Source organism: Elgaria multicarinata, chromosome 6 (assembly GCF_023053635.1).
Source record: "Elgaria multicarinata webbii isolate HBS135686 ecotype San Diego chromosome 6, rElgMul1.1.pri, whole genome shotgun sequence".
In the NCBI taxonomy this organism is placed as follows: Eukaryota; Metazoa; Chordata; class Lepidosauria; order Squamata; family Anguidae; genus Elgaria; species Elgaria multicarinata.
In genome coordinates this window covers 25,848,656-26,137,013 of record NC_086176.1, presented here as the reverse complement: position 1 = coordinate 26,137,013, position 288,358 = coordinate 25,848,656, and the positions used below count along the sequence as shown (strand labels likewise).

General features: G+C 44.0%; 4 protein-coding genes across 4 annotated transcripts; 1 reads left to right on the top strand and 3 right to left on the bottom strand.

The window, feature by feature from the left end:
• Positions 1-74,811: 74,811 nt before the first annotated feature.
• Positions 74,812-215,000, top strand: PLPPR1 (phospholipid phosphatase related 1). The gene is made up of 8 exons (XM_063129181.1): positions 74,812-74,962; positions 147,532-147,641; positions 183,326-183,514; positions 197,957-198,089; positions 204,085-204,335; positions 211,046-211,222; positions 212,339-212,470; positions 214,718-215,000. The coding sequence occupies exons 2-8, from the start codon at positions 147,579-147,581 to the stop codon at positions 214,748-214,750; spliced, it is 978 nt and encodes a 325-aa protein (XP_062985251.1). The 5' UTR covers positions 74,812-74,962; positions 147,532-147,578; the 3' UTR covers positions 214,751-215,000.
• Positions 215,001-223,209: 8,209 nt separating this feature from the next.
• MRPL50 (mitochondrial ribosomal protein L50) lies at positions 223,210-225,516 on the bottom strand. The gene is made up of 2 exons (XM_063128524.1): positions 225,409-225,516; positions 223,210-224,235 (listed from the first exon to the last, which is right to left on the bottom strand). The coding sequence occupies exons 1-2, from the start codon at positions 225,495-225,497 to the stop codon at positions 223,845-223,847; spliced, it is 480 nt and encodes a 159-aa protein (XP_062984594.1). The 5' UTR covers positions 225,498-225,516; the 3' UTR covers positions 223,210-223,844.
• Positions 225,517-233,269: 7,753 nt separating this feature from the next.
• Positions 233,270-250,443, bottom strand: ALDOB (aldolase, fructose-bisphosphate B). Its single transcript, XM_063129180.1, has 9 exons — positions 250,333-250,443; positions 240,887-241,003; positions 239,639-239,850; positions 239,066-239,120; positions 238,455-238,615; positions 238,244-238,327; positions 236,003-236,177; positions 234,518-234,717; positions 233,270-233,803 (listed from the first exon to the last, which is right to left on the bottom strand). Exons 2-9 carry the CDS (start codon positions 240,996-240,998, stop codon positions 233,708-233,710), a joined length of 1,095 nt encoding a protein of 364 aa, XP_062985250.1. The 5' UTR covers positions 240,999-241,003; positions 250,333-250,443; the 3' UTR covers positions 233,270-233,707.
• A 15,333-nt stretch (positions 250,444-265,776) lies between these two features.
• PGAP4 (post-GPI attachment to proteins GalNAc transferase 4) lies at positions 265,777-279,737 on the bottom strand. Its single transcript, XM_063128523.1, has 2 exons — positions 279,408-279,737; positions 265,777-268,334 (listed from the first exon to the last, which is right to left on the bottom strand). Exon 2 carries the CDS (start codon positions 268,218-268,220, stop codon positions 267,024-267,026), a length of 1,197 nt encoding a protein of 398 aa, XP_062984593.1. The 5' UTR covers positions 268,221-268,334; positions 279,408-279,737; the 3' UTR covers positions 265,777-267,023.
• Positions 279,738-288,358: the final 8,621 nt, after the last annotated feature.

Below are 288,358 nucleotides of genomic sequence, written 5' to 3'. Positions count from 1 at the left end.
GCTGGTGGAAGTAGACTTCCCTGGCCCCCTATGGACTTCCCTGGCCCCCCTATGGAAGTGCTACACAGAGAGTTAGGAGACCCTGCTGAATGGGGTGAGATATGGTGTGTAGGTGGGAGGGGATTCCCCAAATGTTGAGTGGAGGGACCTTCTGCAAGCAGAGCCTTTCTCTTGGATCCAATCCCTAGATCCAATCCCTGAAAATAGAATATTTGAAAACCATTGTCTTAAACAGTGGGCAAGTTTCAGTTTTAACTATCAGACAAAAATTAGGATCAGATTCTGTTTTACAGTCAAAAATTAAGCCAGAATTTCCCAGTTTGGATGTAACAGGAGACCGTACGTTGACAAATGCCAGAAGTCTTCTATTCCAATGTGTGAGCAAAGAGAGAACTGGAGTGGGAAGGACATGATGATATGGATAAAAAAAAACTTGGCTCTCTGTCTGACAAATCATAGTTTGTTAGACCAAGACTGTTATGTTGAAACCAGCCCAATAGATCACCCCAGAGTAGCTAGCAGATGGCATAAGTAAATGTTTTGAACTTGTGTAGACCTTATGCCTTGCTGTTTGGCTATATAAGTAATGTAATTATGGCATGATTATGGTAAAATCACTGTTACATTTACAACTGGGTGTGTATATATATATATAGCAATCTCACTTGACTCCTTTAACTATTATTAGATTGTTCAAAAATATATTTTGTGCCTAGCATATTTATGTTTTTCTTGCTTGCTAATTTGTGGTTTGTTTGTGTTCCATGATCTTTCGGGTCAACAGTGAAGGATACAGAATAGCAATCAAGCATCGAGAGCACGGATTTGTCTTCAGAAATAAAAAATGTGTAGACTACTGAACACATTTGTCATTGCTTACTCTTCAATACACTGTAGCAGTAGACAGGTTTCCTTGCTTGACACGTACATGCAACTACCATCTGTGCATATTTCCTTAGAGACCATGGAAAAGATGGAATGCTGCTATTAGATTTTTTAAAAAGAAGAAGCTCAGCTTTATGTAGAACATGTCAATATGGCATTTCACATATTAGAACTGCTAAGAGTTTTTCTTCGATTCTATCTTCCTGTACACTCCCATTGCTTAAAGATTTCCCATCATTTAATGTCAAACTGTTCTGTGCTCCCATTTCTCTGGAACCAAGATAACCAGCTTTAACCAAAGGGCAATAAAAGATATCACCTAGAGATGCACTTTTATTTGTTCCGAGCTCTGATGCATATCAGGGTCTTCTGTCAAAGAATTTATTAATGTTTTGTTAACTTAGATAGTATTGCAGAGGTGATGTTTCCCTATACTGATATTTTCAAGAGATGGAAGCCAATTACATAGGCTCTGGACTTAATCTGGCTTCAGTTCAGACACTCTTGCTAAAATATATTCCATGATGGAAATGTCTGGCAAAAGGAAAGTGTAGTTTAAACTAGAGTTTGCACAGCCAAAGATGGAAACATGATCATATTCCAAACAGTTTCTGACAACCTCACAGATATTTTTTTTCACACCACTGTGTGAAACTGTTAAAAGAAAAGGCCAACAAAATTTGAGGAACTGTTTTGAAAGGGATAGAAAACAAAAATAAAAACATTTCCATACTGCTGCAATTTCCATTGATCAAGTCCTGGTGAAAGATGCCCAGTGATTCCCCCCCCCCCCCCCATATATTCGTTCTTTCTTTTAATTTGTTGCCTTTCTCTCAAAAACATTTAAAGCAGTGTGCAATACTCAGTGATCAGAAGAAAGGTGGTGTTGTTTTTTTTTAAAAGGCAATATTAAAAGCAGATTTCTATACATCTAAAGACAACAGCAATAAATAAATAAATGTCCCAATTGCCGAGCAAATCCAGGGAGTTTTCACACATTCAGGGAGACAAACAGCTTCAGTCTTGGGTAGTCATGTAGTGAAGAAAGGGCTCACGGGACTGAAGTGCCAGGACTTTCTGATTAGCAGGGACAATTACATCATCTGCCACCAACCTCTGGTTTCTGCTTTCCCAGCAAAATATATATTGTTGTGAGCTAACACTGTTGTAATGCAAAGTATTTGGGGTGCCCTGTGGTTGAAAGGGCAATTAATACCTATTCGCTTCATGAAAAACTTGTTCCTGGTGTAGACAAACATTGCTAGAAGTGGTTTGTTGACATGGATCAACACAGCTGCCTGAATTTTTGGATACTCTTTGCGGGGGGGTGCCTATGGGCACTGTCAAAATGAGCACCCACATATCAACTTTTACAACTGCAGCCTTTACTCTTCTAAGGACACTTCCCTCTTTCAAGGCAAACATCTCAGACAGAGCTTTTGTAGCCCCCCAAAAACAACGCTTTTCAACTGAATCAGTTCAAGGGTGTAGAGAAATTGTGGGATGGACACAAAGTTTTGAAATAGCCCTGAAGGCCCATTTCCTGACATTCACTCTTGTTAAAGTCAAAGTAGGGATGTCCATTGCTGGGAAATCCGTTTCTTTTTTGGCTTGATTGAGTTCCACAGTGTATGCAACTTGCTTTATTTATTTATTACATTTATATCCTGCCTTTTTTCCTCCAAGGAACCCAAGGCGGCATACATAATCCTCCTCCTCTCTATGTTATCCTCACAACAACAACAGCCCTGTGAGGTAGGTTGGGCTGAGAGTCTGTGACTGGCCCAAAGTCACCCAGTGGGTGTCCATGGCCGAGTGGGGACTAGAACCCAGATCTCCTGACTCCCAGTCTGACACTTTAGCCACTACACCACACTGGCTCTCACACTTGCTTTGTGTCTGTGAGCTGAGTTGCAAGCTGTTCCTTGCACATGGGAGGAGGGAAGTTTCTGCAATTTGTGCAAAGTATGGCTGAATTTGTGCCAATTGCTCAGAAATTTTGTAGAATTCCCAGAAAATCTGCAAACTGGCCTGACATGCTGCAGATTGAGTGGGGCCCTGCATCAGGAATCAAAATGAAGTCCTGGGGGCTGAGCCCAGGAAAACTCATCAAACACCACCACCCCAAATGCATTTGTCTGAGATTCTGAAGTCAAAATTGATTTATTTTTACGTTCCCAGTCCTGCAAGGTGAATATTTCTTAAGAATGCAGCCCTCAGTGGTGACATCTGTTACTTATTATGTCAAGGAACTGTTCTTCTCAGGCCTCTTAGGCCTTACTAATGCATAAGTCTTACTAAGACTTATGCTAAGTCTTAGTTGTGGCAAAGAAGGGGTGCACATTTGAAGAAAAGCTCCCCACATGAAACAGAGGAGGCCAAATTAGATTGTAACAACTTTACCCTGACAAAATGTAAATCTGGGAATTTGGGACTATAGCTCCCATCAGCCCTAGCCAGCATGGTCATTGGTCAGACATTATGGGAGTTGCACTCCAAAATGTTGAGAGGCACTAGGTTGGGGGAAGGCTGCTATAGAGCTATTGTCAGCGTAAAGCCCCCAACCAGAAAGGAGGGAACAGGAAAACCAGACAAGTCCAGATTCAGTGACCATTCTTTATTGAACTACACGTGTAGGAGGAAACTCACCCTCGATGGATCGAAGACGAGCTTCTCTACCCATCATCCACAACCAACATCTTTTATAACATTCCATGCCGCTCCTGATGCGCTCATGGCTCATCCCTCCTCCCATCCGTTATTGATTGCAGAGTTATACATTTTCCATAAATGAAACTATTCCTAACAGCTAACAATACATAATCTTGTGACAACTATGCCCTGTTTATGTAACTTACTGTACCAGATAAGCCCCCCATGCAAGGGCGGGCAAAGCTGACTTTGCTGACCCTTGGGGTGGTTTTCATGATAACAAGGAGCAGTGCGCCGAAGTGTCTGAGATAAGGACAACATAGATCCGAGATCCAAGCCTCTGGTAGCTGAGTTTTTGGAAGTTGTTGCCCTTGACCAGACAGATTAGGGACTTGCTTTGTGAGTTAGAAAGTGCAGAGCAACCTTGAACAACATGCCTGCTGCATTTCCGATGACTCTTTATTAATGGAAGGAGGAAAGGAGGGGTGTAGTGACAGAGCCTTGAGTGCTTGGTGTACTCTTTCCCCAGAAAGGGGGTCTTTTGAGTGGGGGGGTCCTTTTGGCCACCCTAACACTATGGAGTGGGCTAGCTTCATCTCCTCCAACTCTGCATGCCACCGCCACCATCCTTCGATCCTCTGTGGCAGATGCAAGGAGCCCCGCTGCATGTCTTTTTGATTGCAGTCCCATTACAGAGGCAAGCCCCCCAACAGATTAGTCAAACTAGTGGCATAGTATCATTAGGTTCAATGATTCTTGATACTTTGAGCCAAGGGTCACATTCCTCAGGCCTATGCTTGCAACCAGAGGGAGGGGACTATAGCTCAGAGACAGAGCACAAGGTTTGCTTGCAAAATGTCCAAGGTTGAATGCCTGGCTTGAATGGAGACGATCAGGCTGCCTAAGATCTTGGAGAGTCAGTCAGAGTAGATACTACTGATCTAGGCAGAGCAAGTCTGATTTTGTAAAAGGCCCCTCCTTGTTAAAGTATCTGCAGCCACTTTTCAGGGCTACACCGAGGCACATTTGTATGGGGCAGTGGGAGGCAACCTTGTGTTCTCTCAACGTTTTGGACTACAGATCTCATGAGCCCCAGCCAGCATGGCCAATGGTCAGGAATTATGGGAATTGTCCTCTAGAATGCCTGGAGGGGATAAGAACCTACAAATGCTAAGCTGGATCAGACCATAGGACCATATAGTCCTGCATTCAGTTTGCCCATCAACCAACCAGATTGCCTATGGGAAGCCCACAAGCAGGACATGAGCATTTTAATGGCGTAGGATGAAGATTGTGTGATACCTCATCTTGGGCATATCTTCATACCCATCTTAAAAAACATGCATATTTGAATGGACTGATGTCTTTTAGCATCTCTTCTTCACTCTGACTGGATTTTGATAACACAACATATGAAACTAAATTCCATCATCATGATTAGGAAATGACCATGGAAGGAGATAAGTTAATGGATATATACACATCATACTTAGCAAATTGATTATCCTGCTCATCAATGAGTGCATGCTAAGCCCAATGCTCTATACATCATTCAGTACAGCCTGTGGTTTCTTAATCAGGCATTACCTTAAGTTTCGGAGGATACTGATTATGCAGCAAGGAAACAATTTACACTTAACATGAATCCATTCAACCCATTCCTTCCTACCCATTGTAAATCTGGCTGTTGTGCATTCATTTCTTTGCAGAAAGGTTCACTTTACATATCAAGGAAGTTGGGAGTGGAAGGAGGGATTAAAAGAATACGCAGAAAAGCTTTGGTACCCAGGCTGACAAAATGCATGACCTTTTCCACTAATAGACCCTCGTGTGGCGCAGAGTGGTAAGCGGCAGTTACTGCAGCCAAAACTCTCCCCACGGCCTGAGTTCGATCCCAGCGGAAGCTGGTTCTCAGGCAGCTGGCTCAGGTTGATTCAGCCTTCCATCCTTCCGAGGTCGGTAAAATGAGTACCCAGCTAGCTGGGGGAAAGGTAACTGGGACTGGGGAAGGCAATGGCAAACCACCCCTCTACAAAGTCTGCCAAGAAAACTTCAGCAAAAGCAGGTATCCTTCTAGGAGTAGCAATGACTCAAGTGCTTACACGAGAGGTTCCTTTCCTTTCCACTAATAAGGCTAACCATCAAAGTGCAGAAGGATGTAACTATTACTGACTAACTTGCCTTTCACTTGAGTCAACAATCCTGTCCCTGCCAATGGCCCAGAGAATTGCATGCAGCATACTCTCAAAATATAGCTCTAGCTATCCTGTTAGGAATGCAATGAATTTGCTGTGCTTTTTTATTCCCAGAATGGAAAATGGCAGGTTTTCATGTTTTCGGCAAATGTCCCAAATAAAGCATTACAATTCTAAAGAAGTTTTTCTTTTTAACTGATTCTCAAGAGGATTGGGGGTGGGGAGTCATGATTTCATATGCAAGACGTTTCATAATTAAGCCAGTTGTAATTTGTACAATAGTCTGGTCTTTAGAGCAACAGCCTGGTATGGAGATGAGTGAAATCATCTCATTTTGCTCTGTGTCATTTTTCATTTGTGCACCCATAAATCCATTCCATTTCTGCATTGATCCATGATAAAAAAATATTTAAAAAAATGTATTATCTGTACAGAAATTGTTTTTATATCTGCTTTAAAACACATTTTTCTCTTAAAAGAAATTTCAAAATGTGTTTTCTCTTAAAATATGCATGATGTATTCCTGGTAGATAGATATCTATATCTATATATAATATTGATCCCAAAACTGCATTGGGAAATTTTGGGAAGTACAAAAGCTAGCGAATAACTACATTTCAATCCACACATTAGTCTGGAAAGGACAAATCAGGGCTAGAACCAGCATAGCCAATAGGGAGACATGGTAGGAGTTCCATTCCAGAAACATCTGGAGAGCTACAAGTTATCCACTTTGGCTTGAGGAGTGGGTGGGTAGCACGATGTCCTGCTCTGCCTCAGTCAGCAAAATGTTTTGGGCCACTTCCAATCAGGTCAGTTCATATCAGAATTCATGAGGAACAAATTCAAGTAACAAAAGGTCCTGGAAACACAAAGGGAGTAAATGTAAGCGTTTGGAATGGAGAAGAAAGCCCACCAGTGCAAACTAATATGTGCACTTTGGGGGAAATCCTGCTTTTCCAAAAAAATCACAACTCTGCTTTTGTAGATCAATGTACTGAAAGGTTGGCAAGACAAAAACATCCATGAAAATATATTGGGGAAATCTGGCCCATCCGCCAACCCATTCCTTGTTTTAAAACCTGGCCTCCAGCTTCAAGTCAAGCCCCAACTCAGCACTTTGGGCGGGGGGGAAATGCCCACCTCTCCTGCTTTGCTCATAATCTCAGTGTTTAGAAAAATGAAACCAAGAGACACTATTTGCAGGAGACATCTCCACATGGTCCACACCTCCATAACATGAGTCACTAAGGCCTTAGCTAGACGTAAGGTTTATCCTGGGATCGTCCCAGGGTCATCCCTGTTCATGTAAATGACACACAGGATATCTCAGGAGCAGGCAGGGATGACCCTGGGACGATCGTGGGATAAACCTTAGGTCTAGCTAAGGCCTAAGAAAGCATCATTCTGGAGCAGGTTTGGTTCTTTTGGCTGAGGAGGGAAGCTCACTTCACCTCGGGAAGCAACAGAACTGGACCAAAGAGGCCCAATTCTGTTCAGGCTGAATCTGAAGCTGATGTGCATTTTTACTGATTTCCACTCTTAATAGAAAATGCAAAGATACTTGACTTTCCTGGCAGCTAATTCCTGGCAGATGGAGCCTGCACATTAATGGCTCGGAGTTCCCTCACAAAGAGGCAGCCTTTGCCGCTTCTTTGGCATGTGGAAAAGCCACACAAACTCAATTAACGTTGCATTAAATGTGCAGGGCTGACAAACTACAAAGAAGATGGGGATACACACAGAAGAAGAATAGCACAAAAGCCTTCTGAGGGCTTTTAAAAAAATGAATATGCAGTTTTGTTTTGTGTGTTTTCTGTCACAGGAACAAATTTTTGTCCTGTGAAGCACACGTGCAGCCTCTTACTCCAACTTCAAAGAGGCACAGTCAGAATTGAATTATTACAAATGTATTGAGCTCCACTCTCCCTGCCCCTCTCACACACTTCTCAAAAGTACTTCATACAAAGCCATTGTGAGATGGAGGTCAGTAAATAAAGAGACGACACACAGAACATTGGGTTTAAACAGGGCTACATTTTATTAAAGATCTGCAAAGGGGGAACCTAAAGGGCATCCAGTCTGGCTTAGTTTTCAGACCTTTCTGAGTAGGGCGAGCTGAGTAGGGCGAGCACTGTGCAATTCACCCTCCCACAGGCTGCTCCTTTTAGGTAGGGAGACCTTCCAATGTCACCCCCAACCCAGGCCACAAGGCTCAAGGAGGGTGAGAAAGGTTGGCCTCAGAGGTAATCCTTCTCTCCCAGCCCGGCCACGGGGCTCAGTGCAGGGAGCCCTCAGGAATTACCAGTCACCGCAACAGTGCCTATGAATGCTCACCATTACAAAATCCCTCTGGATGCCCGTTCCTTCTTGCCTATCATCAAATGTGAACAAATTAATAAGCAACACCAAATCAACCTATTTATACTCCCAGGCTGTCTTACAGTGTGGAGTGGGGGGGGGGGACTCATGAACAATTTAGAACATGAGCAAAAAATTCCTACTCAGCCCCAAATGGCGACCAGAGAACTCACACTGCATACAGGGAAGGAGGGAGGGAGCCACGCAAACAAGAAGGGAAGTGGGAGGGGTAAGTGCCTCTTTATAGGCCAGCGTTATACCCCTCCCCGCTTGGTGGCACCACTTGCTCAGAGCCAATCGCAGAAGGGCTTGTCACTATTCTTCCCCCACTCACAAATGCTTCCCCATGCCAAAGCTGTGCTGGGCGTGGCAGAATACCCCCCCCCAAAAGATATACTAGTCCAACCCTCGCTGAGGCAAACACTCATCACCTTGAGAGGGTTCCATCTTTAAAGGAGGCTTAAAAATAATGTAAAATAAATAAAACAAAACACTTTGAGGGATGAAATTGAGCATCAGGCATGTGAGGGCCAATTCTTTTATACACTCACCAGCATCATTTTATACACTCAGGTAATGCTTTTATTACACTCAGGTAATGCTTTTATTCAACTGTAGTACTTCAGGTAATCATAGTTTTTAGCATTGTCCCTAGGAAAGACCCCTAAACTCCCTGCCCTCAAGGGCAGAGAGAGGACCCATGTCTGTAGTTAAATCAGTGTTGCAGAGTGTTGTGGACTGAGACATTCCTCAGCAAGAATGTGAAGTGAGCAGGAACAGAATAGTTCCAAAATAGCTCTGACGTCTTTCCCCAACTCATCAGAGGCATCAAGACTACTGAAGGGAATATATTAGCCGGAAGGCATACAGCAAAAGAGTTTGTGTGTGAATGAGTGAGCGAATGAGAGAGAGACAGAACTGAATTTATTTATCCAAAAGAAAATATGGACCTCTGTTGCATATTATCAGTGTCGCCTCATTTTCAAGCCAATGAGGTTTTATTCCTAGAACAGAACTTTCTAATGCACCCAAGGTTCGGAACTGAGGGTGGATGGGGGCATGCAATGGTGATCTCCATGAAAATTACAGTGTAACAGTTAAGGCAACGGAGGCAAATCTACAGCACTTTTTCATTCTGTAATCTCATGAAATCCAAACATCACTTGAGAAGACCATAAACTTCAGTGGGGTTCTCCCCACCTGGATTATATAATTTAAAGATTGCACTGTTTCCTCTGATGGGATTTTCAATCTTTCAAGCAGGAGTCTTTTCCAGGCGTACTGGGATATGCCAAGAATTGAACTTGGGGCCTTCTGTATGTGCTCTTCCAGTGAGCTATCACCCTTTCTCATAGAACTGTCTTCCTCCAAAAGGGCTAGCTCTCAACCGCTGAAACATGTCTGCTTCAAGGCCTCGAGTCCCTAGGACCTTTGTAGTTCAGTGTTACAAACAAGCTCTCTTGTGAGTAAACAGCCAACTCCCTTTTGAGGCAACCAAAAAGCCAAGGCATCTTCATCCCTACCCTGGGAGAAAGGCTCAGGAATGACCCTCCTAAAATGTATTCCCCAGAGGCAAAGGTGGGGGTAAAATTGAACAAAACATGAATGTGCTGGATAGCAAGACTGATATCTGATCCACCTGTAATGTGTTGCTATTGTTTAACTCCACCCTGGACACCTGTTTTTAAGACAGTCGTCAGCACCTATGATCACCTTTTGCTAAAAGAATAGAAATAGTAAGAAAGACCCAGTAAGAAGTTTGTTTCCAGTAAGTATAGCCATCACTCCCAAGCACCATGTTTTATTATATGGGATGAAGGCCAGTTCAGTCATTCTCCCATAACAAGTAGCATCTTTTCCAGTGCTTATGAGTCGTGGTATCACTGCTTTTCTTTAAGCTGTATGAGTAACCTCAGTTTTGGAGAGTCCTCCTCTTCCCAGAGACATGAGTTCATGTTGCTGAAATCACTAGGTACCTTACCCACCCCCAATGCCCCGGGTATAAGGTGCCACACTGCTGCTGAAATCACTGGATCTCCCCCCCCTCCCGAGGAAAAGCTCCTTCTTGTTTGCCAGGGCAAGGTGCCACTGGTGGGTGCCCTGCCTCCTCTAGTCAAGGGTCCCTGTTTTCCTTCCTCTTCGCTGAGACCAGGAGCTGCAATGCATGCTAGTTGCTGTCTAAAGGAAAGGGCTGTAGCCCAGGGAAAGGTATATTGCTTTTAGAGGTTCCATCCCCTCTTTCCCCTTTATGTGTGTGCATGTGTGTGTGTATGCTTTAAGTCTCAGGAAGACTCCTTTTTACAGTCTTGAAACTACTTTAAGGCCTCCATCTGCTCAGCTAATTCCCCCCAAACTAGCTTGTGCATTTAGATCGGTGTAAACATGTGCCATTACGGCATTATGCTCTTCAACGGTATGGATCTCTTCAGGTGAGAATCGCCTTCATGGCCATAGACACTCTATTGCCAATGTCTAAAGATTCCTCATAAGCAGGTGTGTGTGTAGGTCTCGTTACAATATGTGCAAGTGATGCACATGGGTCTAACTAGAGCACATCACATAACACTAGTATGTAAAAACCTGTACAGATGACTAAACATGGAGATAATCAACATTGTGCCCCATGCCCCAACCCTTGACCTCCAACACACTGATTGGCTGTTCTGCACAAGTTCAATTTGGGAGGGCACAGATTATGCCTACAATTTGTACAGAGTCAACTCTTCATACAGAAGTACCCATCAAAAGCAGGGGGTATTATCTCTTGATAGATTGGTTATCTCCAAATTTAGTCCTTGGCCCAAGGCTTTAGAAACCTAGCTTAATTCTGATCAAATCCATATCTGTTATGTGAATAGTGTGGCTTCTTTTTCTTTTTTTTTTGATGCTATAAAAATCAGCATTATGTCTTGCTGAAATCTCTCCTTGATTAAGCAGTCATAAATCAACTAGGAAGCATTTTGGAAGGAAACAGCAGCAGTTGCTGAGTGCAAAACATTTTTTTTCAGTGGTTCAACAGGCACGCTTTGTGTGTCACTGGGACTTACGTCAATACTTATTGTTTTTGCCCTTCTCTGATGTTTTAGCAATGTTACTATGTTGATTTTGTTTGCGTTGAGCTCTTGGCAAAATATTTCTCAGGGATACACATGCCAATATTTCTTTATGTTTACAAGTTATAATGGCTTTCTTGCTCCACATCCATGGGTATACAAAACAAACAAAACAAAAACTCTCCAACAATCCCCAATAAATGATGGCAACACTTAGCCATGTATTTCCATCAGCTAGCAGAGCTGTACACAGATCTCTTAATCACTCCTACAGGGAGATGAGCAGCAAAGGGAGACCGAGGAAAAGGTAATAAAGGAAATTATAAAAGAGTAAATTAGAAGCAGGAGAACTGGTGCAATGTTGTGGTTAAGCTAGTGATCCATGAACCACAAAGTCCCTGGTTCAATACCATTATGATAGCTTATCAGGAGGAAGAGAAGTAGGAGTGAACTGTTTTGCTTTCTCTCTACAAGGCTTCAGCACTACCTGTGCAGACGACCTCCAGTTGATGATAATTCAACTGCCAGTTTAGCAGGGGACAAGTGGAGTTTTCTTATTCTGGCCTAGTTCCTCAGTTGGAGCAACTCCTTGCCAAGGTAATCATTGGCTATCTTTCAGATTTCCTGCCCAACAGCTTGACTGCTAACCTAGTCAGCCACTGCTTTTCCTCCAGGCAGTCATCTCTATAACACACCCAACTTCCTTTCCCACCCTCCTTCCCACTTCAGCAGTGCTGCTTCCTTTTGTCCTCCATAGGCCACCATCCTTATGCCTCCAGTTGAACCTCTACAGTCAAGGCGTGAGGTACCACGCTGCTCAGAGCTTGTGAGGAATGTGTGTGGGAGAGAGGGAGAGCCATGTTGAAGAGAGCCAAGAGTCATTTGTGGTTGTTAACTTTTGTCTTTCCAGACCTGACAAGATGGCTAAGCCAAAGCGGGCAGAGGGTTGCCCAATAGGCCTTCAGAATCCAGCTGCCTAGAGCTAATCTATGATTGACCCTGTTTTGATTCTATTTCTGAACTCAGAAATAAAAGTTTAACGTGGGACCTGCAACAAAATATTGTAGTGTTATTGTCCCCTCCTAAAAGAAGCCTGGGCACTCAGCCAACCTTTCCCTCCAGGCAGGGCATTTTCTACTTCACTCCTCCTTTCCATTTTTTTCTTTTCCAGCTGTTGCTACCTTATGTGGCTACAGAGCATGCTCAGTTCTCATTAGGCAGGTTTGGAAGAGTGGGGTGGGGCTTAGGTATTTGGTGTATGGTTATTTTCTGGTACTCTTACAAACTAGGGGTGTGATCCGCTCCGATTAGGAGCGTAGAAGCAGTAGTGGATTGGCCTGCTCCGCCTTACCCAGAGGCGGAGTAGGAGCGGACCGCGGACCCCCTAGAAGCAAGGCGAAGAGAAGCGGCCATTTTTCGGAGCTCCTAGTTCAGGCGGAGCGCTCCGGTCGCCATCTTGAAAACATTTCACCATAGGATTGCATTGCGGCAAATAATCGCGCATAACTACGTTCTTTTTGAAGCTATCGTTCTAGAAATTCTTGTGCTCAGAGAGTCGTGGATGGGGGACATTTTGAGACCACTCTCACCTCTCTGCATTGTCTGGGTCGCGTGCTATATTTTTGTGAAAATCGGGTCAACCGCGCAGCTCAAACGGCGTTTTCGGCTTTTCGCCCATAGGATTGCATTGAGGGAAAGACTCGGGCATAACTGGGTTGGTTTTTAAGCTATCGTTCTGAAAATTCTTGTGCACAGAGAGTCGTGGATGGGGGTCATTTTGAGACCACTCTCACCTCTCTGCGTTGTCTGGGTCGCGTGCTATATTTTTGTGAAAATCGGGTCAACCGCGCGGCTCAAACGGCGTTTTCGGCTTTTCGCCCATAGGATTGCATTGAGGGAAAGACTTGGGCATAACTGGGTTGGTTTTTAAGCTATCGTTCTGAAAATTCTTGTGCACAGAGAGTCGTGGATGCGGGTCATTTTGAGACTACTCTCAACTTTCTGCGTTGTCCGGGTCGCGCGCTAGAAGTTTTTTAAAAATCGGCGGGAAAAATACCTTTTTCAAAGGGCTGAGGGGCAGAGTCAGCTCCCGGTCATGATCACATGATCCCAAAGTTAGAGGAGGGCATAGGCAAAACAGGTAACTTGGGATTCTGGGAAACTTCTCTTTCTTCATCTGAACGGGCTTTTCCCCGTGTTTTTTAACACAGTAGCCCCACCAAATGCACAAACACAACCTGAAATCATATACTAAGCCAAGAATAAGAGATAGAAACACAGCACTGCTCCCCACCCTAACTTTGGGGAACAACTGAAAAGATGTGGTGCAAGGGGATGAGCTCCCCTAGGGCATCTCATTGTGGACGTGCCCCCACTCTCTCCTGCACTGGAAGGCCATTAGAGCCTTCCAAAGAGAGTAAAACGGTGGAGCAATGCCTATCATGAGTTGAAGTGAATGTTCACTTTTTAGTGGTGGAGCGATGCCTGTTATGAGTTGAAGTGAGCGTTTACTTCTTAATCTCAGAGCTGTTGGTGGCTGTCTTGAGTTGAACTGGCAGCTGCTTCCCCCTCCCCCGGGCACGTCCCCCTATTGCTGGTAAAAGACAGATATAGCCTTTTTTAAAAAAATCTTCTTGCTGTTTATTGAGCAACACTGCTGCTTTTAATTCCACCCCTCCTTTGTTTATTTATTGATTTATTCCATTTTATATGCATTACTGGCTTATCCTTGGCTCACTTCCTTATGCCCCCAGAAATGCCAGCTGCATGCCTGCCTGCCTTCCCTCCCTCCTCCCCTGCCCACCTCGCAGGGATGTTGTGTGTGGGGTGCCCGATTTTCAAAAATTCGCCAAAAATCAGGGGATGATGGGATTGCTTTGAAACTTGGCGTGCGTGTGTATATCCCCATGAGGTGTCATGGTGCCAAACATGAGGTTTCTAACTTGAACAGAAAAAAAGTTGTATAATTTTTTAGCTTTCAATGCAAGCCTATGGGGGGGGGGAACGGAGCTCCGGATCCGGATCCGGAGCTCCGGGCGGAGCGGAGCGGAAGTGGACAGAGCGGGGGCGGGGCAGAGCGGCCCGATCCGGAAAATGGCGGATCTGCAAGTGAAGCGGAGCGGGGGGTCCGTGCACAACCCTATTACAAACCTTAGAATTCCCTCCCAGCATACTGATACTTCCCTTTGATTTTCCAGTGGCCCCGCTTGGGATACAATCCTGATGGCACTCACCACCCGCATTTGCTGTTAGAAGGAGTGATGAAAGGAGTAAATCAGAAGCTAGTCCTGAGTGAGTCAATTGGTTATTAACCATCAATGAGTTGCTGCCTTGCCTCAACGTTTGCAGCACTGTATATAAATTCATTGTTATAATAATGAGCTCTCTAGCTAAACTGAAGCGACGTACTCTACCAGAAGTAAAGAGATCCTCCAGGAGGCATTTGCAAATAGATTTCAGGCAAGAACGTATCTGAGTGTGTCTCTGTGTCATAAGAATGTTTTATAATCTAATTTCAAGAGTACAGTTCTGCTTAGAATGGTGACATGTTGGCACATTGCTAAATTTGACTGATTTTTTTTTTACCCCTCTTTACTCGCAGCTGTTGCCATGGCAACGTCGTTGGCTGAGAAATTGGGAAAACCCAGCTGTAGGCCGAGACACAGCACGCAATCAATAATGGGAAAATAAATCAGAAAATTAAGCTGGTAGATCTGTAATAAGTAAATGGTCCCTTCTGAGGCGCCCCTTCACCTGCAGGGTGACACAATATTGAAATGTACTGGGGCGAGAGAGATTGGAAAAATCCCCCCTAAAGGTAAACCAGGAACCAGATCTGTAAGAGGAATGATTGTTTTAAAATGGAGTCTAGATTAAAATCTGAAACGTGTGTTTTTTGCTTTACTAGCATTCTCCCTAGGGCTTCTTGAAACTCCAGGTCATGGACATTACCATGTCATGCCTGGCCCTGGAATGAGAAGATTAGTCAGGCACATTGAAGAACATGCCATTGTCTTCAGAACTTTCTTTTTTTAGGGGGAAAATATTTATCTAGTTAAGCCAGAGAGACACATTCATAATACTGTGGTAGGATATATAGTTGTTGCATTGCTGCTTACATAGCAATACTTTCATCTTATTCTCCACAGCCTTGTGACGTCAGTCCCCTTTATTCAAGTTTTGAGAAATACAAAGTCGGTTTGGATGGAATGCTAACCCACTCTCTCCTAACCTGGTGTCCTCCAGATATTTTGGACTACAACTCTTGACATTCCTGAGCATTGGTCATGCTGACTGGGGCAGATGAGAGTGGATTTCTGGAGGGCATCATTTTGGGGAAAGCCACACTAAACCATAGGCTAGCATTATGAGAATGTGCTGGAGTGAGCTTCAAGCGCATGCAGTGTGAATCAGAACCTCTCATTTTTTATGAACTATAATATCAGAATGGCACAACAAACCATGGTTAATCTTAACTATGGTTGGTGAAAACAAGCCAGTTTCATCTGTTGTTTACTACAATTTAGGATTTTGATGATATATTAAGACAGGGGTGGGAAACCTATACTCTTCCAGATGTTTTGGCCTACAACTCTCATCAGTCCTAGCCAGCAGAAGTGATGTGAACTCTAGTCCAACACATCTGGAGAGCCACAAATTGCACGTCCCTGTGTTAAACTGTGGTTAATCTAAGATGGAAGTGGAAGCTTCTGATCTCCTCCTTGTGGTCACACTAGAGGGGGAAAGGGGAGGAAGGACCATGTGAGTCCAAGACTCACTGCAGTTCATCTTCTTAATGCCAAACTGTGGTTTAGGGTTACTCACAAACTGGCTCAGTGACAGGCCCAAATATATGAAATGAATCAATGGCTTGGGCTGAAACCCAAGTCCGTGCATGCTTGGACACAATCCAAGTTGAGCATTTTTGTATGGTGTGATCCTAGCCATGTCTATTCAGAAGTAGTTCCAACTGAATCCAATGGGAATTATTCCCTAGTAAGTGAGTTTAGGATTGCAGCCTTAGGTCCCATGGCAAGATTGGGAAAGACCCTTTGTTGGAAACCATGGAGAACATTTGCCAATCAGAATAGAAAACACTGGGCTAGATAGTGTGACTCAGCAAAAGGGAAGCTCATCTGTGCCTATAACAATTGTCCTTACTCTATTAAAAAAGAAGAAGAATATTTTCCCCTCTGTTTCATAGAAGTCTTATTTTTCTGGAAACATTAGCAAGTATCAAAAGGCCTCTATACTCAGTTATGTTGAATCCCTGTTTCTTCTCAATGCTTTCTTCCTATTGTGCCGACAACAATCCTATCCCCTTCCAGAACTGTCTCCTACTGTAATTGAGGTACCTGAGCTTTGCTTATTTTGCTGTTTCATTTTCCTACGCTGTCTATTATTGCCAGTATTTTTAACTGTGAACTGCCTTGAGTCCATTGGCAGAAAAGCAGTGCCTGTATGTAGTAAACAAACAAACAATAGTTTACACAGATAGGGCTGCAATACTATACCACTTACCTGGGAGTAAGTCTCATTGAACTTGCTAGGATTTACTTCAAACCAGACATGCATAGGACAACACTGCCAGTGGTGTTTAATGGCAAACTCACAATAGCCAGAAGATTAGGTCTGTCTTGAAGCTAAGATTCTTCATTCCCACCCACAGGCTGCTGCTCCTAGACAAAAGAGAAGGGAGAGTTTCCACTCTATAAATCTTTGTGTCTCTCCTTAATTAACAAATCGGCTTCTAAAGTGCATCCCGAAGGAGCAGCCAGTTCTGGGATAAGTGGAGCTGCATATTTACAGCTATATCTTTTGGTCAAAGATAATGCATGAAACACTTTATAATATTCTATTTCCAAGGCCAACACAGGAAGCCCAAGGTTTCTAATAGCAATGGACAGATGTCCCCTGTTCTGTAATGTTTTGTTATTGTTCCATTGATGGCACATGTTGCTCCACCTGCCTTCTGGTTTAACTTGGAGAGGTGATTTCAGGATTGGTGCCTCTGCAGCTCTTTGCCTCTCTTTGCCTCTCTCCTCTCCTTAAAGTTTACATATGCATATGATTATATATGTACATGGATTAAAACACTGTGCAAAAAGGAAGCTTGATATCATGGTGCAATCACACCAGCATCCCCTTTTGAGCGGTATCGTTAACAATATGCATATGCACTCATGCACATCAATTGACTGCAAGGAGATGAAGATTGAAAATGGCACATGCACAGTGGTCTGAATGAAGTTCAGCAATCCTAAGTAGAGGACTGGCAGATTGTAGAATGGCACCAGTGTTTTTGCAAACAAGGTCATATAACCATGTCATTCAGAACTTCACAATTCAGGGACAAATTAGAGAAATGCACATTTCACTTTACTCTCTTCACATGCAGAGGAACACTCCCAAATGGACCTCTTTTTTGCCTACATCCACCCTCTTTCCCCTGCCCCACTCTCAGATAAAAGCAGAGCCAAAGAATAGGCAACAAGCTATGATCACTAAAAGATCCAATCAGAGCAGGGATGGGGAAGAAATTCATTCATATCACATTTTAATGTGAGCCTACCTCATTTTCTCCTTCTGAACCAATACATCAACCAAAACATAGCTATCCTCCAGCACTGACACATCTCTGAATTTGGCAGTGCAATTCTACAATCAAAATATGTGTAAAAAGATGCATTGTGTTATGGGAACATACACTAAAAATGAGTGTTTTTATAGTTAAATTAATGTGCAAAAATATTTGATTTTTTTAGCATTGCGGTACTTATCCTTTGGTACTTTTGCTGACCAATTGTTAGCAGCAGAAAACACTAAAATACATTAATCAGAACTCTAATCATCTTCTTCCCTGCTATGGTTTCATTCTACCTATGGAAAAACATCAGAGCTGTATAAATGGCATACTACCAAATGTGGGCACTCATCATTATCTGAGAGAGAAAGATTTTTAGCCCTTTCCATCCCAGCAGAAGAACCCCAAGGAAACTTAACCCTGGACCCAGAAGATGAAAACTGTAGGCTAGTTGACAACATCCCCTTCCTGAGCAAGGTGGTTGAGCTGATGAAGTCCAGGCACCCTTGGATGAAACAGATTTTCTGGATCTAGGAACATAAACAGTTTAGGAAAATAAATGGTCTTTGTCACCCAAGGATTGGAAAGCCTGGAGTTCTTTGGAAGCTTATACTCCAATGAGAGAGTCACTAAATAGTGAACAAGCTTCCCCAAAAGACAGCTTGCTCACCACTACTGATCATTTCTTCCAATATTGTGTGGGTAGTGTGCAGTGTTCCAGGACAGGCTCTCAATCTGGGATATTGACCTTACATTACTGCCCACATGACCTGAGACTAGAGTTTCACCTGTAATATGCTTTAAATTCCTCTGTTCCCAGATAGACAGGTCAATGAAGAAAGAATTCCCTGAAGGTAACAAAGTTTGAAACCCACTCCTTTCAAGGAATCCCATTTCCCCCCAATAATAGGTATCACCGATCATTCTCCTGTTGAAAACAATGGGACTCAATCCTATTCACCATAGCTCCTTTCTTCATAGCATCACCTATCAGCAGCAGGGATGGGTCAGAATTTCATTTAGTTCTTTTTTTAAAAAAAATAAAAACTTAACATTTGCTTTTTTCCCATAAAAGGGCCAGAAAAAACTGTGTGTGTATGAATGTGGGAGAAAAAAATTGAATGTGACAGATTCATACATTCCTAATCGGCAGTGGTAAATATAAAGCATGGACGAGACCTAGGTCCTGCATTTTGATTTGCTTTTCAACTTCAATGCCTTTCATCTCCATGCCATGGCCAGGCTCCATCTACATGAAGGCAGGGGAAGAAGATTTGCCAAAATTAATTATGTTTGCTTCCAGTCAGGAGAGGACACTGGCAAAGGAGAGCTCACCTTGTTAAATGTTTATCATTCAACCTTCAGCTATAACCTTGGCAGTGGATTTGATTTAGATGACAGGCTGCTTTTGAATAAACGTTATAAGAGACCAAGGCCACAAGTTTATACACACTTACTTGAGAAATCAATGCCACTGAACTCAGTGAGTGTTACTTCTGAGTAGGGATGGATGAATCTATTTCAGTTTTTCATTCTCTTCCCCCTCCCCAGTCTTAAGTTTGGTGCATCCCAAATTTTTGACAATTTTCTTTTAAAGTCAGTTTGAAAATTTGTATGCATTTGTGCACATTACTCCCAATGCATCCATTTTTGTATGCAATTTTGCCTAATATACACATTTTTGCAAGTAATTTTCCTAATATCAATTCTGAATGTTACTTTCACTGACATTTGCTTCCCCACCCCATATATTTTCTGCCAATGTATGCATTTAAAAAAAATGGAGAATTCAATTGCTAAATTCAGGTAACCACAAATTTTAAATGGTAACTGAGTTTCAGTTCTCATATTGGTTCAAAAGTCTGGAATTAGGTAAATTTATATTCAAATACGAACTGAATGAATTTCTCCACTGCTCTTCTGATTAAACAATCTTTTGATCAAGATGTATGATCCTATTAGGGTGACCATATTTTGCAAACCCAAAAAGAGGACAACATGGCCAGCCCTCAAGAAGGCATGCCTACCGCCCCCAAGGGGTATGGCCTTAGTCACATGTCTGATTCTACAGTTCACAATTAAGACAAACCTGTTCTACATAATATGTTAATATTAAAATCACTGAAATAAAGAACAAGTGAGACATTCGATGTATTTGAAACGAACATGTATTTTTAGTTGCTGTACAAATTTCTTTGTAATAGTTTTTTGCTGTCCTCATACAAGAACAATAGAAAAAAAATCTGTTTTCTATTTTCCTAAAGAAAACAGGTCCTGGACTAGGAAAAAAAAATAGCTAAAGAACAGTGTGGTTAGGAAAGGGTAAAATATTGCTAGACTAAACAGAAAATGGGAAACATGCAATAAGTAAAGTTTAGTTAAAGAAAGATTACAAAAGGAGGCTAAAAGTGTAATTTAATGCATGTTTAGATAGGAAAAAAAGTCCAACAACTCCCAGCATTCCATAGCCAGCATGTATAGGACAGTGCCCTAAACTGTTTTCTACCCAAATCTTAAGCACAAGGACTGAGGAAATGTCTAAATATTATCAATGAAGTTTTTTTTACATTTTCAACTTTTAGCACTGAGATTCATTTTTCCCCATGTGAAATCCCATGCATATTTAACCAGAAGCAAGCCTCACTGAGTTTAATAGAACTTATTTCCAAATTAGTGTGTATTGGGTTGCAACCCTGGTGTGAAATATGTGACATTTCATCTTGTGTAGAATTCAGGGAGTTGAAAGGGTGGAGAAAGAAGAGAGAAAGAATGATCAGGTCACTGTAGCAATCTTTTCTCTGGCCTGTTCAGTGTGGTTTGGTATTAAGCAAGAAAGAGCAGCTCACTTTAAAACATTGCAACACTTGAGATTTAATATAAACAGATTTTCACAAGTTAATTTCTATTAAAGGTCTTGCTCCAGGCATAGCCCTTTGCAGAGTTTTATCTGTACATTATTGGGAAAACTGGTGATAAGCACCCACCATATGGCCTCAGTGGTGAGTTTCTATTAAACCCTGTTACTATACCACTATCAAAACATCTGACTACAACTTACACAATTACAGAGTTTTTATTTATTTATATTCCACCATTTTTCTTCTAAAGAACCGTACATAATCCTCCTCCTCTCCATTTTATCCTCACAACAACAACCCTGTGAGGTAGGCTGGGCTGAGAGTCTGTGACTGGCCCAAAGTCACCCAGTGGGTTTCCATGGCTGAGTGGGGACTAGAACCCAGATCTCCTGACTCTCAGTCCAACACTCAATACAGTAAACACAATTAAACTTTCTTCTGAGTAGGATTACACTATGCTGTCTAGTTATTCATACAAAGTTAACCAGAATTAACCTGAACTTCAAACTGACTATACATTTAATATCACTAGTATATTAAATGACTTGTGCACTACAATCCCTTCTAAATCATCAATGGAGATATATACCATTTTAACACTGTAAAAAAGCAATTTAGAGTTTCTTCAGATGAGTGTTTTATCGCATGCTTGCAACTGCCCACTCACAGTTCTTCGTGGGACATTTTGATGATGCAGTAAGCCTCCTGTGTGCCTCCCGCTCCTTCTGCTGTTTTTTCTGTCACAAAATAAGATGCAGAAAATCCAATTTTGGGGGGCTATAATGATGCTTGCCACCATTTCCTGCTGCGTGCAGGAGAAGCCACATGATAAAAACACCCACTGGATGGGACACACGGTCATTGCTTGCTTCCTCTTTCTTCCACATGTGAAAAAAGAAGCTGTTCATTCCTATTGTGGGACAGAAGCAGGGGGCAAAGTGATGGTAGCAAAATATGATTCCCCCCTAACCCCGTCTGATGATCCTCTTAATGTGATCTAATCATGGCTGAATCAAGATTATTTTCATATGTTGCCTTAGGATGGCACATGTGCATTTTGACGCTTTGATAAAACATCCCCCCCTCAAAAAGCAAACTTGATACAACCTTATTTATAGTCACATCAAGAGCCTTTTTGGGAGACATTTTAAGGAAGACACAGTGGTGCAAAGAAAACACAGTGGTCAAACACTGCACAAAAATATCATGATGCAATCATACAATCTTAATCACATTACGATTGCTTTTCTTTTTAAGCAGGGTTTTATCAATGCACATAAGTGCATGTATGTGCCGTCAGTATTGTAGAGGGCTGAAAAGAAGCAAACACTAGGAACCAAAAGCTGAGCAAACTATTCATCCTACAGTCCTTAAAAACAATTTCAGACATTTTCCTGAACCAGAATATCAAGGCAAATGAAACGCAGAGACAGTGGTCCAGAAAAAACATACAATTAAGAACCAAAACCAAGACAAGAGAAATCTTCTCATCCTAGATTTTAACAGCATATCAAGGAGTTCGCCTTACATGTCTAGAACCATTATGACCTTCAGATTGAAACCCCCAGTTACACTGTTTATTTTAAAAGACATAAAACTTTTAGTGTTATGTTATTCCCTACACATTGCCCCAAAAGAGGACATAGATTCGCATAAACTTGCATATACTAATACACACCCAGGAATCTTAGGCCGTTGCTAGACAAGGACTTAGCCCGGTGCGAGGCCCAGGCTCCCTGCTGTGCATGCAGATAATGCACAGGGGATCCCGGGGTCAGGCCGGGCTAAGTCCTCCCTTGACCCGGGATAACCAGATCCACTTATGGCCCGGCTTTTCCGCAGCCCGGGTCTGCGGAAGGTCTAGCTACTTCCATGGCTTTTCCCGGCTGCTCGCTTACTCGCGAGTAGCCGGGAGAAGCCGCGCACTGGGCACAGCATTCCATAGGAGCGCTGTGCCCATCGGGCCAGGGGGGGATCACGGGGGGGGGGAGATGGGGGCCGGGGGAAAGAGCAGACCCGGCAGGAGAGATGGGGTGGGGGAAGAGCGGAGCCAGGGTGGGGAGATCACGGTGGGGCACGGAGGGGGCATCGGACATGGCAGGCGGGTGATTGGGTTGGCATGGTGAGTGGGCTGGCGAGCAGGCGGGGGGGCATCAGACATGGCGGATGGGGGGGGAAGAAGAACGGGGCCAGGGCATGGCAAGCAGGGATGGGCATGGCGAGTGGGGACGGGCATGGTGAGCGGGGGGAGGACGGGCGAGCGAGCAGGCAGGGGGTCATCAGACATTGTGGGGGGAAATCAGGGGCAGGGGGAGCGGGGAAACCTTTATTTTTTAAAAAAAAATGACTTACTTTTCTGTTGCTGTGCTCCTGTGCACATGGCCCCTTTAAGATAAAAAAATGGAGGACGCGACGGGGCTTTCCCTTACCCCATCGCGTGTTACGTCTAGTTAGGGGCGATGGCTCGTGCTAGCTGCAGCATGGCTTCGCCCCAACTCCCCACCGGATTACCAGGTAGGTCTAGCAAGGCCCTTAACCTCTCTAGCAAAGTTGGTACTCACTTGCAACAATTTCAAGTTCAATAACAAATCATTATTTACAAATCCAAGGTACAGCAGTAGGAACATGTATAGCCCCATCATATCCCAATCTCTTTAGGGGACAACTTGAAGAAACTTTTAGCAGAACTTCCACCTACAAGCCCAGCACATGGTGGCATTTACGTAGATGACATTTTTGTAATCTGGGACGATGGAACTGATAGTCTGAAGAATTTTTCTAGCTTTATCAGCACTAGTCTTCCAATGATAAAGTTTACTAGCCATACCACACTTGAAAAGCCAAAATGACCCTTCCTGGATGTCCTTCTTAACCATTTAAAATCATAAAATTGTCAGACTTACATTGAAAAAAATCTATGGATCCCAACTTGTACCTACATCTTGTCATGTCATCTGTACCATCTAAAGAAGAAAATTATATATAGTTTGGCTCTCAGAATAAACCACATTTGCAATAATAAAGAAAACTTCTCAAAAAGATGCAATGAACTTAAGGAACATATCCAATAATGCAAATACCCTAGTCACATTATTGACTATCAATATCAACTGAGCATCAGTAGTATCTGGGGATACCCTCCTTTATGAAGCAAAGGCTGAACTCATTGAAAGAAAATTGAATTCCATTTCTTGTGGACTACCGTCCTGCTGCCCTAAGTGCCACCAGATTATGAAAGATAGTTAACCTATTATATCTTATTGTGCTCATTTAATGGAAACCAGTAATTCTCCACTTGCATCACATCTAGAAAACCATCCAATTTGCATAAATTACTAGTTAAACAGCACTTAAACAAGATATTTGCAACCCAGGATCACACCAATGTAAAGCAGCCCATTGCATTACCTGCAGTTACCCTCAAGAAACCACTTCTTTTAATAGCAGTTACTAGAACAAAACTTATTTTATTAGACAATCAATAACATCCACTCCCACTAATGCAATTTATTGAATTGAATGTTTTAAAAAAGAGGTAAAGAACAGAACACTGTGTGCAATATGTAAGAAAAATTACAATGAACCCAAGAACAAGATTCTGTAACCGTAAAACTTCAATTCTTACTTTAAAAAAAAAAATCTAGAGCAGCTTGTTGCAAGACATTTAACTCTTTCAGACTTGCAGTTGCTTCCAATTGAATAAACAGAAGACACTGACATGCTTGATGGAAAGGAAAACTTCTGGACCCACAAGTTCAGAACTCTTATTGCTTGTTTAGCTTTAACCTAGAGTACAACTCCTAAGTTTTATATTCCATTCACACCTCTGCTTCATTTTCTTCCTAGGAATTTTCATTTCCCAGCACTCAAAACTACCACTCTTGGTATACATTTAACATAACAACTACTGATGAGGGTGGGTGATGAAATGTTTGGCTCTAAATACATTTTGAAATTACCCTGCTGTTTGTCTGTCCCAATTTAGAAAAATAAAACCCATATTTTCATAGAATCCTAGCTTTGGAAGGGATTATGGAAATCATCTAGTCCCACCCCCCAGGTCAAAGCAGGTTCTGCACTCTAGGGTGCAGCTACTGCATCCCTGACTGATGGCCATCCAGCCTCTGCTTAAATACCTCCATTGAAGAAGAACCCATCACCTCCCCAGGCAATCACTCCTGAACAGCTCTCACGGGTAGGAAATTTCTCCTAACGTTTAGCCAAAATCTGCTTCCATGCCATTTCCACCAGTTGGTTCTAATCATAGAATCATAGAATAGCAGAGTTGGAAGGGGCCTACAAGGCCATCAAGGCCATCTGATTCCATTGTCATACTGCTCTAACAGTCAGGAAGTTTTTCCTGATGTCCAGCTGGAATCTGGCTTCCTTTAACTTGAGCCCATTATTCCGTGTCCTGCACTCTGGGAGGATCGAGAAGAGATCCTGGCCCTCCTCTGTGTGACAACCTTTTAAGCATTTGAAGAGTGCTATCATGTCTCCCCTCAATCTTCTCTTCTCCAGGCTAAACATGCCCAGTTCTTTCAGTCTCTCTTCATAGGGCTTTGTTTCCAGACCCCTGATCATCCTGGTTGCCCTTCTCTGAACACGCTCCAGCTTGTCTGCATCCTTCTTGAATTGTGGAGCCCAGAACTGGACACAATACTCTAGATGAGGCCTAACCAGGGCTGAATAGAGAGGAACCAGTACCTCACGTGATTTGGAAGCTATACTTCTATTAATGCAGCCCAAAATAGCATTTGCCTTTCTTGCAGCCATATCACACTGTTGGCTCATATTCAGCTTGTGATCTACAACAATTCCAAGATCCTTCTCTTTTGTAGTATTGCTGAGCCAAGTATTTCCCATCTTGTAACTGTGCATTTGGTTTCTATTTCCTAAGTGTAGAACTTGGCATTTATCCCTATTAAATTTCATTCTGTTGTTTTCAGCCCAGCACTCCAGCCTATCAAGATCAATTTGAAGTTGGTTTCTGTCTTCCAGGGTATTCGCTATCGCACCCAATTTTGTGTCATCTACAAATTTGATAAGCGTTCCTTGCACCTCCTCGTCCAAATCATTTATAAAAATGTTGAAGAGCACTGGGCCCAGGACTGAGCCCTGCGGTACCCCACTCACTGCCTCTCCCCAGTTTAAGAAGATTCCATTGATAAGTACTCTTTGAGTCCAATTCTGTAGCCAACTGTGAATCCACCTAATAATTGTTCCATCTAGCCCACTTTTAGTTAGTTTGTTAATCAGAATATCATGGGGCACTTTGTCAAAAGCTTTTCTGAAGTCAAGATATATGACGTCCACAGCATTCCCACAGTCCACAAGGGAGGTTACCCGATCAAAAAATGAGTTCAAATTAGTCTGACAGGACTTGTTCCTGACAAATCCATGTTGGCTTCTAGTGATCACCGCATTGATTTCAAGGTGTTTACAGATTGACTTCTTTATAATCTGCTCCAGAATTTTCCCGGGGATGGATGTCAGACTGACTGGTCTGTAGTTCCCAGGTTCCTCCTTTTTGCCCTTTTTGAAGAAAGGGACAATGTTAGCCCTCCTCCAGTCATCCGGCACCTCACCCATCTTCCATGATTTTGCAAAGATAATAGACAAAGGTTCTGAGAGTTCTTCCGCTAGCTCCTTCATTACTCTATGATGCAGTTCATCGGGCCCTGGAGATTTGAATTTATTCAAGGAAATTAGGTGTTCTTTGACCATTTCTTTATCAATCTCAAACTGCAATCCTGCCCCCTCAACTTCTGCTTCACTTTCTCCAGGGGGGTCATAGACCCGCTTTTAGGAGAAGACTAAGGCAAAGTAGGAATTGAGCACTTCAGCCTTTTCTTTGTCATCTGTTATCAATTTGCCATCCTCATTAAGCAGTTGAACCACCATTTCTTTCCTCTGTCTTTTACTACTTACGTATCTGAAGATATGTAATCCCGCCATTGGAAGCAACAGAGACATCCTCTCCAACTTCTTTCAGATATTTAAAGACCTAGGGTGACCATATGAAAAGGAGGACATGGCTCCTGTATCTTTAACAGTTGTATTGAAAAGGGAATTTCAGCAGGAGTCATTTGTATATATGGAGAACCTGGTGAAATTCCCTCTTCATCACAACAGTTAAAGCTGCAGGAGCTATACTAGAGTGACCAGATTTAAAAGAGGGCAGGGCTGAAATTCCCTTTTCTGTGGAACTGTTAAAGATACAGGAGCCCTGTCCTCCTTTTCATATGGCCACCCTAAAAGACCCCTATCATGATACATAGGAAAAGAAAGGAAAGGAACCTCTCGTGCAAGCACTGAGTCATTTCTGACTCTTGGAGGGACGCCAGCTTTCACTGACGTTTTCTTGGCAGGCCTTATAGCCAGGTGGTTTGCCGTTGCCTTCCCCGGCCGTTATTACCTTTCCCCCAGCTAGCTGGCTACTTATTTTGCCAACCTCGGGAGGATGGAAGGCTGAGTCGATCCGAGCTGTCTGCCTGAAACCAGCTTCCGTTGGGATCGAACTCAGGCCATGGGGAGAGTTTCAGCTGCAGAAACTGCTGCTTTACTGCTCTGCGCCACACGAGGCTCTTATCATGATACATATTATGCATTTAAACAGAAATGCAATAAAATCTTTCTATAGTAGGGACGACCTTGACCAGGTGATCTATGTGCCTGCTCAATTCCCTTCCAGGTGCTTATTGTGGATGGGCAACTTCAAGGCACCTGCTGCTCTCTATCTTTCAACCTGACTTGGGCTGGACAGTAGGGATTTATGGTTTTCATTAATCCATTCTGTCTGTTTCACAGATTGATATGTGTCTTTCATTTTGCTCAATGACAGAATCACTTATTTATTTATTTATTTATTTATTTATTAGGGAAGCACCAGAATTTTGTTTTACATGACCAAGTCCACATCAGTAGACATGTGCAAGTGTGTAAAAAAACCCCAGTCTGCTGCAGAATCTGCTGCAGGTCAAATACATAGAAATCTGAATTCATTTGAATCTGTTGGGCAGCCCTTTAAATAGAGGACTGTCCTCTGTAGAATAGGACACCCAAGCCTTCCAGTAACCAGGTAACAAGGCTTTTTCACTCTCCATAGCTTCCATCTCTCCCCACAGACTCAATTGCCTTTGCTTTACAATTCACTAACTGCCTTAACTACAGAATTAAAGTTTTGATTTAACTTAAACCTGTTAAAAAAAAAGAAGAAGAAAGAAAGCCTGCTTCCAAGTAATGAAGCATCCTGAATTGGATCATTGAATTAACAGTAACTATATACGTACAGGCACTTTTATGCTGCCCTTGCTAATTGTGAGGATTTCTATTTAATTATGCACTTTATCGCTGCCTTCAAGAGGTGAGAAGCAGTCACAGCCTGTCTCTCATCAGCTCCCTTGACATGCTCAGCTATTGTTCTTGCATTATCTGCTTTACTTTAAAGTACATCCCATTCGTAGAAATGAGGCGATTTATATGAAAATGCAGCAGATTTTCCCCCCACAGCCCCCGGCTCCCCAAATGAAGTGTATTGACTGCAGATAAAGCGTAGCATTTCAGTGTGGAGCTTTTAGAGCACCAAGATGTATTTGGACAAGGACAATCCAGAACCCAGATTTGTGTCTACAGTTGTACTTCTCCCCCGTACCACCTCCTTTTACATTTCTTCTTCTTAATGTTCCTAGATTTGATTTCACCTGTGTGGCTTGAAATGAGGGCCATCAGCTTTGCCACTCATACTGCAGTGCACAGAAGGCCAATTCTGTTTGGATTAGTAAGGCAAGCACAGCATTTTCAAGACCAGCACACGATGGAATGGCAACTTGGAGAGGCAGGCTGCAGGGCTGCACAACTTGTGATTCCCCTAGCAATATATTGTGTCTTACTAGATGCTTGTATTGTGGCTATTTGTTAACAACTGAAAAAGAGGAAACGCGTATGTAAAAACAAACAAACAAACAACACTGATTTGCATAATATGTGCTTATGCCAATTCATATGTATTAAGGCAAGTTTAGGAACTGTTGTAATTTAAATAGAAATACAGTACATCTTACCTTAATGAGGAATACTATTTACTAGAGGATCTGTGTGCCTGCCTATTTAGTCTGCTGTCCAGGTGCTGGTTCTTTATCTTTACAAAAAAAGAGAAAAGAATTGAGCTTTCAAACAGAGGACTGTCCTCTGTAAAGGAGGGGACATACACACACCCCTCCTGGGTGCATGACAACTCCCTGCTTTGGAAGATCCAAGTTAGCATCCATTTTCCCAATTCAAATAGACTTTGAACACAGTTTGAACTGAGGGCTTATATACTGTAGGAGCTGAACACATCACCGCTTCTCGGTTCTCACCCAGGCCCTGATCCAGACAGGTACTTATATGGTCTCCCGCTCCTCATGAGTAGACTGAAGTGCAGCTAACCCAGCACTTCCCTAGGGTGACCATATGAAAAGGAGGACAGAGCTCCTGTATCTTTAACAATTGTATTGAAAAGGGAATTTCAGCAAGTGTCATTTATTATTATTATTATTATTATTATTATTATTATTATTATTATTTATATAGCACCATCAATGTACATGGTGCTGTACAGAGTAAAACAACCTGGTGAAATTTCCTCTTCATCACAACAGTTAAAGCTGCAGTTGCCCTGCCCTCTTTTAAATCTGATCACTCTAGTATAGCTCCTACAGCTTTAACTGGTGTGATGAAGAGGGAATTTCACCAGGTTCTCCATATATACAAATGACACCTGCTGAAATTCCCTTTTCTATGCAACTGTTAAAGATACAGGAGCCCTGTCCTCCTTTTCATATGGTCACCCTAACTTCCCTTTCTGCCTGCCATGCCATTTCCTCTGTTCTTGTGGTCCTGGGTGATGATGGGTGGCTTGAGAGTTGGCCAGGAACCCCAGGTGATGGGTGTGGAGACTGCTATTTCTGTGGCTTTCTTGTCTAGGTCTGAATTGGAGTGACTGGAGATGCAGGAGTCTGCCAGGGGTGTTCTGCTCTCCCTGCTCATCCTGTGAGGAGACCCCAGGTTCTAGACCTTGGCAGAGCTGAACCCTGGCAGCAAAAGGTTTATTAAGATCCTACATCCAGCAGGGGATCCATACCATAGATGGTTGGTGGGCTGCATTTGGCTTAGTAGGTTACAAAGTAAGCAAGTCTAACTTAAACACATGAATAGGAACCTTGAGGGAAGGGAATTTCTACCAACTCCTCCATCTTGTAAATCACTCTTCACATGTCTCCAGTACCAGTGACCTTGAAATGGAGAAAACTACCCAGGGTACAATCTAAGGGAGAGCAGTCCATCCAGGGCAAGTAGCCAGGGTAGGTATACCTGGGCACCTGCCAAAGGCCCAGCAGGGGCCCACTGACAACAGCCCCCAAGAATTGTGCCTTCTCTTCATCATTGCACACTGCTTGTACACCTGCCTCTCACTCTGGCCAGAGAGCGATGGTGAGAAGGATGGCCAAAAGATCCCACTGTCTGCTTACTTGCTGGCTCTCTACCTGTCAAGCAAGCAAGTGGTATCAATGATGAGAACGGGGATAAGCTCGGGACGATGGCAACAAGGGAGAGGGCCTTTTCAGTGGTGGCCCACCAATTATGGAACAATTTCCCTGATGAGGCTTGTCTGGCACCAACATCGTTATCTTTTCAGCACCAGGATAAGACTTTTCTCCCAGGCATTTAACAACATATACTGAGGTTTTTTCTGACCCCAGAATGAATATTTAAATGGATATTGTCTGTTTTTATGCTTTTTAAAACATGTATATCAGTTTTTTATGTTCAATGTTTGACATCAAAACCTGGGAAAGTTTTGGAACTGATTATAAAGACATCAATCTGCAAGCATGTTTGTTTGTTTATTTATTTATTTATTACATTTCTAAACTGCCCAATAGCTGGGGCTCTCTGGGCGGTTCACAAAAATTAAAACCATTCTAAGTATAAAACAACAGTATAAAACCATAATATAAAATACAATATAAAAGCTCAACCAGATAAAAACAGCAGCAATGCAAAATTACAAATTTAAAACACCAAGTTAAAATTTATTTATAAACTGTTAAAATGCTGGGAGAATAAAAAGGTCTTCACCTGGCATCTAAAGGCATATAATGTAGCTGCCAAGCGAACCTCCTTAGGGAGCTCATTCCACAGCCGGAGTGCCACAGCAGAGAAAGCCCTCCTCCTGGTAGCCACCTGCCTCACTTGAAAACAAAGCAGTGATTACTAGAAGCCAGCATGGATTTGTCACAAACAAATTCTGTCGGACAATCTGATCTCTTTCTTTGATTGGGTAACCTCCCTTGTGGACTGTGGGAATGCCATGGACATAATATATCTTGACTTCAGCAGAGCTTTTCACAAATTACCCCATAACATTCTGTTTAGCAAAGTAGCTAAAAGTGGGCTAGATGGAACAACTATGAGGTGGATCCACAGTGAGCTACAGAATTGGACTCAAAGAATGCTTATCAATGGTACCTTCTCAAACTGGGGGGAGGTAATGAGCAAGGTACCACAGCGCTCAGTCCTGGGCCCAGTGCTCTTCAACATTTTTATTAATGGTTTGCACAAGGAGGTGCAGGGAATGCTTATCAGATTTGCAGACAACACAAAATTGGGTGGGATAGCTAATACCCTGGAAGACAGAAGCAAACTTCAAAGTGATCTTGATAGGCTGGAGTGCTGGGCTGAAAACAACAGAATGAAATTTAATAGGGATAAATGCCAAGTTTTACATCTAGGAAAAAGAAACCAAATGCACAGTTACAAGATGGGGGATACTTGGCTCAGCAATACTACAAGCAAGAAGGATCTTGGAATTGTTGTAGATCACAAGCTGAATAGGAGCCAACAGTGTGATGTGGCTGCAAAAAAGAAAGAAAAGCAAATGCTATTTTGGGCTGCATTAGTATAGCTACCAAATCGTGCGAAGTACTGGTTCCCCTCTATTCGGCCCTGGTTAGGCCTCATCATGAGTATTGTGTGCAGTTCTCAGCACCACACTTCAAGAAGGATGTAGAGAAGCTGGAGGGGGGTCAGAGGAGGGCAACGAGCATGAGCAGCAAAGCCCCATGAGGAGAGACTGAAAGAACTGGGCATATATAGCCTGGAGAAGAAAAGACTGGGGTGGGTGGGTGAGAGACATTATAGCACTCTTCAAGTACTTGAAAGGTTGTCACACAGAGGAGGGCCAGGATCTCTCCTTGATCATCCTAGAGTGCAGGACATGGAATAATGGGCTCAAGTTACAGGAAGCCAGATTCTGGCTGGACATCAGGAAATACTTCCATACTGTTAGAGCAGAATGACAATAGAACCAATCATCTGGGGAGGTTGTGGGCTCTCCCACCCTAGAGGCCTTCAAGCTGCAGCTGGACAGCCATCTGCCAGTTAGGCTTTAATATGGATTCCTGCATTCAGCAGTGGGATGGACTCGAAGGCAGTGGGTTGGACTTGATGACCTTCTAGGCCCCTTCCAACTCTACTATGATGTCCTCCTCTGAGTCTAGGTATGAGCTGTTCCTGGCCATCATGTCAAATCTCACCTGGTGCTTCCCTAAGCATCAAGCCACACAAGTAAAAGGACACTCCTTCTGAATTATATATACAATTTGTGTTTTGCAAAGCGCGTTGAGGTCTTTGGGTTTGCTGGTAAATTAAGTTGCCATTATGATAAGGGGCAAATTTTATGCAAGATGTTAAAGTCACTGGCTTGGCTTCAGCCTCTTAACATGGCAGCACCTTGTGTGAGAGGGGGCACCCTTAAGATGGTGCTTGGCAGAAGCGCTGCATGGAGGCTTCCTGGAGCAGGTGATCTTCAGCAGTACCATCTTGGGGACTGAAGAGAGAAAGCAGATACCTGTTATTGGGGGAATGTTGGAAGCCGCCTTGCAGCATTCACTTCTGATGGAGCTTTTTCAGGGCTAAGCTAAAGGGAAATAATGGCCCTAGACATTTGCAGCAGATGCAGGCTCTGTGCGTCACTGATTGATTAGAACCCCCCAGAGCGTTTCGGCAGTTGGGTAGTATAGAAATGTACTAGATAAAATAAAGTAAAAATAAAACAGTTCTCCACAGTATCACAAAGAAACCTCTCTCCAATCCCAGGAGAAACGTTGTGCTTTTAAAAGAATGAATGAAAGGGTAAGAGCATGAACATGCACAGTGCTTTTACACAATGAAGAAGGAGGAGCGCCCACCCAAAGGTGAGAGGAAGGAGCAAGACTGACAGCTGAGTCAGCGTTCGGTGTGCTAATGAGTTTTCAGTTGGAAAGCCAGAGTAATGGCTGTAAGACATTCTGTGAGTTCTCCTCCCCTCACCGAATGTCCCTCTTCAGCGTAAGTCTAGGAAATAATTACTTGCCCAAGGCCAAATCACGATGGGGAAATAAGGGCTTGCCACGCACGTGCACGATTTGATACCATGCAAAAGATATGCAAATGTTCCAATCCCTCAAATCCATCGCCATTTCCAGGGTGGCCTTCAGAGGTGCTGAAGACTCTAGCAGATGTGCCTGGAGCTAAGAAAGATCACGTCCACTCTTCGGTTCATTCATTTGCTTATTTACTAAAACATAGGCAGAAAGAAATGCTGCCGCTTCTTATTATGGCAGCTGATAATTCCTGAGAATGAATCGTAGGTCCCATCCTGAAGAAAGATGCCGAAGTGGGTCTGAATTTTAGAACTGGGATCGGGTGGGGGATGAACGATTGACTGGTTTGGAGGGAAAGAGATCCATTGATTGAGCCCAGTTCCAGATCAAGTTCACCCATTGCAGTTTTCATGCATGTCCATATGCACTTGCAAGAACTCACCGCTCCAACATCTAAGCCAGGAATCCAAGATGTCCTCCCCCCTCACCCTTGCAGCCAGCATGTAGAGAAACGCACTGGCTGCCTCCCCAAGGCTGCCTAGGCGACCTCAGAGAGGAGGGAAAAGGTCTGGGCTGACGGGCAAGTTGGGGAGGCGACTGGGGAGGCCAGCTTATGCTGTATCCCCCAGCGTCCTCAGCCTCCTTCCCTCTCACTCCACAGAGGCTCAGCTAGATGGGCAAAAAAAGCCCATCTAGCCAAAATGCACAGTGGGAGGAGCATGGGGGCAAAGATTGCCTCCGACGCTCCTCTTACTCTGCATTGGATGGCCATAAGCCTCTGGGTTTGGAGGCTTATGGCCATCCTGATAGGATTGTGTCATAAATGGCTTTGGACCCAAGTACTTGAAGAAGTACCTCCTCTCTGCCTTCCAATTCCCCTTCTCCAAATGCTACCTCCATCAGAGAGCTGTTATCATATATGCAGTACAGAATCACACGCAAAAAGGGTATTGTGAATTAAACTATGCGTGATGGCCATCATTTTTACTGCTCTTGTGCCTTTAGTAGCAACTTGGTACACTGAAATTGGCCCCACAAAATTCCCCCCCCCAGCACCCATCTTTATATCAGGGGAACATTAATCTGTTTTAATGTCTGTCTCGAGCTGGGGTTAAAGATACAGGCCCAGGGGCATTTAAAAGAAACAAGAATGGCAACAACACAGCAAGGCCTAGTTCAGCCTTCTCCAATCTGAATTGTCCTCCAGAATGGTTGTACTACAACTCTAAGCATCCTCAACCAGTGGTCCTGATGGCTAAGATGATGGGAATTGTAGTGCAACACTGCTGAAGGATGCCAAGTTGGGGAAAGCTGACCTAGTTTAAGAAGTGGAACGTCGGTCCAAAAAAAAAAAAGGCTGCTATGTCATCCTGTGCACACTTCAGCCGTGCTTAATGCAATCGCATACCCTTAGGCAGAGTGAGGCAACTGCCTCAGGTAGTGGATGCTGTGGGTGTGGGGAGGCACCAATGTCAGTTCCCTTCCCTCAGGCATTTCTCCTGAGCCACCTGGTTGTTCCTTTCTGTTGGAGGACAGAACTATTTGTTCTACATGGCCACCTCTGCACCCCCTAAGCTGGCCTACTGGTTTCAGATGTGGAGGAAGATGCAGACCTGTTGCCAGAGCTGAAGTCAGATTCAACTGCCAGTCTGGTTAGCTTCTTTAACTAGTACGTGGGGGCAGGGGCACCATCTTGGCATGAGGCAGCACAATGCCTTGGGCCAGCCCTGACAGTGATCCCCCTGATGGATTTGGGATGCAATCCTATGCAAATTTAGACAGAAAAAGTCCTACAACCCCCAGCATTCCTGGATCAGTGTACCTTGCTGAAGAATGCTGAGAGGTATAGGATGTTTTTCTGTCAAAGTATGTGTAGGATTGCGACCTTATTTGTCTTTTTCTTTTAGCAGGGTGAGCTGACATTTGAGTAGATACATAAAGATGGGCCCCAGAGCCCTTAGTGTCTTTTCCAATGCTTGTACAATCACCTTCACAGAAAGAATTAAAATGGTTGCCCTGGGAATCAGTGTAGTTACCTAATTTTGTGTCTTGTAGTCCCTAGGATATGGCCCCGAGCCTCCTGTTTGGCCAGCTTTTTCCCTTCTTCCTTCAGGACGACACTATCTATGGTACATTGCTATAAATAAGCTGAGCTGTGTAGTGGTAACCATGGTAACTAGTGAGCTTCAAAAACTGATGTGTACAAGGTTTTCCAGAAGGCTGCCCCGGAGTTTACAATGGCATATTATGTCCCTTTTTAAAAAATTACATCACTTCCAGATTTGTATTTTTCACTTGACACAATCATCCTTTGTTCCAAACGTGCATACCTTGCACTTTCTTCTCCCCTGCCCCATTTCTTTCTTTATGCGATATCAGATGTGTAAGTAGTTGTATTTTGAAAGAGGAAATTTATCAAATTCTTTTTCTATCTGGGTTCAGACATATTTCAAAACTCCTCCAAAAAGAAGCCAGAAAGAGCATCTTGCTTCATGGCTCAACTTGATGAAAATGCTTCCCCCCACCCCTTTTTCATCAATTCTATAATTTCATTTATTGGATTGCCAGAGGATGGGAACTTTGGCCGTTTTGATACTGTGCATTGCATTGAATGCAAATATAGATGCCCTTTGTGGCAAAGGGGGGAAATCAATACAAATGAATTGAGAAAGGCGTTCCAAGGGAAATCCTTATCATAGTCTATAAATGCTAATACTCTCAAGGGACCTCAGCAGCATCATATACTTAATATAAGGAATAAGCTCTTTGCTATCATTTATTCAGGCAGAGGAGGTTAACATTCCATGAATCCTTGAGAACTCTTAGCTCTATTCAGAGCAGCCTTCATAATGAACGTATTGGGATTACTCTGCATGGCTCATTAGTACGAACTGAAGGAACTTCGTTGGATTAGTCAGGAATTCTTTCATTAAAACCTTGTCAGAATGGCATTACTTTCCTCAGGCTACTTGTGATGAGAGTTCCTCTTGAGAGGAAGTGACCAAATTGTGTAACCCTCTTCCTTAATATGGGGCTGAACATTTGCTATTTTCCGTGAGCCCATTACCCACACATATCTTCCATGTATCAGCATTCAGTCTTCTAGACTACCCCCACCAGCGCAGTTCACGACACAAAGTAAGATGCCTGTTTGGTCAATCTGGTGACCCATAACAACAGGCAACACAAAGGGAGGCAAATTCCAGGGCTCAAAAAAGAGAAGAAACATTTATTGTGCTCAACATGTTTCGGAGATGTCTCCTTCTTCAGGAGCAGTTTATAGTTATTCAGTTCCTTGATCTGGCAATAATTCCTTCTTTAAGATGCTTGTACACACTGTTTTTTAGACATTTAACTCTCATACCAGATGTAAACATGAGAGTTAAATGCTCTAAAAAAACAGTGTTAAAGAAGAAATTATTGCCGAATTATGGAACTGAATAACTATAAACAGCTCTTGAAGAAGGAGACATCTCTGAAATGTGTTGAACACAATATATTTTTCTTCTCTTTTTTGAGCTTTTTTAAGCCAGTTTATGGTGCCTTCCCTCTTCATCCTGACCCATAACAATAGCAATGGGGTTTTTTTCTCCACCAGCTGCAAGTGCACCGATGTGTTAAAATGGATATGGTTCACCCTTTAACACAAGGGTAGGGTACAGTGACCGCAACAGCCCAGATCGATAAAAGGAGAAAAATCTGTTTTGTGGCACAGATGCCAGCAGCCTCATCTAGCAAACTCACAAGAGCAACGTAGTTACACATTGGTAAATCCCGTCAACTTTGAGAAGTCTAATGATGTGAAGAAAGCTGTTTGTTTGCATATAAACACCATCCAAATCTCTCTCTCTATAATGACACTTTCCTCCCCCCTCCCTCACCCCCCCCGGCCTCTTAAGGGAATTCACACTCAGAAAAGACATTTGAAAATAGATTCCTGTTACTCTTTGCTTTCATCAAACACATCTGTTCTATCTCCCACACCCACTCCCAAAAAATGCTTTGTAGGACATTTATGGACCCGAAAGGAGAACTGAGAGATTGCTTCTTAAGGGGCAAATCAATCAAAGCAGAGGCTAATCATGTAACGGTAGCCTTGCAATGGAAGGTTTCACACTATAGAATGTCTACTGGTTGTCAACATTTGTCATGTTGTGAGAGCCAATGCATCAGCATTTGCTGCCCATCACACAGCAGACTTGGATTTACACTGACAGTTTCTATGTTTAAGGTGCTGCCCCACTCATGACATGACTAGCTACACTCATAGAAAATAAGAACATTCCGGAGGGAGCAGAGAAGGAGGTAGTCCCTCAAGAAATCCTGTGTTCCCAGAGAGGGACTTTGCTCACTCCATGTTTTGGTGTGAACTGAACTGATATGTATCTCCTGGATCAATGTGTAGATGGGAACATTGGGCAGCACTCAGCATCACACAAGCCAATTGCCCCTTCCTCTCGTCCTCCCCTGTACCAATCATCTGGAGCAGATTTCAGGGGCATGCAGGGGAAGGGAGTATCTGTTCCGTTAGCAGGTCCATTTTGCTGGCAGATGAATGCCACTGGATACAAACTGCCATCATCATCATCATCTTCATCATCATCATCATCATCATTTCTTAGCCACATCTCCATTATGATCGAGACATGGAACAACAGTAAATATAAAACACATAAAATTGAATTAAGAACATGATATACATTGTTAAAACATCCTAAAAACATTCTTAAAACATTCTAAAATTCCCCTGGATAGGCCTGCTGGAAGAGATCAGTCTTGATAGTTTTCTTGAATGGTAATAGACTGTCAAGTTGACGAGTCTTCTCCAGCAGGCCATTCCACAGTCTGGGAGCAGCAGAAGAGCTCAGTTCACACTTCTCCAAAAACTTCTGCCATGCTTTTCAAAAAAGTACCCCGACAAGATAGTACAAGGACTGGCTTTCTGCCACTACAGGTAATAGCCACTTCAAGTGGCTGGAAAGCCCAGGTGCTATCGGGACCTGAGATGGCTGTGTTGGAAGTGTGGCTGCAAATACCCCTGGGAGTGCTGAGCTTGCCATGAACACTGTATGAAAAAAAAGATGGCTGCTCCTGCCATGGAGGCAGCCATCTTTTCCCCCATACAATATCTATGGGAGAGATAACACAAACCTCATTTTAACCCAGCTGTGTTGGATCATGACAATAGCCAGATTTACTAGTAGCTTGGAATGGCTGTTACCTATGAGGAAAAAAGAGTATTACATTTTAAAGGCAGCACTCAGACCAGCTCATAAAACTGTAAGGTGTGTGTGTGTGTGTGTGTGTGTGTGTGTGTGTGTGTGTGTGTGTTGCAGATTTTAGTGTAGTGTTTGTTGTTTACTAGCAAATTGAGAAGGAAATGTGACAGAACAGACTGAGGAAGGAAGAGACGTTAAAGAAACACAGACCAGAAATTGACTGATAAAATCGTAGAGTAGAAGAGTTGGAAGGGGGCTATAAAGCCATCAAATCCAACCCCCTGCTCAATGCAGGAATCCACCTTAAACCATTGACTGATCCCATTCTGGAAGTGTCTACAATCAATGTGTGGGGATGCGTGGGTGGGTGGGATCATCCCTGTTGAAACACACCCCATCCACTTCACTTCTTTCCTTGTTCATTTGTGACCAATAGAAAACGCAGGGTCTTCAACCTCGTTTTCCCCTCCACACAATGGCAGGCCAAGTAAGGGGAGCACATTGGGTTCATCATATGAAAGGAGCTCAAACGCCTGTTATCTTGACTTTGGAAACCCCTCTATGGAGAAGCCTGAGAACTCCAAGCACTTGTAGACTAGGCTGCTTCTTAAACATATCATGCCATTTTGAAGAATCATCGAGAGGGACAGGGGAGGTAAATCTAAAGGAAGGTGATCGAGAACCAATATAAAGTGAATTTACATGAAGTTTTAACAAAGTGGATTCTTCATTTCAGTTTCACCCTTAGGTTTTATGTCTGCAATTTCCATTCACCTTCATCAGACTTGAGTGCTTACATTCCAGGCTGGAACATGCCCCCCAGTAACCAGTTTCAAGGCGCATTAGTCCTTGCCTTTGGGGTGCTCATCTGTAATTGCCTCGCCCTCTCTGCCTTCATTATTCTCCATTTCCAATCTTCTTGAGGATTAATACATACTGGAAAGCTTCTTATCTATTATGGCAATTATGTCCACAATAAAATGGCTTTGATTGAGTAAGGCAGATGGAGGGGGGGAAGTGAGGGGAGAAATAAGCGAAGGGCATTCACTGAGATGAATATTCAGGAAGTAGGGGAGGCAGATGGCAGGCAAAAATGTGTTGTTTTGCAACAAAAATACTAACTCTCAGTTCTTAAGTGACATTTTCATAACACTGTCTCAGTTGTCCCAGTTACTCATATTGATTTGCATAGGCTCAGGTCTGCAAGTGATCTGCAAAGTTGTCTTCAGGAATGACTCAAGGTGCTAACCTTGGACTACATCACTCCAAATAAGCCCAGCAGAAGAACCAAGCCCCGTATTTGAAGCGAAGATAAACAAAAATCCTCTAGCAACTCCCTCTTCTGATTTGACCTGGAGGAAGTTCCTTTTCAAGGCCCAAGTGGGACTGACTTTGGGTGTGAGGACACGCAAACCCATCCGCTGAGTTATCCCAAGGAAGTGTTAGGCACATGTTCATTTTACAAAGGATCCTTTTCTTAGCTGAAATAATTTCTGGGCCAATTCATCCTTTTTTCATGCTCTCCACTTCTGCAATTGCTAAGACATTTCAGCCTCAGGATCACTTTCCTTGTAAAGAGAGGGTACTGATGTCTTATACTGCAAGACCCATAGCATTTTTGCAATACTTATTTATTTACAAATTTGCAAGTGGAGTGAAGGAGAAGAAGCAGGCACTCAGACATACTGTGCTAATTTAAATAGCAGCATTAACTCCTCCCAAACCAACAGCATATCCTTGGGGGCTTCTCAAGTTGCTTCTTGACAGCACAAAACCCAGACTTTTGCCTTCTTGTCTAAAGCTAGACTGCCAGACTGTTTCTCTACACACCCGGCCAAGGAAATGGGATTGGTCCGAGAAACTAGTAGTGACCAGCCATCATCAATATTTATTTAAACATCTTCCATCATTGCCCAGAATGGAACATCTTTAGCTATTAATTATAGAAAACTCTGGAGAAAGTCCTGTAGCCATTTACCTGTGAAGTCCCAGTGAATTCAATTCAATTCAATTCATTTTCCCCAAGCTTCTGGGAGGATTGTGGCCAAGCCCAGAGGGAACAGCAATCCTGTATGGAGTGGCAGACAGCGGAGGCTGGTGGCTCTGATTTTGGTGGGGTTTCAGTTAGCGCCAACCAGCACTCTCTAGGATCTATCCAAGGTGCTGAACCTATTTAGAGTTCTGGCTGGTTCTGACTGAAACCCAGGATGGATTCACAGCTCTATCAAATTTGGAGCCACCAAATGATGGAAGATGAAGTCAGCATCCATGCTAATAAAATAGTGCTGGCCCTGCCTCCCTGCAAGCCCTGGCTCCATGGCAACACCGCTGCTTCCAAGGCAAATGCATGTGGGCCACTCCCTCCTCACTGTAGGGTGGACAGATGCAACAAGGGTTTGCATCTGGCCACTCTGCAGACAGCTAGGTTCATCAATGGAGGCTGGTGGCTCTGATTTTGGTGGGGCTGTGAATCCATTCTGGGTTTTAGTCAGAACCAGCCAGAACCCCAAAGGATCTATCCAAGGTGCTGAACGTGCTTTGGAGGTAGGATCCAAAACCTTGGATAGTTCTGGCTGGTTGTGGCTGAATCCTAGAATAGACTCACAGCCCCACTGAAATCGGAGGCACCAGCCTTCTCTGGGATTTGCGTCAGCCCAGCTGGAATTCCTCCTTTCAGAAAAAGCACTTCTACCTGAGTAATTTGGTGCTCCCTCAGCTGATTTTGCATTTGAGAAAAGGTGTTCAATATACTACTAATAAATGGCAAGATATTAACCAGCTAGGGTTTAAATTGGTCATAAAAGGCTTTTCAGCAACTGAGCTAATTATATTAAGAGTTGATTGCTTTTCTGGCTGCTTTAATCAAAAATCATCTTTAAAATTATCTTAGGAACCAATAGGTGGTATTAACATACAGTTTTAGGTGCATCTGCCCACACAGATTTCATTCCTCACAACATGCTTCGCCTATAGATCCTCCCCAAGTGTAATTAATTATGGCAATAAATCTACCATACTAGGCTGCTTGTCTGGCTCTTAATGTCCATTATGCCGATTATCAAGAGAACTGGGAAGGTTGCTTAGGCTGCAATTTTTAGAATTTATAGCAAAGAGAAAAGTGCAGGAAAATGTACGCCTATGCATTTTTTTCCCAGGGACAGGAACTTCGCATCTATATTAAGTTCTGTAGCCCAGCAATAACTGCTGAAAAGATCCAGGGAGGGACCCAAACATGGAGTGGGGGGAAGGTAGGGGGCAGAAAGGGATCAGTTTATCTGAGCCTGGAGGTCCAGTGAGGACTGCAAGCCACGGTTTCAAACCTGAGGCTAAATTGTAGATCGAGCTCAAGGATGTTCATGCAAACTTATTTGCCATCATCTATGTGGTGTGCTGTGCATCCAGATCTTACAGGAGTTGCTTTAACCACTCAAAAGCAGATTTAAAACAGAATTCAGAACATTCTGTACAGTAAGGGCCAACATAGGCATTGCTTTAAATCTGTATCTAGGAGCTATGTAATGTTTAAAAACTTAATACAGATGCAGGTTAGGTGCTGGAGCCCCAGTTTGGATTGGGTACCGAGGTAGGTGGCTTTTAAGATCTGGATCAGGAGCCCTGCACCTGATCTAGAGTAAAATTGAGAAAATGATGTAGCTGCTAAATAAGGATATCTGTTTTGATCCTAATGGTTTTTAATGCTTTGTGTGTGTATGTTCTGTGAATTTTAAATTTTGTATACTCGTTTTTATCTTAATTTTAGAATTTCTGTAAACCACCCAGAGAGCCCTGGCTATGGGAGCGGTATATAAGTGCAATAAATAAATAGATAGATAGATAGATGATAGATAGATAGATAGATAGATAGATAGATAGATAGATAACTGCTGGGCTGGGCCTCCCCATGCAAAAGAGATAGAGAACACATATATAGGAAATTCTGGGAATTGTCTTTCCTGAGGAAGCATGTCATAAGAGTCTCTCAAAATAAAAGTCTGAGAGTTTCAAGCAAAGCTCTTCGATGGTATAGCTCTTCATTCTAAGATCTCCTACATGAGCCATGCCAGCAAAAAGAAAATAGTCCAGATAATGGATAGAAATAGGGGAACCCGTCCTACGGCGCCAAGCCCATTCCAAAAAGGTGCTAAACTTTTCAAAAACTGAACAAAATATGGAGCACCCCATGGGAAGAGTCAATTGCATTTTTGTCAATATTCCAGATGTTCACATAAAACAGCCTTCCTCAACCTGGTGCCCTCCAGTTGTGTTGGACTACAATTCCCATTATCTTAGCAAGCAAGGGCAGTGATAAGTATAGGCATAGTAGGGCACCAGCTGAGGGGCCACATTATTCTTTATTTATTTATTTAGCACCATCAGTGTACATGGTGCTGTACAGAGTAAAACAATAAAATAGCACATCCCACCAAAGGCCCACTGACAAGACCCCGTGGACTTGCTCCTGCTTGTCATCATTGCTATCTGCTTATTCTTCTGCCTCTCCTTCTGGCACAGACAAGAGTAGATGACACTGCCTACTTGCTCACTGGATGTCTTCCTGCCAAGTGATACAAATGTTGAAAGAAAGAATGAAGAGCAGTAGCAGCTGATGACAATGGCGGTGCAAAGGCTGAGAGATGGAACCCATTGGGGTGACTTGTTCAAGGGCTATCCAAAACCTGGAGACAGCTCTGCCAGCCAGCATGGCAATGTTGTAATCCAACATATTTTGCCAGCCTTCTGGAATTTTAGTGTGTGTGTGTGTGTGTGTGTGTGTGTGTGTGTGTGTGTGTGATGTCTAACCCTACTGCCCCTGTTTAGGGAGAAGGTGTTTCAGGTAATCAACCAGAGTCCGATTTGGAAATAGAAGAGGCGGTGCCAGACACCAGTCAGCCTGTACCAGTGGGGGAGGAAGCTCTCACGGGTGATACCCCAGCTGGAAGTCAGCCCCCTCCAGAGCTTATCTCCTCAAGGCCAAATCCTACACACTCAGCGGGAAGTGGGCTTTCTTCCGGAGGAGAGCACCCCGACAAGCTATCTGATGTTAGGGTCTGTGGCGTTACACCTCACAAGTCAGTTCCCTAATGTATGTCTAGGATTTGTAAGTCTATTGTGTTTAGAATGTTGACCTGAGTGGGTGAAGATTGACTATCTTAGGAGGGGGGAGGAGGATATATAAGGGAATAACTGAGGTGATAGGGGGAGGTATTTTTTAAATACTTTGGTTCGAGGGTGAATTAGAGGATCAGGGTAAAGAGGGTTGTCTTTTGAGTGTAATGTGCAGATAGTCAGTTGGTGTATATTAAACAATCCTGATAATAAAGAAAGTTCAAGAGTGGAGGTGTGAGAGAGAAAAAAGCGTGTATGAGAAGAAAGAAAGGATTGGATGAGAGGTTTTAACAAGGGTCTGAAAAGTTTTATTATGAAACAAAGTTTGTGAACATTGAAATAAATTTTTATTCAGTTTGTTTTACTACCACAAAAATTCCACGTGTCTCCTTGGCATTTATCATCTGAAGTTATATACATATAACACCCGTTCTGACATTAATTCACCATCAGCACATATAATTCACAGTGCATTATTTTATTCCTGAAATTATTCATTTTTAACCCCTTTCTCCACATAGTTTGTAGAAAGGTGGTGTTTGTCCCTCACCTCAGGCTCATAAAGTGGTGGCATTTAGCTTGAGCAGGGTGTGTCTGCGGACAGGCCTGTTGTAAAGAGCCTGTGTCGTGGCACAGGGTCCGCCGGAAGCTAAAACCCATGGACAGAAAGAAGGTGTGAGAAAGTCAGTCCGACTAGGATTGCACCAGAACCTGCCTCTGCATCATGCTCTCTGAAGTTACGGGCGTTTGGGAAAAGGCTTCCTGTTCTCCTTGGTTGGACAATTGTCTCACTTAGTTTGCATAGTTTTGCCTAGGGGGAAGTTTCCAAGAGATTAGACTTTCTTCAGGTAGAAGAGATGTTTGTTGCTTAATAAAAGCTTTGTGGATTATCTCGCAGGCCTCGTCATTTGCCTCCCATTGAAAGCAGGAGCTTTCTGAAAAACACGACAGTGTGTGTGTGTGTGTGTGTCACTGCACTGATGTAACACCACATCTCATGAAATTGTGCTACTGCACCAGCCTTTTGACTTTTAAATCAGACCGCAGGAGTAGGACGTTAGTCATAATTAAATTTTAAAGGCAAGCAGAAGATATTAAGATTAGGATCAGAGGCCTGCTGATACAATATATAATTTCTTTTTTAAAATGAATAAATGCACATAAGAAATCCACACTCCCCATCTGGCAACAGCTAACATTTTAATTTAATAAGAAAGACATCATACAAACAACATAATTAAGGAAAATGAGGGAAATTGGGAAATTCCACACAGCTATAAGATAGTTGCCAATTTTCCAGAATTACTCTTGATTAGGGTTTGTTTGTTGTTGTGGCTTCTCCATTATCTAAAACTTGGAAATAGTTGCCAGCTCACTTTCCATATCCATTGCCTTTTATGCCCTATGTTGTGAGATTACAGTGTGTTATTAACATTTAAAAGGGTGTTTCAGAAATTTAACATATAGTATGGGCAGCTATTCTGCCATTATCTTTGAAATCTCCTCATATGTATGGTCTGAAGGACATACCTTTTAATTATTGGCAGAAAAAACCTCAATTTTGCCCATTTATTGCAAAAACTAAATCACAAAATTTATTTTGAACAACCAGAAATATCAAGAGGTTTGTGTATGTGTGCCCAATAGATCTAGTTTTTGGAATAAATTGGCAAAAATTGCTAATTGTGCATTTGAAGGGTGACCATATGAAAAGGAAGACAGGGCTTGAACAGTTGTATTGAAAAGGGAATTTCAGCAGGGGCATTTGTATGCATGCAGCACCTGGTGAAATTCCCTCCTCATCACAACAGTTAAAGCTGCAGGAGCTATACTACAGTGGCCAGATACAAAAGTGGGCAGGGCTCTTGCATCTTTAACTGTTGTGATGAAGAGGGAATTTCACCAGGTGCTGCCTGCATACAACTGATACCTGCTGAAATTCCCTTTTCTCTACCACTGTTAAAAATACAGGAGCCCTCTCCTCCTTACCATATGGTCACCCTAGTTGATTCAGGAGGAGCTTTGGCTCAGTGGTAGAAAGTCCACAATTTGTCTTGCATGAAGAAGGTCCAGGTTGGATCCTCATCATCTCTAGCTAGGTCTGGAAAAAAATTCTGCCTGAACCCTTGTATCAACAATATTGCATTAGAGATGTCCTACCCTCTAGAGCAGATTGGGAGTGGGGCAGGAAGACTACAACATGGGGAAAATAAACTCTACTGAGAGGTGTCATTCCAATGACAGATGGACAACATTGGATTCATCATCATCATTATCATCATCATCAATATCACTATTATATTATGAGTGCAATGGGGCTTACTCTAAAGTAAGTGTGCCTTGGACTGTTAGTATTGAATAAATTCATTCACATTCTGCCTGGTTCCTGACCAGACCTTCCGCTGCTGCCATACAACAAATTGTAAGATGTGGCTGTCAAAATACACAGCAATTTCTGAAAGTACGTTTCAGCTGATGAAAGTGCATTCTATTGATTTCTGTAGCTGTCAGCCAGGTTTGTCTGCGCACACACCTCCATTTTGCTGAGATGTTCAGAAGTGAGCCAAGAGTGTGACTGAATTCTGCGTGACAAGAATGCGAGGGAAGGACTATCACTGCAGCAATGTTTGTCCCACAGACCCACCCTACCTAGACCACCCTACCTAGCCCTGCAATGTTTTAGTTTCATGTTGTTGTTTTCTCCCCCAAGAGGTGTCTTTGACAATTCTGTCATTGCCTTTTTCTTTTGTCAAGCATATCAGACTCCCATAGGAAGCTACCTTATACCAACTCCACCTTTTGGTCCTTCTAGCTCAGTAATATCAACACTGACTGGCAGTGTCTCTCCTACGGATGTCTTGGGTGCCGGGAGGAGCTCAAGGCTCAGCAATTTCTCACCGGCTTGCCCACCCGCCCCCGCGAATGCCAGTCCATGCCTTCCCAACATGGCACATGCTGAGTCAGGCCAACAGAGGGCTCCCCGCTTGTCTTTGCATTTCGTGCAAAGTTGGCATTTTACATAAAGGCCAAATTTGCACAAATTGCTGCTGTTAAGAGGCCCATTTATGCAAAATTACAGGCAGAAATGGCAGCGGTAAAGAGGCTCATTTACAGACAATTATGCCTGTAACTTTGCATAAATGGGCCTCTTTATGGCTGTCATTTGTGCAAAATTGGCCTTTTTGTAAAAGGCCAAGCTGCCATTTTTATGCAAAATGGGGCCTCAGCGAGGGAGCAAGAGACAACACATCCCTTGCTGGGCAGCCACAGACTGCCCAGCTGGCCGGATATGGCGACCAGGGTTGGGCAGCCATTAGGGATACCGTGAGCGGTGTGCAACGCAGGCTGAGGTGAGCTCATCCATCCCTAGGCTCTCCAGGGTTTCATGCAAGTCTCTTTCTGAGCCCTACCTGGAGATCCCAAAGATTGAACCTGGAGCCTTCTGCATGCAAAGAAAGTGCTCTACCATTGTGTTTCAGCCCATTCCCTCTGATTACCCTGATGCTTTACTCTTGCCATTGAGTATTGTCACTGCAATGTAACTGACATAAACATGCTTACAGACTCCTTAAAATCATGAAAGAGAGCCAAACATCAGAATCCATTGCTAGCCTTCATCCTATCAGCTGCAGTTTCTTTATTTTAGGAAAGTTGCCAATGCACTTATCTTTCCAAAACACGCGGTGTAGCATTTTCTTTTTCGCTATATATTTTGGCAAAGAGGCATCAGTCCTGCATATAGAAGTCTTTGGAATTCTTCGTCATAGTGCATTACATTGATAAAAGATACATTATATCTTCAGAACACCCCAAGGGGCATCTAGCCCAGTCTAGAAAGTGTCGGTCTGGAATTTTCTGTCCCTTTCAGTTTCAGTGCCTTTGTCCCACTTGTTCGTTGGGACAGGTAGAAGTCTCATTGGCTGATGACACTATTGGCAGAACATCTGGGATCCAAGGTTGCTACAAGAACTTTTTCTGTCATGGACCAGGACCCCAAAGTCTTGTCCTCAGAGGATGCCAACCTCTTGTCCTCCGAAGAAGAGGCTCTAGAGTTAATGGTTCAGGAAAACAACTTGGCACAGAAACACATCATGAAGCATCCATCTCCCCAGGACCCAATTCTCTAGAAAGAGCCCAGACCTCTGCATCCAGATGAGGTTGCATGACCACCTTTAGACTCTAAGGACTCAGGCCATGAGGACACTAGCATAACCCAGCCACTCCCACATCATTGTAGCCTGAGATTGCTAAAACAAACCTCAATTAGTAGGGAGGCAGGGCTAACCAGCCCTAAGGCAACTAGTGGTTATGTTTCAGTCGGAGCAACATACAGACAACACCACTTGGAGCTTTCCATGGTGCTGATCTCTTCCCATCTTGTTTATCTAAGGGCATATCTAGACCTCCTGGCATTCCAGGAGGGAGGAATTTTTGATATTCTGCAAGAGATCCTCCCCTTTGTACAGATGGTGCATGCAACATCCTGGGAGGAACAAGGGATGTCGCGCCCACCATTTTGGTTTTTTAAAAAATTGAAGATGAGCGCACAAGTGCTCCAATGATAAGGTTAGGGTTTTGGTTTTTTTAAAAAAAATCCCGCTCCCCCACCCCACCCCTGATGGGCACAGAGCACCTAAAGAGCTCCATGCCCCATGCCTGGTTCCCGGCTCCTCACGTTTACTCAGGAGGAGCTGGAACAAAATTGGGATGGCAGCCCACACCTCCTGCGGTCTCAGGACGATCCCGAGGCCAATGGAAAAGTTGGGATTAAAGCCATCCCCGTTATCCTGGGAAAATTGAGGGATCATCCCTCCCTGCCCCGGGATCACCCATGCATCATGTGGATGCACAGGGATGATGCCGGGGTGATCCCTGGGATAAGGCATGATGTAGATATGCCCTAAGAAACCTAACTTAACCTAAACCCTGCTCAAGTTCTGATCCAAGGCAAATCCCTGCAACCTCGGCTACAGTGCAGGGCATCCATATAATCCATAGAGTGAAATGGTACAACAAGGCAAAGGACAAGATTCCCCCTGCCCAGTTCCATGTACAGAAATGAGCTGGAGTGGCAGTTGAATTTTACTTCAACGCTTGTGATGGGACAGTGTCGTCCACCACGCTAAGGGTAGCAGACTAGTTTAGGTGGTGCAGGGCAGAGCATTTGGCACACAGAGTTGTGTCCTCCAAGGGAGTGGAATAACCTGGGGGGCTCTGCATGAATGGCTAAAGGTTGCTGCTGCTGCCCTCAAACATCTGCCACTTCTTCCACACATTCTTGTTCTCCACCTTGGTACTGAAAACAGATTCTGGAGGTAAACTCAGATGCAAATTAATCCCTTCTCTATAGTTCTCAGCTTTTATCTCAGGGCTTCCCCAGCTATTCTGATATTTCTTGCTTCCACATAAACAGTCAAAAGTGTTTATGAACATTCCATGACAGTACAACACTCCACAGTCAGTTGCCTGCAGGATTGGGATGACCCACAGACAAGTGAATGACAGACAGCAGTAGCTAAGTTTTATTTGTATCAAATTCACTACCACTGCTGCCACCAAAGTAAGCAATTCAACTATGGCCTTAGCTAGATCTAAGGTTTATCCTGGGATCATCCCGGGGTCATCCCTGCCTGCTCCCGGGATCCCGTGTGTCATTTACATAAACAGGATGACCCCGGGACGATCCCGGGATAAACCTTAGGTCTGGCTAAGGCCTATGACCCACACTTTGGGGGATGGTCAAAATAAAATAGAGCACAATAAAACAGGTGTTTTCTCCTTTACTTCTGAATGATGGGATAGCATTTCTTCATTCCCTCATGCATAGTAATTGGATCATTAGAGATCAGCCTAGACTTACTATGCTGACCAGCGTAAACTATTGATACCATCACCATGTGATAAAAATAAAAATAAAGCTTCCTTCAAAAATGTGTGCTTTCAAATACAGCTGATGTCTAAAGCAGGTTTTTGGGTTTTTTTGCAAAAGTTCAGTAGGTCTGCTGCTAACCAATTAGGGAAGATGTGCTACCTGGCATTTTCCAGGTCTTCTTCATCATAAGGCCCTTCATTTGGTGCATTAGTCCACAACATCTGGGGATTGAGCTGCTACTGTGTTCACATAATATTCTACTAGAGGTAGAGAGGCATAATGAAAGGCAAAGTGTTAGAGGTCATGTTTTTACACTTTAGCATAATGAGATAATTTAATGGAGTGCTAATGGCTATTGCTCTCTCCTGCCTGCACTAAACTGTTGTTTTAGCGGAGTGCACTGAAAGCCTGATAAGGTGGCATTCTGTAATGTTCAAGTCCATTACCATCTGTGTGTGTGCAAAGAAGAGAGAGCTTCTACTTCTCCACTGTCCTTTCAGGCTTCTATACTGTTATGTTTTTTGCAGAAGAGAGAAAGGGGTTCATAGAATCATAGAATAGTGGAGTTGGAAGGGGCCTATAAGGCCATCGAATCCAACCCCCTGCTCATTGCAGGAATCCACCTTAAAGCATATCTGACCTATGGCTGTTCTTGGGGAATCTTTTCCACATTAATATTTTTTGCCACTATGGTGCTGTTTTTAAACTGATGAGATCCTCTGGGCTACAGCCTAACAAATCCAAGTATTCCTTGCCCCCACCCATTGGCTGGTCTTCTCTTCCCTTTAGTTATGAAAACTGCCTTAGAAAGTCCATCAAGCTAGCTTCATTGGTCCATTAAACTCAGTATTGTCTATGCCTGGGGTCTCCAACATGGTACCTGTGGATACCTCTCTTGGTGCCCACAAGGCTTCCATGTCCCTCTTCTGGCAGAGTGTGTGTGTATTTGGGAGGCCAATATGCTGCTAATTGAAGCACCAGCTTCCAGGACCATATTTATTTCCCCAAAAGGCTTCTGAGACTCACATGGCATACCTGGCCCTGATACTCATTCCTGAGCCTCAGCACTTTGCCTTTTGTAAAATTGGGTTTGTAGCAGAGAACGGTGAGCTCAAAAGAGTGTTGTTTGTTTTAGAGCTCAGACTGCATCTCTGCCTTGTACCTAAGTTCTTGGGCAAGTTACTTTTCTTTTAACCTTCTAGAAAATGGGTGTTTTGTGACTGGCTCATGCCAAACATGGCAGCCATTTTGTGAGAGCACCCATGACATTCTCTCAAAATTCTAAATATGCCCACTGACCCAAAGGGTTTGGTTTTTTTTTTTTATGCTGACTGGCCACTGGCTCTTCGGGGTTTCAGACAAGAAATGCATGGACATTATCCAAGGTTGAACCTTGGATAATGTCCATGCAAAGTAGTTGCACTTTCACTGAGCTATAGTCCTTCCTTCTGAGGGAGCCCTATACCTAACAAAATGCCAACATAAGAAAGACACCAGACCAATCATGGCTTGCTGGGGCAGAAGGGTAGAAAAGGAAGGGTAGAAAAGTGGTCAATGGGGTGGGGGTGGGGGTGGGGTTTCAAGCCATCACACATGTGGGCATGATGCCATAATGCATGCAGAATAAGTAGAACTGAATGTTCCAAAGCAATGTGGCAATGTGATAAGAAAACCCCGCAATGAACCGCATGTTGATAGGAAAGAGTTTATCTTGATGAACCAATATGAAAATTCACATACCCAAACCGTGGGTGAAATCAATGGGAAATGAAGAAAAGATAAATGTGCAAACTATTTGAACCTTGTCAGTCATCTGTTGCAGGCAACGAGCAAGCATAATGAAATAAGGGGGGGATGTTTGGGCCTGAATTGTAAGTAAAGTTAGAAACCTTAATCCCAGCACCAGCTTTATCAGAATGCAATATTGATAACAAAGACATCAGAAATTGTTAATGTGAAAATTATTTCTGCATGCTGCAAAGGTAAACAGCAGGTTATGACTAGACTTTTTATTTATTTATTTATTTATTTATTTATTCAAGTTTATAAGCCACCTGAAGTGGTTTACAGCTCAAGGTGTAGGTCTTTCAAGGCGAAAATGTAGGACTGTGTAAAATTGGATTTATGTACAAAGTTACTTAATAGTAGCCTTCTACAATCTGGTACCCTCCACATGCTCTGGACTTCAACTCCCATCCGACCCAGACAACATGGTTAGTGGTCAGGAATGCTAGGAGTTGTAATTCAAAACAACTAGAGGGCACAAGGTTGAGGCAGACTAGTCCCAGAGACTCAGGCCAGATCTACACCAAGCAGGATATTGCGCTATGAAAGTGGTATGAAAGTGGTATGTGGCATGTGTCAATGGGCCCCAATAGTTGCCAGTGCACTTCAATACTGCTATAAAGCAGTAGTGTGGCCCCTGCCTCTTATATACTGCTTTCACATCACTTTCATAGCACTATATCCTGCTTGGTGTACATCTGGCCTCAAAGAACAATCCTAACCACACCATTGTTGATGGCTGCAGGGGGTTAGGATGTAGCACAGGTGGCTTTCTGCCAAGACTTTGCTAGACCTACCTGTTAATCTGGTGGGGAGTAGGGGCGAGGTCGCGCTGCAGCTAGCGTGGGCCGTTGCCCCAATCTACACATGAGATGCAATGGGGTAAGGGAAAGCCCTGTCATATCAGCCATTTTCTTTTCAACTTAAAGGGGCCATGTGCGCAGGAGCGCACCAACGATAAGGTAGGCCTTTTTTAAAAAAAAGGGTTCCCCGCTCCCCCTGCCCCCAATTCCCCCCAATGTCTGGTGCCCCCTGCCCGCTCGCCCATCCAGCCCCCCCGCCATGTTCGCGCCCTCGCTCGCTTGCCCGCTTGCCCGTCCACCCGGCCCCCTGCTCACCATGTTTGCTTGCCCGCTTGTCCGCTCGCCATGTCCGAAGCCCCCTCCACCCACCCACCCCGGCCACGATCTCCCCACCCTGGCTCTGCTCTTCCCTCATCTCTCCTGCCAGGTCTGCTCTTCCCCCCCGTCCCCCATCTCTCCCCCCCCCACGATTTTCCCCCCACTGGCCTAATGGGCACAGCGCTCCAATGGAGCGCTGTGGCCCATCCACCGCTTTTCCCGGCCACTCACGCGTAAGTGCGGTAGCCGGGAAAAACAGCGGAACGGTCCACACGACTGTGGTCCCGGCCTCAGCCTGACCTGAGGCCTGGACCATGGGAAAAACCGGGCTAAGTGGGGTTTCACTTACCCCACGCCCAGGGAGGTTTCAACCCTGCCTGACCCCGGGATCCCCTGTGCGTCATCTGGATGCACAGGGGCGAGCACCGGGCTAAACCTCCGTCTAGCAAGGCCCCAGTCTCTGCTCTGCCATGCCCAAAGCTACAAAAGGTGGCAGCAGGCAGAAAGCCCTGAAATGGCTGTTTCATGAGGTAGGTAAAATAGCTGAGAAATGGTCCTTGTCAAGTGCTTTGTAACTATAACCATGGGTTCTGCGCTCACGCCCTCTTAGGAATGATAGAATATGCTGCTTTGACTGAGCTATTCAAAATCAACACAGAGAAAAGAAGCTGCAAAACATCATGCATTTTGAAAACACGTTTCAGATCCCAACCTTTTCCCTTCAATGTTGCTAATACTTGCACGCAATCTGCTGTTGTTGTATGGCGCCGAATTAAAATAGATCCATCCGGGGTGTGAGGAAAGCTGCTTCAGTTCTTTGCAAAAGTGGCTTTGCCTGATTTTGGTAGCTATGGTTTATGGTAAAAATTAGCATTGTAATTGAGCTGCTCCCCTCCTCCTTTGTAGCACGTGGCAATTTAAGAAGTTACCATTGTTAGAAAGAAGAAAGTCTACACACAGTAGGCATGGTCAGGCACCTGCCAGTAGGAGCTGACTGACAAGAGCTTTCTGGTCTTGCTCCTCCTTTACACCATGACAACTTGCTTGCTCACTTGTTTTTGCTCTGGCTCAAATAACAGTGGTGGTGAGAAAGAGGGACAGTAGATGCCATGGCCTTCTTGCTCACTGGCTCTCTGCCTGTCAAGCAAGTAGTGGCAACATTATAGGGTGACCATATGAAAAGGAGGACAGGGCTCCTGTATCTTTAACAGTTGTATTGCAAAGGGAACTTCAGCAGGTGTCATTTGTATACATGCAGCCCCTGATGAAATTCCCTCCTCATCACAACAGTTTAAGCTGTCCTCTTTTGTAACTGGTCACTCTAGCTATACTCCTGCAGTTTTAACTGTTGTGATGAGGAGGGAATTTCACCAGGTGCTGCATGCATACAAAGGATGCTGGCTGAAATGCCCTTTGGAAGACAACTGTTAAAGATACAAGAGCCCTGTCCTCCTTTTCATATGGTCACCCTAAGCAACAATGGGAAAGAGGACACGGAGTAATAGCAGCTGGTGACAATGGTGGTGAGAAGGTCAATTCACTGAGGGAGGGGCCCTATTGAGGCGCGTGCCCAGGACCGTCCAAAAACTGGAAACAGCTCTCTCTCTCTCTACACAAACACACACACACACACACACACACACACACACACACACACACACACACACACTCAACAGAGATAGCAAGAGTATGTGTTTGTAAAATGAAAGTATAAATCCTTTATATGAATATATTGTAGATGCACAATAATTACAGCGGTGCATAAATGGCCTCTTGAAATTCTTCACCCTATTTTTGGGCAGAGGAGTTGGGTGGTACAATCTAATCAAATTTCTCCAGGGGAAGGGGAAATTCTCCAACAGTTTATCACAAGTAGGGCTCACTCTTGGCAGAAATCCTACCACAGCTTATTTCTCCTTCCCTAAAGGTTTTTTTTTTGGGGGGGGGTTGCTGCCACTGCACATGACAACTGTGTTGGGAGGCTCCTTCCCCCATTTTACATCTACTACGATGAAGGTGTGAGGGGGGCAGTGTTGTGTTACGCTCCAGGGAAAAGATGGTGCTAAGTGCTGTGCCAAAAACTGTCCTCTAATTTCCTAACTTTTTTCTTTCCTCATGAAAGATGCTTCCATTGTTCTGCCTCATTGTTAGGGTACTCTATATATTTTTTGTGATTTTTCAGCTTACCTAATCACTGTGAGGTGGCTAAGGGTGCTGTGTGACAAGAGGTTGGCAAACTAGTCCAATTCTCAATGCAAATGTGAACAGGAGTGTATTTCTTTGAAAAATGTCAACAGATTTCCAAACTTTCTATCATGCTCAAAAATGAATGAATGTGTGTGTGTGTGTGTGTGTGTGTGTGTGTGTGTGTACACACACTATATATCACACTTTGAAATATAAACTTTTCAAATAACTTGCATTGTTGCTCTTTAGTCAAGGGGAGAAAAGCACACACTTTTTATATAAAAAAATACACACAGACATGTGCACTTTTCACATTCAAAGGAGTAAAAAAGGAAGTCACAAACAACAATGGGAGTGAGCATAACTCAGCTTCAAGCTGAAGTTTGGAGAATTTTGCTGAACTCAAACATTCCTGATATCCCACCCTTCCAGAGCAGGAAATGGTGGCAATGAACTTGCTGGTGTGACCCTGCATGGCTGACGTGCTCTAGAAGGTTTCCATGAGCATAATTTTGCTTTAAAATAAGAGATGTGTTCACCTTGATTTACAGCAAAATTGTGATGGGAGGGTTTCTCTGCTGCTACTGTGAGGGCAAATTCAGCAGCAGTATGGGGGAGAAGTAAGAAAATATTTTTAAATATTTTTTTTAAAAAAATTGTGAGGAGTAAGGCGTTTCAGTAGGCATCAGGGAAGGTGTCTAGAAGCTCAATGGTGTCCGTGGGCATAATGTTGCCCTGTCCTGCGCCATATCTTCATCATCTAGAAGAAGCCAGTGCCTGTTTACCCTACCCTGTGCCTGTTTGCTTTCTCTTCCCCTCCTTATTGTTTTATTATGGTTTTATTAGAATGTAAGCCTATGCAGCAAGGTCTTGCTATTTACTGTTTTACTCTGTACAGCACCATGTATATTGATGGTGCTATATAAATTAATAATAATAATAATAATAATAATAATAATAATAATAATTGTGGTAAAGCACACAGGCCCTTTAAGAAAACCAGATGCAGCACTTGATGAGGTGAAGCTCCTAGCAAGACTCTCTTGACCTGGCTATAAAACTCTGCCAGTTGCTCTAAGCCAGTGGGTAACTTGCCAGTATCTAGCTGCAGGGCTGCTCTCCATGGTCCTCACCTTATTCCCAGTCCCAAGTCTGCTTAGCTACAGCTGGGAAGCATGAGTCTGCAGACCAGTGCTGGATCACTCACAAGCACCTTCTCCTGAGTGCAAGCCATCAAGTGCCTTCTACACTAAGAACATAAGAAGAGCCCTGCTGGATCAGACCAAGGATCCATCTAGTCCAGCATTCTGTTCACACAGAGGCCAACTATTGTGGCTGCCCAATAGCACAAGGAGTGTACCAGGCCGGAGGCTACAGAGAGAGAAGTAATGCTCATTTTCAGGCCAGGCGATTGGACCTTTAAGACTCTACATTCTTCAAACATGGCAGTAGAGCTTGAGAAGAGAAACTGAAGGTTGAAGCTCCTAAATCTTCCGTTCTTCTCCAGTATTGGTCAAAGCAATCGGCTCACCAGGTGCAGTCTATAATGCTACAACCACTGGCTTAACTTGGTATCTACCCACTTTGCTACAGCTACACACTGACCAGAACACTTCTGAATGGGGTATGGTGAAGGGATGAATTTAGCTTCACACACAGGATTTGACTGATCACCCGGTTTAGAGGAGTCTTCATCTCCTGAATCTTCACAGAGGCAGGCTTGCAATGTGTCCAATGTGTGGAACTTGAATTACCATTTTGGGAAGGAAATCTATATTCCAGTCATCCCTATTCTGTGCTGCTTTGTTTTTGCTCCTTTTTAGAAGCAGCAAGGTTACATTGGCGCCTAAGGGTATATTTGTCCATGAGGAAAAAGAGACGTCACTTCAGGTAGGCTTCCAAAGTTTCATGAATCACAGAGCTGAAATAGGAGGCCTGCTCTGTCCTGAGGCAAGCAACACTGTTTTAGATGGTTTGGGGGGTGGAGGAAATGGGCACTAATGTGTGAGAAAACATTATATGGAACCTCAGTCTGCCCCCTGTGCATTTTGGTTAAAATAAATTGATTGACAAAAACAAAGCAAAACACCCTTAAATTAGTGGTGTACTCTCCAAGCTTTGGGGAAATCCAAAATGTCTCTGAAATTGAATGTTTCCAACCAGATAGTGCATACTTTTGTAAACACCAATTTGAAAATTATAATCTGCTGCAAATTGGATGGGCAACTGGGATAAGTATCCCACTTTTTAAAAAGAGCTGGAAGACAGACTCATGTGTGCTGCATGGCCTAGCAGGCACCCCTAAACTAGCCTACTGCCCTCAGACACGTTGGAGGAAATTGTCCCATTGCTAGAATTGAAATTAGATTCTACTGTCAGTCTTTGACCTTATTCAGATGACATGCTAAGCCATGGTGGTTAAGCATTTTGAGCTGAACATTATGGCTTAGTGTGTCATGAGAACTATTTCTAACCAAAGTGGCTACATAAATACAGTTTAAACACACTCACTAACCATTTACTGCAAAAGGGTTCATGGCCTAACCATGGCTTAGCATGTTGTCCGAAAAGGCCCTGTATGTGGAATGTGGGGCAGGAGTGGCACAATCCTGTCCCTCATCTCAGGAAATAAAATGTCTTGGGCTGGCCTGCCCCACTGGTGAAGGGAGCAGGAAACCCATCATAGTCCATCTGTCAAATTTTTTGTTGTTGTTGTTGCAGTTATATCCTGCTTCCCCCCCCCCCAAGGTGGCATACATAATCCTCTCCATTTATAATCCTCACAATAACCCTGTGAGGTAAGTTAGGCTAAGATAGGGTGACCATATGAAAAGGAGGACAGAGCTCCTGTATCTTTAACAGTTGCATAGAAAAGGAAATTTCACCAGGTGTCATTTGTATATATGGAGAACTTGGTGAAATTTCCCCTTCATCACAACAGTTAAAGCTGCAGGAGCTGTACTAGAGTGACCAGATTTAAAAGAGGGCAGGGCACCTGCAGCTTTAACTATTGTGATGAAGAGGAAATTTCATCAGGTTCCCCATATATACAAATGACACCTGCTGAAATTTCCTTTTCAATACAACTGTTAAAGATACAGGAGCCCTGTCCTCCTTTTCATATGGTCACCCTAGCTAAGAGTCAATGACTGACCCAAAATCACCCAATGAACTTCATGGCCAAGTGGGACTAGAACCTGGGTCTCCCAAGTCCAACACTCTAACCACTACACCACACTAGCTCTTAAATTAGTCTTTAAGAACAACCTAGTGGAGTGCTAACACTCTTTTTCCCCATGCCCTGCTAGTGCAAACACAACAGGTCTAGAATTTTCAACCTGTCAGGTGTTACTCCTTAATTATATATCATTATATTCCGCTACTGAGGAACAATGAAATGGGAGGGAGGGAATTATTTTTAAAATAACCAGTACTTTGGCAGTGAGATATATTTGAATGTTTTCCCACATGCTGGAGTGCAAATTGCTCTTGCCAGGTCATGACTTAACATTAAGCAGTAAAATGTGACAGGCGGTGTACTCAGCTGAATACCTTTTCACCTCAGTGAGACAACAGCAGAGAACAAAGGAACATTAAAGGAAGGGGAGCAGAGGTGTCTGTGGGGTGTAGGACAAGGATAAGCAGGAAGTTTCGGGAAAGACACACATATGTTTTAAAAAGGCACAAAGCGCCCTCAGAGATTTCAGTGTTCTAAAATCTATGGTAAAAATCAATTTGTCCAATGTTGTGATAGCATTTCTTGCCCTTTCACCCCTCCTTCCTTTCTTTTAAGAATAGCTGCTGATTCAGCTTGAGAACTGGCCCCAGTATGGGGTTGTCTGTGTCTCTGAGGTTAACTATATGTTGAGAAATATCATATGGTACAGTCCTCCTTAGTGCTACTTTCTGGTACCCAAGCATGTGTGTCTGTATGTGCATGCATAAGACATACTTTACCAAGGTCTGGAGATCTATGCCCTCCTGGCCCAGGCTACAACCTCATTACCACAAAAATGGGAGGAGGTGATGAGGCTAAATTGTCAATTGTGTCTGGAAATATTTGGGGAAATGTATAGTCCTGTATTTATGTTCCTGTTGTACATATCTTGTGGGATTTACTGGAACCAATCGGAAGCAGAGTGGGCTCTCCCACATTCAAGGCCTTCAAGAGGCAGCTGGACAACCATCTGTCAGGGATGCTTTAAGGTGGATTCTTGCATTGAGAGGGGGGTTGGACTCAATGGCCTTATAGGCTCCTTCCAACTCTTCTATTCTATGATTCAGAGCAAGCAACGTTCTGGATAAGATGCATTCTCAGATAAATCTTGCCATAGAGAGATATGTTTATTGCACTGTTGTAGTGTCAGTTGAGCACCACAACAGTTTATGAGGGCCTTCTCAAAAGCCAGAGGTCAGAACTCAATGACGCCTGTCAAAGGGTGGTCTCTTGCCTCCCTATAACCCTTCTCCTTTCAAGGGTATGTTCAGACACTTGCGAGTACTAAAAATGCTGAATGGTCAAAATAAGTTGATCTGGTGAAAACCAATTAGGGGAGACAGCAATTTGAAATCCCATTACTGCTTACTGCTTTCCTGCTGTGTCCATCTTCCAGCCTCCTCTGGACCAACTCCTCATCTTAGACCCAGGTCTGTGATTGACTCAGCCTACAGACTGATTCTCCTGTGCTACATTTATGCAGCCTTACTTACTATATTTTGCCTCTGTCATCCTTTGGGATCTGTCCCAGTGCTTCATTCCAACTCTAGTCACAATCCCACTTGGAATGGATTTGTACTATCAGCCCTGCGCCTGCTCAGCAAGACTGACAATATCTTAAGTACATTTATTAGCTAAAGGTTAGATCTCTATCAAGCAACAGCCCTTCTACAATTTAATGTCTAGACAGTACAAATGTTCATTTGGAAACAAAAGGACATCAACTTGTTCTTGAAACACATATTGTGTAATGTTTCTATCAGAAATGCAAAGTTCTGAAGTCATTTTACTTTGCACTGCTTCTTTGAATAAAAATGTCAATGCAGTGTGCGGCTGCTGTGGGAAAAAGCAAATTCCATGTTAGACATAATTAGGAAAGGAATTGAAAATAAAACTGCCAAGATTATATTCCCCATACACAAACCTATGGTATGACCACACTTCAAATACTGTGTACATCTCTGGTCACTGAACCTAAAATTGACATTGCAGAGTTGGAAAAAAAGTGCAGAAAAGGGCAACTAAAATGGTCAAAATGGGCTGGAGCATCTCCCCTATGAGAAAAGGTTACAGCAGCTGGGATTGTTTAGCTCAGAAAAAAAGGCAAGTAAGGGGAGACATCATAGAGGTGTACAAAATTATGCACCATGTGGAGAAAGTGGATAGGGAGACATTTTTCTCCCTCTCTCATAATACTAGAACCCAGGATTATCCCATGAAGCTTACTGGTGGGAGATTCAAGGCAGATAAAAGGAAGTCCTTCACCCAATGCATAATTAAACTATGGAATTCACTTCCACAAGATGTAGTGAGTGAAGGCCACTACTTTGGATTGCTTTAAAAGGGGATTGGACACATTCCTGGAGGATAAGGCTCCTAGTCGGGATGGCTATATGCAGTTTGCCTAGGGACACCACTTGCTAGAGAACATGGGCAGGAAGGTGGGGTTGCACTCATGTTCATCTTGTGGGTTTCCTGTGGACAGCTGTTTGGCCCCTGTGTGGACGGAATGCTGGACTAGTCTGGTCTGATCCAGCTTCTAATGTTCTTATAAATTTATGAGAATTGGAATTTTAGAAACAATGGATATGTTTGCTTCTAAAGTTTCTGTTTCTGAAGAGATGAGAAATATAATAACCCATGGGTTGTGCCTTCTGCCTACTTCTGCACATGGATATCCCTTGCTGGATGGACATGGACATGGACATACAGATGTTGATGTGTATCCCCATCTGCAGGGGAACAGTCATCTCAGCCCCACAGGATGGACCTTTGATGTAGACAACATTGTGTGTTGCTATGCAGGGCCAATTGGGTGACCACATGTCCTAATTTAATGAGGGCGGTCCTCTAATTGACGGTGTCTTTTAGTTGCCAGTGGTGAAAACCCTTGTGCTACCTGAGGCAGAAGAAAAGCTGGGGAAAAGCTGCTTTCCCCAGCTACCACCTCACCCCTGAACCACTGCAGCTGCCACAATCCTGCAGACACCACCACTGCAGCAACAGCCATAGCAGCAGCAATGTTAGGCAGCAAAAGCAGCCAGCATGGCTGTTCAGGGAGTCAATCTGCCTGAATGCCTGGCTCAGAGGCGATCACTAGTGCTCTAAGTGATCAATACCCCTCCTTCAGAGCAACCACCTATCCTTTGTTAGTCCTGGGAAGGGCCCCCTCAGAACCAGGCATTTGAGTCTGGGTGGTTCTCCAGAGAGCCAGCCCACCCTCTGTCTCCCTCTGAGAACCCCCTCAGAATGAAACAGAGGGTGGGTGGCTGCTCCAGAGAGCTCCATCAGCTGCTCTCATGCTGCGGTATTTACCATAGGGGGAGAACAGAGCCAATGGGACTTTCCAGTGCACGTCACCACTCCTCTCAGTCCACCACCAGAGGCAGGGGATTCACCCCACCTCATGGGAGGGTTGGCCTTGCCTCTAGTTGGAGAATGGTCCAGTGCAAGATCGGCTTAAAGATAAAGAACCACAAGAAGGGAGGACAAGGAGGGGCCTTGAAGTTGCACCTCAACAGTTAGCACCTGGACATCAGGCTGAGCAGGCACACAGGTCACTGGGTCCCTACGATGGTGAGATTTATTGCATTTCTGTTTAAATTATAGTAATTATTTTCATATTTGCATGTGAAAGTAATACATATAAATTAGCATATTCAAATCGGTGTCCACTTTTGTTCTCTTTTTTAGTGATACATGTCCTCTTTTTTGGCAAAAATAAAAAATGAATGGCCATCCCAAGGACCAATAGATGTTTTGGATGACTAGCTGAGCACAACAGAGAAGAACTTGAGCATAATCTCCCCCCTTGCAAATAAAGAGTGCCTGATGGTAGAAATTAACAACATAAAGAAGAAAAACAATAGTTACCATCTCATTCTCTTTTCTTTCACTTTTGCCACATACATAGTCTTCTACCATCTATGAATGTTGTTGAGGAATCAAAGTAGGCAGCATATTTGTGGGAGCCACCTCCCAATCCCCAAAGAAAAGAAAGCACTAATATGATTATACCTTTACATTTTATTAAGGAAAACACACACCGCAATTATCTAATTGAGTGCTATTAGGGGAAACGTGGTTAATACTGTATATTTCATCTCTGAAAAAGTATTCCCCAAATGATTTTTAGATGGAGGGGAGGGGGAATTGGAGAGGACGTGCCGTCCCCCGTAATCTTCGTTACTCTTTGTGTATGCTGAGAATCTGAGTACTACGGCACATATAAGTTAGATCCACGTTACCTATTTTGCTCCACTAAAAGTAGCATTGTTAGCTACTAAACAATAAGAACTGCCAATTTTCCATTGCTTTGTCCTGAACCAAAGGACTGTCATCAAGAGACATGTTAATGTAAGAACATAAGAAGAGCCATGCTGGATCAGACCAAGGGTCCATCTAGTTCAGCACTCTGTTCGCAGTGGCCAACCAGCCATCGCCCAGGGATGAACAATCAGGACATGGTGCAACAGCACCCTCCTTCCCATGTTCCCCAGCAACTGGTGGACACAGGCTTACTGCCTCAAATACTGGAGATAGCACACAACCATCAGGACTAGTAGCCATTGATAGCCTTTGCCTCCAGGAATTTATCCAACCCCTTTGTAACCTTTACTTACCTTCCATTAAGTAATTATTTTAACAAAACTGGTTCTTCTGTTCTATCCCGCCGCCACCAACCCTATAGTTTTGCACAATGCATGACATTTGCCAGTTACTGAATATTCAGATGTGGAGAAATTATTTCGATTTGATGACCTGAATAACATTCAATTTAGGAACTCAGCTTTGAATTAATAAAAAACGCACTTCTTTAAGTTAAACACAAAGACCAATGGCTGCAATCCTATACACGTTGACCTAGAAGTAATCCCCACTGAGCACAGTGAAATCTACTTCCAAGTAAACGTGTGTAGGATTGTGCTGTAATGCTTGGTTCACACATATTAACTTGGATGACTTTTCTCTTGCACACAAATGACCCACTCCAATGAGCAATCTGACATGTGAAATAATAGATCTCGGCAGCAGTAGCAGCTTTTCAGCTTTCCAACATTTAGTTCTGAAAGGAGGGATCACACTCAATGCATTTAATAAGCTACATTTAATCACATGTGTGCAGTAGCACAAAAGGGAATGCATAGACATTTTAAAATCAGGAAACATGTTGACAATTGTTTTGACAATATGAATGAGTCATTCATCCCAACTAGGTTTTTGATTGTTTCATGAATGGCTGTAAATGAAAAGGCTTAGAATAAGTACCCCTGGTTGTGGGGAAACAGAAGATCTGTATTATTTTCAATCAGGATGTGTCCTCCAACCTTTTTGGATATGTGGGCACATTTGGAATTGCTGCCATGGGGAAGGCTTGCCTGTTTATGAAATGGTTGCCATGGTGGACATGGCTTGTAACAAAACTCTAATTTCCCAGAAGGCAAACCAGTGGAACTAAAAGAAAAGTAACTTGACCAAGAACCTAAGTACAAGACAGAGGTGAGGACAGCTCCAACTGTCTTTTGAACCCAAATAAAAATGGTAATGAAGGGCAACGGACTGGCTTTTTTGGAGTCCTGGAGACCCTGCAGATTTGCAGACCATTTTTTAATTTTTACTTTGCCGGGGGGGGGGGGATTTGCAAAAATGCACACTTGCACAAGTAAGCATTAGCACAAGTGGGTATTAGTGCAAGTATGCATTTGCAAATGAACAAAGTTCTGATACATAAAATCATAGAATAGTAGAGTTGGAAGGGGCCTACAAGGCCATCGAGTCCAACCTCCTGCTCAGTGCAGGAATCCAAATCCATCAATGAGTGGATGATAGAACGAAAGATGTCTGACAATCCGCGAAACACAGATGGGATGGATTTAACAAAATTCACATGTCCCTGCTCCCATTGAGACCAAAAACATGCCCTCAGACCATGACTAAAAAAAGTCCAAGAATGACTTTTTTGGGGTGATTCTTCTACAGCCACATAAGAACAGGTGCTGGCTGAACTTAATTGGTTCTCCAGCTTAGGCTGTCATCTCATTACAGTATGGATACATTGTACACTACTTTTTCTTTTATTTGTTTCATTGGCCTGGGATGCCATCTGGTTAGCTCAAATTCCTGTTTCCTTGACAGGCTCCTGTCTTGACTGGCCAAGTTGCTTTGTTCATTTGTGCTGACAGTGATACCGATGTCAAATTTAGGACACAGAAGAATGTCCCCCCCACATGTAACAATACTTCTCTTAACTTTCCTTTGCTTTTAGGAACTGTGATCACATAGATTTACATGTCACTCACACTTTCTTAGGGGACCCAAGTGTGAGATGTTACTTTCAATTTAAACATTTTAAAAGCTGTGGTTCATGTGTTCCTATTCATATGCTTCTTACAAACTACCCCAATATATTAACGTGCATTGAAGTGTAAGTCCATCCTGAACAATTATTTGGCCCCTTAATTAAATGTGAATTCTCTCCCTTTCTCTATCTCTAGAGTATGTGGAAGGGGTGGGGTAACTCTCTTTCTTTCTTGCCCTATTGTCCCAGTGAAAATAAACTGTACTTCCTACCTGAAGCTACTTTTTGCTCTGGTAGGAAAAATTTGTATAAGGAGCCATATGTAGCAATTACCACACTGCTTGTGATTAGGTCACAATTAAAAAACAACACACACAAGCCTTGCTGGGTTTTCCTCACTGCATTTGTATGTACATGTTCATGGAATGTTAAAAGTACGCAATCAACATATGGGGCAATCTACATGTGGAAAGCACATTCATTCGTGTGTAGGAATCTAGCCATGTGTGAACTGATCCTTCAACACTAGCATCAATGGAGGCTTCCCCCCACCTTTTTGTTAATCCCACCACCACCAGATTTCAGGAAGCAAATGGTGTGGGGGGAGAAAGTTGAATCATCCCCTCCCAATGTGATGTCATCCCAGTGCAAATTGGGGCTGTATGTGCTTACACTAGAGTAAAGGAAAAGCTAACGTTCAGCTGCACAATTAGCATAACATGTAGTTTGGCTCTATGTGCTTCGAAAATTCAGACAAAGCATCCCTACTAGAATGGAAAGACAAATGAAAGCACAAATGCCAGATCCCTGGAATTTACATGTTTTCTAAAACCACAGCACATCCCAGCAGGCAGGATAATGGAAGCGGTGAGATAGATGGCGAGCGCAAACATACGTCAAGAGGATGACATGTGCACACAAGCAGACAAAACCCATAACTCCATTATAGGAATGTCACAGCTCACTGAATGTCAGTTCCGAAAAGCATTTATGTGTCAGCCCCAGCCAGCTGCCCTTTTCATCTCTTTTCAGAAAGGTTGATCACATGACCCTTCTTTTAGAACCAGGCTCATGGTCCTGGCCCTGTGTGTGTTTTAGTGCCATGGTTTGACTGGTCTTTTGTGCTCTTTCCCTATCAACAAAAGTGAATATTTGTCATCTCTCTCTCTATCCCCACACCTCTTTTCTTTTCACTTCTTGGACCCTGCTTTCCGCCTTCGTGCAGTTCATTTTCTCGTGCTTTCTAGCAGGTTAATTTTGCTCCCAGGCGTATACTTAAGCACCTGTTCGAACATGTCTTCCAGCAGCTGGTCTCTTCCATCTGACTGCGGTCCAGAAAGTGCCGGTATTTTACAGGCACAGAGCTTTTTATCATGTTGCTGTTCAGTCCCCAACGCTGCTTTGACTTCATGCGATGCATTGCTCAATATTGCCTCTGATGAGATGTCTGCACCACTGAATGATGTCTGGTTGTTCCCTGCATCCCACTGAAAAATAATGCAACCTGGGCTGTTATTGCATTCCAGACATGGTGAGGTGAGCTGTTCACCTGGCTCCTCACATTAAAATGTATTATGCCATAAGGATTTGTCCATGTCTGTAATATTTCATACCATTGGCCACGGATAGTAAATATGATAGCCAGGTAGATAAGCAGTTGCACCTTTCCTCATCACCAGGTTTATGTTGGCTTAAGGAAAATTAATGCAACGTGTTAACTTTATGTATGTATGATTGTATTTTCAATTAAGTGTCATTTATTTAGGCAAACCCAGCAACTTTGATGCATGTTCATGCATGTTCAACATGCAAACAGTTGGCACTACAGCTTAGTTCTCACAGAAGTAGTAAACTTGTGTTTGGACTTGCATCAGCACCCGGCATTCGTGGGTAGCAACTGGCACCTCAGCATCCCAACACTAATGCCTGTCCTGGGTCCCCCTTAAACATTTCATTCCTTGCACGGGGCCACCATTTTGATTTCCCACAATTACCTGGCATAATGTTGCTCTGAAACATTGCTGAAAAGTAAAATGGTTCCCCCAAGGCGGACTAGTGGCTGCCATTTTAATTATCCACAATGCTGAATTGGGCTCATCATGGGAAATTTAATTAGTGCCCTCAGACCCCTAGTGAGGCCACTCAACTGATCAGAGTGCAACCAGTGGTGCCAGTTACTCCTGCTATTGCCATACAACCCCACCAGAGGGCATCTGGATGAAGACCCCCTCAAAACTTGGGCTGTACCATTTCAGCTTGCAAATGGGAACAAAGATGACTGAATGTTCCTCCATAGGAACACACACACACTAATAGAAAACTAGATGTCAGGGAGAACAGATCTAGCCCAACTTTTATGTGTGATGTTTTAAAAACTGGGTTTGGTATGGAGTAGCATTTAACCAGGTGGGGCTCCCCTTGCTGTCTGAGAGTCAGAACTGGGCCATGGACAGTGTTCTAGAGGGAGCTGGGAACTGGGAGGCAGGACTGAAGAGCAATAAGGATCAGAGGGTAAACCAGGAGACAGGATGAGAGCTGAGATAGGCCTTGCTCAAGCAAGGCTGAGCTGCAACAGGAAGTTCTTTATACTCCTTCCTGCACAGAAGGATCCAATGCCTAGCCACGGTAAGTGGGATCAGGGCTGGAATGTTGTTCCCGCCATTTTCCTGGGAGACTGCAGTTATGCCCTTCATCACATGAGGGAACGATCAGCAGTTCTTGATGCTGATGCTCAAACTATACATTAGGAGGACTTCTATGTTTCTTTCCCCAACACATTTTTTTTTTAAAAAAAAAATCAGTATGGACTGGCTGCAGACCAGAGTGAATGAAGGGTGGATGGCAAGAGGCAGCTTGAGCCTTATCCCACTGGTTATTTTCTGGCTCAAAATCATCTTTTCTTGAACTGCCTTTTCACCTGCAGGTATGAAAGAATAAAGGGGATCCTGTATCTTCTGTCACTCTGAAGGTGGAGATGCAGCTGGAAGGGGAGTAAGTCTGAACTAGAAAATTACCAAAGGAAAAAGGGTAGTATAGTTCCTCTCTCCATTCATCCATTCCAACTCCCAAACTAATTTTGGTTTTTAAAAAGAAAGGATAAGAATCATCGGAACCATGTAATGTGAAGGTGTAAGTTTATCACCTCAGTACAAGCAGTCAGTGCTGGTATTTCCCCACAGCCTCAGATCACCTGGAGAAATATCATTTACAAACATTAGGCTGAAACCTACTAGGAGTAGGTTCTGGCTCTCTTGGCAGTGGGTTGTGAAAAAAAGAGGGGGAAAGCACCACGAAAAGACTATGAGAAAAAGAGGAGGCTAGCTCAGGTGCTATGAAATGTCAAAAGAAGGTTCTTTATTTTTCTTATCCGAAATGCAAAACATGTTCAAAAAACTTTCAACCAAACTTGTACGCACGCTCAACATTTCAGATCTGGAGATCCTTCGTCAGGAGCTGTATAATGAAATGAATTCCTTTTTTTGAAGTAATTATCAATTTGAAACCTTTAAGGTATTTTTTACAAGACCACTGTCATGTTCATTCTGTCTCCGTCGGCAGAACAGTTTGCCTGCCGACGGAGACAGAACGAACACGACTGCTGTCTTGTAAAAAATACCTAAAAGGTTTCAAACTGATAATTACTTCAAAAAGTAATTCATTTCATTGTACAGCTCCTGACGAAGGAACTCCAGATCTGAAACGTTGAGTGTGTGTACAAGTTTGGTTGAAAGTTTTTTGAACATTTTTTGCATTTCGGATAAGGAAAAAAAAAAACTCTTTTGACATTTCATAGCACCAGAGCTAGTCTCCTCTTTCTGTCATAGTCTCTTGGCAGTGGCAAATCCAGGGTTATTTCCCAAATTGCTGATCTCATTTGTCTCTGCATTCAGTTGTGTAATCAAAAGGACTGTGAGCCTTCATGTATATGTAATTAGAAGGAGAAGAAGAGGCTAATCTGTCTCTGGCCACCTGCTAATTCTCTTTGGGAAGTCCATCCATCAACCTTTACTAATCTTTCGCATTGTGTGGGTACCAGCCTAATTCACCATCCATTTGGTGTGAGAAGTAATGGCAGCCTACTGTAAACAAAGGGCAACAATTTCCATAGGCAGACCTAATGGAGGCTCAGTTTATTTTTCGCCTCATCTGATATTTACATGATAAGGGATCAGGACTGATAAGCTAATGCAAGTGGGAAACATCTATTTTAAGACTGTTTGTTGCCACTGTTAAGGACCACTTGTGGATTAGAATTATGCAAGATGTCCCACTGTTATGGCTCCATTTTCCAGTCATTTTTGGAATGGCACTTTGAAAATACTCCTGACAGAGTCCGATAATTATGCTGGAATAGGCCCTAGGCCCAAGAAAATTCTTAGAGCTTTCAGTTGTTACTAGTGCTGCCACAGCAGGTAATCTAGCTATTGAGAAGGCAAAAAGATTGACATGCTTGTCAACATATAGCAAGGAATTTCTCTTAAAAACAGTCTCCAGAGATTGTTCTCACATTGCCATTGCTAGTGATGAATTATAGGTAATGTCTTTTCAAGATGGCAGAAATAAATAAAATGGAGTGAAAAAGAATCCTCTCAGGAGGAAACCTGTAGTGCTTGTGCAACACTTAACTCTGCTGGGCATATTACTGACAGACAAGGCAATTCATGACTTGTGCCATCGATAAAATAACAGATGCACCTACACCAAACCTGCAGCCTTGAATTTAATTAGTAAATGTTTCTTTTCACAGTCAAATTGTAGGTGTCATGTACAATACCAAACTTTAAAAATGCATAAAATGAATGTATTAGAATCAAATCAATAAACTAAAGTGAACCCTGTACAATAACTATCTGAAGTCTAATATAGCTTTCCTTTGATAACATTGACAGGATGTACAAACCTCACACTTAGTATAATAAACTTTTATTCCATCCCTTATACCTTCAGGAGAAAATATCAAATGCTCTACCAATTCTGCTACTATCTAGTAGAAACAAGAATGACTAATACATTGCTAACAAATGTTTAACAAATTAGAAGGCTTTCATTGATTATTATTGTAAAATAGCTGTGTGTATGAGGGTTTTTTTATGCCTACAAATATTGCATCTGTAAGGACTGTTAAGATAAAGTTAAGTGCTCTGAGCATTTAGAAAAAGCAATGTAAGAATGTAGGGGTGTGTGTGTAGTGGATAGAGTCATGGACCTGGACACGGAGCATCTGAGTTCAAATTCCTGTTCAGCCATGAAGCTCAATGGATGACTCTTAGACTGGGTTCAGACAACATGATAACCAACGGTGGGTTAAATAATCAGTGGTGGGTTATTGTGTTGTCTCTTGGAACTTTTTCACACCATGATTGGTTATTCAGCCAAAATAATCAACACAAATAACGAATGCTGTGCAGACTTGATTATTTGAACAACAGTTGCTTATTGTCTTATTTGTTTGGCACCATTGACTATTTTGTAGCACACAGTTGGCTATTTTCAGCGACTACAGAGTGCCCTGGCAAGAGTGACCAAAGTGTGACTGCCACTCTAGTCCAGCCAGCAGAACTCACATTGGCTGATGGCATACCAGCGGGAGGACTGGGGGGCGGGGAGAGGCGGGATGTGTCAATCAAACACACCGTGACTAATAGTCAACTTAACACTGGTCTTAATCCACACCACAGTTGATTATACTCATGTTGTGTGGGGAGTACCCCCTCAATAATCAATCATGGAGTTGACTATTAACCCACCACTGACTATTGTGTTGTCTGAATGCAGCCTTAATCATGTTCCTAACCTATTTCTCTGGGTTGTTGGGAGGATAAAAGGGGATAATCCCCAAACCAAGACCAACTTGGAGGAAGAGCAGCATCTGTGGTTGGGAATACATAAAACTGTTTTGCAGAATTATACATTGAGACTGGTTCTTTTAGTCAGATTCTCCTACACAAGTGTTTCCCAAGTGTTTTGAATTTGATTCCAATCACTTAGTTTCAGATTACCTAGATTACCTCTATGCCAATCCTGGGACAGTGGGAACTGCAGTCATGTCCAGAAGCACAGTGTGGGTCACTGAGGGTCCTCTGTCCAGTTCTCCTGGAGACATACCTGAATCTCCTTCCCTTCTTTATCCACCTTGCATTTCCTGAAAAAAGAGAAACAGGATGTATTACACCTTGTTTGAGCTCAGGAATCTCCCTTCACAACAGAACCTGGAAGAAGTTTCCATAGGATGGTGGTGGTCTTAAATGCCTCCAGCTATTTTGCTGCAATCACATGGGAGAAAGCATAGTGTGAATTAGACACAGCTAGGTAGAAATGGCAGACTTCCCAAACTAGTACATAAATTTGCTGTCAATATAGTTTTAAACTAGGGAAGAGTAATTTGAGCTATATATGGCCACCCTCTCGCTGTGGTGCCCACCAGGGTATTGAGTGGGCAGAAGCCTCCCAAAGGGAGCTAGAGGGGTGCACCATGGCAGGCGCCTGTCTTAGGGGGCCAGTGGGCAAGGGTTCACTAAGATGGGGCTGTATCAAACTGACGGCTATTTTACCCTGTGCAAAGATGGGTCTGTTCACTAGTGGAAAATATAAAAGCAGCAACTTCTCCCATCACTCATGTCACAAAGCTTTGAACAACAATTCAAAAGGTGAGGGTTTCAAGGGGGTGTACTGTGAATCAGATATTGCATTTATGTGTCTGGGCATTATCACTTGCAAAGCATAAATAATAAAAGCCATTGCTAATTATTACTCCTATATCATTTTGGTACTTGAAAAAAACGCACAAGGCTCAAGTACACACATAATATTGGCCAGTAAATCAAGCACACTGCTCATAGCAACGTGCTGTTATCTCCACACGATAGCAAACCACACAAGCTGGCAGATGTCATATATTAAATAAATGTGGCAATACTTCTATAACAGTAGCCTCCTGTGCAAGGCCTTGCCTCAGAGTACTACTGCCCATGCAGGGTAACACTCATGAAAGCTAAGCCTATGTTTAACGAAGGAGCATTTTATATTTATTTATGGCTCTTTAGAAATGGAGGCCCTTACTATCCCAAAAATATTTTCTGGAGGCCCTTTTTACTATCCCAGGTATATTTATCGATGTGTGAACATCTTTTGGTTATGACCCTTGTTTATTTTCCTGCTTTTCTGGTAATGACTTTTTCTTGCATTGAAAAATATTCTCCCTGATAAAACTTCTTCTGGGGCTGCTTAGCCTACTTTAGGCTAAAAATAGCATTTTCTGCTGCTGTTTCTTCATGCAAGCGACACAAGACCACCCACATGCAGAAAAACTGTTCCCTTGCTGTTTCCTTGAAACCACAAGCAAGCAAACTCCGTTATTGAGACTGAGACACAAATTCCATCTTCCTTTCTTTTTTAAAAAGGATTTTATTAATTTTCCAACTACAAAACAAGAAGAGAACATTCCATCTTCCTGATATTTCCACTTCACTTCTGCTGTGTGAGGTTTTCCCTTTAATGGAAGTGGCACAGAAAGCAAGTGGCTTAACAAGCAGAGGACGGATATGTAAAAGGAAACTGGAAATAAAACTCAAATCATTTCAGGGCTGTTGACAAGGCAGGACAAAAAGTAGGTCTGTCCATTGCTGATTTTAGAAACACCCCCTTTCTCATGGATGGGGTCACGAGGCTGAACAAGGACCGTGCAGGATGACAAGTGGTTTGGATTACTGCAATGCGTTATACGTGGGGTTGCCTTTGAAAACGGTCCGGAAACTTCAGCTGGTGCAAAACAGGGCAGCAAGGTTATTAACAGGGACTGGCCGGCGAGATCACATTACGCCAGTCCTTTTACAACTTCATTGGCTGCCAGTCCAGGTCCGGGCCCAATTCAAAGTGCTGGTATTGACATTTAAAGCCCTAAACGGTTTGGGGCCAGGTTATCTGAAGGAACGCCTCCTCCCATATGTACCTACCCGGACCTTAAGATCATCTACAGGGGCCCTTCTCCGTGAGCCCCTGCCAAAGGAAGTGAGGCAGGTGGCTACTAGGAGGAGGGCTTTCTCCGCTGTGGCACCCCGGTTGTGGAACGAGCTCCCCAGAGAGGTCCGCCTGGCGCCTACACTGTACTGCTTTCGTCGCCAGCTGAAGACCTTTTTATTCACTCAGTATTTTAACACTTAATTTTAACTTAAATTTAAATTTTACTGTTTTAACTCTGTATTTTAATCTTATATCAATTTTGCTGTGTGGTTTTATCCTGGTTGCGCTTTTTATACTGTATTTCGTAATTGTGTTTTAACCTGTTGGGTGTTTTACTGTGGTTTTAATTTTTGTGAACTGCCCAGAGAGCTTCGGCTATTGGGCGGTATAAAAATGTAATAAATAAATAAATAAATAAGTCAGGAGTGCATATGGGATGGAATTTGACATGCCACAAACATAGAATCATAGAGTTGGAAGGGGCCTACAAGGCCATTGAGTCCAACACCCTGCTAAATGCAGGAATCAATGTACATGGGGTTCCCAGGTAGTCACCCTTCCAGAAACTGACCAGACCTAGACCCACTTAGCTTCATCAAGGTTGCAGCATCCCATGCCATCACACCACACTTGCCTTCCTATTGTCTTTAACAGTTGCATAGAAAAGGGAATTTCAGCAGGTGTCATTTGTATATATGAAGAACCTGGTGAAATCCCCTCTTCAACACAACAGTTAAAGTTGCAGGTGTTGTGCCCTCTTTTAAATCTAGTCACTCTAGTATAGTTCCTGCAGCTTTAACTGTTGTGATGAAGAGGGGATTTCACCAGGTTCTCCATATATACAAATGACACCTGCTGAAATTCCCTTTTCTATGCAACTGTTAAAGATACAGGAGCCCTGTCCTCCTTTTCATGTGGCCACCCTATTCCAAGGAGACACTGTGGGTGTGCACCTTATTTTGTTTTTAAAACACACTCATGAATTTTAATTTATGTAAATATGTTCGTGTGTTGAAGCCTGCCCTGTAGTACCACCTCCAGTCACCAGGTGACAGACATCCCTAACCAGTGCATCGCTTTGCAGTTGATATAGCTTGAAGCCAGGTGGGAGTGCTCCTAAGGACAGAGTTATAGGGCTGTGTCCTGTCCCCTCAACCCATGCTGTGGATAAACTGGGGAATGGAATATATAGGTCCTTCCTTCTCCTTGGTTCCATTCACTTGACTATAATAAAAACCACTACCGATAAAATACCTATGTACAGTATACACTATTTCACAGGCAAAACTCTACTATTGTTGGAGCGGAATGACCTTTGAGCAAGCCCAGGATTCTGACAAAGTTCTGTTCCTCACCTTCTATATCCCAAACTGTGGACATTTTTCACCTTTGCAGCTACATAAGGGTTACACTAGTGCAGCACTTAGTGCGACAGTATAACTACAACAACATATATCCATAGCATCAGCATATATTTGCTACACTGGCAGGGACAGTTTATTCTACTAGTCCAAGGACATTTAGTTATGTCAGCTAACAGGCTACATAATATGGCGGAAGCCCCACTACCTTGATGAGATGCAAGATATGTTGCTGCCGTGATAAGATTTCCCAACAAAATCCCCTCTGATACACCAACAGAACTGCAAAACGGGAAGAGGACCTTGGGAGTAAGGCCCCACTGCAGCTCTGCCCGGCACCAGTTGCCAATCTAGATTGCATTGCAAATCTTTAGGAATATGGAAGATAAAAAAAGCCTATCCGTGTGTCAACCGCAACATGATCTGCTGCGTCTATAGTAGCTGAGATTAGCTCACTTCACCAAAAGCGCTCGCACAAAGCTCCATAAATCAAAATCCGACACGTGGCATTCCCTGGAGAAGTGAGATTGGTGCAATTCCAGTGCTGGCGAGATCTTGAGAGATTGCTCTCGGAGGGCGTGCTCTTGGTGAAGGACGTCAGGTTTTGCTTTAAAAACCCGGTCAAGAAAGTTCACGATCACCTGGAAACAACCTTCCAAATTCCAGCTCCCCTCCACGCACTCCCAGTTTGGGCCTTTAGTTCTTCCCCCGGCCCCAACCTAGTGCCCTTCTCCAATCTAGTGCCCCATCTTGGTTGGGGATCTTTGGTTCAACGATCTCGACAGCAGCACCTTGTTCCATCAGGACTGTACGACGCCTTCCTATGGATTCCAGCCTTCTCCAACCCCCATGGCCGGTTGGGGGACGCTGGGAGTTGTAGTCCAACACCTCCGGAGGGCACCGAGCTTGGATCTATAGGAAGGCGTCGTGCAGTCCTAATGGAACAACAAAGAGGAGGAGCTGCTGGTGTCGAGATCGTTGACCCCAAGATCTCTGTAAACTGGATTTTACAGCAGACTCCAGTTTACAGAGCCCGACACGCAGCTACATGGGTCTTGGGGTCAACGATCTCGACACCAGCAAGACCCTAAAGACCGCAAGAGAAGGCGTGCTCTTTTCTCGCGCCCCCACCATCTCTACCTTGCTGATTAAAGCCCAGAGGAAGAAGGGATGGCCTTAGGAAGCACCATAGTCTGCATCAAATGCTACACGCGGAGGGAAGAGGGAAATCCTGGAGGTAGTAGGTGAGGCGAGCGCGCGTTGCTTGGTGGCACAAAAGGCGGGGAGGGAAGCGCCTGCGGATGCCACCGAGGCGAGGGAGAGAAAAGACCCTGCAGGCTCGGCGCCACGCCCCCTCCCGCTATAGGGCAGCGCCGTTCCTGCTGCCAGGACAAACAAGAGGTGGGAAGCGCGAGGGGGCTTCTCAGCACGCCTGGGCGAGCGCTCAGCGTCCCCTGCCTTGCGCCTGCGCGAGCCTCCTCTCTCTTCCCCCCGCCCCCCTCTCACACCGTCATTCCCCCACCTCACATCATCATCGCCCCCCGCCTCGTTGTTTCTCCTTCTGTGAAGCGAAGAGAAGATCCTAGACCTTGAGGAGGAGGAGGAGGAAGAAGAAGACCAGGATCAGAAGGGAGGAAGGAAGAGCGTTCCCAAGCGCACTCCAAAATTAGACTCTACATACATATATACATACATACATACCACACACACATTCAGAGATCATCATGCATTGGATGGAGATGGTGTCTCCTGGCGGCAGCCTGAGTGGATATTGCTACTCCTAGCTTGGATAGCGGCGCTGAAGCCAGAGGGAAGCTGGAAGCTGGAGAAGAAGAGCGAGGAGGTGAGGCAAAGGACAACGCGAGGTGCTGCACGCTTTTGCGGGAGTAGGGCGTGTGTGTGTGTGTGTGTGTGTGTGTGTGTGTGTGTGTGTGTGTGTGTGTGTGATCGTTGGGACTGGGCTTGGGGTGCCGCTGCTTTGGGAACCTTGAGCTATTGGCTCTGAATTGAGTGGAACGCGGAATAGGAGGCTTATGGGCGCAGATTGCTGGGCAGGGGGGAAGATGCAAGGTTGGATTTTAAAGCAGAAGCTGGCTGTTTTTATGGGGTGTTTTTTTTAAAAAAATCCCACCAGGAAACTTCTATCTATTTATTTTCCTGTCTAGTTCAGGGACGGTGCAAGGTGGGCGACGTGAAAAGCACTTGTTAGGGTCTGGAGACCAACTGTAGGGGTTTAAAATGTATTATTATTATTATTATTATTATTATTATTATTATTATTATTATTATTATTATTATTATTGAGGGAACAGCGTGGGATTCTGTGGGTGGGTGTGAAGAGCACTCAAGACGCATGGGCATGTTTGTCATGCGCTCTCTGCGGTAGTGGATCAGTCTGGATTCCAGGGTGCATTTCACAAGGAGTGTGTGTGTGTGTGCGTGCGTCGCAACCTGCATTTGTGTGGCTGCATGCCTCTTGCTTTGTATGCGAGGGTCATGCATGCTTGCCTGGGACTGCAGCATGGTTTACTTTCTGGCTTTCAGTGTGAGTGGATGCGAGAGTGCGTATCTGGGTGCTTGTGAGGTTCGGCTCATGATTTCTTTGTGTGCGCAGCAGGAATCCCCATCTGTAATCATTTTCAGGGGAGAGAGTTGCACCTTAAAAGGTTGTTTTAAACAGATGGGGGCAGGAAACGTAGCAGTACATGAGAATGAGGAGCGTTAAATACTATGTCTAATTCTATTATGGAAGGATTTGGACCTGAGAGATTAATTTAAATAAAGTTTTGCTGCGTATGAATTTCTGGAGTTAGATTTGTCTGTACCTGGATATTGCTAAGGACAGGTTGGCACCTCTGTCTTTGTGAGTGGGTGTGCTGCTCTCTTTCATTGACATTAGGCAGTTTTCTTTTGGGAGCTTTGCACTGTGATAAGAGATTGCATTTTTTCCCCTGATCTGCTGTTGCCCGAGAGGCTCCACCCTGTGTCTCCAGCTGATAAAAAGTGACCTCTGTCAGACGGTGTGTGAGAAGAACTGAGGTTTGTTGCTCTTTTGGAGATGGCTCGCTAAGCGTGCTCAGCAATCAGTCAGCCAAGGTGAAGTTCAGGGCATTGATGGACATTGAAAAGGACTTTGTTGCTTAGATGTGGATTTGAGAATCTGCCCCTAAATAAGAAACGTAGTAGAAGGTACAATGTAGATATGTGTAATGGATATATGTAATCGCTTCATATATTTTAGGGAACATTTCCAGGTGGTGTATCTTTTTTCCTTCTCTACCTTCAACGTTCCCATGGAGAATAACATCCGTTAAGAAAGAAAGCTGTCACAGCACCAGGGCATCATTCCTATAAGGAGTGAAGTTACACTGCAAGCTGGCCTGAAGTTGTGCCCTCTGACCTAGAAGCTCTTCCTCTTAATTCAAATGAATGACAGCTTATTATGGTTACATAGTGGTGAAAGGAAGGTACTCCCCTGTTTCTTCTTGGTCACTGAAAACAGATTTGGAGTCTAACCCTGGGCTCAGATTTAAGTCCTGGCAAATATTTTATTACTGACTTAGAAAGTCCCTTGTTTTCACTTCACCAGTTCTGGTTGAATCAGGGCCAGTTTTCACATTAGTCAGTAGTAAACTTTGGGGTGATACTGAAAGTGCACCTGTCAGAAAGCCAATCTCCATTCTTTCATGAGTGTTCCTGTCTGATATGACTGCTTGAAAACACAAGTTTGTACCCACTTATTGTTCACACCTTTTGAAATGAAGCATCTTTGGTGTATTCCTAAAACACATAGTATGTGGATCAGCCTTCAGATTTTGCCACTGCAGGATGATCTAAATAACACTGGAGAAGTAGTGTGGATAATTTCCCAGATCTGGAGTGAATATTCTTATCATTTCAAACTGAAATAGTTGAGTTAGTAGAGCATTCGCTTCATTCTTTTACTAGTTGCTCCAGAGTGTGGGATTGGATTATTATTATTAAGCGTGGGAAGGGCAAATGAGGGTGTACTTCAGTTGCAATGAGACTTTGTGGGTGCTACAGAAGTAAAACGGTTAACACTGGAGTTCAGAACATAAGAAGAGCCATGCTGGATCTGACCAACAGTGTATCTAGTCCAGCATTCTGTTCACACAGTGACCAACCAGCTGCCTTTGAGAAAACCACAAGTAGTACATGAGTACAATAGCATCCTCCTGCTCATTCTTCCCAGCAACTGGTATACAGAGTTATAAAGCCTCTGATAATGGAGGTAGTAGCCACTGATCGCTTTCTCATCCATGAATTTGTGTATTCCCCTTTTAAAGCCATCCAAATTGGTGGCCATCGGTACACCTCAGGTAGTGAGTTCCATAATTTAACTATGTGCTCTGTGAAGAAATACTTTCTTTTATCTGTCCTAAATCTAAATTTTCCACAAGATGGCCCCAGCGGGGCTGGGGGAAGTATAAACAGTTACAGAACTCCTTCCACTATACCAGAAGAGATTATTATGTAACATTATTCTGTGGCTTGGCCCGATTGTGCTTCTCTGTTAATAGCATCAGTATTAACAGATGAAGCTAGGGTCTCAGTTACATGTAGACATCTCCATAGTGTTCCTCAGAAAGGAGTTGTACTAAGAAGAACACCCTCACTTACTGGAGTAGCCCAGTTGTCTACAATTGGCAAGTGAACCGCCCAGAGAGCTTCGGCTATTGGGCGGTATAAAAATGTAATAAATAAATAAATAAAATAAATAAATAAGTGAGAAAGCTGTATAATTCCAATAAAAATGGGGGCTGGTTGGGATTTAGATCAAATGAACAGTTCATATGATAAGACTCGAGTGGAAGATTGGATGGCTGAGTTCTTAGGAGTCAATATTTTGACTATTGCTGGTTTATTGACCTCTGTCCTGTCTCCATATCCCTTTGATTTCCAAGGTAGACTATGCTCTACTAAGAGAAAATATATTTCCAGGTTCCAACATCTGAAATACCTTTAACTAAAAGATGTTGCATATAGTTTTGTGGGAAAGAACAGGTTCCTGCCTTGCTTGCAAATCTCCCATTGGAACACTTGAATAAAGGTTGGCAAGGGTTTGCATTTTCTTAAAGATATCTAGGTTTTCCTTGTTTTGAGAGAGATGATGTAAAATAATTTGACATTTCTGTTCTGGCAGACTTTTGCCTGAGAAGTGTTTGTTTTGTTTAAATGTTTTATTTATGGTCTCTGCCTCAGTATTGGGGCATGTGCGGTGCCTCCAGGGTGAAGAAGAGGATGGGAAAATCCTGACTTGTGAGTGGAACTTCTTCAGCTGATAAGCGAGATAAAAATACTGGTCGCATGGCTTGCAATCTAAGAGGAAAATGACACACAAGGAAAAAGGAATGAGGAGGGAGAAGGAAAAAGTTTGTCAGCAGGCCTACTGGAATGCTCCAGCTTTCCCTTTTCATCTCTCTCAGTTCAGCCTTCTGCAATGGTTACTTGTGGCTGTATTTCACACACACATCTGGATTAATTGTCATACCAAGTACTCCACAGAGTACTTTTCTAAGTGATCTGGAGCTTCCTGGTGTGAAAATGTGCCTACCTTTCTCCCCTCATTGGGTTTTTCTTAAACATTTCCCCCAGTGAGGAACATGACGTTGGCTGTCAAAGACTGGGAGCCATGGCAATGTATCCAACAGAAGGAAAAGATGCAGTTATTATTTATAGCCTGGTTATCTTGTGGAGCAGGGTAACTTCTGTATTATGGAAGTAGGGCTGCATGTAACATTCAGTTCTAGGCAAATATCTAGCAAGTGATTGCAAAGAAAATTTTTGTGTCCTGTACATGGTTATAGCAAAGCCTTTATCTGTTTTTGATTCCAACCTATGCAATACTTGGTTAAATTAAGGCAGTATAGAAACACATCTTATGAAGCAAGGTTTATGACTGAAGAGCCATTAAGGAGATTCCTTACTCAGTATTATTTTGTTCCCTTTTATAGGGCTCCAAGAGCACAGCTACTGGGTCGTTTTGTGTGGATGGGTGTTGGCCAAACTGGCCATCATTGAATAAGTTGACATATTTGTTAAATGATGTGGATAAATATGTGACTTTAGAAGTGGCCTAATTTGTTGTATTAGCAGCTTAGTCTGGATTTTGTCAATAGGAAAGTAGCAGACAGTAGGGCAGGGATAGGCAACTTGAGTAGGTTTGGGGGCACATTCTCACCTCCTGGATCCTCCCTCCCATCGTGGGCCACACTCCATGGGGCACAGCACAGTCTGCAGGGCACCCCCCCCCCCAAAGAGTTGTTAAACCATCACTGGCTCATCGCCGGATTTCAGTGGCAAACCACTGTGTAGCACTACAGAACAATACAAGGGTTACATTTGCTTGGTTCAAAGCTGAATTTAACTTTTTTGTGCTCTGTAACAGCCACTGAGTGCCTAAGGGGCCAAAAGTAGTTTGCAAACAAACTACAGTTGGTCCTTTTGGCACTCCATAGCTGTTACAGATGCCTTTTTTTTTAATTAAAAAAAATTGGGAGCAGCAGAGGGTAGTGGGGTGATGCAACAGAAGTCCTGTGGGGCCCATGGGTGGTGGGTGAGGCATCTGAAGCCCCATGGAGCCCGTGGGCCACAGGTTGCCACCCTTGCTGTAGGTATTGTAATCACATTATCTAGGTCCTGTTTATTCTCCCTTCCTCCCTTCTTTCCTTCCTTGTATTTTTACTCTTGATGTTAATCTGTCAGTAGTGAATGAGTGGATGACTTCCTGACACTTCTGCATGTCTAAGTCAGCTGTCAAACAAAATATAGAGAACCCTCTCTTAGCTTTCTCTGAAGGCTTATCTATCCTTCTTTAATTTGGATGGGAAAGGCATGCTATCTTGGAAGTCTGACTTCCTAGACTCCCAACCGTCCTGCCCTGGCTGACCTGAGAATCATAAGAGACTTCTCAGCATAATTTGATAAGGCTTCAGGAGGATTATTGGGCCTTGGGTTTTTCCCTCCTGTCTAATAGGTTCTTTAGCATTTCCCCCGGAGCCCAACTGCCATAAGATTGATGGTTTGTCTTTCTTCTCCTCCTTTCAAGTGAAATTCAGTTTGTTTTATTATGTGCTAAGTAAGACTCCTGGATTTCTGAGGATGGACAAGGCAAATTTTCCTCCTACCTATTTCCCTGCTTAAGAGAAACAGTGGGCAGGGAGAGCAGAGACCAGATGGTAAAACTGCTGGCAATCTGCATACAGCACAAAGACACGGGGGAAGAGGAATTCGATATATTAAAGCTTACCCTTTCGTTATAACCGTTTTTTAAAAACCCACTGGACTCCCACTCCTTGCATTAGGAAGGGGGGGGGTCAGGTTTTGATGAGTTGTGAAGGAGGTGCCTTGAAGTAACATGAATCAGAAAAGACATCAGGAGGAAGCTCATTATGAAGTTCTCCCTAAGTTTACCGTAGCAAAGACTCCACCTAACCCATTCAGATTATAGCCAGTTAGGCTAGAAGGGTCAAATGTAAATTATTAGAATGTAAGCCTATGCGGCAGGGTTTTGCTCTTTTATTGTTTTACTCTGTACAGCACCATGTACACTGATGGTGCTATATAAATAAATAAATAAATAAATAAAAAGGGATGTGGCCAGTTCAGGACCTTTGTCACCTTCGGTGGGAATGCCCAACTACTTAGCAGTTGAGAGGTGAGCTTGGCAGCTGATTCCACACCCCCAACAGTGTCAAGTCCATGCTCAAGGTTTAGTTTTTCCAAGTTTTTGCTGCTCAGATGAACTGTTCCTGTTTGGAAACTGCTGTGGAAAGGGGTGCTGGCTCCTACGGTTCAGTGTCTCTGACCTTTTCCTCATCATCTGAGCAGCACGTCATAGCTGAATATGCTTTCCTGTGTCAGGCTGCAGGCTAGTTGGGTGCTGCAATGATGCCACTCTTCTTAGAGGGTCCTCACCAGCCCTCTAAGTAGGTGGCTCTCTGACGTTTCATCTATCATCTTGAAAACATGCTTACTGTTCTGACAAGAAAATGTGGTGTAATTGAGCTTGGTTTGGTCAATGTCTTGGTTTGCACATAACACTTATCTATGGTTTATTTAATCCATTGTTTATTACCCTACCCAGGTTTTGTCTGGCAGATGATCAAACAAATCATGGTTTGCTTTCTCAGTCCCCAGGTTGTTTGTTTTCTTCCTCTGTCGCCCACTCCTTCCCTGTATCCCAAATGCCTTTGTCGCCCTGTAGTATTGGCAGCTGTTTTTTTTTTTAATCACTCTTGTTCACCACTTCTGTAGCCTGGTAAAACAACCAATGAACAACTCACAAATCTGGATTCATACTTAACAACAACAACCTATGGTTTAAACAACCCAGAGTTCACAACCCAACAACAAACTGTGGGTTCTTTTTCTGGATTGTTAGCATACCAACAACAAACCATGGTTTGTTAGCAGAGCTTGGTTTGCACATCACAACAACCCAGAATTCATCAACCCAAACCATGAGGTAGTGTTATGTGTGAAGCAGGCCAATATGTTACATTTGCTGATGATGACTTCACTCATCTGACCAGGTTGGGCCAGGGAAAGTCTCCATAACCACCCTAACCTCGTTATATTACTGAGGAACCAGTTCTATTACTGAAGATGTGAAAATGAATTGAATGCATATGAATTGCTGTGACTGGGTGGGAAAGAGGGATAAAAAAAATCATAGTAGAGTCTTGGAAAGGTGCAATTGAGAGTGGGATTTCCTCTTTGTTACCAGGGAATGGAGCACTCATTTACCCAGTCTGTTTTATGTGATGGCATTTCCCTTTTTCTGCATGATAAACTGCAGCTATCATTTTCTTGCTTGATTGTGTCAAATTGTTATCATGGTAGATCTGCTATCATAGATCATTTCTCTTTCGTCCTGTCAGCTTGCTACCAAATAAAAAGAGGCAGGCTGGGATGTGATAAGGAAGAGAGAGCAATCCGTGATGATATTTCTAGGATAATGGCTTTACAAAATGAAGCAATCAGTTGATTGTTGCCATTTACCATGTGGTGAAATGTAGATTCTATCACATAAAATAATTGTGTACGTTGGCCCTGGAAAACAAATGTGCAAGTGCTAATAATGAAAACGTGTTCACCCTACAGGGGCCAAATGATAGCAGGTTTTGCCTTGCTGGCTTTCCTAAGGTAGATTCAGAATAGTGACGGCTAGAGGGTTTGTGTTGAGTGATGAAAATCCAATGAACTTCCTAACGATTAACATGCAGCCACAACAGGAGATGGGAGAGAGAGCTAGAAATGTATCAGTTCATTTTTCTAGAAGTTTGTGTCGGTCACAGAACCGAGATAAAAAAGAATGGAATATGAAGCAGGGCCCTGACCTTGCAGCGAAGATGCAAGGAACATAGGAAGCTTCCTTATATTATATCAGAGAACTTTAACAAACAAGAACACTTGAGGTTAACATGCTAAGTAATAGCATTGCATTATAATGTTGCTATTATTAAATTTATGCATCACTTCCCACCACGAAATCTATGATTAATACAATAGAGGGGGGACTCCAAATCAATATAACCCCATATTTATTTATATTTTATTTGTTAATTTATTGATTGCATTTATATCCTGCCTTTTTTCCTCCAAGGAACCCAAGGCAGCATACATAATCCTCCTCCTCTCCATTTTTTTTATCCTCACAACAACAACCCTGACAGGTGGGTTGGGCTGAGAGTCTGTGACTGGCCCAAAGTCATCCAGTGGGTTTCCATGGCCTAGTGGGGACTAGAACCCAGATCTCCCGACTCCTAATCCAACACTTTAGCCACTACACCACACTGGCTTTCATAATCAGCACAATAATACAATAAAAGGAACATCATAAAAAGAAAACAACCCTAAAAAAAATACAATACGAAAATCATTCATACTCAATACACAAACACCATCCACCCACCCCCTCACAGCCTAGAGTGAACATCACAAAAGAAGCCCCCTACATTGAGCCATAACTATTGGCCACACGCCTGGGAAAATAAGTACGCCTTTGCCTGGTGCCAAAAAGATGACCGTGTCAGCTTCAGGCAAAGATATACTTCCTTTCCTAGCCATTTGGACATTAGTTATGACCCGATGCAAGTTTCCATGGGGGGAGAGCTCCAGAAACAAGTATCGCAAGCTAAATGTTGCAGCTGTGTTAAGGAAACATTGAGCATGAATTAACAGGGCTGGCTGGCTGCTCTAAACCAGCTCCATCAGGCCCGTTGTATCTCCTCTTACTAACACCAGGGTCTCAGATGGAGATCTTTGCCATCACCTGCTGTCTGATGGTTTTAATTGGAAGTGCCAGAGATTTACATACAGAACATGCATTCTACCACTATGCTCAAGTCCCTGTCCCTGAGAACATCTGTATGTGAGCTACTTTATGCATTCAGCTTAGATTTGCCACACATATGTATTTTTGAAATACATAGGGCAGGGTGCAGAACATCTGCCCCAGCTCCCAATTCAGCTTCCTTGAGGTCATAAGAACATAAGACATGCCATGCTGGATCAGACTAAGGGTCCATCTAGTCCAGCACTCTGTTCACACTGTGGCCAACCAGCTGTCGACCAGGGACCCACAAGTAGGACGCAGTGCAACAGCATCCTCCCACCCATGTTCCCCAGCAACTGGTGTATACAGGCTTACTGCCTCTGATACTGGAGGTTGCATTTAGCCATGCCCCCTTCCCCTGTCCCCATCTGCTGATTCTTTTGGTTGTTTCCCGGCTTTTATAAAACCAATTCTGAAAGGTTGAAATGTCTCTCCAAAGGCTTAGTTACTGGCATTAAAAAATATAATCTTAAAATTAGGGTGACCATATGAAAAGGAGGACAGGGCTCCTGTATCTTTAACACTTGCATAGAAAAGGGAATTTCAGTAGGTGCCATTTGTATATATGGAGAACCTGGGGAAATTTCCTCTTCATCACAACAGTTAAAGCTGCAGGAGCTATACTAGAGTGACCAGATTTAAAAGAGGGCAGGGCACCTGCAGCTTTAACTGGTGTGATGAAGAGGCAATTTCCCCAGGTTCCCCATATATACAAATGACACCTGCTGAAATTCCCTTTTCAAGACAACTGTTAAAGATACAGGAGCCCTGTCCTCCTTTTCATATGGTCACCCTATTAAAATAGGCTGGTGCTTTTCGACTTTTGGTCCCCTTGGGCTTTCGGCTCCATTCCTTTTTGCCTTTGGGCCCTCCCACCACTGGATCTTGAGACCCGAGAGCTTCTCTGAAATGGAATTCAGGTCTGGGGCTGCAAGAGTTTCAACACCCCCTGATACAGAAAGTGCTCTTCCCCTGTTGGATACAATTGCATTTAGTTCTTGCATATTTAGGTTAGCCATCTTTGACTGTTAAGTGTGTCCCAGGGACACAATGACATTTCCCCCCCTCTCTAGATAGCCACAGTGCCTACTTTCCATATGGTGCTTTTGAAAGCATGGTTGGAATTCTAATTGTAATCCTTCTGCTCAGCAAGCTGCTAAAGGGTGTGATGTTAAGTGACCCCTATTCTCGCCAGCAATAGATTGATTTTCTCTGCTGGTAAGAAAGGCTGTCAAAAAATTAGGCCCACAATTATCTATCTACTCTATTAAAAGAACTCTTTTCGATTTATTTATTTATTTTTCAAATGATGGACACAGTTGTATCAGGCTTCCCTCTTGCCAAGGGATATAATTTTGTCTCAACACATGAATTTCAGGCTGTGTTCAGACAACACGATAGTCAACAGTGGGATAGTCAACAACTCGACAGTTGTTTATCTAGGGGGTAGTCCCCACACAACATGATAATAACCAATCGTGGTGTGGATTGGGATCAGCGTTGAGTTGATTATTTGTCCATGCTGAGTTGACTCACTCACCTCCCACCCTCTTTCCCCCCTCAGTTCTCCTGCTAGAATCATAGAATAGCAGAGTTGGAAGGGGCCTACAAGGCCATCAAGTCCAACCCCCTGCAGGAATCCACCCTAAAGCATACCTGACAGATGGTTGTCCATCTGCCTCTTGAATGCCTCTAGTGTGGGAGAGCCCACAACCTAGTATCCCATCAGCCATTGCTGCCAAAAATATATCCTTCCAGCTGAACTAGAGCAGCAGCCACTGTTGCCTTGCAACTCTGGTTGTTGAAATATCCCACGGTGAGCGAGGAAATATCCCACAGTGCCCTCCCACGGTGAGCGAGGAAATATCCCACGGTGCCCTCCACACCACAAAATAACCAGTGGTGGTTCAAATAGCTAACTCTGCAGTGTTGGTAGTTTGCATTGGTTATTTTGGCCAAATAACTAACCGTTGGTTAAAAAAAACCTTCCACACAACACAATAACCCATGGTGAGTTAAATAACCAACTGTTGACTATTTAAACCACTATTGTTATCATGTTGTCTGAACCCAGTCTCCGTTTTTATGTTAGAGAGAGCACAGGACTTTTCTTTGCTAGGAATGACCTAGCTCTGGCTTCCTGGATCAAGCAGGAGGTTGGACTATATATGGCCTACGAAGTCCCCTCTAACTCTAGTTCTGTGACTGACAGAATAAAATCCAAAATGGAATGCTTGGGCTCAGGGGGTGCTGTTTAGAGCAGGACTGGGCAGAAGATAGATCTGGATCTTTTGGTAGATCTTCTGGTGGTTTGGAGAAGATCAGCAAGGATTTCTGACTCCCAATTATTTAGCAATAGCCACAACAAAAGGACTCCCCCCCCCACCAGTCCCAGGGCATTAATTAAACTGCTGAAATAAAGGAATCCTATGCAAAATGGTTGTGAGCACCGTTGGAACTCAGAACTAATTCTTGGACTCAGAATTTTTTAATTTGAAGTCCCTTACACCAGGCTATGGTTCATAGCTGTTCGGGTTGTAGTTGAAAAAGAAAATAAATTCCACAAACCTGAGGTCTGCCCAGTTCTTGCCTAGAGAATCTATTGGCCCCTCTTCCTCTGCCCACCTCTCTCTCTCTCTCTCTCTCTCTCTCACACACACACTCTCTCACGCACACACACACACACACACCACTGCGTCTCAGTACTGGCTATGGAAGTCAAACACAAATCATTACATACTCAAAGAGAACCCCCCTCCCAATGATTTTGTTCACAGTACTCATTCTCTAGATAGTTTCATCTTTCACTTTTGTATGAAGATCCAACAACTCTGTTGTTGTATATGATCATATGACAAGGAGGACAGGGCTCCTGTATCTTTAACAGTTGTATTGAAAGAGGAATTTCAGCATTTGTGTGCATGCAGCACCTGGTGAAATTCCCTCCTCATCACAACAGTTAAAGCTGCAGGAGCGATATTACAGTGACCAGATACAAATGAGGGCAGGGCTCCTGCAGATTTACTGTTGTGATGAAGAGGGAATTTCAGCAGGTGCTGCATGCATACAAATAACACCTGCTGAAATTCCCTTTTCTATGCAACTGTTAAAGATACATGAGCCCTGTCCTCCTTTTCATATGGTCACCCTATTTGTAATCCCAGTAAAAGGTGTGTGTGTGTGTGAGAGAGAGAGAGAGAGAGAGAGAGAGAGAGAATGTTTGTATTCCTTTGAGCATATTTTTGCCTAAAACGTTCCCATGATAAAGATGGTAAACCAAATCTAGAGTTTTTAAAGAAACAAACGCTGTCAAATACAGGTGGCCATTTATTTCCAGGCTTTGGACCCTGCTTTCCATCTGTAAGCAAATTTCCAAAGTGGCTGACAACTAACACAGGCAACCCTGCTCGCTGCAAATTACAATTAAACTGTAGCAACAATTAAAATATATTCTCATATCAGCAAGTTAGATGAATAAAAACAGCCACGGCAGCAGAAATAATAAAATGCCTGATGTGCGATGGTAAAACAATCTACACAAAAGGTCCCAGTAGATAAAAGAAGCTCTCTGATCTCAAACAGTCCACTTTTGTATATTGGCAGCAAGTCTATGTACATCAGTTGCTGGGGAACATGGGTGGGAGGGTGCTGTTGCACCCGTGTGGTGCTTGTGGGTTCCCAGTCAACAGCTGGTTGGCCACTGTGTGAACAGAGTGCTGGACTAGATGGACCTTTGTTCTGATCCAGCATGGCCCTTCTTATCTGTGTGTTTACTTGGAAGTCAGTTTCACTAGTTAAAGGGAGGGTACTCCTGAATGAAATGAAAATCCTATATTTATACTTGATTTTGCTCTTTCAGTGGCATCATAGTAAGTCTAGGATTGGATGGCTTCCTCATGATGCTTCCTGTCAACAATAACAATGAAGCTCACGGACGTGCTTCCTCTAGGGAAGAAAACCATTCAGGCTCATGTGATATTCTTAAATGTGTGTATGACTTTTCACAAATGCATGCTGTATATTTATTCTGTCTTCTGGGGCTCTCCCTGGAGAGACAAGGTAATTTTCTTCATTCCAACGGTGCTTGTGGCAAGAGCTGGTGCATTTATATTGAAAAGTCTTGATGCGCCCTACCTTATTACACTTTCTGATTTGCCCTGTGCAGCTGAGATCTTGCATATTATGTTAAAACAATATGCAGTAAAATGCTGAAGATATAATTACTTGGGAAAGGGGGGGGAATGTCAGCTGTTGGCATTTTGATCAGCTCTCTTATCAGCGTCGCGTTCCATCATTATTCTCATCACCTAACCAACCCAAGATGTTGCTTCTGGGCAGGCCCAGATACACACAAGATGTAGCAGTAATCAATCTAAAGAAACCTCCTTGGGATAGTTGGAAACAAAAATGCAAAACACTGCCTTGCTTGCTTAGATTTAAAAAAAAGGACTTAGGAAGTGGATGAAAGCTAAGATGTTTGGATTGGTGTTACAGAAGGCTTGGTTTACTCACAAGAGAAAGGTAGATTGAAACTGTCAGTGGGATCCCTAATGGTGCACACGGGCACCAGTGTGCCCACGGACACCTCCCTCGGTGCCTGCCAGTTTCTCTGCCCCTCCTGATTTTTAACAATCTTGGGCAGGTTACTTTTCTTTTAGCCCTACCAGTTTGCCTTTCAGGATATGGGTGTTTTATGACTGGCCATGTACATCATGGCAACCATTTTGTGAATGGAAAGGCCACCCCATGGTAGCCATTTTGTGAGAGTACCCATGACACCGTCTCCATTTCCAAATGTGTCCATCTGCCCCAAAATCTATCATTTTGATCACAGACTTTCAATTATTGGCTGTTGCTTTCTAAAGGTCGCTCTTCCAGGGCCAACAAGATGTTACATACAGATACACATAACATTACCTTGATATGATCTTTTTAAAATAGGAAACCCTTTTCCAGAGGTAATCTTGGGGGAATAGGAGAAGGAAGGTGCTTAGCTCTTGTCCTGCTCCAAATTGCCCATCTCCACTCCATAGTAGCCTTTCTCCTCGTGAAATTCCAAATGCTGGGCATTAAAAGATTCTGACTGGCTCAACATTAGGAAGCAGGTCTGGCAGATTGGAAACTTGAGAAGACAAAAAGTCTTGCTACCTGCTACCTGTCCTTTTTAAGAATAAACTACTTAGACTGTGCAGCGATCATGGGTTTCCTTCAAAAGTTGTGTGTAATTGAGCAGTTATTGCCCTCAGGAATGCACATCTGAGTTGTTGTTTTCGCCATTCCCCACTGCAGTCTCTGGTCAAACACATTTTGCAGGTTTTGAAAGCAAAGCTACAGGACCCCAATAAGACATTGACCAGAAACTGTAGTAGTGGGGCTGGAAGGGGGGAGGAGAGGGGAAGAGTCAGTGGATCTACAGATCCCGATCAGCGGTGTAGTGGTAAATTTTGAAATGCAGGTGCTTGTCATGACAGTCCCCAAAGTCATGCCTAGAGATGTTAAGGCTGGGGAAATTAGGAAGAAAACTGGGTTTCTTCTCCAGATTTTTTTTAAAAAAGGAAAAAATGGGGAAAAACAGGGTCCTCCCCCTGGAATGTTTCCAGCTCCCTACTTTGGCTATTTTTCGTATGAGTGTGTTTCCAGGACTTCACATCTCTAGCCATGCTCTCAAGCGGAGTTCAGAATTCAGGCAGCTCTGTTGGTCTTTCTCTCTCTCTGTCTCTGTCTCTGTGTATAGACACATACAACACAGAGACCCCCCACCCAGAACGAGCAGCAGTACATGATGGCACAATACCCCATTTTTTTAGGGTCAACTGAAAAGTCGTAGATTAGTGAATTGCAAAGGGGCAGTGCAGTGGTTAGCATGAGAGAGAGGGACGCAACAAGTTCTGAAATAGTGTAACATAAGAAGAGCTATGCTAGATCAGACCAAGAGCCAGTGTAATGTAGTGTAGTGTTGGACCGGGAGCCAGGAGACAGACTCTCAGGCTCCGTGACTTTGGGCCAGACACAGACTCTCAGCCCAGCCTACCTCACAGGTTTGTTGTTGATGTGAGGATAAACATGGAGAGGGGGAGGATTATGTAAGCTGCCTTGGGTTCCTTGGAGGAAAAAAAGGTGGGGTATAAATGCAATAAACAAATATTCATTTCCCCCCCCCCCGCCCCCAAGCTAAACAGAAGATCATCTCAAGATTTTCCAGGAATTTCTTTTCCCAGGTCCAGGGAGAAAAGTCATTCTGCCCCGCCCCCCTCAGCTACTATGACAATTGCAGCTAACCTAATCAAAAAGTCCAGGTGCTTCAACCTTGCAAACCTTGACTCCACTCCACCATCAGTCATGATGGCTTTTTTACACGGTCTTCATGAGTTTGCCTATTCACAGCCATAGCCAGCTGCTCTTGGCATCCTCTATATCTGTGGCTTAAACTGCAAAACTCATAATCTGTGGTTGGGACCTAGAGAGCTATAATGGACTGTCTGGGCTCAGGCGCCCAAACCCCTCTTCCGACATATAAGACAATATGGAAGTTCCATATCAGCCCCTGTGATTGGCTGACAACATGAAGGAGGGCCGGCTGAGCACATTTTGCTGCTTGAAGTGAAGGTCAAAATGGCACCTCCTAAGTTCTGTGTACAAAAGCCAAACAGACTGGCAGCTGATGTTTACTTCACCACTGATGATGGGCCAGCATCCTCTGCTAAATTTGAAGGCAGTAGGGTAGCTTAGGGGGCACAGGTGGGCTGCATGACACACACAGCTCTGTCCAATCACCACTCTTCAGCACTTGGGCTTGTCCCCTTTTGAAACATTGGTATTGGGCAGGGGTGATATAGAAGGAGGAGCTTGGTCCTTGACTGGTCAATAGAGCAGAGCATTCTGTTTCTCTAGCTCAGGGGTGAGCAGAAGGTAGGACTCCCGATTTTGGACTTCAGCTCCCAGAAGCCCCTGCCAGTATGACCCATGGTCAGGAATGCTGGCAGTTGATGTTCAAAATGTCTGGAGAACTACTGCTCACCTGTTCTAATGCTGCTAACTTCAAGGACCCTGGTTTAGGGAGTGCATTGGTGTGCAGCTGCTCAAGGCTGTAGTCTGGCCCTGAACCAATCTATCATTGCAGATAAAAAGAGGCAAGGGAAGACGGATGTGGCAGTGTGTATGCAAAACTGACATTACTTTTAGATAACATTGCATGTCCTGTCACCCTTGCTTGTAAAATATTTGCAGACAAACAACATGTTATTTCCCATGATAAATTGTAACTGGTGCTGCTACTTCCTCTCTCTCGCTTTAGCAACTGCTTTTATGCATACAGCCCCCACCCACCCCAACCTTGCTAAGTCTTCTTCCATACCTTCCAACGTTTCCCAGAATGAGTATTGGCATATTTACATTATGCTGAATGATGGAGTAGTCGCTTATTGTGGTTAGCTGGCAAGCAAATGGCATGAACAAGCTGCTTTTTGGGGCGTATGTGTGTGACATATTCAGTTAAAGAATCCTGGAAAGTCAAAATATGCCATTTCCCTATCACCTCAGAAAATGCACTTTTTTTGTTTTACATTTCAATACCACTGAAAATATACCTGCCCAATGTGCTGTTGAGCATAGCATTGAAATACGCTGTATTCTTTTACACTGGGGTGGGAGAACCTTTTTTCTTTCAAGGACTGTATTCCAGTTGCCCAAAGTGGGTGGGTCACCCCCTTTTTCTTTTTCTCTTTCTCTTCCTTTTTTTTTTTTTTTTTTTTTACTGCCAGCCCATTTTCTCTCTCTCCATTTTCCTCCCCATCCAGTTGGCTGCCAGGGAAGGGACAAATCACTTTTGCCAGAGGTATGAACCGATTACAGGCTATAAACAACAGAGCCAGTGTGGTGTAGTGGCTAAAGTGTCAGAGTGGGAGTCAGGAGATCTGGGTTCTAGTCCCCACTCAGCCATGGAAACCCACTGGGTGACTTTGGGCCAGTCACAGACACTCAGCCCAGCCTACCTCACAGGATTGTTGTGAGGATAAAATGGAGAGGAGGAGGATTATGTACACTGCCTTGGGTTCCTTGGAGGAAAAAGGCAGGATATAAATGCAAGCAAGCAATAAAAAAATAAATAAATGGCTTTGGAAATGAGGTTGACGGCCACATGAAACAGTGCTGGGGGCTGCCTCAGAGAACACTGCAGTTTTTGATAACATTCTCAGTAAGGCTGGCCCAAGACATTTCACTGCCTGAGGCAAAGAACAAGATGTTACCCTCTCCCACTCCATGTACAACAGCTGACTGGGCTGGCAGTTGAATCTTACTTTAACACTGGAGCCATAGGCTCCAAGAAATTCCAGAATACTCAAGAGCTAATCACTACTACTGCGACTGAGATCCTCATCAACACAGTTTCCCCATTGCCATCTCCACAGTTCTGAGCACAAGGGAAGAGTCAATCTATACACTGGTTCCAAACCCAGACAAGGAAGGGGAATGATTCCTGGCATGATCCCTTAGACAATCAAAGGGGCAATTTCTTGAAAGGCCTAACAAGCCACCCCAAAGAGAGTTAGTCCAACTTTGAAACTTTCATTGGTAACTCCAGGCTACATGGTCAAGGCTGAAATAAGATCAAGGGAAGCGTAAACACACAGATGCAAGAGTTCCATGCCACTGCTTTCACACTGGCAACTCCACGCTGCATGAGTCCAGGCAGAAGAAAGTCCAAAAGTTGTAGATCAAACCCAGTCTTCTGGTACACTGAGCTGATGACAAACAAAGACGCACTATCTACAGCAAATAAGAGTTCAAATCTCTGAAAAGCCTCACAGTCATTTCATGGCAAGTCCTTAGCAATCCGAAGTTTCAAGTAGGAGAGTCCATGTGCAGAGTGCCTCCTGAGCTTTAGACAATGATGGATCCAGACAGAGAAAGTTTCAAGCAATGCAGGCGAGATGTTTCTAACAAAGGCTCCTCACCTTTGCATCAGCTTAGAAGGGGGAAGGGTGACAATAACAGCCCTCCTCCAGACCCCTTGACAGACAAGAGCATTTGGCCTTTCAGCAAGGCCCCTGTCCAAATAGGGGGTCACTGCTCAGCCCTCCAGGATGACACCTCAGTCTGAGTGACTCTTCTGCAGACTCCTCCCCAAGTGTATCAGGTTCTCATGGAGAGCTCCCAGCCTCTCAAGGCTGAGCCAGGGTGGGGTTAAAGCAACTCCCGCCTGCTCTGAGAACACTGACACAGATAAGCTCACATAGATTCTGACATTGCACAGGCCAAACAGGCCGAAACACTTCCAGGCTACTTCTAATTAACTATAGCTAGAAACTACAAGGCCCACTGCAGTGCTGAAACAATTCCCTGACCGGGGCCTAATCTACAAGCAGGATATTGCACTATGAAAGTGGTATATGGTATGTGTCAACGGGCCCCAACAGTTGTCAGTGCGCTTCAGTACTGCTACAAAGCAGTCATGTGGCTCCTGCCTTTTATATACTGCTTTCATACCGCAATATCCTGCTTGGTGTAGATTTAGACAGTGTAACACATTTAAAAATAAAATAAAATATGCTGTTCTCAGAAACAGAATCCAAAAACCCAATAAAAAACAAAACAAAAACATACATACAAAGCCAGCATGATAAAAATGCAACATAAAACCAACCTGATCAAATAGCGTAAAAGTGGGGACTTAAAACCAGACAAGAACTAAACAGGAGTTAAAAGCACTGACATTTGGCAGCAATACAATGAAGCATAAAGCCTGGCATGCATGTGTACTTTTCCTCACCTGCTAAATCTGGATTGTAAATAGCTACCCACCTCATTACCTGTGTGTTGGCAAGCCAGCTAGTACAAATTACTTTGGACTAGTAACTTTGTGGATAGTTTACAAGGTTGTATTAAGGTACTTCTATACCCATTCATGAAACACTGTAAGAGTATCAGCAAATCTGCCTCTGATAAAGAAGGCACTAGACTATGAAATCTCCTGCCACAATCAATTTATTAGCCTTTCGGATGCCATGAGACACTTTTCTGGGTTTTGAAATAGGCTGACCTTGTCATGCATTTGAATGTTTTTAAGACACTGTCTGCGATTGACAGCAAAATTTAACAAAAGTTTTCAAACTTTTCTCAGAGTGTGTCTAAGCCAGGGTTGTATGTACTTTGTACAAAACAAAACAAAGAAAGCCTGTGCCCAGAGAAGCTAAAATTTAAGGCCTTTATTAATTGGCCTATTTTCCATGATTTATTCTGCAGTGTATTTTTATACGATGTTTTCCTAATTCATTCTGGCTTTCCTAATCATCAGGAGGAGAAAGGAGTGATGTAGTGCAGAGGGGTACCATTGTCTAGGTACCCCTCTGGCTTCTGAAATGTCAGCAGGCATTGCCCAGACAATTTCAAAAATATCCATGCAGCCATAAGGGTTAGAGACTTGCACTAACAAGCTTTCAGTACCCAGTGCTACTTTATGCATTTTTGGGGTGGGGTGGTGTCACTTTTTGTGGAATTGAAGCATAGGCACAGCCCTTCCCAAACATCAACTGATTGACCCTGCAATCTGGGCATGTGGCAGCCATGGACAACCTGCCATCATTGGTTCCCAACCCTTGGTAAGCCGGTCATGCACAGCTGCTAGCTTTGGGCATGTTGTCACAAGCATCTCTTTTCAAGTGTTTATGGTAGTGTGCCAAAAGCTTCACAACAAATGTTCATGATCAGCTTGCCGTAGACCAGGAGGCAACACAAGGCAAGCGTTCTGAGCACTTTCCCTATGTACAGACAATAATCCTGTGAATTGCCCTGATCTGCTTGAGATTGAACGAATCCAAATGTGAGTTGTTCATTTATTGTTCATAGGGTGCTGGCTGACAGTATCGATGGCAGAATTTCGGCGTGCATTTCCTCTGGAGAATGCAGGCTACCCTTGGGTAAACTGCAAGATTCTAAGCTGCTGAGATTTCACAAGCTTGCATCACACTGTGGAGTACAAACTGTACCATTTCAAGGTTGTGCATTTGATTTTATTTGACGATGCATGATGAGATGTATCCTTACTTAGTGGCTCTATCCTCCACCCACCCACATCTCCGTATGATTTGCTAAACAAAACAGTTCAGGGAATCAATTGCTTCTGTGAACTCTGCAAATGTGCAATTGAATTGACCGCGTTTTCCCTATGTTCCATAAATATTGTCTAGCTCTCTTTTCAGAATGGTGACACAGGTTGCTATGACTATTTCAAGGCAGGAGATCATACATTTTGGCTGCTCAGCTGAAATTCATGGCCGCCATCAATGCTGCCTCTCCCTGCAAAGGAAAAGGGATGGGGTCTTGATTTGGAGGCGTACAGAGGAACAGTCCCCCCATCCTGCCCACTCATGGTGTCATTAACCTTCCCCAACTTGGTGCCTTCCAGATGTTTGGGACTTCAATTCCCATCAGCCCCAATCAGCATGGTCAGTGGTCAGGAATATTGGGAGCTGTAGTCAAAAATATCTGGAGGGCACCAGGTTGGGGAAGGCTGCCATGCTTAAAAATGCCGCTCCTCAGCAAAACACACAAGATTGTAGCTCTAATCTAAATCTATTGCATCTCTTTTCAAAAACTGAATAGACAATGTCTTTAAAAAGAACACAACAAAGCTGTTATAGGACCAGCTAATCCATTTATTGCCAGATCCCTCTCAGTAATTGCTTTCTGTCCAGACATCCTGAAGATACTTAAACAACTTTCAGGAAAATTAATTAAACTGCCTGCTTTCTTATTTATCAAATGACCGTCTTATGGTATTCCACTTCAGCTTATTTCAAATGAGAATACAGACAATGGAAGCCCCAGACATGTACATCTCACGACAAAGGCACAAGTCCATTTGATTGCTTTTGGGGCATATTTTCTGACCTTGCATGAGACTTTGTATTTTAGGTTATTGATCTGTATCCAAGAGCTTACCAAAGGGATGTATCAAAGAGTATTCCCTCTAGTTAGGGAAAGCAAAGGGCATGAACTGACAAGCTGTACGTTTTTTATTGGAAGCGGCTTGTGTTTAGCGAAAAGACACCTCCCTCTCTAACATCCCACTGCCATCTGAATGTAAATGCTCGTGCAGTGCTACCCAGAGTTTTCTCAGTATATTATCCAACTGTCTTGTCAGTTTGCTCTGATAGAAGCTAAAGAGCGAAAGGGAAGGTTTGCTGAGCGTCATTCCTGGCCAAGCAAGTTGGAGACATTGTGGGTGTGATAACAATGAGAGTAAGGATGAAGTCAGACATAAGATTGTGAACTATGTGCCATGTGTTGAATGCTGGTTCAGCTAGCTGTGTTTTATATATTTTTATATATCATATGTGTATTACATTTTAAATTGCTTTAATGGAGGTATTATTTTAAAATGTATGTACACTAGTCTGGTTTAGATATGTGAAGGTCTGGAAAAAAACCCAGAACATTCTGAGAAACAAACGTCCCGTTCCCCCACCCACCCCCGTTTTTTTCTGAAGCCTTTTTTTCCCCCCTGAAAAGTTGGGGGAAATGGGAAAAATGAAGAAAATTTATTATGCAATGTTTTATTTTAGTATGATGAATAAAATCTTTAAGACAAGGTGTTCATATATTTTCTTCTCCAAATGATTTATAAAAACTATGTACAGTATCAAATTATTACAATTTCTGTGCACCGGGAACAAGCAAGTCCTAGGTTGCAAACTGAGACTACAACTCTCAAATGCAAGAGCAAGATGTATTTCTGCCTCTAGGGGGCACTGCCATTGAAGCAGAGACTGAAACTGATAGTGATAGCTATAGCTCAGGAAATGAGTCTGATTAAATCCCATGCATATTCATTGAATCTTGGTCCCTCCCTTTTTTCTCAGTTCTTTTTATGGGAATGGGTGCTTTATGTCTGCTTGACACTGTGGAGGATTAGAGGAGACATAAATAATTTTCTTTGTTACAAATGTTGATGGTTTCTTCTTTTTTAATTGTTTTTTGCCTGCTCTTCATAAACTGGCAAAACCAAAGAGGTTCCTTACAGTTCAGGAGCTTGTAGTCTTTGATACCGTCAACCATGGTATCCTTCTGGATCGTTTATCGGGATTGGGATTGGGAGGCAGTTTTAAAGTGGTTCCAGTCCTTTCTGGAGGAGTGATCTCAGAAGGTGGTATTGGAGGACTTCTATTCCACCCCATGACCATTAGACTGTGGGGTGCTGCAATGTTCTATCTTGTCCCCCATGCTTTTAACTTCTACATGAAACCACTGGGGAAAGTCATCAGCCAACTTGGACTGAAATGACATCAGTATGCATATGGTACTCAGCTCTACCTTTCTTTCCATGTGCACATCCCAGGGAGTCTGTGGAACTCTTGAGCCGGTGTCTGAAGGCTGGTTTGGGGTGTATGAAAGTAAACAAGATGAAACTTAATCTAAACAAGACACAGGTTCTGTGGGTTGGGAAACCAACTACTCTGGGTGGAGGTTTACAACTGGCCTTAGAATGGGTTGCCCTCCCACTAAAAGACCAAGTGCATACTCTGAGAGTCCGCCTAGACTCTGTGTTAACTGGCGAAGTCCAGGTGGCTGCAGTGTCCAGGAACGTGTTTTACCCACTTCAGCTCTAACACTGGCTGTGGGCCTATCTGGAAAGGACAGACCTGCCTCAGTTATCCATTTAATTTAATTTCTATACTGCCCCATAGCCAAAGCTCTCTGGGTGGTTCACATCCATGCACTGGTAACATCCAGGGTGGGCTACTGTAGTGGGATGTACAGGGGCTGCCTTTGAAAATGGTTCAGAAATTTCAGCTGGTGCAGAATGCTGCTGCCCAGGTATTGGCAGGGGTGAGTCAATTCAGCTCTACATAGGGCTACCATTGTACCTAGTTCGGAAACTTCAACTAGTTCAAAATATGGCAGCCAGGTTGGTCACCGGTACATCTAGGGGTGAGCATATTACCCCCAAATTAAAATCACTCCACTGGCTGCCAATTAGTTTCCGGGCAAAGTACAAAGTGTTGGTCATTACCTTTAAAGCCCTAAATGGTTTGGGTCCAGGTTACCTGCGGGATCGCCTTCTCCCATATAGTCCGCCCCGCACACTCAGGTCCTCTGGGGTGAAAAAAATCTTGGGGATTGGAGGAGCACATGTATTGGTGATGTCATAGGTGCTAGCCAAGAGGTGATCTCCTCAGCTCCAATATTCCCGGTTCAAACTGAATCCCACTGAAAACCCTGCAGAGCTAGCTTTTCAGATCTTGCTCCTGAACGGGAAACAGTTGTTTGCATTGAACACAGTCAGAGTGAGTTCAAAGCACCCCCACTGCTCTTAAACTATTATGTATGTTTTCCTCCTGATTCACGGTCTGTTGAACAAGCCAGGCTTTGGCTTGTCGGATGTTAAATGTATGAAATATTTTAAGCCCTGATCACAACTGAGCAATGAATATTTAAAAACACGTCACCTAAAATGGTCTGACATTTCCAGCTGTCAAATGTGGATTTCCGTTGGCTGGCGTCTCTGATGTAAGCAGCCATTCTTTTCTTAGATGCCACCATGTTTAACATGTGCCTGTGGTGGTTTCAGTAACCTCGTATTTGATAATGGATGCTTTCATAATGTTTGCTTGCATTATTAATGTTCTCTGCCACTCAGTAGCGAAGCTTCATTTGTCTTCATACTTTACCCTCCCTGCTTATATATAATTGAGTCGTCTTCTTCTGTCAAGTACTCACTACTGCTGAGGTCCTCGGAGATGACTTAATCTCATCTAAGGACTACTGTCCCCCGTTACAATTAATGTTGATGAGATCGCAGCCCCACATCACTCGCACAATGAACATGCTAACATGGGAAGGATGGATATCAGGCAGTCACAATTCATGACCCGCCAAACCGAAGGCTGTCTACCAGCTATATATGGTGGCCAACCAGGTGACTAACAGCTTCCCTCCCCAGTGTAGAAGCTCAGCCTTCTCCAAGCTGAAGTAGGGATAAGAAAATCAGTGAGGTTTGTGCTCATTGACATTTGCCTATTTTCATCTCTTAGGGCATGTCTAAACGAGGGGGGTTGAGGGGGTGATCTCACAATTTTATGATCGTGAGATCGTCCCCCTTGTCTACACGCAGCATGCGATGGCGTGGCCGCCATTTTGGATTTTTTTTTTAAGGAAAAGGAGCGCACCAACGCTCAAACGAAACGGTGTGGTGGTGTTTTTTTTAAAAAAAGAACAGTGCTCCCCCACCCCATCCTTGATGGCCACAGAGCTCCTGAGGAGCTCCGTGCCCCATGCCCAGTTCCCACCTCCTCACAGTTACTCGCAAGGAAGCAGGAGAAAACCACAATGGCGGGTCACACATCCCACGGTCTCGGGATCATCCCAAGACCTCAGGGAAAAAAGCAGGATGGAAGGGTAGGGCAATATCCTGGGGAAAGGAAGGGATCATTCCTCCCTGCTCCCGGAGTGCCCTGTGCGTCATGTAGACACACAGGGATGATCCCGGGGCGATCCTCAGGATATTGCCCCGTCTAGCCATGCCCTTAGCTCAGTTCACCTTGTTCCTGAATGTGAGGACTTTTCTTTTTGAACAGAAGAATCATGCAATTCTGTGTACATTTGTTAAAGGGTGCACCCCAAAATGTGCACATTTCCGCCATAGGCTAAAGCATGAAAATGCACTTTAAAAAGAAAAAAAGTGCACTTTAAAAAATTTTATTTTAAAATAATAATAATGCACCTTTAAAAGTGTCTTTATAAAAAATTGCACATTTTTCGAATGCAACTGCAAGTTTCAGAACTTGTGAGCTTTTCCAGAAAATTGCCCTGCCATTTGCATTTGTGGTCAGGGTTGTGGACTGGGTTTGTTTTTTGAGGTAAAAACAAACCCAAATGAAATTCTCATACATCCCTGGCCTGGAGCCCTCCGGATGTGCTGGAATGTAACCTCCATAATTCCAAGCAGTCCAAAACATCTGGCGGTCTCCAGGCTGAGAAAGTCTGTTGTAGCCCTATGTAGACAGTTAAAACCAGGAGGTTTATTGAGTCTAGCTGGGTCATCATACATATCTGGTGTGCTACCCTCAGCTTAGCAGGTCAAATGTTATACAGAGTGGATATAGATCCACATCTGTTTGCGACATGGATAGAAATGTGCCAGAAAATCTGGAGTTGACTCAGTATACCTGTATATTGATTTTTCAGGTGCATTCCAGTTAATGAAAGGCATACATTGAGGAACACTCCCAACAGTTTACTCAGAAGTAAGTCCCAATGTAATCCAAGGGATTTAGTCCTAAATATGTTTAGCATTGTAGCCTAAGCATATTCAATGAATATGTATAATTGAGGAAATTCAATACAGTACCGACACTTCAGTGGTTAGGATGTTGTTATCTTTAACACCTGAGCATCTCACAGTATTTCATGTATTTTGGCTGAAAAATATACCTCGCTGAAAAATACACCTGAAATATATTAATTTTATTATATGAGTCACCTTATAGCTGAAGCTCTTTGGGCAACATATGTACTAAAAACAAATACATTGATAAAATCATTGATAAAGCACATGAAAATAAAGTGGGGAAATGGCTAACATCTTCCTATTCCTTATGGGGGGAGAGGTGGATGGGGGTGTGGGCAGCAAATGGAGAATTCATTGTAGAGGAAAGGAAAGCTATGAGAGCAGAACGGGGATGCTCCGTGACAGAGAAAGAAAAAGGGGTTGTCAGAAGTTTCAAGTTGTCTGTGTCCTTCTATTTTGCAGAGTCAACACTATTGACTGTAGATAGACCTTTTCCACCACGCAGACAATTTTGTGTGTGTCTGGACCCCAGGCCCACAAGCCAATTAAGCTGGAATACTTGAATGTAAAGAAATTAATAACTACTTCGGTAAGGGTAAATGGGCTGAAATCTTAAGTACTGTGATTTAAATTTGAGGAGTGTGTTGGTAGCATGAATACAAATTCTTTATTGTAGTCCACCTTACACACACACACACACACACACACACATGTTAAAAGGGGGCGGCTTAGAATTCATACTCCTTGGCCCAGCCCTGCAAGCCGTTCTTTAAAGCGCAGCAACAGTCTCGAAGGAGAAAGGAATAAAGACATCCCCGACAGGAGAAAGCTATTAGATTGGCCCACTTTTTGAGTTTGATATGGAGAGCTCCCGTGACATCACCTTCACCTCATTATCGCAAGCTTAGAGTTTGCTTTCCAGAGCGGCCTGCCTTTGATCCTCTAGTAGGCCTCTGGCTGTTCCCCTAATGGGCAACAAGCCTGCTAAGGGGATGTCACAGGAATGCGGGGAGGTGAGTGGGGCTGCAGCTCCGATGGTTCTTCCTCTCAAAGGATTTGCAAAATGGGCCACAAGTAAGTTCAATTCCAGCTCTTTTAGTTTCCTACCCTAGTTCTTCTTTGTGTTATCAACGTGACTGTGATTTGAAATCAAGGGTTGACTACTTTTACCCGTGGCAGGGGGCTTGTGCTGTGGGCACACCTTAGAACTTCACTGAACCCTTAGATGAGATCGGTGGGACCTGCAATAAAATGTTGCAGCATGGAGGGCTTTTGTTCTAGCCATTCCATTCTCTCTCCTCCTTCCCCACTCCACCCCCCCCCCCTTCAGTAGTCAGCATTCTGTGGCCACTGAGCAAACTGTTTTTGGCTCATTCACTCCTACTTTATTTGGTGTTTATTTTTTAAATTTCTCTTCCTTTCTTATATTTTTAGTGTGCCCAATAACAAGCATTCTCTGGGCAGATTATACACAGTTAAAAGAATACAATACAAATAGTTAAGAGAATAAGATTCAGCACAAAATGACTAACAGCATGGGAATCGATAAATATAAAGATATATAAGAATAGCCACGCAAATCTAAAAACTAAATCTCTACAGGTTTCCCCTAAAGTTTTGCTTTAGTAGTAGTAGTAAAGCTTTTTTGTTTCAACCAATGGTTGCAACAAGCATAATAAAAACAATGCTAAAACAATGCTGCTTAACCACAAAATGGTTAACAGAATACATTAAGGTTAATGTATTCCGTTAACCATTTTGTGGTTAAGCAGCATGGTTTAGCGTGTTGTCTGAACGGGGCCATACATGCTGTAAACCTTAGCATACCCCCCGGCTGCTGATACTACCCTTGTGTCTGTGGGTTGTACTGTTTTGGCTATAATCACAACAATGTTTACAGCCTGAACATTTGAAGTAGAGGGAATAATTGAGCTGTGCACTTATGGCCTTTGGGTCATAGAGGTGTGACTCACGATAGTATAGGGATAGGCAGATGGCTGAACAGCATCCACAATTATTACAGTGTAAAACAAGCCTGAGCTTACAAGATCCAAATACCAAGTTTTCGACCAGTGTATGTGTGTGTTTTATGAAGTTACAAGGAAACAGTTATTCACCTAACAGCAGTCTTAACATGGAAAGCAAGGTGGTTTGTTTTTTTACTGAATACACCAGATTTATTGAGACATGGAATCCCAGTGTTCTCTGCTCTAACTGGCTGCAGATTTTAGGCAAAGATTTTTCCAGCTCCCGGAGACCCTTTTACTGGCGATTCTGTAGATTGTACCCAGGAGATGCCCTCTCAAGTGCCTGCTTAATTGGAAGACTCTTCTCCCCCGCCCCCCACCACAGACTGTCTACATGCCACTAATAGCTGTAAATAACTGATCTGATTGGGGGTGGTTGGTTTTTTTGGTGTGTGTTTTTTCTAGTAACCTTAGTGCACTTGTTTGTAAGGCTGAATTAAAGCAAAACTTCATGAACACATTTTGTATGGTCTTATAATGATTAGCATTGGTATGGCGCTATAGAGGATTCAGAAGAATTCATATATATTCTCTCATTTATTCTTACAACGACCCTGTAAGGTAGATTAGTATTAATGTCATGAGGCTGAGAAATGGCAGCTTGACTCAGGCCAACTAGGGAATTTATGGCTTAAGTCTAAGGTTGGATTTGAATTCAAGATTTCCCAACACAGGCCATAGCTAGATGGGGCAAAATCCCAGGGCAATCCCTGGGATCGTCCCTGTGCATCCACATGATGCACAGGGGATCCCGGGATCAGGGAGGGATGATTCCTCCCTTGCCCCAGGATCTCACCCTACACTTTAGGCCCACTTTTTCTGTAGTCTCGGGATGATCCCAAGACCACAGAATGTGTGGGCGGGCATCGTGGGTTGTCCTGGTTCCTCGGGAGGAGCCAGGAAGCTGCACATGGGGTGCAGAGCGCCTCAGGAGCTCTGCACCCATTGGGGGTGGGGGGAGGGGGAAAATTAATTTTTTTTAAAAAAAAAATCCTACCATTCTGCGCATGAGCGTTCATGCGCTCTTCTTTTTTAATATTTTTTTAAAAATGGTGGTCGTGGCATTCTTGCCTTCTGACGTCATCACCCGCCATGTGTAAACAGAGGGGGAGATCTCGCGATAAAAATATTGCGAGATCTTCACCCCTCCATCCCGCTAGACCTAGCGGTCTAGCTGAGGCCACAGACTCTTAGCCAGTTAGCAACTTCACAATACACCATGTTGAAAACAAGCCATGCTGAGTTGGTTAATTCCTTGCTAAGCCACGCTGCTGCTGACAGACAATCAGGTGCTTGTGAGCTTGCCATGGTTTGTTTCACCCTTGGTCCTCCTCCCTGCTCCCAGCACATATCCCAGGGGGCTTTGTGGCACAACTTGTGTATACTCCTGCTGTGCTGAGATTCTTCCACCCCCTTTTTTTGTCTTCCAAAGGACTTGCATTGAAAAATATATGCTGTATCTTCAGGGTGGTGGTGGTGGTTTACCTTACTTTTTAGGATGAGATGGTTGAGGGGTTTATTTATTGTCTTTAGCACTTAAAAAAAAAAGACGCTTCCTTGGCTGCTCTTCGCAAGAGGGGGAGAAAGCTTAAATCTGCCCCCTCCCAAGTCACCAAGGTCCAGAATTGGGGCCGCACACACTTACCCAGGGATAAGTCAATCACACATGCACGCATAGCTGTGCTAACTTTCCTCACAAGGGGATAAAGCCAGTTGCTGTCAAATGAAGCACTGAGCTGCTGGAGGAAGAAGAGGGGCAGAAGGGACTACAAGCAGTGGTCAGGTTTTTTGCCACTCTTGCCCGGCTTCTCTGCAGCCTTTTTGAACAAGTCATGCAAAACCCATGCGATCAGGTTCACACAAGCTATCTTGAAAACAAGCCACCCTGAACAACCCAACCATGAGCCATTTACCCATGCTTAAGCCATTGGACAACACAACTCAGCACTCTGAAAAAAACAAGGATGTCAACCCACCATGAGTTGCTGTGTTGTGCTAACCAGATCTATATAGGTCTTATCAAGTCCCCTGAAAGGTAGATATAGGACCTCATCAACTGTTTCTGGCCCATAACAATTTGAGATGAATTCCCCTCCCACCCCCCCAGCTCTCTTGTCTGTATTTTATTTACGAGCTACATAGTGGATTTGCAGGGGCCTGTGACAGCCAGGTTATTACATCTTTTGCTCATTTTTGCCTCTGAAGCATTGGTCAGACCTTTACTGTCAGATGTGAACTGGTGATGCTCCAGTGGACTCAAACCTGGCCATGTATGTATTATAATATGATTCCAAATCCCTGAACGCAGCCAATTATGCTAAAGCAGGGCTGGTGTAGAACTATTTACCTAATGTTGTGGTTCTTTTCATGGGTGTCAAAAAGCGCTCCCATGTTTGGTGACTTTGGGTTTCATGAACATGTTTGCACTGCTTTGACGCTGTCCAGAGTCTTTTTGTTCTCCCTGTTTGCCACTTTTTAAATTTATTTATTGCATTTTTATACTGCCCAATAGCCGAAGCTCTCTGGGCAGCTTACAAAAATTAAAACCATGAAAACCATTCAAAATTTTAAATAACAGTCTAAAAGCATAGTATAAAATGCAATATAAAAGCACTCTTTTCTTTAGCACTGCTTTACATCTTCTTCAGCCCTTTCTACACCTCAGGGTTATCCCAGGAAAATGTAGGGATCATCCGTGCCTGCTCCTGGGACCCCTGTGTGGCATTTGGATGCACAGGAACAATCCCGGGATGATCCCGGGATATAGGGCTGGTGTAGACATCTTTACATTTAATCTTTACTGATAATTGCTCTATTTGTTTAAAAAGCAGCTTTTTCTAAGGACACCTTTTTACCCCATCTGGGAACACACAATGCTGGAGAGAGCCTTTGAGCTTTGCAGCCCTCCTAAAGATGAAAAGAAACTCAAAAAAATAAATAGGAAGACCAAAGAAAATATGTGGCCACTCCAATGCATCTCTGAATTTCAAAAGATGCATTTTTCTTTTGATGTCCCTTTCATGCTATGAATGCAGCTATCCTTCAAAATAACTTTTTTGCTGTAACATAACAAGCATTATATTTGTGAAGCTCAAAACCTCTTGAAATTAATGGTAAAAATGTCTTTCACTCCAGCAGGGCGACAGTTTGATATTCTACCGGGTCCCTAGGTCAAATCTGGCCTGTTTAGGGCCCCAGTCCAGCCCTCTTGAGTTCCCCAGGTGGCCCCACCCCCTTCACCTAGTCTCACCCACTTTTCCCAAACTGCCAATCATTTGGTGGTTCCCCAGCTTTTGTTCAGATTCCCCCTCATTCTTAAGATTGAACTGCCTCTCCTGAGGCTTAGTTACTTGAAATAAGAGCTAAAGCATGCATGGTAGTTTTAGTGGTTTTGGCCCCTCCCCTTTGCCTTCAGCCCCACCCACCACTGGAATGCCACCCCCAAGAGCTTCTCAGAAATTCAGTTTGGCCTTCAGGCTGCCCTATTACCTGGCTAACACCGGCAGAGAATGGCTAGCACAAACCGTCTGTTCGCAAAAGCAGTGTGACTTCAAATACGAATGCTCGTGGAGATTGGAGCGGGCGCTTCTTTAAACATTGCCTACTGGGGATGCAGAGATACCCACTCATTTATTTATTTATTTATTTATTACATTTCTATACCGCCCAATAGCCGGAGCTCTCTGGGCGGTTCACAAAAATTAAAAACATTCAAAGTATAAAACAACAGTATAAAAGCAAGTGCCCTTACTTCCATAAATGTTACCACCAGAAATTAATGCCACTCATGGGAGTCGATTGCTTGCAGGAACAGCTCTTTGTGAGGGCAAGTCAGCCGAGAGAACACCCATAGCAACTCTCAGCCTGCCACTACCTCTCCGTTGTTGTTAAGACTAATATGCTGCTCCTTGACAGAAGGAGAGGTACTAAACAAATGAGCAAATAAGGTAGCTACTCTTTTGGAATTTGAAATAAAGGACTTATTTTGGATAAATAACATGTAATTGGAGGGCCCCTGTTGCAAAGCAGCCATTAGCACTCCTGTGTAGACTCTATAAAAATAGAATCTGAGCTTTTTTAACGGGGAAGGAAAGTCTTTCTCCTTCAAAGTCAATTTCAAATCTTTTGGCCTTTTTATTCCAGCCCACATAATCTGTACATCATGTTTTCTGGCAGCTTATTCATATCCTATTTGGTCTTTTCCCTGATCTTGAAAAGAAAAAATGGAAACGGATGAAACCAAACATGATTCTCCATGAGGAAAAGAAAAGAAAAGACATCATAACTGCTTTTCCAGACTCATTGCCTTGGTTTGGACAGCCTGTGATGCTGAGAGAGATGGTCCTTGAGGGGTTTTTGTTTCATTTTGTCAGAGATTTCACCAGAAAGCTTTTTGTGTGCATGTGTGGAGCAAGCTAAGATTCAAATGTGTTCAAGTAAATTGCTGTGCGTATGAAATATATTAAGTTGACAGCAAGGAAAGAGATTTAAGTCCTCATCTTTTAAATACAAGCCAGCCGCTGGCATCCCATAAACCCACCACCACCACCACCAGAAGATGGCATTCAAATATCCCTTTCAAATGTGGGTGTGATTTTTAGATGCTGGACCCAGTTTAAATTGGAGTTAACAGATATTTGAGAACATACAGGCATTTGTTTATTTAAAACACAACCCACCCACCCCATTTTTGCACAAAGTAAATTCAAAGTGGCTTGCAGAAAAGCACATCATATGATAAATAAGAAACACAACATACAATTACAAGAAAACCAAACAGCATCGAATAAAATATCAGTCATGGAGTTAAATATCACTAAAATAGCAAGGCCAAGTGATCATGCAATTAAAAGCTTTCTGGGACAGCCATGACATCAGTTGCTGCACTCATCGGTTGCTCAGGAGATATTCTTCTGGTGATATCCAAGAGATTCAATCTATCATGGCTCAAAATAGGGCCTTTAGTATCCTGTCATCTACTCTCTGGAACTCCCTACCATTAAAAGTTATGTAGGCAGCAACCGTTCTGGGTTTTCAGTGCCTACTAAAAACATACCTTTTCCAACAGGCTTTTCCAGAAAGGTAATCTGAGGCCATGGCTAGACCAGGCCTATATCCCGGGATCATCCCTGTGCATGCAAATGACACACAGGGGATCCCAGGAGCATGCGGGGATGACCCCTCCATTTGCCTGGGATAATCCTTAGGTCTAGCTAAGGCCTTATTCTCTGTATGAAGACTTGTTTTATACATTGCTTAGAAACATCTTTAATTCATAAATACTGTTAAATTAAATTAAATAAACATCAACTCCGTATACTGTTTTGACAAAACTGGGGGCCATATCCCTAGCATTTTGACTTTCTCCATTTCAACTTCGTGAGTATTTTCTATCCTCACTTCCTTCAGTGAGGATAGAAAATAAGGTTCTAAAATGGGATGGAAGCTCCTAACAAGGATCTTCTATAGACCTGGTCAGATAATATTTTACAGAGGGCCTATTGTGAGTAGCAGTTGAAGCATGGTGGGCCTGCTACACACCCACACCCACACACCAAAGTGCACTTCCAGTAAGTTCCATGGCCACTTCTGCAGTTCCCTCCACACTGCCCTCTTTCTTCCACTTTGGCGACTGTGGAGCAAGTTAGTTCCCTTCTGTGGGCTGGATTTGGTCCAGGGGTTGTCAGTTTCTCATTCTACATCATTGCCCTTCAGTGGGTGGGTCATTCCCTGGCTTAAAGTGGGCTGCCCCAACAGCATCACCACCACTGCCACCACCATTTTCTTAGATGAATTGTTTATAGTTTCAGAGAAGGGGGCAAATGAGGGAGAAAGAAAAAGAAGAGAATATAACTGAAAGTGGGTCCTGTTTAACAGGTTGTGTGGAAGTGGCTCCCAGGTTTGGAAATGCTAGGAACTACTCTTTTGTCCTAACAGGACTTTACTTTGAGGCACAGCCAATTTCCAAGGCGAAGTTGAAATGGAGAAAGTCAAAACGCTAGGGAGAGAATGTCTTGCAGTAGACAGCACCATGTACATTGATGGTGCTATATAAATAAATAATAATAATAATAATGCTTTCTTTTCACCCCAGAGTAATCACAGCTTGGCCCCAGAGATCTCTAACATCCATTTCACAAAAGGCAAGCTGATGAGGCTTAGAGTTAAGTAGGCTGAGGAATTGTGATGAGCCCCTATTTACCAGGGGTCCTTATTTATGCCTGTTACATGATCTTCTCCTTCACACGGCTGAGGGTCAGCTGAAGTAGTTAGCTGGCTGGCTATACCATGATACAGGCTCTGCTCAGGAACCAATTGGCTACGCCGAGCAGTTTGAGAAGGTGCTGGGAATGGGGCAGACATGAGGGGAAGTCTTTTTTTCCTTCTAGACTGATCCTAGGACATAAATAGGGAGCCTGGTGTTGCTGTTCCCAGTATACGCGCACTTACCTTGCTATGGACAAAAGCTAGCTGCCAGCTGATGGGTCTGGGAAGGAAATTTTCCTGCATTCATGATTGGTCTCAGTGATGTGATTTGTTTTGTTCTGCCTTAATTTTTGTTCCATTTTTGGTTCCTTCTTCAATTGTGACATCCAGTGACACTGTTCAGATGACACTCTAAGCCATGGTGGTTAAGCATTTTGAGCTAAACATTATGACAGTGTAATGTGTGAACCATGACTTAGTGCGTCATGTGAACCATTCCTAACCATGGTGGCTACATCACCACAGTTTAAACACATTCACTAGCCATTTGCTGCAAAATGGTTAGCGGCCTCACCATGGCTTAGCACGTTGTTTGAACAGGCCCTATATTTCTGTCACAATGTTTTGTTGCAAGTGCCTGAGGCACTGAGTTGCTCCATTGCCAGTGTGGTGTAGTGGCTAAATGTAGATCTGGGTTCTAGTCCCCACTCAGCCATGGAAACCCACTGGGTGACTTTGGGCCCTGTCACAGACTCTCAGCCCAGCCTACCTCACAGGGTTGTTGTTGTGAGGATAAAATGGAGTGGAGGAAGATTATGTATGCCACCTTGGGTCCCTTAGAGGGAAAAAGGTGGGATATAAATAAATAAATAAATAAAAAATAAACAAATAGCAGGGGTAACTAGGGATAGTCTCCTCACTGTGGGATCCTCTTAAGGGATCTTGAGATGTTGCTTCAAGGCTCCAGCCCAGCTCAGGGGATGGCATGCAGGAGAAGCACATGGCATCCAGATTGTCATCACTTCTGCCATGTCCCCTATTTCTGAAACTCTGCGTTACCTCAAGGAGGATTCAGATTGAGATGAGTTGTGGCTCACTCCACCTTAGGAGGAGTCCTTGGTGCCCCATTTATAACTTCCCAGCCTGAGGATGCTGCTCTCCCATTGACATCTGACGCAGCTACAGCTTATCCTGCCTCTCAGCTACACAGGACCATGTGACTGCAGAAATAGACACTGGCCCTTTAATAGACACTCAGCTTCCACTAAAAGACCAGCCTCTGCCAGCCTTCATAACACCTCAGTTGATGGCCCATTGTCTTTGGTGGACAACAGCTCCTTATGGGTGAACATTTCATGTTGTGTGCTATCCAAGGTCCTGATGTGATTTCTGCCTTGCCTGATGTGACCCAGAACAGAAAGTGAGTGCTGCGTTGCAGACTGTTTCTCTGGGCCTCATGCCTAGTCAGGGCAGCTTCAAGCCACTTGAGCCTGAGATTCCTGCCACCCCCAGCAACACTGTACCAGCATGCAGCTGGGTGATGGTATTGGTAAAACAGTTGGGCTGTCCAAGGACTGAATTCTTGCCCTGTGCCACACCAAACTCTGTTTGCTGTAATCAATAGACGTTGGAGGCCATTTTTAATCCAATTCTGTTTATGCATAGTTCTTGTTCCCGAGCCCTGCCCCTGCTCTGTAGAAGCAACCCCATTTTGCACTTCGTTCTGCAATGACATAGAAGAGGTCATCTTTTGTTAGTGCAGAGTATGGCTGTCCACTCTCAATGGCTGCCATGTGCTTCCTCACACGGAGAAATACTACAAGTGAACATATTAACCAATGGCATCTAAATTACTTTTTTCCTTCCTATGCAGTTCTGATGAAGGCTGGAGGGGCGGCTCAGCATTTTTCTCCCTGCTCATCTCTTCCCGTGTCATATTCCCCTTTATCTCTGAATCTCTTGCTCTTTGACCTTTCTTCTCTCAAAAACCTCATGAGGGTTAGCCTTATGAATGTTTTTCTGTGCTGACAGCCACATTCAACCTTCTGCAAGGGGAATTGCATTCAGAGAAGCAATGAACTGCATCTCGCTCGCTCGCTCTTTCTCCGATACCTACACATCACAGATAGCGCATCAAGGAGCCAAATACGCTTTGCTGTCATTTCAAATGTAAAAATTATATTCCTTCTCTTGACCATCATGCTCTGCAGAAGTTGGCTTCAGCCTGCTGATCAGTTCTCACCTTCATTCCCCCACCCACTTGTCCATGGTTATTTCTCAGGTGCAGCTATATTACTAAGTATTATCAGGTACAAGAAGTAATAAACACAACAAATGACAATGCACTGCTTTTTTTGAATTTTAAATGGAAGGACAGACCTGTAACTCTTGCTATGGGTTTTCCACACACATACTGAAAACTTAAATGGCTCTGCTAACACACATCCTCCTGCACTACATTTAGAACCTTTAGTACACAGATGCAGAACCTCATAAGAACATAAGAATGTAAGAAGAGCCATGCTGGATCAGACCAAGGGTCCATCTAGTTTAACACTCTGTTCACACAGTGGCCAACCAATGTCAACCAGAAACCAACAAAGCAGGACATGGGACAACAGCACCCTCCCACCCATGTTCCCCAGCAACTGGTGCATACAGGCTTACTGCCTCAAATACTGGAGATAGCACACAACTATCAGGGCTAGTAGCCTTTTAAAGCCACCCAAATTCGTGGCCATCACTACATGTTGTGTTAGTGAGTTCCATAATTTAACTATGCATGGTGTAAAGAAGTCATTCCTTTTATTTGTCCTGAATCTCCCACCAATCAGCTTCATGGGATGTTCCCGGGTTCTAGTATTCTGAGAGAGGGAGAAAAATGTCTCCCTATCCACATGCTCCATACCATGCTGGATTTCATTTTGGAGAAGCTCTTGGGAGGAGGGCACCTTCTGGTGGTGGGTGGGGCTAAAGCAAAAGAGGTAGGACTAAAAATACCAAAAATATAAATTCTTACTGCCAGCAACCTTTTAGAATGGGGGGAACTGCACAAAATCTAGAAAAACACCACATGTTCCGGTAGTCGGGAGAAGTGGGTGGGATCAAAAGAAGGGGACGGCCTTCTGGGGACCTTGGATGGCTGGACTGAAACTGTAGGAGGGCCATATATGGTCACCAGATCTGAGATTCTGCACCCAGCTTCAGTGCGAACTAGGGAATACACAAGGAGGCCCTATTTGTATGATCCATCCATCCACCCCCACATCCATTTTCCACAGCAGATGGTTTCTGTGAATGGGCCCTGCTTGCATAACCTCTTATGCTTGTCAGCATCTGCTCACCGAAATCACTGGTGTGTTTTGAGAGAGAGTTTCTGAACCCATGGCTCCCAACCTCATTGCACATGCAGTCTAAATGCTGGTGTCATGTGCGACCAATCTCATTCTCTGCTCATATACCTTCCAGGAGTGTATATCCAGGATTGCTCAGTAACCCTTATTTGGAAGGTTTGTGTGTATTTATTTGTTTATTTGTTACATTTCTATACCGCCCAATAGCCGGAGCTCTCTGGGCAGTTCACAAAAATTAAAAACATTCAAAGTATAAAACAACAGTATAAAACCATACTATAAAATACAATATAAAAGCTCAACCAGATAAAAACAGCAGCAATGCAAAATTACAAATTTAAAACACCAAGTTAAAATTTATTTATAGACTGTTAAAATGCTGGGAGAATAAAAAGGTCTTCACCTGGCGTCTAAAAGCATATAATGTAGGTGCCAAGCGAACCTCCTTAGGGAGCTCATTCCACAGCCGGGGGGCCACAGCAGAGAAGGCCCAAGATGGATTACTTGCCCTTACCTTAGGTGCATCCTTGGAGGGAGGAAGCAGCAGCCAGGCACCTCTCCACCGTGCCTGGATCCAGCTCCAGCTGAGAGCCCCCTCCCTCCTGCTGTCATCTGTAACTGCTGAACTTTACAACTAAGATTGTAGTTCCTGAATTTGCTTTCCTTTTCCCCCTGCTCCTCCTCCTTCCCAGTCCCCTTTCCTTTTGTGTCATGTCTTTTAGATTGTAAGCCTGTGGGCAGGGACTGTCAAGAAATACTTTTGTAAGCCGCCGTGAGAGCCTTTTTTGGCTGAATGGCGGCATAAAAATCCTTAAATTCCAGCACCATGTACATTGATGGTGCTATATAAATAAATAATAATAAATAATAATAATAATAATAAATTTTTAAAAAATTAATTAAATCCTCAAGATCCATGGAGGACGGAAACATCTCACTTGATTTGCATAGTCTCGTACGGTCTTCCCATTGCCAATTCTGTTGTCCACACAAGTGATTATTAGAACCCCCTCCTTTCTAATCATCACCTCACCAAGTCCAATGGCTTGTTTCCAAAGAACATTGTGACTATGGCCTCATTCAGAAGATACCTTAAACTATGGCTTTAACCATGGTGGTTAAGCCAGAAAGCCAGGCCATGTTCAGAAGACACCTTAAACCATGGCTTTAACTACAGTGAATAAAGCAGAAAGCCTTATTCACCATGGTTAAAGCCATGATTTAAGATGTCTTATGAACAGACCCTGTGTTTCCTAAGCCCAAAGGAGTCCAGCATACCACAGTGCAAAACCTGTTTTGAAACTGAGCTGAGCTTTGAAACCAGTTTGTAATAGGGATAGGGACCTGCCATTCATAGTTTAAAATAATAATAGTAGATCGAATTCAGCACACCCAAAGCCAAAAGAAGCTCTTTGAATCTTATCCAATACGTATTTCTCTGAACAATTTTACAGGCCAAGATTGATAAACATTTTCTACAAGCAATCTGATAATTAAATAATGCCAGGAGGCAATCAGCGTGAAGAAATGAGCATGTCTGATGCAAAGTGCACTGTAAAATTTCAATTAACATTTTTCATCATTTGGGTACTTTTACCTTTTGAGTCAGGATTATTAGAGTCAGTGGGGAGCTTCTGAATTAAAATGTCTGACAATGTGAAAAGAGAATTAAGTACTTTCTCTTAAACAAGAAATGTTGTTAGCGTTTGGAAGATTAATTAACAGGGGCATTAGAATGGAACTTTTTCTCTCTCACCAGGACCTCTTTCAACTTCAAGTCCCACATTTTTAAGCAGCTGTCACTGGGCTAATTGATGAATTAGACTGATGAATAGACTGATGGGTTCAACCCCAGCCAAACATCAGTCCAAACTGGCCCCCACTGGAATTTTTGTTGCTCTTTTAAAGAACTGAGCGCTTCATGTAATGTATGACAACCAGTCACAAGAGGCTCTCTTGAGCAATGATTTAATATAGATTTCTTCTCCTAAATAACTAGAGATTAATGTCTTGGCAGCTCCTTCCTAGTGAATGTCACTCAGGTACATTGTTCAGTTTTTATTCACCAGGCACAGCTTCTTTAAGTGTTGCAGACTAATAGTTCAGTGTATTAAAACTAAATATGAAGGATCGATCCTTCGTTGTGTAGTCACACTTAGACTACTACCTTGCATTCTATGTGGGTCTACACTTGGAGAATGTCCAGAACCCTCAATTGGTGCAAAATGTGGCAGCTAGGATGATAACTGGTGCACAGCATCAGGATTAGAGATGTGATCAAACAAACAAACAAACAAAAAACAGTAGCAAAGCAGAATTATCAAATAAGTAGGGCCTTCAAGAAAATGTTGTAGTGTATCCACTTTCCTTACATGTGTTAATTTGGGCATAATAGTGTATTCAAAGGTTTGTGTTATCACTCCTTTATAGGGTGGGCACTTGCAAAACACCAAAAAAGAACACAAAAGATGACACCTATTTGCATAAAATTTGCAGGTACTAATTTATATGTTTATGCAAATTTAGGAATAATTATTATAATTTAAATACAAATATAGCACATCTCACCATAGTGTGGGAGAGTGTGACCAGGTGACTTTTGTGACTTGCTCAGGCTGCTGTCCAGGTGCTGTTGATGGGCATCTTCAAGGCCCAGCTCTTCCATCGAATGATTCTTTATTGTTATACCAGATTTGGACTGGACAGCCCTTCAAACAGGGCACACCTTTAAAAAGACAGTCGTCTCTTTGAAGGGTGGCCAGAGCACACATGGCCACCATATAATGTGTTATCTTATTCCCTACTTCTCCAACCCTATTAGGCTTTTTTTTCTTCCAACAAACCCAAGGTGACACACACAATCCTCCTCTCCATTTTATCCTCACAACAACAACTCTGTGAGGTAGGTTGAGCTGAGAGTCTGTGACTGGCCCAAAGTCACCCAGTGAGCGTCCATGGCTGAGTAGGGACTAGAAACTGGATCACCCAACAACCAGTCCAACACACTAACCACTACACCACACTGGCTTCTATATCTGTATGTTCAAGACAGATAGAAAATATTGTGGAACACATGAGTAAGGTGATACTACATGGCTATTCTTATATTTTGGGGGTTTTCAAGGTAGGTTTTTTGGGAATCCTTAAATGGAAAGAATAATTGGAGTAAATCATAGAGTCATAGAATAGTAGGAAGGGGCCTATAAGGCCATCGAGTCCAACCGCCTGCTCAATGCAGGAATCCACCTTAAAGCATACCTGACAGATGGTTGTCCAGCTGCCTCTTGAAGGCCTCAGGTGTGGGAGAGCCCACTACCTCCCTAGGTCATTGGTTCCATTGTCGTACTACTCTAACAGTCAGGAAGTAATAAATGCAATAAATAAATAAGTTTTTCCTGATGTCCAGCTGGAATCTGGCTTCCTGTAAACGCAGATGCAAAGGGTTCCATGCCACTGCTTTCACACTGGCAGCTCCACACTGCATGAGTCCCAGCAGAGGAAAGTCCAAAAGTTGTAGATCAAACCCAGTCTTCTTGTACATGGAGCTGATGACAAACAAAGACACACTATCTACAGCAAATAAGAGTTCAAATCTTTGAAAAGCCTCACAGTCATTTCATGGCAAGTCCTTAGCAATCTGAAGTTTCAAGTAGGAGAGTCCATGTGCAGAGTGCCTCCAGAGCTTTAGACAATGATGGATCCAAACAGAGAAAGTTTCAAGCAGTGCAGGCGATATGTTTCTAACAAAGGCTCCTCACCATTGCATCAGCTTAGAAGGGGGAAGGGTGACAATAACAGCCCTTCTCCAGACCCCTTGACAGACAAGAGCATTTGGCCTTTCAGCAAGGCCCCTGTCCAAATAGGGGGTCACTGCTCAGCCCTCCAGGATGACACCTCAGTCTGAGTGACTCTTTTGCAGACTCCTCCCCAAGTGTATCAGGTTCTCATGGAGAGCTCCCAGCCTCTCAAGGCTGAGCCGGGGTGGGGGTAAAGCAACTCCCACCTGCTGTGCTCTGAGAACACTGACACAGATAAGCTCACACAGATTCTGACATTGCACAGGCCAAACAGGCCGAAACACTTCCAGGCTACTTCTAATTAGCTATAGCTAGAAACTACAAGGCCCACTGCAATGCTGAAACGATTCCCTGACTGGGGCCTAATCTACACCAAGCAGGATATTGCACTATGAAAGTGGTATATGGTATGTGTCAATGGGTCCCAACAGTTGTGAGTGTGCTTCAATACCGCTACAAAGCAGTCATGTGGCTCTTGCTTTTTATATACCGCTTTCATACCCCTTTCATAGTGCAATATCCTGCTTGGTATAGATTAGGCCCTTGTGTCAAATCATTACCATCCTATCATGGTAACGCTATATCCGTCTTGTGCATGTATACCTTGTAGGACACAGTTATCAGTGCACACTTCAATCTCACTGTAAAGCAGTAGTATAAATCTAGCCAAGGTGGCTTCTTCCACACATTCGTGCCCTTGATGCTGCTGCCCTCCTTTCCCCGGGAGTTCATTCTGCCTCACAGCAACATTATTATCTGACTAGGAGAAAATAGCCCAGCTCGCTCTTGTGCCATTAACAATGGCTAAAGCCACATAAGTCACTAAGAGAAGCATTTCATGGCATGTAGAGAAGCACTGTCATGTGCTAATTTCCTGCCGATCATACTGCTGCTAAAGGCATCACCACAGGCCTACGTGAAAAAGGTGGGACTTCAGGGGAAAGGGACAGGAGAGAAGCCATGGGGCTCTTCTTTTTGCCTTCTTTTGGGGATTTAAGGGGTAGTGCTAGTGTAGGCTGACCATATGGAAAGGAGAACAGGGCTCCTGTATCTTTAACAGTTTTATTGAAAAGGATATTTCAGCAGGTATCGTTTGTATATATGGAGAACCTGGTGAAATTTCCTCTTCATCACAACAGTTAAAGCTGCAGGTGCCCTGCCCTCTTTTAAATCTGGTCACTCTAGTATAGCTCCTGCACCTTTAACTGTTGTGATGAAGAGGGAATTTCACCAGGTTCTTCATATATACAAATGACACCTGCTGAAATTCCCTTTTCTATGCAGCTGTTAAAGATACAGGAGCCCTGTCCTCCTTTCCATATGGTCATCCTATGAGGGGGCAGGGGGGACAAGCACCTCCCCAACAAAGAGCTCACCATCCCACTCATCCCCCAACTGCTGGACACCTGTCATTCCTTAAAGGAAAGGCACTTTTCACATATACAAGTGCATTCATCTAATATCATCCTGGTAGCTCTTCAGTCGTTCAGCTGCAGCTCCTGAACCAACAAAGGCTTCTCATTTTGCAGCTACTGACATTCTCTTCAAGTTGCCAACAGTGGCATTCCACTGAAGGGGACATGCGGGACAGAGAATTAACATAATTTATTATTTATATACGGGGTGCCTAATAGTAAAAGAAGGAACGAAAAGAAATTCTAACCACAATGTTTTTCAAAATTAATATTCATTTTCCCCTTGTGTAATATAGGCCTAAAGTAACCTTTCCCCCACTTATTTCCGAAATAATACGTTTAGGATGGAAGGTTTAATGTGAAATATACCATTATTTTTCCTTTCAGATATCTTAACATATGAGACACATCTCGCCCACCTAGAAATATATTTTGCCCCTTCTGTGCCCCACCCCCGATTTTTCCCCCTGGTGCTGTCATTGCAAAAGGAACAGAAACAAGATGTATTTATTTATTTCAGCAATGTTCATGGTTAACACGAGCTGACAAATAGCTGATCCATCTTCTCTTCTCCCAGTAAAGCAGTAAGGGGTTATTTTGTAGACAGAGAATTGAATTACAGAGGGCTTGATCATTTAAAACAGTGAGCATATTAGCTGTGATCCAGCAGTGTCCTTAAGCACATTCTTAATTAAGTACTTTTGATGGCATCCCTTTGTTATTAGATTATTTAAATGCAATACATTTATTCTCATTAAAAGTTAATCTAAGAGCAGGGTAATCCAGATGCAGTCTATTTTAACCAAGGTTGTCTTGCTTAAATACAGCAACCAATTCATGAGGTTGGGTTAAGCCCTTTTTCTTTTTCTTTTTAGCTGATTGCAGAACAGCCATTAGAGTGATAAGGCATGCCCTTGATGGTAACGTATAACTGTGGTTTTAGTTAAAATGATGGAAACCCACACAAAGAGCTTTACTTTTCACTCTGAAGCCATCCTCTTGATTTGATCAATTCATGTTGTTCGAAAAAGCAGGCCAGGAAAACAGAAAGGAGAGAAAAGAAGCCTTAAGCAGGCAGAAGAGGATTAAGGTTTTACCATGCAGCCTAAAGCTGTGATCCTGTGTATGCTTACTTAGGAGTAAGCCCCACTGAACTCAGTGGGACTGATGCCTGAGTAGACTCAAACGGATTGGGTTACACAGCATTTTTATTATACTCTTTGTATGTCTTGTAATAAGTTGGCCATTCATGTGCATAGACTAGGGTGACCATATGAAAAGGAGGACAGAGCTCCTGTACCTTTAACAGTTGTATTGAAAAGGAAATTTTGCCAGGTGTCATTTGTATATATGGGGAACCTGGAGAAATTTCCTCTTCATCATAACAGTGAAAGTTGCAGGTGCCCTGCCCTCTTTTGTATCTGGTCACTCTAGTATAGCTCCTGCAGCTTTAACTGGTGTGATGAAGAGGGGATTTCACCAGGTTCTCCATATATACAAATGACACCTGCTGACATTCCCTTTTCTATACAACTGTTAAAGATACAGGAGCCCTGTCCTCCTTTTCATATGGTCACCCTAGCATAGACTTGCCTGTGTTGGCTCCCACTCAGGTCAGCCCATGCACATGCATGTGTGAACTAGCCCTAAGGATAAAAGAGCCGGGCTTTCAAGGCAGTTCGTATGGTTTTGCGGCCAGCTAGTGCTTCAGCCTCACCCTCTTAAGCTTTGGGCCTGGTGGGAAACTGAGATGAAAAATGAGAGTGTCAAGCTAAAGCCCAGTATTAGGGCTCAATCCTATACATATTTAGACAGGGGAAAAATCCTACAACTCCCAGCATTCCCAGGAGTGGTAGGCCTTTCTCCCCCACCCCCTCAATTTCCAGTGAATTGAGCGTTAGTTGGTATAACAGGGGAATAGCATATGCAGTAATTCCATTTTGCAAGTGCATACCTCTGCCATTGCCTTCTGCAGAGTTCACCTGATTAAAACTATTACAAAATTACTACATCTTTGAACAACAACATAGGTAGAGCAAATGAAGATTATTTAAGTAGTTGAAATGTTTTGGATTTATTAACACAACTGCTGCATACATTAGAGAGCGCTTTCTTCAAGCAGTGATTTAAGAGATGGTTTGTCTCTCTCTCTCTCAGTTTGAATAACTGCAGCTTGTTTAGCGGCACTAAAAGCTGTAGGTTTTAAAAGCTCAGCTCAAGTCATTCGGAAATACTTCTGAACAACATTGCCTTGTCCTGTAATAGCCAAGAATTTTATTTATTTATTTATTTATTTATTTATTTATTAAAACATTTCTATCCCACCCTATATCAGGGATCTCAGGGCAGCGTACAGATAAAATCGTACATATAAAACAGAACAATTATTATTATTATTATTTATTTATTTATATAGCACCATCTAAAGCAAATTAAACCATTAATATGTTAAAACCAGTATGCAATTTTAAAACAGTAAAATCCAATTAAAACAAGACAGTATGCAGGCTGGTGGATTTAGCCATCAAAGGTTTTGTTAAAAAGCCATGTCTAACCTGGTGCCAAAATGAAGCCAGTGCCTGCACCAGTCGGACCTCTAGGGGGAGGGCATTCCACAGCCAGGGTGCCACAACATAGAAAGCCCTCTCCCATGCCCCACTATAGCTTATATCTCGTGATGGTGGATTTCAGGTCTCGGGCAGTGAACAATGAACTCCTTCCCAGGGTAGACCCTGTAGTAGTCTCCAGAAAATGCAACACAGAGAGTCAGGAGATTCTCCTGAATGGGGTGAGCTATTGTGGGAGGATACTAAAAAACGGATGGAGGCACCTTCCATGAGCAGAAGTCCTCTTCCTTTTGAAGAAGGCAGATCCTGGATCCAACCGCCTCATTTCTTAGGTGAAGCAGGCAGAAGCATTGTATTGCCACTCCATTCCATTAATTGATATCTAACTAAAACAGAGGTGGGCAACTTGTGGCCCTCCAGTTGTTTTGGCCTACAGCATAGCAAGTGGTGAGGGATGATGGGACTTGTAGGCTAAAACATCAGGAGAGCCACAAGATGCCCATCCCTGAACAAAAATGACATTACAATGGCTCCATTTTCATTAGTCTCAGCAGTAGGTACATCAACAGGAACGGGGAAATTTGTATCCAATGTGTGTTTCTTCAGTGCAGGTTGGAACAAGGGATCAAACGTTTTGGTGGAGTCTTCTTCATACGTTGCAACAAATGCAGTAAGCAACGAAGCCAATGGCCCCATTCAGAAGACACCTTAAACCATGGCTTTAACCACAGTGGTTAAGACAGAAAGCCGGGGGCCATTCAGAAGACACCTTAAACCATGGCTTTAACCATGGTGAATAAGGCTTTTTGCCTGACTCACCGTGGTTAAAGCCGTGGTTTAAGATACCTTCTGAACACAGTCTGGCTTAAACACTGTGGTTAATGCCGTACTTTAAGGTGTCTTCTGAAAGGGGCCAATGTGTTTCTTCACAAAGTACACTTATGTCTCTCTCTTGTGCACTGTGCCTTAGAGTGAATTAAATTTGCTGTACATTCCCTCTCAATTTCAGCAGGACTTGCTGAGGGGAAAGCCACTGGGCTCCTAGTCCTTATCCTTCTGACAACTTCTAATTCAGCCTTTCCCAATCTGGGTAATCCTAGGGGTATTCTGGGAGTTGTACTCCAAACATTTCCGGGGGGGGCACCAGGTTGGGGAAGGGTGTTTGAGTTATTCAAATCACCGCAGCTCTTCAAAACAAATGCCGTTTTCAGATATTTTCCAGATCATTCCAGATTATTTATCCTCATATAGAACAGAGGTGGGGAGAAAGAAATATAGGGTAAAACTCCAAAACCGAACAAATGGCCAACAGTAGCACATCCAGTTTATAAATGTATAGATTAATACATAGATTTTAAAATGTGAAACATTTCTGCAAGAAATACCAGCTGCAGATGTTCTATGTCAAAATGTTTCGCATTTTAAAATTTGGAAATTTATACATTTATAAACTGGATGTGCTATGTTGTCTGGTTTTATGCTTTTATGCTTTTAAAATTTTGTATATTGGATTTTAAATGTTCAGTGTTTTTAATCTTTGTAAACCGCCCAGAGAGCTTCGGCTATGAGGCAGTATAGAAATATAATAAATAAATAAACTATTGGTCATTTCTTTTGTTTTGGGTGTTGTGTCATGCATATTGCATCACCTATATATCGGTTTATAGTGTAAAATCCAACATAGGCATATGTAGAGTCTATTGAAATGTATGGGGCTTAAATTAGACGCAGGGCTCATCTACACCAAGCAGGATATTCCATTATGATATTCCACTGACACATACCATATACCGCTTTCATACAACTTTCATAGTGTTATATCGTACTTCATGTAGATGTGTCATGGGCCCCAACAGTTGCCAGTGCACTTCAATACCACTATAAAGCAGTAGTGTAGATCCCGCATAAGTCTCATTTATTTCAATATGTCTACTCAAAGCAGGGCTTACATTGGATTTTACTTATGGTTCTGGAAGAATGGTCTTCGTCCAATTCAGATTCCACGCTCTGTTGTTGAACAGCGGAAGGTCAGGCCTCTCTCTCTCCCCCACACCCCCACCTGCCAGAGTAATTGCTCAGAAGTATTTCCAGGAGTTTTAATCTTTAGCACGGACACAGTTAACAAGCCTAACATGCCTGAAAAGTACCTAAAATTAAACCTAAATGTATCCAACATACTGTACCTTTTACTGGAGAGAAGCAAAATCTGGGGAAATTGAGCAAATGCAAAACTAGAACAATGATAAAATGCTTTGTAAACTTAAAAGCCACCTCTCCCCCCCACCGCCCCGGTTTTATTCATTCTTATTTTCATTCTTATTTTGTAAGGCAACCGTATTGTAATACTTGTATTACAAAAGAGAGAGGGAGACAAGGAAGATCACTTCCCAGAGGTCTGGTAAAGAACAGAATGCTTATTTTTCTGATTTCCATTTCAGTGGCTTTATCCATCCCAGTCCTGTAACTAAGGGTATTTAGTCTACTTCCTATCTGGAGCATTGCAAATGGTGGTGGTTTCTGCTACTGGGAAACAGTTTTGTAGTAATTGGCCAGCTCCCATAATCCTAATGGGCCGGATTTGTCATTGTTTCCTAACATATTTTTACCTATTTCTTCCAAGGCCTGTAAACTGGGTGCACTATTTCAGTGAGGGAGTTTGAATGTGTCAAAAGCATGTTGTTCTGCATACCATCTCTGCCCACATCCATCATGTTATTTTTTGATGTGGTTCCTTTGATAATTATCCTCTGTTCTGGCCTAAAAAATAGTGTTATTGTTGTTGTTTTAATTGCATTCACTATTTCCTGTAGAACATCATTGGATCTCCACGAGATGGTTAATAGATTTCATGACGTGGGGTGCATTTCACCAGGAATGTTCATCAGTGAAATGCTATGGTGATTTCATCATGGCAGAAATGGAGATAAGAAGATAAGAACCAGTCCTGAGCCAATGGCTTGGATTAGATACATATTCCTAAATGGTGATTATCTCTTGCAGATAGCCCAAATCCATTGAACGGAGACAAACAATTTTAGTACATCCCAGGTAACAAGGTAGCCTCCTGCTCTATGTGGGTGCAGTCATGGTTTTTATAAGGGGAGGCTCATGGTTGCTAAGGGGAAAACAGGGTGCACATGATCAAACGGGGATCTCCATAGTCAAAGGAGATGCAAGCTACATTTCTGTTTGCTCAGACCTAGTGCTTTGTTGAGCTGACTGGTGGTTGTTTTTAAAGTTACCTTGTGTGATGTCTACACTCCTAGCTGCCTAAGAAATCATAAATATTATCTAGAAATAGTTCCTGATTTAGCCAGCACGGATTCAGCAGTTAGTACTGAAACATGGAAAAATTTTGGGTATGTATTATCAAAGTATAATTAGAGTGAACATGATTCAGCCAGAATTGAAGCATAGTGTGTGGGTTTAATTGGTTTGTTTTTACCATCTTCTTCTCATTTTATTACCACACAAATCTGTAATGACCAACCATAAACTAGAATAATGAGAAAGCACGGAGAAGTGCTGCTTGCCCAGCTATACAATCCACAAAATCATGTGCTTCACCTCTTTACTAGGGTAAGGGATTTTATGGCTGAATTCTCCCCCAGATAAAAATAATGGGTCCTCATTGTATGACACCTCCTCCCACCCTCTCAGCATGTTACAACTTCTCCCTGCTCGTTTTCTGTGCACAGGAAACTTTTATGTTGGGGACCATTCATATGTGCAATTCACTACCTCCAGTCTAAAGTGGTAGAGTCCAGGAAGAGCAGTACCATGTGGTTTTGTTGACTGTGCCTTATCTCTGAGATTTAGGCCCTTTCTACACTTAAGGGTTACCCCAGGAAAATGGAGGGATCATCCCTGCCTGCTCCCAGGATCCCCTGTGTGGCATTTGGATGCACAGGGACGATCCTGGGATGAATGGCTGATATAGACATGCCCTATGTCTATGGTAGGATTCACACAACCCAACAGCCCATACAAAAGGTTGAGTATGGGTTGTCATTGAACCATGGGTTGCTGTTGAAATGTGGGTTGTTGTGTTGAGTGAGCCTGGGATATAGGGCTGGTGTAGACATGCCTAGAGTAACTAGTGGGTCAAAAAAGTTCCCATTAGAGCTGGGGTCTCCAACAGCAGCTTATTGTGGCCACAGACACCTCCTTTGATGTCTGCCAGGTTCCCTGCTCCTACTGATTTTTTAAAAAGATTTGTTATTTAATGAAACCAACAAATAACCAATAACTGTGAGGCTGGCAACCGGAAAGCAAAGCATCAGCCTCCAGTGCCATCTTTATTTTCCAAGAATGCCTCTGGGCCCCGCATGGGCCATAGAGACATTATTATAAAATAAAAATGGCAGGTGGCTGCAGCCCAGAGTTTCATTTTGAAATGTGACAAACCACCCAGAAAAAATGAAAAGGTAATCTGGGGTTGGGGTGGGGTGTCCTGGTGGTCTAGAGGGAGGCAGGGGGAATAAGGAAGGACTTTTGCCTATGCTGTGTGTGTATGTATCCCCCTTTTTAATGTGGTATGTACATGTCTTTGCTGTTTGGTTGGTTTTGGTACAGTGTTTTGCCTGAGATGTGTGTATGTTTCGCATGGGGTCTTTGCACATGTTTTATTGAGATCTGTGGAATGGGTATTTTGTTGTGCTTTGTGGGGGCAAATATGTGATTTAGCCTTTGGAGTTCAGACCCCACATTTGCCTTATACACAGTTTCCTGGTAGAGTTACTTATATCTGAGCCTCACCAATTTGCCTTCTAGAAAATGGGTATTTTGTGGGTGCCCAAGTCCATTCTGGCAGTTGTTTTGTGAATGGGCAACTCCCTACTCCTGTGTCAAACATTTTATGAAACGATCTGTGACACTCAAAATTCCAAATGTGCCCACTGGCTCAAAAAGTTGGAGACCCCTGCAGTAGAGCAATAGTGAAAGATGGTATCCTAATATAGTAAGGGTATCTGAGCAAATCTTCCTGAATCCCAGTTGGGGTGTCACATTATTATTCAGCAGTTTTATTTATTTATTTATTTATTTATTACATTTTTATACCACCCAATAGCCGAAGCTCTCTGGGCAGTTCACAAAAATTAAAACCACGAAGAACAGAATAAAATGTTCACAAAATGTTTTTTTGTGAACTGCCCAGAGAGCTTCGGCTATTGGGCGGTATAAAAATGTAATAAATAAATAAAATAAATAAATAATAAAACAACCAACAATCTAAAAACACAAATACAAAATACAGTATGAAAAGCACAACCAGGTTAAAACCACACAGCAGAAATTGATATAAGATTAAAATACAGAATTAAAACAGTAAAATTTAAATGTAAGTTAAAATTAGTTGTTAAAATACTGAGAGAATAAAAAGGTCTTCACCTGGCGTCTAAAAGCATATAATATAGGTGCCAAGCGAACCTCCTTAGGGAGCTCATTCCACAGCCGGTGGTGCCACAGCAGAGAAGGCCCTCCTCCTGGTAGCCACCTGCCTCACTTCCTTTGGCAGGGGCTCACGGAGAAGGACCCCTGAGGATGACCTTAGGGTCCGGGCAGGTACATATGGGAGGAGGCATTCCTTCAAATAACCTGGCCCCAAGCCGTTTAGGGTTTTGAATGTTAGTACCAGCACTTTGAATCGGGCCCGGACCTGGACTGGCAGCCAATGAAGTTGTAAAAGGACTGGCGTGATGTGGTCTCGCCATTGACTTAGGTAATGGATATGTGTCTAGATCATTGTCCACTGACCCCAGCATTTTCACCTACCACAAATCCCCACCAGAATGCTACCCAGTGAAGGTATAGTAAAGCAAGAATTCAAGCCATTGTCTTTCCGATATTTTGTTCATTGAACGTTATTGGCTCTCGGTGCCTAGGAAAGCAGAAATGCAATTTAGCATAGATGATACAAATCAGCCTTCGGGGATGAAAAAAGTAAATATAAATCATTTGATCTTCTCCACTTTTATTTACGTCATGATCAGAGCTTTCCAGGTGAAGTGCTGAATTTAAACCCAGTAATGGCTGCATTCTAAAAAGAAAGATCATCTTCTTATTATTGCCTGTATAGTTTTGAGGAGGATAGTAATATTGATTAAATAAAGGCAATTTATTTTTCCAGTCCTTGGGTTTTCTATTGAATTTTTTAATTTCCTAAGGAGCCTGAATCTAATAATAATAATAATAATAATAATAATAATAATAATAATAATAATATGACAGTACCTCAGCAATGATCATGTTAACTTATTATGGAGATTGCTCAGTGCACACCTATTCGTAAACATTCACTTCTCTTTTAGGTCAACCCTATTGCAGATCCCCCTCATTGTTGCTAGGTTACCAGGAGTGATCAGGATCTGCATTTGATGGCATCCATAGAACTCCCATAGCACTTTCCCAGTTTGCTGAAGAAGCAGTTTTGTTCCTCAACGTGTAGATAGATGTAGCACTTGGTTTCTTCTGGCATTTGGAACAGCGGAGGAACAAGGCAGGCATTATTCTTGTTTTATGGGTGTTTGAGGGATCAGCAACTGGCAACACTGGGCCAAATTTGGTCTCTTCAGGGATGTCCCCCCCCCCCCATGCAAGTGTCAGCCCAGACATGAAAGTGATGCGGAGGGAGTGATGGGGCTGCCTGCCACTGGGCTTGCATTTCCAAATATGTGTACTATACATGCCAACTCATGACTGAGCAGAGATTAGAATCCGCTCCCTGGTGAATGTACACACTGTAATACTCACTGCCTTCTCACCATGCAAGCAACTCTAAGACCATTGCCAATTTTCAAAATTTCTATCAACTTCTGTTGAGTCTAGAGCCTCGTGTGGCGCAGAGTGGTAAGCGGCAGTTACTGCAGCCGAAACTCTCCCCACGGCCTGAGTTCGATCCCAGCGGAAGCTGGTTCTCAGGCAGCCGGCTCAGGTCGACTCAGCCTTCCATCCTTCCGAGGTTGTTAAAATGAGTACCCAGCTAGCTGGGGGAAAGGTAACCGCGACTGGGGAAGGCAATGGCAAACCACCCTGCTACAAAGTCTGCCAAGAAAATGTCAGCGAAAGCAGGCGTCCCTCTAGGAGTCAGCAATGACTCAAGTGCTTGCATGAGAGGTTCCTTTCCTTTCCTTTTCTGTTGAGTCTGTATAGCTGTTTCCTGTGAATGTAGCTTTGCTTTGCATGGTAGTACTTCATCATGCGTTTAATTCACCGAGAATATTTCAACACCCAAAAGAATATCGTTTTTATTTTGCTGTTGATCGTTTGCATTTATTTGTAATTCTAAAACTATAAACTCACCGTGATTACCTTTCTTGGCTTATGCTTCACACCTTTAGATGGAAGTGTTTTGCAGTCTGCCACAGCTGGAAGAGCACTTTATTCTTTCAGTTGTTTTAGAGAAAGGGGTTGATATGGTTCATTTTCTCACTCCTGCAACTAATTGAGATGTAAAGTTTTATCTGTTCACTGCAGGATGTACTGCAGACTTTATTACAGAACATGTCCCCCCTATCAGGGAACAATTCCCCAATGCAGAAAGGTTACAATGTCTGGGACTGTTAAAGAGGCAGGTACGGGGAGAGATGACAGAGGCATACAAAATTATTTGTGTTGTGAAGAAAGTGGATAGGGAGAGGTTTTTCTCCCTCTCCCACAATACTAGGACCCATGAAGCTGAATGGTGGGATGTTCAGGGCAGATAAAAGGAACTACTACTTCACACAGCACATAGCTGAACTATGGAATTCACTACCACAAGATGTTGTGTTGGCCACCAACTTGGATGGCTTTAAAAGGGGATTGGATAAATTCCTGCAGGAGAAGGCTATCAATGGCTACTAGTCGTGATGGTTATATATTACCTCTAGTTTCACAGGTATATGCCTTTGTGTATCAGTTGCTTCAGAACATAAGCATGAATACAACAACACAAGCATGCTGTTGTATTCATGTCCTGTTGGGGTTTCCCATAGGCAACTCGTTGGCTGCTGGATGCACAAATGCTGGACTGATCCAGCATGGCTCTTCTTATGTTTGTTTATTTATTTATTTATTTATTTATTACATTTATATCCCACCTTTTTTCCTCTTTAAGGAACTCAACACAGTGTATATAATCCTCTTCTTTTTATCCTCACAACAACAACCGTGTGAGGTAGGTAGGGCTGAGAGTCTTGTGACTGGCCCAAAGTCACCCAGTGAGTTTCCATGGCTAAGTGGGGAGTAGAACCCAGATCTCCAGACTCCCAGTTCAACACTCTAACTACTTCACTACATCTTATGTGGAAGAAAATATCTGATTTTAGAACAGTTGTTATCTAATGTGGCAGCTGTACAACGTTTTAAGCGGGCTTCTGCAACATGGCTGACATGCTTAAAACATTTGGCACTAATTGTGTGTGGGGGGGTGTCATTTGCCATGTCGTTCCTCCACCTCTATCGGCCAGTTGGGTTGGAGAATCTAAGAAGGAGGCTAAACCTCTGAAGCATCAAGTGAGACCCCGAGACCCGGTGATCTTTGCTGGGTCCATAGAGAACGACACTTGAGAAATTAGGCAGTCTTATATCCATGTTTGCTCAAGAGAACAGTACTTTCTGTCAGATCCCTGGCTCCAGCCTTAGCAAGTGAGCTTGGGAATCCTGTTCTGAAGCTGGGTCTGTGGATGGCCACCCACCTCCATGGCCTGGTCCTGAGACAAAGTTTGCTCATGGAGCGACTTCCTGTATAACCAGGCCTGGAGCCAAGCAAACGTTAATGCACCTTTCAGAAATCCGCAATGCGTCTCTGACGAAGAGGAGGCCTATTAAATTCTTAGTAAAAATGAATAACTTAGTGACACTGCTGAACATTACCTTGTCTTCCTAACAACATGGTTCCCTTATGCTATGCTGCAACAATGGCAGGTCTGTGATCAAAGAGTAGTTCAGGAGTTGAGTTTCAACTCCTCTATTAATATGCTATAGGGTAAATAAAGCCCTACTTTATCCAGGATGATATGTAGTTGCTTCAAAAGCTGCCTCGCGTTACAGGTGTAATGAATGAGTCACACAGCGCAAGACTCTTTTTCCCTATCGACGCCTGGTGTAAATCCAAAGTAACTCCCCAGATTTCTCACTTGCATTGGTACAAGGAATACAGCCACCACGAGCAGCCAGCAGATGTAAGAGCCCTTGAAAGAGAGAAGGAATAATCACTATTCTTGGCTTCGAGTGAGTCTTACATGGTCTAAAGTGGGAAGACAAATGAAGAGCAAGTTTTATGTTTCCTGGAGGTTTTGTGGGTCTTCAAAGGGGACAGTATTTGGAGTATTTATAGGATTAAGACAGGGTTTAGATTAACTGCTAGGGCCTTGAGTGGAAGCTACTCTTCAGTGGCACTTATGTGTCAGTTCCAAGCTGGGAGTTAAATCTGTAATTTTCCAAACATTGGAGCCAGATGGCCACGGGCTCCTTGTGCGTGGGTCACCAGGTTACCAGCAGTGGTTCTTGAAGGCAAGATGGAATCATGGGAAGCTAATGACTGACCGGCTGGCTCAGAGTATCAGACAGACAAATGGGTAAATACAGTAGATTTACTGATGAGTCCTGTCATACAGGGTTGGGAAGAACAAATACTTCTGTGCCTGCCTACACATTGCATGTCACAGGGATTCTTCCAACCAGCTAATATTTTACAGGCCTGACTAGTCAATCCATGCTTTGTCAGTTAACCCTTATTGGGGTCAGTCAGTAAACACCAGCAGAACCTGCAGCTACTATGTCTGTCCGTCTAGTGTTAATTGAAGCGTATTCAATATTTTGTGGATGCATTCTCTGGTATCAACCCCCACTCCTCCTGTTTCGATATCAAGTAGAGATGGCCGGCCTTGGATTTCATTTACAGAGGAGATTAATTGTGCAATGCTATGCATGTTTACTTGGAAGGTAGTCTTGCTCTGATAATTGGGACTTAATCCCTAGCAGGGGTGTTTAGGATTGCAGCTTCAATGATGAGAATACAGGGCAAAGCATTTTCCACAATGGTACCACAATTCTGGGGTGGTCATCTAGAGATCCTCCTTTTCTGTTTTTAGGAAGGGGATTTTATAAAGCCGATGGACTGTAAATCTGTGCATGTCTTCTCTTAGCTCATCTACACCAAGAAGGATATTCCACTATGAAAGTGGTATGAAAGTGGAATATAAAAGGCAGGAGCCACACTACTGCTTTATAGTGGTACTGAAGTGCATTGACAACTGTTGGGGCCCATGATGCATCTACACCAAACAGGATACAGCACTACGAAAGTGATATGAAAGCAGTATATGGTATGTGTCATGGGCCCCAACAGTTGTCAGTGCACTTCAATATTGCTATAAAGCAGCAGTGTGGCTCCTACCTTTTATATACCGCTTTCATAATGCAATATCCTGTTCGGTGTAGATGAGTCCTCTGTCTGTTGAGTTCAGTAGAACTCCTTACAGGTGAATGTGCATTGAATTGCAGCTTTAAAGAACTAGTAATAGTGTATATTACTAATGTCCTGAAGTTGTTGTGGGCATTTATTTGGTGATTTGTCATCGTTTGTTGCTGCCCTGTTTTTTCCATTATAGAGGGTTTTTTTTTACATTTAAATTTGCTTTGAACTTCCTCAAAGCAGTGGAATGTGAAAGTGGAATGCAAATATGGTAAGCGATGGGTGCTAAAATAAAATAAGGTTGCCCCAATTTGGTTCTAAGTGCATTCACTGAGTGCAACACTGAATAGACAGTGCACCCCCATCTGTATAAACAGATGAACCAATCATCTTCAGTGGGACTGGCTAAGCATAACAATGCAGATGTACATACATCTAAATTCCATGCGCAGATCTCCTGTGCTGTACTGAGGTGAATATTTGCCCTCAATAAGCAGCTACCATGCATTAAGTGTGACCATTAAAAAACAGGAAAAGACACCGATTAAAGCAAGGAATCAGATTATATTGGTGAAGAGTGGGGTTTTTGCATCAAGGCTGTTCAACGAAAATGTATTCTTAGTTAAAACTACATGGCATGGAATATTGCGTGTGGGGTCATTTGGGACAGTCATGGAGCAGAGACAACCTACCACATAAATATTGGCTGCTCCTTCAGCAAGTCTAAACATACCCAGTACCACAAATGGAACCACAGCATCAGTCAGACCACCCCAGAGAAACAGTAATTTATAGGTCTGAGAAACAGTAATTTATGGGTCGACCTTTAAAAAGAATTTGCTTAATGCTTCTTTTTTAAAAACTTTGAACAATCCTCCCTTGAAGAAACTAAATGACGAGCAGAAGAGATGCGGTTACCCCAAGTAATGGCTAGCAGTTGTGTTATTTATCTTGTCTTGTGTTATTTATCTTCCCCCTCTACAGACATCTATAATAAAAAATAGTTTGCTTAAGCGGCTATGTTTGGAAATTGTTAATGCTTCCCTGCTTCCTTGAACAGTGAGAGCTACAGAAGAGTGTCTGTGTCATGTAATTTAGTTTCCTTTCAGTTAGAGCAGAGGCAAGGACCAAATTTCATTTTGGAGACGCTCTCGGAAACCACACTCCGGTGCTTGGCACATAGAAGGGCAAAAGGGGTAAGCAAAAAATACCAGCATATTTTAGCTTAAAGCTCTCACTGCGAGTAACTAAGGCTGTAAATCTATGGGTATACCCGTAAGTCCCCAAAATGGGGACTTACAAGTGTCCTATCCAGAGAGGCTAGGATATCCTGATAAACTCTCTGCATAGGACATTTCCCTCCCTGCATTTTACCCAGATGGGCAATTTTGCCCATCGAGTGGTGGTTTCGGGTAGGGGGAGGGAAGGACACAGGGGCAGAGATAGGAAAAGGTGTAAGCCAGCTGCCCCGGCCTCCTCCCCTCCCCACCTCCAGGAACTCCTCCTTTCCCCATCTCCACACTCCATTTAGTTCCGGCTATTGGGCGGTATAGAAATGTAATAAATAAATAAATAAATATTGTAACCACAGAGAGGTAGCCAGCATGGTTCTCTCCATCCTGGCTATGAGTGGAAACGAAAATAAATCCTACGTCCGCCAAATGCTACCTAGGGGGCATAGAATTGCTCCCTCTGCCTTGCATAGGAGAGGTGTTTCAACCTTTCAGAATGAGTGAAGAACTGGGAAACCACCATATGAGTGGTGGGCCCAGGGAGAGGGGGCATGGCAACCTGGAAAACCTTGGAAGGCTGGAATTGGCCTCTGGGACTGAGGTTCTGTGCCCCTGGATCAGAGAGCAGTGGAGGCTTGTGGTACCTTTTGTACCAAAAGGTTGCGTAGTGGGGACAAGCAGTGCTTCAGCGGGCAGCCCAGCTGCTGATCCTGCACCAGGTCCCCAGTGAGAGCAACGGCATCCCAAGGATGCTTCAGCTAACTCTCAGCTCTCATTCTCTCTCCTCTGTCTGGTTCTCTCCAAAGTCCTCCTGCAGATTAGCGACACACTGTGATTCTGCTCCTTCCCACTAGCTGGAGGGTGACAAGCTGAAGAGAGATTCCCACTATCAGGAGAACAGCAGGCATTGATTCTCAGGGATGAAAGATTCACTGATCAAGCTGAACTATTAGCAGGCCATCAAACGAGCAAGAAAGGGCAGCACTGTTATGGACCCATCTACACAACAGAGTTGAAATTGTTCAACTACTACCTTCTCTCTTGGAAACTCCGCAGGGTGGGCGGGCAGGCACTGAAACCTCTAATAGAAGATTCTCACCCCCTTCACAAAATTACAAGCCCCAGGAGAAACCATGATGATTCAATTGGTATAAAATTGACATATTTTGGTTGGCACAGAAGTACTCTAACCCTGTGGCAAAAGCTGGCAATTCTACATACTGCAACACCAAGAGGTGCTTGTTAAATTAATCCTCCAGCTCCCACGGTGCTTTTCTAAACCAGTGCCAGATCTCCTGGAGGCACCCATAGGGTTTCTTCAACTTTGAACAGTCCTCCACTTTTAACAGTGCTTTGAACTGCAGCAATTAACAAGTGAAGCTTTGAACATGATCATGGCAGAAGATGCTGTTAAAGGCACAGACCAAACCAGGCAGGTTTCTCTCTCCCCCTGCCCCCAGGTCTATTGGCAACCTTACATATCTGTCACTCTCCATGCAGTTGGAAGGACTCCTATAGCAAACCATGCTGGGTGTTACAGGTGGGCACGAAGAAGGTGTTACACTTACAAGTGGACATGGAGGTGGGCATGATGTTACAGGTGGGCATGAATTGCCATGCAGAAGAGGTCTCCCATAGGATAAGTTGGCATACAGACTGGCCCATAGTTGCCAATCAGCAGGACTGTATATGCATAGAATCAATCCCTGTTCCATCTGGATGAGCCTCCAAAAGAAGCAGCCATTACAGGTGGCAGCCGCTCAGGAATGCCAGCCAGTGCCCAGTTTTCCTGCACCAGCTTCATTCCTGCCCGTTTTATTGTAGCAGCCTTTGCTTTTTCAAAGCAAATAAGCAGATCTCAGTGGGAAATCTGCCCTCTTGACCAAGGAAAAGCAGATGGTGCCAGAGTGAATGGGCAGGGAATGCAGCTAGTACAGGGCGAATTCCCAGTGGAAGGAGTTCCACAAGGTCAAACATCTTTCATTTAATGCAGGGGTGCAGAACTTCAGGACCATGGGTCAAATTCTGCCTGCCTGGGATTCCATTCTAGCCCTTTAGGATTCCCCAGATGGCCCCATTGGCATTTTTCCTGACTCCTGATGGTTTGGTGGTTTTCTGGCTTTGATATATTTTCCTCCCCATTCTAAAAAAGTGAAATGCCTTTGTGGGGAGTGCTTCCTGTGGCTTAAAGGTCCCCACCAAAACAGCTCCTTTGACAGTGGCCAGTAGCCTAGCAGATGACAGGACCACCGAAAGATGCTCAGTGCTAGATCTTGCAAAACAAGGGAGGCTTCATTGGGCAGGGGGGAAGGTGCTTCCTCTAGGTATCAGATAAAGGCACTGTAAATGGTATGTGTGGTTCCTATCACACTCAAGCAAACCATAGGCACTTGCTCCCCTTTGTCGTTCTTGCCTCGCTCAACCCTCCCCTTTCTCTGTTTGTGTCCCCACGTCAAACTTTGATTTGCATGTTCCTTGGCAAATGGACTTTTATTCCCCATAAAAGCCGCACACGCAATGTTGGTGCTGTATCAAGTTAAACAACCATAGCAGCAACCAGATGCCACAGGATAGTAAAAGCAAGTAGCCGTTTCCCTTTCCCCTTTTTAAAAATATTTCCACCATGGAAACGAAGCATCCCTCCTTTTCTTCCAGCGCTACCAAATGCACCTCAGTGACGCATTATCCCCAGGGAAGAGCCTCTCCTCAGCACCTGGCAGGTCTCCGCTCTTAAAGCTAAACCGATGAGCCAGGCGATGTGTGAAAGGCGAAACTGCATGATACAAAAGCCACATTCCCCCTCCCCACATTGCCTGCCATGGCCCCTCCCCACAAGACAACCACAAAGAGACATCTGCAGGTTCATTATCCAAGCCAAATATTTGGCAGGCCTTTCCCTGAAACAGAAGGGCGGCCTGAGGGAAGGAGGTGCTTCTCCGGGCCTTTCACAGATCCTTCTCACAGGTCACTGGCACTGAGGACCAGTTAAATGGTTTCATTGCTCCGCTAATTGTGAGGGGGCAGGATGGCAGGGGGGAAAAAGAAAGAAAAAGGAAACCTGGCCTCCACAACAGTGGAGGTGGTTGGAAAGGGGACATTTCCTTACCTTCTGCTCAGCTTGCTAGCACCAACTTTCCTTAGTCAGTTGCTTGTTTGGCAGTTCCCTCTTCATCACCACAATTAAAGCTGCAGGAGCTCTGCCCTCTTTTGTATCTGGTCTAGAGGGCAGGGCTCCTGCAGCTTTAACTGTGGTGATGAAGAGGGAATTTCACCAGGTTCTCCATATATACAAATGACACATGCTGAAATTCTCTTTTGTCTACAACTGTTAAAGATACAGGAGCCCTGTCCTCCTTTCCACATGGTCACCCTAGTCTTGGGTACATGATAAAGCTACTGCAAGTGATTTGTTTATTTAATTACTTAATTTATTTAAAATATTTCTTGGCCGCCTTTCAGGGTAGAAGCCCTCTCAAGGTGGCTTATAGCAATGAAATGCATCAAAACACTTAAAAAAATTAAAAGCAATAAAAACATAAACACAATAACATAGCAATAAAAGTAACAATAAAAGGCAACAATAAAACCAGCAGCAACAACAGTAGTCCTATCATGAGAAGGCCACAGTAAAATAATATGTTTTCAAGGCCTTTTTAAAAGCCTGCAGTGTCAGAGTCTGCAATGACATTTTGTACACCACTATTCATCCAATTGATTCCGGGGCAGTGAACAGAAAATGTAAGTAATACATTATTTCTACCACAAATAATTAAAGTATACATTAATATGATAACAGGCACATGCACACACACACTGAGGCAAGAGCCAAAAACATACAGCTACCTAAGGGCATTATACTTCTTTTAAAATGAATTTTTCAAAGTGATAATGAATAGTAACAAATATAACTACACAGCATGTGAGTCAATTCCTTTACAATGTTTCTGATCGCCCAGGATCTCTATTTGGTACAAGCAAGGTTTTGTGATAAAGTGTTTCTTGGGGCGTGGTCATGTATTCATGTCATGTCAATGAATGGATACCATATTAGGGCTGTGTACGCCCCCCTGAACCACTTTGTATCCCAATCCAGTTCGGGTGGATTTGGACCCCACCCACCCCAGACCCACTCCAGAAGTGGATCCGGAGTGAGATCCAGAGGTCCAGATCAATATTCGGACGCCATTTTGCCCCCCCTTCCCCACCTACCTGCCTCCACAGTGGGTGGCAGAGGGAAAGGGGGGACAAAATAAGGTGTCTGAATAAGCCCCCTCCTCCCCTTACCTGGCTCCGCCATCCGCTGGCCTCAGGCATCAGCGGCAGTCGAAGCCGCCGCATGGACCGCGATGGCGGATGGTGGAGCCAGGTAAGCCCCCCTCCCCCACTAATAGATTTGGACCATTCCGAACTGCTTCGGGTTGATCCGGGCCTTCCCCGACCTGCTCCGGAGCTGGTTTTAGGAGGTCCAGATCGGCCCGCTCTGCTTCGGATTCGGGGATCCGAAACGGAGCGGAGCACACCCCTATACCATATCCCCTAAAAAGTGTCAATTTCTACTTGGTCTCTTTGTAACTTACGAATGTTTAGTGAGTTTCTCCATTAGTTTCCATTAGTTTCTGTTTCCATACCATACGAGATAGTACATTTGCTGATTTCCAGTTTCCAGCCTGGGGTAGTGCTGAAACAACAGCAATGTAGGCACAGGGGACACCTCTTTTGTTGCATGCTGTAGTGCAGGGTTGGGGAACATATCCTCCAGATGTTGTTGCACTGCACTTCCCATCATGCTTCATTATTGGCTACAATGGATAGTACTGATGGAAGTTGTGGTCCATCCATAACTGGAAAGTCACACATTCCCCCACTGCTGCTGTAGTGTCTATAATCTCCATAATCCAATGCCTTACTTTAATTCCAAACCTCTTTTCTGCTTTACAAATTCTCCTAGCTTTGATAGCTTTGAAGAATCCCAACAGTGTTAAAAAGTCCACTTTAAAATAATAATAATGATTGCATAATTTAGTTTTGATGTGCATCGTGTTGCCTAGCAATTTGCTTCTAGGAGAGTAACCACAGCTACTTTCATAAAGGATTCTGATTGTGCTCAACTGATTTTGCTAGGGCATAACTACACCCAATGCATGATGTAGAATTGCTGCCCAAATGGACCCACATTGACTTCTCCTTATCTTCCCCCATGATTTGTACGATCATTTACTCTGTGTCACATCATCATCATCATCATCATTTTTTTCTGGTTTGTTTCTCTGCTATCCATTTTGCCAGCCTTTACAGCAGTTTCATTTTCAGGCTGCTCTTGCTGGGCACAGCAGAGAAAACCAGCCAGAGATAAGCCCTGGTTCTGGGTTCAGACATCACAACAAGCCATGTTCTGTAAGTCAACAACAAACCAATGATTCTATTTGTGATGTGTTAGCGGGGAAGGGTTTAGACTCAACAACCCTATTCAGACGACATTCTAAACTATGGTGGTTACGCACTTTGAGCAAACCATTATGGCTTTGCATGTTATATGAGCTACATGGTGGCTACATATCTGTCCTAAAAACACACTCACTAACCATTTGCTACAAAAGGGTTAGAGGCCTGAACTTGGCTTAGCGTATTGTCTGAACAGTTCGCATGACATGACAGCCCGTGGGTTAAACACGAGCAGGAGAGAGTGGCCGCAATTAACCCAACAACAAACCAGGGTTAACTGCTGGGTTGTTTAGCCCTGCTCTTCCCTGACAGCCCATGGGCTGTCGTGTTGTGAGAACCAAGTCAATGACAAGCTAGATTTCAACAAACCACACTATACCTTAGCATTAAGTGCAAACCGAGCCATGTGATCCTACTTCCCGTTCTTTCTTTCCCAGCTAGTATTTCAACTGGCTGACTTTCCAACTTTAGCCCAAGCCTTCATTCAGAAAAGAAAAATATCTGGAAAGGGGTTGGTTGTACTCAGTGCAACATCATTGCCTTTGTCTTCGTCTATTCTGTTGCACATTCCAACTCCAAGCTTAAAGTGCCATCCACTTTATACCAGCATAAAAATAGCTCTTTCAAAAGGGAAGGTGTTGGAGTGCCCAGCCAATCCTGCTTACAAGCTCAACCTTGCTAATCGCAAAATTGCCATCTCCCTCCGTTTAGTCATCACTGAGGCATGTGGTTTATATTTGGCCCTTCGACTCTTTGCACTCACTCATCATTTAGCAGCTTCTGAGTGTTCATAGTTAGCCATAATTTGTTGGGTATGGCAAATCTCATCATGAATGAATTTTTCAGTTATTTGGGAGTGGAGACTTGGAGCATGTCTACACCAGCCGTTTATCCCAGGATCATCCCTGTGCATGCAAATGACACACGGGATCCAGGGAGCAGGCAGGGATGATCCCTCCATTTTCCTTGGATAATCCTTAGGTGTAGAAAGGGACTTGGTTTCTTTGTTCTGGGTGAAAAAAATATTGTGGGTTTTTAATTTAATGCTCTGTATTTGTCTTCCCAAGGACCGAATACCTTCATGACCTCTTCTCTAAGGAAAGAACATTATAGTAATGATCACTTGCGATCTAACTGAGGTGTGCATACGATTGGCAAACATTTGGAAATCTGCCCTTCGACCATCTCTCAGCCAATGGAGAATAAAAAATTTGGAGTAGGATCATAATGAATCAAAGCACAGCTTACAAACATTGATGGGAGGGAAGGAATAATAATGGAGTCCGATCAAGAGAACAGTATTTAATTAACTCAATTTTGGAACAGCTATAGGCTCAGAGCCAATAGACCTTTTGACAACATCTGTTGTACATTGGAGTTGTGGTTTGTAGAGCTGGATTATGTAATTGCTGTCGAAGGTAATGATTATGTATGATGTGTCTGATAACAATAAAGTGTGGGTTTCAAAAACAAGCAAACCCTTCTATCTTCCCCAGTCTTGATGAAAATCCCCCCACTCAAGGCTGCTAGTAACTTTTTTTCTTAAGTTTAACAGCAGCAGGAGAAGAGGAAAGTTTATCATGCATCCTGTGGGCCAGGGGTAGCCCTGTCCTGCTACAGACAATACTGAGCTAGCCAAGCTGGCTGAGAATGATGGGAGTTGCAGTGCAATCCAGCTGGAGGGCACCAAGTTGGGGAAAGCTTCCCTAACCTTATCTACGGAAACTGGATTTGCTGTTCTCAACTAGAATTGCCACCTTGCTTGGTGGTTCTGCTCCAGTTCTTTCAACAGCAGGCTGGCCTAGTGAAGGTGCAGCTTTTCCTGGCATGGAAAAAGGGGGTGGAGAAAGATGCCATGTAATTTCTTAGTGTCAGGTTGCTGTCATAGGATTAAGAACAAGCCCAGTGATGTTCCTTCTGTCAAGAAATCCTTGCTCTTGTATTTTATTCAAATCCATTCTGCCATTTGTGTTTGTATCTTGGGGCTCCGTTCCCTTGCAAATTAGTCCTTTATTGGTAAGTGCTGCTGTGACTCGAATATCGCAAATTGCCTTTGATGCAAAAAATATCCCTTTGGCTAATTAGAAAGGGGTAATTTAGTACTTCCATTTTTCTTTTGTATGAAGGAAATCTTCAGGCATTGCTAATTGAAGGTGATTTTCAGGTGCATGGATGGAAGCTAAGCGCAACCTTCCTTCCATGCAAAAATGTGGGCAAGAATTTTGATTAGAATTAACTCAAAAGAATTTACCCATTTTGGCAGAGCAGGGTGCGCGCTTGCATGTGTGTGTGCTTCTTACAATACAATCCTATACAGGTCTACTCAGAAGTAGGTCCCACTGAAATCAGTGGGGCTAGGATTACAAGCTTACGTCTGATGTATCTGGGGAAATGTTTTCCCGATGCATTCAAGCAATTTTTGGTCATCACCTCCAAAGCACGTTTTATTACCTTCTGATGATAATTATTTCAGCCATGCATTTTATTATTATTATTGCTAATACAGTTTTGGCCATTATCCTTGCAGATAACACTGCAATGTTATCTTATCTTGCAATCACTCAATGTCCTTTGCCAAATAAATCTACCATACAAGCCATTGCAAACTAGAATGGCCAGATGGCATATGGCAAGCAGATAAAGTTGCCAGCCTTTCCCCGGAAGTGCTGCTTGCCAAGCAGAAATGTAGCATGTGAATCCTTTCCCCCATCACTCCACCTCCATTCTTAGAAAAGAAACTTGACTGACTCCATTTCTCTCTCCCTCTTGGGCAGCCACCAAAGGTACAGGAGTTCTGCCAGGGGGAGAAATCATGGCAGACGTAGCTTGCTGTGCAACGGTGGCTCATTTCCCAGAACTGCAGTTAGTGGTCTCAAGCCAGGCAAAGAGTGCTATTACTGGGTGCCACCATCTGGATATACCAGTGTTGGCTATGCCATCTGCCCGTATGAAGGAGTGCTGGCAGGATCCAGTGAAAGCTACTCACTATTTAGTCCCATAGACTAAACCAGGGCTGAGGAACCTCTTTGATTTCAGAGAAGCTTTTGGGGGCCTGCATTCAGTCAAAGGCCAGAGGGGCAGGGTCAACATGCTAGCGTCGTGTAGCTGAAAGCTTTTCACTTCAAGGACCTAAGCCTTAGAAGGGTCATTTCAACCTTTTCGAATTGGAGTGGGAGAGAGCAACACAAAAGCTGAGAAATCACAAAGTGTCAGTGGTTGGGGAAGGGTGGTGTGGCCTTCTAGGGAACCCCAGAGGGCCCTATTGGGACCCCAAGAGGGCAGATGTGGCCCTCGGGCCTAAGGTTCTGCACCCCTGTACTACACCACTGGTATAAAAATTCACAATTAATTCCTTTTATGTCCCAGTGTTCTCGATGGAATTTAGAAGTGCTTTACAATTCACTAGAGCATTGGGGTGTGCCTAAGTCCCATACGGCTCACTCAAGTTTTGAATGAAGGAATGATGGGGTTACCATAATCACATGACTAGCGTCCATAGTTCAGATGGGCTACAAGGTCAGGGTTAGGCTTAGCGTGACCATATGAAAAGGAGGACAAGGCTCCTGTATCTTTAACAGTTGTATCGAAAAGGAAATTTCAGCAGGTGTCATTTGTATATAAGGGGAACCTGGTGAAATTCCCTCTTCATCACAACAGTTAAAGCTGCAGGTGCCCTGCCCTCTTTTAAATCTGGTCACTTTAGTATAGCTCCTGCTTCCAGAGTTCATCGAAGAGTTGAGAGGAGGTGGGAGGTCATCTGTCAGGGATGCTTTAGGGTGGATTCCTGCATTAAGCAGGGGGTTGGACTCGATGGCCTTGTAGGTCCCTTCCAACTCTGCTATTCTATGATTCTATGATTCTATAAACTGAGTCAGGAAGACCCTCTCTGAAGGAGGAGCCTGGCAAAAGCCTGGGCACTACCTTGCATGGTTTAGCTAATTTAGGTGTAATTCCACAGGTGTGAAGAGATGTTATTAACTGAATAAAGAGTTTGTGGATTGCACAGCGAGTCTCTGTTGCCTCGCTGTACAGCGGATGGGCTTAGCAGACCCTGACATATGTATAGGGACACTGGAGTTGGTAGTAGCTATGGGATCCACATAATTCTATCCTTAAGGAGCATTGGCACATGAGAAACTGGCAACTTTGCTAATGAACAGATCAGACCTTGGTCATTACTGCTGAGGATTGTGGTGCATTCCCTAAGATATTTTACAAGAAACAGAACCTTTTCATAATGGCACCCTCTTTATGGAATGGAATCCTCTGCCTAGGGGATGACTTACAGACCATCTCCTGCTTGAGTTCTTGGCATCAAGACTGTTTTTGTTCTTTTTTGGAACCTCTCTAAATAATAATTTCCCTCCTGCTGTCATTTGGCTTGCTAATTGTTTTATCACTGTAAATAATGTTGATTGATTCTTTTTAATGTTGCTACATTAGAACGTTTCTCCCCCTATTGGATTATTATAATTTTTATGTAAGCCATCTTGAAGACCCTTTCAGGTTCTTTAAAGAGGAAGCACTTTTGCTGCTGATGATCTGGACCACTGTTCTGATGGCTGATTTTATTGTTATAGTATTTCATTGTATTGCTTTGGTATTGTTTCGATTACTTTCTGTGTTGCTGGCCACTTTGAATTTCCCCAGTGGGAAAAAGTGAGACAGATGCCTTTGAAAATTGAATACATTTCTTAAAAAGCAATATGAATTGTGACTAAAGATAAAAATTGTCTGGGAAAATCTACAGATCCTCTGACAGTGATCCTCATATGGGGTCAGAATCAAACTCTTAGGCTGCAGATAGCTACTGTTATCCCCCATGTGATCAGACAAATAAGCTACAGTGTGTAGTTTATTAAGCTACTGTATGTAATCTGAGTCGTCCCCTAGCCTCCTGTCTTGCTGCAGTCATCCTGCCCAAGCAATGGTGCTGTTTCACTCTGCAGACTGTGGATTATCAGAGTGGGTTGTTTTGTCCAAATAAACCATCATGTGTTAAAAAAAACCTCCCTGCATATAACCCATGATGGGTTATTGTGACATCCGAATGCAGTCTTAGAAAACAAGATAGGTTCTTGGTATTACAGCTGTGTGAATATAACTTTCTAGTGACCAGCCTTCCCCAACCTGGTTCCCTTCAGAACTGTTGGACTTCGGTTCCCATCATCCCCAGATAGCACAGCCAATGGTCAGGAATTCTGGAAACTGTGGTCCAAAACATCTGGAGGCCACCAGGTTGGAGAAGTCTGCTATAGACCGTTCCTAATTTTACAATGCAATTCTATACATAGCTATTCAGGAGTAAATCCCATGAGTTAAGTGGGTTTTACTCCCAGGAAAGGCATATAGGATTGCAGTCCTAGGCTGTAATTCTAAATACATTTACCTGGGAGTAAGCTCCCCTAGTTGCAGTCTGATTTAATATGCATAAGATTGTGTTGATAAGGAATGAATAATTGCTAACTTACCTATTCTAAGGATCAGGGAAAAAATATTCCATTTATGCAGGGTAGTCTTATGATGATTTTTCTAAATGAAATGGTTTCAATAATTACAGCCTTCCGGAAAAAAATTAATTATCCAATTAAAAAGTGCAAAACAATTCATTATTAATCTATACACCATAGAATGTGTGTGTATTCCCATACAATTCTAGTATTGTCTTAAAAATCAAACATATAAATTCCTCTAGTTCAGTGTGTGACGTTATATATAGGTGCATAGTTGTTTTTTCCCTCTTTTTAAAAACCTGTGGAACTAGTTGTCAGGGAAAACAGGAGGCTGCCAGATCAGTAAATCACGAACCCTATATCTCTTTCTCTTGGCTAGAAAGGTCTATAGAAAGAAACTGTTGGCCTTTCAAGACATGGGACACAAATTTGTATGCCTCCTTCTACCTTCTCTTTATTGGTTGCTATTTGTAGGCAGAAGGAAAATAGAAGTGGAGTGAGATGGGCCTACTTCGTATATATCACTAACCCATGGGATGGGTTGTTGAATTCTGTGTTGTCGTGATATGTAAACATGCTTGCTGTAACAAACCATGGTTTTTAATCACAAACAACCCAGAAAGAAAACCCATGGTTTTTTGTTAGAGTATGATTAAACCATGGGTTGTCATCACATTGAACCCAGAACTATGGCTTGTGCATAAGGTGGTTTTTTTTGGGGGGGGGTGGGTTGCCAGGCTACAGAGATGATGGGCAAGACTGGCAAAAAAGCAAAACCCTCATCGGCTCTACATGCCAGTACTACAGATTCGCAAAGGGTTTTGGGATACAGGGAGGGATTTGAGTGAAGGAGAAAGAAACAATCTAGGGATTGAGAAAACCAACCATGGTGTATTAGAACACCTCCCAGGCAAACCCAGGGTAGGGCATGAAACCATGGGTTACAGCTATGTGTGAATCAAGCCATTGCATCACAACTTTGTGTTTATTTTTTACTCCATGCTTCTAGGAAGACAGGAGCGGAAGTGAGGTACGGTTGCTTTTTTCAGCAGCACCCTCATGCAGCTCCCATAATGCCCAGTGTTGGCCTAAGCTTGAAAAGAAATTATCCTGCCACAAGGCCATCTCCACTTATTAAAATTTCTCTCTCTCTCTTTTGCTCTTTGACTTTGTAACCAGCGCCACCCACCCCTCCTCCTACTCCCTGAGGAAATAAAAGCTTTTCAGGGTGAGAAGTTTGCCTTCGTGGCTCTTCTTTCTTAACTGCCTTTGTAGTTAATTTCCAATTCACATAATATGAATTCCGCAGCTCTGTATCATTTCCCAGGAGAGCAGAGATGGTAACCTCCACCTCTTTCTCTGTGCTTCAAGGGCTTTGAGGAGGTGTGTGCGGGGTAAATTAGGCAAGATGGGAGCTAGCTCCCGTTAATGAATTCACCACTGCCGTATTATCAATTTGCATTGCCTTATTTAAAGAGCCATAGCATCTCCTTGGACTCCAATTTCTTCATGCTACTATTCTCTTTATCACAGAGAGCAGGGTTGGCTAGGCCTTGCAACATGGCGGTTCTTGGGCTCTGGGAAGAAACAAAACTGAGGCGACAGAAAAGGGGCTGTGGTCTTATTACCATGATCCTCTACCACAAGACCACAACAAAACAATTCAAGCTACTGCATGTTTAACTAACAAAAAGGGTGGCCCTGTCTCCTGCTCACCAGAGGACTGTTTGAAGGTTGTCTGAGGACAAGCCTCTATTTCAGCCTTGCCTAAATTGGTGCCCTCCAGGTGTTTTGGACTTCAACTCCCCATCAGCCCCACCCACGGTGGCCAACTGACAGACATGGTGTTAGTGGTAGTCCAAAACATCTGGAGGGCACCAGGTTGGGGAAAGTTTCTCTATTTGAAAGGCCAGTTTAAAGATAAAGAACCTTAAGAAGAGAGAACAGCAGAAGCCTTGACATGGCCAAGCGCTAGCTGTCCACTGGAAGGGCAGACTGAGCAAGCACACAGGTCTTCTACTCACAGGGTGGCATTTCTATTTAAATTCTAGTAATTATTTCTGAATTATCCACACATATAAATTAGCTTATGCAAATGTCATGCACACAGTGTCCGTTTTTGGGGTGTGTGGTGATGTGTTTCCTCTTTTTTAGTGATGCATAAGTCATCACCCAAATACGTAAGGAATACATGGACGACACTTGCTCTCAGGCCTTAGCTAGACCTAAGGTTTATCCCAGGGTCGTCCCTGCCTGCACCCGGGATATCCTGTGTGTCATTTACATGAACAGGAATGACCCCGGGACGATCCCAGGATAAACCTTAGGTCTAGCTAAGACCTCATTGTCTTTGGGCCAGGAGATTTGAATATATGAAGCTGCTGGCTAGACTGGTTTGCAGAGTCTGTCCTGCCTCTAAGACAGGTATTGGTGGCAACCAGAGATTCCTTTATTTAATATATTGTACTATTTATTACATTTATAGCCGAAGCTCTCTGGGTAGTTTACAAAGATTGTAATAAATAAGTTATTACTAATAATAATTACTACTAATTACTAATTATTAAATAACTACTACTAATAATAATAATATCATCACATAATCAGTCAAATGGAAATAATTTAAGCAGTACTCATAATAAAAAGTTATACCGGAAAAACAACAATCCAATTTAAGTAAATCAAAGTAAAACAGAAATTACTGTAGCACTGAAAAAAATGATTGAGCATTTGATGTAAGGTGATTTAATAAGAATTAATAATAAAAATGATGTAAGGTGATTTAACAAGAATTAATAATAAAAATGATGTAAGGTGATTTAACAAGAATTAATAATAAAAAATGACCATCTTGCAACAAATTTATTCGATTTCTGTCTCGCTCTCTCCCAATTTAGCCATTAATGCCCATGTGTTCTGTGGCCTTTCCCCTAAAGTCTTTTAGCAGCCCTCGAACTCATAATTTCTCTAGGAGGCCTAGAGGCACCTTTTCTAGGAGGCAGAGCCTTCAGTTCTGCCTCCTAGATGTGCAACTTGTTCTGCATTGCATTGTCAGTAGCACAGAGGTAAACAATGGGCTCTAACAACCTCAAGGATGTTACTCCCAGGAAATAAAAATTCCGTGACAAATGGGGGTTGCTAAATGCCCCCACCCCCGGTCTGTCATTCATCACCTGCAATTCTGAGTGCAGGGAACACACTTCTGGGCAGCTGTGGTGCTCTACTGGGAATGCAGCGACTTTTAACACTCTAGTATTTTTCGATGCTAACCCATTTATATGAAATACGCTTGGAGACTCAGTGGGATTTTTCCTTACAAGTCAAACTGTGAGCAAAAATGTGTGTGTCACTTCTTGATCTGATAGAGCCACCGGGAACAGGAACAGGGGAGTTGGCTATCTCTGTCTTAGGACAAAGCCATGGTGAAGGGGTGGGCCTAGGTTATGGTTCCCAAAAAAAGGATGGAGACAACTGTTAGCCAAGTAGGGGCAGCAGGTTGGAATTAGCCAATGATTCACAGCAGGGAGGGTACATTCAAAGGGCAGCATCATTGGGCAGACGCCAAGGCCCACACTCCAGCGGAGGGCCCACTATTAAGCCCTGGAGATCCCTGGTAGGGGTATGCACGGACCCCCCGATCCACCCGGCGGGCTGATCCGAAAATTTCGGATCGGCCTGCTCCACTCCGTGCCACTCCGCCCATAGTCCGCTCCTCTTCGCCGTGGAGCTCTGGCTCTGAATCGGAGCTCCGCAGTGGAGGGGAGTGGCGCCAGGTAAGCCCCCCCTTACTCCTCTCCCTTACCTGCAGAGCCCGGTAAGGGACCAAGGGGGAGGGGGGCCTTACCTGCGTCCGTCCGCGGTCCCTCGGCTTCTTCAATTGAGCCCATGGCTCAACCAGGAAGTCTGGGCCACAAGTGCGGCCTAGACTTCCTGGTTGAGCCGCGGGCTCAATTGAAGAAGCCGAGGGACCGCGGACGGACGCAGGTAAGGGAGAGGAGGGAGGGGGGTTACCGGGCCCTGCCGCTGTCGCCGCATGGGCGACAGCGGCAGGGCCCGGTAAACCCCACTTACTTTTCTTGCGGAGCTCCGGATTGAGGCGAAGGATCCGCCTTCACCTCGATCCTCTTCGCAACGCTCCGCCAGCCCCCCCAATCCTCTTCGCCTCCTCTTTAAGGGGAGGCGAAGCACCCCGCTCCGCTTCTAATTCGCCAGTCCGATTAGAAGCGGAGCACATCCCTAATCTCTGGCTCTCCTTCTCCTCCTCCTCCTTGCTGTCACTGCCTGTTCACCTGTCCTGTCTAAGCAAGGGTGTAATGATTGGAGTGAGGAGGTGGAGAAAGAGGAGGAGCAAGTTCCACTCACCCTGCCCTCTCTCACCCTGGGCAGTTGTGTGGCATGGGTCCAAAAGGAGAATGTGTGGAAATGGGCAGCAGTGACAGGGACAAAGAGGAGATTGGCCCTCTCAGAGACGGGCCTCCTGATAACACCTTGCCCACACCCACGCCCCCCATGCTCCAGTCTAGAGCTAAGACTGCATGCAATTAGTTAAGCAAGCCCTGCTCCCCACCATTTAAAGTGGAGGAAGCAATAACAGGGAGCCAAGAGTTTATGAAATGTAGCAATGCACCACACAGGAGGCCTGTTTTAGTCATCAGCATGGAATTCCTCAAAAGGCTTAGGCAAAGCTCTATAGTAGTGGCAGGAAAACATGTGGCTTTCCAGATGTTGTTGGGCTGCAATTTCCATCAACCCTAGTCATCATAGTGTTGATGACTATGGGAGATATAGTCTAACAACATATGTTCTCCAACCCTGTTCTAAAGCAGGGGTAGGCAACTTGGCACCTTCCTGGTCGTATCATCATCATCATCATATTTACTACACTGCCCCATAGCCAAAGCTCTCTGGGTGGTTTACAAAGATTAAAACATTAAAAAAAACTACTACAACTTCCATAATTCCTGACCATTGGCCATGCTGGCTGAGACTTATGAGAACTGCAGTCCAAAACATCTACAGGACACCAGGTTGCCTACTACTGTTCTAAAAGGTGAACAGGAAGCTATATAAGGACCATGTTCATTCAGTGGGTCAGAAGCTGCCAGTCCAAATGCCCTGGAATGGGAACTTCTATGGCTGGTATGATTCCAGCTGATGGGCAAGGAATTTGCCTGGAACCATGATGGAGATTGACCATAGCTCATAATAGAAGGAAAGGGACTGTAGCTCAGTGGTAAAACGTGCTTTGCATGCAGAAGGCACTGCTGGCTGTACTCATAATAGAAGGGAAGGGACTGTAGCTCAGTGGTAAAACCATGCTTTGCATGTAGAAGGTGCTGCGTTCAAATCCTGGCATCTCCAAGGATTTGGGATGCCGGGATTTTGGCCTTGGCTCTACCACTGAGCTACAGCTTCTCCCCCTCTACTACTGAGCTATGGCCAATCTCCTTCATGGTAGGGCTAGGAAGGAATCCTGCCTGAATCCCAGGAGAGTTGCTGCCAGTCAGTGTTGACGGTACTAGGCCAGATGGGCCAGTAAAAGGCAGTTTCCTATGTTTCAGAAGCATATGCCATGTATGCTCAAACTTTCATTTTCTGGCATTGCCATGTCAAAGGAACACAGATAGCAGAGCTCAAAAAAACCTAAAGAATTGCCCTCAGTGTCAGAATACACAGGTCTGGGCAGCTGCATATAAAGCCTCTTCATACGTTCACGCACATGTGATGTTGGAGTCCCTTGGATCTTTCCATTTGCTTCCCAGCATGTGTGTGTAACACTACAAGTATTACATATACGACTTCCTTGGCAACAATAAACGATCCGTTTCCAACCTCTTATCCCTTAAATGATTCTGGTTTTTCTTTTTGTCAGCCTTGAACAACTTTGGACGTGCTTAACCTCGAGAGGTGTGATGAGAAATGGCTCTGGGGAACAACACGCAGCGAAGTTACTCCATCATCCCGTGCTTCATCTTTGTCGAGGTGAGTGCAGCTTTCGGACTTCTGGGTTTTAGAAAATGGATATCGATTTTATCCGGCTGTGTTGAACCTGAATGGAAAACGCAGCGGAGAACTGATGGCCACTGGGGTTATGATCCTAAGGACATTGACTTCTCAGTGTCTGTGTTCAGAGTGAACCTACAAGGCTGTAGAGATCGTGCAGGAGTAGCATGTACTTGTTTGATGAGGCTTGGAGAAGAGTCCCCGGTCCCATGGAAGTAGTATTGTAAGAGGCTGAAAACACAGATCTTCTGCAATCACCAACATTTCGGTGATATCTGGATTTTATTATTGAGTTGTGTGTGTGTGTGTGTGCTATGATGCCATACGGCATCTAACAGCCTTTCCCAACCTGGTGCTCTCTAGATGTGTTATACTAAAAGTCCAAGCATCCCCAGCCTGAATGGCCACTGCTGGCTGAGGATGATGGGAGTTCTAGTCCAACACATTTGGAGAATGCCAGATTGGGGAAGGTTGCCATTGATGGTTGTTCATACATAGATAAGTATCTGTGGAGGCTTAGGATTGTCTGTAGGAAGACATACATCCAATTTCAAGCCTGCACAGATGAACATAATAATGGCCTTTGCTGCATAAGCAACTTATGGTTCTTCCACCCACGCTTGTTCAAAACATCCGAAGCGGAGCCTTCCCATCTTTTTCCATCCCTATGAGGTTATCTTCAACATACACATTCCTCCTGTGAGGGTGAGATGTGTAGGCTGAGCTTCAGACACTCTATGGCTGAAGGCAGACATAATGTTAAAGCAGACACTGCACTGAGCTCATCATCTCTCAGGGTTATCCTGGCCTGCCCCCAGCTTTGCAATCTATAAAAGAGATGTACATACAGCACCTTAAATGCTGGCTTAGCCAACAGCATTTTGCCCCAAGAATGCATTGAATGGGGGGCTAGGACATGCGGGTTGGCCCACCCCCAATGTCCCCATCCTCACCAACTCCACTACCATACCTTTGCAAATTGAACAGAAGGTTGAAGGGAGAACTAACATGCATTCAGCTAGTCGCGTGTAGGTTCTCCATTAAGAATTTCCATCCAATGTGTGCACCAGGCAGTGGGTGGAGCTACAGGGGGCAGAATATTTGGAGTGGAGCCCCATGCAAAGTCCCACTCAGCCCTCTACAATTCCTAATTTATTATTTTATACATTTTACTTCATATATCGTAATCCACTGCATCATATATTATAACCTCAATAGCTTAATTTAGCACATCATATTTTTTTATCCTAGTGACCTTAAAGCATTCTGTTTATTTATTTCAGCCTAGTTAACTGATTTTGGTGTGTCTTTGACCACAGCTAGACAGGGCGATATCCCGTGGATCATCCCAGGATCATCCCTGTGCATCCACATGATGCACAGGGGATCCCGGGGGCAGGGAGGAATGATCCCTCCCTTTCCCGGGATAAAGGACACCACTTCTATCCTGACTTTGCCCACGGTCTGGGGATGATCCCAAGACAATGGGAGGTATGGGTCGCCATCCTGGTTTCGTCCCGTCTCCTTGCGAGTAACTGCGAGGAGCTGGGAACCAGGCACGGGGCTCCTCAGGAGCGCCATGCTGGGGTGGGGTGGGGGGGAGCGGGAGGTTTCTAACAAACAAACAAAAAACATTTACTGTTTTCGCTCATGCGCTCTTTTCCGCTTTAAAAAAACCAAACAAAATGGCGGGTGCGACGTCCTCTTCCTCCTGGGACATCGCACGCCACATATAGACTGAGGGGGAGGATCTCACGATCACCTTATCCCTAGGTCTGGCAATGCCCTTTGTGTGTTGAATGGATCTGTGACTGTATAATAAAGTTTGATTGATTGATTGATTGGTTGGTTGGTTGGTTGATTCTTAGAATATAAACATTCCAAGAATACTTAAAGCTCTTACTGCCAGTAACTAATCCTTAGGAGAAGCATTTCGGCTTTTTAGAATGGGGAAAAAGCTGCCCAAAAGCTGGGAAAGGGACGTGGGCTTCTGAGAAACCCCAGGAGGGCTGAATTTGGCCACTGGGCCTGAGGTTCCTGACCCCTCTTGTAAGAAGTGAGGATACACATATCCACCACACATAAGAAAGACCACTAACTTACATATCCCATGGGCCTCAGGCGCACTAGGAATGAAGTGCACATTTTCAGGCCAAGGTATTTTTAGGATGAGATATTTTGAGGATGAGCGTGATGCATACAATCAGCAAATGAGGTAGTCATCCTGTATCTGGGCTCTACCACCTCAGACTGCAGACAGTTCAGGGGTCTCCGTTGATTGAATGTTCCATCATATGCACGCACATATTCCATACAGAAAATTAGCATGTCAGAGAGAGACTGAGAGAGAGAGAACCTTTCCTGGCATATTAGTTTTCATAGGTGCAGGGAACATCTGCATGACAACAAGCATTTAAACGTGCCCATCCCCCTTTAGGAACCTGAAGTGATACCGCCTAGAACTGGGTTTATCTCCTTATAGGCTCTTGGTGTGCTTCAGTCTCCAAGGAAACCTTTTTCTTTTTGCAAATCTAGGGACCAAGCGAGGGGGGGGAAATCAATCTGTCATCCCTTCACCCGATCAATATTTTTTTAAGGGACGAATGAGAGACACCAAGTTTCAGAAGTAAGATCTTTTAATTTATAGGCAGACACGACCATCTCTGAAGACTTCTTCTTTCTTCTTAGCCCTCTAATGTGTGAATGATGAGTCTGTCTGAAAGTGCAGGTGAGAGAGTTATAAATTGGCCTTTCTTTAGTCAAGGCTGACATGGACATAAAAATAAATCAAGTTACAGTGCAGGGCGAGATGTGAGTGTCCCAAATATCTTTCTGCTTGCTACAAATAATGCCAGCGTTCAGGATTGATTTAGGAAGCAGAACAAGAGCGTGTAGTTTCTTTAAAAAAGAACTCCGGTACTCTTTATGGTCTTTTTTTTAAAGAAACACATTGTTTCTATTCAATTTTATGTACGTTCCCCCCAATAACTAACATAATGTTCATAATTTCAGGCTTTGGAATGCACTGATTTTGCACCACGTCAGAGTTACTTTTGGAAAGCCCTGACTTCCATTTTGCAAACTGATATAACTCTTGATCCCAGATGTCCCTTGTCTCCTCCCAGGGTCCTTTAAAGGGGATTTTCAAACTTCTGGTGTTACGTGAACCTTTCTCACCTGCATTTTCATTCAATAATAAGGCAGATGTTGGGAGAATTCTGACTGATTGTGAACAAGATGCATGCTCGGGCACATAAGCCTGTTTGCTCACACTTTGCTCCTCCCCACTAACATGACCATGAGGCAAGCCAGGAATGTTTTGTTTAGCACAGGGGTGCACAACCCTTTTCAGCTGGAAGGCCGAATTTCATTTTGGAGAAGCTCTCAGGGGCCGCATTCCAGCGATGGAATACTCCAAACCCTGGCACAGTTTAGCTTAAAGCACCTATTGCCAGTAACAAAGCCTTGGATGATGCATTTCAGCTTTTTAGAATGTGTGTGTGTGAGGGGTATTGCACGAAAGTGGGGAAAACCTCAAACAATTAGTGGTTTGGGGATAGGGCATGAGGGGGTGGCCATCTGGGGACCCCAGACCTGAGGTTCTGCATGATACTATAGCATGTTGTCTGAATTTGGGCTCCTGACTACTTTCTCCAAAATAAACCAGGAATTGTAAACCAAGAGCAAACCCTGGTTTGCCATTCTGGCTTGTGGAGTGAGCAACAAGCCAGGATCCCAAGTTTAGACAGCATGCTAAACAAACCATTCCTGGTTTGTTTAATGCTTGCGCTAGCCGGGAGGAGCAAAACAGGAGCAAACATGCTGTGTATACCAGCATGCAGCTCATACACAATTAGCCAATTTTTTCCAGAATCATGGTTTATCAGTTCATCAAATGTGGCCATAGTCTCATCTGCTGAGAAGCGACAACATGTTGCAGAGGATTCTTGGGAACCAGGCCTATTGGATTATACCATTGCCCTACAGCCTTGTAACCCATAATATATACCCAATATTCTTCAGTACCGGTATACCGCTGGGGAAAATGAACTCTGTTTGCCTCTACTGTCCTTCTCATAGAGGAACCTTTGTTAAAGTTTTCAGGAACCCCAGGATTCCCTGAAACATATTTTGAAATCCATTTGAAATAAGAACATAAAAAGAGCCATGCTGGATCAGACTAAGGGCTGATCTAGTCTAGTATTCTGTTCACGCTGTGGCCAACCAGCTGCCTACCAGAAACCCACATGACTGCAACTCCCACACATTCTTATATATAGTTGCAGTCTGCCCCTGAATTCTCATTTCAGCCCATGCATGCTAGAAAAGAGGAATATGTATGTGAAGAGTGAACCCAGATTACTGCAGTTTGGGCCATTTCCCCCAGTGTCATTTAAACTGGTTTTTGCACTTCCTGCATCTGTCATTCAAACATACCGTAACCGATGGCATTGGCTAGCATCTAGATCTGGCTTCAAAGTGACTGTCTTCCATTTTCTATATCCCATTGATGATGTTCCATAAACATTGTAAAAACATCTCTACACTATTAAAAAGTTGATATAGGATGCGATCCAGTTTGACAATGTAAGTAGCCTTGCTCAAACAGATATACAGGCTCACAAATGTCTTCCTTATTAAAATATGACATCCTTGTTATACTCATAAAACTGTCATCTTGTCTGAGTTTTTGTTTAATCTGACACATTTAACATGTACAATTGTTCACATTTCAGTTTCGGTTCCAGCTTACATAGCATTACATATTCTTCGCTGTAAGAACTTGCACTGTACTACTTTAACAAATTCCTTTGTAAATCTGGAATTTGAGCTTTTCAGTAATAGAGAGGAAGAGCAAGATATCTAATCTATAACAGCAGAAAGGTTACATCAACATTTCAGCCCTTAATTAGAATATCTGCTTCGTATTAAAATTGGACAAAAGGTGAAGCAGGGACTCATTAAAACAGATTCCAGGCATTGATCAAACCAATATCTAAAGAGCTCAGAAAATGGAGCTATTTGAGGAAACTGTGATCAAAATGTTTTATTCAACTAAGAACTGTGGGATCACAGCAAAGGTCCTTCTAGGGCACAAGGTGAGGAACTTGTTTTGGCCTTCAACTCCCACAAACCCTGAGTATTGGCTGCACTGGCTAGGGCTGCTGGAAGTTGTAGGCCAAAGCATCTGGAAGGCCACAAATTGCTCATTCCTGATCCAGTCTAACATTCTGTTTCAAGAGAAAGAGTCTGCAAAGGACACAAGCCAGACCTGAGAATGACTGTTGATCCTGTTTGTTCCCAGCGTCTGTCAATTGGAGCTATATTGCCTCTAAACCTGGAGGTTCCATTTTAAACTATCATGGCTTAGTAGCCGCTGACAAACCTAATAGCAGTCATGGTTAATAGACAAAGGGCCTGTTCTCCATGAATTTCTGAAAAGCCATTTAAGCTTGTGTCTATCACTACATCTCGTATCAATACAGTAATTATACATTGCATGAAGTACCTTCTTTTTATTTCTCAGGAACCTACTATTAATTTAACATTGTTGGACAATCGTAAGTTCCAGGGTTTCAAAACAGACAACACTTCTACTCACTCTCTCTCCACCTTTCAAATACAAACCTCTGTATCATTTCTCCTCTCCCCCTTTTTAATAAACTCCCTCCAAACTTCTCCCTTACTCCCGAGCAAATTATTTGCCCTTTTCTGTACTTCCTCCAACCTTAAAATGTTCTGTTTGAGATAAGAGGACTAGAACTGCACAAAGCATTCTAAGTGTAGTGAGCCAGTGTGGTGTAGTGGTTAGAGTGTTGGACTGGGAGTTGGGAGATCTGGGTTCTCGTCCTCACTTGGCCATGGAACTTCACTGAGTGACTTTGGGCCAGTCACAGACTCTCAGCCCAACCTACCTCACAGGGTTGTTGTGGGGATAACATGGAGAGGAGGAGGATTATGTATGCCTCCTTGGGTTCCTTGGAGGAAAAAGGAGGGATATAAATGCAATAAATAAACAAATAAAATAAATAAGTGTGTTTGAGTGAGATAAGAGTTATATAACAACAACATGATACCCTGGTTTTTATTGTTGTTACCACCCCAAAATAATATTAAAATCTTCCTTCACCAAGGCTTGTTCTACAGGCTTAACAGATCTATCTTTAATAGGGCTTAACATCAATTTACCTGGGATGGACACTAATCCGACAGACTTTTAAAATTATTAATGATGTTTTATCAGCCAACTTCCAATCTTCTAGTTAGGAGGTTGACTTGATTGGTAAATTAAATATGTTTGTTATTGGATAAATAATTTGACATTTGGGTTCTTTAAGAACACTTGCTGGGAAATGCCCTCTGGTATTGTTTAATGGTTACATTTTAATGTGTCCATCAGTTAGGAAACATCACTGTTCAACATCTCTATGTGACATTGTTCTTCAGATATACTACAATGGTTCATGCCCAAAAGATGTTAGGAACGTCTACTCCAAAGATGGATGCAAAGGATTTGTGAACCTGTATACATTTCCATGTGGAATCTTGTGCAAGGATATAAACCGATCAGTGTCAATAGAGTTGCTTGCACATTAGGTAAAGCAGATCTCACATTACTACTTTGACCTTTGCTTTCAATAGATTTGGAGGGGGTGGGGAATTTCCCTTGGGAATTTTTCAGTATAGGTACACTAGAAATGGGTCTGTTTGATCAGACAAATCACCAGAGAATGTGGTTTGTGATGGTCATAATGGGATGTCTCCTGCCATTCTTTTCTCTGATATATGCACTGATGGTGGAAGAAATGAAAAGAGAAAGGAAGAGAGCAAGAGAGAGGTTGTCATGACTTAAAAGCTTACCCATGTTGTGTCTTCACAGTTCAAAACACCTTCCCTCATCAGGCTGGCTCCTTTTGAGATGTACTCTCCGTGAGTGTGTGTGTGTTGCCTGAAGAAGAGTTTTGCAAGCAGGAAGGGAACACTTCTTGACAGCTCAATTTATAGCACATTCAAGAGAAACAAGGAGATTTTGAAGGATAATTAAAACTGGAGTGACATACTGGGAAATACATCAAAGTAGTATGATGCTGTCAAGCAGGGTGTCTGAAGTAAACAGTCACTCAGGACACACTGCACTTGGACTAGTCCTTCTGGGGTGTTTACCATACTGTTCCATCAGAGGAAATGTGTTTTAAACTGTTTGGGTCTGGGCTCTTTTGGACAGATTGGATGATTCTCTTAAATGCTTGCTCAATCAGCACAGCTTCCCTGGGATAAAATATTCCCCAGGGCTGTTCCACTTTAGAATACCGAGGGGTGGGATTATATGAGTGAACGCTCTCTCATTTTAAGAAAAAAGAAATAAATTCACGAGGGAAATAATCTGGGAGAAGGGTTTTGGCCTAACTTTTTCTCCAACATGCTAGTTGTGTATGTATAAAGTCAGGAAACCACAGACAATTGACAGTTGGAGAAAAGGGTGGTGCCAGGGGAAAGGAGAGCCAGTGTGGCATAGTGGCTAGAGTGTTGGACTGGGAGTCAGGAGGTTCAGGTTCTAGTTCCCACTCGGCCATGAAGCTCACTGCATGACTTCGGGCCAGTCACAGACTCTCAGCCCAGCCTACCTCACAGGATTGTTGTTGTGAAAGTAAAATGGAGAGGAGTATTATGTATGGCACCTTGGATTCCTTGAGGAGGAAAAAGGCAGGATATAAAAGTAATAAATAAATAACGGAGGTTGGTCCAGGGAAAAGAGGATGTGGCCATCTGGGAAAGCCAGGAGAGCCAAAGGCCAGAGCTTCCATACTCCTGGTTTAGAGTAGAACAAAACTCAAAAAGTGACGTCCTTTGAATTCAATTCTATGTGTCATTTGACCCTGCTAAAGTGAAGCATGCTGATTACTTTAACTTTTGGCTCAGCAAGACCGACTGGGACTATATCCTAGTTTCACTTCCTCATTGGATCATAGAATCATAGAACAGTTGGAAGGGGCCTATAAGGCCATCGAGTTCAACCCCCTGCTCAATGCAGGGAACTACCTTCAGGCATCCCTGACAGATGGTTGTCCAGCTGCCTCTTGAATGCCTCAAGTGTGGGAGAGCCCACTACCTCCCCAGGTAACTGGTTCCAATGTTATACTGCTCTAACAGTCAGGAAATTTTTCCTGATGTCCAGCTGGAATCTGGCTTCCTGTAACTTGAGCCCGTTATTCCATGTCCTGCACTCTGGGAGGATCGAGAAGAGATCCTGTCCCTCCTCTGTGTGACAACCTTTTAAGTATTTGAAGAGTGCTATCATGTCTCCCCTCAATCTTCTCTTCTCCAGACTAAACATGCCCAGTTGTTTCAGTCTCTCTTATAGGGCTTTGTTTCCAGACTCCTGATCTTCCTGGTTGCCCTCCTCTGAACACGCTCCAGCTTGTCTGCGTCCTTCCTGAATTGTGAAGCCCAGAACTGGAGGGAGATTGGGTTTTAAATGTAATATATCAATTGATAAAAATACTGCGGTGTTGGCTTTGTGATATACATGGCTCCTGTTGGGAGTTGTCAACACTGGTTGTGTACTGTCACAGTTAGGATTACCACTTCCATGAATGGTTGTGGGTGCAAAACCTTAGGCTGCCTTGATCCACTTTCTCTTGAGCCGTTCCATTGGTTTTTAACAGCATGATTTCAGCACAAGTGGCACGAGGCTTGCAGGGTAGAGATGTGATCGTGGAGGCAACGCAAGCCCCATTTGTTTCCATTACAGAGTTTCAAGGAGGTGGCTGCCAAAGAAGAAGTTGAGCCATAGGGCTCAAAGTGGCATGCACAATAAATTAGGCTGAAGCTGTCTGATCTGGTTTCAGAGCCAAATGGAAAAGATGTACTCAAAGGTCCATTGATTCACAGCTGTAAATTAGGGTAGGGTTGACAGTAGCACTGAAGAAAGCTGCATGCAAAATGTTCTGGATGGTTTAAACGAGGTACCACGACTCTCCTTATGAAAATCCCCCTTCAACTTCTTCCTAACTTAACGTGCAAGTGTGCCCTGCGACAAAATGTTGTAGCGTGTCTCTGGGGTGCTGCTCTTACCTCAAGCCTGGGGGATGAGGGGACTGAAAAAGCAGAAGAGAGGATCAAAGACTGGAGTCCTTGCCCTGACTTGGGGGTCTTACTTTATTGAACCAGTCAGCATGCATGTCAAGAGGGGGCGGAGAGATGAGTCTTCTTCATACGCTTGCATGCTGAAAATCTGGCCTAGGAGGAGATCTGATTGGAGAATTTAAATAAGATTGACCATTACTACAACCTGAGAAGTATGAAGGATTCTTGACACTGAAACCAATTCACCCTCAGCCCCACCAGAACCCCCCCAAATATTGACAGTGGACTACATTTCAGTATTTATTTATTTATTTATTACATTTTTATACCGCCCAATAGCCGAAGCTCTCTGTGCGGTACCTTATCATCTATCTATCTATCTATCTATCTATCTATCTATCTATCTATCTATCATCTATCTATCTATCTTTCTGTCAAAAAATGGTGCTCAAGGTGGCTAACTTTAAAATTCAGATTTTTTTTTTAAATAAAAATGTAACATAAAACCAAGAAAATTTGAAGCACAGCAAGAAAAGAAATCAACTAACCCATTAGACCCTCCTTTAGCAACAGACCAGCTTATATGTATGGTCCAGCAACATCTTCAAGCCCATACGTTCCCCACTCCTGCTATAAACCATTCAGAACTTGACTTCTGATTTGTAGTATCCAGTATACACTGCACTGCAGGTCTCCCAGCCACGGTTGCTTTCAACCAGCAATATGGGGGACGATGAACTTAGAATTTGCATTAGCAGGGCTGCTTTTAAAATATTTTGCTCTAAATATAACCTGAATTAGAAAGAGCAGGAATTCTTCTCTTTGTTGCTTTCCTTTTTTTTTATGGGTGGGGGGAGATGTTGGACTCACTGTTGCTCCAATCCTGATTACATTGGATGTCTCCATTAATTTCTGTAGGCAGCTCTCAGATCCATTCTTGGAGCATTTAAAAATAGTGTGAACCAGGAAATAACCCACTTATCCACACAGTGAGATGGTTCTTTCTACCCTTTTTATATCTTGGTCTTTTCTTGTGTCCTTTTGTACTCTCTCGCAAGAGGAACAAAGGCAAAGAGAGAAATGGAGAACAGATGACGGAGGAAGAGACCGAGGGGAGGGGGGAAAGTGACTCTCATCTTCCACTCTCCTCCTTAGCCTGCTGTGCTCTTTATCTTCTTTCTCAGCTAGCTTTTCCTACCTTCTTGCTAGCCAATAGGTGTCATTTTCCTTTCCTGTCTCCTTTTCACTTTCCTTCCCATCACTTAAGCCAGAAAGATTCACAGCAGGGGGGGGAAGTGAGAAAAAAAGAGCAAGTGTTGGTGTTACCCATCAACCATTTAACCCTTCCCACTGAACTGTTCTACTTCCAGCCGGCCATACCCTTCTCCAGGGTTACTCCGTTACATTCCCTTTTTCTTTTCTAACTAATTTGTGCCTACTGAGCCTGCACAGTCTTCACTGGAATATTTTGGGGAAGGGGGGTGGATTGAAAAACAAAAGTACTTCTAATGTAAATTCACCTGAGCTGGCAGGCACTTTCGTTTCCTTCCTTGGTGGCCCCATTTTCCCTACAAAGCTGTCGGCACTCAGGCAGAGAGCCCAGCGTTAGCAGGAGCGAACAGTGCTTGAATTGCATTTCAACACAGCCGACCCTTTGGGAGTTTTAAGATGGCAGGAAGAGATGAATAAATTCTCTGATGTCTTCTGGTGACTCACGACGGACACAATGGGATTTCACAGGAGCTGAGAAGAATTTTTTAAAAGGTCAGCGACGAAGAGTTCTCCCCCTCCCACAGACAAGTTTGCTGGAACAGTGAGCAAAGGCATCCCAGCATGGCTTTTGTTCCGCAATGCCTTCTGGTTGTTATAAAGCATCAAGTGGGGAATGAAGAATACAAGAGATTCCTCATTTGTACTAATTATGCCCTGCAAAATGGAGCATGTGCTGCAAGCTAAATACAGTGGACTACACAAGGATTTTTTTAGAAAAAAACACACCACACACCACAACTCCTCTCTGCAGAGGCCACCATTGAGGGAGGAAGCAGCAGCCAGGCACCTCTCCACCGTGCCTGGGTCCAGCTCCAGCTGAGAGCACCCCTCCCTCCTGCTGTCACCTGTAACTGCTGAACTTTCCAACTAAGATTGTAGTGCCTGAATTTCCTTTCCTTTCCCCCCTCCTCCTCCTCCCTCCCAATCCCCTTTCCTTTTGTGTCATGTCTTTTAGATTGTAAGCCTGTGGGCAGGGACTGTCAAGAAATACTTTTGTAAGCTGCTGTGAGAGCCTTTTTTGGCTGAATGGCGGCATAAAAATGCTTAAATAAATAAATAAAAATAAATAAACTTTATGGATATCGAGGAAATTCTCCCCAACCGAATTCTCTCCAGGCTGTGGGGTTCCAAATAACTGGATTCCCCCCCCCCCTGGAGCAGCATTTCCACATTAGCAATGCTTCATTTTTCAGTTGTTGTATTTTAAATGTTTAGATCCAAGTCACATTTTCCGGCATCTTTTTTTCATCTCCCTTACAGATTACCGGTATGCGCCAGTGAATAAGGACTGTGGCCATTTCTACACCTGCCTTTTTCCCTGGGGTCATCCCAGGATCATCCCTGTGCATGCAAATGACACACATGGGATCCCAGGAGCAGGCAGGGATGATCCTTCCATTTTCCTGGGATAATCCTGAGGTGTCGAAAGGGCCCTTGATTAAAAAACAAACAAACTGTACAGTGATGAACCTTGCTGTGACTGCATGGCTGCACCATCCCTTTTTGTACTATGATTTAATATTCAGTGCAGAAAAACACACAAATATCCCGACGTGATTATGCACTCACATTGAGATTCCTTTTTTGCGCTCATTTAACCCATGTGCCCTTGCAAAGCATGGCCAATGGTAACGGATTATGGGAGTTATAGGCCAAAACATCTGAAGTTGCCCTCCTCTGCTGTAGGAACGTAGGCTGCTGCCTTATAAAGGGTTGGACTATACTGCATCTAGCTCAGGATTGTCTACTATGCTGGTTTTCACCTGGGTGTCTTCAGTGAATATCTTTGATTTGCAGATTACAACCAAATTTATTCACTTGTCAACACACACACCGATACACACAGTGGCACACACACCTCCCAATAGATGTACAGTATATTTATTGGCTGTGTGAAGGGACCCTACATGTGTCATCTGGCTGCCTATTAGCTATTGAGCCATGTACGAGGTAACAGTATTATCCTACATAACTTGGGATGAGGGTCCCTAGCAGACCACTTTCCTTTATACATGCCCAGACAACATTTAAGATTTTCAGAGGAGGTCTTGCTGGTCATTTCGAAATGAACGGAATGTCTCCATGAAGAGCCTTGACAGCAGACCTTCTCTGTAGTGAGACCCACCACCGGGAAAACCCTCCCTCATGTGGCAAAAAATGTAACATCCTTTACAATGCCACGTGAAAACACATCTTTTCACACCGGCTTCCCCTGGGCTGTAGCTGCTGCTGGGTTTATTTTTGGTTTTAGGTGGTATTTTAACCTATTTAAGCTTTATATGTTTTCATCTGTTGTAATCTGCAAATCACAGGTATTTGCTGAAGACACAAGTCCTCTTCAAAGTGTGTAGCGTCTACACATGACAAGGAGGGGGGTAGCTCTGTCACCGCCCCTCCATCACTATTCTTGCCATCCTCCAAGAGGCTTTCTGAACTACATATTTTTCATCACAGATAAAGAGGAAATGCATCACCTCAAAAAGAGGAAACAGATCTGCATAATATTTGCATATGCTAATGTCTATGTACAGTTGCAAATGTCGAAATAATTATTGTAATTTGAATACCAATACAATGCATCTCACCATAGTGGAGAAGGTGGTGTCCAGTGTGCCCTCTCCGTCTGTTGCTGGCCATAGTTTTTAAAAGCTGGCATTTCCCAAACATACCCACGCGGTCAAACGTGGGGGTGGGGGTGCTTTGGTCCACAAATCACATTGCAAGATTGGAAATGTATGGACTTGGATGGCAGATTGTGTTTGAGTTGATGAACTGGTCAACCCTTCAAATCAAAACTGTTAAGTAGGACACATGGCCAATCTACTGCTAGATTAGACGAAGGGTCCATCTGTGTCCAATATCTTGCTTCTAACAGTGGCTGACCAGATGTCTCATAGGAAGCCCATAAGTGGGCCTTAATGGAACAGTCCATCACCATTATTTGGCCCCCAGGAATGGACAAGGGTGACGGCTGTTATCTATTCCCCCTTTAAAGCCATCTAAACCAATGTTGTAGTGAATCTCACAAGTTCATAAAGTGTTGTGTGACGAAGTATGTTCTTCTGTCTTTTATTAGGAGACCCAAAGAGTTGTATCCAATGTTAGTCTAACTTAAGTCCTGTTCATTTCAAATGGACTAGTCTAAGTAGAGCTAATACTGGATACAACCCAAAGTTCTGGTAATATGAGAGAGAGAGAGAGAGAGAGAGAGAGAGAGAGAGAGAGACCCTTTCTAGTCTCTTTCTCCACACCATGCAGAATTTCCCAGGGGTAGGAAGAAGGTAGGTCAAGATGTACTGATAGGTCTCTGGATGATTTGCAGTCAATCTCCAAGAGCTTCTGACTTCCAGTGCTTTAATGAGAGAGAAAATAAATTTGCAAGGAAAATAATCTCTGCTCTCTCAGCCTCAGTGTTCCTCGTCTATAAATTGGGAGTATTAATTGCTTGTGTTCAACCAGTTCTTTGTTCAGTTCTGCTGACCTGCTTTAGAGTTTTGTGTTAGAATCCCTGAGTACTGGTAACTCACGTACAGATTTGTATATTTCTCATGGGGTGCAGCAGATAATTGGCTCCTGAATAACCATTTTGTGTCTGGCTCTGGTTGATAGACTTAAGTGTTCTAGTAAAAAAATAAATACAATAGATGCTGCAATCGATCCTGAACTCTGCCCTCATCTGTTTTAAACTCCTGTTATATTTGCCATGTTTTTTGTAAATGGAAAAGGCCAAAATTCTTTAGCCTTCCCGTGTAAGTAAGGCACTCCAACTCCTTGATTATTTTGAGTGCCATTGTTTGAACCTTTTTGAGATGGGATGACCAGAATTCCAAATGTCATTATTCCTTTTAAAAACCATTATTCTGTACTGGATTTCCTCCCCCGCCCCCCCCACACTTTTAAGTAAACTGACAAAACTATTATTCAAGGTCAACCGGGGGGTGGGGGGGAGATGAATTTGTTGTTGACAAAGGGGACTCTTTGAACATGCTATTTTAGTTCAGTGCTTTGAAAAGAAATATCTTGCAAGAGAATGCATGTAGGCCTTCTTGCAAACTCATTGCAAAAATATATAGCTTTAATTTTGAGGAGCTAGGCAGGGAAATATTTCTCTTTCCCTGAATGTTGCTGCTGTGAATATGAGATAAATGGAGTCTCATTTGCGGGGGGGGGGGGGGGAGGACTTTAGAGCAATGCTGCAGTTGGGTTTCTTCCTCTCATCATATTTGTCTTTGTACTGCCATGTTGCAAAGGATTTTTTAAGGTTGCCACTAAATTCCATGCCAAATAGAATTCAAGTCGTAATTTGAGATTCCATCTACATTACTGCTTTACATCTGCTGCATATTCATTTATGAAGAGCTCTGCTGCTTTTGATGCCAAGCCAATGATAGTACTGTATTTTCCCACTGTTATTCTCTTTTTAACACACACACACACACACAATATTAATGAAGTGTCTGCATAGCTTTAAGACTGTGAAACCCATGTTTCAGTTTGATAGTGACTGAGATTTGCAACCATACATTGCACAGTCTGTACTTTCACAATATCGGAAGCCTTTCATGCCAAACCACATTCACCAAGGGATTTTAACCTTCAGTTCAGGGCAGCTGTAAAATAACACATGAGTGTGCAAGTAACTCTCCTTGTGCTACATTAAGACTACAATGCCTATGATACAGTGGGAGCGAAATATACATGTATGAAAACTTACAGGGCTTGTGACTGAAGCAATTTACTATATGACTGGACAAATCATAATCTAAAGATTCACCAACCTCTGGGCAAAAGAGGAAACTTCAGGATAACCAGCCAGACCAGGAAAGAAGCTTCTTGAATAGCAATAGGCAAAAGCAGGTCATGTAGTAAGGTCTGACTTCTATTTAAAAAAATCCTGGTCTGACTTACTCTCTTCTGAATTACATGGAGATCATTATAGTTGCTGCTGCTGGTCCCAGGCCTGCCTTGCTGATTGTTTTCTTTGGTTTTGCATCCAGCTTGCCTGGCTTCCATGATTTTACCCCCTCCCCCAATGTGGCTGGAGTCATTCCGATCATTTTCTAGCTGAGGATGACTTTGGCCTTTCCAAAGGAGTGGCGTCAGGGAAAGTGTCAGGGAGGCAGCCTCCCTCCTTTCATGTTTCCTGTGAAACGTGTGAAGTTGAAACCCACACATCAAACCGCTGAAAAGCAAAAGCACGAGTCAAGCACTCTTGTAACTCCAAAAGCTGACCCCAGTATCTCATGCCACTTGGGCACCACCGTCTCTCATTTTTATTCACCTGGATTGGGGCGGGGGGGGGGAGATCTATTGATTTTCCTTTTCATTCCTACCCCTTTAAATTACTCTCCATTGTCATATTTCTTTAAGCCCTTTTGCTGCCCATGCCGGTCATCCCTCATTGTTTTTAGCTCTGTGCTTCATTTTGTTCCCCTTGACCATATAAAATAACAAAAAACTGGATTATATGCTTGACGAAGAAACATCTAATCATGTGGTGTGGGTGTGGGTGTGTGGGTGTGCTTTATTGAGCCATTGGGTGCTTTTAACATTACCTGACAAAAACAACAACACTCCTTCGTTTCGGAGGATAATAATTCAAGAAGGCATTTGTTACATAACAAGCAGAAGTTAAGACAGCTTAGTGAGGCCTGCTTCTTCCCTGAAGCTACTGCTGCAGTAATATCACGACGATGAAGAGACCTTCTTATACATTTCTAGACAACAACCCTTCTTTTTCCTGAAAGGCCATTTTGAGATGTGAGCAAGGAGATGGCCCAGCTCCCTTTGCTTGCTTCTTGAATCACCAACGCTGGACCGGCATCACTCAGGTCTCCCTAAAGCGTCCTGCTAGCAAGTTTTGTTGTCCCCACTGCAATTTTCTCCTCCCTTCTTGCTTCTAGTGTGGTGTGGTGACTGAGGCCTTTGCTAGACCTACCTTAAAATCCGGGTGAGAGGAGGGGAGAGCCCGCGATGCAAGTATTGCGGGATCTCGCCCTCGTTTACACGCGAGGCGCAACAAGCTCACGAAGAGAGCCGTTGCACCCGCCTTTTTTGTTGTTGTTGTTGTTGTTGTTCTTAAAGGGCCGGATGCGCATGAACTAAGGTGCACCCAGCTAAGGTTTTTTGTGGGTTTTTCAAAAATTGTTTTCCCCTGCTCCCCCCACCCTGCCCGCGAGTAATCACGCATAGCCGGGGTCAAGCCGCAAAAACGGGCCACATGCTCCGCGGTCTCCCATGGAAAATACCAGGCCCAAAGGGGTAAGCTATATCCTGGGGCCAGGAAGGGTTGATCCTTCCTTGAGCCCGGGATCCCCTGTGCGTCATCTGGACACACAGGGACGATCCCGGGTATCACCCCGGGATATAGCCTGGTCTAGCTAAGGCCTGAGTTGCCATGCAGCATTCCTGAGTGGGCTGGATTTGGCCCAAGAGTTGCCATTTGTTGACCCCATAATACAATGTGATGAATAGGTATGTGTCTTAATTTGCTTCACGCACAGAAAATAGGAACCCACGTTTGCCCATGGCTTCACACTATAGGTGGATGTGGCAAAACAGGTACTTCCATTTGTCACATGTGGTGTGCATGTGTGTTTTTGCCATCATGAAATGTCATCACATGGGAAGTGTTCCTAAGTTACTTATGCGGAGAAAACATATCCTTATGGTTATCTCTTGTAAATTGTACATTGCCCATAGCCAGGCGGGGAAATTCATGGGATCATATGAGAAACCCAAGTCCTGTAACTCCCTCATGTGGTGCTCTTCCTACCCCATTGGCCACTTCCCACCACCACCACCACCCCATTATGGGAATGGTATGGGCTTCTGCCTGGTAGTGGTGATCCACCTCCAACAGGAGTACCATGGGCAACAGGCACATTACATGGAGCGGGTGGCAGATTTGATCCAAATGAAATCTCTCCTTCTTTAAATAGACCTGGGGCAACCGTTTTGTGCCTGCGGCCCCTTTAACACTTTTACAAAGTGTCCCAACCACCACCACACATTTGCCACGAGGGGGTAAAATCTTGGGAGTGCCCCCCCCCCTCTGGATTCTCACTCCCCACCCCATCTCGTGCCTCCTCCACTGCCATATTTTAGCAGAGGACTTTTGTCCCCGCCTCTATTAGAGTCAACGTAGCAATGTCCAAAAGGCTGCTCTGCCAAAACATGGCTGGACACGGGGAGAAGCCCACTGACTGCCAAAGACCCTGCTGCTGTAAGGGCCCTTGGTGGGTGGTGGGTGGGCTTACTCTTCCCTTAAGCCATTTTTCAGCCAGCTGGCTGTCTCCCCAGCTCTATTAAAGTCAATGGAGCGATATCACTCCATTAATAGAGGCAGGGGAAAGTGTGCTGATTGGGAGATGAAGGGGCAGCACAGGTGAGTGGAGGGCCGTGCAAGGGGCTTTGCAGGCACATGGGGCATCTTACCAGGTGCTGCGTTGCTGACCCATGAAGTAGCTTCTGCATCCAAGAACAGGGATGAAAGAGCTTACAGAGGCAGGTACCAGGCAAGTTCAGCGTGGCCACACATGTACTGTAAAACACCCTTCTGTAAAGCCTGGTGCCTTCCAGATGTTTTGGCTGACAATTCCCATCATCCTGACCATGCTGATGGGAGCTGTAGTCCAAAACATCTGGAAGGCTGAGTTAATTCATAACATCCTTGAAACCAGATTAGCTTGCTTCAAGCTTGGACCTTGGTGCGACAATACCCCTTCGTTAACCTGGCTACCGGCTAGAATGAGGGCAAGAATGCTATAGCCACCCACGCCTATGGCAAGCCAAAGGCCAACTCAGACTAGAGTTGTCTGGTGAGACCAGAAGAGCTCTCTGTGGCAGAGGTCATTCCCAGCAGTGCTGAGATCCTTTAACTCAGGGCTGACAAACATCTCCCAGCCCAAATTTAATTTTAGAGAACCTCTTGTGGGCCACATTCCCCTGGTAGGCAGAGCTGATGGCAAAAGGGGTTGAGACCACAGTACCCAAATTGCCAGCATATGTTACCCTAAATCTCTTACTGCCAGTCATTTAAGCCTTTGGAGAGGGAGGAAATGGGCAAAAGCTAGGAAACCACCCAATAGTGGGGGAAAGAGGGCATGGCTGTCTGGGGCCAGAGGGCTGGAATTGGCCCACGGGCCAGAGGTTTGACCCCACTGCTTTAACTGGAGATTAAACCCGGCATTCACTGGGCTCTGCCTAGATTTTTGCGCCCTGTTTCCAACATGTGTTTAGCAAAGCCTACCCCAATGCAGTGCCCTCCAGATGTGTTGGACTACAACTGACATCACCCCTGCCAGTGGTTAAGGATGATAGGCACTGTAGTCCAACAGATCTGGAGGGAACCAGATTGGGGAAGGCTAGTTTAGCATCCTTGACAGCCTTTGTTCAGATAACATTCCAAGGCAAGGGGAATACTGTTTTTCAGAAACAAAATCTGACCATCCATAAATCAAGACACGTCTTTCCTACCCTAAGGAGCATTCTTACCGCTTTGGCATGCTGGCAGCCTGATCTGCTTTATCCTGGTGATTTATAGATTGCAATGTGATATTGGTCTTCTCATCGTGCTAAGAAAAAGGCTCACACCTCCCAGTCTTGGATCAGTCAATCCAGAAATTGATACACTAATGCTCTCTATCTAAATAAATGAAAATGTCCTATCATTTATGGCTGAAAAAAATGAATAAAGGATCAGGGCCTTCCAGCATATGACTGATGAATCACAAAAGGGATTGCTGGTTTTCTTTTATTTGCTTTTGATTTACATTAGCCTCGGCTGCCTTTTTAATAGAATCATATTAAAGACAGATGTAATTGTATCCTGGAAATAGAATGTAGATTTTGCTAGTCTCTAGCTAATTTATGAATCCAATTATAATGGAGTGGAATAATCTTTCAAATAGATTGGATAAAGGATTACGCATTTATTATCCTAGTGATATAACTCACTTTGACTCGGTGCCAGTTAATGGTAGAAATCAAAGAACCTTCTTGGTCAGCTGGATATTAACATGGATATAAGTCTAAATAAAAGTTTAAGAAATGCCCATCAACTCTGCTGCATCGAGACTCATGCAGTGTATACTCTTAAAGTTATCTTTGCCCAAATTCTGGGATAAAGGGAATGAATGGCATTCCCATGCATTTCGCAGTAAAGCTCAAAGTCAGTTGTTGTGGGGAATCTACACCTGTTTCTTAGTGATGGTGCTTCTGATGTAGGGCAATTTGCCACCACTCAAATTGCACAACGCATAACTGACTTCTTGTACTGTCCAAAAATGTGTCGATAGCTGCTTGCACAGATTAGGCAAAGGGATTAGGCAAATTTACAGGCCAGGATCCAAAGAGCAATTTGGGTATGCTCAATCCTTGAGGCATGTCCAGTGGTACTCGTTATTGATTGATTGATTGATTGATTTCATTTCTGTACTGCCCAATATTTCCAATAATAGTTGATGGGAGACATGAAAATCTGGATTTCTGAATCGAGATTCAAATTCGGAGCCAAGTCTAATCAGACAGCCTCAAATCAGTCCAAGCCAAAGCAGGCTGTTTTCTGAATTGATAAATGGGAGTTAGAACTGAATCTTGTGGTGGTGTACACCCCTGATACACTGTATACATGGATAGAAGTGGAAGGGGCTAGGGTCCCCATGGCAAACATATGGGTGGCAAGGGGGCAGAACCATTGAGGGGCATGAAATTGGGGGAAGGACCTGTTATTTCTGTGATTGTCCTGCACACGAGTAATGCATGAAAATGGCTTATATCATAGAAGAAGCCACCTTCTGACATGTTACACATGAAAGTTGGATTTGGCAATGGTCTAGAAATGTGGCAAGAAAAAGAGGATAGGAGTGACAACCCCAGGATTGGTGCCTGGAAAATTGGGAAATTATTTGCAGCATTTAAAGAAAATATGGGAGTTAAATAACTAAACCTATAAAATGGATGTCTCAAAAACCTGGTTATGAAGGCAGTCTTTCTCTCAGCAGGTAGCAATGTAGAAAGATTAGATTGTTGGCCATTAAAAAAACACAATACCAAATAAAATACTCTCATAGATATAGAGTGGAGGGAGGCTGGGATGGGAAACCAACCATCTTGGAATATGAAAAACAATAGTGGTTTTTTCCCCCATATTCAAAGTTAGTTGGTTAATTTTCTTCACTCAGCAGGAAATAAAAGGGAGAAGGAGGAAATGAGAACTGCTGTGATATATATATATATATTTCATAAGAACTCGGCAGTGAGAGGGAAAATATGAAAGCACCTTTTGTGGTAATTGATAATATCATTAAAGTCTTTTATGAGAAGAGGAGAAGCAAAGCAGCCATACAGCAAAAAGTGTTACAAGGTGATGCTTTTAGCTCTTTTCCTCCCTCCCTCACTAATCCAAGAGCGAAGAAATGGCTGTGTTTATAATTTTTGTCTACATTCTTAGGTGGTTATTTACTTTCATAGTACCATGTACATTGCACCATGCACATTGCACATTGCACATTGCACCATGGTACATAGCACCATGTACATTGATGGTGCTATATAAATAAATAATAATAATAATAATAATAATAATAATAATAATAATAATAATAATAATACCAATGAACACTCTTAAACTACACTGGGCTCATAGCAAATCTTCAGACTTCATTCTCGGGTACATGTCCCAAAGTTACAGCGGTTTGCCAAGTACCATTCTGAGGTTCAGAACCAGTTTATATTAACAGCAGAATCCAGCAGTAACACTCATCATGAACTGAACGACTTTGCGTTCTGGGAAGAACCGAACCTTTTAGAAATGAGCTGCATTTTAAACTAAAGGCAAGAAGGAAGAAAGCCCTCAGGGAAAAGCACCAAACAGATCAATGGCCCCTCAGTATGAGAATACGATGGAATATATAAAATATGCCCAACAAACTACTGGTTGTAACAGATAGAAGTATAGCTTGCAAGTAATTGCAATTCACATTTCAAATTAAGGCAGGAGTCACACATATGGACCTTGGTAGATCCAGGGCTTTGCTAGATGGAGGTTTCAGCCCAGGCTGACCCCGGGCTCACCTCTGTGCGTCCAGATGATGCACAGGGGATCCCGGGGCCAGCCAGGGCTGAAACTTCATTCGGCCCAGGCTAACCAGAACCTCTTTTGGCCCGGTATTACCCGTGGCCTCAGGCTGAGCCTGGGACTGCGGGCGTCTAGCTCGTTCCACCGCTTTCCCTGGCTACCACGCTTATTCGCAAGTAGCCGGGACAAGTGGCAGAGCCTGGGGGAGATGGGGGGGCGGAAACAAAGCCGGGGGGAGGGGGGAGATCGGAGCCCGGGGAGGGGGGGAAACGAAGCCGGTGGGAGAGGGGGGACTCATGGCCAGGGGGGGAGCGGGGAGAAGGGTTTTTTTTTAAAGGGCCTTACCTAAGCAGGAGCGTTCCTGCGTCCGGCCCCTTTAAAAAAAAAAAAATGGTGGATGCGACGGGGCTTTGCTTTCCCCCCTTGCGTCCACATCTAGCAAGGCGCGACAGCCCATGCTACTTGTAGCACGGACTCGCCGCTCTTCCCGCACAGATTAGGTGGTAGGTCTAGCAAAGCCCCCAGACAACTGGGCCGCTTCTACACCTGCCTTCCCCCCCCTCCGGATCATCCCTATGCATCCAAATGGGGATGATCCGAGGGGGGAAAGGCAGGTGTAGAAGCGTGTTTGTGATCAACATTTTATTGAATAATTTTGCTCATGAACAATCAACGCTATTCCCATTCCCCTCCACCTCCCTTAACCATTCACCTGCCTCCTTGCTCCAATGCCTCTTTTGCGTTTGATATGAGCTTGTATGTATACATGTATGCACATGCAGACATATATTTTGGGAAAGAAATGGGGGGAAAGCCATTTAAGTAAATATATCACCCTCCTCCAACCTACTTCCCTCCAGATGTATTGGACTACAACTCCCATCATCCCTCAGCCTGTATGGGGGAGGCTGATAAAACTAATATGTTGTACAAAACCCTCTTGATGTATAGCTAAAATCCTCACAATTGGCATCCCCCTCTGGCATGGTTCAAGCAGCACCTGGACCATAAATCAAATGGATCACTGTTTTGCCATAGAAATTGCAGGTGTGGGTAGGGCTGATGTCAAGGGTAGGCGTGACTGGGCACCCATCAAAGACCGAAATTCCAGCAGGGGCCCACCGACAAGAGCCCCCTGGCGTTGCTCCTCTGCCATTGCAACCTGCTTTTTCAGCCACCTCTTGCTCTGGCCCAGACAATGATGGTGGTGAGAAGGAGGAGGAGTAATGCTACGGGCTCCTTGCGCACTGGATCTCTGCCTGTCAAGCGAGGAAGTGGTGGCAATGATTGGAAAGAGGATGAGGAGCAATAGCAGCTGGTGACAGTGGTAGCAAGAAGTTACACTCACTGAGGAAGACGGGCATTGAGGATGTCTTGCTCAAAGGCCCTCAAAAACCTGCAGTCAGCATTGGATGCAGGGGCCGTGATCCAGATCGGGCCCATAGTTGGGGGAGGAGAGTTAAAGATAGCCCACTGCACATGCTCGGATCCCCATCCAGAGAGCCTCTTAGCTGCTGTATCAGGGAATTGGTGCATCTAGGTCAGTATAGGAATGGATGAGTCAGCCTATTTCTGGTCCATGTCAGTTTCATATGTATTCCGTCCTACAACCATTCTGTCCAATTTTCACATCAGTCAGTGATTTTCCAGGGTTCCGCATTGGGAGGGCAACCGGCATAAGTACCAACACCTCCCCTTTCCCTTGCAGAGGGTGATGATGATGGAGTGGGGATGCAGCTAACAGGCTCATCCTAGCTAGGGTGGCCACTTAAGCATCACCGGGGGGGGGGGGGAGGAAATGCATCACCAAAAAAAGAGGGCACTGTTTTGCATAACGTTTTCATATGCAAATGTATGTGTGTTGGTGCAAGTTTAGAGGGGGGAAACCCTATAATTTAAATAGAAATGCAATGTATCTCACCTTAGGGAGAATTTTATTTATTTTATTTATTTATTACATTTATATACCGCCCCTATAGCTAGAGCTCTCTGGGCGGTTTACAGAAATTCTGCCTGGGCAAAGAGAAAATATGCCTGGGCAAAGAGGAAAGTCTTAAGCTGGTGCCAGAAAGATAGCAGCGTTGGTGCCAGGCGAGCCTTATCAGGGAGATCGTTCCATAGTCTGGGGGCCACCACTGAAAAGGCCCTGTCCCTCATTGCCACACTCCGAGCCTCTCTCGGAGTAGGCACCCAGAGGAGGACCTTAGATGTTGAACATAGTGACCGGGTATATTCACGTCGGGAGAGGCGTTACATCAGGTATTGTGGTCCCAAGCTGTGTAAGGCTTTATAGGTCAAAACTAGCACCTTGAATTGGGCTCAGAAACATACAGGCAGCCAGTGCAAGCAGACCAGAGCAGGTGTTATATGGTCAAACTTCTGGTTCCCGAAGTCAATCTGGCCGCTGCATTTTGCATGAGCTGCATTTTCCGAACCGTCTTCAAAGGCAGCCCTACATAGAGTGCATTGCAGTAATCTAACTTGGAGGTTACCAGAGCATGGACAACTGAAGCCAGGTTATCCCTGTCCAGATAGGGGCATAGCTGGGCCACCAACCGGAGTTTGTAGAAGGCACTCCATGCCACTGAGGTCACCTGAGCCTCAAGTGACAATGATGGATCTAAAAGAACCCCCGAGAAGACGGGCTGGGCAAATTGTGTGCCTACTCAGTCTCTTGTTCCGGTGCTAACAGTTGGTGGGCAATTTCAAGGCCCCTGCCTCCTTAGGGTTCTTTGACTCCTTAGGGCTCTTTGACTTTAAACCAGATTTGGACACAAATAGAGGACACCTTCAAATTGAGGACTGCCCTCTGCCAGCTACCCAAAGTAAAAGACCGTCCTCTGTAAAGTAGGAGACCCAGACACCCTAAAAGTCTTGTTCCTTCCGTATTTCCCTCACGGGAAGTTGAATGTCTGAATAGGCTCTTACTTTGCGCACATGCAGCACAGTCCCATGCATCTTTACTCAGAAGTAAGCCCATTGGGACTTACTCTCTTCTAAGGATTGTGGTTTTACAGTCTCATTTGCCTGAAATGTCTCTCGGGCCATAGCTAGACCTAAGGTTTATCCCTGGATCGTCCAGGGGTCAAACCTGTTCATCTAGGTGACACACACGGGATCCAGTGCTCAGGCAGGGGCGAACCCTGGATGATCCCAGGATAAACCTTAGGTCTAGCTGTGGCCTCAGGCTTTCGCCGTGCAATTATTTTTGGTCTGAGGATCATTACAAACGAACAGCTCTTCAGGGAAGTTTCCGAGCCAGATTTGAGAGCCCCCATGATTTCGCCATAATTTTGAGAGGAAGGTTCTCAAAAATGGCAAAGTTCAGCAACATCTGGCAACTGGTCTTGCTTCAGCCTTCTTGAAATGCTACTGAGGAATTCTGAGAAGATATGTTACTGTACTAAACCAGATGCTTGTGCCAGTCAGCGTCGTGTGAGGAATGGGATCCCTACCCCGCCCCCAGCAATTCCAAATAAAGTGAAAATGGTCATTAAGTTAAAATGCCTTTCAAGCAGAAGACAGATTTAATTGTTTTTTTATGGGGCATTTGTACAGTGAAATGTCATCAGTCAGCACACCATGGCTCTTGAGGATGCAGTCAGGAAATTAAAAAAATGTTTTGGAAAAGGGCAGTGCTTTAACTTTGATTTCAGTGCTGTGGTGTCAAACTCTCTGGTATGTAAAACTGTACAAAATTAAATTGAAATGTATTGCAGTTCACCAATGACGACACAAAATTATTCCAGAGCCAAATTACTGAACTGTGCTTTCAGTTATGAAGATTCTGGGAATAAAAAATACATTTTCCCTAATATGTAGCACAGACTGGGTTCACAACACAACAACCCACACTCAAGATTGAGTGTGGTTTGTCACTGAACCATGAGTTGTTGAACTGTAGGTTGTTGTGTTTGTTTGAGCCCAGCCCTAACAAACCATGGTTTGTTAACCATGAACAACCAATAATTCATAACACAACAAAAAAACATGGGTTCTTTTTGTGGGTTGTTTGTTGTGGGTTCACTCAACACAACAACCCACATTTCAGCAGCAACCCGTGGTTCAAGGACAACCCACACTCAACCCTACTCAACCTTTCGTATGGGCTGTTGGGTTGTGTGAACTCAACCATATACACAGAGTCAGAACAGCCCCAGCTTTCTTTGCCACACCTTGCTATGACCAAGAAAGAGAATGGAAAGCTGAGCTATGCAAATGAGTGGGCGTGGCTCTATGGACAGGTGCAGAGTTGGTCCTCAAAAGCTCCACTTAAGTTCTGTGAAACAAAGGCAGTGGCTGCATTCAACAGGATTGTTAGAAGAAGAGAAAGACCTGCTTCCACCACCCCACTCAAGGAACCAAATTTGCCATGAATAAATGGACATTGGTTGGTTTTTTCCTCCTCCCCACAAAGGCATTAGCTAGACCTAAGGTTCATCCCGGGATCATCCCGGGATCATCCCTGCCTGCTCCCAGGACATCCTGTGTGTCATTTACATGAACAGGGATGACCCCAGGACAATCCCGGGATAAACCTTACAGTAGGTCTAGCTAAGGCCTATGACTTCTACACTGAGTACATGACTTTGAGAGGTTTTTCCCATGTAAGTTAATGGCGGCCATTCATTGTTACAAGAGGAAAAGTAATCGCTGTACTTGAGGACAGTCCTGCTGGGGAGTGCCTCCTATGATGTTTTTTCTTCCAATGGGGTCTTGAAAGTCGGCCACAATACAATGCCCTCTGGAGGATAATCTCCACAGCTTAGTCTGCCAGACTGCAGCAGGTTTTATGGGTCTCAGGGCCCTTGTGGCTCCTTCTAGCTTTACGGTTCTAAGATCCCACATAATGGCAAACTTTGTGAAGTAGGGCGCTATGTTGGAAATTTGCTTTTGTTGAATGCTAAGAGCAACATTCAAAGCAGAGAATTATTAAGAAGAGATTCCCCACCCATATCTCCCATTTTATGAAGGATCAGAGGTTTGATTTGAATCATAGTCTGCCAGGGGCAACATTTTGGAATCAGTGTGGTCAAGTAAAAAGGATATGGTAACCGAAACAGCTTTTAAGTACACACTTTGGCTGCTTCACACAGCATTTTGGGTACTGATTACCATGTATAAAGTATGTGTGGGCGATTTCATTTCTCTCACCATTTGCCCTTGATGGCTACAAGTTGCCCACTCCTGGCTTAAGCCTTCATCTGCGACAGATAATGCCAACCTACCTTGCAGGTTTTGTATATAGACAGCAAATGTTAGGCACTTTGAATCTGGGTTGCCAGCTTTTCAACTGGCCGCTGTAGCTGTGCTTTGAGATCAGCTTAATGAGGCAGGTGACACTATTTATATGTCCGTGCTGTGAAAGGCTTGTCCTATAAAACTTCAGGATGTGCCAGGGACAGTGATTTACCAGCAATAGGTATCAGCAACTGGAACATATGCAAACCGAAACTGATTTATAGTGCATTCCTATGCATGTCTACTCAGAAGTAAGTCCCATTGAATTCAACTGGGCTTACTCCCTGATAAGCGTACAGAGGATTGCAGCCTTAAGCGTGTTTCCATCTCCCAGGGGATGCCTGGGAATTATATTTGGTGGGTAGCAGGGTGGGCGGTATCTCTAACAGGACATTCCCATCACCCTCACCAAGCTACAGTTCCCAGTGTTGCTAGTTGTTATTTTTGCAAGAAACCATGAAAGTAAAACTGGGCATGTTTGTTCTGTAGCAGTCTTGACACTGAAATAATAATCAAAAAAGACATAAGCCCCATGCTGGTGTAGTTTTAACCTGCAGCAACTGAGACACATCTCTGGCTCTGATTTTCATTTTAAAGCAAGTCAACCGTGACATATTCATGTAGATTTTATGAGGGCAGGCCGGCGGTGGGGTGGGGAGATAGTTTGTCGCTCTACCTGCTAGTTGATCATTGCTGACTATTTCTGTGTCAATATTGGGTTTGCATTGGAAAGAACATGAATGCCCCCTGCTGATAAGCCTCCAGCCATCTGCTTTGCAGCAGCACGATCATAAATAAGACAGACCTGAATTATTTTTATGTTACTGGAAAAATAATAACAACAACAACTAGTCACTGGCCAGGGTCTTTCAAATGCATGTAACATCACAGCATGCTCAACAGATCCATTTTCTGCAGGTAGAACTTGCTTAATTGCCATTCCGATTACAGTTGCCTGGTCCCAACCCGGAGATAAATGCCCTGTTCTTTTTAAATCTGCCACTCATTCAGGAGATCAGGGACCTGCAATTCCCCTCTCCAATTTTTCCTTTGCTTCCCCCTGCCTGGCTCTCACACACAGCCCTTCGAGTGCACTGTACAACAGGCAGGGGCAAGGGGGCTGTTAAAAGAGCCCCCGGGGAAAACAATACTTGAGAAGCCACAACAGCGGAAAACTCAACGTTACACAGGGATTCTCCAGGTTGGGACCTGGAAACCTCGGTTCTTATTCTCCAAGAGGAGAACACAGCCAAGATTGCAGAATGTGGGGGAAATCACAGTGTAAACATCACCTAATCCTCTTCGGTCGGCTGGCACCGTAATACAGTTAGCTCTGGGAAAAGAGGTCAGGAAGTGGTAACAGACACCCACCCACCCCAGCTCCATAACAGATAGAGCAAAGAGCTGGAGAAAAGGAACCATCCGGACAGGAGCAAGTGGGAAGGAAGGGTGTAGCTGTAGAGAGAGCTTTGAGAACCAAGCGTCACATTGCGGTGCCAGCTAGGACGACCATATGGAAAAAGCGGGCAGGGCTCCTGCAGCTTTAACTGTTGTGCTGCATGCATACAAATGGCACCTGCTGAAATTCCCTTTTCTGTACAACTGTTAAAGATACAGGAGCCCAGTCCTCCTTTCCATAGGGCCACCCTAGGTGCTGATCACTAGTGTATCGTGGAGAAGGCTAGTGCAGAAGTATAAAAGAGCCACTCTCCCCATCACCCATATCAAATGAAAATTGCCTCGAAGTGACCGAGGAAGGGAACTGTTTGAATTGGAAGAGAAAGGTTGCCATGTTTTTGCAACCTAGATATTTTTGCTATACCTTTAAATTCAGTGGTGAAGTGGGAGATGCAGTAGTTGTGGCTTCTCCTTCCTCTTTTTCCCCTAGAACTTTTCCTATGCCCCCACCACATCTAACAACTTGAACTTTTGCTTTCTCAGTCAGTAGTCAGGAGCAGAACAAAGGACCGGGGTAGAAAGAGGCAAGAGATGTTGTGAACATCTCTAGTGTATGTTCACTCAGGAGTAAGTCCCAAGACATCCAGTGAGGCTCAGTCCTTTCTGAGAGTGTTTAGGACTGCAGCCTTAAAGGTAAAATATGAATCTCTGGGTTGCAATCTGGCGACTTCATAGAAGAGAATTGGTTCTCTTCCTTCCCCACCCCTCAGGCTAGTCCATCTAGTAAACTGTTTTTTTCTGGACAGCTAATGTTTTGTGGACTTATTTATAAGGTTGGGCTAGTACCAGAAGCCTTTCCCTGGAATATTGGCTTTACACCTGCAGAAGAATTTGATATGAGGAAAAATTTAACCGACCAATTCCCCCTTGTGTGTTTACTTGATATTTACTGTTCACCATTGATATTTACTGTTCAGAAAGCTGTACCATTGCTTATTTGGATCTGTTCTTACTTGCTTACTGGATATCTTTGAGGAAGCTACTGTCTCTCAGCTTCTTCAATTTTCCTTCTGTACATTAAGACTAACACTGCCATAGTGCTCCTTCGCACTGAGCTTACGTAGTGTGATCAAGATTGGTTACTCACTGAAGTTTGTGGGTCCTTTTCATGACTTCATCATCCTCTGGCGCCTCTTGCATTTTATTTATTTAGTTTTATTTTGCCACGATTTCACTTGTCAAAAATGCAGTAACAAATGGGATCATGGAACATTGTTGTAATGTTACATTGCTATCTGTTGGCTGTATAAAAAGAACATATGGAACGTCCCCACAAAGGGAAAAAAGAGGGGTGAGGAAAAGGGAAGGCACATGTATTGTTCTCATCATAATCTGAAAATACTCTGCAAGAAGAAAGCCCAGTAAGGCTGCGAGATTTTTGTTTAATGCAGAGAAGCCAATAGAGGCTCTTCTGATATAAAGGCTTGTAAAAACTTACAGAAAATGTGGATTGGAGCCTTCTGTTAGTTTGGTGGCATGAGTCTTTGAGGTCCACTAGTAGGGTGACCATATGGAAAGGAGGACAGGGCTCCTGTATCTTTAACAGTTGCATAGAAAAGGGAATTTCCGCATGTGTCATTTGTATATATATGGAGAACCTGGTGAAATTCCCTCTTCATCACCACAGTTATGGCTGCAGAAGCTATACTAGGGTGACCAGATTTAAAAGAGGGCAGGGCACCTGCAGCTTTAACTGTTGTCATGAAGATGAAATTTCACCAGGTTCCCCATATATACAAATGACACCTGTTGAAATTTCCCTTTCAATACAACTGTTAAAGATACAGGAGCCCTGTCCTCCTTTTCATATGGTCACCCTAGCCACTAGCTCTGTGCTCCTGTTAACTTTCATTCGTTTTCCTTGCCTTGCAATATTTTGACTGCAATCCTACAAACACGTACCAAGAAGTGAGTCCCATTCCACTCAAAGGAGCTTGCATCTGAGTACACATGCATCGTATTGCACCATTAGACTCACAGCTCCAAATGTCACTTTTAACCTTCTGTGTTTTTTGGGGGAAAAACAAAACAAAAGGGCATTGGTCCAGGGAACCTTGAGTTGCCATGCAGAAGAATAAAGCCAACCGCTGTGAGAAGATTAAGTGAAATTCCAGCCCTTCTTTGGGAAATTAAATGGTCTTGGAGGGGGAATGTATACAGCAAGTAGAATGACATGCTTTGAACGGCATTGTCTGTCTGCAGAGAATCCAGCGGAGCGTTAATGCCCCCTGCTGCTTAAGCCTCTGCAGATCTGCTTTAGGTCTAAGTGCAAACACGGATGCCTAGAGCTCAAGCATTGCCCTAATGCTCTGCACTTAAACACCGTTTCCATAAAAAGAAAAGAAAAATCTGAACTCTATAGCGTGGCCTAAAACATCATGTCTTGAAGGATGTATTTTAGGAGATGGTTTAAATTGACGGCAGGGTAATAATACTTGTATTAGAGCTGACTAAAGCATCACAAAATAGTGAGCCAGCTTTCAAGGAAAGGCTGGATGTTAAGCAAAACTAGGGCTGTACACTGCCTCGGGTCTGAACCCCGAATCCGATCGGGGTGATTCATACCCTCCCGAACAGGATCCGAACCGGTTCGGGCGAAGTCTGAGGCGGCCCAAAGCTGAAGCCAATTGGCTCCGAAGCTTCAGGCTGCCTCGGTGCTTCGGAGGCGGCCCCCCACCAATCTCCTTACCTGCCTTTGCCATCCATCGCTGCCCTTGCATCTGGTGGCTTCCACTGCCGCCGCCGCGTAAGACAGGAAGTAGGCCGCACAGGATTCGGACCCGAGGTGGTGCAGTTTTGACTGACAGATGTTAGTTTTGACTGACAAATCTCCTTTTGAAAGCTGGTGTGAATGCTTCTTCCTTGCTCTGCCTTTTGTTTCAGAAAGGGTGTGATTGTCCCAAATTGGCTGAAATGGAATTGATAAATGTTCCGGTTGAAATCTAAACTGATTCTTTTCTACCAACACAAACACACACTTTGTCTGCTTGGCTTTGAGCTGGAAACAGTGTCTCCATTTCCCACCTTGACCAGAATGAACGACTCTGGATTGAGCTTGCATTATCGCCAGCTTTAATGAAAAGGTGAATGAAATGAAATATTTTATAATGAGAATGGCCGAAGATAGGGTCCTTGTAGCTTTGATTTGAATGAGATTGTTCTCATTTCTTCCCACAAGAGGGCAGTGTGATTCTTTCCCAAGTTTCTGTTTCTCTGTATGTAAATCCAAGGGCTGATTCTGGTATTCTTTTTTTAATACCTTCACAGTTCTCACAGGAGCAGGGTGGGAGCTTCTCTGAAATGGAATCGCAGCTGGCTGCTGACCCTTGTTGCATATTGAAAGCTTAGCTCAGGCTCCCACCCCTGCTATGAACTTGTGGCAGAGTGGTTAGAGCAGAAGTGGAGAACATTCTCCATCTCCTGGGATAGAGTGTTTCACTAGGACTGGGAAGACCCCGGTTTAACCCCTTCACACAACCATGAAACCCACTGGGTAAACTTGGGCAAGACACTACCTCTCAGACAACTTGTCTCACAACACTGTTGTGAGGATAAAATGAGGGGGGAATCATATTGTGCTGGCTTGAGCTCCTTGGAAGGAAAATGAGATATAAATGTAATGCATTATTATTATTATTATTATTATTATTATTATTATTATTATTATTATTTTAAAAAACACACTCTGTGGGATAGCTGTACTCTAGCTATGCTAGAGTGACCAGTTACAAAAGAGGACAGGGCTTCTGCAGGTTTTAAAAACGTGGGGAAAAGGTTACCCCCACGCTAGGGTAACCATATGAAAAGGAGGACAGGGCTTCTGTATCTTTAACAATTGTACTGAAAAGGGAACTTCAGCAGGTGTTATTTATATGCATGCAACACATGGTGAAATTCCTCTTTCATCGCAACAGTTAAAGCTGCAGGAGCCCTGCCCTCTTTTGTATCTGGTCACTCTAGTATAGCTCCTGCAGCTTTAACTTCTGTGATGAAGAGGGAATGCCACCTGGTGCTGCATGCATAGAAATGACACCTGCTGAAATTCTCTTTTCAATACAACCGTTAAAGATACAGGAGCCGTTTCACATGGCTACTGTGATGTTCAGCTGCCTTAATATGCATTAGAAGTAAATATATGCAAAGTTAATGGTTTATATTATGCATAAAGGCTGCCTTGAGGCCCAGCATTGGGCAAAAGGTGGGATACAAATAATAATAATAATGATGATGATGATGATGATGTTCCAGGAAGTAAGTAGTCTTCAATGTACTTACAATTTCTATGTACAGCTTGAGTATGAAAGTAGAAGACCCGGGGGGGGGGGGGTGTTTGAATGCCTGAGTGCTGATTGGTTGGTGGAGGGGGGCGCTTGGTTTGGCTGTGTGAGAAGGGGAGGAGCTCGAGAAATGTAGCTGTATATAGTCTGAGCTGAGTGTGTTGGGGTCATGATTCTGTGAAGTGAAGGGTAGAAGTGGAGTTGAGTTGAGTGAAGGCGTATGAATATATGAGAGAAGTGGATGATTATAAGAGAGTTAAAGTGTATGATTCTGTGTGAGGCAGATATTGAATAGGAAGGTTTGGTGTGGATTATTGTGCTTGAGAATAGTTAGTATTCTATAGTGGAACCTTGTAAGGAAGAATTGACAGAAACCAATACGCTTACAATCTTGTAACCATACACATTTGAACTGAGGAAACGAATAAGCTTATGTACGTGCACTTACGTTAATACATTCAAATTACATTTAAAAACAACTGGTGTGGTCTGTGGCGGAGGAGAGAACAACTAATGGTGGCAGCAGAATGGGAAACTCAGGGCTAGGTTGCTGGGCGGTGGAGCCTAAGGAATAAAGCTGAGACAGGAGCAGCGGCAGTAGGCCAAAACCCTCACACATGCCATCAGCACAGGCGGGGGATTGAAGTGATCCTGGGTTCTAGTGGCGTGGATAGTCCTGTCAGGTTGCTTGTGGGCGTCTCAGGTGAAGCCAAGATGACACAGGTGGGCAAGACATCACAGTCACCCTACCCCCTCATAGTGCATCAGAGAAGAAAACACAAAACGAAAAAATTAATATTAGAGTATAATTCGTGTTTTATGATTTAGCAAGCAGATAAGAACACCAACATTTTGATTACTGTGTTGTTTATTGTTTATAATACTGTATTTTATTCCTTTAAGTATTTGTATTGTGTTTTATATTTTCTCTGTCCTTTAAAATGCCATTTTAAATGGCTTATTATTATTATTTTAGTTTTTTAACTGGTCGTAATCTTCCCAGAGAACTTTAGTTACTGGGCGGATTAAAAACGTACTATTAATTAATAAAATACGAGCGGTGCTTGATCAGAGCAAAGGGCCATCAACCCCAGTATCAAGGGAACATTAGTTTTTGGGAGGATTAGAAATTTACTATTGAATTCATTCAATAAAAGCCATGCTGGATCAGAGCAAAGGGCCATCTACCCCAATATCCTGTTTCCACTGGTGGTCAGCGAGCTCTTTCCAGAAAACAGGGCCATCCCTGTATAGTTGCTGTCACAAAAGCCCCACCCACCCCCATTGCTTCCATGTCTTGGCTCTTTTCAGCCAGGAGAAGCAACTGGGATAACTCTCTAGTTAGTTAGGAGCGAAATGTGCCCCTTACATTCTGCAGGGGAACACCACCCTAGTTCTGTCTCTCAGGCTGGGGAACTTTCTCAAGCCTTGCCATTAAAAGTCCAGTTTGTTCACCTCAGAGACTGGCAGGTTTGCGCAAGCTGTATCTTTTAGAGCTGGGCTTAGGGACCACAAAGCTTGTTCATCCCAAGGGTCGAAGGCATTTTTAGCGGTGTATTGGTACCCGGACTTCCAGGAATATATATTCCTGGCAATGATATAGGCCCCATTCAGAAGATACTTTAAATTATGGCTTTAACCATGGTGAATAAGGCCTTATTCACCATGGTTGAAGTCATGGTTTAAGGTCCCTTCTGAACAGGGCCATAGTGTTCCCTGCTGTTATGCAAAGATTTTTAGTGCTGCCTGTTCTTGAATGGGCAGTTAGGACCTATTCACATTACAAAAGACCTGCTGCTGGTGGAGATGAAAACTTCTAGAAACTGGTTTGTTGATATGGATCAACACAGCTGTCTGCAATTTTGGACTTTCTCCTCCAGGAATTTATCCAGCCCTTTTAAAGCCATCCAAATTAGTGGCCATCACAAATTTGCAAAAGGTGGTCCAACCAACAACCAAGTCCCTGTACAAATCTGCCATGGTTTTGTGTCTGGGAACTGGAGTGGTGGTGTTACAGCAGCGTCATTGTTGGATGGATTTGGCTGGCATGTTTGACCCCAAGCTGTCTTGCTCTGAACTCCAAAATGTAGACCGAGAAGCATTTGAGCATCCATAGGAGGCCTTCAAAGTGCCCCAAACCCTTCCGTCTTCTGCTTAAATCCCATTTACTGGCTGAGTAGGCAGTATTAGCAGCTCCAGACAAGCTTAGCGCACTGAATTGCAGCACCCTTAAAGAAAGGCTCTTGTGGCCCTTTGGAAATGTCACTTCCCTAGGGCTGCTGACATTTCAGTGGGGGCTGCATAGGGAGGAGGGGAGATTTGGGGGTTCATTGATGGAATGAATTCATCTTCCTTGGTTTCCAGGGAAATATCTCGGCTTATGTCTGACCAAAGCAGTCACGGACCACATCACCCATCTTAGAGCTGGCTCAAACATTTGTGCAACTGACATGTGCATTCCTATACGGTAGTAGTGGGTAACATCCAGGGTCTGCATTGTCCCCCCAAACCCACCAGGAGCAGGAGCGCCACATCCCAACCTGCTACCACCCAAATTGTCACCAAACTTGCCTTAGCAGCAGCAACAACATCAAAATGTGATACATTGATTTGCATCACCAATAGACGAACACCAATACTAAAACATAGCAAACTCACATGGAAGCTAGAGATCGAAAGTAGGTGGGGAGAAAGCTCAGAAGATGCTTCGGTGTCACAGAGTGTCTCCCCTCTTTGTGCAACTGCCTTCTCAGTTACATTTGTGTGTATCAACCAGAGTAAACTTCAGCTGGACTTTTTGCATCAGGGGTTCCTTTTCCATCTGTATGTCTGTTCCCCTGGGAGCAAGGCGGGGGGGGGGGGGGACTCCAGCGTGGGCTTTTTAGCTGGTAGAGTTTGCCTTGCGGCCGGCTGCCCCATTCCATTTGCATTGATCCATACTGCTGGTGACAACCGCATGCCTCTTGACAAAGTAGGCTCTGCTAAAGCTCCCGTCCCCTTTTTTGAGCGAGAGCCATGCTATGGTCCCCGATTTGATTGCAGACTTTCACTGGGGTGGAAAGGGGGTGGGGGAGTTCCACGAAGGTTTATGTAACAGATGTTATCGAGCAGAGACACTAGTCTAAGCACTCGTTCACTAATGTTGGCGTTTGCCGTCCGGGATGGAGGGTGGTCGTCGCGGAATCGCTCGGAGGCACTGCTGCTAAACAGCCGCTAATGTCTCTGTGTAAACCATGCTGTATTTTCAGCTCGTCATTATGGCCGGGACCGTTCTGCTCGCCTACTATTTTGAGTGCACGGACACTTTCCAGGTGCATATCCAAGGCTTCTTCTGCCAGGATGGAGATCTGATGAAACCTTATCCGGGAACAGAAGACGAAAGCTTCATTTCTCCACTTGTCCTCTATTGTGTTCTGGCTGCAACCCCAACAGCAATTGTAAGTAGATCATATAGGAATAATAATAACAATAGCAATACAAGTCTCGACTTTTAATTCTTCCTTGTGGCGGGGAGAGAAGGAAGGGATGAGCTATCGCTCCTTTTCTCATGGTTCTAATTGATGGGGATTTGGTTGGAAAGAGTCGAAAGTTAGTAGATTAATAAAATCTGTGCTGGCCATTAATTACCCCATTAATTATCTGCACGCGATCGCACAGTAAGACAAAGCTCCACATTCTGTGTTTCTCGAACCGGGTGCGATAGCTGCGTACAGCTCATTTGACAGATGGTTTGCATATTTATGGTTCGAGCACAACCCGGGATATGAATGATTGAGGCTGAAACCATTCCCGTAACATCGGATTTTAATGAAACTGAAGAAGGAGCATGCGGGATGCATGAGATTCTGAATGGATTGTTAGATGCAAAACCAGCAGTTTTAATCAGAGTTTCTGACACGTGAATACCGCTCATGGAAGGCACTTTCACAAATCTGATTTCAGTTCCGCCTGTTTGATTCCCACGCTGCATGTTGAAAAGCCCTTTCAAGTCCAGGAAAGCCATTCTTAAGGATCAAAACACCCAAAACTACTCTTATTACACTCTTTTCACCGTGTGGACGCATTGGTTCTTTTGTGCTACAAAACAAACAGAGGCTGTCGCCAGCTTAATTTAAAAAATCTGCTTAAAATGAGCTGCCGTGAGCAGATTTGTCTGGACTTTTTTCCCCACTCCGCTGTCTTCCCACCCCATTCCTTCATGGCATGGTTTATTTTGTGTTTTCAGTATCATCCTCATTTTCATACTCCTGCATGCATTTCAAGTTGTGCTCACCATTTTATCAAACAAAGTTAGGGGCCAGGAGGAGATCTGATTACACCAGTGTCTCTTCAGACACTTCTTTCCTTTACAAGTTCATTAGACATGTGGCCCCACAGCAGAATTGATGGGGAAAACCTTTTCACAAGAAAGATGGACTGTGTATATTCAAAACACCTAGATAATCCAACATCTATCCACTTAGGCTTAGGGTGTGTATGGGGCAGACATTGAGCAGTGAAGCTGTAGTGGAAACACTCTCACCATATATCATATAGATGCACTATTCCTAGTCCAGCATCACGGGGAAACTGGTTCTGCAGGATGGCAGCTGAAGTCATCTGTGTACAGTACTGATTGGCTGACACTTGTGATATCACGAACCCGCCTTATTCCCCCACCTTCTGTCCCTTGAAAAGTTTTTAAGTGGATTTTCCTTTCTTTAAATAACCAAACAAACCATCGAAAGCTACAAATGAACGTTTAAATTAATAAATGTTCTTGCTACACTTTAAAAAGAAAAAGTGAAAAGCTAGAGAGCCCACTTGAAGATTGCAGGGCAGAGCAATATATTGAGACTGCCTGTTGAATATCATGGAATCATAGAATAGCAAAGTTGGAAGGGGCTTACAAGGCCATCGAGTCCAACCCCCTGCTCAATGCAGGAATCCAACCTAAAGCATCCCTGACAGGTGGTTGTCCAGTTGCCTCTTGAAGGCCTCTGGTGTGGGAGAGCCCACAACCTCCATAGGTAACTGATTCCATTGTCATACTACTCTAACAGTCAAGAAGATTTTCCTGATGTCCAGCCGGAATCCAGAGGGGAGGGAATGAATCAATTTGCAAGACTCAAGAAGAGTGTCACTAAACACGTGTGGGGGACCGGGAGCAGGTCTGCTGGCCACACCCCTTCCATGCTGAAACATGCTGGCTGTGCATCAGCGGCTGCTCATCCAGTATCAATGTGAAAGGGTTGTGCACGTGCAGGGCTCTTCCTCATGAATGGGAAACCTGAGTAATCAAGGTTCCCGCATGTAGGGAGGAGCCCCTATGCAAGTGGGTCTGTGCAAACATAGGCCCCCTTCACACAGCTACGCACGGCTACAAGGGACCTGGCCGGCACAAAGTTGGGGTTCCAGCAGGATGGGAGCCAGAATGAGAGAGGCAGTTGTGCACATAAATGGAATGCACTGGGGTGGGTGGGGGTGGGGGTTCAAGTTAACCCTCCTTTGGTCAATTTCATTTCATGCTCCCTTGAGAAAGAGTTTGTAAATGAAGAATTAGCTGTGCGGTGTGGAAGCACAGTCTGGCTGAAGCAGAACACTGAAAGGCATCCACCCTGATGCAGGGTGTTCATATTGGTCTCCTGTTTTTCTTCTAAGGAGCTTTGGGCACCTCTGAGTGTGAGCGTTGACTTGGCCATGGCCCTGTGGTGAGCTCCACAGCTGGGCAGGGTTGAGGACCCAAATCTCTCCGATGCAAGTTCAGGATCAATTTAGGTCTATATTTAGTTATTTAGAAGATGTCTATGTCCTTCCTTTTGACCCAATGATCCCCTTGGAAGCTTACAAGAGGTTGCAATCACAACCACAAACCCACACAACCCTGCAGCCTTTAGGCCCCTGGCCGATGGATGGGCCCAGAGTCGGCTTTCCTCCAACCCTGCAGACTCAGGGAAAAGGACCGTTGTTCCTGAGTCTTATTTATGATGGTAGAGGGAAAGCAAACTCCCTGCAGTGCTCCTTGATTGGCTGATGGGTTGGGCCAGGCTGGTCTTTGGTCAATGGAAGGGGGCCTTGCCATGTGGCGAGGTGGGGAGGTGCAGCCCTCCAGTGTCCCTTGGTTCTCTGACTGATGGGTGAGACCCAAATGTGCTTCCCTTCACCTCTGTAGCCTCAAGGCTAGGCAACCTGGTGCCCTCCAGATATTTTGGACTTATGCCCATCCATCCCAGGCATCATGGCCAATGGTAAGGGATTGTGGGAGCTGTAGTCCAAAGCGTCTGGAGGGCACAGCTTGCCTACCCCTGCATCCATCTGCAACGCCCCATGGAGTTTTTACATGTTTGGGCACTCGGATGCACGTACAAAACTCCTCTGCCTGCAAGGTCTTCCCTCTTCTTTTCGAGAAGGATCAGATTCGTTTGCACATCCCATTGCACACAAGGATCTACTCCCACCATTGAAATCATGGGGCGGCTTGTGCATGTAGGAGCTTTGTGCGTACCTCGGAGTGTATGTGGGGCTCTGGATTAGGACAGCTGCCTGGAAAATCCCAAGGCCACAAATGGGAGGCTTCCAAACTTGAGTGAAGCTGTAGCTACGGGAAGGGGAGACCTCATCTTTTCCATGCAGGCACTTTGCTGGCTAGAAACCATCCCCCACACATTTTGCCCCCTGCAGGGGAGAAGAACCATCAGCCCAGTATCTTACTCCCTGTAACTGGGAAAGCAGAGAGGAAGGGGGAGAGTTTGATCTGCAAACTGGCATGTATGGAAAGAGTCACGAGCCTCCTCCCCTTTCTCTTGCTTTTGCTCCAGTTCAATTTCACATGCAGACGCCTTCCCCATGGCTGCATTAAAGGAACGAAATACCATCAGAACTTCATCATATCTGGATTGGCCACCAGTCTTTTATGTCTAGACTGGCTGAAGAATGCTGAGAGTTGTAGGATTTATTTCTGTCAAACGTGCATAGGATTGTGTCCCTCTCAATATAAGCAGATCAACAACAGCTTGTGGGGCAGTTCATTATAAGAAGAGAGGAATGGATTAGAATCATAGAATAGCAGAGTTGGAAGGGGCCTATAAGGCCATCGAGTCCAACCCCCTGCTCAATGCAGGACTCCACCCTAAAGCATCCCTGACAGGAGGTTGTCCAGCTGCCTCTTGAAGGCCTCTAGTGTGGGAGAGCCCACAACCTCCCTAGGTAACTGGTTCCATTGTCGTACTGCTCTAACAGTCAGGAAGTTTTTCCTGATGTCCAGACAGAATCTGGCTTCCTGTAACTTGAGCCGATTATTCCATATTCTGCACTCTGGGAGGATCGAGAAGACATCCTGGCCCTCCTCTATGTCATTAGTCCTCCAAGATGCAAGAAACCTTCTCCACTTCAGATCTTTTATCTTTTAAATGGATTTATACACAATATAGTCAGCCAGCCAAGAGTCCATGCATTACTTAATAACGTAACGTAATTACTTAATGACTACAAGTGGTCACTTGGTTTCTTGTCTGTAGGGCCTAGGATAGGGCTTACCATTGGTATGCTCAGTCCTTGTTGAATTACTCCCTTTAACAGCGCACAAAGGTGCTGATTGACAATGGCCATGTAGGCAAAATGGGCCCGCTAGAAACAAGATGAAGATAATCACCCCAAAGTAGGCAGAAGTACAAAGAAATATTTAGGGGAGAGACCCTAAAGGGGCAAAATAAAAAATCACCCCAAAAGGGGCAAAAAACCCACCAAAAAACCAATCTACCCAGTGAGGACTAGGTAAACTCAGTGCTGAATTAATCTGGGTGGGGGGTGGGATCCACAGGGCTGATGAAAGGAAATGTAATGAAGTGTCATGAAAGAGGGTATGGCTGGCTGAGTGGAAACTGACACGGCTGCATTTTGTTGCCAGTTCCACCTAACATTTACTAGTTCTGCGCTACTCCAATTGTTACAATTTCAGCTTATATTCGGCTGAGACTCCATTTCTATGAATGTGTCAGTTTTGGACAATTTCTCAGTTTGATTCTATATGATGTGATTTCCTTCACCACAGTTCTTTTAACATGTTTTCATCATACCTTCATTACCTGATGCCCACTGCCGTAGGGGCACATAGCACCACTCAAAGTGTATTTGGGGGGGGGGGGGATGGACCTCACCCAGGGACTGCCAGTTGCTGACCCTCTCCAGATTACATGGATATGCTCAGAGGCACCACCTCTCAGTGCCGGATTGCATGAGATTTTACACATTGCTCTTTCGCTATGAGGAATAATCATAATTAACTCAGCCAGAGTCTGGAAAGTGCCTTAAAACCAGAACTGTTAAGAAGTGGCAGCACTCCCACAAGTCAGAGTCTGCTTGCCATTCTGAGAAGGCTGGCTCCATCCACTTTCCCTCCCCCGTCTTTCTGAGGCAGATTGCCCACACTTATCGGGAAGGAGGTCAGCAGATGATCCCTCCCTTCAGATTAACCCATAAACCACGATCAACACACTTCTTCAGGCATTTCCCAGCAGGGACGATCGCGCCTGTGCATCTGAATCACCCCCTAATGGCTCTGTTTGCCTAAGAGGATTTGTGGTTGGGAATTCAATCTGCCCATAGTCTGTCTCAGAGGGCCAATACCACGGCTTTCCCCAACATAACTGAAGGGATAGGAGATTGATTTTATCACAGCCTTTCCCAACCCAGCAGATGGGCTAGGCTATCATCCCCAGCCAAAATGGGAATTGCAGTCCAACACATCTTTTTCAGGTGGCAGGTTGGAGAAAGTTGCTTCAGGTTAAGTTATAACGCCATTCTTCCTCTAAAGAGCAGCATGCCTGAAGGGTTTTTACATGAGGCTGCAATTCTGTACTCACCTACCTACAGGGAAGGCCCCCCCCTCACTGAGCACAGTGGAGCTTACTTCTGAGTAGTCATGTGTAGTAGGGTGACCATATGAAAAGGAGGACAGGGCTCCTGTATCTTTTACAGTTGCATAGAGAAGAGGATTCCAGCAGGTGTCATTTGTATATATGGAGAACCTGGCGAAATTCCCTCTTCATCACAACAGTTAAAGTGCAGGAGCTCTACTAGAGTGACCAGATTTAAAAGAGGGCAGGGTATCACTATTGTGATGAAGAGGAAATTTCACCAGGTTCTCCATATATACAAATGACACCTGCTGAAATTCCCTTTTCTCTACAACTGTTAAAGATACAGGAGCCCTGTCCTCCTTTTCATATGGTCACCCTAGGCAACCATCATATTTTCCCCACGAATGCCTATGGGAGGGGCACTACATCTTCAGGTAGCATTGATGCCGAGGGCATTTTGCCCCAAGCACATGGCAGAGCAGGCACCTGCTGTTTGAAGTGGTGGCAACGCTTTGAGGTGGTGGCTGAGGCAAAGAAAGAAAATTAAAAAAAAACCTTGAGCACCTTGCATTTTGAGGAAAGACTGCCCCCAGTTCTTAAAATCACTCTTCCCCCCCCCCCTCAAAACAGTCTCTGTATATCTCTCCACCCATTTTCATTGGGGGCGAATGGCTCCCGTGACACGGGAGAGATATTCAGACCATCTCAACTGTAACATTTTGTTATAGGCCTCAGTTTTTGTTTTTCTGACTTGATGATCTGGATGTGGCAGCTTTAGGATAGGTTGCCTGAGGTGGAGAATATCTCATAGCTTTCAGCTGTCTTTAACCTTCCTTTCAGGGTTTCTCGTGGGTCTGCTTGCCTCATAAGCTCTTGTCCTTCTCATAGGCAGCTGTTCCTTTTTGCTGCTAAGCAATCCGCTTCCTCCTGATTAATTCAGTTTGCTCGTGTTCTCGGACATTAAATATGTAGCGACATAAATTCTCACTTATTCAGTCCCAGCATCCTATAGCACTCAGGCCTGTGCAGCAACCAGCACAAAAGGTAACGAAACAAACTTAACATCAACATCTTGCTCAGTTCCCCATTGTGAGGAAATCCAGGAGACTAGTAAACAACATCCTCTGTATCCCTGGAAGGGGTCAACCCACACCCCCAAAAAACACCCCTAAATATGCTTGTGATTAAGAGCCATTTTCAGGGCTGGCCCTCCCATGAGGCAGGGTGAATCTCAGGCAGCAGATCAGGAGGGGCGGCAGGGCAGTGGATCACTCACTCACACACACACCCCTCAGGAATGGCTCTCACAGGTCCTGCCACCTCCACACCAGCCCTGCTCACCCACTGCAGTGAATGCCACAGCAGGAGGGTGGCCAGCAGGGCTCTTTGGAGTCACCCTCCATCTCGTTCTCAAAATACCAGAACAAAAGATTGGGGCGGGGGGGGGGCTCCAAGGAGAGGTTGCCCCACTGATCTCTCACTTTGGGAGAGTCCTCAGAGCGAGAGATCAGGCATGTGGGCTCTCTGAACAGGCAGTCTCGCCGTGCCTTTCTTTGAGAAAGGACTCTTCAAAGTGTGGCATTCAGGCCTGGGCAGCTCTCCGTAGAGGCCACCCACCCAATCTCTTATTTGGGGTAGGGGTAGGGTTGTGGCAGTGCCCCTTGGCCCATCTCAGGTGGAGCACCATCATGTGCTGATGCTGGCCGTTTAAATAATATACTATTGCTACAGAAATAGATAGATACACATATGTGCACACTGTAGCAAAATACATATTCTCCAGTTATGGAATTCTTTTAATACTCCGTTTAAAAGAATTCTATAACTTCTTGTTTAAATGGTGGCATTTTCTTATGTAACCTGCCTTAGGGCCCCTTGTTGGGGCCAAAAGGCAGTGTAGAAATGGTTTTCTGAATCAAATCACATCAAATGAATACAGATCTCTAGCCTTCTGGAGAAGAACAAGAACTGGAAACAAAGCTTAGGAGTCAGAAGCAAGAGTTTCTGGAAGGATTAGATCCATGCCACAGAAGGTGGAAAGGAATATTTGTTTCTTACAGCCTAGGTTTCCAACTATGGAATGGAGGGATCTTGGAACTCCAAGATAAGCAGCAGCTGGGCAAGATAAGCAGCAGCTGGGTTCTCTTTCCTCCCCGCCCTAAGTTAGCCAGATCATTATCTCTTAATACTCCTTAGCTCACATGCACATACCAGTGAGATGCTGCACTGCTACAATTTCCAGACACTCATCCACCAAATAGAAGCTCTGTTCAGATGCTATCCTGTATAGGGCTGGCCCTACCATTAGGCAGATTGGGAGGTTTGCTAGATGCAGTAGATCTGGGCAACCATTTTAAGACTGGGGCTGATGTTGGTGTTGGTTGTCCTGTTGGGTAGGGTGACCTTATGAAAAGGAGGACAGGGCTCCTGTATCTTTAACAGTTGTATTGAAAAGGAAATTTCAGCAGGTGTCATTTGTATATATATGGGGAACCTGGTGAAATTTCCTCTTAATCACAACAGTTAAAGCTGCAGGAGCCCTGCCCTCTTTTAAATCTGGTCACTCTAGTATAGCTCCTGCAGCTTTAACTGTTGTGATGAAGATGGAATTTCATCAGGTTCTTCATATATACAAATGACACCTGCTGAAATCCCCTTTTCTATGCAACTGTTAAAGATGCAGGAACCCTGTCCTCCTTTTCATATGGTCACCCTACTGTTGGGGAATATATGCATAAGCGGGGGGGGGGGGCATCCAGAACCAGAAGGGATGAACCTTTATTTATTTATTTATTTATTTATTTATTTATTTCAACCTCCAATCCCTTCCAATTAGACAAGCTCCAAAAAGCATGTTTTCTTCTCTTGGCTCGAACAATACAAAGTAGCATAAGAACCAGTATATTGCAATAGTTACAGAACCCGTTCAGACAACACGCTAAACCATGCTGCTTAACCACAAAATGGTCAATGGAATGCATTCCATTAACCATTTTGTGGTTAAGCAGCGTGGTTTAGCGTGTTGTCTGAACCAGGCTGCAGTGTTGAACTAGGACTTGGGAGATCTGGGTTCTAGTCCTCACTTGGCCATGAAGTTCACTGGGTGACTCTGACTCTTCATTGGGCCAGTCAGTGACTCTCCAGCTAGCCTACCTCACAGGGTTATTGTGAGGATAAAATGGAGAGGAGAGGATCAAATTTGCCACCATAGGCTCATCTAAGGAAGAGGCAGGATATAAATGTAATGAGTAAATAAAGACTTTTCTTTTCTGTCCCCACCATTCTTTTCTTAAATTCCCCCTCTTCTTACTTTGCGTTTCCTAGGGTGACCATAAGGAAAAGACAGGGCTCCCGTACCTTTAACAGTTGCATAGAAAAGGGAATTTCAGCAGGTGTCATTTGAATGCATGCAGCACCTGGTGAAATTCCCTCTTCATCACCACAGTTAAAGCTGCAGGAGCCCTGCCCAGAGTGACCAGATACAAAAGAGGGCAGGGCTCCTGCAGCTTTAACTGTGGTGATGAAGAGGGAATTTCACCAGGTGCTGCATGCATTCAAATGATACCTGCTGAAATTCCCTTTTCTATGCAACTGTTAAAGATTCAGGAGTCCTGTCCTCCTTTCCATATGGTCACCTTGTTTCCTTCAAATAGCCCTCACTCCACATCCACTGATTTGACATCCCCTTTTTAGTTTATAAAAGGTAAAGCTCCTGTCACCACTATCAGCAGCAGCTGCTGCTCAGAGAACAGGAATCATTGTGCCCTCTAAGAGCGTCATCAGACAAGCGTTTTATCACACACTTGTTTTATCACACACTTTTATCACACTCTTGCAATTTTTCACGGGTCCTTCTGATGCCGCCATCCACCTCCCACATGTCTCCAGCGCCTTCATTTTCCCATCGCAAAAAAGAACCAGAAAATCTGTCTTTTTCAGCTGTAGTGAAACATGCTGCCATTTCCTGCTGTGCAGGAGAAGCAGCGTGATAAAAACGCCTGCTGAATGGGCCACGTGGTCATTGTTTACTTCCTCTTTCTTCCCCATGTAAAGAAAGAGGAAGTATTGTGGGACAGAAATGAGGGAGAAGCAGTGTTAGGGAAATGCAATTCCTCCCCCCCCCCCCAAAATCTGATGATGCTCCAAAAACAGCTGCCAGAGCTTTCGCTTGAAAACACTTCGGCCTCCACAGTCAGGTATGAGCAGCCATGAAGTTCAGTGGCTGCGGCAGCGGGAACTTCGGGGCAGAGGAGGTGGCAATAGCGATGGCAGCAATAGCAGTGGGGCCCTCAAAATCAGTAAACGGGGACAGGAGGAGGCAACACCAGTAGCAGCAGTGGTGGCAGTAGCTGTACAGGGGAGGGGGAGAAATTCAGCAGAAGAGGTGGGGGTGTCGTGGGCCCCCAAAGCAGGCCACAGAAAAGGACTTTGAGGGCTGTTGCACGGCTCGCAGGTTTCCCACATGTGCTGCAGAGGATACAGGGCAGTTAGGAAAGACAGGCAGAGTACTTGCCCAGGCAGAACGAAGTACCCAACCCTGTGCATGTTTCCTCAGGAGCTAGCCCTTCTGGTTTCAATAAGAGTTGCGAGGTTTTCAGCTTTAGCAAAGAACGGCGAGACAGCATCGGGCAGATCAAATAAAACAACACATTGTGTACTCGTGAGACCCCCAACAGTGTGGGTACAATTGTGCTTCCAGGTTTGCATCGTGGGGTTTCCAGTTGATGTTACATTCCTCCCACACAGAGAAAGCAAGTGATATTATTAGAACTCCTGACAGCGTCTTCCACGGAAAGCACCTCCCGGGGTGCTTCAACAAACACCGCTAAATCATTGATTTGCACTGAAATAAATAATAACCCTGAAGAGAATGGGGGAAATCAAGCGAGGCCGATTGGGTGAGGGCGCGAGGAGGCTGAGAGGGAGAGTCAGTTAGGAGCAAAGATGCAGGAAGACAGGCGCTTTCCTGCCTCAGCAGTGCTGAGATCTTGTTGAGAGAAATGCACTCAAGAGAAAGAAGCAGGGATGATAATGATGATGATTTACATTTCTATACTGCCCCAATAGCTGGGCAGTTTACAAAAGATTAAAACGTTAAAAATGATATACAAAATTTAAAACCATAAAAATATACACGAGACAGTATACACAAAGACGACATATATCTAAAAACAACTTTTGAGCTGTCAGCCAAACCTAAAAACAGATCCGGGATCGATTAAATCTCATCACATGCCGCTAAACACCTGAGAAAAGAGAAAGGTCTTGACCTAGCGCTGAAAAGATAGCAATGTTGGCGCCAGGCAGGCCTCGTCGGGGAGATCATTCCATAATTGGGGGGCCACCCTCATGAAGGCCCTCTTCCTTGTTGCCATCTCCCGATGCTCCCTTGGAGTAGGCATCCAGAGGAGGCCCTTAGATATCAGTCCTTTTTGGCAGCTAAGGAGGCATTTCTAGTCCACAAAAGCTTATGCTAGTCTTCCCCAAAATGGTGCCTTCCAGGTGTGTTGAACTACACTTGCTATCATCCCCAGCCAGCATGACCTAGGACACCAGATATGAGAGGCCTTGAGCTAATTACTATACCTCAGGAACACCTGCAAAAACTTCTTTAAAAAGTCTCTAATAATACAAATAAAAATTACACCCGTCTGAACACTTTTTCCAAGTCGCCAATGAATTGAAGTAGGAGACATTTGTTACAGGAATTACTGTGGGTGTTTTTATAAGTATGTGTAATGCCTACTTCTAAGGGCCTTGGGCTGAGGTTTGTGTAAAGTAGGAGGGACGTGGGATGGAAGGACGAGAGAGCAAAATGCCAGTTGGAAGGAGCAAGGCGGTTGGTGGGGAGGAGCAATGAAGGCAGCCAGGAGGGGGAAGGAGGAGAGCTGAGAAGGAAATTCAGGGAAACCAGCAGCGTGGTGAAGAAGGGCCTTGCTAGACGACGGGGTAGCCCGGTGCGAGCCCCGGGCCAGCCCCTGTGCGTCCAGATGACGCACAGGGGATCCTGGGCTCGGGCAGGGTTAACTGTCCCTTGGCCCAGGATAACCAGCACCGGTTGTGGCCCGGTATTTCCTGCGGCCTCGGGCTGAGCCCAAGACCGTGGGCGTGTAGCCCATTTCGCCGCTTTCCCCGGCTACCGCATTTACTTGTGAGTAGCTGGGAAAAGCAGCTGACAGTGTGCAGTGCTCCTCAGGTGTGCTGTGGCCATCAGGGCAGGGGGGGAGATGGGGCGGGAACTGGAGCCAGGGGGGATGTGGGGGAAACAGAGCCAGGGGAAATGGGAGGAAACCAGAGCCTGGGTTTCGGAGATCATTCGCGGGCGGGGGGGATCGCAGCCAGAGGGGGAAATCGGGGGCAGGGGGAGCAAGGAACCCTTTTTTAAAACAACAACAACAACAACCTACCTTTATTGTTTGTGCACTCCTGCACACATAGCCCCTTTAAGTTATAAAACAAAATGGCTGACACGACAGGGCTTTCCTTTACCCCGTCGCGTCAATGTGTGGATAGGACCGACAGCCCGCGCTACTTCTAGCACGGGCTGGCCTCTCCACATGCCCAGATTTTAAGGTAGGTCTAGCAAGGCCTGAAGAGAAAGAAACAGATAAAGCAGCCTTCAAGTAAAAGAAGAATGAACCTCCACAACAGAGACTGACAACAAAAGACTAAGAGCTCCATCTGATGAGTGTTTTATTGCACGTTCGTTACTGGGCCCTCATGGATTTTCACGGGTCCCTCGCACGATGTTGTGGGCCTCCCGCACGCCTCCCGCCCCTTCTGGTCTTCCTCACACCACAAAAAAACACCCCAGTAAGTCTGACTTAAAATAAAGATGGAAGTTGCCTTTATCTCCTGCTGTGTGCAGGAGAAGCAGCACGATCAAAATGGCCCACTGAATGGGCCACATGCACGTGGTTTACTTCCTCTTTCAAAAGAGGAAGTAATAAGAGGAAGTAATGAGGGACAAATGTGCAGACGGAGAAGTGACCATAAGCAAACATGGTTTTGCCTTGTTTGATGGTGCTCTAAAGGAACTGGGACAAGGAACTGTTGTTGGTCTAGCGAGAGTAGTCCTGCACTGTACAGTGAACTGTAGCCTAATGTTAGAATTCTTGGTCTATTATTTTCTTAATATTGTTATTTACCAAACTTTTTGTGAACCGCCCAGAGAGCTTCGGCTATTGGGCGGTATAAAAATGTAATAAATAAATAAATAAAAATAAAATAAAATAAACTTACTAAAGTTAAGTAAATCCTGTTAAATATCTATTTTGTTTGTCTTTGGCGTGATTGCAGTCTGCCCCTCATCCTAGTTATAGAAAACTGAAACATCACATATGCACAGACCTTTCTGCAGTGTGTAATAATATATATATATATTAAAATGCAAGTGTGTGTGTGTGTGTGTGTGTGTGTGGTAATAATGTGTTGTCCTATATTACTTTTACAGCCCCCTGAAGAAGGTCTTAAAATAAAAATAAGCCAAAACGCATTGGGCATGTTACAAATAAAACCTTTGTTCCCACACATCCTGAGATGTTTCTTTCCATTTTGGGGTTTACCCTATGGATGCTTCTACCACCCTTGAATTCACATTTGACAAATGTGAGTTTGGGAACCTTCATTTGTCATTGTGACATGTAGTTCCTCCCTAAAAAAAAAGAAGAAGAAAAAGAAAAGTTTTGTTAGTTTGCTCAAGTTGTAGCACACCTAATCTGTTTACTGTGCTGTGTTGTTGTTTTTTGCTTTTGATCTTGGGCATTTCGCTCCTTAGTAGCCTTGGGAGAACTGCAGACTATCACCATCACTTCCAACAGAAGCCACATTGGGAGCAATCCTATTGGGTTCGTAGGCTGATGGGCATTCTCCGTGCTCCTCCTCCTCCTCTGCATTTTTGCTAGATGGGCTTTATCAACCATCTAGCTGGGACTCTGCAGAGCAGTTGGGAAGTCCAGAGGATTCTTTGTAAGCTGGCCTTCCCAGTCTCCTCCCTTCCCCACCCACAGGACTGCCCCCTTTCCAAGGTAACTTTTGTAGCTGACGCGGTTCTCTCCATGCTGGTGGGGAGGGGGAAGGGGAGAGTGAGTTTGGATTCCTGGCTCCAAGGTCAGAGAGCTGTCTCCAACCTTGGATCCAGAAATCCAAAAAATCCTATGGTCCCCAGACACTCTCAAGGGTTGCTCCCCTGGTTTTAAGGCATGGCAGCTCTCACCAACCAAGACACAGGCTTAACCTTAAGAGTTATCAGACAGGAATTATTTGTGAAAATCTTAAGCACCTCCTAACCACCCCACTTCTCCCCTACAAATGTCCTGCCTCCCACATACATGTTACACCAGCAAATGTGAGTTTGCAGTGTTTGTTTCCTTCCTTCCTTCCTTCCTTCCTTTCTTTCTTTCTTTCTTTCTTTCTATTACATTTCTGTACCACCCAATAGCTGGAGCTCTCTAGGCAGTTCTCAACAATTGAAATGATAAAATACAACATGACAAAATACACTATAAAAGTTTGAAACAAGAGTATGAAATAAAAATAACAGCCCAAATTAAATCTGGCAGCTGTGCGAAGTTTTTAAATACAGCAACAGATTTAAAACAACAAAACTGACAGGCTAAAATGTCTGGGGGAAATAAGAAGAGAGAAAAGAGAACAATGTAGGTGCCAGGTGATTCTCTCTGGGAAGTTCATTCCAGACCCGGGGTGCCATTATTGAAAAGGCCCTCTTCTTTGTAGCCACCCACCACACTTCATTCAGGAGGGGGTCTCAGAGAAGGATCTTGGGATCCAGGCAGGTAAACATGCGAGGATACGAGCCTTCAGGTAACTGGCCCCAAGCTGTTTAGGCATTGGGTCATTCCACCCTTAAATGCCCACAGTGAATTCCAATGGCAAACAGGTTATTATTATTATTATTATTATTATTATTATTATTATTTATATAGCACCATCAATGTACATGGTGCTGTACATTTGCGCTAGCAATGGCTACCACATTTGCCTTTGTCATTCTCAGCTTCTTTCCCCCCTCTCCTCTTTCAGATTTTTATCGGAGAGATTTCCATGTATTTCATCAAGTCCACCAGAGAAAGCCTGATTATCCAGGAGAAAACCATTTTGACAGGAGAATGCTGTTACCTGAATCCTTTACTACGGAGAATTATTCGATTTATAGGTAAGCCATGACAAATGCATTGCAAAATAAAATAAGCCAAAAAGAAGAAGAAGAAGAAGTGAAAACACACGCCCTGCCTTTGTAAGGTTTTTCTACCTCGTTTTTTGTAAGGGCATATTTCACAAGTACCTATTCACTCTGCATAATGCTGCATAATACACAGAGTAATGGCTTGATAAATAGACACCTTTTGGACAAGGGGGATTTTTATAGTGAAAGAGGGGACAAAGCTGGCTGCCACTTTGTTGAGAAAAGGGGGAAATTTCAAGAGTGGGTGGGGGGGAAACATCCTGAAGCCTCCCTTTGGCTAGTGACCACCATTATTATTTCCTGCTTTATTGTTCTGACCAGGTGGGAATCTACACTGATGTTATTCTAACATTTTGAATGGGTTACTGTGACACACAGCGTCACGTGACCCTGGGTCTCCAATGTTGTAAATGAGTCGTACTTACAGGTTCTATTTCTTAATTCCAGCGTGGCTACAGATTCATGTGCCTCGTCCTACTGGTAATTTTCCTCTCCCTCTTCTCTGAGAGTAGCAGAGCTGCTGAGTTTGCTCCGCCCACTTCCTGTTCTCCTTCCTTCGCCCCGTTTGCTATCTTATCTGCTACAGCAGATAAATCACACCAGCATTATACTGTGCAATCACTGACAATTACATGCAAAGGACTCAGAAGTTTTCCACCTTAGAATCTGCTTTGATTGTGAAGTAGTCCCATGCATCCTGCCTTAATTGTGCTCCTTTTGCAAAAGATTTGCCCCAGCTGCTGCTGTGGGCGCAGGAGCAGGATTTTAAACAAATGCTTACATCTTTATAGATAAAGACACCAAAATTGGCACAGTAATTCAGATACCAAATTTGAATCAAATTGGGTCATCGGTTGATTTTTTATGACTTTTTTTTTTAACATTTCCCCCCCTCTTTGCAAAGGAGCTGAGGAGCCCTCAAAGGATCGCTGTAGCTCCCTGCAGGAAAATTAACAAGGGTCCAAAGTCCAAAACTCATGACCAGTGGGGCTTAAATGGGGCTGTTGCAAAAACTTTTCAATTTGGTCTCCCATCCAAACTCGGACCAGACCCAGCCCTGCTTAGCTTCAGCAAAGTGGCTGGTTCCTATGCATTAAGGCAACTCCCTGGGACTTGCATTAAGATGTTTTGGGAGGGGGGTTGTGTGTGCTTATGACTATTACCCTTCCCGCTAGGAATGAGGCAGGCAGTGGGCGGAGCAAACCCAGCAGCTCTCACAGAAGAAGGAGAACAATGGAAACAATTGAACCATGTACCCTGAAGTTCCGTTGCAGTGAAACGTAAGTCACGCAAGTGTGTCCCGTGATACAGAGAAACGATACAGAGAACCATGTTAGAAAGGGACACTAGCAATGTTATAAGACTAGTGTAGATCCGGCCCTGGAGTTGTTCCAGGCACAATTCAAGGCAGGAGGAAATAGTGGCAATTTCTTCTCAGCCCTAAGATAGAAAGGTAAGTATGTAGGTAAGCATATGTAGGGTAACTATATGAAAGGAGGTCAGGGCTCTTGTATCTTTAACAGTTGTAGAGAAAAGGGAATTTCAGCAGGTGTCATTTGTGTGCATGTGGCACCTGATGAAATGCCTTCTTCATTGCAACAGTTAATGCTGCAGGAGCCCTGCCCTCTTTTGTATCTGGTCACTCTGGGCAGGGCTCCTGCAGCTTTAACTGTTGACGGGATGGGGAATATGTGGCCCTCCAGATGTTATTAAACTGCAGCTCCCATCATCATCATCATCATCATATTTCTTACCGCCTCTCCATTTTGATCAAGGCAGGGAGCAACAGTAAATATAAAATACATAAAACTGAATTAAAACATAATATACATTGTTAAAACATCCTAAAAACATTCTAAAAAATCTTAAAATTCCACTGGATAGGCCTGCCGGAAGAGATCCCTCACTATTGGCTATGCCGGCAAGGGCTGATGGTAGTTGCAGTTCAACAACATCTGGAGGGCCACATGTTCTCCACCACTGCTTTAAGCCACAGTTTCCCAGTTTGGTCGACACAGGAAACTATGGCTTAACGTACAAAGAAAATGTCAGTAAAGTCGGGCATGCAAGGTCGGGACATGGTAAGGAGTGGATATTTGACTCATTCCTAGATTGAGGATAATCCATGGCTCATTGGACCAGGATCATTCTGTCTGAATCAGGCCGTGAGATATTTGTAACGCCCCCTAAAGGAGCAGGTGCAAAGAGGCTGGAGCCTGTAATCCACCCATATGTCTTGCATTGGTGACTTGCTTTGGGATGATGTAAACATAGTTGCTTGGTGATATTTTGTTTCACCTTTAGTGCAGGAGTAAAATGGTCAGTAGCAGACTACATTTAAATGAGTGGCAAGTGTGTTACTTGGTCCAAAGACTAAATAGAGTTTGCAGCATTTTCCTTGTAACTAAATGCAGAATTTGGAAGATGTCCAAATCAGTGAGTTTTGTGAGTGAGTTCAGTCTAGTGAGTGAGATGAGTGAGTTTGCAGTTGAGTGACTTTAGGTGAGTTTGCAATTTATATGAGATTTGAACTTGGGACTTACAGCTCACTCTCCTAGCTATGGCTTCGTAGTTCCCGATTCTTGCTGCCCTGATTGGTAATTAAGGGGTAAGTAATGACACTGCTTGGGGGAAACGAAATACCAGGCAACTTTAATTTAAAAATAAAATAAAAATACCCTTGAACTCTAGACCGCCTCTGGGCTGTATTGATGGGTAATAAAGGGCCATTAGCAGAGAGCAGGAGGCCAGCCTGCTTTTAGGCCCTCAGCACCATTGTGCTGCTCCAGCACATTCTGCATGCTGCAATAAGCTCATCAGGTATTATTGCCTGCAGGACCAGTGCTAAAAGCATCTGTGGAGTGCTTACGTGGCTAAATGCTTGTTCTTGGCGATCTTATGGAGATGCATCTCAGCAGCCTTGGCTTTAATTAGTGTTTGTTCCCAAGCATTTCCTCTCTCTTTTCATTTTTTGCTAGCGCACTGGATTGGCTGGGGAGTCTAACTCCTAGGGCCGCTTGAGTTGAACCACTTCCGCGTGTGTGCCAGCTTCTGGAATGATCCCGTAGATGTAAAAGTGCTTCCTTTTGATGTGTCGTTGATGCCACCTGTTCAAGGCATGGGACGGCTTGAAAGGACAGGTTCTTGCATTCCTGGCGTGAAGCGGGTGATGGCTCCTTTTGACCCCATCTGATGCCGCTCTGGTAACATAGGAATGTAGAAAGCGGACCAGGAGAGACATACATGTAAAACTGGAATGGGGGTGGCACTGGTGGTGGCCTGGCCATGGTTATTCTTACATGATTCTGTTCTCCTGCTCGGCTTTTACATTCCTGCATTACTGGGGCACTGTGGGATTGAGCAGTAGGATGCTAGAGTAGGGGGAGGGGACCTCTGCCTCACAGATGTTTTGTATTCCCAGTTGCCATCAGCCTCACCCAACATGGCCAGTGGTCAAGGCTGATGGAGTTATAGTCTCACAACATCTGGAGGGCCACACGTTCATTTATATATGTATTTGTTAAATTTATATCCTGCCTTTCCTGAAGGAGCTCAAGGCGGCGTACATGATCTTCCTTCTCCTCCTCTTCCTCCTCCTCTCCATTTGTCTTCTCAACAACCCTGTGAGGTTGGTTAGACTGAGAGTCAGGGACTGGCCCGAAGTCACCCGGTGAGCTTCATGGCCAATTGGGGACTAGAACCCGGGTCTCCCCCGTCCGAGCCCTAACCATTACACCACGCAAGCTCTGACCACCCATCCGCTAAAGGGTGGGAAGGACCCTTCTATGAACTTCTGGGAAGCCACTTCCAGTCAGTGTTGATCATATTGAGCTAGATGGACCAGCGGTCTGATTCAGAATGAGGCAATTCTCTTGGTTCCTTTGAGAATCCATCAAACTGCTCCTGCAATATAAGAACCACCCCTAAGACTCTCTGCGGAGAGACAACCAGAACTGTATTCTGGAAAGTAATTAAGTTGTTACTGAACAGAAGCAGAAGTTTTTGAACATGAGACAGGATTATTTAAAGAGGTGGAAAAAATATGTCCCCCCTGTAAATTTGCTCATGAATTTGGCAAACAACTCAAACTGTAACCCAGTGAAGCAGAAGTGTCACGATAATGGGTCTATGTAATTTATGCTTTCCTGCAGCCTTGGGGATGTAAGGAATAAAAGACCATTGGGTTTCTCGAAGCCTGCTGATACCTCCCTCTTGTATGTGGATTTTGGGTACATCAGGATCCACACTCAGAGAATGTGTTTATTAGTAGTACAGGATTAAGGCATGTATGTACAGTGTCCCACCATCACACAACCAATGTTTGTAGCCAAGCTATTAAAAAGTATTCGCAACATAAATACCTTGCCAATTCTTTGCCATCAGTTTGTATTAACAAATGTCATATGCCATTGTCAGATGTAAAGCTTGGCAATTACCTTACAGTGGGGCAGTTGGGTAATGAAACTAAAGCTGGTCTCCAGGTAACAAAGACTTACATGATTTCTGCATCAGCAGAGTCAATTTTTAATAAGCAGGATAAACCGGAATGCTTGTGATCTCCAGTTCCTTGCCAACTAGAAGGGATGGTTTTAAAATCTTGAACCGAATGCCTGGATATATTGCAAAATGAGATCGTGCTCTTTTATCAACCTGGAAGCATTTAATAGGGTGTAGAAATGGAGAAAGCAGTAGTTGATACAAACAGAATACAGACAAAATAGTGCACAATGCACAAAACTATATTTAAATGTTAAAATCAAAGACGGGGTGAACAGTTATAATGAACCAAAGGTTTTATAACAAGAACAAAAATTCAACATTATTGCATCTTTAGCAGATAACATAAAAGTTATAAACAATTGTAATGTTGTACAATTGTAATAATAATAGTATCGAGACACGGATAGGTCTCTTCACTATTTCAAAACCTAATGAACAATAAAATATGCTGTAGTTACAGTAGGAATTTACAGTGTAAAGTCACAAATAAGTCTCTTAAGTGTTTATGGACCTTTTTAACAGGCTTCTAGTTTATAAATCCTGTTTTCACGAGTTGCTTCATCAGAGACACACCATCTATAGGGCTAATGCCATGGAAAAAAGTGGGGAGTGTTCAAACCTCCATTCCATGTGTAATCTCTTAAAAACCTGGCCAAACGCCTCAAACAGATTCTAAATGAGCAGCTCTTATCAACCTGGCAGCATTTAATAGGGATCAGAATTAATCTTGTTATATACAAACCACTTCATTAAACAGGGACATTACTTTTTCCCCCTGGACTCACTGCATAGCAGCTGCAACTTCTTCTCTACCTATCTCTGTCTCTCACACCCACCCACGAAGCAGAAGAGTAGGTGATTCCCAGGGTCCAGAGGAAGTGATTCCCAGACGGGCAGTAAGAGTGGGCCCAGAGCATCCAGAGAGCCAGATGTCGCTGTGGGCTGCATGTGATTTCACTGCGGAACACATGCGGCCCATGGGCCTCAGGTTCCCCACCTAGGATACTACTGTGTCAACAACTATGTGTATTATGCATTATTAGAACATGGATAGAAGACAGCTCATTGCTCTTCAGATGTGATATGCAATTATGTTGGTGTCTCAGGATTTAACTGGAACCAAGGCCACGATCCAGATAGGACTAGCATCCAGCAAGGCTGGGCAGCATTGCAGGAGCCCTGGACAATTGGCCCAGTACCTTAGTTTCCTGTGACTGCAGTGAGATGCAGAGCCCCTGCATGTGTTTGCTTGGTTTCTTTAATGCCGAGATCCCAAATCCCCATCCTTTGTGGTCTGGCCCTAAGCCATGCCTTGCATTCCCATTCACATGCCAAGTTTTCCTTTTCATGATTCGAAAGAGAAGCCATTGGAGTGACTGTTCTTCTTCCTACCACACTCCGTCACGTTCCAGGCATCGTCGTACTAATTCTGTTTTTCTGGTTGTTTCACCTTCTCTCCTCGCAGGAGTGTTTGCATTTGGCCTTTTCGCCACAGACATATTTGTAAATGCTGGCCAGGTAGTGACAGGGAACTTGGCACCCTATTTCCTGACTGTGTGTAAACCCAACTACACTGGGAGTGATTGCCGGGCTCACCACCCATTTGTTAACAACGGGAATATCTGCACCGGTGACCAGGATGTGATTGAGAAGGCGAGGAGATCCTTTCCATCCAAACATGCTGCTTTAAGCATTTATTCAGCCTTATATGCTACGGTAAGTGCATAAAAAGTTTCTTCCTTTGTCAGTTATGTTCCTGCTTTTGTTATACCATTTTGAATGCTTTAAGGACCTCCAGCTTCTCTTACTATGGCCATAGCTAGACAGGGTGAAATCCCGGGGCAATCCCCAGGATCATCCCTGTGTGTCCACATGACGCACAGGGGAACTCGGGATCAGGGAGGGATGATCCCTCCCTTGCCCCGGGATCTCGCCCTCCCCTTTAGGCCTGTTTTTTCCCGCAGTCTCGGACTGAGCCCAAGACTGCAGAATGTGTGGCCAGTCACCGCGGGTTGTCCCAGCTCCTTGCGATTCCTCACGAGGACCCGGGACCCGTGCACAGGGTGCAGTGCTCCTGGATCCTGAAATATTTGCCCATTCTTCTTGGCAAAATTGCTCAAGCTCTGTCAGGTTGGATGGGGACCATTGGTAAATAGCAGTTTTCAAGTCTTGCCACGGATTCTAAATAGGATTGAGGTCTGTCTGGGCTTCGTCTGGGCCATTCTAAGACATTTAGGTCCTTGTTTTTAAACCACTCCAGTGTAACTTTGGCTTAAGGTCATTGTCCTGCTGGAAGGTGAACCTCTGCTGCAGACCCAGGCCCTTGCAGACTGAAACAGGTTTTCCTCTAGAATTGCCCTGCATTTTATTTTTTATTTTATTTATCATACTTATACCCCGCTCCTCAGCCAAAAAAGGCTCTCGGAGCGGCTTACACTTAGCAAAAAAGACAGTCCCTGCCCTCAGGCTTACAATCTAATAAAGACATGACACACAAGGAAAAGGAGTCAAGGAGGGAGGGAGGGAGGAGAGAGAAAGAAAGAAAGAAAGAAAGAGAGAGAGAGAGAGAGAGAGAGAGAGAGAGAGAGAGAGAGAGTGTGAGTGAGTGAGTGAGTGAGTGAGTGAGTGAGTGAGTGAGTGAGTGAGTGTCCAGCTCCATTTGGCTCCATTCATCTTGCCCTCAATCCTGACCAGGGTGGATTTGATTTAAATCAATTTGATTTAAATCATGATTTAAATCACTACTCAGAAAGACTCCATTTAATCATGTGACTTCCCCCCCCCCAAAAAAAGTGCACTCTATTCATTGAATTTTTTGAAACTTAGCACTTAAGAAGTAAGGGGTTGATTCTGTGTACATAGATTTGCAAATGAACAATGGGATTGTGATCTCTGCAGACACAAATTCACAGTTTTGAGAACTGTAAAACCAAGCATCTATGGTAATATCTTCTAGATAGAAAAATTGCCCAATAATCTTACAGAAACCTCTGAAAGAGCATGACATTGTGAATGGATTAATGGAATTCATTTACCCAAAAATGTAACATTGCATGAATATACAGCCTCATGCTACATAATTAAAAACTAATCCTTATTTCATGATGAATAACTTTTGGACTATAATGTATCTTAAATAGAAAAACATCTTTAGATAGATTTTTCTTCAGAAAGCATTAGATATGCTCTCCCAACAAACTCTGGGGCCGCCCAGAAACAGTTGTATTTCATCTGAGATCATGTGATGCTTGAATTGCACACAGGTGCACTCCATTCAACTAATTATATGACTTCTTTTGTTTTTAATACTATTGTTATTGATTTTCAAGTAAGGACAAATACAATAAATACACAGAGTAAAAGAAAACACTCAACAACAATATAAATGTTCCCACAGCACCACTATAAAAAAAGCATGGGTGTTCATTCCTTCAATAAGCACTTGATACAGAAAAAGATGCAGGTTAAGTTAGAACCTCTGACCAAAAGGATTCCTGAGTCATTGGGGGTCTAGGTTCCCCACGATTCATATTAATAAATGTGAAAAAGTCCAACCAGTTTTCCACAAATGTGTCTGATGTTATTTCTCCTCTTGCTAACCTGCTATGTTGTGTCAATTTATCATTTAAAGCTAGTTTCCAAATCTTATCAAACCAGCGTTGATGGTCAAAAGGTCTGTCGCTTTTCCAGAATTGGGCAATTTCCCACCTGGCTGCAACCAGCAAATGGGTGACCAAGGCTTTGGGAATAATGTTTCTATTGGCATTCCTAAAAATGGAAAGTAGAGCCAGTGCTGGATCAGTTTCTACTTCAACATGAATAATGTTTGTAATGGTCTGGAAAACCCTTGACCAAAAAGTTTTGACCTGTTGACATTCCCACCAAAGATGAATATAAGTGCCAGGAACTGAGCAACCACGCCAACAGAGCGGGGATATAGTACCACTAATATGGTGCAGTCTAACAGGGGTATAAGTATGATAAATAAATAAATAAATATACCACCTGTGAGTGATTTTCAGAGTGAGCTCTTTAACTTTTGCTGATATTGTTTTATAGGGTGCTGATTGCCACGAGCTTTTCCATTCACCTTCAGTGAAACTGGTGCACAGATCATGTTCCCAAATCATTTTTAACCCTCCCTTATCTGGGAATTGACAATTCAACATCATGTGATATATATCAGAAGCTCCCCCTTTAACCTTTCTAGAATAAGTCAGGCAAGCTTTCTCAAATCTAGTAAGCGAGCGTGGAATGTTATGGAATCGATATAGAGCATTTGCAAAAGAGACTATTTGCATTTTTTGGAGCCAGGTACAAGGGAGTGGGCTCAGTTTTGTCTCTAATTGTTGCATTGATATGATTTTTCCTTTTATAAAGAGATCCCGAATATGGAAAAAACCTTTTTCTTCCCAACCTGTAAATTGTCTATACTTAAATTGATCTCTGAATCAGGGGTGGTCTAAAATCGGGGTTAGGGGGGAAGGGGGTGGTGCAAACCATTTTGCCCACTTTGCCCATACCTTTAAATTTGCTTTCAAAAATGGGTTATTAATTGTTTGAATATGTTTTTTCAGTGTTGGAAGGAATGGGATCGCCCTGATCGTAGGGATGCAGGGGGCGCTTTCAATTGACACCCACGGGATTGCTGTCTCATTTCTAATTATTTTGAGTAGTTGCCTCAATTGAAAAGCATCATGGTACAGCCTAAGATTTGGGACACCAAACCCCCCTAGTTTAGTTGGTCGGAATAGTGTCGCTTGATTGACACGGATGCGTTTGCCCCCTCAACTGAATGTGGATAGAGCTTTTATGACTTCTGAAGGCAGCTGGTTGCACCTGAGTTTATTTAGGGGTGTCACAGCAAAGGGAAGTAGCGCCATTTTGCTGTCTTCACTGCCACCAAGTACTCTTGATGTTGACCATCTCCTAGATCGCCATGGGCCCTTGTAGCCTGTACCAATCTCTATTTCCATGTAAGGCCATAGTATCTTTAATTCTTGAGACGCTTCAGCAGGGAGTTTAAGACCTGCTCTCTGGAGGAATCCATGAAGGTTTCCAGATTAGGCCCACGGGCCAGAGGTTCTCCATGCCATACAGTACTAAAGGCAGGATATAAGCTATTAAAATAAAATGCATGAATAGGTATCCCTTGTCATCCAAGCTGAATGGTTAGTCATCCGGAAACCACCCAACTTGGTTTCTCTATGCTCTTGTGAAGCTTCAGGCACCCTGCCTTCCATCAAACCACCCAGTAACAAGGGAAAGCAGAGAGAGAGAGATGGATGAAGCCTTATCCATTCACCATTCCAAGTAGATCTAGGGGATGGGGGTCCAGACACCATCATCACCGCCATCATCACCTTTTAACGCCATTTCCACTGTTGTCTGCTTCCTTTCCATTGATTATCCTTGTTCCCAGGCCCTCCAGCATCCAGTCTCTCCCATTCATCTGTTACTGCTGTACTGGAAGCTGGGATCCAGCTATTGCTTGCAAGGTCCTACGGTCCCACCTACCCTTTTCCAGGCGTCTACACTACCACTTACCCTTCCCCAGTTATTCTTTCCCCCATGCCTCTAAGGCTTCCATGTAGTGAGGGGAGAGTCCCCTCATCACAGTATCCCTGTAAACCGAAAGGCTAGCAGTCATAATGGTTGCAGTGTTCTGTTTTGTGTGTGAGGATATACTATTGATTTTTCATCCCACCTGGCATGACAGAGAGTTGGAATCTTTCCTGTTCAGAAGCAGTATGGATCTGACAGGCTTCGGCTCTGCTGGCCTTGGGAGGTCTGCATCCATCACTGCTCAGTGGTGGATGCTTCATTTTCATGCTTCTTAGGTTTAATTTCATTCTGTCCAGAATACACCTTTGAGGTTCCACCGAATTTGCCCCACCTTCGCAATAGTAAACTGAATCACCTTGAGAACAGCTTCTTTTCTCATCCAACCCCTGGTTCACCTTCTTTCCTGCAAGAACAAATGTACCCCCTGATGCCAAAAGAGCAGTTATCACACCAGGAACGGTATTCTTTTGCGTGCAAACTGATAATTTTCACTGGATCATTACAAAACCAAACTGCTCCAGCAGAGTTTGAGAGTCAAAGCTCTGTCTTCTCTTCTTGCACTTCAGGAGCCCCCCATGGCGTCATTTAATTTGCTTCTCCGGACAGAGAAGGGGAGGATTTGCAGGGGGGGGGAGTGGGAAGGAACTAGCATGAATACAGATATGCTTTTGTAGCCTTCATCAATCTCATTTCCCATGTAAAACTGTGTGAGAGCATAAGTATCTTTAAACTCCCAGGTGTTTAGTAGCCATTGAGAAGTGAGCTCACCAATTCTACCCACCGTCTTCTACTGAGATCTAGGCACCATCTGCAATTCAGTTTTGTTGCGTGGTTAATTGCAGATTTATTTATTTAAAATATTTTAAATAAATAAAGACAACAAAATTGGCACAGTAATTCAAATACCAAATTTGAATCAAATTGGGTCATCGGTTGATTTTTTATGACTTTTTTTTTTTAACATTTCCCCCCCTCTTTGCAAAGGAGCTGAGGAGCGCTCAAAGGATCGCTGTAGCTCCCTGCAGGAAAATTAACAAGGGTCCAAAGTCCAAAACTCATGACCAGCGGGGCTTAAATGGGGCTGTTGCTAAAACTTTTCAATTTGGTCTCCCATCCAAACTCTGACCAGACCCCTCATGCAGAATGAATTATGCAAAATATTTATTTATTTATTGCATTTCTATACCGCCCAATAGCCGAAACTTTCTGGGTGGGTCACAAAAATTTAAACTATTCAAAGTTTAAAACAACAGTATAAAAGCATGATAAAAAATACAATATAAAAGCACAACCAGGATAAAATCAATAAATATGCAAATTTGCATAGAATGTACTGTCTTGGAACAGAATAGTTGTTGTTGTTTGGCATGGAATAGGCATACTTTTTGCCCATAGTTCTTACGATAGCTGAGTGATACCAACTTTCCCTTCTGCCTGATGACATATTCAGCACAAGTAAAACAAAAAACCCTTCACATTCTCTTACCAAGAGTTCAAGATGCCCCAACACCCGTTGTCTTCCTGCTCCTGCTCCTCCTCTCTCTCTCTCTCATTTTGCCTCTGCAGGGGATGAGCCAACCCTGGCCCAACCTCCATTTATGTCTCTTATGTATGACACTCTGGAGGCATCTGTTGCTAATGAACGGATACTATTTTGGGAGGCTGGGGCCAGCCTTCACAAAGCCAAGCTGTGTTTTGGAAAGCAGAAATCACTGGAGAGGTTTTGCATTGTGTCTGCTGATTTAGCCCATCACTTTTTTTATTTTAGTGCTACTGCATCTTCCTAACTCTTGTCACCCTTATAATTACAGGCTCAGAAATTAGTGTATTTCTCCTAATTGGTTCCCCCACTTCTTTTGTCCTCAGCGATGTTGAAAATGCACTATCGTGGCTTTACGAATTTTACTGAAGGAATGGTTCTGAGCACAGAGAAATCTTTCACCCTATAATTACACTTCCAATGTCTCCTGTGTTTACTTGCTTTAAAAAAAACACAACACTCCTGCGGGCCCTTTTATTTTCTTTCATTTATTCAAAGGCATTGAAAATTAAAATGGTGGCTCTTACCAGGTGGGAATGGGGAAAACATACCTAGATGGGGAGAACATACATAACCACAGGAATGGATTATGACCTGTTACAGCGCACTTATTAGTTGACGCATTTCTGTGACCACATTTTATTTAGTGAGAAGGGCCAAGTCCCATATTTGCCCATGATCGCCCCAGGTACTGCCCCAGAAAATGAGAAGTAGCTTCTGTGATCATGGCAGTATTGTTGTTTTTAGACATTGGGATTGCTCTCAGGCTACTGGGATTGTTTCTGCAGATCAACCAGTCCATATGTTAAAAAGTATAAGAAATAAAGCCCGAAATCCATGCCAGCCTTCCCCACCCCTGTCCATTGACTGTTTTTTGTGACATGTTGAAGAGATCTGGCGATCTTGAAAGCTTGCACATTTTTGTGTCCTTTGAATTGGCGTAATAAAGGTATTGCCCTAATATTTTGCAGTTCATATCTTGCATTCTTCCCATGAATGGCGGCCCTGGAAATGTCTGGGATGCTTTGTGTGAAGTCAGTTTTCATCATGTGAACCCACCCATTAAAAGTGTCTGTTTAATGGCTTGGATAAATTCCATCTATGCCAGTCGCTCAACCTGACAAAGGAAGACCTACCCCTGCTGCTGCATGGTTTAATGAGAGTGCTGACCACATCCAAAGGCTGCTTCTCACAGCTGCGTGGAAGGGAAATTCAAACTTTGGAATCAACAAGATGGGCGATCAGAGCTGACATGGGATGGGTCATAGGAGAGGAAGTTGTCTCTTGAGTCTTCAATGCCAATCTCTGGACTGTATTTCAGATGTACATCACTAGCACAATCAAGACAAAGAGTAGCCGGCTTGCCAAGCCAGTGTTGTGCCTGGGGACTCTATGTGCTGCGTTCCTTACCGGGCTCAACCGGGTCTCTGAGTATCGAAACCACTGTTCGGATGTCATTGCAGGCTTCATCTTGGGAAGTGCGGTAGCTCTCTTCCTGGTAAGTGAATGGTTTGTGCTGTCCTTTCCTCCACTTAAAACCCATCTCTTGCAGAGTCCCTAACCTACTGCCCAGGATGGCTGCCTTTCACAAGAGCTTGGGGGCAGCAAAAGAATGTTTTATAAAATGGTACAGCCAAATGCACCTGTCTCATGGAGGCAGTCCACAGGAACGGCATAGCACATCATTCCAGGAGGGATGGTCCATTTGGCAGCCATAGTATGAATCAATCCTCAAGATAAAATAGTAGAGTTGGAAGGGGCCTGTAAGGCCATCAAGTCCAACCTCCTGCTCAATGCAGGAATCCACCTTAAAGCATTCCTGACAGATGGCTGTCCAGCTGCCAGGAAATCTTTAAACATAATTTTAATTAGACACCTTTGCTAGGTGCTGTGCCAAGGTGAGTGGCCTGCCACTGAATCTCAGCAGGAGCAAAGATGTTATAGTAGACCTGGGACCTTTTGGTGCATGTCCATGTAATTGTGGAGGGGACTTAAGGCTTTTTTCTTTGGTCATCAAGTATCAGAATTCGCGATATATTTAAAACCCAATGTAATTCTTTCAAATCAGGGATGGACACCTTTCAAGGGTCTGGGAACCAATTTACTTATCCTGGAACTGATCAGCGGCCGCACCCTGCTCACACTGCCATCATTTGGTGGTATGGTTGCACAGCAATAAAGAAGGACTGATAGCCTTCTTTATTGGCATCCTATTGGACGTGGAATAATACTATATAATGTAATAACTGTATTGATATCCTCTTAAAAGTTGGCCGTTTTTTGCAGCTGTGCTGCCATGCTGCTGAAATTTGGCAACAAGACTGCAGCTTGTTTTATTTAAAATAAGTGGAAATCGAGCTCCTTTTGCTGCCATGCCACCAAATTTTGGCAGCAAACTTGGCAGTGGGGGTCGTAAGCAAGGCCAGGACGGCTGTATGCAGTCTGCAGGGCTCATGTTTCCCATCCCAGTTTTAAAAAATAAATGCCGTGTCCTTTCCCAATGAATGCCTCAAAATCAGAAGTGACTGCAAAGTCCCTTGTCCGCTGTTAAAAGAGGGACATTGTTCCAAAGATCCCCTTTTTCTTCTTTTTTTTTTTTTGCCTCACCCCACAGGGAATATGCGTGGTTCATAACTTCAAAGGCACACACGGAGCTCCTTCTAAATCGAAGCCCGACGAACAGCGAGGCATGCCACTGATGGCGTTTCCAAGAGTGGAGAGTCCTTTGGAGACGCTGAGTGCACAGGTGCCGTCTATCCTGCCCTTTTGAACTTTGATCCATTGTGGGTAGTCCTGTCTCATTATCCCTGCCAAGTTCGCATTGTTGCCAGAACAGAATAATAATAATAATAATAATAATAATAATAATAATAATAATAATAATAATAATAATAATATTTCTTACCTGCCTCTCTCTCTGGATCGAGGCGGGGAACATTACATACAATATAATACATAAAACTAGTTAAAAGAGCATATAAAACCAATACAATATTAAAATAACAATCACAACCTCTTAAAATTCTTAGGTTTAAAAATTCATCTGGGTAGGCCTTTTCTTTATTCCAACTAAGCTAGTCAGGCAGCTTTCTGCCCTGTTGTTTTTTTTTAATATCATTGGCATTATAAATGCTGGTAAAGTTTGGAAACAAAGGTGTTGGCAGTGCCATTGCCTTCATCAGAGCGCTCCTACCAAGCCGTGAGTTGCTTGCATTCCATTCCGCTCTTGCAAATCCCTGGTTTCCCCCCCACCCCGCTCCGTATGAAAAGTTTATCTGTGATAATTGACCTGACAATCTGGTTCCTGATGGACTACAACCCCCATCATCCCCAGGTTTGGGGAAGGCTGCAGGTAAAAAATACATCAGTAAGCCCAAGTACCAAACCTTGCAATTTCCTGAGTTGCTTTTTTAAGTGCACTTTGGCTTGTAGCCTTTGGGTTGGTTCACACGTATTCTCCCCAGTGAAAGAACAAGCTGTCTTTTAATGAGGCGTGGGGAACCCATAGCCCCCTGCCCTCAAGACATCATTGGACTCCAGCTTCCATCAGTCCTACCCAGCGTCGCCAACAGACAGGGATGATAGAGGTTGTAGTTCAAGATCTAGAGGGCTACAGGTTCCCAACCCCTCTTTTAAATCCTCCTCTCTCTGTTTTGAAATTCTGGAGAAGGGAGCAGACTCCTTCTACCCACAGCCACTAAGGCTTGTCTTGCCTTTCCAGAGAGTAGGAGCCTCATCCTCTGCAGCAGCAGCGCCCCACCTCTACCTCTACCTCTATTTGAAATGGCAGCACACCGCTGCTGCACTCAAGATTGCCATTTTTTTACTGCTCATGCAATATGTACTTTATATATTTATATACCGCCCCCTATCCAAAGATTCCGGAGCAGTGAACAAATAGAATGAGAAGGCTTATCAAAGGCTACCAGCCCTGATGGTTATGTGTTATCTCCAGTATCCAAGGCAGTGAGCCTGTGTGTACCAGTTGCTGGTGAACATGGGTGGGAGGGTGCTGTTATACCATTTCCTGCTTTGTTGGTCCCTGGTCAACAGCTGGTTGGCCACTGAATGCTGGACTGGATGAACCCTCAGTCTGATCAAGCATGGCATTTTTTTAATTTTTTTTTTTTGTTCTTATGTTCTAATGAAAGACTAAAAACAGAATTAAAAAAATCATTAAAAGTTAATGAACAAAGTTCAAATAAAACCGCGGCCAGTCATTCAGGGAAAGCTTCCTGGAACAATGTTTTCAGGAGGCGCTGAAGACAATGCAACATTGGTGCCTGCCTGACCTCCAAAGGCAGGGAATTCCATAGGAAGGGGGCCACCACACTGAAGGCTCTTCTCCTCGTGGACTCTCATCGGACCATAGGTCCACATGGAACCACCAGGAGCAGACCTTCAGATGACCTCAGTGACTGGGCAGGTTGTTAAGGAAGAAGGCGCTCTCTGTCCTTTAACATAACAGTGGAATATAAAAATCTGCTGCCAGTCAAATCAGTCCAGTGGGCTATCTAGCTCAGTATTGTCTGCACTGACTGGCAGCATCTCTCTATAGAGTTTCAGGCAGGAATTGGGACCACAATGCTCCAAAAGGAGGGGTTAAACCTTTCTCCCTTCTGTTTCCCCCCTGAAATTTCATCACTAGCAGGGGCCGGGGGTGGGGGTGTTAGAAAAACGTCTCCAACCAAGACATTTTTTGTTTGTTTTTAACACCCACCCACCGATGGGGGTGGAATTTAAGGGAGAAATGGGTGTAGCAGGAAGGTTCAAGCCCCCTCTCATGGAGCGCCATGGTCCCAATCTGAATCGGGGCCTGCACACTCACACAAGAGTAAGAAAAACTGTCATGCATAGCTACAATACATGTGATGAGTAGAATGTTTAGCTTGACCCTTGGATAGCATTTTTTTGTTACCTCATCAGTCCTGACTACAGACTGACTGTATCATACTAAAAAGTATTCTTTGCTTTGTGTCCCCTTCTCCCACAGAATCATTCTGCCTCTATGACTGAAGTCACCTGATCTGACAGATGGGAAGAGAAGCTATTTTTTATCACCCTCCGGTACAATATTCCCTCAACAACACACAGTTATACTAATTGTCAAACTGTGATGACCAGTATTATGTTATGTCTAGTTAGAAGCTAATGTTTTGTACATTTTTGTATGAGGAAGTGATGTAGCTTGCCCTGGAATTTTTCCCCCTCTTTTTGGTCAGCTTTAATATATTTATGCCAGAATTTAAAACAAAAGAATACAGGAGGGGAAAAAAGAAACAGAAAAAAAAGTTTTTAAAAAGTGAAAGAAACCTTTTCTTGTTTAAAATCTGTTCTGAGGCACTACATCTTTGGAAATTGTTGATGTTTTGTGATATTTGTACACAGACCTTTTTTTGGTTTTGTTTTATATACAATAAATTAAATGATAATTATAAATACTAATCCACTTTTACCTTTTTGTTACCAGGGAAAATGCTTCCAGTACGTGAAGGTACCAGATTCTGTCACTGTTGTGCAATTCTGCAGTAATCCGTACTCACTCTAATGAACTATAGAGTTGTCACGGCATGACGTGGATCTAACCCTTTAGGCTATTGATACTGAGAAATATGTATTTTTGAGTCCCGATTCCACATGGGTAAGGACATGACTGAGGACTAGTCTGTTGTGAATTTCTACGCCTCCTGTAGAAAGCCCCATGGATGTGAATGGGAGTTGGACAGATTCCTGAACTGCTTTCCAGGACTCCCATGCATTTCTATGGAGCTTGCTCAGGAAATTGCCCCAATTGGGCCATGCCCAGGGTGTGCAATTGCCAGGTTGCTAACTAGTAGTTTCATTGGGCCCAAGGTACACAGCTGTGTACACAATCCACACAGCTTTCCTTGTGGCTTTCTTTCCATAGTCTTCCCAAGAGCTGTGCTGAGCAAGACTTGCTCATGTGATCCCACTTTAAAAAAAAAAGAGAGAGAGCATATATCATTGGGGGTGTTACCATGGAAATTACAGAGAAAGCCTGGCTGCACACGCACATGTCTTGTGCATTGTGTATTTAACATCACTGCCGTGGCTTGCACAAAATAGTGGGCCAAGGTTAACATTAAGGGGCAAGGTTAGTGTTAAGACTTTGGTTTAACACAAATGTTGCAGAATCAAGAGCCTTGTAAATTGGCTCAAGAGGCGCCGTTATGCTAGTTATACTCAAGGAGGTAGCACAACGTAGTTGGCATTTTTATATGGATATTTGAGCTAGAGCCACGATCGGGAACTTAGAAGAATACGAAAGTATTATTACGGTCACGGGCCAAACCACGGTCTACCAATAAGCTTTAGCCTGCCTCCAAGTGGTACTTTTTAAAGACAGGCATCTTAAGATCTGTCTCTTAAGAAGCGTATAAATTTTGTGTAGGAAACTTCACAGACATGTTCATCCAACCACCTTCCAGAGTTGTACCAAAACGCGCATCTTCGCTGTGAAATAGACATTTGTGTAACCTTTCCTTTGTGGCATATGCATGCATTTTTAAGACATGGGTAACTTGGGAAGTGGCACTCACCCTTGGACCACATATATCTGACCCTTAGGTGCACATCGAATGCCTGTGCACAAGGTGCATTGCAAAGGGCCCCAATTGGTCTTGAAGGTTTGAAGCCATCCTTGTGGTTCCACCGCGTGTTTTGTAATAGGAGGAGTGTAAATGTTTCATTGCTGCATTACAGCATCGCATAACAACCTAGAAAGGAGCCTTAGGCGAATAAATCTGTGACTCGATTCCACTGGTGCTAATATGAAGAAACACCATTCGTGTTGACATGAGTGGGAAATTAGATCCAGGCTGTGTGTCACACTTAACCATGTAAAAAGCAACCTAGCTATGCCTGTTCAGAACTCACAAAGCTCCCTCCTTACCAGTAAGGAAAGCAAGTGGGGCTTTAAGGCATATGGACAAGGAGGAGAAGGAAATTGTGGCCAAGGTTATTCTTTCTCTTGTTATCTCTGGCAGCTAATCTTCCCTCCTAATGAACGAGGTTAGCTGCCAGAGACTTAAATAGAGATGGCAATAGAAGCAAAAAGCTCACCCATTGCTTTGAGTACGACTTCAAATCACTACAGTTTGTTTTTTTCTTGTTTGGGAGGATGGCCTTCAGAGTTCTGACTAGGAAGCATTTGGCTGCTTTATATATGGTAAGCGTAATGTGTGTCCCAGCGCTTAAATCCTAATAGATTTGGGCATGCCTTTCCCATAGAAGTGCCTGCCTCGTCATCACAAGAACAGGCAATGTCTACCTTTTGTGGGTCATAATGTAATGCATTTGTATCCAAAACTGGCTTTCACGTTGCACAGTATTGTTAACAGATCAAAAGAACACAACTGGACCTGCTTGCCTGTCCATCTGTTTGTCCTAGGGCTTTCCTGCTGCATCTCATTTTTCTAGCATGGTGATGACCACTAGCGTGTTTCCTTTGAGGAATTGAGCCTTTCTGTACTTTTGCTGGAATGTCTACCATGTTGGTTCTTGGGTTTTTGTATATAACTTTTTTTCCAAAAGAGATGAAAAAAAAATTATCACAAAACTATTTGCATCAGGGCTTTGTCATTTGTTCTAGGAGCTGGGAAGGAAATATATGAGAGCACTTTTGCTCCATAACCACATCACTTGGCTTTCCAGGGCACAGAAAACAGCAAACCTCCCATCCTAACTTCGTCTACAATCAACTTGTGCCTTTAGGACTGGTCTCTGACCCTTGGGTGTGGAACAAGAACATCCCTATTCCCAATGTTCCTACAAGGCTATTTATTTATTTATTTATTTAATTACATTTATATACCGCCCCACAGCCGAAGCTCTCTGGGCGGTTTACAACATTTATTTATGTGTAGTCAATATACATCTGAATCAGCTGTGGTCACTTTAAGGAAATGGAACAGTTCATCCCAATGACTGGGTTCACACAACATGCTAATCCACTCAGTGTGGCTTGTTATTGAACCATGTGTTATCATGTTGTCTGAACATAGAACGTTTTCCGCAGGATGGGTTATGTGTTGCCTGAACATAGTGCTTTTTCCGCAGGGTTGCTCATTAACCTCCCTGAACAACTCAACAACATGGTGGCTTGTTCAAGAAAATAAACCACACTGCATAGTTAACAAACCACCCTGCAGAAAATGTACTGCATTCAAACAACACAATAACCCATGCTGGGTTAACGTTTTGTGTGAACCCATACTTACATTGAGTATCCCCAACGTTATTGGCCATACATGAAAATATTAAACTGGCATCTGCTAAGTCAGACCATTGATTGCTCTAACCCAGTATTGTCAACCTTGGCAATGGTTCTCCAAAATCTCAAGCAGAGGTCTGGGCCGTCCCCTATGAATCACCAATACCCCCTAATCAAACATGGATGATATGCAAAGCTGCTCCACCCCCCTGGTTAATGGAGGGGCTCTGGAAGCAAAGCTCTATGAGGAGAGACTGAAACAACTGGGCAGGTTTAGCCTGGAGAAGAGAAGATTGAGGGGAGACATGAGAGCACTCTTCAAATACTTAAAAGGTTGTCACAAAGAGGAGGGCCAGGATCTCTTCTCGATCATCCCAGAGTGCAGGACACGGAATAACGGGCTCAAGTTAAAGGAAACCAGATTCCAGCTGGACATCAGGAAAAACTTCCTGACTGTTAGAGCAGTACGACAATGGAACCAGTTACCTAGAGAAGTTGTGGGCTCTCTCACACTAGAGGCATTCAAGAGGCAGCTGGACAACCATCTGTCAGGCATGCTTTAGGGTGGATTCCTGCATTGAGCAGGGGGTTGGGCTCGATGGCCTTATAGGCCCCTTCCAGCTCTGCTATTCTATGATTCACCTCTGCATCAAGAGTACAGACAGCAGGGCAAGAATGAACTGCATGTTAGTTGCAGCATAAATGCAATTACCGCTTGGCCTTTTAGTAAAGAAGTCCACGTACTATCTAGCTGCTGCCATCTAGCCCATTTAAACCTTGGCTTTTATTAACAGAATGAGAGACGTGGGTTTTCTTCCATTTCAGAGAGCTGTATGCCTAACATTACACACATTTATCCAAAAGGATTACAGGATTTGAGGAGCTCGGAGGGCGGGGGGATGTTGCAATACCGAGAACTTTGAAAGATCACATTGCACTTTATTACCTTTGTATTCTACCATTTTCTGGGCATCTTCACTGACCCAGCAAATACAGATCAGATCAGAAAAGCACATGTGGAGTCATTCCTATTTTATTATCACAACCCTGTGAAATAGGTTAGGTTGGAAGTCAGTGACTGGGGCAAGATGACAGTGAATTTCGCAGCTGATTCTAAGCTAATTCTCTGTGGGCCCATTCTTTCCTTTATAGAGGAAATATAGTGAACTCACAGCAGTGATGTTCATATGTGCGTGCAATGTGATCATTGGCATTCACGTGTGAATGTCAACAATTCCAGACACATCCCTTGGTCTGTCTTTTTCAATCAACATTTCCCAGTGTGATCATCAGCGCTCACTCGTGTGGGAGTATGTCTATTTGGGTTACTCAGAAAATTCATCCGAGATTGGCAGCTTTTCTACATTAATTTGACATTCACTAAATATTGGACAGTCATAGTACCGTATACAAATCAGTCATGTTGCTCTTATGAATCTGCATTTTAGGCTGAGCAATATTGGAATACAGACACTAAAGATTTATTAATATTAAATGGCCCATTTGGTTCAGCTCCAGCTTTTTCCCCCTTGAATATGGATTCTCTTTCATTTTAAAGGCTAAGCGAGCCTTGCTGTATAAAACCAGATTGGGTGTCCTGGGCGTATGGAACTCTGACCATTCAAGAGGATCTCTCAACCTAGGTGCAACATCTCTGGGTCAAGCTCACTCCTATCCAATACCCTCTAGGAACACATACATAACTGCTAGACAAATAAAGCTGAAAGACGTACACAGCAACGCAGCAGATGGCATTTTCTGGGCATCATCTTCACTGACCCAGCAAATACAGAGATGGGTGGATACCAACCTACAGGCATTCAGGACGCTCAAGGCATTAGATGGATGAATACAAAAGCTTGATAGTTGCCCCCTAGGCAAAAGGACAGTCACCACCTCCTGGAACGTCCCCCACTGACAACTAAATCCATCACATTGGGGATCCCCCACTGACAACTAAATCCATCACATTATGGGACACACACATAACATTCAGTATCTGTTTCATAATTTGGATAGGTTCCACTTAGGCCATGACATCTGAGCCACTCCCTGTGATCCACTCTTGATATTACAGTTTTGGATTATTATTTTTTGTTAAGGAGAATTCGTTTATTTTCTCACTTGTATCAGTCAGCTAAGCACAGCTTCTATCTGTACAGCCCCATCTTTCAGAGAGAGAAGGGAGTTTTGTTTCTTACAATAATATTTTTTTAAATTAATTTATAGCCTGCTGTTTTCCCTCTTTCAACAAACTCAAAGCAGCTTACAAGATCCTCCACTTCACTTCATCCCCACAGCCCTGTAATGAAGTTTGGCTGAAAGACAGTGAGTGTCTCCAAGTTAGCTTCATAACTGAGTGAGGGCTAGAACCCTGGATCTCCCAAGTCCCAGTCCAACACTCTAAACCGCAGTGGCTTTACACCATGATCACTGAGGCCTGGTCAATCAGACTGAATGAAGTAACGCCGTGCTCATTTTGAAAGCCGTATCATCTGCCCCCAAATCAACAGCATAGCCTTGAAGTATCCCTCCCCACACAGCTTCTTGCCAGCCAGATGCAAACGCTTCAATTTCTCTCTCTTTTATTGGCTAACTTCCAGCAGGCAAATTGTTTCCTTCCTTGAGCAGTTGGCATGTTCCCAATAGCTAATAGCCAACATCTGACAAAAGCTATTAAGTAGGGTTTCAGAACTGAATCATTCAAAGCGATGGATAAACTCTAACAATAAAACAAATAAGCAACAATTCAACAAAAATAATCAGTTTAAAAATAACCCTGAGCAATACTGAAATAGGAATTTCAATGCTTTCTGAAATATAAGTACTTTTACCTAGGGTGACCATATGGAAAGGAGGACAAGGCTCCCACATCTTTAACAGTTGCATAGAAAAGGGAATTTCAGCAGGTGTCATTGGTATACATGCAGCACCTGGTGAAATTCCCTCTTCATCATAACAGTTAAAGCTGCAGGAGCCCTGCCTCCTTTTGTATCTGGTTAGGAGGGCAGGGATCTTGCAGCTTTAACTGTTGTGATGAAGAGGGAATTTCATCAGGTGCTGCATGCATACAAATGACACCTACTGAAATTCCCTTTTCTATGCAACTGTTAAAAGATTCAGGAGCCCTGTTTTCCTTTTCATAAGGTCACCCTATTTTACCTGCTGGCTGAATCTGCAAATGAAGCGATTCAGATGGTCCCAGGATCCAGCTATCTCAGATAATATGATTTTAGTTTTAAAAGTATGGCTTGATTTTACAATTAAAAATGATTATTTTCTAAAGAATGAGCATTAAAGTTAGATTACTCTCACACTATGGCTCAAACATTCCTCATGTGATAGGTGTAGACTGGGGGACAGTAAGCATTATGCAAGAGACTTTAACAAATTCTGAAACTAAACATTGATAGATTGCTCACAGTCCCACACTAACTTACAATGTACTATGTTGAAAAGATTGTCTGCAGGGATAGGATGGGAGAAAATCCTTTTAAGGCACAATCCCATGCATGTTTAGACAGGAAAAGGCATACAACTCCCAGCATGTTGGCTGGAGCATGCTGGGAGTTTAGGGCATTTTTCCTGTCTAAACATGCATAGGATTGCACCTTAAAGTACTAGAGCAGCGGTTCTCAACCTGTGGGTCGGGACCCCTTTGGGGGTCGAATGACCCTTTCACAGGGGTCGCCTAAGACCATCGGAAAACACATATTTCCGATGGTCTTAGGAAACTGTATTGACTGATCTATGTCATGTATCATCTTTTGTATTATTAAAGCTATTGTTATGTATTATTTTCATTAGCAAACCATCCCATGACAATGGATCGTGTAGAGAAGAACGAAAATAATTTTATGGTTGGGGGTCACCACAACTGAGGAACTGTATTAAAGGGTCGCGGCATTAGGAAGGTTGAGAACCACTGTACTAGAGAGTGCATCCTGCATTTCCAAGGACAGTCACCAGGGGGCGGTATCTTTATATTTAGAGGCTGTCCATGAAACCAAGGACGTACCATGTTATCTTTATATAAAACAGCTGTTGGCATTGATAAGAATCCAAAATAGCGGACAGAAGAATTAAAAGGCATAATAAAGACCCTAAAACTCAAAACATTGGTTAAAAAGCATCAGAAATACTACAACGAACAACAGTCACAATAAGCAACCAGCACGCTGCCTCCATATTGCAAATCTATTGTTTGGGAGAACACTTTTACAAAAAAATGTTCCCATCTGCCTTTGGAACATAACCAAGGGAGTGGCCAAATGGATCCCTATTGTTATTGATGACCATCTCTTAGATACCTTTCTTTTAAAAAAAGATTCAAGGCAGACTTACAAAGTTAAATCATACAGAAAGAACATCCCAGAAGCGCCACAGGGCAACTCATATTTTCCATTAGGAAGAAGAGAGATTGATGGGTGGCACTTGCTTATACTCATCTATGCAACTAAAAATTACATTTTTTCCAACAGGGGCAAAGAACATTGCAGAAGACATTGGACTGTTTGGACTTTATACTGTTATACTGTTAGTTTTACCCTACCCTGTGCCTGTTTACCCTACCCAGTGCCTGTTTGCATTCTCTTCCCCTCCTTATCGCTCTACTATGATTTTAATAGATTGTAAGCCTATGCGGCAGGGTCTTGCTATTTACTGTTTTACGCTGTACAGCACCATGTACATAGATGGTGCTATATAAATAAATAAATAATAATAATAATAATAATAACAACAGCAACATAATGCTGGTGCTATTTGTTAGCAACTTATGGGCAGTTCACAAAAACATGACTCTCTCTCTCTCTCTCTATATATATATATCTTATTTAAATGCTCTGCCCTGATCAGACCAAAAATCCGTTTAGCCTTGGTTTAAAATGTAAGAACCACCCTGCTGGACTGGACCAAAGGCCAATCTAAGGGGATGGGGAACCTGTGGCTCTCCAGATGATCTTGAATTACAACTCCACCATCCCAGTTCATTGGCCATGCTGGATGGGGTGATGGGAGTTGGGAGGGCACCAGGTTCCCCACCTCTGGGCCACCTAGTCCAGTATCCTGTTTCTCACAGTAGCCAACCAGATGCCTATGGGAAGTCCACAAGCAAGAATTGAAGGCGACTGCTTTCTCCCACTGTTTCTCCACCCCGCCCACACTGCAACAGGCAGTCAAAAATTTATTGAACAGTTACACCACACATACTAATAACTGGATATATCAAGATTGGTTGATATACTTTTAAATTTTCTTACAAAAGATATCCAATATTTTCTTGACATACATTACTAATGAAAGACGAGAAACACTGCCTATCTTTCCTGATTATTTATCAAGTTATCTACACATTAGGAGTAGCGAACAAAATGATGTTAACAAAAGAGCTTTGCATACACAACCGTTTGAAATGGAGGAGGTGATGTCTATTTCTTCATCTCACTTCTAAATAAGACAAGGTTATCTCTTCAGACATGAGGCCAGTGCTTTAAAAAATCTAACAATACACACTATTTTATTTGGTTGATATTTCTGAGCAAGAGATTCCTTTAAATAACATAAGCAAAGGTAGCAGAGTCAACAAGTGTAGAAAGAAAATGGGGAAATCAAAGCTCAATTGTTTTCTTGTATTTCATTTCAGTGGTTACCATTTCCTTTAACAATGACTGGCCCAAAGAAGTGACTGTCCCCCACAAATTAAGGATAATCTTGAATTATCTATGTCGGGGAATCCCACAGTGCCACTACCGTTGTTGAACATTTGTAAAAGGCACTAACAGAACTCTGAAAATCTGGGAAACACAAGTCATATCTGAGCTATTTTGATGCTGTTACATAGGTAAGAATTCACCATGGTATTTCCATCCTGACTCTCCTTAAAGGCTCAGTACTGCCAATGGATCCTCAAGTTTGGGGGAAGCTCCTGTGTGCTTAACTCATCAAACTTGGAGATGTCTTTCACAGGTATGCTGTAGAAAGCCAAGACGTCTCTGGCACTCTTCATTTGATGGAGTTTGGAATTAGGGACAGCATGGCCCAGATCATCTGCCAACTGAGCTAACAGGCGATACTTTAAATTGCTGTCTCCCAGCGAAGCCTTTTGCCAGTCCCTGGAGACTGAGGATCCAAGGATCTCTCTGACATGAGACTCTAGACGGCTCTGGAGATCTTCTGGAGGAAGGTATTTTTTGCTTCGAAGTGGAGGGCAAACCATAGCTGGTTCCTCTTTCATTGCAACAGGTGGGTCTACTGTCTCTGAATCCCCTTCCTTCTTCCTATGGGAAGAAATTAGAAGATGTTTTTATATAGCATTGGTACAAAAGCAAGGGAAAGAAGCACCACCAAACTGAAGAAAAAAGTGGAGAGCAAAGCTCTGGTGCTTTAAATCTTTACTTTTATTCTCAAATCAATTCTTTAATGTACTCGTACTCTATGCGTTTCGGACTATGTCCATCAGGAGCTGAAGAAGGAAAAGGAGAACATTAAACAGTAGTTTCACGGGTCCAAGTCAAACAGTCCAAACAAAGATAAAAAATAATAAAACTTAATTATAAAAGAAACTCTTAGCTTGTACGCCAAGCGTCTGTTGCTTATCAAAATCTGAGCCATGCTATCCCTAATTCCCAACTCCATTAAAAAAAAAAAATTACTTGGACCCGCGAAACTACTGTTTAATGTCCTCCTCCTTTTCCTTCTCCAGCTCCTGATGAAGGACACAGTCCAAAACGCGTAGAGTACGAGTGCATCGAAGAATTGATTTGAGAGTAAAAATAAAGATTTAAAGCACCAGAGCTTTGCTCTCCACTTTTTTCCTTTGGTTTTATATAGCATTAACAATTTACATCGTTAAGAGGCTCACACTATATCACCATTTCTATTGCAGCCTCACACCAGCCTTATCAAAAGACACTGCACTTGTCTCAGCTTAAGGATATCCAAGTGCATAGCCAGTCATGAATATGAAGAAGAGGATTTCCACACCCAGTTCCCACACCACTGTAAGCCTGGTCGTTTTCTTTAAACATGCTATGCTTACAGGTTCCCAAAAAACTTCAAGCTTCCCATGGTTACGGGCACAGTCTAAGCCTTTATATCGGGGTGGTGCAGATTGTGGCCTTGCACATGTTATCAAACCACAACTCCCATCAGCCCTAGCAAGGAGAGCCAATGACGAGGGATGGCGGGAGTTGCAGTCCATCAACGTCTAGAAGGCCACACGGTGCCCACCCCTGACTTAACGCTCTCAGGGCAGGAAGCCTGAAAAAGAGGGATTTTGAAAGTTGCCTACTGCCATGCGTAGAGGCTGAGGTAAAACTGAGCTACTGACATTGCACTGAAGGTGAAGGCAGAAAGAGCCTGGAGCCCAGTTAACAAGCCCCCAGGTTCTCGGACCTCTCTCTCTCTCCTGAGCACGACTCCCATCTCCATTCCGACGACGGTGATCTTACCTCTGCCCTCCCCAGAATGCCCTGCGCGCGGGGACCCCCAAACTCAGGCGACGTCCCCAGACTCTGAGGAGCCCTGTGGAAGCCGCCATCTTGGAACACGCAAGGAAAACTCCGCCTCTCGACGGGCAAGGAAGCCACGCCAATGGGAAGGGCGGAGAACGAATGGACTTCCGGGAGACGAAACCGGTGCATCCTGGGAGACACCTCTTTCCATAGAGATCGTAGGAGAGGAGGGGAGAGAGAGCGATAGAGGTGGCTTGTGGGATTTGTAGTTGGCAGGGCAAAGGAGGCGCGAGTATCTGTGGTGAGATAGGATTGGCTTGGCTGGATTTAGTTGCCGTAGCAACCGAAGCGGTCTCTCTCGCGCGCGCGCGCCCGCGTTCTTTCCTCTGCTCTTCCCAGAGGAATAGGACATAGAGTTAGGGAGAAAAATATCAACCCTATCCCAGGCCTTATTGCTACTTCTGAAGTAAAATTCAATTGGGTTTTTCCACTCTACCTTCAAATGCAAAGTATATACCAATCCTTTCACTACACAGATTCCAAGAGGCAGAGTGATGCCACCTTTTGTCGGTGCAGAATCACTCACTGCCAATGACGATTTTACATGTTTACCGGACGTTCAGGCTGGGTGCCACGCTAGCCTTTTTCTATCTCTAAGGGATGGGTGTCACCGTGCCCCGTGACTTAGGTGCCCATGAAATTTGATTGGCAGTTGAACGTGCTTAGTTCAATGGCGACCAATGTCCGGCCGATAGAGGTGGTCTCATTGATGAGTGGAAGGAAGAGCGACTTCGTCCTGGTATTGCCACTCAAATGGCTTCCACATAAGATCCGGAAACCCGCTTTATGAGCTCTATGGGTAGAAAAATTCCATGCCGAGGCTGCTGTCTCTGGAGCGGCTCAGGACTTCATGGCTGCCATGACAACCATGGGGCTGTCTCAACATGTCATCGGCCCAACACACGCAAAGGGACACACGCTTGATCTGGTTTTCTCGACTGGGCAGGAGGATGGTGATCTGGAAGTGGGGGAATTAACATCTACCCCCTTGTCATGGTCAGATCACTTCCTACTGAGGTTTAGACTCTCGGCGGCCTTTCCCCTCTGCAAGGGTGGGGGGCCTATTAAAATGGTCCGCCCCCGGAGGCTAATGGACTCCGATGGATTCCAGAGGGCTCTGGGGGATTTTCCTGCTGATATGGCCGGTGCTCCTGTCGAAGCCCAGGTCGCTCTGTGGAATGCAGAGATGACTCGGGCGGTTGACACGATCGCGCCCAAGCGTCCTCTCCCTCTGAGCAGAGCCCGGTCAGCTCCTTGGTATACACCTGAGCTGAGGGCGATGAAGCAAGAGGGGAGACGGCTAGAACGCAGGTGGAGGAAGACTCGTGCTGGGTCTGATCGAACACGGGTTAGAGCTCACTATCGAGCCTACTCTGTGGCGGTGAGGGTGGCAAAGAGGCAGTTCTTTTCCACCAGCATTGCGTCTTCTCAGTGTCGTCCGGCGGAGCTTTTCCGGGTGGTTCGCGGCCTGTTACACTCTGGGCCAGGGCGAGAGATGGTGGAACCCTCGGTAGCACGCTGTGACAAATTTGCACAGCACTTTGAAGATAAAGTCGCTCAGATTCGTCATGAATTGGACACCACACTTAATGCAGCTCCACTAGTAGAGGTGTTCAGAGCGCTGTCCGGTTCAGTTTTATTGGATGAGTTTCAGTTAGTGAGGCCCGAGGATGTGGACAAGGTGCTTGGCCAAGTCCGTTCGACCACCTGTGTGCTTGACCCTTGCCCCTCATGGCTCATTACATCAAATAAGGAGGGGATCGCCGGCTGGGTCCAGGAGGTTGTAAATGCCTCCTTGAGAGAGGGAGTGGTGCCGGCCTCTTTAAAAGAGGCGGTAATTAGACCACTCCTGAAGAAGCCTAATCTGGACCCGGAAGATGTTAACAACTACAGGCCGGTGGCTAATATCCCTTTCCTGGGCAAGGTGCTTGAGCGGGTGGTTGCAGGACAACTCCAGGCACTCTTGAATGAAACGGATTATCTAGATCCATTTCAATCGGGCTTCAGGCCTGGTTTTGGAACGGAAACTGCCTTGGTCGCCCTGTGGGATGACCTCTGTCGGGAGAGAGACAGGGGGAGTGCGACCCTGTTGGTTCTCCTGGACCTCTCAGCGGCCTTCGATACCATCGACCATGGTATCCTTCTGGATAGGTTGTCTGAGCTGGGAGTTGGAGGTACTGCGTTGCAGTGGTTCCGCTCCTACTTGGATGGCCGATTCCAGAAGGTGGTGCTGGGGGATTATTGCTCTGTGCCGTGGCACCTAAGCCATGGGGTTCCACAGGGCTCTATCTTATCCCCTATGCTGTTTAACATATACATGAAGCCGCTGGGGGAGGTTATCCGGAGATGTGGACTGAGGTGTCATCAATATGCGGATGATACCCAGCTCTACCTTTCCTTTTCATCAAACCCAGGTGAGGCAGTGGCTGTTCTGAACCAGTGCCTGGGCACGGTAATGGACTGGATGAGGGCTAATAAACTGAAACTCAATCCAGACAAGACGGAGGTACTGTTAGCAGGTGGTTCTTCTGTCCGGCGAGGTGATGTTTGCCCTGTCCTGGATGGGGTTGCACTCCCCCTAAAGGATCGGGTCCGTAGTTTGGGGGTGCTCTTCGATCCAGAACTGTCACTTGAGGCACAGGTGAACTCAGTGGCAAAGAGCACCTTTTATCAGCTCAGGCTGATATACCAGCTGCGCCCTTATCTGGACAGAGATAGCTTAGCTACAGTTATCCATGCTCTGATAACCTCTCGTTTGGATTACTGCAATGCGTTATACGTGGGGCTGCCTTTGAAAACGGTCCGGAAACTTCAACTGGTGCAAAACAGGGCAGCAAGGTTATTAACAGGGACTGGCCGGCGAGATCACATTACGCCAGTCCTTTTACAACTTCATTGGCTGCCAGTCCAGGTCCGGGCCCAATTCAAAGTGCTGGTATTAACATTTAAAGCCCTAAACGGTTTGGGGCCAGGTTATCTGAAGGAACGCCTCTTCCCATATGTACCTACCCGGACCTTAAGATCATCTACAGGGGGCCTTCTCCGTGAGCCCCTGCCAAAGGAAGTGAGGCAGGTGGCTACTAGGAGGAGGGCTTTCTCCGCTGTGGCACCCCGGTTGTGGAACGAGCTCCCCAGAGAGGTCCGCTTGGCGCCTACACTGTACTGCTTTCGTCGCCAGCTGAAGACCTTTTTATTCACTCAGTATTTTAACACTTAATTTTAACTTAAATTTAAATTTTACTGTTTTAACTCTGTATTTTAATCCTATATCAACTTTGCTGTGTGGTTTTATCCTGGTTGCGCTTTTTATACTGTATTTCGTAATTGTGTTTTAAACTGTTGGGTGTTTTACTGTGGTTTTAATTTTTGTGAACCGCCCAGAGAGCTTCGGCTATTGGGCGGTATAAAAATGTAATAAATAAATAAATAAATAAATAAATAGGGTGATGGTTGAGTGCGGATGTACTCGTTGTTTAATTTAGTGTTCATTTAACCTCTGGGAAGATTTCTGCACCAAGTCGCTTTGGCTAGCGGTAGCCTTGAGTTTATTGTCCTCCCTTTTGGCGTGTGGCATGACTCACTTGCTTGAGCCCTCTCTGGAATATTTTCATTATTACTTTAATTACTACTGTAGGCACCCCTGGCAGGAAGAGCCTCTTGGGCATATCGATGGCAGACGGGTTTTAGTTTGATGTTCTAAAATGCTGGGGCATCAAGCTCAGTGCCTTTGAGGATGTGAAGGGTGCTTTCCCCAATGAGGAGAATGAACTCATCCCCCAGCCAAGGAATCTAAGAACAAAGTATTTGAGTGCCTGAAACCTGCAGTTTCTTTTTGAAGACAACCAGCTTCCCTGTATAAAAATGACCCCCCTGAGAACTCAGTGTACGTGTAGAATGCATTTGCCATTTCTCTCCTTCCTTCCTTTAATAAACACTTTCAGTAGAAAGTAGAACACCCAACCCAACTTAGATCCTTCTTTTTTGACAGATGGCAGGATGAAATTATAACTGGACAATAACTTAATTTTCAAACTGTCAGTTGCCTTAAATGGTCTTGGACTAGCAGAACAGATCTTTGCATGCTCTGCGGAAGTGATCCGCCCCGCCTTTAGATCAGGGTACTGTTTTTATTATTTTTTATTTAGAATTAAATGTTAAACAATACATAAAACATTTTAAATGTAACTTTTTATATAGGATGGTTGTTTGTTGTGTTATAGGCTACTGGTGTTTTTTTTTAAACGTACTTTGAATTAAAACAAACAGCTGCACATGCTGATTAATCTACACAGGGGCAGATTTGAAATTGTACATTAGCGTGTACCAAGGTTAAGGAAAAAAATAATAGTTGGGAAAGAAAATGTGGCAGTATAATGGTTAGGAAAACTCCTGTAGCTGTATAATCTGCTAAATTAAGAAAATAATAGGGAGCAGAGAGGGTATCCCAGCATAGAGGTTTAACATACTACTTTTCAAACCATGGACTTGTTGCAGGCATCATTCTAGAAACAATAGTGGTGTGCGTGGTTATTAGAGCCGGTGCTACCATAGAGGCCACTCAGCCGGCCATCTAGAGCGCCAAGCTAAGAGGGGCATCAGGCATAGCGCAGCATTCACGCACGTTGGCTGTGAGCCGGCCTGGCTCAAGGATTCAGCTGGGCCTGGGTGGGTGAGATGGCGCCCCGCGCTCGCCCAGCCGAAGCGAAGCCAGGGACGCTGGGGTGGGGTGGCTCCATGTTTGGACTTCCGCAACGCGCCCAGGAGAGAGAGAGAGAATGTATGGGTGAATGGGGTCTTTGAGTGAATGCATGTGTTCATGCGTGTGTTTGTTTGGAGTGAGTGATGCTGAGTGTGCGTGTGCGCACGCGTGTGAGAGTTGGGGATGATTTGGAGGTGATATTCCTATTAAATAATGCATTTTAGACCCATAGACGTTCCTTTCCAATTTGTTTGCTATAATTAGCATGACGTATTTCTTGCACTTTAAAATAAATTTAGCAATTTCAAGTTTTGTGCTTCTTATTTTTTCCAGGAAACATATGTTCTTAAAAATCAAAGTTGGCATTTTTTTGGGGGGGGGGGGAATGAAAGTAGCCCACCTTGCCTAGGGCGCAAAATAGTCTGGCACTGGCTCTGGTGGTTATGTTTTGCAGCATACTGTTCTCTTCGTTCTCATGATATTTATTCATATACTACCTTACCTACAAAGAAACCATCAAGGCAGTGTACAGCCATTTAATGTAGAAAATCATGGATTTAGATTATTTTTAAGCCCAGTGGCTCACCATTCCTGCTCTTGTTCCATCCCACATGAGTGATTGCGCTTTAGATCATAATTGCAAGTACTGCAGAGAAGATGCAAGCTTACAGACAATGTATAATTGTGACCACAAATATGGTATATTAATGCATAGTAATGAAATCTGTCAGCATTCAAATCGAATAGCTCACTCAGATATTGTTAGGCTATGCCCACATGATTTAATGCCAAACCTTGAAAGGATGTTCTTAGTCTGATTTTAATTGCCCAGGAATGCCCCGTTGCCCCATTGGTGTCAACAGGCTTTACTTCTAAATACTTAGCACTGCAACTTCTGTTAAAAGTTCCACCGCACATTAGTAGCACCTATGGCTTTTAGACCTCCACAAATTGTGACCCTGCGAAGATGTATGGAGCCTATCAACCACGGTTGTATTGTGACCTATCATATACTTGACGTTATTTTTCCAGTCCCAGGCAGGTTTACCAAACCCCTGATTTTAGTAAACCACCATACATGGCTAGTCAATTGCATCCTGGAAAGAAACTCGAGGCCACTCAAAATATTTATATTCTGTTCACCAAAGACCCTTGAGTTTACTTTTTCAGCCTCCGGTGAGGTCCCACAAGACACTTCTTATCTCTTAAGAGGTTTTCTCAACTGATCCTAAGGCATGTATGTAGAGCGGTTTCCCATCCTCTTGTGCAATAGATTAGCATTAACCTGAGTTTGGGAAATATCCTAGAAAAAGGCAGATTATTCTTGGACTCCAGTGAGTTGGCATCTCGGATCTACCTGTGCAAGTTGCACAGACCGTAGTATGGATATGCCGGCAGAGCAAATCAGAATGGAGCACTCGTCCAAACGCTACTCATAGGACTGTGAGACATTTTGTCATGTGGCTTCAATACCAAATTGGTTTTGAAGGGTGTTTACACAAACTTTCCCTTCAATATACCAGAAGTTTAAGTTGACCTGCATCCTTCTTAATTGGCATAACGCTCACGAATTGTGCACTTGAATATTGGAGCCGGAATACAAAATGTCTCCTAAGAAGCAGCACTGAAAACTGTGGCTGGTTATAGCACTGTTACAATTAAAGGTCTTTCAACATACTCAGTTCTTTCAGGCCATCATTGGAAGAGGCACTGAAATAGTGCAGTGTCACCTCTTCCGTTTGAAGTGGGCACACATTACTGCAGAGTTCAGTGTTATAATCAAAACCATCTGCACAAGTTAATAGTAAAGTGTACCCATTCAGGGCTAAACAGTCCTGTCAGTTTGTGCCAGAGCAAATACAGCCTACATAAGCTAGTGTGGGGTAATGGATGAAGGAGACCTGTCTTCATATGCCCATTCAGCCATGAAGCTCATCAGGGGTGCTCAGGCAAGGGCTGTTGCTAGGCACTTAAAAGACTGGACGCTCAGACCCAGATGACACAAAACTGCATAGGTTCATTCATTATTTGTATCTGCAAATTTAGAAATAATTACAAGGATTTCCTAAGAAGCAAAGCTGGCTAATTAATTTCAAATAAATGAGTCAGTTGATTTGCACTCCTGACCCAAATCATCCCAAATTAATGGGAAAAGAATTTTTTTCTACATTCAATTTTCGTAGGAACATAAGAAGTTGCATTATCCTGAGTCAAGCCAAGGGTCCATCTAGCCCAGTATTGCTGGCAGTGGCTCTCCAGGGTTTCAGCCAGAGGTGTATGTTTTTTCCTGCTCTACCAGATGCCAGGGATTGAACCTGGAACCTGCTGCATGAGAACAGGTGCTCTATGGCCTAGCTATGGCCCTTCAGAGCACTGTCTATATGCATGGAAAGCCCCAGCTGCAGGAAAAAAACCTTGGGGACTTAACCCAACTTTTCCCTCTGGAGCGAGGCCAGTACAGTACATCTGCTGTCTATCCTAACTCCAGAGTCACAGCGGAGCCGTGACCAGGCAGATGGCGACCCCTGATGGGTTGCCATCTGCCTGGGCATGGGGTGGGCCCAACCGCCAGAAACCCCAGAGTTTTCCTGAAGCAGCAGAAGCGCAGGGTTTAGCTTATCACAGTGGCAACCCACCATATAGGCAGCCCTCCCTCCCAATGCAGGGGGAAGAATGGGTGAGGGGATTGCAGCATATGGAAAGGGGAGTTAACCCTTTCCTCCATTAAAAAAAACCCTGCTATATTACTTGGCACTGAAAATATTGTTGGCAGGATATATAACCAAGAGATACTTGTGCTGTTCCTGGCATAATGCTTTAGGGTCAAACCTTTCATATGCAAAAAGAGAAACGGGGTAATGCCTCTTCGCTTGGACCAGTCAAGCCACTTGAGCCCCACTTTCATCCACTTTTGGGTCAGGGACCTGCCAGGCCTCTCAGCTCACTGCACTTAAGGCTTGTGAAGACTGTCTGGTTCTCTGAAAAAACCCAAAAAATAAATTAAACACCCCTCCAAGAACACTCCAATGAAAGGAATAGTTGAGGATCAACGATGAATATGCCATAGGACAAGAAATGAATGGCAATTATACACGTGGGTAACGTTTCATACACATTTATTCTTTCCACAGTGGCAGGAACTGTATTCACAGTTTATGGATTGAGAACATCACAGATTGAAAAAGGTATTTTGTGTTGCCTGTTCTAGGTTAGCTGGAAGTTTTATTCATTAATAACAACATCGGGGCTGAAGTTATATAGCTCTCCAGTTGGTTATGGAAGCCAACTACGGGGAAAAACCAGCTGCCCAAATCAGAGGATTAAAGGCAGTAAGTGAAGGATCTCCAATGTCCATAAAAACTGTCCAATTCCTTTGGAATGTGTTGGTGCGTTGTGCAATGGATTACAAGTGTGCAATGGTGCCTATTATCCCAATCCATTTATTTGCAGCTTCCTAGCTGGATGTGGTGTTCAATGATCTGTTTGTTTTCCTGCCAGCTTCAAGGTGGGGGCAAGCTAGCTACATGGTTTTGTGAACTAGTACGTGTAACTGGCAGTAAAAAGCGACTCAGTGGCTGCTGTGCTGGTCTTCTCAGAAGTGGTGTATTGGCCTTTGCTAGCTAAACCATTAATCTGAAAGAAAGAAAGAAAGAAAAAAGAACATCTTAGTAACTATCAAAATAATAAGAACTGGAAAGAAGCAAAGTACCCAAACAGTGTGGGCCTGTTCAGACAACGTGCTTAGGCTGCTAACCATTTTGCAGCAAATGGTTAGTGAGCGTGTTTGAACTATAGTTATGTAGCCACCATGGTTAGCAATGGTTCACGTGAAATGCTAAACCATGTTTAGCTCAAAATGCTTCATCACCGTGGCTTAGCGTGTTGTCTGAACAGGATTTTTGTTAAGGTGACCATATGAACGGGAGGAGAGTGCCCCTGTACGGTTGCATAGAAAAGGGAATTTCAGCAAGTGTCATTTGTATGCATGCAGCACCTGGTGAAATCCCCTCTCCATCACAACAGTTAAAGCTGCAGGAGTATAGCTAGAGTGTCCAGATACAAAAGAGGGCAGGGCTCCTGCAGCTTTAACTGTTGTGATGAAGAGGGCATTTCACCAGGTGCGGCATGCATACAAATCATACCTGCTGAAATTCCCGTTTCTATACAACTGTTAAAGATACAGGAGCCCAGTCCTCCTTTCCATATGGTCACCCTAGTCTGTGTGTGTTCTCAAGTATAGTCTCAACATCGCAGCAAAGTACTTCTATATCATCTTCATTGCCAACTCAGTTGAGAAGCAAACTTGTCCCGTTCATTTCCGGCTCTTTTGCCTGGAAGCTGACTCACCTTTGCCCGTTTGCAAAAGGCCTCTTGGGCGGCCTTCTTGTTCTCAGGTTTGCCACACCACGCAGCTAATGCCGAAGCTTGTAGGGCCCGTCCGTATGAGAAAGTCAGCTTCCAAGGTTTAGGCAGTGGGCACAGGTTGATGGCATTGAGGTTGATGGAAGCCTCCTCTTCACTTTGGCCCCCAGAAAGGAAGCAGATTCCTGCCATTCGAATCAGAACACAGGAGACAGAAGGTTACAGGACAAAGTGTCAAAGCATTTGGGATACTCTTAGAATTAGATCCATCTCTGTTGCTGGAGGCTCAAGCAGCTCAGAGTGCCTTTCACCAGCTTCGGCTGGTTCGCCAGCTTCAGCTGGTTCGCCAGCTTCGGCCTCTCCTGGACAGGGATAACTTGGCCACGGTGCTACAGGCATTGGTAACCTCAAGATTGGATTACTGCAATGCGCTCTATGTGGGGCTGCCCTTAAAGCTGCTGCGGAAGCTGGAGCTAGTGCAGAATGCTGCAGCTCGGCTGTTGTCTAGAGCTGCCCCTTTCCAGCATGTAACTCCTCTGCTGAGGGAACTGCACTAGCTGCCTATTCGCTACCGGGCCAGGTTTAAGCTTCTTGTCCTAGTACAAAGCCCTAAACAACTTGGGACCAGGATACCTGAGAGAGTGCCATCTCCCCTACCAACCTGCCCAGTCACAGAGGTCATCCGATGGTCTGTTCCTGGTGGTTCCACATAGATCCATCCTCTGATTGGAGTCCACCAGGGGAAGAGCCTTCAGCGTGGTGCCGCCCCCCCCCCCCCCCGCCCTGGAATTCCCTGCCTATGGAGGTCAGGCAGGCGCCAACTTTGTATTCCTTTCAGCGCCTCCTGAAAACGTCATTATTCCAGGAAGGCTTTCCTTAATGACTAGCCACAGTTTACTGTACTGTACTTTTAAAATCTATTTTAAAGTGTTTTATTCTGTTTTTATTTTATTTTATCTTGTACACCGCTCCGGAATTTTCAATGGGGAGCGGTATATAAATATTGTAAATAAATAAATAAAACGAAGAGAGAGGGATGGAGGTAGGGCTGGGTACGTCACAGCGTAGGGCCTAGTCCAGCTGGTGTGTCTGCAATGCTAGCTGCCGCACCTTGCATATAATAATATATAATTATTTCTTACCCGCCTCTCCCTCTGGATCGAGGCGGGGAACAACATTGAATACAAACATATTATAAAATACATAAAACAGATTAAAAATATATAAAAGTAATCTATTATTAAAGTAACAGCCGGACATCTTAAAATTCGACTGGGTAGGCCTGTTGGAAGAGATCAGTCTTCATAGCTTTTTTAAATTCCGAAAGACTGTGAAGTGGGCAAATCTCTCCCAGCAGGCCATCCCACAGTCTGGGAGCAGCAGAAGAGAAGGTCCTCTGGGTAATGGTCAAAACACCTGCAGGGCATGAGGTTGAGGAAGGCTGCTAGACAGCAAGGACAGAAGTCTTACCGGGCACAGAGGCAGGGACTGTGCGACGGAGAGCTGTAACCGTGGCCATGGCCACCTCTTCAGCAGTGTACTTCTTCGTGCAAGCATGTCCAGCGGTCACCATGTTGGGCTTCAGCAGTGTTCCCTCCAGGTAGACATGGTGATCATTCAGGGCCTTGTAAACCGCAGCCAGCACCTGGAACACAATAAGAAGGGTTTTAGTATAGAGAATTGTATTGATGGAATCCATCTTAGGCGGACTCCTGCCCTGAGCGATAAACAAAGTGGGAGTGAAGCACCAACCGTGCAATCCTAGGCAGGCTTACTCAAAAGTAAATCCCGCTTTCTTCGATGGGGCTTACTCTCAGGTACGCAGGATTGCATCCTTACATACATACAGTGGTGGCCAAAATTGTGGACACTTTTTGAAATTTTCATGATTTGCAACTTTGCATGCTTATAGAAAATGTCCTGTTTCACGAAATTCAAAAGTTTATATATCAATTGAAGGACCTGATTCACGTAACACAACAATCCGGCTTCTTTTCCTGCGTGTCCAATCAACTCTTTTGTACGTATGCACACTTTTAATTTGAGAAATACTTCAAATAGTCACACAATCTCCAATTGCACTTCAGTTACAGAGCAAACAGCAAAACTGACTTTCCCCAACTTGAAACATGATGTATCGCAGCTACTGCCATGTGATTGGTCCCCAGAACAAGGACTGTGATTGGCCAGTAGGGTTTGCAATTCCAATCCGCTTCTTCACTCAATCACACCCGAGTTTGTTTTTAGACTAAAGTAAGCATAGCTTTTTTTGTACTGCAGATATTTGCATTCTGTTTTTTGTATTGAATCAGCATTAAATTCTCTTTCAATTGATGTATAAACATTTGAATTTTGTGAAACAGAACATTTTCTATAAGCACGCAAAGTTGCAAAACATGAAAATTTCAAAAAGTGTCCACAATTTTGGCCAGTGCTGTAGATTGTTTGCTGCAGGCATGATCTTTGCTTCTTTTCATGAGCCCAGGGTTATGCAGTATGGCTTAGGTCTGAACATCAGACCTAATGATGTTATGGCAGCCAGGATGATCAGGGGTCTGGAAACAAAGCCCTATGAAGAGAGACTGAAAGAACTGTTTAGCCTGGAAAAGAGAAGATTGAGGGGAGACATGATAGCACTCTTCAAATACTTGAAAGGTTGTCACACAGAGGAGGGCCAGGATCTCTTCTCGATCCTCCCAGAGTGCAGGACACGGAATAACGGGCTCAAGTTAAAGGAAGCCAGATTCCAGCTGGACATCAGGAAAAACTTCCTGACTGTTAGAGCAGTATGACAATGGAAACCTAGGGAGGTTGTGGGCTCTCCCACACTAGAGGCATTCAAGAGGCAGCTGGACAAGCATCTGTCAGGGATGCTTTAAGGTGGATTCCTGCATTGAGCAGGGGGTTAGACTCGATGGCCTTGTAGGCCCCTTCCAACTCTGCTATTCTATGATCAGCTAGAGAGACACAAACTATGCTGGAGGTGAGAAGGAAATTCTCTTGCGCAGAGGTTCATCTAGCCCCCACAGGGGAAGCCTTCATGTCAAGACTGTTATCATGCAGGAGGAGGAGGCTATCAAAGCCATGATGGCTATATATTACCTCCAGTATCAGAGATAGTATTTATTTATTTCACTTATATACCGCTCCCATAGCCAGGGCTCTCTGGGCGGTTTACAGAATGCCTTTGTAGCCCAGTTGCTGGCGGCACTATTGCACTCATGTCTTTCTGTGGACTTCCAATCAAGTAGGTGGGCCTTTGGTGTGATCTAGCAGGGCTCTTCTTACATTCTTATTTAGCCAAACATTTGAGCGAGTGATTATTGGTGTCCTAATGTTTTTGACAAGTCTGTTGTTTTTTGCTTTTTGCTGCTTTTGTATTTTAATCACTCATTCACTGGGTTTGGACCATGATCACCAACAGTGGGTTAAATAGCCAATGGTGGGTAATTGTGTTGTCTGTCGGGACTTTTTCACACCATGGCTGGTTATTCAGCCGAAATAACCAACACAAATAGCCAATGCTGTGCAGAGTTGATTATTTGAACAACCATTGCTTATTGTGTCTTGTGTCGGGCACTGTTGACTGTTTCGTCGCACACAGTTGGTTATTTTGGGCAAAGTGTCCTGAGGTTTAGAAATACATTTTCATTAAAGAGGTTATCCTCATTGTGGTGTAGGAAAATGGTGCATTCCTGGTAACAGCCTTACTTTCTCTGTCACATACTGGCACCGCTGGAGGTCATGGTCTCCATCAGGTAAGATCTCAGGTTCCACAATGGGGACTAGTCCATGCTGAAGATTAAAAAGACACACAGAGAAAGAGAGAGATCTGAGTAGCCTGTATTTGTGACTAATGATGCTACAAACATCAAGGAAAGAAGCTAACTGCTATCAGAAACACACTGAAACCATTTTATACCTGTTGGCAGATACTGGCATAACGTGCCAGTGTGTTAGCGTTCTCCTGGATGGCAAGAGTAGAAGGAGTTGTATCTGTGATTTTCAGCACGGCACGCCACTTGCCAAAGTCAGCGCCATCTTTCTTATACTGGGCACAACGTTCACCAAGGCCATCCAGACCTTTAACACAAACAAAGGAAAGATCTCTTAATGTAGTCTTAAAGCTTTGCATTCCAAAGGTGGGAGGTGGATTTTGAAGCTTTAGACAGAAATGCCTGCCAATACTGCCTCTGTCCTATACTCTTCCTTCTTGGGAGGGTAATAGTCACCTTCCTTGCTTTGTCTTCCCCACCTCCTCTGACCATGCCTCTATTCTACATACTTTAGTTTCCTTACTTTAGTTTCTTCACTCCTTGAGTTTTCTAGAATAAACTCACCTGCCTCCAGTGTTCGATTCCCCCCCACCCCGTATAAGTCCTCCTTTTCTCTAGTGTGAAGTTCTCCCCCACAACCTACAACCTAAAAGACTTCCACAACAACTATGCTGATTGGCACCATTCTTTGACTGACCCTTCCACTTTAGAAGTTGAAACGTTTATGAACATTCTGCGACACCCACAAATAGCTCACCTTGAATGGTGGTTTCTGCATTTGTTCCTGCCAACGGGGCCGTGCCTTTATCCAGCTGTGAATATGTAACACAAGTGTTAGCTAAAGGCTGCCAAAAGGACTATATTGGGAAGTCCACTGTCATTGCATAGAAACAGTGGTTTGGTTGAACACTGACTGCACCGATGCATGTTTGATCTATGTGATCTGCATTACTGCAGGTTGGCTGCACGTTACCTACATGGCCTATAGCGTGTTAGCCCCAAATCTTCCTATTCTACACTGTCCCTGCTTTCAGAAGTATCATATGACTGCAGCCCCTCCTTTGCAATATTAAAGCTACAGAGGGAGGGTCAGATGTAGGGTGCTTCCATACAGAGAACTCCTATGGAATGGAAGAATGGAAGAAACGGTGAATGGAATGGAAGAAACGGTGGGAAAATACAAGAAGGTTGCAAATGGTCCCCACTGTAAAAATTCTGTGAATGAGGCAGAGTGATCGCACAATAGCAGCCTCGTCTGGAAGCACCCATAAACTGGGCATTGCTGTTTTTCTACAGTGAACTCTGGAAAAGGATCTTGAAGATCATTCACCTTGATGCCAACCACTATGCCCTTGTCCTTGATGACAGCTGGGAAGGGCTTCCCGGTGTTGTCCTTCTGATAGAGGGTCTCATGGAAGAAAATTACTCCTCCAATCTGCTGGTTGATGGAGGCATCTGAAGAGAAGAGGATATCACGGAAGGCACGGCGATTCTCTTCCGTGTTCTCCACTTTGATGCGCTGCAGCCTGTTACCCATAGTACCTATGAAAAGCCATCAAATGCCAGAGAATGTGTTGGTTGGACTTCAAAATACACCTAATTTATATCCAATTTACCTGTCCCCCTACACTCATTTATATCAGGTTCAATGAGCTCAGTGTGAGCATATGGGGGGCAAATATTCAAGCATCATGCTCAGTTATTTCTCCAGTTCTAACAGCTGTGGGACATGATCTGAATGACCTTCCTGGGCTGCCCCACTTCAGACTGGAGTTGTGGGAATTCATGTTGAAATGCCTCCTCACATTAAAAAAAGAAAAGGAAAAAAAGAAGCTCCCAGCTCATAGAAAACTGATTGACCAATTGAAGATCCTATTCATGTACTGCTAGAACACTCTGCTTGCTCTATGTATAATGATCTCAGAATCAAATACATTCATCTGTTGTTAAGTTAGTTCAAGGGAAGCCCATCCCTTGTTAAGGCTTGTTTCCTATTGTCTGATGCTGAGAAGAATGTATCTTTTAGAAATTCCAAATTCCTTGTCAATGCTCCACAAATACATGCCACTAAGTCTAAAAGCTGTATGGAGAACTATTCAACTCTTCATGGTTTGTTGGTGACGTTTTAAATTGTAAAGTGTTTCGTTCTGTGTTTTACTCTGTGATGGCAATTTGCTAAGACAATATAAAGAACTTCTCTCTCCCAATGTAATAGTTTTCTAGGCACAGATAGTTTTTGATGTGGCACATTCAAATTTGCTCCCCCTTGCCTGCAGTCCAAAGCTGTACAGCCCAGGAAGGGCTGTACCACGTGATTAGAGTTTAATGTGCAGCTTGCCTCTGAATTTCCTTCTTTGGCTGTGGATGGCAATTCTGAACACAGACCTCATCTCTACTGTGAATGGAGCACCTTCATAGCTTCGGCTATGGGGCGGTATATAAATGTAATAAATAAATAAATGAATGAATTGAAATAAAAGGTTTGATTTGGCTTTACTTCCCTCATCATCTCAAAGGGATGGGGCAGGGAACCTGAGAAGAAATAACAACATATTAATAGTAATTCAATCAAACTCACCCACAGATTCATCTGCAGCCAGGATTCCTTTGCCTGGAGCTACGATCTTCTGAGCAATCTCAGCGAGGGCTTTCTTTTGCTCGGGAGAGAGCGCTGGAAACTGGTGGGTCATGATGGCTGAAAGCAAAATCACAGGTCCAAATGTGAATAAATTCAATCCAGTTTTTGAACCATTTTGAGGTTTCCTTTTGCATTCCAGCAGCAAGACAGAATAAGACAATAAAAAAAAAATTAAGAGGATACATTGTACCCAAACACACACACACACACAACCAACTTAACAAAAAATAAACATGATCTAGACAAATAATCTTTACCTAGTCAAAATATTAAAACACTGTATAAATCAGGCACCATATACATCTTCGTGGACTGACTTGGGAAATCTACTTGATGGTGCTGTCCTTTCTTAGAATCCCCTCATCCACAAGTGTATCCAAAATTTAAAAAGCAAGTATACATACTCTGGATTATTTAATAATTAAGGCCTAACTAATTTGTAATTGTGAGTACACTATTGCTTAGCATACGTACTGCCTTGTGGAATTGGACCAAGCCTACCTAGTCTAGCATTCTTTGAAAAAATACAGAAAGCATCAAGTTCTCTGGGAATTGGCTAATAGTTCATGGCCTATTTTCCATCCCTCCCCAATATAGTATGTGGACACCTGAGAATTTTAAAAAAACAAAACACCTGAAAAAGTTATAAGTTGGTTTTATTCTCATGCAGTAGCTAGCTATTCATTTGCTCATTAGGGAAATATAATCAGAGAAACCCAAGATAAAATGACCACCAGTATTTCCTCGTGTTGGGTCTTTGAGACGCAAGAAATTGGTGCTCCGTTTTTCCAGCCTTTCCTGCTTTTGAGACACAAGGTTATAGCAGCAAATGGGGCTATTGCTTTCAGCGTCTTAGAAAAGTGGATAGTGAAAAGAACGTTTATTGCTGAGACAATGAGAAGGAGCTTGAGTCACAGTAGCTTGGGAAAAATAATGTTATCAGAGGCATTAAGCCTCATGTGGATGTCAATCAAGCTGACGTTTGATAGAGATCCCCGTTGCTAAGTAGTGTGTTCCTAATTCCTGTCCATATGCAGCATCAGTTGCTCTTTTGGAGATGGAAAGCAAAGCTCAGATAGGATCAGCCAGTACCTAGCCAACTTTGTAGGCAAACGTGCACCAGTTGGGCAGCTCAGGTAGGGTCACTCATGCAAGTAACAATACTTCTGCAGAGGTGTATTTGCATCTAGGCCTGGGGTATAGATCCTCAGCCCCACCTAGGGTTCTGATCTAGCCTTCCACCACGATTGCCCAGAGATGGCCACACACCCTTCCCCCTACCGCTGAACGTTTGTAATTTCCCCACTTTTGTACATTTCCCCCCACCCCATTTTAAAAGGTTGGCATGCCTGTCCTGAGGCTTCATTGCTGGCAATAAGGCCTTTAAGATAGAAAACGCTGGCATGTTTGGGCCCTTGCGCTTTTAGCCTTCGGCCCCACCCACCACTGGAATCCAGCTTCCAGGAACTTCTCTGAAATAGCATTCAGCCCCCAGGTAGAAAGAGGTTCAACACCCCTGCTCTACGCTAAGGAAGTAGGGAACGGCACAATTCTGGAAAGGCAAGCAGGAGCATCGGCCAGACTCCGAGGAGCTTCCAGGTCTTTCACCATTGTCTCCCAAGACCCAAGGGTTGCCGTCAGAAGATGGTGCACCTTCTGGTACATTGTAGACAACCAGAAGTGAAAAGGTAGAGCGGCCCCTTTCCCACTTTTCTTCACTGGAAACTGGCCACCCTGGAACTTACTTGCCCTTAAAAAACAACATGGAGGAAAAGATGTGACAGGGCTGCAGAGAAAGTGTGGTCAAGCTCTCAAAGAGTAGGCAGATGGGCCACTGAAAATCTAGACCAGAGTCCTGAGCAGGGCACCTCTAATTGCAGGCTCAGCAAAGTTCTCTTCCACCATAGATCAGGACGTTCGTTCCTAAGTAACACTCAGTTCTTCCGCACGGCACACACTCTGCCCCAGAGCTAATAAACCCCTGTGCTAACAAAGCTCCGTCTCTTGCCTGGCTTGTTTTCCGAGTGTTTGCTAATGTGTTTCCGTGGATAGCTTTTAACTCTTTCTTGGGTATTCATGCGCACCTAGGAAGCTTTCAAGCACATAGAAAATGGGTTAATTTCTCTGTGTCACATGGAGGGCAGCTGGATGGGCAATCAGCTAATCATTAATGACTAATGTTGCTATCTTGAATTGCAAAAGCTTCCTTGCCCTTCTCTCTCTGCAATTTCAGGTTCTGGCCAAGGTAACAGTTTATATTCGCCTTCCAGGGGTGTTAGGACAACTCCCACCAATGGCCACGCTGGCTAGGGATGATGGAAGCAGTAGTCAAACACATCTGGAGGGCACCAGCTTGGGAAAGCTGATTTAGATGGCTACATTTATTAGCATCAGCCATCATGGCAGCTAAAGGTGCAAGTGATTCTTAAAATCCAGATTGCATTACAGGGCACTCTTCTGCCTGGCTAGGGGCTGCTTCATGCACGGACTGACAAGAGTCCCTGCAAAAACCTAGCAAGGCCCACTTGCTACCCAACAATTCTTCCCTTTTCTCTTCATCTTAACCATTCCGTGCAGCTTCGCTGGAATGCAAAAGTTGTTTTGTTTTAAATTATGGCGTGCGTAAAACTGTTTGGTTTGAAGATAGCCTTCATCATTTCCCTCTCATTTTTATCGTATCTGCTTCCCATATCTACTAGTAGGATCTGAACGGATGGTGAACCTCACCACAGCGTGCATCAAAGTTAGGTTATAAGGGAAAGGATTGAAAAGAAAATGTGCAGCAACATTGTTCTCAGAAGCAAGCCCCATTTTACTGTGGCAGAGAGTTTCGAGACTCTTCATTGCTCAAGAAGCACACAAATTAAGGAACAGCCTGCAACAGTATTGGTGTTGTAAAGCAATAGCTGTGCACCTTGGCAGAGTCCCAAATTATCACACTTGGAAGGAATCATTCAGGTTAAAGGTCTGTTTAAGCCTACATAAGGAGTTAACTGGGTTACAGCATTTTGATCCCAATGAAAAGCTTGTCCAAAAAGCATATCCAAATTGCGGGGCATCTATTTAGCCCAAATTCTACATCTGCAGAGGGTGCAAAAGGCCATTAAGGGAAGGCTCAATCTTTGTCGATTCTAACAGCACAGCGCTTCTCTGCATCAGAACTTAAATTCCCAAACTGCAACCTAACTGGCAACTTAGTATCAACCATTCTTCTCAGATTACTCCATCTTATTCTTTGTGTACATTATTCAGAGGTAGATCACCTCTGAATATGGAGGTTCCATTTCGCAGACTAACAAAAGGCCAGGGTGGCCCAAGGTGTTCCCTTCCTCTGAAAACAACTGTACTCAAAGCAAACATAGTAGCAAGGTGGCATTTCCTCTCAGCTGGGATTAACAGCATTGCTTCTCTAGAAATAGGTTTTGGCCATTCATTTGATGGAGCTTTATAAATTACAAGCAGTGGTGCAGTTAGATCATTTTAGGTTCTGAACTTAATGGTCTTATGGAGAGTTCTCTGCAATCCTATACATGTGTAGATAGAGAAAAACAAAGTCCTACAACTCCCAGGCATGCTAGGAGTTGTAGGACTTTCTCTACACACACACAGGATTGCACCCTGCCAATTTTTAAAATGAATGCTTTCCAAACATAAAAGATTCAAACCTAGAAAAGGCATTGCAGTTGTACAGAACGTTGTTTTGGCAGAATTTAAGAGACGTCAGTGGCATTTTAAGCAAACAAGGTTGCTTGCCTAATTCGGTCCCTGGCAGAGATACAACAGGACATTGACATGAATTGTCAATAGTACTGGAATTTAGCCATCTTTCTCTTTGCTTAGGGCAAAGGAGCAACAAAAAGAAAGCTGAACGAAATCTCCACTGACATCAGCCGAAAGGTTGTCCTTCTGTTAATATTACAACAGACTGTGGACCAAAGTGCAGGGTCTTAGGGGAGTAAATGAGGGAAGTCGGGACAATTTCCAAACGGCTGGCCCATCGTCGCTTTCAGGTCACCTTAAAAAGTGGAGGTGTGATGGCAGTGGTGTGGGTTGTGGGTTAAAAAGAAAGAAAAAAAGAAAGCCAACACACACTTTTCCATTTTTCCCCATCCCCTGGTTTTTCATACCACCTAGCGGAATGAAGCGTTTTGAACAATTCAAAACCTTGCACGATCTCTTGTGGAAGTTTGGTTGGCCCTAATAAAGCAGGAGTGCATAACCTTTTTGGCCCCAAGGGCTGCATGTGATGCATGGGGGGGGGGTCGAGGGCCATGTGGGTACTGATACAAACGTCTCTTTCTTCGCTGCTAGAAGCTGAAGGGAAAAAGTAATCCATGAGGAGTGTTAGGGGAGCAGGTGGAGAGAACCATCCTTCCCCCAGCAATCCTCATCCAGAAAACTTGCTACTCCATCCAACAGATTGCACTTTCCTTGCTGATCATTGGGAAACTGGCAGGGGGAGGGAATTTGGTGGCAGGTGGGGGCGGGGTGTCAGGAAACCCTGGGCTGTAGGCAATGCACCCCTTTAATAAAAGTTTTGCCCATTTGAGTGGGGTTGGGTGGAGGTGCAGTCCTGCAACATAAAACAGGGAACAAACACTTAAGATTTGCTCCCTTGAAAACTCAATTGCACAGCGTGAACAGCCCAAATTGCCCATGTTTATTAATCTGGAATAATTATTAACTGCTGATTCTGCAGGTACACTGCAGGGCTAAAGGCAAAGGACGCAGGGTCAAAACACCCAGTTTATATTCGTTTAAAGTTCTTCCCAGTAACTAAGCCTTCCCCAACCTTTTTAGAATGGGGAAAAAACTTCACAGGCGTCAGGAAACCACCCCCAAACTGGTGGTTGGAAGAAAGGCGGTGGAGTTGGGAGAAGGGGTGTGGCCACCTGGGGAATGCTGGAAGGATGGATTGGGACTCTAGGAGGGCCACCTTTGGCCCCTGGGCCTGAGGTTTTGCACCCATGCTAAACAGGGTTGAGTTTAATGAGGGCAGGGATTGACATGGCCTAAAATCCCTCATTCCGAGGGATTCCTCATATCTGAGTTTGTTTTAAGGAGTTGTCTTCCAGCTGTCTCCATTTCAGCTCATGCAAAAAACAACATGAGGCCTGTTGGCTGGTTATCACTCTTCCTAAGGCAACCGATAAAAGGGTGCAGCTCATAATAATTAACTGTCCCCATGAACTCCTTTTTAATCTTCAGACAGCTTTATTCTGTACTGCTGAAGAACAAGTGTTTGCCTGCTAAACATGCTGGATTACGTCTTCTAGGGGGACTGAGGGCCATTTTGCACATTACATAGAGGAAAATCCAGGCTTGTTACTGAGTATATACTCAAAATGGAGGTGTAGACATTTACAGCTTACCTGTATATTACACAATTGCATTAAAAAAATCTTTGAAAGGAACATTTTAGAATTAATGCTTGACTGCATAGGGGAAGAGAGGCCAAAAATGTCTGGGGTGGGTGGGAGAGCGGCTGAGAAGACAGCTTTAAGGAAAAGGAAGCGGTGATATATATATATATATATATATATACACACACACACACACACACACACACACACACACACACACACATATATATATATATATATATATACACACACACACACACAAGTACTTTCAGGAATTGTTTGAACCTGCAGGAAATGTGCAGTGTAAGGCAGCAGAGGGGCCGCTTCCATGTGTCACTGGGCAGTGGCAGATGGTCCTTGGTACTACCAAGGCTGAAAGGCAGGGCAAACCACAGGCCTTGGAAGGCCAAAAACACACAAAAATATCTGATTACTTTTGACAACCTTTTCAAGGAGGGAAGCTCCCATATCAATAACTGAATTATGAGGGTAGAATAAAGGGATTAAGGGCACAATCCTACGCATGTTTAGACAGGGAAAAAAGCCTTACAATGTAGCTAGCTGGAGCATGCTGAGATTTGTAGACCTTTTCCTGTCTAAACATGCATACCATGGCACTCTAAAGCAGTTTGAAATGCAGCTTTTCCTTTTGGTGTTTATATACATATATATGCTTATTTAGGGTGACCATATGAAAGGGAGGACAGGGCTCCTGTATCTTTAACAGTTGCATAGAAAAGGGAATTTCAGCAGGTGTCATTTGTATATATGGAGAACCTGGTGAAATTCCCTCTTCATCACCACAGTGAAAGCTGCAGGAGCTATGCTAGAGTGACCAGATTTAAAAGACGGCAGGGCACCTGCAGCTTTAACTGTTGTGATTAAATACATTCAGTATTAAATTGAAAAACAAATCCCAAAGCAGGGTGCTCTAAGACCCATTCTTGACAATGTGTTTTTTTAAGGGCAGCATAACTCTAGCATTGTTATCAACCTATAAAAAAGCAAGTTATCAACAGCATTTTTAAAGTAAAGGGATTTCCACCTTTCATGTGGAGAGCTAGTTTATGGGCCATATATAGTCCATATATAGAAACAGGGGCTCCTGAGGAATAGTCACATGTGGTTTGAAAAAATGAGGGACACCCACCCTTCCTAAATAGCATTCCCAACAGTTACCCTCCAAAACTTCACAAAAATGAGAGCAGCCAGCTCTGATGTTAGGGGAGATGGTAGAAGAGGAAGTTATGAAATGTTTTTTAGACCAGTTTATCCTGTAGTAAGAAATTACCACATGGCCGGTGCATGTGGCATACTTTAAAAGCAACCCTATTGAACGGCCGTGGCAGGAGGAGGAGGGTCAGGGTGTTATTTGCTAGGATTGCACTCACCAAACAGAGCCCAACACAGCCAAGAATAGCGGCCCACATGGGTCTCAGTAAACCTCCTTTTTGGTAGCTTTCCTGGGACTTCCAAACCATGCTACGACAACACACGTCTGATTGCCAATGATTGTAAAGGCCCGGCGTGGGTATGCATATAGTAAGAACCTTCTGCATGTATAGACAGTGACAAAGAGGATTTGTTTTCCCAATAGGTTTTGCAACCCTTGACTCGATTGAAGCCAGGTTAGGTGGAAAATAATCGGGATCTACCGGTAAATCTCTGGATGATTTGCAGTAGACAGCCAAGTATTGCCAACACCCAACTGTTTCGCAATAGTAACAACAAAATGACCAGCTTCTCCTGCTGTCCTTAATTCTACTGCTCAGTTGTAGAAAGCTTACTGTAACCAGGAGTTGATTTTTGGATAGAAGGACTCTAGGATCGGTTCAGTTCTGGTATTCAAAATCCCTGGGCTCAGAATCCTTTTATTCTAAGTGTGTGCCTTTTGCACGTGATTCTGGTTGGTGGACCTCGGGTTCTGAGAAAAAATAAAGCAGGGCCATAAAGCATAAAGGGTAGGCTTGCACGCCCCAAAGAATGGATAGTGTACCCCAGAATCCTGTCTTGTACAGCAAAAGCTTTTTGGCTTCACCTCATAGGGCTTTCCTGAGGTTTTTCTTTCTTGCTTTGGATAAAAGTATTCACTTGGGGGAGGCAGGGTTGGTTTGGGAGCTGTAACAATGGGGCTGCAGGTGTGTGTGGGGGGGTTACCCTTCCAAGGGTGCATCCCTTGATCCACAGCGAATGGCAACCTGGGGGCAGATGATTTAAATCATAAAAGAAGCACACTAGGAGGGTGTTAGCCCCAGACCAAGGCTCTGGCCCCAATCCAAAACGCCCCCCTATAAAGCTACCAGGAGATCTGATCATGGATTTCCTACATCACATCTAGTTTGATTTTATACAGGAAGCCAGACATTACAGAAGCAGCAAAGTTCTGAGTGGTTCTGCAGCTTCTAGGGCAGGAAGCTCCTTGCATGATTGGCGAGTATATCTCAGAATCCTCAGCAATGATGTAGGAGACTCTGGGCTGCACCCTCAATTTGTGTGGGGAGACACCTACTCCATTCTGTCTAGGAGAGCTGAACCCTTTTAGCAAAGTTAGAGGATATAAAGATACTTGCTAACAGTGGCTCAGCTTAGACCCTGGACTTAATGAGCCAAAGGGGGATTCCCTTTAGATGTCCACTTTGCCCAAGTGGTGGTGGATTAGGACTACTATCAGCAGAGGCCCTTTCTTTCCCCGCCCTGCATTTAGGCAGAAGGCGTGCACAAAAATAGAGGGAATACCCCTTCACAGCTTACGGCGTGGAGGAACCTGTGGCCACCCAGATGTTACTGAACTACAAATCCCATCATCCCTGACTGTTGCCCATGATGGCTGGGATTGATGGGAGTTGGAGTCCAACCACATATCAAGGGCGGAGGTTTGCCACTCCTGGCTTAAAGGATGGTAAGAGAGAGGCAACTGGACTCTGAGGACATGCCTCCTCGGAGTGCATTTCCAACCCCTGACCTGCGTAAATTTCGAAGTTTCTAGCTTGTATACAAGGGTTTTCTATACAACGGTTCAAGATACAGGAGCCCAATCCTTCTTCTCATAAGGTCACCTTAGCTAACATGGGCAGGCTAGTGCCCACTGGGACTGACTCTGTTCACCACAGCATCCTTTCATTCTTCCTTTAAAATAACAAACAAACTTTAAAGTCAGGCAGCTGACTGGGCATGAAGATTGTTACAGGTACAACAAAACGGTGCTTTATCCCCAAATACTTGTGTTTAGCATCAGGGCAGCAGAAGTTAATTCAAATTTATTCCTGTAACTAATCACGATGGTGCTATGATAAGAGTTTAAAATGGGAAATGCCACGAATTCACAGTTTTGTTTTTTAAAAACTCAAGAGTTCACAAATTGTTTGTTTTGCTTTTATATATCAGGAATGTAAACGCAGTTAGAAAGCATGGAATGGCAATGGTGGTGGCAGAAGAAGATAAATGTTCGTTGTGGCCTCACAACCGGAGGCTGACTAAAGGGAAGCAGTCTGAATTGGCATTTTGCTAACGCAGGGTGTGATAGAACTCCTCTCTTGGGAAGAATTTAGTGCTAGGTATTACAACTGATCCTGAAAAAGGCACCCCACTTTATTGGTACTGTACTGGGCATCATTCGTGCTGACAGTGGGGAGAACATGTCTGAATTAGTTGTTTAAAAGGTCAGTAGCAAGACTATATGAATATTTCTGAGAATTACACTCGGGTGGGGGGGAGAGGGGGAATCATCATTTGTTAAAAAGCAAAAGGTAGAAAACGGGGGGGGGGGAGTCCGAGCTTTCTTTACTGACTTAGAGCAACAAAATGCAGTGTATCATCACAATCTTGTATAGTTGGAAACCCCATTGAGTTCAGTGGGCTTACTCCCAAAGGAAGCGCTCAAAGGATTAGGTTATAGAGGTTTTCCGGGAGAAGTCTAGCATAAACATTCAAGCATGCATTAATAACACAGAAGTTTCTCACACATGCACGCCCACACCTCGTCTCATCGCTTCTCAGAACACGCATTAATGCCACGCCACGTACCGTTTGGGTAGATTGTCTCGGCCTCTGCCAGATGTTCCTGTTGGAGAGGTGGCTGCAATCAAACAGGCCGAATTCTGCAACGCTGAAACATTTTATACCTTGGCGTGTAATGTTACTAGTTAACTTCCCCTTTTTTCTCTCTTCCTCCTCTTCAAGCTGGTTGGAGAGGTGTGAAATGCTCAGCAGCTTTGACTGGCTGAAGCGTGGCAGTGTTCAGCCAATGAGTTTTGCCCCTCTTCCCCTCCCACCCCTACACGTACATACAGTTTTCCTATGTACTGACATGTAATACTTGATGTAATGCACGTGTAAGAAAAACAACACGTGAGCTTTTGCAGACAGGCTATCACCACAACACTATATATGCCTACTCAGAAGTAAGGCCCCTTGCGTTTCAATGGCCACATATTCCCTGGTAAGCATGCATAGGATTGCAGCATGAATGTTACGAAATGCTACCTGCCTACACACGGATATACAAGTCATTACAAAAAGCTATTTTCTGTAGGAATTAGTGTGCAACCTGTCTGTAGGGTTGCTAATTTTACAGGCTTGGGCAGAATTTAACTCTCTGGGCAGTTGCCAGAATTAGAAGATGCAATGGCAGAAATACTTACAGCAAAGCTGTTTTTGCAATGCATGACTGCCATGCACATGCAGCCATAGTGCGCATATGTGCATTCAAGTGTCATAAGAAAGGCAGGTCAATATTTTGCCATTTTTACTGTTCTGTGTGTACATGTTAGTTCACTATTTGGGAGCCTTTGTAATCTGTCCTGTTGAAAAGACAGAAGTACTAGGGAGTCAATAAGAAACTTAGAGAGCGTTTCATAAGATCTATTTTTCTGTTTGAATTTTTGCAGGCAAATATACGTGGAGCTAGTTTGGAAGGATCCTGTCCTTCAAATGGATTTTGTTTTTCAAATGTGTGTTCTCAAGACATAAAATGTAATCTACATATGGTCAAAACCATTTAGCTCTTCTATTCCCCCACCTCCTTCCAATTTGATTCTTTCCATGTGGGAAGAAAAGCACTTTGTGCATGCACAGAAGCATTTAACTTTGTTTGGTTTTTAAAAAACAAACATCACTAACCCTATTGTGTCTTCTGATGATTACACACGTGTGTTTTCACTGCGCATTTAATCAGCTGCCTAGTGAGTGTACATGTCAAGAAATATATGCATGTTCTGGGAATATGCAATTTGCTCACATTGGAGGTGGGGGGAGACATTTGAATGATTCCCAATAGTCACATAAAAGCTGCATTCATTGTATGAGGGGGGGAAAGCGTATTTTCAGCACAGCTTTCCTGCACTCCAAGTAGGTCCTGGTGTCTGTTTGCAATTGACTGGATGCTTGGAGCCAAGGGATTATGTTCAGCTAACATGGTCTCAGATACAGCACAAACACTCTGTGGCCTTGAACATTAGACCTTATTTTCATTCAGAGATGCAATGTTTGCTAGACACTGACGTTCTCGCCTTTCATGAGTCAAGAGGCAGGCAGGACCTTTAGCTGTGGGTGCTGCAAGCAACAGCCGGCTTCTGGAGACAGGGATAGAACCAACATTACTCGCCGCCAGTAAGATTTTGGCTCCCCATCAACCATTAAATTCAGCTGTTGCCCCAGGATTGTACCCTGGGGGGAATCTACACTACTGCTTTTAAAGCGCTTTAAAGCGCTTTGAAAACGTTTTGAAACCTGTATATGCAGTGTGTCCTGGGCCCCAACAGTTGTCAAAACTGTTATAAAGTGCTTTAAAGCAGTAGTGTAGATCCCTCCCCTGTGTGACAGATTGCTAACAACCATTTCATAGCTGTTTAGCAACAACATTGTGCTAGAAGCAGCTCAATATTTTGCCATTGTTTATTTCTCTCTCTCCCACCCCCAACCCCTTTTTATACGTGGCCAAAATACAGAAATGTATAAATAAAACCAAAGACAATCTGAGCGCAATCCAGCCAACACAGAGGGAGGCGGGAAGACCTCAAGGCCTGCTCCAACTCATCTTCTCCCTCCCTCGCAGGGGCGTCTTATCATAATCTGCCCTGTGGGAAAAATTCCAGGACAGAAAGAGGGAGGATAACACCAAACACCTGATCCTGTTCCAGATGGATTTTCCCTCCCCCGCCACTCCAGGGCCATCAGCCCCCAGCAGGAAGCACCTGGATGCCAGTTAAGGTGACCATATGAAAAGGAGGACAGGGCTCCTGTATCTTTAACAGTTGTATAGGAAAAGGGAATTTGTGCATGCAACACCTGGTGAAATCCCCTCTTCATCACAACAGTTAAAGCTGCAGGAGCCCTGCCCTGTTTTGTATCCGGTCACTCTAGTATAGCTCCTGCAGCTCTAACTGTTGTAATGAAGAGGGGATTTCCCCAGGCGCTGCATGCATACAAATGACACTTGCTGAAATTCCCTTTTCTATCCAACTGTTAAAGATACAAGAGCCCTGTCCTTTTCATGTGGTCACTCTAGCTTTGTATACTTGTCAATATAGTTTATTTATTAATCTATTTTGATCTGACATGTAAGCTGACTTGGAAGGATTTGTATCCCAAGAGATGGGATATAAAGAATTGCGATAAATAAATGAAAACACAACAAAAGGTTTTGAGTCCTTTCCATTTCAATGGGAAAGTTTTTAGCATGTGTTTTATGCTCTCTTTTAAATGGATGGAAAGTTAAAATGCTGAGTTATGGCCATCTATATTTTCATGCAGTCAGTCTCCAGGTTTTTGAGGGCCCTTGGGCAAGACACCCTCAGAGCTTCTCTACACACAGGAAAAATCCCTCAGCCTTACCATGGTTTTCATCTTCAAAGTCTTCCCACCATCGCAACGCGCTCCTTCATATGCAACCGGGAGGGGATCTACACTGCGTACTGAAGGCGCTTGCGTGCGCCTCCAGTGCGCCCCGAAAACAATGGTTTAGATCCTGCCCTGGAAGAGGCGGAGGAGGAGGTGGCTGGGAAATCCAGCCGCCTCCTTGCCGCCGCCGCCCACCTCCCCGCCGGCCTCCTGCTGCCAGGAAAAGAGCCACCCAGGTTCCTGCCTCGGACTACGCTAGGAAGGGCACCTCTAGTCCTTCTGTCAGGCTGGCCCCACCCCATCCCAGCCGTGGGCTTTATAATAGGAAATCCTTCCTCCCAATGGCCCTGTTGCTGCTGGAGGGGGCGGCCTCTCCCTCAGATTTATCCCCACAGAGCCCCGGGTGAGTGCAACCTCCGTGCTGCCTCGGCGTTGGTGGCAGCGGGGGGCAGGGGAGAAGGATGCTTGAACTAACTGCTCGTCTGCCCCCTCCAGCAGCAACAGGTTAAATGCTTCAGCCCGGGCCATTGGGAGGAAGGATTTCCTATTATAGCCGGGATGGGGCGGGGCCAGCCTGACGGACGGACTAGAGGCGCCCTTCCCAGCATAGTTCGAGGCAGGATCTACACCATCATTTTCGGGGCGCACTGGAGACACACGCAAGCGCCTTCAGTACGCTGTGTAGATCCGCCCCAGGTGAGTTGGAATTGAAAACTTCCGTTCTTGGAAAGGCCCCATTAGACAGCACCATCTAGTTGGTGGAGAGATCCCACACTAATCTGCATAATACCACATTATCTGTGGGTTTTGTTTTTTTAAAATGAGCCATTTCCAGGGGAAAGCGCGGGAGATATCCTGGCTATTGACAATACCATCTAATGTACCTGTGAACTTCCATGAGTGACCAATCACAGGTTTAGAGACGCTCTCAGTGAGCCCCCTCCCTCAGTGAATCTACCCTCTTTCTCATCATTGACGCCAGTTGCTTGCTTGACAGGCAGAGCCAGTGAGCAAGGAGGCTGTGACGTCTACTGCCTCTTCTTCTCACCACCATCACTGTCTGGGCCAGAGCGAAAGGCAGGTGAACAAGCCGGTTGCCATGGTGAAAAAGAAGAGCTATTCCAGGGGACTCTTGTCACTAGGATGCTCTGGCTGGGATGTGGGTCTTTGACCCTGCTTTCATTTGTAATTAAAATACACATTTCTTGAAAGTAGGTAAAGGGGTGTGTGTGTGTGTGTCTGACTGACAAGCAAGACCCCAATCCATGAATGTCACTTGAAACTGCGACTGAGAAAATGATATTTTTGAGCTTGCAATCTGCTTCTACCTGCTGAAGCCTCTAGGTAAGACAGTGCATTTGCCACACTTTTGCAGGACTGCAGAAAACCTGCAGAATGTGGGCTTGGCTACAGAATCTCAGCCTTCCTTTGAAAACTGAGCAGCTTTCTAACCCTTATGGCTGCGAAGATAGATATGCAAGTATACGGGTGATGCCTGTTGAAATCTCAGAACCCAGAGAAGTTGCAGAATAAGATTTCCGGTGACTGGGGGTGGGACGTCAGTAGCCCTGCATCGTGCCAATCCTTGCCCTTTTCGATGGCTAGCACAAGTAGAATAAACTGTACACATTTCCTTATTTGCCTAATATGTATTGGTTGCAAAGTTCAGTTTTTCTGGGTTCAGGATTTGCATTGTGGCGGTGCAGAGTTTTAAGTTCTTTCCTGCAGAGTACACCCAGTCTTAGCTCCTGGGCAGTTACACGTTGCGGTTATTGCTTTAAAGATCCTATTTGTTGCTGCTAAGAGGATAAAAAGGATTACTTTACATATTATAATGTAATTATCATAAACTGTAGAGAGCTGGTGTGGTATGGTGGTTAGAGACTTGGACTGAAAGTTGAGGGACCTGGGTTCTAGTCCCCACTTGGCCATGAAGCTCATTGGGTGACGTTGGGCCAGGCGCTGACTCTCAGCCTAGCCTACCCCACAGGGTTGTCGTAATGATAAAATAGAGATGAGGAGGCTTGTGTAACCTACCTTGGGCTCCTTGCAAGAGGGGAAAAGGTGGGGTATAAATGCAATAATAAATACAAATAATTTTAACTGAACATTCCTCTGCTTTACTCTTTCAAAGGTCTGCAGTGTCCTGAATGTTTTTATCATTAAAAAAAAAAAGCTGGAGAAAATGAGACCTATCAAATTTGTGGAGAACCCAAGCCATGAGGGAAGTACATTTTACAGAATGTCTCTTGGCATTCATAAACTGTCCCAGGTTGGTGTGTGCTGTCACTTTCTACATTCTCCTGAACTAAACCACAACAACCCAGCAGGAGTTAAAAGCCACAGTGGGAATCTTTGAACAGCCGGAAGAAAAGGATGTCAGCTGTCTTTCATTCTCCCAGGGTGTGCGTGCTTATGAAGCCTTTAATTGCCTTCATAAGGGAGAGCCACACGCCAGGACAAAGTGATTCCACCCACTGTATAACGTCTAAATGTGCCAACCATGACATAATTCACCAAATTCAGGGTGGGGGTGGGATGTGATGGCCTAAGTAGTAGAACAGGGCCTGATCTACACTACTGCTTTAAAGCGCTTTATAACAGTTATAAAACGCTTTAACTGCTTTAAAGTGCTATAAAACTGTTATAAACTATAAAGCACTTTAAAGCAATAGCGTAGATCCAGCCCAAGACATACCTGAAAAGGTAGTGTTTGGTGATAAATTGCTCCAACGTTATGTACGGTTATGCATCATTCTTGCGAGGGCACCATCCTTGCAAATGAATCTGAATAAATTAACAGTAAAGATCCGGCAGATCATTTTTAGATAATGACTTGCAGTCTGGTTCTTTGGGCTGCTGTGCTGAGCCTGCTGCCCATAGGTTCAAGAGCTGCTAGGAAACGCTTTGGAGAAACTTTGTAGGTGAGTTGTAGGATGTATGCTGTGTATAGTTCAGTCCCTGGTAGGGTGACCATATGAAAAGGAGGACAGGGCTTCTGTATCTTTAACAGTTGCATAGAAAAGGGAATTTCAGCAGGTGTCATTTGTATATATGGGGAACCTGGTGAAATTCCCTCTTCATCACAACAGTTAAAGGTGCAGGAGCTATACTAGAGTGACCAGATTTAAAAGAGGGCAGGGCACCTGCAGCCTTAACTGTTGTGATGAAGAGGAAATTTCACCAGGTTCTTCATATATACACATGACTCCTGCTGAAATTCCCTTTTCGATACAACTGTTAAAGATACAGGAATCCTGTCTTCCTTTTCATATGGGCACCCTAGTCCCTGGTATCTTTGTGTAGATATCCTGGAAACATACTGCTAGTACTCTCTAAATGGCTTCTACCGCAACCTCCATCAGCCCCACCCAGCGTAGACCATGGTGAGGGATTATCAGGGTTGTGGTGCCTCTTATCCTGGAAGTAGACTGTTAACCATTGATGGTCTTATCTTCCATGAATTTGTCTATTCCCCTTATAAAGCCATCAAAATTGGTAGCCATCGCTACATCTTGTGCTAGCAAGCACTACCACTACTGGTGGTAGTAAAACTTTAAACATGTGTAACTATTTGCAGAAAACAAACACGCCGGTTGGCTCTGATACTGATATAAGAAAAGATCCTCTGGAGATAGAAACACAGCAGTTGCCTTGCAAGTTTTCCAGGATATATTCCAGAACATCCTGGGGAAAAGAAATGCAAGTTACACCTCACCCCGCCGGGTTCCAATCAAGGACATACTTTGTGTTTTCATTCCAAGAAAGCTAGTATCTCCCTACAGAGCCGTTAACTTTCCCGCAGTCTCCCACTGAGAACAGAAGTCATGGGAGACATTGTTCGTTCAAGGTTGCAGACTGAAGTGGCAAGTTGGAGCATCAATCACTAAGTAAATTTTCCTTAAATAAGCTGGCCCACCCCACAAATAAATTTGCTCCTGTTTGTCCTTCAATACCTCCTTTGTCTGTCATTGTCCCTCTTAGGTAGCTTGGGCATTGCTCTTCCTCCACTGGATTATGGAGGGGTCACACCTTTCTTAGCTATGGTCTGTGCTTTACAAGAAGGCCCAGCAATAGGGTGACCATATGAAAAGGAGGACAGGGCTCCTGTATCCTTAACAGTTGTATAGAAAAGGGATTTTCAGCAGGTGTCATTTGTATGCATGCAGCACCTGATGAAATTCCCTCTTCATCACAACAGTTAAAGCTGCAGGAGCCCTGCCTTCTTTTGTAACTGGTCACTCTAGTATAGCTGTTGTGATGGAAAGGGAATTTCACCAGGTGCTGCATGCATACAAATGACACCTGCTGAAATTCCCTTTACTATACGACTGTTAAAGATATACGAGCCCTGTCTTTCTTTCCATATGGTCACCCTACAGCTTAATGCTTAGCAAGTGTGTGTGCACCGGGTGTGTGGTGTGGATTATGCATGCTTGTTTGTGGTGTGCACGTGAAAATGAAGTGTTAGCTTTGCACAGAAACGGTGTGCCTGGTCTATTCGGGTTAAAGTATACTCTACTCTAGTTTACTATTAACGCGAACCTTTTTGCTTTTCCTCTGTCTCCACATACATTGGCTCTTTCCTATCACCTTCCTGTGTTCTGATGTCTATTGCAAAGCCATTTCAAAGTCCATCAGCCGATATGCCTATTAATTAATAATTATTAATACTCCTTGCTAATGTGGTCTTCCTTCCTCGTTCCTAGCCGCAGCTCCATCTCAGACCTTTGAGACTGGCAGAACTATTATCAGCAGAATCTGAACGTGACAAGATTCAGTAATTTCATTCTGCTTCCCAATGTAGCACTAAATAAAGCTGCATGGCGCTGTTCTATTTTAGATTTTACCCAGTGAGATCTATAGTTCCAGATATATTTATTAATAATGGCTCAGATTTTGTTTAAAGTAGGGTGACCATATGAAAAGGAGGACAGGGCTCCTGTATCTTTAACAGTTGCATAGAAAAGGAAATTTCAGCAGGCGTCATTTGTATATATGGAGAGCCTGGTGAAATTCCCTCTTCATCACCACAGTTAAAGGTGCAGGAGCTATACTAGAGTGACCAGATTTAAAAGAGGGCAGGGCACCTGCAGTGTTAATTGTTGTGATGGAGAGGAAATTTCACCAGGTTCCCCATATATACAAATAACACCTTGCTGAAATTTCCTTTTCACTACAATTGTTAAAGATACAGGAGCCCTGTCCTCCTTTTCATATGTTCACCCTATGCAAGACCATGTGTGGCACTAAGAATATAAACAGTAGGGTGACCATATGAAAAGGAGGACAGGGTTCCTGTATCTTTAACAGTTGTATTGAAAAGAAAATTCCAGCAGGTGTCATTTGTATATATGGAGAACCTGCTGAAATTTCCTCTTCATCACAACAGTTAAAGCTGCAGGTGCCCTGCCCTCTTAAATCTGGTCACTCTAGTATAGCTGCTGCACCTTTAACTTTTGTGATGAAGACGGAATTTCATCAGGTTCTCCATATATACAAACGACACCTGCTGAAACTCCCTTTTCTATGCAACTGTTAAAGATACAGGAGCCCTGTCCTCCTTTTCATATGGTCACCCTAATAAACAGGACATTTGGTAATTTTGAGTACTTTTATATAACCAGCTTGAGGAAGTTTCACCTTTCATGTTGTTTCCTGCTTTTCTAACTACTCACATTGAATAATCTTCAGAGAGATTATTACGTTAACTGGACAAAATACTGAGATAACAAAAACTTCCTATCTCTGCCTCCCTCTCTTCTCCCTCTCTTCTCCCTCTCTTCTCCACCTGGAATTAGTTGATTCTCAACAATTTCTCCTTATTTGCTCATCCAGGACAAGACATTTAGACCATGTTACTCCACTTCTGAAATCTCTTCATTGGCTTCCAATTCACCTCAGAGTCCAATATAACCTTCTCCTGTTGACCTACAAAGCTTTTCACAGTCTGGCTCCTTCCTATCTTTCCTCTCTCATCTCACACTATTGCCCCACTCGTGCTCTTCGCTCTTCAGATGCCATGTTTCTTACCTGCCCAAGGGTCTCTACTTCTCTTGCTCGGCTTCATCTATTTTCTCCCGCTGCCCCTTATGCCTGGAATGTGGAACGCTCTTCCAAAACATTTGCGAACTACAAGTTCAATCACAGTTTTTAAAGCTCAGCTAAAAAACTTTTTTTTTCTAAAGCTTTTAAAACTTGATTTTGATCTTATTTTCATACTGTTAGTTTTACCCTACCCTGTGCCTGTTTGGTGCATTCTCTTCCCCTTCTTATTGTTTTATTATGATTCTGTTAGAATGTAAGCCTATGCGGCAGGGGTTTGCTATTTATTGTTTTACTCTGTACAGCACCATGTACACTGATGGTGCTAAATAATAATAATAATAATAATAATAATAATAATAATAATAATAATAATAGAGATTGAAGACTGTATTTTTTTCTGTGGAATGACTCACAGGCACCCCTCATTATGGGGTCCATTGCAAATTTGACAAAGAATCAGCTGCTCTACAAGTATGAAGGTTTGGAAATCCAATTAACAGATGCAAAGGTGGTAAACTCCTCTGGATCTTTAATAGTTGCATGGAAGAATTTATTTTTTTATTCATGTAAGAAAACCTGTGTTGGCTGACATTTCTTCAATAGTTATTGAATGTATAGGGGGCTTGTCCCGGTTTGCATCTGGTCACCCTTGGTCTCTCTTTAAGGTTTTGTCTTTATCTAAGAAAAAGAGAAAATAAAAATGCCACTGGTTTGAGACCACTGCAGTGAACCATCTTACTTTTGGGGTGGTATCCACTTGGGAGTCCCAACCTTTCCATTGTTTTGTCAGTTTGGGCTCTTCGCTCCTCCGCACCTGCATGCAATTACAGTTAGGACCAGATGTGGTCCGAGGGGTGCAGGTAGCTCACACCTGTATTAAAGGTACTGAACCCTCTCTTCTATTAGATCCTGCCATCCAACCAATGAAAGAAGGCATAACACTCTTGAAAAACAAAGAAGTTGGCTGACTTCTACCAGTTGGCAGCGGTCATGGAGCCTTGATCCACCATTAAGTCCCAATAGAAGAATATTTCAGAGGTAGGTTGAAGAAGATTGTACTTCAGCCTTACCCAACTTGAGTCCTTCCAGGTATTTTGACTACAACGCCATCATCCCTGACTATTGGCCCTGCTGGCTGAGGATGATTTGAGTTGTAGGCCAAAACTTACAGAGGGACTCAGCCTGGGGCAGGATGCTGTAAGGTGACCCTACAGAAAGCAGGACCAGGTCCCTGTGCCTTTAAGAGTTGTGAAGAAAAGGCAATGTCAGCAGGTGCTGCTCATCTTTCAGGGAAGATAAAACCAGAACTTGTTTCAATTCTTTCTTCTGAACAACTCTTAAAGACCCAGTGTGTTTTATTACAAGAGCTGAGAATGGTGGGATAAAGGGAAAGCTACACGATTCTAGAAATAAGAACATGGACAGAATCTGTTGTCAAATTACTTTATTGTGAAAACCATTAAATTAAAAAAAAACCTTCAATTATTAAAAATACAAGAGTTCTGTTTTCCTTTCCATCTGATCACTCAAGGAGATGGCTTTGTTATCAGCTCTGTTGCACTTCGGTGTGGAGTTAATTTGTCTTGTTAAGTACCACATGGAACATTTGAGGTGATATCAAAGTCTGTTGCTTTATCTAAAACATCATCTTTTGAGGTTACCTTCTCCCTGGACCTGTAAAGGGGTAAGTTTGAAAGGAGGTACAACCCCTTCTCTAGTTGACAATCACCATCATGTAAAATCAGCTCATTCCTTTTAGTCTCTTTTACATTCAAGAGGCCTCTGAGCTGACATTGTTCAGTCCGACAGCAACCCCGTGTGGCCAAGAGTGAATTTCCCAGATGGGAATAAACAGGTTTTATGGGACAGAAAATGGGGACTGTGAAATTGTATCTTTGCTTGCATTCAACTGTAGTAAATAAGCTGATTTCATTTTGACCTCTGAGTTAAAATAATTAAGAAAATTCTATCTAATCAGTAATCATCTATGTTTTCAAGTGAAATCCCAAAAAATCCAAACATTTGAAGCAAATGTCTGTTGAAGGCAAACAGTCATCCCTTTCACTTACAAATACTTGGGGCTGACGAACAACCAAGCTTAAAGGAGAAGACAGGAGCATTTAGAAATGAATTTCCCCTTTCAGTTGTCCATTTATATAGATCAAACCCTCATCTGGCCCTTTGGGTTCCCCTTTCCCCCAACCACTGATCATTTGGTGGTTGCCTGCTTTTGCACGGTTTTCCCCGATTCTGAAAGACTGGCTGTGTTCGGAAGACAACTTAAACCATGGCTTTAACCATGGTGAATAAGGCTTTTTTGCTTTATTCACCATGGTTAAAGCTGTGGTTTAAAGCGTCTTCTGAACACAGCCACTGAAATCTGTCTCCTAAGGTTTAGGTACAGGTAAGTAGAGCTTTAAGCTAAAAGATGCCAGCCCAATTGCCTTTGCCCCAGCCATCGCTGGAATGCAGCCCCCCACGAGTTTCTGCAAAACTGAGTTTGCCCCTCAGACTGAAAGAGGTTCCCCACCTCCAATATAGATCCAGGATATGCACCTTGTAGTTTTTTCAGATGGATTGGCCAACAACTTCCATCTAAGTAGCATAGCCAGTGGTGAGGGATCATGGGAGTTGTAGGCCAAAGCATTGGAAGCGCCACAAGTTGCCCACACAATGGCGATGCAAGCACTTAGGTTGTCATGCAGCTAGGAGCTTATCTATACAAGCAATTCATGATTGGACACTCATGGAAGTTTGTGAGTCCTTTACATGACATTCAACCTCCAGAATGTCTCCTGCACTTTTCTAAGGCTGTGCATGGACGCCCCGAACCGCTTCATGGCCCAAGCCGCAACCTTCAGATCGGGCCGATCCGACCCTCCCTCGCTCTGTGGAGCGAGATCTGGAGTGGCGGATCGAGATTTTGCCCCCCCTTCCCTACTTACTTGCTTCTGTGGCGGACGGCAGAGGCAGGTAAGTGGGGAAGGTGGGCAAAATGGGGGCCGAATAAGCCCCCCTCCACCCTTACCTGGCTCCACCACCATCGCCGCACAGAGGCCCTCAGTTGAAGCTGGTGCCGGACTGCGCTGGAGGCAGGTAAGCCCCCCTCCCCCCCCACTTACCTGTGTCCATCGCGGTGCAGCGCAGGCTTCAACTGAGGCCCAGGCCTCAGTTGAAGCCCGCGCTGCACCGTGATGGACACAGGTAAGCCCCCCTGCCCCCTTACCTGTGTTTGGAGCTCCAGATGGAGGCAAACCACTTCACCTCGATCCGGATCCGCCTTTGGCAGAGGCGGATCAGGTCACTCTGCTCTGGATTCACAATCCGAATCGGAGCGGAGCACAGTCCTACACTTTTCCTTGGTAATGTGGCTTTTTAAAAAGATGGAGATAAAACAGTATTTAACTATCATGGTATTTTCGCAGCATGTAAAGTCAGTGTCGCACTATAATTCTGCCATTATTTATTTATTTATTGCATTTTTATACCACCCAATAGCTGAAGCACTAGATGGTGCTGTTTCATTTAGTAGAATAGCCTTGCCCAGAGAGGAAGTTAGGGTTATCCAGATCTGATGTTGGGTTTTTGGTCCCAACGTGCATCACTTTACACTTGCTTACGTGGAACTTCACCTGCCATTTGCATGCCCACTCTCCCAGTTTGGAAGCCACATTATATAGCATTGCGTCATGTGTGTGTGGGGAGGGGAAGCGATTCAGACGTCTCTTAGCACATGCGTTGGCTTGATAATATTTGACCATCAGATCTGGATAACACTTTGGTACTCATTTCAGGCATTCAGAGCACTTCACATTCCATTATCTGATCCAGGGCTGGGGCAGCAGTGACTTTCTAGAGGTTGTTGAACTACAACCCCCATCAGTCCCATCCTGCTATGGTCAGGGATGATGGTGGTGGTTGTTCAACATCTGGAGGGTCACTGGTTGCCCAGTCATACTTGCAACACCCCTGTAAGGTAGACCAATAGTGGGGCGCTGAAGCTTAGAGAATAGCAACCTCACTCATGGGGGGGGGGCGTAAGAACTGTACCTTTATTTTGTTTACATATTTATTTATTTGGGGTTCCCCCCCCCGCAAACAAGTCTTTGTGACAGAAGAGGGATTTGAAGTAGAATCTCTTAAATAGTACACTACAAGAGTTCTTGAAACATGAAGAGTTTCCATGTGACTTCTGGGCTGATGCATGTGCTATATGACTTGGAAAATAACTGCGAATTAACAATTGCTGTCATACGGACACTCTTTCTGGCAGCCCCAACATGGGGTTGCAATGTCTGAATCCGCTTTCATTGACCCTAGTTGGGTCCTTATTTGATCTCTAATCCCTTTACATCTGCAGAGTTGGGATTTGCTAGGAGTCCATACAGATTGCTAGACTAGACTGAGCTCTCTCACCCAATGGTAAAACTAGGCAGATGTAGCATCCTACCAGCTGGTAAGGGATTATTATTTTTTACTATATATCAGGAGGTGTGTTGCAAAAGGATTGTCTGTATATGCAAACACTGTCCAGCTCTGCAAGAAAATAGCTGCCCTTTACATCCGCACAAGCCTTTCAAACCGATTCATTGGTTCCATGTTTATGCTAGAAACCGCTGCACCTGAAACAATGAAAGAGAGCCATTGCTTTGCCATCAATACTATTCTATAAACATCGATGGACATAGTGCTTTACAAGAGAATACAAGCAAAAAACAAAAAACAAAACAGTTGATCCCTGACCCAAATGGCTCAACTGACCCAAAGGGTTACAACCACATCTTTAATAAACACAAAGGGATACAGCCAGAACTTGAATATCTGCCTCTTGTTGATCTTCCTTTTAGGAGGCTCCCATCAGGCACAGCACTTCTTCAGCCCTCCGCCTTGGGACTCTCGCCAGGTTTTCTTTTTCTGCTACCCTTCCTTTTCAGCTTTTCTGGGTCCCCACTTCTCCTCACTCCGACTCACGCAGTGGCTCTGGCCTACTCAGGGTGAGCAGGCTATAAGCAGGTGTAGTATGATGCTGCTACTACTGTTTTTGAGGCATCTTTTCTTCCGTGTTGCTTGAATACCACCCAGGATGGCAGTGGACTGAGGGATTACTTTCTTCTTCACTGACACCACCCTTCCCCAATCTGGTACCCTATACCTGTTCTGGATTACAATGCCCAGCATTCTTGACCATTGGCTGGGCCTGTTGGGAGTTGAGGCCCAAATACCTGAAGGGCATTTGGAGAAGAAGGATGCAGGGCATGTGAGAAACACAACAGGAGTGGGTTGGTGGTAGCATGAAACTCTTCTCATAAGTGAATGCTACCAGTGACCAGGAATCAGCCTGTGTTCTGCAGTTACACAATGGCCAATATTCTGCCCTGGGTCAGCTACTCCATGACTAAGGATTACTACATCAGCAGTATTAGGGGGCTGAGGTAGCCTTACCCCATTTCCCTTTATCATTTAAATCGGGTGCAGAACTTTGGGACCATGGGCCAAATCTGGTCCTCAGAGGGCCACACCACCTTCCTCTGGCCAATTTTATGGTGGCTTGTTGGGTTTTGTGCGGTTTCCCTCCCTCTGCCAAGTCTAAAAGGTTAAAATCCCTCTCCTAAGACTAAGGCCATGGCTAGACCTACGTGGTCTAGCACGACGGAGGGGGTGAGGATCTCGTGATGTGGTTATCGCAAGATCTCCCCTCTGTCTACACGTGGCGCGCGACGTCCTAGGAGGAACAGGACATCGCACTTACCAAAAAAAATTTTTAAGGGGATGGAGCGCGTGAGCGCTCATGCGGAAAAGGGTACATTTTAATTTTTTTTTAATAATTTCACCCAATCAAAACCCCGATGCCCAGATCTGGGCTCCTTGCGGTTACTCGCGAGGAGCCAGGACAAACTGCAACGCCCGTCCACATTTTCCGCGATCTCAGGATCATCCCGAGACAGCGGAAAAAGCAGGCTAAAAGGGTAGGGCAAAATCCCAGGGAAATAGAGGGATCATCTCTCCCTGCCCTCAGGATCCCCTGTGCGTCATCTGGATGCCCAGGGATGATCCCGGGGCAATCCGCAGGATAAGACCTCATCTAGCCATGGCCTTAGTTACTGGCAGCAAGCGCTTTTAAGCTAAATGTGCTGGGTTTTTTGTTTGTTTTTACCTCACCCCTTTGGCCCCTGACCCTGCTCACCGCTGAAATATCCCCCCCCCCCCCCCGAGCTTCTCTGCAACGGAATTTGATCCTCAGGATGAAAGAGGCTTAAACAGTCCCTCAAGAAACTTCCTCATATTTCTAAGCAATATCCTGTGACATAGTAAATGTTTCTAACGACAGTTCCATGGAGCTGTGAGAAGCCTAGAAGTTGTTGAACTCTTATCAGCCCCCTTTTCTACAGTGAGCAGACTGCAACAGCAGAAACACCACAAATGCATATCAGTTCATCCAAGGCTCAGATAAGGTTTATTTTTAAAATACATTCTTTAGTTACAGATGAGCTCCCAATGAAGGAAATTCATATATATATATATATATATATATATATATGAGAGAGAGAGATTCTTTTCTCTTAGAAAAACAAGCCAGAGGGAGGGGAAAAAACCACCACTCTTCACATGGATTATCAGCGCGCAAGGGAAGAATGAAAATGCTTCTCAGAAGCAGCATACATAGTCTGGATAAGGCACTCGTACTTCTTGTTAAGAAGCCATTATCAAGAAGTACCATGGAAGTCAGAATGACTAGCACCTGGGGTAGGAAATGCAGAAGGAGTAAGGGACAAGTAAGAATGCTTACATTTACTTACACTTCAGAACAGTGCTCACCTTCTGAGTCGTATTTTTAATGGCCCTTGGTTAATGTCTAAGGGAAGAGAGTGCTTGACAGAAAACACCCCTAAGAGCTCCCCACCTTGAGGAAAAGGTATCACGGTGTTGAAAGGGGTACAACAAGAACGGAAAAATCACATCTTCTAGGATCACCATGGCTAATTTTGCCTCCTTTCCACTTGTAGGGAGACTTTGCCATTTGAATCAAGCTATCTCTCAAGGCATTGTAATTTGGGGCGTCCCCATGAGGGGGCTGTACCACATTGGCAGAAGCACACAAACTGGTCTCTCATGAAAGCAAGGTAGTAGATGGTCTACCATGTTAGATGTTTGATAAAAAAAATAGATGACAGAACAATGAATTAACTCAGCCCTCTTCCCTGAAAATGACTGCCTTTGACAGTCTAAGGCAAGGGTAAAATATTTTATCTTTTAAACAGACAACTGGTATCTCTCAATGAAGAGGGTGCCTCTCTTAAAACAGTTCCTCACACAAACAGCATATATATATATGCATAACAGTTTAAATCACTCAGGGCACAATCCTATGCATTTTTAGACAGAAAAAGTCCCATAACCCCCAGCATGGATGGCTGGGGCATGCTGGGAGTCGTTGGACTCTCCCCCACCCCATTCTGAACGTGCAGAGGAGTGCACCCTTAAAAAAAACCACCAAACTTGCGAAGTCTTGTTTACGTAAGAGGTATAACTTACAGCTGGTGATTCTCTACAGCTGGAATGTACCATTTCAGATTTCAGGCATGATAGGCAGGCATGGTATTTAGTGTCGTTTCTCCCCTTACACATACCCTACATACTTCCCCGACCTACAGAAAGTTACCATTTGAAGGAAAAAAGCTCATTTAAAGCCTTTCCCCTCGCATGCTAATTCTATATGTGCTAAGTATTTTCTGCGTGAACCATTCAAAATTCAACTCCCAGCTTGCAGCCTGAAGTGGTACAGCCCGGCCTAGCAATGGCGACAGCACGCTTCCGCTCAACTATTTCCGTCAAAGTAGCTTTGGGTTGTCATTCAGCCTGAGACTAGAAAACATCCCCACGTGCCTGACCAGGTTGGGTTCCACCACAAAGGCCCGCTCACCCTTCATGCGCAACAGGGAGTAAAGGGCGGTATCTTTGGCAAAGCCTTGGCGGCAGCGCAGCTCCTGCAGGTAACCCAAGACACGGCGGGCCGAAGGGGCAGAGAAGAGCATGGCTGGCGTACAGCACTCCGTCACAGGGACGACGTTGTAGAATGGAGGGGCCAAGCGGCGAAGCTCCAGAAAGTAATGGCGGCCCACCAGTTCTACCAGCAGCATGCTGTACAGGGCAAAAAACAGCACAATGGGCCAACTAAGGCCAGAGCGACTGGATGCCCAAACGTAAACAAAACTCAAGAGCGACCCCCAAAACATGCCTATTCCAAACCACTCTAGGATCCTCATGGGCTCTGGGTTGATATAGTTCTGTAGCCGCTCGGGATGGTAGAGTTTCACGTAAAGGGCATCCCGGAGGTGAGGCCTGGAGAACCGTACCCGCAACAAGTGGTGCAGTACTGGAAAGATCTCCTCCTCCGGGACAGCGTCGTCTTCCACCAGCAGCACATACTCCGGGTTGTAAGCCTGGAGCGATTTCTCAAGACAGTAGGCGTAATCCCGTTTCTCCTTTTCAAAGCGGTTCAGAGAGAGTTCCGAATTCTTCAGGCTGCTGTTGCGGTTCACCACAGCAAAGAAGTTGGCGAGCAGCGTGGCATCCCAGTGGCCGCCAGGGTCTGTTTCCACGTTGCAGAGCAAGACCCGGTGGCGCTGGCAGGGGGCGCCACATTCCCGGAGAAGGCGGTGGAAGTGGGATGCCACCTGAAGGACGTAGTGGAATTCGTGCCGCCTCTGGACTGTAACAATGGTAATCAGCAGCCACGGCTGCAAGGCCTCACGGGTCAACGTCTCAGACGAATTTGGGGTCTGCAACCGCTCAAAGTAATGGAGGGCCCTCTGGCCGTCCGCTTGGTTCTGCTTCAGGAAATCTTGGCTCATTGGGTTCAAGTACCAGCGTTGCACATAGAAGTAAGAATGAAGCAGTTGCTGGCAGGCCAGTGGGGCTAGCACACCGAACGTCACGGCCACCAAGACAAGGAACGGCGCGAATGGGCTGGACCCACGACACAGCCTCCCCCAACGTTGCAGTCCCCGTGGGAGCATGGCTGCCATGTTCAACAGTCGGCGGTCCTCAGGCTCGTGCCTTCGGGCCAAACGTTCAACCCATTGTTTCTTCTGGTAAAGTTACTTGTGGCAGGATGATTTATCGAGTCCCTAGATTCAAATCTAAAAAGAAAGAAAGGGACAGGTGAAAAACCATTATGGATATCTCTAAGACTGTCCCATACCTGAAAAAAGTAACTGTTCTGAGGGTCTTCATAGTGGAACAGCAGCATATACATTTAAACCAACAAGCACTGGGTGCCTGTGACAGTTACTGGAGGTGGGGTGTGTGTGTTTATATTCGGTGAGCTGCAGGTAGTAGACATCCTAAAAGGGAAAACAACGGGGGTCTCTTCATTCCTTCAGAAGGGGGGAAAGGATATGGGTTTGATTTTTCTTGGTTCATTCTCTCATATTAGATATTTTTGTTGTGCTAACCCTCTCATGCTGGGGTTTTGAACCTCAGGCTGGTAGGCCAAGTCCGGCCCACCCAAGATGGACACTCCCTTCCTCTTGCCCCAATCCCTTTCACCTGGCCACCAGTCGTTTGGTGGCTTCCCTTGGGCTGAAAGGGGTTTAACGCTTGCGCTCTAGTTGAGAGTTGGGGGTTAGAGGAGACTATTTGGAAATAACAAGTTGGGCCTCTTGAAAGTCTTCTATGCAGTGCAGAACTTGGATTAATGCTTTTAGTTGTGAGCACTGACAGATGTAGCCCTAACAACTACTTTAAGAGCATCGAGTGAATCATGATTTTATTGAATTGTAATTGTTACCTGCCTTTGGAGTCAATCTTGACTTGAAAAGCAGAGTATAAAAACAATCAGAACCCTAACGAAAATCAATTCTCTGAAAGGTTCCGGCATGCGCAACTCAGTTGCATGCAACAGGTCTGTTTTGGCTCTGGATTTCACACGCCAGTTCAAGTTTTGCAAGGTGGACATGCAGAAAGATATTCAGTCACATCAGAATTAATTGTGATATGTTTTCCTTATGTATTATCAAGTGACTTGAACATTATTTTACTATGCTGCAAACTTTCATTCAGTCTTAGTAAACACAGGTCTTATATTATCTATTGATTTTACTTTCTTCAAATCTCTGTTCAGAAGGTTAAGCATGAAATGTAGGAAGAGACCTAATTCTTCAACAGACTTGGCCCTTAGCTAGACCTACCTCTTAGTGCGCGACGGAGGGCCAAAGATCTCGTGATGGTTTTATCGAAAGATCCCTCCTCTGTTTACACGCGTCATGCGACAACCTCAGAGGGAGAGGCGTCGCGCCCACCATTTTTATTTTTAAAGAGCCAGCAGCGCACGAGCGCTCGTGCGCAAAAGGTAGGTGTTTTTTTAAAAATAATTATTTCCCCCACTCACCCCGCCCCACCCCCGATGGGCGCAGTGCTCCTGAGGAGCTTTGCGCCCCATACACAGGTCCCAGCTTCTCACAAGGAACCACGAGGAGCCAGGACAAACTGCGGCGCCCATCCACATGTTCCGCGGTCATGGGCTGAGCCGTGACACACGTACACACATCAATTCATAGACAAACCACCATGTACCCCACTCACCTATCACATAAATACTCTCACACCTCTCCTACCCAAGGCTGCTCCTACGCTTGCTTTCACTGTCTCCCCTTCCCCACCCCATTTCTCTGGGGAAATGATGGGGATTTTTACATTCACCTTGGAAATATTCTTAGCAGCAGCAAGGGGTTGCAGAGAGAGGGGCGATTAGAAAAGTAATGGTTCAAGATAAGACCTGCTGCAGGAGTGATCCAGACAGGTGGTGGGCAGTTTTACATTACCCTTGGGAAAATTCTAAGCTCCTTGTAACTCTCTGGATAAAACTGTCTCACCTGCTGCACTGCCTGCTTCTCGTCCTGTGCCTGACTCAGGAGGAAACCAAGAAGAAGCCCAGATGGGTGATGGGAGGGGCCAGAGGACACGTTTCAGAAGTGTCCTCCAAGCCCCATCCCGTGAGCCGATCCAGGCTTCTTCTTGGCTGGCGCAATGGGACTTGGACAGCACAACTTTTCCAGACTTTTCCTGGTTTGGCCCCCCCGTTTTCTGGACCTGTCCGGGCAAAACCGGACAGTTAGTCATCCTACTATAACCAATTAGTATACATACATCAAGCAAAGCATACACCAAAATGTGTACTAGGTGAATTCCACTTTGGTTTTGTACTAACAAGAATTAGAGAGGAAAGATCTATTGATTTTTTTAAATTGTTTATTAAAAAAATATTCTTAACTCATAACATCAAAATATAACGTCTAAAATAACATTTAAAAAGTTCTTGTTGTTAAACAGAGCACTGCTAAAGATTCTTAGATCTCAATAGCTTAATAGGAAATAGTATTTTCTAAATCTTTCTTGTTCTTAGACTTTAATATGTAATAGCTTAAAAGGCACAGATCTCATTAACTACCAAGTTTCCCAATCAATTCTGAATAAGATATTCAGAATGGCATCTACACAGGCCTGATGAGCTTTTAATAAGAAGCTCCCGCTTTCCAAAATCAGCACATATTTATACCTTTTTGTGTAGAAACGGCTTCATAGCAAATATTACCTACTGTCCCATAAATTAGCTCTTGTGGTCTCCTTTTTAACGCGAGCGAGCACACACACACACACACACGAATGAGAACAAAAGCATGTAAAATCTATTCATAATGATAACACATTAATTAATCATAGGTATACTGGATACATACAATTAACATCAATTCAAATTAATTAGCGGGCACAGTAGATTTTTTTTATATTTATCCATATCTATTTGTTGGAAATTATTTCAAGAACAAACAATGCCCAAAAGCACACAACCAAGTTGTTTTTCATAAGTCTGATTGCAGGCATCCAGTGTTGATCCTGTTTTGTCACAGTAGACTTCATCTGAAAAACAGTTTCATTATCGCTGTGAATGAGCAATGCCGTGTGAGTATGGGTTTGCAGACTTCAAACAGTAGTCCCGTACTGTTTTTAGTTAAAGCCCTCCAAAAGCGTTTTCCCCCACCCTCAATCTCTGGCAAGCAATCCAAACGCTTCAACAACAGAAGTACTGTAGACAGGTCCTAACAGATCTTTCCTGCGTGTTCCATGAGTTGATGGTGGTGAAGTAATGCCTTTATTGTTCTTAGCATAGTTTTTCCAGACTCTGGAATGGCCTGCCGGAGGAGACTCGTCAACTTGACAGTCTAATTGCATTCAAGAAAGCTATCAAGACTGATCTCTTCCCATAGGCCTATCCAGGGGGATTTTAGGATACTTTTAGGATGTTTTAATATACATATATATGTATATTAATATACATATATATATATATGTTTTAATATACATGTATATTATGTTCTCAATTCAGTTTTATGTATTTTATATTTACTGTTGTTCCTCGCCTCTATCAAATGGGGAGGTGGGTAAGAAATATTTTTTATTATTATTATTATTATTAATCTGCCAGGTTTCATCAAAGTTATAAATATATGACTCCGGTCTATACTGCTTAATCGGTTTTATTAGCTTTTTCATCAACGTAACAGACCAGAATTTAGCTCTTCATTCATAAGGGAGACTGATTTTTTCCATGAAGAGGCTATTCTCATTCATGTGTCCTCTGCACTTGAAAGTAAGCAATTCCTTATGTACAAGGTTTTATATTTTACCTTCGAAAAAGCTAGGAGAGTTAATTGCGAGGAGAGGTCTGTTTTTTGTTGGGTAATCATTTCAGCTTCTTTGAAGCCATCACTCCAAAATTGGTTGATAGAGGGGCAAAGACACCACATATGAAAGTAGCTTGAACTTCTAATAAACTTAGTTTCACTGGGGTGAGGTATCACTGATGCACTAATTTAATAGACTTCTCTCTTACTTTAGAAGAAACAGATTTAAATGGGGGCACTAGTCTAAACCCAATTCCAACTAGAATTTTCTATAGGTTTACCCAACCTTTTCCCCATGCCAATCTGGCACTTTATGAGCATCCATATTTAATATCCATTAGTGTATTAGACAGTTTGGAAACCAGACCCTTAGTGTCTAAGTTTGTGCAACAATAGATTAAAACTTCGTTAGTGATGTGTATTGTGGAAATTCCTAATTTGCTGCCATGTCCTGCTGTGCTATTTATGTTTGCTACGTGCGAGATAGAATGGTCAACATGGTGTCAGGCACAGGTGCCAGGAAGATTGTTTGCCCTAACACCTTAGGTGCATGTGTAAACTGTAACCTATGGGAAGCATACACACTGGCAAGTTTCCAAGACTATAGAAAGGTAGTGAGCGCTGAGTTGTGTGTGCTTGCTTTGCGAACCATCGCCACGCACCTCTTTCTGCGCAGATCAAGAAAATAAAAATTACATTGGAACCTCCATCCCTGTGTGTTTTATTGGACCTAGCACACCTGGCATGGACCTTCCTGTCCTTTTGAGGGTCAACATTAGTGGATGCATTACTTATGCTTTCATCTGAGGTTTAGCTGTAAAGTAGTATGAATAACCCATATCAGACAACATCCACATGCAGTCACCCATCCTGCTGCAGGCCACAGCCTTTCCAGCTGTAGAAATCTGAAAAATTTGGAACTGGTTTAAGTTTCCGCCCTGGAGCATGTTTCTAAGTTGTTGACCAGATCTGGGACAAAGGTCCACGAAAAAGTTTTTAAATCTATACCGTCCAACCCTTTCCCAGCCTTGAAACCTTTCCAATTTATCGAGATTATAAAACAGTGGGTGATCAAGGTATGGCATCACTAGAGATGGCTCAGGAGCAAGAAACCTGGGCTCACAGTCTTAGGATGCTTCCTATGTTGATAGTTGGTAGCCTCTGAAGTTGGAAGGTGTCATGTATCCTAGTGCAGGGCGGCCGGAGCACGGAGGCGATCCTCTCCTCTGTGCTCCGGCTGCCCTGAATTTTTGCTAGAAAGGTGATTTCGTCCATCTCCCCGCCCCTGGGACTGCCCCCCTTTCCCTGTCTCCGCATTCAGATTTCCAAGCATGGAGAGGTAGCCGGCACGGTTCTCTCTGTGCTAGCTATGAAGGAGAGGGGCCAGGGAGGATAGTTTACTGGCTCCGGCCTTGGAGCCAGTAAACCAAACAATCCTATGGCCCCACATACACTGTCTTGGGTCCATACGATTGCTCTCTTAATTATCTTACTGTTACTAAACTATCCTTAAAAAATTAAAACATACAAAAAAGGCTGACCCATACACCTTTCAGCCAAGATACGATCAATTCTGAAACAAACATTTGAGAAGACAAACCCTACTCAAAATTTGCTAAGTAAACCTAAGAATCATTTTTAGACATCTGCATCAAGCTTTTTGATGTGTATCTTTTTTCTCATTGACAAGCAAAAACCTGGATATGCCTTTGTGCGTCTTCCTTTTAATACAATTACTACTTTTTATTCACTTATATTTTCATATTACTAATTAACATTAAACATTTGAATTTCACAATAAGACAACCCACATTATTTTAAAGGACGTGGGTTAGACTTCCTACCAATTCTAATAAAGCAAACCCAGGTATTTCCTAAAAATTTGAGACATAGGACAACTTTCCCCAATCTGGTGCCCTCCAGATGTCCATGGTCTCCAACTCCCATCAGCCCCAGTTCAATGGTTGGAGACGATGAGAGTTGTAATCCAACATTCTAGAGGGCACCAAGTTGACTACACCTGGTCTAGCAACATTACTGAAGCGAAGCAGGTTTGGACCTGACCTGGATGGGAGACCAATGTAAGAGTAAGCTATTAAGGGTTTTTTAAATTTGTTTTTAATTACAGAAGCTGAAAAGGGACAGGGTAGCTGTAGGTATTCTGGATCAAGAACAAAAGAAGGTCACTGTGAGGCAAGGAGCTTGCCCTCCCCATTTTATTTAACTATTATATCGCTAAATCAGTTTGTGGTAGTCTTCATCATGAGGGGCGGGCAGTGGTGACTACATACTATTCATCCATCCACAATGGATTGCATCTCTCCTTATCTTGGCCTTGGGACCTTCCAGGTAAACAGCAAGGGCCACCTGCCCCCTCTTTTCATCTTCCCAAGGGGCAGATGCAAACATAGCATCCGTTACTGTCTCCGCTTGCCTTATGTGCAGGAGCTCCTGGGGAGACATCATAGGCGGATCAGAAGGGAGATGCTGTAAGTCAGAGGGCTTTGTGAGATGTGTGTGTGTGTGTGTGTGTGTGTGTGCAAGTTGTATTTAGTATTTTTTTATATTAAGAACATAAGAAGTGCCCAGTGGCCAACCAGCTGTCGCCAGTGACCAACAAAGCAGGACAGAAGTGCAACAGCACCGTCCCACCCACGTTCCCCAGCAACTGGTGCACACAGGCTTACTGCCTCGGATACTGGAGGCAGCACATAGCCACCCGCGCTAGTAGCCATTGCTTGCCTTCTCCACCACTTTTGTGTGTAGGTAGAGAAAAACCATTGCACTGTTTGTCTAATGGGGCGTTTTACTGCTCTTAATCTTTTCATGCCGGTTTTTGGAGAACAGCCTTACAAGAGTGCCTTCCAGTCCTGGCACTGTGAACACGATGCTGACTAATCTCGCCATGCGTGCCCCTCCCATACCACCCCTTCACTCCAACACACTTACAAGTTCAAACCTATACATGTTTGCTAGGTCACATTGTGCTGAATGTAAGTCAGAGGCCTTAGCTAGACCTACGTGTTAGTCCGCGACGGAGGAGGGAAGATCTCGCATTGTGTTTAAAGCGAGATCCCTCCTGTTTACACTCAACGACGTCAGAAGGAGAGGCGTCGCACCCGCCATTTTTTATTATTAAAGGGCCAGCAGCGCACGAATACTTGTGTGCATAAGATAAGTGGTTTTTTTTAATTTAAATTCTTTTCCCCGCTCCTCCCACCCTACCCCCAATGGGCGCAGCGTTCCTGAGGAATCGCGCAGAGCTAGGTTATACTGTTGTTTTATACTTTGAATGTTTTTAATTTCTGTGAACCGCCCAGAGAGCTCCGGCTATTGGGCGGTATAGAAATGTAATAAATAAATAAACCCGTGGCACCCAGCCACATGTTCCGCGGTCTCGTGCTCAGCCCGGGACCATGGAAAAACCGAGGCTAAAGGGGAGGGCGAGATCCTGGGGCAAGGGAGGAGGGCCTTCTCTGCTGTGGCACCCCGGCTGTGGAATGAGCTCCCTAAGGAGGTTCGCTTGGCACCTACATTATATGCTTTTAGATGCCAGGTGAAGACCTTTTTATTCTCCCAACAGTCTATAAATAAATTTTAACTTGGTGTTTTAAATTTGTAATTTTGCATTGCTGCTGTTTTTATCTGGTTGAGCTTTTATATTGTATTTTATATTATGGTTTTATACTGTTGTTTTATACTTTGAATGTTTTTAATTTTTGTGAACTGCCCAGAGATCTCCGGCTATTGGGCAATATAAAAATGTAATAAATAAATAAATAAATCATCTCTCCCTGATCCCAGGATCCCCTGTGCATCATGTGGACGCACAGGAACGATCCCGGGGTTGACCCCAGGATAAAGCCCTGTCTAACTATGGCCACAGTGTGCTGAATGGGGCTTCCTTCCAGGGAAGTATAGCTTAGGGCACATTCCTATGCATGTTTAGATAGAAATAAATCTTACAACTCCAAGCATCCCCCACTGGGCAAGCTAGCTGGAGGGACTCTGAGAACCATAGGAGCTTTTTCTGTCTACACATGCATAGGTTGCACCCATACAGTTGCCTCAGTTCCTTGCACCAGAACATGGGATGGGACATCTGGAAGTTGAAAGTGCAAGATGGAGGCCAGCATCATTGCACCAGGACAAAGCCACCTAGGTTGCCATATTATCCAGCTCATGGCACTCCTTGATTTTTAGACAGGCTGTGATTTGGTCCTTACAAACCCCATATATGTAAGCCCAAGTGAATTCAATAACATTTATTTTCTAGTACATGCACTCCTATGCACACTTATCTGACAGTAAGCCAAATAAGAACATAGAAACATTTCTGAATAAATAGGTTTGCATCTTAGACATCTTAGCTCATTATTATACCCTTTCAAGAGTTTTGAATTATTTATTCCTCCATCTGGGGGGAAAAATGACAGGTAAGACTCCGTAACTCTGTGAAGCAGAGAACTCTTGCTATTAAAGCTATTTACAAAGGTTGGTGTTGGGTAAAAAAGAAGGGTGCGTGTGTAAATAAATACCAGTTGATCTCCACTTCTCCTCCCCCAATTTTGGAAGACTGCCAGACACATCCTCAGATAATGTTCTGGTTGCCAGAGGTCTTTTGTTGTTAAGGGTGAGTTGGCTGCATCACAGTCTAGTATTACAAACAGGGGGAGTAGGTTCTATGGCTTATACTGAGAACACGACTCAACAGACTGATCTGAAACTTGGCAGTATAGGAGAGGTAGGTTTGGGGATAATCTGTGCTGATTTTGAAGTAGAACGGGCAAAAAATTGCTTATTTATTAGAGTTTAAAGTACTTTGGCCACATAATGAGAAGACAGGATACCCTGGAGAAGATGCTGATGCTAGGGGAAGTGGAAGGCAAAAGGAAGAGGGGCCGACCAAGGGCAAGATGGATGGATGATATTCTGGAGGTGACAGACTCGACCTTGGGGGAGCTGGGGGTGGCGACGGCCGACAGAAAGCTCTGGCGTGGGCTGGTCCATGAAGTCACGAAGAGTCGGACGTGACTGAACGAATAAACAACAAAAGTTTCACAAATGTCCAGATGACGCAAAGGGGAATCCGGGGTCAGGCCGCGCTGAAACCTCCCTTAACGCGCCATAAGCGAAGTCGCTTATGGCGCGCCTTTTCCGCAGCCCCGGCCTGAGGCCGGGGCTGCGGAACATCTAGCAAGGTCCGTGGCTTTTTGCGGCTACTCGCTTACTTGCGAGTAACCGGGAAAAGCCACGGACTGGGCACAGCGCTCAAACGAGCGCTGTGCCCATCGGGCCAGGGGGGGAGACAGGGGAGGAAAGCCGCACATCGGGGATGGCATGGGGCGAGGGAAGGACAGCCGGGGATGGCACGGGGCGAGGGAAGGACAGCCGGGGATGGCACGGGGCGAGGGAAGGACAGCCGGGGATGGCACGGGAAGGAGGGACGGACAGCCGGGGACGGGATGGGGGGAGGGATGGACAGCCGGGGACAGAATGGGGGGGAGGGACAGACAGCCGGGGACAGAATGGGGGGGAGGGACAGACAGCCGGGGACGGGATGGGGGCGAGGGAATGATATTTTTTTAAAAAACCCACTTACCTTCTCCGGAGTCTTCGGGGCGCACGTGGCCCCTTTAACTAACTAACTAACTAAATAATAATAAAAATGGCTGACGCTGCAGGGCTTCCGGAGTCCCTGCATGTCGTGCTTCTAGGAGGCGGGGCGGCGTGCGCTAAAGTTAGCGCGCCGTCGCCCCGCCTCCCTGCCGGCTTATCCGGCATGGTCTAGCAAGGCCCTAAGTCAGATGGAAGCCATATGTAAGGACTGAGGTTAAGGAAGGGGCTCTCCATAATACTGCGGTGTTAATTTGTGTCATTGGTCACTTAGACAACCATCCAGCCCCGTGGTAGTGATGAAGCTGGAACTAACCACACAATAGGACACCATACCATATACATATTGCCTAAATAACACATCTGTCAAGGGCACAGCCTTTAACAGCCGTAACTTCCCAACATTTTGGAGCTTGAGTAAACACGGAAAACCCTTTACACAACATGTTAAACTGAAAGTATTTTTTGTCGAACGATTTTTTTTTAAAGGAGCCTCCTATTTCATTTTTATTTCTACAATTTATAGGCTGTCCTCTAACCGAAGTTCAGTAGATTTGCAGGGATTAAAACAAAATGTCAGTAACACAACAACAACAGAAATAATGCCATTATAAAAACATGAGATCACTTTAAAATAGAGAACAGAGGAAGCGGAACTTGGCAGCAACAAATTAATTTAAGATGGAGGATGGTGGTGGGTGGGTGGAAACTAAAGAGCTAACACAGTACAAGTCACCACATTGTTTAAATGTCTGGAAAAATAAAAACCTCTTTGCCTGGTGACAGAAAGATATTAAAGTAGGTGGCAGGCGCCTCCTGAAAACATCTTTATTCCAAGAAGCCTTTCCTTAATATGCAGCCTTTGATTTCTGTTTTTGCTTCTATTACATTTTGTTTTAACTGTTTTATTCTGTTTTTTATTTTCATTTTACCTTGTACACTGCTCCGAAATTTTTCAATGGGGAGCGGTATATAAATATTCTAAATAAATAAATAAATAAGTCATTGGATGGGGGTACTCAGAGGACAGTATCAGGGTTCAGGTAGATTCATGTGGGAAGAGGCGATCTTGCCAAACTCCCAACCCTATATCACGCCAGTTACTTATGAAGAACGCCCTGCCCTTCGGGGAGAAACAAACAAACAAAACGCATCTCCTCTTCTAGAATAGAGTGAAATTCCCTTGAAGCATTCGTTTTCTTTCGACCTGACAGTGCTCGATGGATTGATTATTATAGAAAGTATGGCTTCCTGGGCGGTTTTTTGTTTGTTTGTAGTTTTTAAAGCGATGCATAAGAAATCCCACAAGAAAATGCAATGAAGTTGTACCTAGCCATGCTGAATCATTGCGGATCCATTGTGTTTTCGCCTTAGCGCCAAACCACCATTTGGCTCCACGGAGCGACTGCCCGTCCCTTAGCCCTTCACAAACTGGGACCCCCCTTTGCAAAGCCCTTTTATTTTATTTTTTATTTTTTAATTGAAAAGCTCGTCCGTTTTAAGCCTCGAGTCTCTCCCGTCCTCTTGCTTCCCCGGTGGAGTCTCCGGCACAAGAAGACAACCCGATTTCCTCCATCCAACCCAACCCCCCACTCCGTAGTCTCGTAAATGGCCACTGCACGCGTTGGGTGGCTTGGGGGGGGGGGGTGGAAATCAAGCAATCATGAGCCGTAGGGGGCATCAGAAGGCCCACAATAGGGCAGGGAAGCGGGGAGGGGGCACACGCGGGGAGCCCCACGAAGAGCTTGGGCGCGCCTTCATGGTTACAATCCCCCCTCCCCAATAATGCATCCCCTAGAAACGCATTCCTCCACCCCCTCCTCCCCAAAAACCGCCACAGCAAAGGCGCCTGTCTTTTCACAGCAAGGTCCAGAAAGGAGACAACCGCCCCAACAGAGAGATCTTTTCACGTACCGGAAAATCCCCAGCCAGATCCGATTAGGAGAGAGCAGACGGTTCAACAGGGAGAGCAGCAGGCTGCAAGCGATCCTCCGGCGCACCACCAGTTGGGAGTGTGTGCGTGCTTGTTTGTGCGTGCTTGTGCTTGTGCTTGTGTGTGTAACTAAGACGCCCCGCGGGCTCTCAGCCAGTCCCCCGTCGATGCTGCCTATAAGAGGAGCGATTTATTGCATGCTCGTTACCGGGCTCTCACGGATTTTGCATGACGTCGTCTGCCTCACGCGCCCCTTCTGGTCTTCCTCCCGGGACAAAAAACAAAACAAAAAAAAAAACCCTCCTTAAGTCCGATGTATTTTTAAACACAGAATTGCTGCTCTCTCCTGCTGTGTGCAGGAGAAGCAGCGCCGTTAGGACAGCGGACTCAATGGGCCTCCTTCTCCTTGTGTATTTCCTCTTTTGAAAAGAGGAAGGAAAACACGGGCGAAGAAGCGATGGTGGGGAGCGTGTCCCCCCGCCCCGCCCCGCCCCGTGATGGCACTTTCCAAACACAGTTGAGGGAGGCATCAGTCCTTCGTGGCTGCTGTCACCCTCCCGTTTTTTTTGCTTGTTGCACAACTTGGGTTGCCTCCTCTTGCCTTTTTCTCTGGCAAGCAAATGAGGGTGGGATTAAAGGGGATGAGCACCGGACATGTGACTACGATAGCCAGAGAAGCACAGAACGGAAACCCCAAATCATAGAATAGTAGAGTCGGAAGGGTCCATAAGGCCATTGAGTCCAACCCCCTGCTCAGTGCAGGAATCTACTTTAAAGCATCCCTGACAGATGGTTGTCCACCTGCCTCTTGAATGCCTCTAGTGTGGGAGAAATTACGACCTCCCTAGGTAACTGGTTCCATTGCCATACTGCAATGTTTTTCCTGGTGTCCAGCCGGAATCTGGCTTCCTGTAACTTGAGCCCATTATTCTGTGCCCTGCACTCTGGGAGGATTGAGAAGAGATCCTGGCCCTCCTCTTTGTGACAACCTTTCAAGTATTTGAAGAGTGCTCTCATGTCTCCCCTCAATCTTCTCTTCTCCTGGCTAAACATGTCCAGTTCTTTCAGTCTCTCTTCATAGGGCTTTGTTTCCAGACCCCTGATCATCCTGGTTGCCCTCCTTTGAACACACTCCAGCTTGTCTGCATCCATCTTCAATTGGGGAGCCCAGAACTGGACGCAATACTCTAGATGAGGCCTAACCAGGGCCGAATAGAGAGGAACCAGTACCTCACGCGATTTGGAAGCAATACTTCTATTAATGCAGCCCAAAATAGCATCGATGGCAATAGTTGCCTACGTTAAAAAATCGGGACCCCTCATTCCCCCCCACCACTTCCCACAAAAGTCAGTGCTCATGCTCATCTGGACATTTTATTATTATTATTATTATTATTATTATTATTATTATTATTATTATTTATTTATTTATTTATATAGCACCATCAATGTACATGGTGCTGTACAGATAACACAGAAAATAGCAAGACCCTGCCGCATAGGCTTACAATCTAATAAGTTGTAGTAAACAATAAAGAGGGAAGGAGAATGCAAACAGGCACAGGGAAGTGTAAACAGGCACCGGGTAGGGAGAAGCTAACAGTATAGAGTCAGAACAAACTCAATATTTGAAGGCTATAGGGAAAAGAAAAGTTTTTAGCTGAGTTTTAAAAGCAGTGATTGAGTTTGTAGTTCTCAAGTGTTCTGGAAGAGCGTTCCAGGCGTAAGGGGCAGCAGAAGAAAAAGGACGAAGCCGAGTAAGGGAAGTGGAGGTCGTAGGGCAGGCGAGAAGCATGGCATCAGAGGAGCGGAGAGCACGAGCGGGGCGATAGTGTGAGATGAGAGAGGAGAGATAGGCAGGAGCTAGACCGTGAAGAGCTTTGACTAGTGGCATGGTGAAGGGGAGGAATTGTTCAGGCTCATATTTAATTTTTGTGAACCGCCCAGAGAGCTTCGGCTATTGGGCGGTATAAAAATGTAATAAATAAATAAATAAATATTTGAATAGCAATCTAATAATTTTTTTAAAAGAAGTTTAACTTTTGATTTGCTATTTATTTATTTATTTCGATTTATTATTAACCTGTCCCACCAAAAAGCTCACACCAGGGCCAGATCTACGTCTTGTGTCAAATCATTATGAATGTGGAATGAAAAGCAGGAAATAACACTGTGAAAGCGGTATATGGAATGTGTCCTGGGACCCAAGAATTATCAGTGTGCACTTCAATACCCGTCATTGCAGATCACTGACTATGCTGGCTGAGGCTCATGGGTCTTGGATCGGGGGGGGGGGCACAAATGCAATAAAATATAAGATTTCTTCAAATTAAAATGCTGTCATCCTTTCTAAAGCCTCGCCCAACCCAGGTGCCCTCAACTACAATTTGCATAATCGCCAGCTAGTCATTAGATTTTAATGGAATCTCAAAGCCCAACCTAGGAAATTATTCTTTTAGTGCTACTGATAAATGCTATAATTTGGGTTTAGGTAAATTTGTTCTGGGAGGAGCAACAATCATTATTATTATTATTATTATTATTATTATTTATTTGTTTGTTGGGGAGGGGGACTGAAACATTTTGTTCTAAAATGTAAAATTTAGAACAAAATGAAACACAGGGAATACTTTTATCAGTTGTAAAATTACTTTAGGCTGCAATCCTATACCAATACCCACAAACCTGGTAGTAAGCTTCATTGAACTCAGTGGGACTTACTTCTGAAGAGATATGTATAGAATTGCACTGTTAAAAATGTTACATACATGCAACTAAACACCTACAATTGTGCTAATTGTTATATTTATTCAGTCATAAAACCACCAATTTAAAAGATCAGAAGATAAGGCTCTCTCATGTTGGTCCAAATTCCACAAAGCTAGGAAATAGTAAATTAAGGCAGTTGCCTTATCTGACGTGCCCTGTGATCAGTCACTACATTGTGCAATGTTACAAATTGTGCTTGCTTATTTATTTATTTATTTATTTATTTATTTATTTAAAATATTTATATCCCACCCTATATCACTAAGATCTTAGGGTGGCGTACAAATAAAAACATACAGTATAAAACAATAAATATATACAGTTAAAAACAAATTAAACCATGATCCAAGTTAAAACAATATATAATTTAAAAGCAATAGATACAGTTAAAACAGTTAAAACAATGTGCCAGTGAGTTTAACCATCAAAGGCTTTGTTAAAAAGCCATGTTTTTACTTGGCGTCGAAATGAAATCAATGTTGGCGCCAATCGGGCCTCCAAGGGGAGGGCATTCCACAGAGAAAGCCTTCTCCCTTGTCCCATTATAACGTATATGTTGCATTGATGGGATGAGGAGAAGGGCTCCTCCAACAGATCTAAGGTCTCGGGCAGGCATATATAAGGAGAGGCGCTCTCTCAAGTATCGAGGTCCCAAGCCATTTAGGGCTTTAAACGTCATTACCAGCACCTTGAATTCCAACCGGAAGCGTATAGGCAGCCAGTGCAGTTCCTTTAAGACTGGTGTTATATGGGCTCTATAAGATGTACCCACCAGCAGTCTAGCTGCTGCATTTTGCACTAGCTGCAACTTCCGCGTCATCTTCAAGGGCAGCCCCACGTAGAGTGCATTGCAGTAGTCTAATCGGGAAGTTACCAGTGCATGCACTACTGTGGCTAGGTTGTCCCTGTCCAGGAAAGGCCGTAGCTGGCGGATCAGCCGAAGCTGACCCCAAGTACTCCATGATTACAATTTACCCTCCATGTACCTACACTTTTCCTGGGCCTTTCAGTCCCAAATCCACATTGGGAGGATGGAGTGCCTCAGACCAGCAAAGATGCTTTCCATGTTGTCCTGGTCCTGTTGCCTTATGAAGCATCTGAGCCTTACTATATTGCCAGATCTATCCTAGCCCCCGTCTTTACGCCTTGCTCCTGCACTTGCATTCCTTCCCGGCATCTGCACGGGAAGGAATACAAGTGGGAACTTTCCCACTTTTTAAAAGCAAAAAATAAAATAAAAACGGGGGGAGAGGCACAGGCCTGATCCTCCCCCCCTTTTATGTTATTGTCTGTAGCTGCGCTGCTGCGCAGCTACAGATAATAAAAATAAAAAACAAAACCCGGGGGGAGGACCGAGGTAGCCAGAGGATGCGAGGAGAAGGGTCAAGGACTCAGGGCAAACCACTTCTCCTCCCTTTGGCTGCTCATTCCTCCCCCTCCCATTTCTTTTTATTTTTATTATCTGTATCTGCGCAGCTGCGGAGATACAGATTTTTTTTTTAAGGAGGGGGCAGGAACAGCCCATTCCTCCCCTCCCCTCCTGGTTTTTTTTTTTAAACTTTTACAGGCATGGGGCCACTCATGGCAGCCAATCAGGGGGCACCATAGGCTCCACTGTCCAAAAAGTCGGGGTGAGTGCCCGAATTTTTGGAGCCGAGTTTCCAGGGTTTGCCCTGGATGGCTTCTCAATGGCGGCTGCATCATATAGGTGACGTGCCGCTACTGCGAAGCCACCCTGAGGCAAAGCCTTCGTGTAGACATGCCGCTACTCTGAGGTGACTCACATCTTGATTCTGTGAGTTGATTCATGCCTTTACGAAGTTAGTTGATAGTGAGTGATGGATGTCCCCTTTAATGCAGCCAAGCTGCTAATAACAGTGTGTAGTACATGTAGCTGTATTTCCTAGCAACGTTATGAGTGCTGCTGCTGCTGCTGCTGCCAATAATGGTGAGAAATGTGAAAGCAGGTTTTTGGAGATGGGGAATTGTTTCTACCATTATTAAGACAAAGCAAGAAAAAGTGCAACTTGGTAGTGTGGAGATTTTGAGCAGAAATTGGTTGCTAAATTTATTAAACTGGGGGGAAAAAATTGGTAGAATACGAAGCTAGACAATTGAGCTCCCAAACCTGAACCCACACATCTTTCTGAGGTGAGGTGATATTGGGAAGGTGCTATTTGAAACAAACAAGCAGTTTGCCAGATGAGGATGTTTAAGCCTTCTACTTCTCAGAAATTCTGCTAACAATACCTAAAGTAGGGCAGGTTTACCACGATATTTCCCACTGTTTAAGCTATGAAAGCCACGACTGTGCCAACGAAAGAACAGGCACATTGTTTTAACTGTTTTAACTGTATCTATTGCTTTTAAATTATATATTGTTTTAACTTGGATCATGGTTTAATTTGTTTTTAACTGTGTATATTTATTGTTTTATACTGTATGTTTTTATCTGTACGCCGCCCTGAGATCTTAGTGATATAGGGCGGGATATAAATATTTTAAATAAATAAATAAATAAATAAATAATATTGCCTGATTCTTAAACTGCTCCCTATATTTATTTATTTATTTATTTATTGCATTTCGATATCGCCCAACAGCCAAAGCTATTTTTGTGGATGGACAAAAACAATCAGCACAACAGAAATATGTTTGGCACCAAAACTACTAGAACTGTGGCTTGGATGGTATACATTCCCCACCCCCACCCCCTTGCTGGATCTGACACCTCCAACAAGGGGCACAGGAAATCCCTGCAAGTAACTGTGCCTTACTTTTCTGTGACAGAGGTAATTCAACATGGCTTGCTTGTTTTTTACAGGATAATGATGAGACAATGAACTAGTGATCAGCTAACTTTCCTACTGAGTTAGCAGGCGTCCACTGCACATGCTCAATTGTTTCATGTTTATGTGACCAGAACTGGCTAATAAATCAGCAGACCAAACCTCAGAGAAGGGTACTCCTTGGTAGAGGTACATACTGTTAATGCATCTCTCAGGGAGGGGAGTTTTCCACCATGTTTAAAAGAAGCAGTGGTACGGCTGCTTCTAAAAAAGCCCTCCCTGGATCCCCTGGACCTTAATAATTATAGACCAGTATCAAATCTTCCATTTTTGGGCAAGGTGATTGAGAGGGCAGTTGCCTTCCAACTCCAAGCAGTCTGGCTTTAGGGCAGGATACGGAGTTGAGACAGCTATGGTCGCCTTAGTGGACGATCTCCGCATGAGTATTGACAGGGGAAGTGTGTCCCTGCTGGTACTTTTGGACCTTTCAGCGGCTTTCGATACCATCGACCATGGTATCCTTCTGGAACGCCTGAGGGGTTTGGGAATCGGGGCACTGTGCTTCAATGGTTCCGGTCCTACCTCTCAGGTAGATTCCAGATGGTGATGCTTGGGGATAGTTGCTCCTCAAAAAAGAAGCTGTTGTATGGCGTACCACAAGGTGCCATCCTATCCCCAATGCTGTTTAACATCTACATGAAACCGCTGGGAGAGATCATCCGGAGGCATGGGGCGCGGTGCTATCAGTATGCTGATGACACCCAAATATATTTCTCTATGCCTTCAATAGCAGCGTCAGCTAAGGATAGTGTGTCTCCTCTGAATGAATGCTTGGAGGCAGTAATGGGCTGGATGAAGAAAAACAAACTGAAGCTGAATCCAGACAAAACAGAGGTGCTTGCTGTCAAGGGCTGTGACCTAGGTTTGGAGGTGTGTCAGCCAGTTCTGGATGGGGCTACACTCCCCCTGAAAGACTGTATTCACAGTTTGGGGGTGCTCCTGGATCCGTCGCTCCAAATGACAGCCCAGATGGATGCGACCGCCAGGAGTGCCTACTATCAGCTTCAGCTGATACGCCAGCTGCGCCCCTTCTTAGAGTCAGAAGACCTAAAGACAGTAGTGCACGCGCTGGTAACCTCAAGGCTTGACTTCTGCAATGCGCTCTACATAGGGCTACCATTGTACCTAGTTTGGAAACTTCAACTAGTTCAAAATATGGCAGCCAGGTTGGTCACTGGTATATCTAGGGGTGAGCATATTACCACAACATTAAAATCACTCCACTGGCTGCTAATTAGTTTCTGGACAAAGTACAAAGTGTTGGTCATTACCTTTAAAGCCCTAAATGGTTTGGGTCCAGGTTACCTGCGGGATCGCCTTCTCCCATATAGTCCGCCCCGCACAATCAGGTCCTCTGGGGTGAACTTACTTCAGTCAGCTAAAACTAGGCTGACATCAGTTTCCCAGAGGACCTTTTCTTCTGTCGCCCCCAGATTGTGGAACGGCCTGCCGGAGGAGATTCGTAAAATTAACTCTCTGTGTGATTTTAAGGCAGCTTTAAAGACTAGCCTTTTCCGGCAGGCCTATCCAGATCAATGTTAAATCATGATTTTTTAAGATGTATTTATTCCTGTTCTAATGTTGTTCCCCGCCTCAATCCAAAGGGAGAGGCGGGTAAGAAATAAATAAATATATTATTATTATTATTATTATTATTATTATTATTATTATTATTATTACATCTTCTCTCCATTGCAATGTGAATTCCTTTCTATTAATAAAGATGTGTTGGATCACAGAAAGTGTCTTTGTAATGTTTGGGCTACAACAAGTGTCTGCATATTGGCAGATTCCTCATCCCATCCTGAAACAGGAAACTCAGGAAGAGATGCTGCTTTTTTCAAATGATAGATAGTTCTTGATGTATGGTTGTAAGATGGGATCAGACATCCTATTCATCTTGTAATGCCACTGTTAGCTAACTATTTCAGCTCCCAGATCCCCACATGCAGCAGGCAGCTGTGCACAAGTGTGTATGAAGATCTCTGTATCTCACCTGTGAAGCAGATTATTAGTGCAAGGTTCAGGAGGTCACAAGGCAGAGCAAATTCAGAAGTCAACTCTCTGTGTGTGAGTGTGTGTTGTGGGGAGAAGGCAAACACTGAGAAGCACTGGCCTGCTTACGTTGTTTTAAGATAACTAGGGTGACCATATGGAAAGGAGGACAAGGCCCCTGTATCTTCAACAGTTGCACAGAAAAGGGAATTTCAGCAGGTGTCAATTGTATGCATGCAGCACCTGGTGAAATTCCCTCATCACAACAGTTAAAGCTGCAGATGCCCTGCAACAGTTAAAGCTGCTGCAACAGTTAAAGCTGCAGGAGCCCTGGCCAGATACAAAAGAGGGCAGGGCTCCTGCAGCTTTAACAGTTGTGATGAAGTGGGAATTTCACCAGATGCTACATGCGTACTTGTGGATGAACAATTTTCATATTGTATTGTTTTTAGATTGTTTTAATGGTATTTTTCATATTATTATGCTGATTGTGGTTTATATTGATTTTGGGTTTTCTTCTTCCTGTTATATTTTATTACTTTTATTAGTATTTTTATGCTGTTCCTCAGCCACATCCATATTAATGATGAATTTCTGTATGGTGTGTAAATCACCAAGACTGCTTTTTTCATATCTATTTATCTACCCAGAAGTTCCACTGAATTCAATGGGGCTTACTCCCAGGCAAGTGGGTATTGGACTGCAGCCTCTGGTAACACAAGAATTTTTTTTAGCAACAGACTAAAGCTGCAGTTCTATGCATACTTATCTGCAAGTAAGGTCCACTGAGTTCAATGGTACTTACTTCTGAGTAGACATACATGAGATTGTGCTCTAACGCAGCTACTCCTCTGAAAATATTTACTTTATTTTCACTCCACTAAGAGAATGGGTGTTTTTCCCCGCCCCTTCTCAATTTGTATTGCTTACCTCTTTCCCTAAACTACCTTCTCCACTTCAAATTGAGAACAGTATATGTGACAAACCGTTATCTTTCTAACCATACAGCTGATTCTAGAATTAAAAAAAATAACGAATGGGAGGTAGCCATTACAACTCAGGGCAAGGAGACGTCGTGGCTGTGCTGGAAATAAAGAGAAATTAAGAGCAGAAGGTGGCAGACATCTTTGCTAGGGTCACAAGAACGTCAAGCGTGTAGGAATTAATAGATGTTGGCGGCCATACTTAGTAAGGACACAGGTCTGGGGAAGGCTAAGGGGTTTCGAAGCTTGCCAAAAAGAATGCATGACGTAGAGAGAGGAAAAGAATCGTGTCTATCACTCCCATGTTGTCTGAATGCAATACATCCAGGTTCCTCT

Bases quoted from the DNA above. Each gene is read 5' to 3' on its own strand.
- PLPPR1 (XM_063129181.1), top strand. From the start codon at position 147,579: ATGGCTCTGGGGAACAACACGCAGCGAAGTTACTCCATCATCCCGTGC. The intron at 198,090-204,084 runs GTAAGCCATGAC...CTCTCCTCGCAG, and splicing joins GAGAATTATTCGATTTATAG to GAGTGTTTGCATTTGGCCTT. The intron at 212,471-214,717 runs GTGCCGTCTATC...CTTCTCCCACAG, and splicing joins TGGAGACGCTGAGTGCACAG to AATCATTCTGCCTCTATGAC.
- MRPL50 (XM_063128524.1), bottom strand. From the start codon at position 225,497: ATGGCGGCTTCCACAGGGCTCCTCAGAGTCTGGGGACGTCGCCTGAGT. The intron at 224,236-225,408 runs GTAAGATCACCG...TTCTTCCCATAG, and splicing joins GCATTCTGGGGAGGGCAGAG to GAAGAAGGAAGGGGATTCAG.
- ALDOB (XM_063129180.1), bottom strand. From the start codon at position 240,998: ATGACCCACCAGTTTCCAGCGCTCTCTCCCGAGCAAAAGAAAGCCCTC. The intron at 238,328-238,454 runs GTATAAAATGGT...TTTAATCTTCAG, and splicing joins ATGCCAGTATCTGCCAACAG to CATGGACTAGTCCCCATTGT. The intron at 233,804-234,517 runs GTGAGTCAGCTT...TCTTTCTTTCAG, and splicing joins CCTTTTGCAAACGGGCAAAG to ATTAATGGTTTAGCTAGCAA.
- PGAP4 (XM_063128523.1), bottom strand. From the start codon at position 268,220: ATGGCAGCCATGCTCCCACGGGGACTGCAACGTTGGGGGAGGCTGTGT.